This window comes from Scyliorhinus torazame, chromosome 13 (assembly GCF_047496885.1).
Source record: "Scyliorhinus torazame isolate Kashiwa2021f chromosome 13, sScyTor2.1, whole genome shotgun sequence".
In the NCBI taxonomy this organism is placed as follows: domain Eukaryota; kingdom Metazoa; phylum Chordata; class Chondrichthyes; order Carcharhiniformes; family Scyliorhinidae; genus Scyliorhinus; species Scyliorhinus torazame.
Genome location: NC_092719.1, coordinates 92,118,362 through 92,406,719, shown reverse-complemented (window position 1 = coordinate 92,406,719; position 288,358 = coordinate 92,118,362). Strand labels below are relative to the sequence as shown.

The following is a 288,358-nucleotide window of genomic DNA, read 5'->3' as shown; positions in this document are numbered from 1 at the left end:
GTGACGTGCGGCGGACCGGAAGTGAAGGAAGCCGGGCCGGGGATAATCAAAGATGGCGGCGCCCATGCGTCGCACGTGTCGAATAGCGAGCCGGGAATGGAGGATGGCGGCACCCAGGAGTAGCAGGTCGCGGTGTTGGACCCCGAGGCAGCGGTGGAGCGGCAGACGTTTGCAAAATGGCCTTTCTTGCCACAGGCTGAACAGGTAGCAGGGCAGCGTTTCCTGGGGTGTTTTGCCTGGCCACAAAAGTAACACTGGGGCCCAGGCATTATTTTTACTGCTGGTGTGGCTGGGTGGGCCGTGACTTGCAGGGGTTGTTGCTGGGCGGGCGGCAGGGAGGTAGCGGCCACGTAGGGAACGTGGGCAGGTGCATAGGAAGTTTGGGCAGGCGTGTAGGACGCATTATTGTCATAGGCTGCCTGTTGGGCCTCTGCCATAGTGACTGCCATGTCCAGAGTCAGGGTAGTTTGTGCCAGTAGGAGTTGGCGAATTAGGCCGGATTCGATGCCGGCTACAAAGGCATCGAGCGCCAGGGCCTCAGTGTTCTGCTCAGCGGAGACTGCTGGCGCGTTGCAGGTGAGCGCGAGGGCACGGAGGTCCCGAACGAACACGGATAGGGGTTCACCCGGCTGCTGGTGCCGGGAGGCGAGGCGGTGGAGGGCGTAAATAGAGTTAACAGTTCGTGCATACCGGCTTTTGAGCTTCACAATGGCATTGGCGTAGGTCGTTGTTCCCGCGATGAGGTTGAAAAGCCCGTAGTCGAGCCGTGAGCACAGGAGGTTGAGTCGGTCAGCGTCCGTTTTGGCGAAGGCGGAGGATGCTTCCAGGTAGGCCTTGAAACACCGGAGCCAGCAGTTGAAAAGGTGATCCGCGCGTGGAGCGTGGGGGTCGAGCGAGAGCTTGTCGGGTTTCAGAGCAGCCTCCATTATAACTGTAGTGTATTAAATTGATGCACTAAGCGTCAAGAACCACAAAGACATGTGAGACTTTAACCAAGGCTTTAATACACTACATAGGAAGCTTACCCGACACAGATGACCCCAGACAAAATGGGTCAGGTTCTCAGAAGCTGAGTCTTATACCTAGCTCCCGGGGGAGTGGCCAAGGCGGAGCTCTCCGTGGCCAGGTCAGGTTACATACAGGTGACCGAAACTCTACAGAGCTACAGTACAATACACAGTACAATACACAGGATTACAGGGCCACGTTACACACAACTATTATATAACTATGTACAATGCTAGGGAAGTACAGTGGTGTATCACCACACACCTGGAATGTTTGAGGGTTAAATGGGCCGGTCAAGAGGGCACGTGTGTTCGCGCATCTTAGGGGACTGAAGGCGGACCTGATAATGTTGCAGGAGGCGCCTCTTAGAGTAACTGCCAAGATTAGATTGAGGAAAGGCTGGGTCAGTCAGGTCTTCCACTCGGGACTGGATTCAAAGACTAGAGAGGTTGCGATCCTGATTAATAAGCGGGTGGTGTTTGGGGCGGGTAGAATAGTTTCGGATGCGGGAGGTCGGTACATTATGGTCAGTGGGAAATTGGAGGGTGTGCAGGTGGTATTAGTAAATGTATATGCGCCAAATTGGGATGATGTGGAGTTTATAAAGAGGATTCTGGGGAAGATACCGGACCTGGACTCGCACGGGTTGGTCATGGGAGGGGACATCAACACAGTTATGGACCCTGGCTTGGACCGGTCAATCTCGAAAACGGGCAGGGTGCCAACAATGGCTAAGGAACTAAGAGGGTTCATGGAGCAGATCGGGGAGGGAAGGGGGGGGTGGATCCATGGAGATTTGGGCAGCCGAGGGTAAAGGAGTTCTCCTTCTACTCACACGTGCATAAAGTGTACTCCCAGATCGATTTCTTTATTTTGAGCAGGGCCTTGCTGACTGGGGTGGTGGACACGGGGTACTCGGCGATCACAATCTCAGACCATGCACTGGGTTGACCTGCAGGTTAGTAAAGACAGTAACCAGCGCCCGCACTGGAGGTTTAAAAAGCGCGGGAGCTGAGTGAGCCGGGACTTTGAAAACAGCGCGAGAGCTTAGTGAGCCGGGACTTTGAAAACAGCGCGGGAGCTGAGTGAGCCGGGACAGTGAAAACAGCGTGGGAGATTTAAAAAGCGCGGGAGCTGCGAGTCGAAGCGGAGATTTAAAAAGATGGCGGCCTAGTTTCGGGAGCCGTTCGGAGGAGGAGGAGCAGTTTCTGTCAGGGAGGGAACCTGAGAACATCTAAGACACTCAGAAGATAAGAAGGTAAGTAAGTGATTTTTACTCATTTTTACTTTTATTACCTTTTCAAATTGTGTGTGTGTGGGGGGGCGGAAACTGAAGTGACATCACAGAAAAGCTGTGACCTGAGTGGCTGGTTGGGAATCCACACAAAATTTAAAAAATTAAGCATTGGTAACTAATTAAACATAATTACTTAATTATAATTGAGAGGGGTATCTAAGCCAGAGATCGGAGAGTACTATATTTAGCTTTCACATTTATAGTAGAAATCTAGTGCTAGGAAACAGATAGTTAACAATAACTTTTTTTTTTAAATTTTTTTAAAATCTTTTAATTTTAATTTACTAATTAATTGACGCAATGTCAGTTAGAGGGGTGCAGTGCTCTGACTGTGAGATGTGGCAGGTCCGGGAGGCTTCCAGCATCCCGGATGGCTTCATCTGCAGAAAGTGCACCCAACTGGAGCTCCTCACAGACTGCATGGTTCGGTTGGAGCAGTAATTGGATGCACCTAGGAGCATTCAGGTGGCGGAAAGCATCATAGATCGCAGTTATATAAATGTGGTCACACCCAAGGTGCAGGCAGAGAAATGGGTGACCACCAGAAAGGGCAGGCAGTCAGTGCAGGAATCCCCTGTGGTTGTCCCCCTCTCGAACAGATATACCCCTTTGGATACTGTCAGGGGAAAACAGCAGCAGCCAGAGCAGTGGCACCATGACTGGCTCTGATGTTCAGAAGGGAGGGTCAAAGCGCGGAAGAGCAATAGTAATAGGGGACTCTATAGTCAGGGGCACAGGTAGGCGCTTCTGTGGACGTGAAAGAGACTCCAGGATGGTATGCTGCCTCCCTGGTGCTAGGGTCCAGGATGTCTCCGAACGGGTAGAGGGCATCCTGAAGGGGGAGGGCAAACAGGCAGAGGTCGTTGTACATATTGGTACTAATGACATAGGCAGGAAAGGGCATGAGGTCCTGCAGCAGGAGTTCAGGGAGCTAGGCAGAAAGTTAAAAGACAGGACCTCTAGGGTTGTAATCTTGGGATTACTGCCTGTGCCACGTGCCAGTGAGGCTAGAAATAGGAAGACAGAGCAGCTAAACACGTGGCTAAACAGCTGGTGTAGGAGGGAGGGTTTCCGTTATCTGGACCACTGGGAGCTCTTCCGGGGCAGGTGTGACCTATATAAGAAGGACGGGTTGCATCTAAACCGGAGAGGCATAAATATCCTGGCCGCGAGGTTTGCTAGTGTCACACGGGAGGGTTTAAACTAGTATGGCAGGGGGGTGGGCATGGGAGCAATAGGTCAGAAGGTGAGAGCATTGAGGGAGAACTAGGGAATAGGGACAGTGTGGCTCTGAGGCAGAGCAGACAGGAAGAAGTTGCTGAACACAGCGGGTCTGGTGGCCTGAAGTGCATATGTTTTAATGTAAGGCAGATGAACTTAGAGCTTGGATTAGTACTTGGAACTATGATGTTGTTGCCATTACAGAGACCTGGTTGAGGGAAGGGCAGGATTGGCAGCTAAACGTTCCAGGATTTAGATGTTTCAGGCGGGATAGAGGGGGATGTAAAAGGGGTGGCGGAGTTGCGCTACTGGTTAGGGAGAATATCGCTGTAAGAATCCCTTCCTCACTCTCGGAGTCTTCCCGGCCCAAACAAAACCCATGATACTCTTTTCTATCCTTTTGAAAAAAGCCTTCGTGATCACCACCGGGAGACACTGAAACACAAAAAGGAATCTCGGGAGGACCACCATCTTAACCGCCTGCACCCTCCCTGCCATTGACAATGCTACCATATCCCATCTCTTGAAATCTTCCTCCATCTGTTCCACCAACCGCGTCAAATTTAGCCTGTGCAATGTGCCCCAATTCTTAGCTATCTGGATCCCCAGGTAACGAAAGTCTCTTGTTACCTTCCTCAACGGTAGGTCTTCTATTTCTCTACTCTGCTCCCCTGGATGCACCACAAACAGCTCACTCTTCCCCATGTTCAATTTATACCCTGAAAAATCCCCAAACTCCCCAAGTATCCGCATTATTTCTGGCATCCCCTCCGCTGGATCCGCCACATATAGTAGCAGATCATCCGCATATAAAGATACCCGGTGTTCTTCTCCTCCCCTAAGTATTCCCCTCCATCCCTTGGAACCTCTCAGCGCTATCGCCAGGGGCTCAATCGCCAGTGCAAACAGTAATGGGGACAGAGGACATCCCTGCCTTGTCCCTCTATGGAGCCGAAAATATGCCGATCCCCGTCCATTCGTGACCACACTCGCCACTGGGGCCCTATACAACAGCTGCACCCATCTAACATACCCCTCTCCGAACCCAAATCTCCTCAACACCTCCCACAGATAATCCCACTCCACTCTATCAAATGCTTTCTCGGCATCCAGCGCCACTACTATCTCCGTTTCACCCTCTGGTGGGGCCATCATCATTACCCCTAACAACCTCCGTATGTTCGTGTTCAGCTGTCTCCCCTTCACAAACCCAGTTTGGTCCTCATGAACCACCCCCGGGACACATTCCTCTATTCTCATTGCCATTACCTTGGCCAAGACCTTGGCATCTACATTGAGGAGGGAGATTGGTCTGTAGGACCCGCATTGTAGCGGATCCTTTTCCTTCTTTAAAAGAAGCGATATCGTTGCTTCTGACATAGTCGGGGGCAGTTGTCCCCTTTCCTTTGCCTCGTTGAAGGTCCTCGTCAGTAGCGGGGCGAGCAAGTCCAAATATTTTCTGTAAAATTCAACTGGGAATCCGTCCGGTCCCGGGGCCTTTCCCGTCTGCATGTTCCTAATTCCTTTCACCACTTCCTCTACCGTGATCTGTGCTCCCAATCCCATCCTATCCTGCTCTTCCACCTTGGGAATTTCCAGCCGATCCAAAAACTCCATCATTCTCTCCCTCCCATCCGGGGGTTGAGCTTCATACAATTTTTTATAAAATGTCTTAAACACTTCATTCACTCTCTCCGCTCCCCGCTCCGTCTCTCCATCTTCGTCTCTCACTATTTCCCTCGCTGCTCCCCTTTTCCTCAATTGGTGTGCCAGCAATCTGCTCGCCTTCTCTCCATATTCATACTGTACACCCTGCGCCTTCCTCCATTGTGCCTCTGCAGTGCCTGTGGTCAGCAAGTCAAATTCCACATGCAGCCTTTGCCTTTCCCTATACAGTCCCTCCTCCGGTGCTTCCGCATACTGTCTGTCCACCCTCAAAAGTTCTTGCAACAACCGCTCCCGTTCCTTACTCTCCTGCTTCCCTTTATGTGTCCTTATTGATATCAGCTCCCCCCTAACCACCGCCTTCAACGCCTCCCAGACCACTCCCACCTGAACCTCCCCATTGTCATTGAGTTCCAAGTACTTTTCAATGCATCCCCTCACCCTTAAGCACACCCCCTCATCCGCCATTAGTCCCATGTCCATTCTCCAGGGTGGACGCCCTCTTGTTTCCTCCCCTATCTCCAAGTCTACCCAGTGTGGGGCATGATCCGAAATGGCTATAGCCGTATATTCCGTTCCCCTCACCCTCGGGATCAATGCCCTACCCAACACAAAAAAGTCTATGCGTGAATAGACTTTATGGACATAGGAGAAAAACGAGAACTCCTTATTCCTAGGTCTACTGAATCTCCACGGGTCCACCCCTCCCATCTGCTCCATAAAATCCTTAAGCACCTTGGCTGCTGCCGGCCTCCTACCAGTCCTGGACTTCGACCTATCCAGCCTTGGTTCTAACACCGTGTTAAAGTCTCCCCCCATTATCAGCTTTCCGGTCTCTAGGTCTGGGATGCGTCCTAGCATTCGCCTCATAAAATTGGCATCGTCCCAATTCGGGGCATACACGTTTACCAACACCACCATCTCTCCCTGTAATTTGCCACTCACCATCACGTATCTGCCCCCGTTATCCGCCACTATAGTCTTTGCCTCGAACATTACCCGCTTCCCCACTAATATAGCCACCCCCCTGTTTTTCGCATCCAGCCCCGAATGGAACACCTGCCCTACCCATCCTTTGCGCAACCTAACCTGATCTATCAGTTTCAGGTGCGTTTCCTGTAACATGACCACATCTGCTTTAAGTTTCTTAAGGTGTGCGAGTACTCGTGCCCTCTTTATCGGCCCATTAAGCCCCCTCACGTTCCACGTGATCAGCCGAATTGGGGGGCTTCCCACCCCCCCCCCCTTGCCGATTAGCCATCATCTTTTTCCAGCTTCTCGCCCAGTTCCCACGCGGCTGTATTTCTCCCAGACGGTGCCCCCCCGCTCATCCTTTCCCGTACCCACTCCCCCCTTTTCCCAGCAGCAGCAACCCAGTAATTCCCCCCTCCCCCCCCCCCCCCCCCCCGCTAGACCCCCCGCTAGCGTAATTACTCCCCCCATGTTGCTCCCAGAAGTCAGCAAACTCTGGCTGACCTCGGCTTCCCCCCCCGTGATCACGGCTCGCCCCGTGCGGCGCCCCCTCCTTCCTGCTTCTCTATTCCCGCCATAATTATCATAGCGCGGGAACCAAGCCCGCGCCTCTCCCTCGGCCCCGCCTCCCATGGCCAACGCCCCATCTCCTCTCCCTCCCCACCTCCCCCCATCACCACCTGTGGGAGAAAGAAAAGTTACCATACCGCAGGATTAATCATACAATCCCTCTTCGCCCCCCCCCCCCACTCGTCCCACCACTTTGTCCAAACGTTCATTTTCGTAGTCCAATCATTCCAATTTTTCTTCTACAATAAAAGTCCACGCTTCATCCGCCGTCTCAAAGTAGTGGTGCCTCCCTTGATATGTGACCCACAGTCTTGCCGGTTGCAGCATTCCAAACTTTATCTTTTTTTTGTGAAGTACCGCTTTGGCCCGATTAAAGCTCGCCCTCCTTCTCGCCACCTCCGCACTCCAATCTTGATAGACGCGGATCACCGCGTTCTCCCATTTACTACACCGAGTTTTCTTCGCCCATCTAAGGACCATTTCTCTATCCTTAAAACGGAGAAATCTCACCACTATGGCTCTGGGAGCTTCTCCTGCTCTCGATCCTCGCACCATAACTCGGTATGCTCCCTCCACCTCCAACGGACCCGTCGGGGCCTCCACTCCCATTAACGAGTGCAGCATCGTGCTCACATATGCCCCGACGTCCGCCCCCTCCACACCTTCAGGAAGGCCAAGAATCCTCAAGTTGTTCCTCCTTGCGTTATTTTCCAGTGCCTCCAACCTCTCCACAGATCGTTTCTGGTGTGCCTCCTGTATCTCCGACTTCACCACCAGGCCCTGTATGTCGTTTTCATTCTCTGCTGCTTTCGCCTTCACGACCCGAAGCTCCTGCTCCTGGGTCTTTTGTTCCTCTTTCAGCCCTTCAATCGCCTGTAATATCGGGGCCAACAACTCTTTCTTCATTTCCTTTTTTATCTCCTCCACGCAGCGTTTCAAAAACTCTTGTTGTTCAGGGCCCCATATGAAACTGCCACCTTCCGCCATCTTGGTTTCTGCTTGCCTTCCTTGCCGTTGTTCCAAAGGATCCGCTGCAATCCGGCCACTTTCCTCTCCTTTTTCCATCCGTGTCCAGGGGGAACACCCTTCTGGTTTACCGCACGGTGTTTTCAGCCGTTAAAATTGCCGTTGGGGCTCCTATCAAGAGCCCAAAAGTCCGTTTCACAGGGAGCTGCAGAAACGTGCGACTCAGCTGGTCATCGCCGCACCCGGAAGTCGTTAGGGAGAATATCACAGTTGTACTACAGGAGGACACCTCAGAGGGCAGTGAGGCTATATGGGTAGAGATCAGGAATAAGAAGGGTGCAGTCACAATGTTGGGGGTTTACTACAGGCCTCCCAACAGCCAGCGGGAGATAGAGAAGCAGATAGGTAGACAAATTTTGGAAAAGATTAAAAACAACAGGGTTGTGGTGATGGGAGTCTTCAACTTCCCCAATATTGACTGGGACTCACTTAGTGCCAGGGGCTTAGATGGGGCAGAGTTTGTAAGGAGTATCCAGGAGGGCTTCTTAAAACAATATGTAGACAGTCCAACTAGGGAAGGGGCGGTACTGGACCTAGTATTGGGGAATGAACCCGGCCAGGTGGTAGACGTTTCAGTAGGGAAGCATTTCGGGAACAGTGACCACAATTCAGTAAGTTTTAAAGTGCTGGTGGACAAGGATAAGAGTGGTCCTAGGATGAATGTGCTAAATTGAGGGAAGGCTAATTATAACAATATTAGGCGGGAACTGATGAACCTAGATTGGGGGCGGATGTTTGAGGGCAAATCAACAGCTGACATGTGGGAGGCTTTCAAGTGTCAGTTGAAAGGAATTCAGGACCGGCATGTTCCTGTGAGGAAGAAAGATAAATAAGGTAATTTTCGGGTACCTTGGATAACGAGAGATATTGTAGGCCTCGTCAAAAAGAAAAAGGAGGCAGTTGTCAGGGCTAAAAGGCTGGGAACAGACGAAGCCTGTGTGGAAGATAAGGAAAGTAAGAAGGAACTTAAGCAAGGAGTCAGGAGGGCTAGAAGGGGTCACAAAAGGTAATTGGCAAATAGGGTTAAGGAAAATCCCAAGGCTTTTTACACGTACATAAAAAGCAAGAGGGTGACTTCCGGGTGCGGCGATGACCAGCTAAGTCGCACGTTTCGGCACCTCCCGTTTTAACGGACTTTTGGGCTCTTATCGGGAGCCCCAACGGCAATTTTCGAAGGCTAAACCCACTGTGAGGCGACATAGGAGGGAGTCCCCCCGGATGTGAATGGACAGAAGAGATAATAGTGGCCAGATTACGGAGGATCCTCTGGAGCAGCGGCAAAGAAGGTAAGTGAGAAGCAAGATGGCGGCGGAGGGAGGCCAGTTGGTATGGGGCCTGGAACAGCAGGAGTTCCTGCGGCGATGTGTGGAGGAGCTCAAGAAGGAGGTGCTGGCGCCGATGCTGCAGGCGATTGAGGGGTTAAAGGAGGCGCAGAAGGCCCAAGAGATGGAGCTCCGTGGAGTGAAGGCAAAAGCTGCCGAAAATGAGGATGAGATACAGGACTTGGTGGTGAAGACGGAGACGCACGAGGCACTGCATAAGAGGTGTATGGAGAGACTGGAAGCCCTGGAAAATAGCTCGAGGAGGAAGAACTTAAGAATCTTGGGTCTTCCCGAAGGGGCAGAGGGAGCGGACGTTGGGGCGTATGTGAGCACGATGCTCCATACCTTAATGGGAGCTGAAGCCCCGACGGGCCCCCTGGAAGTGGAGGGAGCGTATTGAGTCCTCGTGAGAAGACCAAAGGCAGGAGAAATACCTCGAGCAATAGTGGTGAGGTTCCACCGCTACAAGGACAGGGAGATGGTCCTGAGATGGGCGAAAAAGACATGGAGCAGCAGGTGGGAGAACGCGGTGATCCGCGTGTATCAGGATTGGAGTGCGGAGGTGGCGAGAAGGAGGGCGAATTTCAATCGGGCCAAGGCGGTGCTCCACAAGAGGAAAGTGAAGTTTGGAATGTTGCAGCCGGCAAGACTGTGGGTTACACACCAGGGTAAACACCACTACTTCGAGACGGCAGGAGAGGCGTGGACATGTATCGAAGAGGAGAAGTTGGACCAGATTGGAGAAAGAGTGTTTGAAATGAAGTAGTGAGGTGGTGGCAAGGGACTGTGAATCAGATGGGGGGGGGGGGAATTCTTTCCCCTCGAAGGGGGGGGACACGAAGAAATGTGGGCGCCGGTGGGGAAGGGGAGGGGGAAGGAGAGAGGGAGCTGCGCCATCAGGGGCGGGGCCGAGAGGGAAGCGCGGGCTTTGTCCCCACGCTATGGAAATTGTGGCGGGAAAAGGGGGCGCAGGAAGGGGGGGCCTCACATGATGGGAGGCTAAGGATAAACGGGGGAAGCCGAGGTCAGCCAGAGTTTGCTGACTTCCGGAAGCAATATGGGGGGACCAACTAAGCTAGAGAGGGATCTAGCGGGGGGGGAGGGGGGGGATTAACTGGGTTGCTGCTGCTAAGGGGTAGGGGGAGCTGTTACGGGATGGGATGGTCGGGACGGGAGGGCGCCGTCGGGGGGAAAAGCGGGTGCGTGGGAACCGGGTGAGGAGCTGGTCTAAAAAAGGGGATGGCTAGTCGACGAGGGGGGGGGGTAAAGAGCCCCCCAACCCGGTTGATCACGTGGAACGTGAGAGGGTTGAACGGGCCGATTAAGAGGGCAAGGGTACTTGCGCACCTAAAGAAGCTAAAGGCAGACGTGGTCATGCTTCAGGAGACGCACCTGAAACTGGCGGATCAGGTCAGATTAAGGAAAGGATGGGTGGGACAGGTATTCCACTCGGGCTTGGATGCGAAAAATAGAGGGGTGGCAATACTGGTGGGGAAACGGGTATTGTTTGAGGCGAAGACCATAGTGGCGGATAGTGGGGGTAGATACGTGATGGTGAGTGGCAGACTGCAAGGTGAGGCGATGGTGCTGGTGAATGTATATGCCCCGAACTGGGATGACGCGAACTTTATGAAGCGTATGTTGGGGCGCATCCCGGACCTGGAGATGGGAAAGTTGGTAATGGGGGGGGACTTCAACACGGTGCTGGACCCAGGGCTGGACCAGTCCATATCTAGGACCGGGAGGAGGCCGGCAGCGGCCAAGGTGCTTAAGGGCTTTATGGAGCAGATGGGAGGAGTGGATCCCTGGAGATTTACTAGGCCAAGGAGTAAAGAGTTTTCCTTCTTCTCCCATGTCCACAAAGTGTACTCCCGGATAGACTTCTTTGTCCTGGGAAGGGCGCTGATCCCGAAGGTGGCAGGAACGGAGTATTCGGCTATAGCCATTTCAGATCATGCCCCACATTGGGTAGATCTGGAAGTAGGAGAGGAAAAGGAACAGCGCCCACTCTGGAGATTAGATATGCGACTGTTGGCGGATGAGGGGGTATGTGTAAGGGTGAGGGGATGTATTGAAAGGTACCTAGAGATTAATGATGACGGAGTGGTCCAGGTGAGAGTGGTCTGGGAGGCGCTGAAGGCGGTGGTTAGAGGGGAGCTGATCTCCATAAGGGCCCATAAGGGGAAACAAGAGGGTAAAGAAAGGGAGAGATTGTTGAGGGAGATTTTGAGGAGGCTCCAGATGAAGGGCTATACAGGGAAAGACGGAGGTTGCACACGGACTTTGACTTGTTGACCACGGGTAAGGCGGAGGCACAATGGAGGAAGGCACAGGGAGTGTAGTATGAATATGGAGAGAAGGCGAGCCGGCTGCTGGCCCAACAACTTAGGCGAGAGAGATCAGAGGGGTTTGAGACGAGGAGGGAAAGATGGAACGGGGAGCGGAGAGGGTGAACGGGGTGTTTAAGGTATTTTACGAGAGGCTATATGAGGCTCAACCCCCGGAAGGGAAAGAGGGAATGATGCGTTTCCTAGACCAGCTGGAGTTCCCGAAGGTTGAGGAACAGGAGATGACAGGACTAGGAGCGCAGATTGAGGTGGAGGAGGTGGTAAAAGGAATTGGGAGCATGCAGTCAGGGAAGGCTCCGGGACCGGATGGGTTCCCGGTGGAGTTCTATAGGAAATACGTGGACCTGCTGGCCCCACTTCTGACGAGAACCTTTAATGAGGCTAGGGAAAGGGGGACACTACCCCCAACGATGTTGGAGGCGACGATATCGCTGATCCTGAAAAGAGACAAAGACCCGCTGCAGTGCGGGTCATACAGGCCTATTTCCCTCTTGAACGTAGATGCCAAGCTTTTGGCCAAGGTGATGGCGACGAGGATAGAGAACTGTGTCCCTGGGGTGGTGCATGATGATCAAACGGGGTTTGTTAAAGGGAGGCAATTGAATGCTAATATACGGAGGCTGCTGGGGGTGATGATGATGCCCCCACCGGAAGGGGAGGCGGAGATAGTGGTGCCGATGGATGCAGGGAAAGCATTTGATAAAGTGGAGTGGGACTACCTGTGGGAAGTACTGAGGAGATTTGGATTTGGAGAGGGGTTCATTAGATGGGTTCAGCTCCTGTACAGAGCCCTGGTGGCAAGTGTGATTACAAATAGGCAACAATCTGACCACTTCCGACTATATAGGGGTATATAGGACAGGGATGTCCCCTGTCCCCATTACTGTTTGCGTTGGCAATTGAGCCACTGGCCATAGCGCTGAGGGGCTCCAGGAAGTGGAGGGAGGTACTTAGAGGAGGAGAAGAGCATCGGGTGTCATTATACGCGGATGATTTGTTGTTGTATGTCGCGGACCCAGTGGAGGGGATGCCTGAGATAATGCAGACACTCAGGGAGTTTGGAGAATTTTCAGAATATAAATTGAATATGGGGAAGAGTGAACTGTTTGTGATGCACCCCGGGGAACAGGGCAGGGGAATAGACGATTTACCGTTGAGGAGGGTAACAAGGGCTTTCCGGTATTTAGGGATCCAGGTGGCCAGGAACTGGGGAACCTTGCATAAGCTTAACTTGGCACGACTGGTAGAGCAGATGGAAGAGGACTTTAGGAGGTGGGACATGGTGCCCCTGTCATTGGCGGGCAGGGTGCAGGCGGTTAAAATGGTGGTTCTTCCAAGGTTTCTTTTTGTGTTCCAGTGTCTCCCTGTACTGATTACAAAGGCCTTTTTTAAAAAGGTGGACAAGAGTATTATGAGCTTTGTGTGGTCTGGAAAGACCCCAAGAGTAAAGAGGGGGTTCCTGCAGCGCAGTAGGGACAGAGGGGGACTGGCACTGCCGAGTCTAAGTGATTATTATTGGGCCGCCAACGTGTTAATGATATGTAAGTGGATGAGGGAAGGGGAAGGAGCGGCGTGGAAAAGACTGGAGATGGCGTCCTGTAGGGGAACTAGCCTAAAAGCACTGGCGACGGCGCCGTTGCCGTTCTCCCCGAAAAAATACATCACAAACCCAGTGGTGGTGGCAACTCTGAAAATTTGGGGGCAGTGGAGACGACATAAGGGAGTGAAGGGTGCCTCAGTGTGGTCCCCGATAAGGAACAATCATAGGTTCGTCCCGGGAAGAATAGATGAGGGATTTAAATCTTGGCAGCGAGCAGGAATTGCGAAATTGAAGGACTTGTTCTTAGACGGGACGTTCGCGAGTCTGGGAGCACTGACAGAAAAATATGGGCTGCCACCTGGGAATGCATTTCGCTATATGCAAGTGAGGACATTTGTGAGGCAACAGGTGAGGGAATTTCCGCAGCTCCCGGCGCAAGAGATCCAGGACAGAGTGATTTCGGGGGCATGGGTGGGCGATGGCAGGGTGTCAGATATACATAGGGAAATGAGAGGCGAGGGAGAGACGATGGTGGAGGAGCTGAAGGGAAAATGGGAGGAGGAGCTGGGGGAAGAGATAGAGGAGGGGCTGTGGGCAGATGCCCTAAGAAGGGTAAACTCTTCGTCCTCGTGTGTCAGGCTCAGCCTGATACAATTCAAGGTTCTACACAGGGCGCATATGACTGGAGCAAGGCTGAGTAGATGTTTTAGAGTGGAGGATAGGTGCAGGAGATGCGCGGGCAGCCCGGCGAACCACACCCAAATGTTCTGGTCATGTCCAGTATTGCATGGGTTCTGGGTGGGTGTGGCAAAAGTGATTTCAAAGGTGGTGGGGGTCCGGGTCGAACCAGGCTGGGGGTTGGCTATATTTGGGGTTGCAGATGAGCCGGGAGTACAGGAGGCGAGAGAGGCCGATGTTTTGGCCTTTGCGTGCCTAGTAGCCCGGCGAAGGATTCTACTTATGTGGAAAGAAGCTAAACCCCCGGGCGTGGAGGCCTGGATAAACGACATGGCAGGGTTCATAAAATTGGAGCGGATAAAGTACGCACTAAGAGGTTCGGCTCAAGGGTTCACCAGGCGGTGGCAATCGTTCCTCGACTATCTCGCAGAGCGATAAGGGAAAATTGGAAAGGTAGCAGCAGCAACCCAGGGGGGGGGGGGAGGACTCATTTGGGTCCTCAGGGGTTTTACGTGTGTGTTTATATATTAGTTATGTATATTAGATTTTACGAAGTTACTATTTTAGTTACTATTTCTGTTGTTTCTTATTTTGTCGTTGGCAGTTGCCTTTAGTTAGCATATTATTTATTTTAAAAACGATCAATGTATATATTACTACAAGGTTGTAAAATGGAAAATTTTTGTTTTTGTTTGATCGAAAAACTTTAATAAAATTTTTTTTTTTAAAGCAAGAGGGTAGCCAGGGAAAGGGTTGGCCCAATGAAGGATATGCAAGGGAATCTATGTGTGGAGCCAGAGGAAATGGGTGAGTTACTAAATGAATACTTTGCATCAGTATTCACCAAAGAGAAGGAATTGGTAGATGTTGAGTCTGGAGAAGGGTGTGTAGATAGCCTGGGTCACATTGAGATCCAAAAAGACGAGGTGTTGGGCGTCTTAAAAAATATTAAGGTAGATAAGTCCCCAGGGCCTGATGGGATCTACCCCAGAATACTGAAGGAGGCTGGAGAGGAAATTGCTGAGGTGTCTTCAGGTGATGTCCCGGAGGACTGGAGAATAGCCAATGTTGTTCCTCTGTTTAAGAAGGGTAGCAAGGATAATACAGGGAACTATAAGCCGGTGAGCCTTACTTCAGTGGTAGGGAAATTACTGGAGAGAATTCTTCGAGACAGGATCTACTCCCATTTGGATGTAGTGAGAGGCAGCATGGTTTTGTGAAGGGGAGATCGTGTCTCACTAACTTGATAGAGTTTTTCGAGGAGGTCACAAAGATGATTGATGCAGGTAGGGCAGTGGATGTTGTCTATATGGACTTCAGTAAGGCCTTTGACAAGGTCCCTCCTGGTAGACTACTACAAAAGGTGAAGTCACACGGGATCAGGGGTGAACTGGCAAGGTGGATACAGAACTGGCTAGGTCATAGAAGGCAGAGAGTAGCAATGGAAGGATGCTTTTCTAATTGGAGGGCTATGACCAGTGGTGTTCCACAGGGATCAGTGCTGGGACCTTTGCTGTTTGTAGTATATATAAATGATTTGGAGGAAAATGTAACTGGTCTGATTAGTAAGTTTGCAGACGACACAAAGGTTGGTGGAATTGCGGATAGCGATGAGGACTGTCAGAGGATACAGCAGGATTTAGATTGTTTGGAGACTTGGGCGGAGAGATGGCAGATGGAGTTTAATCCGGACAAATGTGAGGTAATGCATTTTGGAAGGTCTAATGCAGGTAGGGAGTACACAGTGAATGGTAAAACCCTCAAGAGTATTGAAAGTCAGAGAGATCTAGGAGAACAGGTCCACAGGTCACTGAAAGGGGCAACACAGGTGGAGAAGGTAGTCAAGAAGGCATACGGCATGCTTGCCTTCATTGGCTGGGGCATTGAGTATAAGAATTGGCAAGTCATGTTGCAGCTGTATAGAACCTTAGTTAGGCCACACTTGGAGTATGGTGTTCAATTCTGGTCGCCACACTACCAGAAGGATGTGGAGGCTTTAGAGAGGGTGCAGAAGAGATTTACCAAAATGTTGCCTGGTATGGAGGGCATTAGCTATGAGGAGCGGTTGAATAAACTCGGTTTGTTCTCACTGGAACGAAGGAGGTTGAGGGGCGACCTGATAGAGGTCTACAAAATTATGAGGGGCATAGACAGAGTGTATAGTCAGAGGCTTTTCCCCGGGGTAGAGGGGTCAATTACTAGGGGGCATAGGTTTAAGGTGAGAGGGGCAAGGTTTAGAGTAGATGTACGAGGCAAGTTTTTTACACAGAGGGTAGTGGGTGCTTGGAACTCGCTGCCGGAAGAGGCGGTGGAAGCAGTGACGATAGTGACATTTAAGGGGCATCTTGACAAATACATGAATAGGATGGGAATAGAAGGATACGGACCCAGGAAGTGTAGAAGATTGTAGTTTAGTCAGGCAGCATGGTCGGCACGGGCTTGGAGGGCCGAAGTGCCTGTTCCTGTGCTGTACATTTCTTTGTTCTTTGTTCTTTGTACTTTGTTGTTAGATGTGGGACTTTTGGCTGACGAAGGGGTGTGCGAGCGTCTGAGGAAATGTATTCCGAACTACCTGCAGGTCAACGACACAGGGGAAATTTCAGCAGCGATGGTCTGGGAAGCACTGAAGGAGGTCGTCAGAGGGGAGCTGATCTCGATATGGGCCCATAGGGAGAAAGTGGACAGGGCAGAGATGGACCGACTGGGTAAGGAGATCGATCGGAGGTATGCAGAGACCCCCCCCAGAGTAAGGGCTTTTAAGGGAACGGCGGAGGCTACAGGTGGAGTTCGGCTTGTTAAGCACAGGTGGAGCAGCTGAGAAAGGTGAGGGGGGTGATCTATGAGTATGGAGAGAAGGCCAGCAAAATGCTTGCACAGCAGATTAGAAAGAGGGAGGCAGTCAGGGAGATAGGGAAAGTAAATGATGGAGCTGAGAACCTGTTGGAGATTCAGCATGAGTGAATAAGGCGTTTAGGGATTTCTACAGTAGGCTGTATAGGTTGGAACCCCCTACGGGGCCGGAGGGAATGAGGCACGTCTTGGGGGGGCTAAATTTCCCAATGGTGGACGGGTGCTGGTAGAAGGGCTGGTGCCCCAATCAGGTTGGAAGAGATAGTGGAGGGTCTGAAGGCCATGCAGGCGGGTAAAGCCCCGGGGCCGGACGGGTACCCAGTGGATATTTATAAAAGGTTCTCTGGGATATTGGGGCCGATGTTGATGAGGATGTTCAGTGAGGCAAGGGAAAGAGGGGTGCTACCCCCGACGATGTCACAGGCCACGATTTCGCTGATTCTGAAACGGGCCAAGAACCCGGAGCTGTGTGGGTCCTCCAGGCCGATATCCCTGTTGAACAGTGGACGCCAAACTGCTGGCCAATATTTTGTCCTCCAGGGTTGAGGATTGTGTTCCGGACGTTGTTGGGGAGGATCAGACGGGCTTTGTTCAGGGTTGGCAGTTGGTGGCCAATGTAGGAAGGCTGTTAAATGTGATCATGATGCCCCCGGAAGGTAGGGAGGTGGAGGTAGTGATCGCAATGGATGCAGAAAAGGCTTTTGATTGAGTAGAATGGGACTATCTGTGGGAGATACTGGGACGGTTCAGATTTGGGCGGGGCTTTATTGACTGGTTCAGGTTGCTGTACCAGGCTCCTGTGGCAAGTGTACGGACACATAGGACAACATCGGACTATTTTAGACTGCACCAGGGTATGTGACAGGGATGCCCCCTCTCCCCACTGTTGTCCGCACTAGCTATAGAGTCGCTGGCAATTGCTCAGAGAGCCTCAATGGGCTGGACGGAGCTGGCCCGGTGCGGGGGGGGGGGGGGGGAGTGGAGCACAGAGTCTCGTTCTATGCAGACGACCTCCTTCTGTATGTATCGGACCCATTAGAGGGGATAGGAGAAATCATGAGGATTCTAGGGGAATTTGGCCGATTTTCAGGGTATAAGCTAAATATGGGGAAAAGTGAGATATTTGTGGTCCAGGTGAGGGGACAGGAGAGGCAATTGGGGGAGCTGCCGTTTAGATTAGTAGGGAGAAGCTTTAGGTACCTCGGCATTCAAGTGGCGTGGGAATGGGACCGGCTGCATAAATTAAATCTGGCCCGGCTAGTAGACCATATGAAGGATGATTTTCGGAGATGGGACGCGCTCCCGGTGTCATTAGCTGGGAGGGTGCAGACGGTGAAGATGATGGTCCTCCCGAGATTCCTGTTCGTGTTTCAATGTCTCCCCATCTTTATTCCACGGCCCTTTTTTAAACCGGTCAACAAAGTGATCACTAGCTTTGTTTGGGCGGGCAAGACCCCGTGGGTAAAGAAGGTAATGCTTGAGCGGAGTCGGGGAGTGGGCTGGCTGGCGCTGCCAAATTTTAGTAGCGATTACTGGGCGGCGAATATAGCCATGATCAGGTGGTGGTGGTGGTGGTAGGGGGGGGGGGTGTCGGCATGGCAGCTTCATGCAAGGGCATCAGTTTGGGGGCATTGGTAACTGCGCCTCTACCTTTCCCGCCGGCACGGTACTCCACCAGCCCTGTGGTGGTGGCGGCCCTGAGAGTCTGGGGGCAATAGAGGAGACATGTGGGAGCAGAGGGACCATCGGTCTGGTCCCCAATCTGTAATAATCACCGGTTTGCCCCGGGAAGTATGGATGGGGGTTCCAGATATGGCGGAGAGCAGGGATTGAGAGGATGGGGGATATGTTTATGGAGGGGAGCTTTCCGAGTATGAGGGCGCTGGAGGAGAAGTTTGGGTTGGCGAGGGGAAACAAATTCAGGTACCTGCAGGTGCGGGACTTCCTACGTAAACAGGTGTCAACCTTCCCGCTCCTACCGCTAAGGGGGATTCAGGACAGGGGGAGTGGGGGGAGGTCATTTGGTGGTGACTTTGGGAAGGGGTTGCCGCGCAAGCAGGTGATGCTGGTGAGGTGGTGGGGGAGAAGGCCGCGAGGGATGGCCGGGAGTGGGGAGGAGGGAAGGTGGGGGGGGGGTGGGGTAAGGTGGGAAGGAGTGCGGGGAGCTTGTTGCGATGTGGCAGGGGGGTGAGAGATGGCATGGTCAGGGGCGGAGAAAGGGGCCATCTAGGATGGGCTAGGTGGAATTAAGGGGGCGGGAGTTAAGTGGGGAAGATGACAGACGGTAGAGGGTATTGGAGGCATAAGGCTCCGATAAGGCTGGTAACGTGGAACGTCTGGTGGCTGAAAGGGCCAGTTAGAAGGTTGCGGGTGTTCCCGCACCTCAGGAGCTTGAAAGCAGGGGTGGTCTTTCTGCAGGAGATGCACCTCCGTGTGGAGGACCAGGTTAGGTCAAGGAGGGGGTGGGTCGGGCAGGTTTTTCACTCGGGGTTTGATTCTAAATCGAAGCAAGTGGCGATTTTAATGATCAAAAAAATGGGATTTGTAAGTGCGAAGGAGGTGAGGGATCCGGGTGGGAGATATGTGATTGTGAGTGGGGGTATTAGAAGGGGCACCGGTGGTGTTGGTAAAAGTGTATGCCCCAAATTGGGATGATGGGGGTTTTGTGAGGGGTCTGTCAGCGATCCCTGATTTGGCCAAGCATCAGTTGATCATGGGAGGAGATTTTAACTGTGTCTTACAGCCAAGGGTGGATAGGTTGTGCCCCAGGTCGATGGGTAGGGTACGAATGGCAAGGGAGCTGGGGGTGGGTTATGGAGAGGATGGTGGATCCATGGCGCTTTCAGAACCCAGGGGGAAGGGAGTATTCCTTCTTTTCACACGTCGATAAGGTGAATTTGAGGATTGATTACTTTGTAGTGAGTCGGGAGATTTTGGTTGGGGTGGAGGGGGCAGTGTATGCGGGGATAGTTAGCTCGGGCCATGCGGCCCACTGGCTGGAGATTCAGTTTAGATCGGGACGAGAGCAGAGACCGGAGTGGAGGTTTGTTTTGGGGTTGTTGGCGGATGGAGGTTTGTGTGATCATGTGCAGGCGACGATTAAGACGTATGTGGAGTTGAATCAGAATGGGGTGGTGGCGGCGACCATTTTTTGGGAAGCACTGAAGGCAGTGGTCCGGGGGAAATTATTTTGTTTAAGGCCCGTGCGGATAGGGAAAGGAGGGAGGAACATGACCGTCTCCTAAGCGAAATAGTGGAGGTGGACAGGGAATATACGAGGATGCCCACCGTGGAGGAATTAGCGAGGAGGAAAAGGTTGCAGGGGCAGTTCGACCAGCTGACATCGAGGACAGCAGTGGGGCAACTGTGTAGGGCACGAGGGTTGCAATATGAATATGGGGAGAAGGCAAGCCGCATGCTGGCACATCAGCTGTGAAGGCAAGGGAATTATTGAAGATACGGACTGGGGCTGGCGTTGTCGTGTCGGAGCCAGGGAAGCTAAACGAGGCATTTAGGGAGTACTACCATGGACTTTACGAGGCGGACCAGGGGGGTGAGGAGGGGGACACTGGGTGGTTTCTGGACGAGCTGGAATTTCCTCGGGTGGAGGAAGCAAAGATGCAGGCGTTGGAGGAGTCCCTGGGGCTGAGGGAGGTGCTGGATGGTATCGGGGTATGCAGCCGGGGAAGTACCACTGGGCCAGATGGGTACCTGGCGGAATTTTATAAGGGGTTTGCAATGGACCTGGCACCGTGGCTGGGATTCTCCGAGCCCGCGCCAGGTCGGAGAATCGGCGGTCATGCCGGAAATTCCCGCCATGCCGCTCCGACGCCAGGATGTGATTCTCTGGTGACCGGAGAATCAGCGGCACTCGTGCGCGCGTGTGGTTGATGCAGCGCCAGTCGGGGGCCGATTTTAACGGCCCCCACGGCGATTCTCCGCGTTTGACCGGCCGAGTCCCCGCCGAGATCCGCCAGCGTGGTTCCAACCTGGTACCACCCGGCGGGAGCTCGGACCCGCGGTCACACTGGCCGTCCTGGTGGGGGGGGCAGGGGGATCAGACTCTGGGCGGGGCCTCCACGGCGGCCAGGCCCACAATCGGGGGTTACCAATTGACGGGCGCGCGGGATCTGAAGGGGGCCTACCTCCTTCCGCGCGGGCCCGCTCTGTGGCTCCGTCATGTTGTGCGGCGCCGGCGCAGAAATGGCCACCACGAACATGCACGGACTAGCAGTGCAAGGCCATGTATCGGCACCAGAGCAGCGCACAGCACTCCGGCGCCGTGCTGGCCCCCTGTGGCCCACTGAATCGCTGGTCCAGGAGGCCCGTTGACGCTGGCGTGCAACATTCTGCACCAACTTCAAATCCCGCAGGCTCAGAACCCGAACGAAAGGCCATTCGTTTCCCTGACCTGGTGGGCCAATTCCAATTTAAGTATTGGCCTGTTAGTCATAGAAGTAGCTTAGATGTAGAATTCATACATGAGTAGTGATTGCTGTGTATAATAAATGTGCTTTGATTTAAATCTTACTAATCGGTGTATTGGATTATTGATCATTACTCTGACTTGAACCACGTGGCGGTATCAGAAAGATACCTGGCGACTCAAGAGCAAAGGTGATAAAACAGAGCAATTAAACTAAGGCAAAAGTTAGCAACATTATTTGGTGACATCCTGACGGGACCCGATCTAGAAGTGGAAAACCACTCCGGGAGAACCCAGAATTTGAATTAGAGATCCAATTGGAAACCGAAAACCACAAGTGTTCAAGCAGTTCTGATCAATACTCATAATTCAGAAGTGTGTGTATGCATGCATGACTAACAGGACAATAAGGTAAAACTGACAGATTTTTGTTGCGTCAAAACTGTCGGAAGTTTGTCTATCGGAAAGTAGCGAAAGCCGTACCCGTATTTACAGCACCGCCTTAACTCCCCTGTTCCAAATTTAAAAGAAGCATTCAGATAGGAAAGATGGCAATGCAGGCAATGCAGCGCCTAATGAACCCTGAGGAATTTGCAGTCGCAGCGACCAGCAGCAGTAGAGTGCGACAATGTCCCATTTGGGAGGAAGAGATCAGGAAATATCTCAAAGGGAAAGGATGGCCCCTTTGGAATGATTTCTGTGACAATGAGGAATCAGGTCCCGGGAGTATAGGACATACTTGGTGGGAGAACCTGAGCGAGATCCACAAAAAGAGCTTAGGGAAAGCTCGCAAGCCAATGGCAATCGTGTCGTGCTTGGCACAATTGCGAGGCACAGAGGAGGTCGTTAGGACGCTCCGGAAAGAAGTTGAGGGCATACATCGAATGAGTAAGGTTGATGTAAGCGAGGTAGAAAAGGAGAATTTAGACTTGAGAAGGAAAGTGGCAGCAAAAGATGTAGAGGTGGTGACGCCAAAAGGGCTCACCAGTCTTCTCTGGTGCACTTAAGCAGCTTCCAGTCTCAATACGAAAAGGCCTATCAGGACACGCAACGTGCAGTCCTGGTACGAGAAGAAACGGAAAGACGCAAATGCCGAGCAGGTATTCAGGGAGCCCGGTGATGCAGTCCATGGTGAAGATATGGAATCAATTAAGGAGGCATTTGAGGGTGGAAGGGATGTCGGTGCTAACGCCACTGTGTGAGAATCATGGGTTTGAGCCGGGAGGAATGGATCGTGTATACAGGAGGTGGAAGGAAGTGGAAGGTAGGTCAAGGTGAGGGATCTGTATTTGGAGGAAGGGTTCAGCAGTCTGGAGGAGCTAAGGGAGAGGGTAGAGCTGCCGAGGGGGCGTGAGTTCAGGTGTCTGCAGATTAGGGTCTTTTGTTTTTTTTAATTAAATATTTTATTGAAAATTTTTGGTCAACCAACACAGTACATTGTGCATCCTTTACACAATATTATAACAACACAAATAACAATGACCTATTTTATAAACAAAAAATGAGTAAATAATAAATAACAAAAATGAAAACTAGCCCTAATTGGCAACTGCCTTGTCACAAGTAACACTCTCCAAAAATATAATTTAACAGTCCAATATATAATTATCTGTAGCAACGACCTATACATACTATACAGTATATATTAACAACCCTGAGAGTCCTTCTGGTTCCTCCGCCACCCCCCCCCCCCCCACCCCGATCCTGGGCTGCTGCTGCTGCCTTCTTTTTCCCATTCCGTCTATCTTTCTGCGAGGTATTCGACGAACGGTTGCCACCGCCTGGTGAACCCTTGAGTCGACCCCCTTAGGACGAACTTAATCCGCTCTAGCTTTATAAACCCCGCCATGTCATTTATCCAGGTCTCCACCCCCGGGGGCTTGGCTTCTTTCCACATTAGCAATATCCTGCGCCGGGCTACTAGGGACGCAAAGGCCAAAACATCGGCCTCTCTCGCCTCCTGCACTCCCGGCTCTTGTGCAACCCCAAATATAGCCAACCCCCAGCTTGGTTCGACCCGGACTCCTACTACTTTTGAAAGCACCTTTGTCACCCCCATCCAAAACCCCTGTAGTGCCGGGCATGACCAAAACATATGGGTATGATTCGCTGGGCTTCTCGAGCACCTCGCACACCTATCCTCCACCCCAAAAAATTTACTGAGCCGTGCTCCAGTCATATGTGCCCTGTGTAATACCTTAAACTGAATCAGGCTTAGCCTGGCACACGAGGACGACGAGTTTACCCTGCTTAGGGCATCTGCCCACAGCCCCTCCTCGATCTCCTCCCCCAGCTCTTCTTCCCATTTCCCTTTTAGTTCATCTACCATAGTCTCCCCTTCATCCCTCATTTCCCTATATATATCTGACACCTTACCATCCCCCACCCATGTCTTTGAGATCACTCTGTCCTGCACCTCTTGTGTCGGGAGCTGCGGGAATTCCCTCACCTGTTGCCTCGCAAAAGCTCTCAGTTGCATATACCTGAATGCATTCCCTTGGGGGCAACCCATATTTCTCGGTCAGCGCTCCCAGACTCGCGAACTTCCCATCCACAAACAGATCTTTCAGTTGCGTTATTCCTGCTCTTTGCCACATTCCATATCCCCCATCCATTCCCCCGGGGCAAACCTATGATTGTTTCTTATCGGGGACCCCCCCCAAGGCTCCAGTCTTTCCCCTATGCCGTCTCCACTGTCCCCAAATCTTCAGTGTAGCCACCACCACCGGGCTTGTGGTGTAGTTCCTCGGTGAGAACAGCAATGGGGCTGTCACCATAGCCTGTAGGCTAGTCCCCCTACAGGACGCCCTCTCTAATCTCTTCCACGCCGCTCCCTCCTCCTCTCCCATCCACTTACTCACCATTGAAATATTAGCGGCCCAATAATACTCACTTAGGCTCGGTAGTGCCAGCCCCCCCCTATCCCTGCTACGCTGTAAGAATCCCTTCCTCACTCTCGGGGTCTTCCCGGCCCACACAAAACCCATGATGTTCTTTTCAATCCTTTTAAAAAAAGCCTTCGTGATCACCACCGGGAGGCACTGAAACACAAAGAGGAATCTCGGGAGGACCACCATCTTAACCGCCTGCACCCTCCCTGCCAGTGACAGGGATACCATATCCCATCTCTTGAAATCCTCCTCCATCTGTTCCACCAACCGCGTTAAATTTAACCTATGCAATGTGCCCCAATTCTTAGCTATCTGGATCCCCAGGTAACAAAAGTCCCTTGTTACCTTCCTCAACGGTAGGTCCTCTATTTCTCTGCTCTGCTCCCCTGGATGCACCACAAACAACTCACTTTTCCCATGTTCAATTTATACCCTGAAAAATCCCCAAACTCCCCAAGTATCCGCATTATTTCTGGCATCCCCTCCGCCGGGTCCGCCACGTATAGTAGCAAATCGTCCGCATACAAAGATACCCGGTGTTCTTCTCCTCCCCTAAGTACTCCCCTCCACTTCTTGGAACCCCTCAACGCTATCGCCAGGGGCTCAATCGCCAGTGCAAACAATAATGGGGACAGAGGGCATCCCTGCCTTGTCCCTCTATGGAGCCGAAAATATGCAGATCCCCGTCCATTCGTGACCACGCTCACTGGGGCCCTATACAACAGCTGCACCCATCTAACATACCCCTCTCCAAAACCAAATCTCCTCAACACCTCCCACAAATAATCCCACTCCACTCTATCAAATGCTTTCTCGGCATCCATCGCCACTACTATCTCCGTTTCTCCCTCTGGTAGGGCCATCATCATTACCCCTAACAACCTCCGTATATTCGTGTTCAGCTGTCTCCCCTTCACAAACCCAGTTTGGTCCTCGTGGACCACCCCCGGGACACATTCCTCTATTCTCATTGCCATTACCTTGGCCAGGACCTTGGCATCTACATTTAGGAGGGAAATAGGTCTATAGGACCCGCATTGTAGCGGGTCCTTTTCCTTCTTTAAGAGAAGCGATATCGTTGCTTCAGACATAGTCGGGGGCAGTTGTCCCCTTTCCTTTGCCTCATTAAAGGTCCTCGTCAGTACCGGGGTGAGCAAGTCCACATATTTTCTATAGAATTCGACTGGGAATCCATCCGGTCCCGGGGCCTTTCCCGCCTGCATGCTCCTAATTCCTTTCACCACTTCTTCTACCTCGATCTGTGCTCCCAGTCCCACCCTTTCCTGCTCTTCCACCTTGGGAAATTCCAGCCGATCCAAGAAGCCCATCATTCTCTCCCTCCCATCCGGGGGTTGAGCTTCATATAATTTTTTATAAAATGTCTTGAACACTCCATTCACTCTCTCCGCTCCCCGCTCCATCTCTCCCTCCTCATCCCTCACTCCCTCTATTTCCCTCGCTTGCTCCCCTTTTCCTCAATTGGTGTGCCAGCAACCTGCTCGCCTTCTCCCCATATTCGTACTGTACACCCTGTGCCTTCCTCCATTGTGCCTCTGCAGTGCCTGTAGTCAGCAAGTCAAATTCTACATGTAGCCTTTGCCTTTCCCTGTACAGTCCCTCCTCCGGTGCTTCCGCATATTGTCTGTCCACCCTCAAAAGTTCTTGCAGCAACCGCTCCCGTTCCTTACTCTCCTGCTTCCCTTTATGTGCCCTTATTGATATCAGCTCCCCTCTAACCACCACCTTCAACGCCTCCCAGACCACTCCCACCTGGACCTCCCCATTATCATTGAGTTCCAAGTACTTTTCAATGCACCCCCTCACCCTTAGACACACCCCCTCATCTGCCATTAGTCCCATGTCCATTCTCCAGGGTGGGCGCCCTCCTGTTTCCTCCCCTATCTCCAAGTCCACCCAGTGTGGAGCGTGATCCGAAATGGCTATAGCCGTATACTCCGTTCCCCTCACCTTCGGGATCAATGCCCTACCCAGCACAAAAAAGTCTATTCGCGAGTAGACTTTATGGACATAGGAGAAAAACGAGAACTCCTTACTCCTAGGTCTGCTAAATCTCCACGGGTCTACACCTCCCATCTGCTCCATAAAATCTTTAAGTACCTTGGCTGCTGCCGGCCTCCTTCCAGTCCTAGACTTCGACCTATCCAGCCCTGGTTCCAACACCGTATTAAAATCTCCCCCCATTATCAGCTTTCCCATCTCTAGGTCCGGAATGCGTCCTAGCATCCGCCTCATAAAATTGTCATCATCCCAGTTCGGGGCATATACGTTTACCAAAACCACCGTCTCCCCCTGTAGTTTGCCACTCACCATCACGTATCTGCCCCCGTTATCCGCCACTATAGTCTTTGCCTCGAACATTACCCGCTTCCCCACTAATATAGCCACCCCCCTGTTTTTCGCATCTAGCCCCGAATGGAACACCTGCCCCACCCATCCTTTGCGTAGCCTAACCTGGTCTATCAGTTTCAGGTGCGTTTCCTGTAACATAGCCACATCTGCCTTAAGTTTCTTAAGGTGTGCGAGTACCCGTGCCCTCTTTATCGGCCCGTTCAGCCCTCTCACGTTCCACGTGATCAGCCGAGTTGGGGGGCTTCCTACCCCCCCCACTTGTCGATTAGCCATCACCTTTTTCCAGCTCCTCACCCGGTTCCCACGCAGCTGTATCTCCCCCAGGCGGTGCCCCCCCGCCCATCCTCTCCCATACCAGCTCCCCCCTCTCCCCAGCAGCAGCAACCCAGTAATTCCCCCCTCCCACCCCCCCCGCTAGATCCCCCGCTAGCGTAATTACTCCCCCCATGTTGCTCCCAGAAGTCAGCAAACTCTGGCTGACCTCAGCTTCCCCCCGTGACCTTGGCTCGCACCGTGCAACGCCCCCTCCTTCCTGCTTCTCTATTCCCGCCATGATTATCATAGCGCGGGAACCAAGCCCGCGCTTCTCCCTTGGCCCCGCCCCCAATGGCCAACGCCCCATCTCCTCCACCTCCCCTCCTCCCCCCATCACCACCTGTGGGAGAGAGAAAAGTTACCACATCGCAGGATTAGTACATAAAACCCCTCTTTGCCCCCCACATTCGCCCCACCACTTTGTTCGAACGTTCTTTTTAATAACCCGCTCATTCCAGTTTTTCTTCCACAATAAAAGTCCACGCTTCATCCGCCGTCTCAAAGTAGTGGTGCCTCCCTCGATATGTGACCCACAGTCTTGCCGGTTGCAGCATTCCAAATTTTATCTTCTTTTTATGAAGCACCGCCTTGGCCCGATTAAAGCTCGCCCTCCTTCTCGCCACCTCCGCACTCCAGTCTTGATAAACGCGGATCACCGCGTTCTCCCATTTACTGCTCCGAGTTTTCTTCGCCCATCTAAGGACCATTTCTCTATCCTTAAAACGGAGGAATCTCACCACTATTGCTCTGGGAATTTCTCCTGCTCTCGGTCCTCGCACCATCACTCGGTATGCTCCCTCCACCTCCAACGGACCCGCCGGGGCCTCCGCTCCCATTAACGAGTGCAGCATCGTGCTCACATATGCCCCGACGTCCGCTCCCTCCACACCTTCAGGAAGACCAAGAATCCTCAGGTTGTTCCTCCTTGCGTTGTTTTCCAGTGCCTCCAACCTTTCCACGCATCGTTTCTGATGTGCCTCCTGCGTCTCCGTCTTCACCACCAGGCCCTGTATGTCGTCCTCATTCTTGGCTGCCTTTACCTTCACGACCCGAAGCTCCCGCTCCTGGGTCTTTTGTTCCTCCTTTAGCCCTTCGATCGCCTGTAGTATCGGGGCCAACAGCTCTTTCTTCATTTCCTTTTTGATCTCTTCCACACAGCATTTCAAGAACTCTTGTTGTTCAGGGCCCCATGTTAAACTGCCACCTTCCGACGCCATCTTGGTTTTTGCTTGCCTTCCTTGCCGCTGTTCAAAAGGATCCACTGCAATCTGGCCACTTTCTCCTCCTTTTTCCATCCGTATCCAGGGGGGATTCCCTTCTGGTTTACCGCACAGTGTTTTTAGCCGTCAAAATTGCCGTTGGGGCTCCTATCAAGAGCCCAAAAGTCCGTTTCACAGGGAGCTGCCGAAACGTGCGACTCAGCTGGTCATCGCCGCACCCGGAAGTCCGATTAGGGTCTTTTGTGAAAGGTCTGGAACGGGTTCCCTAGGTTGCCTGGATACACCCTGCTGAAGCGAGTGCCACTTTCGGATGTGGAAGGGGAGGGAAGAATTTGTGATATATACAAGTGGTTGGGGGAGTGGGGAGGGGAGCTGGTGGTGAAGATCAAAGAGAAATGGGAAGGGGAGTTGGGAGAGGAGATCAATTGGGGAGTATGGAGTGAGGCACTGCGTAGGGTAAGCGGGATCTCCTGTTGTGCTAGGATGAGCCTGGTACAGTTTAAGGTGGTGCACAGGGTGCACATGAAATGAATGAAATGAAAATCGCTTATTGTCACAAGTAGGCTTCAAATGAAGTTACTGTGAAAAGCCCCTAGTCGCCACATTCCGGCGCCTGTTCAGGGAGGCTGGTACGGGAATTGAACCGTGCTGCTGGCCTGCCTTGGACTCAGGCAAGGATGAGTGGGTTCTTTCAGGGGGTAGCAGATGAGTGTGAGAAGTGTGGGCGGGGGTCCGCAAATCACGTACGCATGTTTTGGGGTTGCGAAAAATTGGAAAGGTTTTGGGCGGGAGTGTTCGCAGTCTTAGCCAGGATAGTGGAGGAGGAGGTGGACCCAGACCATTTAGTGGCGATATTTGGGGTTTCAGAGATGCTGGAGCTCATGGAGAGGAGAAAGGCCGATGTTATAGCCTTCGCCTCTCTAATTGCACAGCAGCGGATTTTACTGGAGTGGCGATCAGCATCGCCACCGGGGGCAGCGGCTTGGTTGGGTGACCTGCACGACTTCCTGCGGTTAGAGAAGATAAAGTATGAGTTAAGGGGCTCTGCAGTGGTTTTTTAGAAAAGGTGGGGGATGTTAGTGTCCATGTTTGAGGAGCTGTTCGTCTCAGCGGGGAGGGGAGGGGGGGATGGGGAAAAATCTGTACAGACTGTGTGGTTAATTGCTCGGGAACATGGTTCCCGGGTGTTTATTTGCTGTAACCTGTTTTGATACATATTTGTAATAAAATACATTTTTTTTTAAAAAGTAAAACTCAGGGATCTTCCCAATTGTTTATAATTTGTTTCTCCTGCATAAGCCATTCACACTTGATTATTATCTAAACAGTTGTTCTAAACTTGTTACCAGAAGGCACGCATCCCAACTTAGACCCTTTGAATGCTGCCTACTGATGTCTCCAGGCAGATTCATGCCAAAATGATGGCAGCACATGAGGCCCACCGGAGAGAAAAGATCAGGAGGTTCTCACAGCAGCTCCAGTCTCAAGGTGGCCACTAGCACAGCCAGACTGATGTTGCTGATTTGCAGGAAATAAGGACCATCAACCCCAAGAAGTAATGGCAGCTTCATGAACTTCTTGCCGGCAGCCCCCTCCCCACACGATAGACCAGGAAACACACCCATGAATATCTAATTGGCCGCCCGCTGAATGAATGCAATGTGGTCAACCACCCTGTCTATGAGTGAAATTCCCACACACTTGCCAGAATTGGGGCACTCAATGCTACAAGATGATCCTGGACCTTCCTCCTGTTGGGGAAAAAATAGTTTGGATTGAGAATTAGTTAGCAGACATGAAACTGAGAGTAGGAATAAATGGATATTTTTCAGAGTTGCAGGCAGGAACTAATGATAATAATAATCTTTCTTGTTGAGAAGCTTCATGGTGATTTAGACAAGTTGAGTGAGTTGGCAAATAAACGGCAGCTGCAGTATAATGTGGATAAATGTAGGAAAAACAGAATGGCAGAGTATTATTTAAATGGTGATAGATTAAATGTTAAATGTTGATGTACAAAGGGACCTGGATATCTTAGTATGTCAGTCATTGAAAACAAGCATGTAGGTCTCAGCAAATATTTAGGAATGCAAAATGGTGACAAATGAAGCCTTGCTGTGACCACACCTGGAGTAGTGTGTGCCTTTTGGTCTCCTTACTGCCATTGAGGGAGTTCACCACATTGATTCCTGGGATAGCAGGAGTGTCGTATGAGGAGAGATTAGGTCGACTGAGTCCGAATTCACTGGAATTTAGAAGAATGTGAGGGAATCTCATTGAAACGTATAACATTCTGGAAAGATTGGATGCAGAGACGTTGTTTCCTCTGGCTGGAGTGTGCTGATATGCATAAGGCAAGTTTGTAAATCATGTTATGTATGACCTCCGACCACTAGGTGGCAGTGTAAACCCACCACGTGACCATGTGGCAGGGGAGTTGGGAGTAGGTCATGCTGGAGGATAGACAAATTTTGCAGTAGTTCCACAATAGTTAATTAGTGTTAGTAGTTTATTATTTTATTTATTCTAGTTATCTTATCATGCAGTTGTTCTACAATAAATTAGTTAAACTAAATGTTCTGTAATTCATCATTCACTTCAGCCAGTCTACATAACATGATACCAGGATCAATGATTTAACAAAAACTCAAAGATTCTGTCTGAAAAAATCTGACCCACTAAAGATAATTTTGAAGAGTAAGGAAGGAAACGTAGCTTTGCAACTAACCTTGCAAGCTGTGAGCATCTGGTGCTCAAAACGTGGTAAAAATTCGAAGCCTGGGATGGAAGGTAACAAGGCACCTCAACAGCTTCAGATTACCGGTAATGTAGATGAGAATTGGAGGGTGTTGAAGCAACAGTTTAAACTCTATGTTTCAGCTCTTGGTCTGCCGCTTTATCCCGATGAGAGGCATATTGCATTGCTGCTCACGGTAGCGTGTCCCCAAGCAATTGAAATCTTCAACACTTTTGCATTAGAAATCAAGGCTGACAGCAAAAGCTTTGAAGAAGTGCTTAAACAACTCGGTCGCCATTGCTCCCCGAAAATAATAAAACCTTCGGGTGCTATATATTCCGTACGTGCACCCAGTACACAGGAGAGGCATTCGATAGCTTCCTCACTGACTTGCGACTGAAGACGCAGTGCAACATCAACATACTCCAATCGTCAATGATACGAGATCAGATAGTTTTTGGAATCCCCATTGATAAACAGCGTAAGCGACTTCTGCAAGAAACAGACCAGCAACTTGAAAGCGTGATTCAAATATGTCACACTAGTGAACATGCTGCAAAGCAGCTCAACACGTTGAATATCCGTAATTTTGCCGCAAAGGCAAAAGAGGCAGCAGACACCATTAGTGTGTTGACGTAGCTGAATAAGAAACGTGCTCCCAGTGTGGGCAGCTATTTTGGGCGGCCGACCTGATCCTCCACTTTATGCCCACAATGTGGCAAACGGCATTTGCCACGGCAATGTTCTGCTTATGGAAAAACGTGCCATCTGTAATGGCAGGAATCATTTTGCAACCCAATGTTATTCAAGGAAAAGGCCTGAAAAAAAACACTGATGAGGTGTACCTAGAGGCCCCAGCAGCGATTCTCCGCGGTCGACCGGCCGAATTCCCACCATCGCCTGCGAACGGGGGCTACCGATTGGCGGGCACTCACGATCTGGAGGTGGCCTACCTCCTTCTGCGCGGGCCCGCTGTAGGGCTACGCTATGTTGCTCAGTGCGGGCGCGGAAACGGCCACCATGCGCATGCGCCGGCGTGGAAACGGCCGTCGCCCGCATGCGTGGACCCGCGCCGGTGGCACAGGGCTGTCTTTCGCCGCCAGAACTGCGCACAGCACCATGCTGGCCCCCTGAGGGCCACTGAATCGCTGGGCCAGGAGGCCCGTTGACACTGGAGTGCACCACTCCGGTGTTTATGCCGGCGTCAACACTTGGCCAGGATTTCGGAAAATCCTGGCCGGGATGTCCAGTGAAGACAAGGAGACAAGTCGTATCAAATAGCAATCTACAGCAACAGTGAATCGAAGGCAGATAATCATGAAGATATGGATAGTGCCATTAAAGATAAATGGCACAGTGATAACAGTTCAACACTGGTGCGAGGACCAACCTCATCAACCTTGTCCGATGTAAAAAAGCTGCAAATTCAACCAAAAATAGTCACCTGAACGGTATTATAAAGAGATTATGTCATAATTTGGAGCATGGGAGCTTGACGTTGATATCAAAAACAAAATTTGCTAGTTGAAATTTTCTGTAGTGGTGGAGGACCGCGAGTCCTTAATTGGAGTGGAGGCATGTGAGAAGCTACAGCTTGTCCAACGAGTCTTTGGTGCAGACAATTCTGCAGCAACCCTCGTCCCTCAGGAGATTCCATACTGAATGATTTCCCTGAACTTTCCAAGGTTTTGGTAAGTTACATTACACATACAAGATTCAACAAAGAACAAAGAAATGTACAGCACAGGAACAGGCCCTTCGGCCCTCCAAGCCCGTGCCGACCATGCTGCCCGACTAAACTACAATCTTCTACACTTCCTGGGTCCGTATCCCTCTATTCCCATCCTATTCATATATTTGTCAAGATGCCCCTTAAATGTCACGATTGTCCCTGCTTCCACCACCTCCTCCGGTAGTGAGTTCCAGGCACCCACTACCCTCTGCGTAAAAACCTTGCCTCGTACATCTACTCTAAACCTTGCCCCTCTCACCTTAAACCTATGCTCCCTAGTAATTGACCCCTCTACCCCGGGGAAAAGCCTCTGACTATCCACTCTGTCTATGCCCCTCATAATTTTGTAGACCTCTATCAGGTCGCCCCTCAACCTCCTTCGTTCCAGTGAGAACAAACCGAGTTTATTCAACCGCTCCTCACAGCTAATGCCCTCCATACCAGGCAACAAAGAACAAAGAACTGTACAGCACAGGAACAGTCCCTTCGGCCCTCCAAGCCCGTGCCGACCATGCTGCCCGACTAAACTACAATCTTCTACACTTCCTGGGTCCCTACCCCTCTATTCCCATCCTATTCATGTATTTGTCAAGATGCCCCTTAAATGTCACTATCGTCCCTGCTTCAACCACCTCCTCCGGTAGCGAGTTCCAGGCACCCACTACCCTCTGCGTAAAAAACTTGCCTCGTATATCTACTCAAAACCTTGCCCCTCTCACCTTAAACCTATGCCCCCTAGTAATTGACCCCTCTACCCTGGGGAAAAGCCTCTGACTATCCACTCTGTCTATGCCCCTCATAATTTTGTAGACCTCTATCAGGTCTCCCCTCTACCTCCTTCGTTCCAGTGAGAACAAACCGAGTTTATTCAACCGCTCCTCATAGCTAATGCCCTCCATACCAGGCAACATTCTGGTAAATCTCTTCTGCACCCTCTCTAAAGCCTGCACATCCTTCTGGTAGTGTGGTGACCAGAATTGAACACTATACTCCAAGTGTGGCCTAACTAAGGTTCTATACAGCTGCAACATGACTTGCCAATTCTTATACTGAATGCCCCGGCCAGTGAAGGCAAGCATGCCATATGCCTTCTTGACTACCTTCTCCACCTGTGTTGCCCCTTTCAATGACCTGTGGACCTGTACTCCTAGATCTCTTTGACTTTCAATACACTTGAGGGTTCTACCATTCACTGTATATTCCCTACCTGCATTAGATCTTCCAAAATGCATTACCTCACATTTGTCCGGATTAAACTCCATCTGCCATCTCTCCGCCCAAGTCTCCAACCAATCTAAATCCTGCTGTATCCTCCGACAGTCCTCATCGCTATCCGCAATTCCACCAACCTTTGTGTCGTCTGCAAACTTACTAATCAGACCAGTTACATTTTCCTCCAAATCATTTATATATACTACAAAGAGCAAAGGTCCCAGCACTGATCCCTGTGGAACACCATGGGTCACAGCCCTCCAATTGGAAAAGCATCCTTCCATTGCTACTCTCTGCCTTCTATGGCCTAGCCAGTTCTGTATCCACCTTGCCAGCTCACCCCTGATCCCGTGTGACTTCACCTTTTGTACTAGTCTACCAGGAGGGACCTTGTCAAAGGCCTTACTGAAGTCCATATAGACAACATCCACTGCCCTACCTGCATCAATCATCTTAGTGACCTCCTCGAAAAACTCTATCAAGTTAGTGAGACACGACCTTCCCTTCACAAAACCGTCCTGCCTCTCACTAATACGTCCATTTGCTTCCAAATGGGAGTAGATCCTGTCTCGAAGAATTCTCTCCAGTAATTTCCCTACCACTGAAGTAAGGCTCACCGGCCTGTGGTTCCCGGGATTATCCTTGCTACCCTTCTTAAACAGAGGAACAACATTGGCTATTCTCCAGTCCTCCGGGACATCCCCTGAAGACAGCCAGGATCCAAAGATTTCTGTCAAGGCCTCAGCAATTTCCTCTCCAGCCTCCTTCAGTATTCTGGGGTAGATCCCATCAGGCCCTGGGGACTTATCTACCTTAATATTTTTTAAGACACCCAACACCTCGTCTTTTTGGATCTCAATGTGACCCAGGCTCTCTACACACCCTTCTCCAGACTCAATATCTACCAATTTCTTCTCTTTGGTGAATACTGATGCAAAGTATTCATTTAGTACCACGCCCATTTCCTCTGGCTCCACACATAGATTCCCTTGCCTATCCTTCAGTGGGCCAACCCTTTCCCTGGCTTCCCTCTTGCTTTTTATGTACGTGTAAAATGCCTTGGGATTTTCCTTAACCCTATTTGCCAATGACTTTTCGTGACCCCTTCTAGCCCTCCTGACTCCTTGCTTAAGTTCCTTCCTACTTTCCTTATATTCCACGCAGGCTTCGTCTGTTCCCAGCCTTTTAGCCTCCTTTTTCTTTTTGACGAGGCCTACAATATCTCTCGTCATCCAAGGTTCCCGAAAATTGCCGTATTTATCCTTCTTCCTGACAGGAACATGCCGGTCCTGAATTCCTTTCAACTGCCACTTGAAAGCCTCCCACATGTCAGATGTTGATTTGCCCTCAAACATCCGCCCCCAATCTATATTCTTCAGTTCCCGCCTAATATTGTTATAATTAGCCTTCCCCAATTTAGCACATTCATCCTAGGACCACTCTTATCCTTGTCCACCAGTACTTTAAAACTTACTGAATTGTGGTCACTGTTACCGAAATGCTCCCCTACTGAAACATCTACCACCTGGCTGGGCTCATTCCCCAATACCAGGTCCAGTACCACCCCTTCCCGAGTTGGACTGTCTACATATTGTATTAAGAAGCCCTCCTTACAAACTCCGCCCCGTCTAAGCCCCTGGCACGAAGTGAGTCCCAGTCAATATTGGGGAAGTTGAAGTCTCCCATCACCACAACCCTGTTGTTTTTACTCTTTTCCAAAATCTGTCTACCTATCTGCTCCTCTATCTCCCGCTGGCTGTTGGGAGGCCTGTAGTAAACCCCCAACATTGTGACTGCACCCTTCTTATTCCTGATCTCTACCCATATAGCCTCACTGCCCTCTGAGGTGTCCTCCCGCAGTACAGCTGTGATATTCTCCCGAACCAGTAGCGCAACTCCGCCTCCCCTTTTACAACCCCCTCTATCCCGCCTGAAACATCTAAATCCTGGAACGTTTAGCTGCCAATCCTGCCCTTCCCTCAACCAGGTCTCTGTAATGGCAACAACATCATAGTTCCAAGTACTAATCCAAGCTCTAAGTTCATCTGCCTTACCCGTAATACTTCTTGCCTTAAAACATATGCACTTCAGGCCACCAGACCCGCTGTGTTCAGCAACTTCTCCCTGTCTGCTCTGCCTCAGAGCCACACTGTCCCTATTCCCTAGTTCTCCCTCAATGCTCTCACCTTCTGACCTATTGCTCCCGTGCCCACCCCCTGCCATACTAGTTTAAACCCTCCCGTGTGACACTAGAAAACCTCGCGGCCAGGATATTTAGGTCACACCTGCCCCGGAAGAGCTCCCAGTGGTCCAGATAACGGAAACCCTCCCTCCTACACCAGCTGTTTAGCCACGTGTTTAGCTGCTCTATCTTCCTATTTCTAGCCTCACTGGCACGTGGCACAGGGAGTAATCCCGAGATTACAACCCTAGAGGTCCTGTCTTTTAACTTTCTGCCTAGCTCCCTGAACTCCTGCTGCAGGACCTCATGCCCCTTCCTGCCTATGTCGTTAGTACCGATATGTACAACGACCTCTGCCTGTTTGTCCTCCCCCTTCAGGATGCCCTCTACCTGTTCGGAGACATCCTGGACCCTGGCATCAGGGAGGCAACATACCGTCCTGGAGTCTCTTTCACGTCCACAGAAGCGCCTATCTGTGCCCCTGACTATAGAGTCCCCTATTACTATTACTCTTCTGCGCTTTGACCCTCCCTTCTGAACATCAGAGCCAGCCGTGGTGCCACTGCTCTGGCTGCTGCTGTTTTCCCCTGATAGGCTATCCCCCCCGACAGTATCCAAAGGGGTATACCTGTTCGAGAGGGGGACAACCACAGGGGATTCCTGCACTGACTGCCTGCCCTTTCTGGTGGTCACCCATTTCTCTGCCTGCACCTTGGGTGTGACCACATTTACATAACTGCGATCTATGACACTTTCCGCCACCTGCATGCTCCTAAGTGCATCCAATTGCTGCTCCAACCGAACCATGCGGTCTGTGAGGAGCTCCAGTTGGGTGCACTTTCTGCAGATGAAGCCATCCGGGACGCTGGAAGCCTCCTGGACCTGCCACATCTCACAGTCAGAGCACTGCACCCCTCTAACTGACATTGCGTCAATTAATTTTTTTTTTTTAATTTTAATTTAAATATTTTTTTTTAAATTTCAAAGTTACTGTTAACGAACTGTTTCCTAGCACTAGATTTCTAATAGAAATGCGAATGCTAAATATAGTACTCTCCGATCTCTGGCTTAGATATCCCTCTAAATTATAATTAAGTAATTATGTTTAATTAGATACCAATGATAAATTTTCGAAATTTAGTGTAGATTCCCAACCAGCCACTCAGGCCACAGCTTCTCTGTGATGTCACTTCAGTTTCCCCCCGACACACACAATTTGAAAAAGGTATAAAAATAAAAATGAGTAAAAATCACTTACTTACCTTCTTACCCTCTGAGTGTCTTAGATGTTCTCAGGTTCTCTCCCTGACAGAGACTGCTCCTCCTCCTCCGAACGGCTCCCTAAACTAGGCCGCGATCTTTTAAAATCTCCACTCCGACTCGCAGCTCCCGCGCTTTTTAAATCTCCCACGCTGTTTTCACTGTCCCGGCTCACTCAGCTCCCGCGCTGTTTTCAAAGTCCCGGCTCCCTCAGCTCTCGCGCTGTTTTCAGAGTCCTGGCTCCCTCAGCTCCCGCGCGATTTTCAAAGTCCCGGCTCACTCACCTCTCGCGCTGTTTTCAAAGTCCCGGCACACTCAGCTCTCGCGCTGTTTTCAGAGTCCCGGCTCACTCAGCTCCCGCGCTGTTTTCAGAGTCCTGGCTCCCTCAGCTCCCGCGCTTTTTAAATCTCCCGCGCTGTTTTCAGAGTCCCGGCTCACTCAGCTCCCGCGCTGTTTTCAGAGTCCTGGCTCCCTCAGCTCCCGCGCTTTTAAAATCTCCCGCGCTGTTTTCACTGTCCCGGCTCACTCAGCTCCCGCGCTGTTTTCAAAGTCCCGGCTCACTCAGCTCTCGCGCTGTTTTCAGAGTCCTGGCTCCCTCAGCTCCCGCGCTGTTTTCAGAGTCCTGGCTCACTCACCTCTCGCGCTGTTTTCAGAGTCCATTTGTACTAGTCTACCATGAGGGACCATTTACATTCTGGTAAATCTCTTCTGCACCCTCTCTAAAGCCTCCACATCCTTCTGGTAGTGTGGTGACCAGAATTGAACACTATACTCCAAGTGTGGCCTAACTAAGGTTCTATACAGCTGCAACATGACTTGCCAATTCTTATACTCAATGCCCCGGCCAATGAAGGCAAGCATGCCGTATGCCTTCTTGACTACCTTCTCCACCTATGTTGCCCCTTTCAGTGACCTGTGGACCTGTACTCCTAGATCTCTTTGACTTTCATTACTCTTGAGGGTTCTACCATTCACTGTATATTCCCTACCTGCATTAGACCTTCCAAAATGCATTACCTCACATTTGTCCGGATTAAACTCCATCTGCCATCTCTCCGCTCAAGTCTCCAAACAATCTAAATCCTGCTGTATCCTCTGACAGTCCTCATCGCTATCCGCAATTCCACCAACCTTTGTGTCGTCTGCAAACTTACTAATCAGACCAGTTACATTTTCCTCCAAATCATTTATATATACTACAAAGAGCAAAGTTCCCAGCACTGATCCCTGTGGAACACCACTGGTCACAGCCCTCCAATTAGAAAAGCATCCTTCCATTGCTACTCTCTGCCTTCTATGACCTAGCCAGTTCTGTATCCACCTTGACAGCTCACCACTGATCCTGTGCGACTTTACCTTTTGTACTAGTCTACCATGAGGGACCTTGTCAAAGGCCTTACTGAAGTCCATATAGACAACATCCACTGCCCTACCTGCATCAATCATCTTAGTGACCTCCTCGAAAAACTCTATCAAGTTAGTGAGACACGACCTCCCCTTCACAAAACCATGCTGCCTCTCACTAATACGTCCATTTGCTTCCAAATGGGAGTAGATCCTGTCTCGAAGAATTCTCTCCAGTAATTTCCCTACCACTGAAGTAAGGCTCACAGGCCTGTAGTTCCCTGCATTATCCTTGCTACCCTTCTTAAACAGAGGAAAAACATTGGCTATTCTCCAGTCCTCCGGGACATCACCTGAAGACAGCGAGGATCCAAAGATTTCTGTCAAGGCCTCAGCAATTTCCTCTCCAGCCTCCTTCTGTATTCTGGGGTAGCTCCCATCAGGCCCTGGGGACTTATCTACCTTAATATTTTTTAAGACACCCAACACCTCGTCTTTTTGGATCTCAATGTGACCCAGGCTATCTACACACCCTTCTCCAGACTCAACATCTACCAATTTCTTCTCTTTGGTGAATACTGATGCAAAGAATTCATTTAGTACCTCGCCCATTTCCTCTGGCTCCACACATAGATTCCCTTGCCTATCCTTCAGTGGGCCCACCCTTTCCCTGGCTACCCTCTTGCTTTTTATGTACATGTAAACAGCCTTGGGATTTTCCTTAACCCTATTTGCCAATGACTTTTCGTGACCCCTTCTAGCCCTCCTGACTCCTTGCTTAAGTTCCTTCCTACTTTCCTTATATTCCACACAGGCTTTGTCTGTTCCCAGCCTTTTAGCCCTGACAAATGCCTCCTTTTTCTTTTTGACGAGGCCTACAATATCTCTCGTTATCCAAGGTTCCCGAAAATTGCCGTATTTATCCTTCTTCCTCACAGGAACATGCTGGTCCTGAATTCCTTTCAACTGACACTTGAAAGCCTCCCACATGTCAGATGTTGATTTGCCCTCAAACATCCGCCCCCAATCTATGTTCTTCAGTTCCTACCTAATATTGGTATAATTAGCCTTCCCCCAATTTAGCACATTCATCCTAGGACCACTCTTATCCTTGTCTACCAGCACTTTAAAACTTACTGAATTGTGGTCACTGTTCCCGAAATGCTCCCCTACTGAAACATCTACCACCTGGCCGGGCTCAATTAAAGGAAGATGCAAAGCCTGTGATTCATGTGTCGAGACATATACTGGCACCATTGAGAGATAAACTAAAGGCAAAGCTAGAAAGAATAACTGCCTTGGGTGTCATTAATTGTGTTGAAGCCACCACATTCTGGGTTAATTCAATGGTAGATGTACAGAGGGGCAATAAAGAACCTCCACAATGGAAGGCACAATGGTGTCAAACTAAGAGAAGAAACTAAGAAGGACGCAATGTTGCAGACGGTGAGCAGATATCTTCACAAAGGATGGCCCAGAGAATCCTGCTCCAGTTTTTATAATGTGGGAGCAGAGTTGAGTGTTGCAGATGGAGGTTTGCTGTGGAAAAAGAGAATAGTAATTCCGAAATCTTTAAGATTGGTGGTTCTGAGTGAACTCCATGGAGAGCACAGTGGAAATAAAAAGTGTAAAAAGAGAGCCAAAGACATGGTCTATTGGCCAGGCATCCTCCGCAATATCAACATAATGGTACGAAACTGTATACAGTGCAGGAGAGTAACATCTGCCGAAACTTTGTCCTAGATTAATCATAGATTATCATAGAATTTACAGTGCAGAATGAGGCCATTCGGCCCACTGAGTCTACACCGGCTCTTGGAAAGGGCACCCTACCCAAGGTCAACACCTCCACCCAACACAAAGGGCAATTTTGGACACGAAGGGCAATTTATCATGGCCAATCCACCTAACCTGCACATCTTTGGACTGTGGGAGGAAACCGGAGCACCCGGAGGAAACCCACGCACACACGGGGAGGATGTGCAGACTCCGCACAGACAGTGACCCAAGCCGGAATCGAACCTGGGACCCTGGAGCTGTGAAGCAATTGTGCTATCCACAATGCTACCGTGCTGCCCTTAAGAACAAATTAATCTACACTATATCATTCTACCATAATCCATGTACCTATCCAATAGCTGCTTGAAGGTCCCTAGTGTTTCCGACTCAACTACCTCCACAGGCAGTGCTTCCATGCCCCCACTACTCTCTGGGTAAAGAACCTACCTCTGACATCCCCCCTATATCTTCCACCATTCACCTTAAATTTATGTCCCCTTATAATGGTTTGTTCCACCCAGGGAAAAAGTCTCTCGGTTATGGGGAGAAGGCAGGAGAATGGGGATGTGAAAATATCAGCCATGATTGAATGGCGGAGCAGAATCAATGAGCCAAGTGGCCTAATTCTGCTCCTGGAAGAAGACAAAGGGTGGTGGTTGATGGGAAATGTTCAGACTGGAGTCCAGTTACTAGTGGTGTGCCACAAGGATCTGTTTTGGGGCCACTGCTGTTTGTCATTTTTATAAATGACCTGGAGGAGGGCGTAGAAGGATGGGTGAGTAAATTTGCAGATGATACTGAAGTCGGTGGAGTTGTGGACAGTGCGGAAGGATGTTACAAGTTACAGAAGGACATAGATAAACTGCAGGGCTGGGCTGAGAGGTGGCAAATGGAGTTTAATGCAGAAAAGTGTGAGGTGATTCATTTTGGAAGGAATGACAGGAAGACAGAGTACTGGGCTAATGGTAAGATTCTTGGCAGTGTGGATGAGCAGAGAGATCTTGGTGTCCATGTACATAGATCCCTGAAAGTTGCCACCCAGGTTGAGAGGGTTGTTAAGAAGGCGTACGGTGTGTCAGCTTTCATTGGTAGAGGGATTGAGTTTCGGAGCCATGAGGTCATGTTGCAGCTGTACAAAACTCTGGTGCGGCCGCATTTGAAGTATTGCGTGCAATTCTGGTCGTCGCATTATAGGAAGGATGTGAAAGCATTGGAAAGGGTGCAGAGGAGATTTACCAGAATGTTGCCTGGTATGGAGGGGAGATCTTATGAGGGAAGGCTGAGAGACTTGAGGCTGTTTTCGTTAGAGAGAAGAAGGTTAAGAGGTGACTTAATTGAGGCATACAAGATGATCAGAGGATTGGATAGGGTGGATAGTGAGACCCTTTTTCCTCGGATGGTGATGTCTAGCACGAGGGGACATAGCTTTAAATTGAGGGGAGATAGATATAGGACAGACTAAATGAATATTTTTCGTCAGTATTCACTCAGGAAAAAGAGAATGTTGTGGAGGAGAATGCTGAGATCCAGGCTATTAGAATAGATGGCATTGAGGTACGTAGGGAAGAGGTGTTGGCAATTCTGGACAGGCTGAAAATAGATAAGTCCCCGGGGCCTGATGGGATTTATCCTAGGATTCTCTGGGAAGCCAGGGAAGAGATTGCTGAGCCTTTGGCTTTGATTTTTATGTCATCATTGGCTACAGGAATAGAGCCAGAGGACTGGAGGATAGCAAATGTGGTCCCTTTGTTCAAGAAGGGAATCAGAGACAACCCCGGCAACTATAGACCGGTGAGCCTCACGTCTGTTGTGGGTAAAGTCTTGGAGGGGATTATAAGAGACAAGATTTATAATCATCTAGATGGGAATCATATGGTCAGGGATAGTCAGCATGGCTTTGTGAAGGGTAGGTCAAGCCTCACAAACCTTATCGAGTTCTTTGAGAAGGTGACTGAACAGGTAGACGAGGGTAGAGCAGTTGATGTGGTGTATATGGATTTCAGTAAAGCATTTGATAAAGTTCCCCAAGGTAGGCTATTGCAGAAAATACGGAGGCTGGGGATTGAGGGTGATTTAGAGATGTGGATCAGAAATTGGCTAGCTGAAAGACAGAGGGTGGTGGTTGATGGGAAATGTTCAGAATGGAGTTCAGTTACAAGTGGCGTACCACAAGGATCTGTTCTGGGGCCGTTGATGTTTGTCATTTTTATAAATGACCTAGAGGAGGGCGCAGAAGGGTGGGTGAGTAAATTTGCAGACGACACTAAAGTCGGTGGTGTTGTCGACAGTGCGGAAGGATGTTGCAGGTTACAGAGGGACATAGATAAGCTGCAGAGCTGGGTTGAGAGGTGGCAAATGGAGTTTAATGTAGAGAAGTGTGAGGTGATTCACTTTGGAAGGAATAACAGGAATGCAGAATATTTGGCTAATGGTAAAGTTCTTGGAAGTGTGGATGAGCAGAGGGATCTCGGTGTCCATGTACATAGATCCCTGAAAGTTGCCACCCAGGTTGATAGGGTTGTGAAGAAGGCCTATGGGGTTTTGCCCTTTATTGGTAGAAGGATTGAGTTCCGGAGTCATGAGGTCATGTTGCAGCTGTACAAAACTCTGGTACGGCCGCATTTGGAGTATTGCGTACAGTTCTGGCCACCTCATTATAGGAAGGACGTGGAAGCTTTGGAGCGGGTGCAGAGGAGATTTACCAGGATGTTGCCTGGTATGGAGGGAAAATCTTATGAGGAAAGGCTGATGGACTTGAGGTTGTTTTCGTTAGAGAGAAGAAGGTTAAGAGGAGACTTAATAGAGGCATACAAAATGATCAGGGGGTTAGATAGGGTGGACAGTGAGAGCCTTCTCCCACGGATGGAAATGGCTAGCACGAGGGGACATAGCCTTAAACTATGGGGTAATAGATATAGGACAGAGGTCAGAGGTAGGTTCTTTACGCAAAGAGTGGTGAGGCCGTGGAATGCCCTACCTGCAACAGTAGTGATCTCGCCAACATTGAGGGCATTTAAAAGTTTATTGGATAAGCATATGGATGATAATGGCATAGTGTAGGTTAGATGGCTTTTGTTTTTTGACTTCCCATGTCGGTGCAACATCGTGGGCCAAAGGGCCTGTACTGCGCTGTATTGTTCTATGTTCTATGTTCTAGATGTCAGAGGTAGATTCTTTACTCAGAGAGTAGTAAGTGCGTGGAATGCCCTGCCTGCAACAGTAGTGGACTCGCCAACACTTAGGGCATTCAAATGGTCATTGGATAGACATATGGATGATCAGGGAATAGTGTAGATGGGCTTTAGAGTGGTTTCACAGGTCGGCGCAGCATCGAGGACCAAAGGGCCTGTACTGCGCTGTAATGTTGTATGTTAGAACATAGAACATAGAACAATACAGCGCAGTACAGGCCCTTCAGCCCACGATGTTGTGCCGAACCTTTGTCCTAGATTAATCATGGATTATCACAGAATTTGCAGTGCAGGGTCTTATTGTCTTATTTGGCAGCTCCCACTCAAGGCCGTTTTTGTCAGACCTTTTCCCCATTCGGAGGGTGCATGTGTGGCTGAAGAAGGTGTAGGGCTTGCCAGAGAGAAGTCTGACTCCACTGGTGGTACTGGGGGATGGATCCATGGACCAGAAGTGGGTCGAGAAGATGGGAGCAGCTGGAGCAGGAGAATCTTCGTGTACCACAGCTTAAGATCAGTACGAAGTCTTACAACACCAGGTTAAAGTCCAACAGGTTTGTTTCGATGTCACTAGCTTTCGGAGCGCTGCTCCTTCCTCAGGTGAATGAAGAGGTATGTTCCAGAAACACATATATAGACAAATTCAAAGATGCCAAACAACTTACCAAGGGTAAGCCATGGGGTACGGGCCTCTGGCACGGAGTCTGTCCCTGTTGCTCAGAAGGGAAGGGGGAGAGGAGCAGAGCATTAGTAATTGGGGACTCGATAGTCAGGGGCACAGATAGGAGATTTTGTGGGAGCGAGAGAGACTCAGTTGGTATGTTGCCTCCCACGTGCAAGGGTATGTGATGTCTCGGATCGTGTTTTCCGGGTCCTTAAGGGGGAGGGGGAGCAGCCCCAAGTCGTGGTCCACATTGGCACTAACGACATAGGTAGGAAAGGGGACAAGGATGTCAGGCAGGCTTTCAGGGAGCTAGGATGGAAGCTCAGATCGAGAACAAACAGAATTGTTATCTCTGGGTTGTTGCCTGTGCCACGTGATAATGAGATGAGGAATAGGGAGAGAGAGCAATTAAACACGTGGCTACAGGGATGGTGCAGGCGGGAGGGATTCAGATTTCTGGATAACTGGGGCTCTTTCTGGGGTAGGTGGGACCTCTACAGACAGGATGGTCTACATCTGAACCTGAGGGGCACAAATATCCTGGGGGGGAGATTTGTTAGTGCTCTTTGGGGGGCTTTAAACTAATGCAGCAGGGGCATGGGAACCTGGATTGTAGTTTTAGGGTACGAGCGATTGAGAGTATAGAGGTCAGGAGCACAGATTTGACTTCGCAGGAGGGGGCCAGTGTTCAGGTAGGTGGTTTGAAGTACTTCAATGCCAGGAGTATACGAAATAAGGTAGGGGAACTGGCAGCATGGGTTGGTACCTGGGACTTCGATGTTGTGGCCATTTCGGAGACATGGGGCTAAATTCTCCCCCAACGGCGCGATGTCCGCCGACTGGCGCCAAACATGGCGCCAATCAGACGGGCATCGCGCCGGCCCAAATGTTGGGGCTAGGCCGACGCCGGAGGGATTTCCGCCCCGCCAGCTGGCGGAAATGGCGTTTGTTTCCCCGCCAGCTGGCACGGAAATGCGGCGCATGCGCGGGAGCGTCAGCGGCCGCTGACAGTTTCCCGCGCATGCGCAGTGGGGAGAGTCTCTTCCGCCTCCGCCATGGTGAAGGCCGTAGCGGAGGCGGAAGGGAAAGAGTGCCCCCACGGCACAGGCCCACCCGCGGATCGGTGGGCCCCGATCGCGGGCCAGGCCACCGTGGGGGCACCCCCGAAGTCAGATGGCCCCGCGCCCCCCCCCAGGACCCCGGAGCCCACCCACGCCGCCTGGTCCCGCCGGTAAATACCAGCTTTGATTTACGCCGGCGGGACAGGCAATTTCTGGGCGGGACTTCGGCCCATCCGGGCCTGAGAATTGAACGGGGGGTCCCGCAAACCGGCGCGGCCCGATTCCAGCCCCCGCTCAATCTCCGGTACCGGAGACTTCGGCGGGGGCGGGGGCGGGATTCACGGCGACCAACGGCCATTCTCCGGCCCGGCGGGGGTCGGAGAATGACGCCCATGGATAGAGCAGGGACAGGAATGGTTGTTGCAGGTTCCGGGGTTTAGGTGTTTTAGTAAGCTCAGAGAAGGAGGCAAAAGAGGGGGAGGTGTGGCGCTGCTAGTCAAAAACAGAATTACGGTGGCGGAGAGGATGCTAGATGGGGACTCTTCTTCCGAGGTAGTATGGGCTGAGGTTAGAAACAGGAAAGGAGAGGTCACCCTGTTGGGAGTTTTCTATAGGCCTCCAAATAGTTCTAGGGATGTAGAGGAGAGGATGGTGAAGATGCTTCTGGATAAGAGCGAAAGTATCAGGGTAGTTATTATGGGAGACTTTAACTTTCCAAATATTGACTGGAAAAGATATAGTTCGAGTACATTAGATGGGTCGTTTTTTGTACAATGTGTGCAGGAGGGTTTCCTGACACAATATGTTGACAGGCCAACAAGAGGAGAGGCCACATTGGATTTGGTGTTGGGTAATGAACCAGGCCAGGTGTTAGATTTGGAGGTAGGTGAGCACTTTGGGGACAGTGACCACAATTCGGTGACGTTTACGTTAGTGATGGAAAGGGATAAGTATACCCCATGTTTGGCGCCAGTCGGCGGACATCGCGCCGTTGGGGGAGAATTTAGCCCCATGTCTCCGAAATGGCCACAACATCGAAGTCCCAGGTACCAACCCATGCTGCCAGTTCCCCTACCTTATTTCGTATACTCCTGGCATTGAAGTACTTCAAACCACCTACCTGAACACTGGCCCCCTCCTGCGAAGTCAAATCTGTGCTCCTGACCTCTATACTCTCAATCACTTGGGGGGGATAGGTTGGAGAAGTAGGCTTCAAGTGTTGGGCACACTGGATATGTGGAGCTTGTTCAAGCAACACCTACTGCGTGTTCTTGATCAGTACGTACCGATCAGGCAGGGAGGAAGGCGTCGAACGAGGGAACCGTGGTTTACCAAACAAGTGGAATCTCTTGTTAAGAGGAAGAAGGAGGCCAATGTGAAGATGAGGTGTGAAGTTTCAGTTGGGGCGATGGATAGTTACAAGGTAGCGAGGAAGGATCTAAAGATAGAGCTAAGACGAGCAAGGAGGGGACATGAGAAGTATTTGGCAGGTAGGATCAAGGAAAACCCAAAAGCTTTCTATAGGTATGTCAGGAATAAAAGAATGACTAGGGTAAGAGTAACCAGTCAAGGACAGGGATGGGAAGTTGTGTGTGGAGTCTGAAGAGATAGGCGAGATACTAAATGAATATTTTTCATCAGTATTCAATCACGAAAAAGAGAATGTTGTGGAGGAGAATGCTGAGACCCAGGCTATTAGAATAGTTGGCATTGTGGTACGTAGGGAAGAGGTGTTGGCAATTCTGGACAGGCTGAAAATAGTTAAGTCCCCGGGGCCTGATGGGATTTATCCTAGGATTCTCTGGGAAGCCAGGGAAGAGATTGCTGGGCCTTTGGCTTTGATTTTTATGTCATCATTGGCTACAGGAATAATGCCAGAGGACTGGAGGATAGCAAATGTGGTCCTTTTGTTCAAGAAGAGACAACCCCGGCAACTATAGACCGGTGAGCCTCACGTCTGTTGTGGGTTAAGTCTTGGAGGGGATTATAAGAGACAAGATTTATAATCATCTAGATAGGAATAATATGATTAGGGATAGTCAGCATGGTTTTGTGAAGGGTAGGTCATGCCTCACAAACCTTATCGAGTTCTTTGAGAAGGTGACTGAACAGGTAGATGAGGGTAGAGCAGTTGATGTGGTGTATATGGATTTCAGTAAAGCGTTTGATAAGGTTCCCCATGGTACGCTATTGCAGAAAATACGGAGGCTGGGGATTGAGTGTGATTTAGAGATGTGGATCAGAAATTGGCTGGCTGAAAGAAGACAGAGGGTGGTGGTTGATGGGAAATGTTCAGAATGGAGTTCAGGTACAAGTGGCGTACCGCAAGGATCTGGGGCGAAATACTCCCCAAACGGCGCGATGTCCGCCGACTGGCTCCCAAAACAGCGCCAATCAGATGGGCATCGCGCCGCCCCAAAGGTGCGGGATGCTCCGCATCTTTGGGGGCCGAGCCCAACATTGAGGGGCTAGGCCGGCGCCGGAGGGATTTCCGCCACTCCAGCTGGCGGAAACGGCCTTTGTCGCCTCGCCAGCTGGCGCGGAAATGACATGTCGGGGCGGCGCATGCGCGGGAGCGCCAGCGGCCGCTGACAGTTTCCCGCGCATGCGCAGTGGGGAGAGTCTCTTCCGCCTCCGCCGTGGTGGAGACCGTTGCGGAGGCAGAAGGGAAAGAGTGCCCCCACGGCACAGGCCCGCCCGCGGATTGGTGGGCCCCGATCGCGGGCCAGGCCACTGTGGGGGCACCCCCTGGGGTCAGATCGCCCCGCACCCCCCCCAGGACCCCGGAGCCCGCACATGCCGCCTTGTCCCGCCGATAAATAGGTACTCTAATTTACGCCAGCGGGACAGGCAATTTATCGGCGGGACTTCGGCCCATCCGGGCCGGAGAATCGAGCGGGGGGGCCCGCCAACCGGCGCGGCCCGATTCCCGCCCCTGCTGAATATCCAGTACCGGAGACTTCGGCAACCGGCGGGGGCGGGATTCACGGCGGCCAATGACGGCCCTCTTCTGGGGCTGTTGCTGTTTGTCATTTTTATCAATGACCTGGAGGAGGGTGCAGAAGGGTGGGTGAGTAAATTTGCAGACGACACTAAAGTCGGTGGTGTTGTTGACAGTGCGGAAGGATGTAGCAGGTTACAGAGGGACATAGATAAGCTGCAGAGCTGGGCTGAGAGGTGGCAAATGGAGTTTAATGTAGTGAGGTGATTCACTTTGGAAGGAATAACAGGAATGCGGAATATTTGGCTAATGGTAAAGTTCTTGGAAGTGTGGATGAGCAGAGGGATCTTGGTGTCCATGTACATAGATCCCTGAAAGTTGCCACCCAGGTTGATAGGGTTGTGAAGAAGGCCTATGGAGTTTTGCCCTTTATTGGTAGAAGGATTGAGTTCCGGAGTCATGAGGTCATGTTGCAGCTGTACAAAACTCTGGTACGGCCGCATTTGGAGTATTGCGTACAGTTCTGGTCACCTCATTATAGGAAGGACGTGGAAGCTTTGGAGCGCGTGCAGAGGAGATTAACCAGGATGTTGCCTGGTATGGAGGGAATCTTATGAGGAAAGGCTGATGGACTTGAGGTTGTTTTCGTTAGAGAGAAGAAGGTTAAGAGGAGACTTAATAGAGGCATACAAAATGATCAGGGGGTTAGATAGGGTGGACAGTGAGAGCCTTCTCCCGCGGATGGAAATGGCTAGCACGAGGGGACATAGCCTTAAACTATGGGGTAATAGATATAGGACAGAGGTCAGAGGTAGGTTCTTTACGCAAAGAGTGGTGAGGCCGTGGAATGCCCTACCTGCAACAGTAGTGAACATTGAGGGCATTTAAAAGTTTATTGGATAAGCATATGGATGATAATGGCATAGTGTAGGTTAGATGGCTTTTGTTTTTTGACTTCCCATGTCGGTGCAACATCGTGGGCCGAAGGGCCTGTACTGCGCTGTATCGTTCTATGATCTATGTTCTAATGCTTGGAATGCGACCATTAGCAGGTGATTAAATCTTTACAGATCCAGAGATGGGGTAACCCCAGGTTAAAGAGGTGTGAATTGTATCAAGCCAGGACAGTTGGTAGGATTTCGCAGGCCAGATGGTGGGGGATGAATGTAATGCGACATGAATCCCAGGCCCCGTTGAGGCCGCACTCATGCGTGCGGAACTTTGCTTTAAGTTTCTGCTCGGCGATTCTGCGTTGTCGCGCGTCCTGAAGGCCGCCTTGGAGAACGCTTACCCGGAGATCAGAGGCTGAATGCCCTTGACTGCTGAAGAGTTCCCCGACTGGAAGGGAACATTCCTGCCTGGTGATTGTTGCGCGATGTCCGTTCATTCGTTGTCGCAGCATCTGCATGGTCTCGCCAATGTACCACGCTTCGACATCCTTTCCTGCAGCGTATGAGGTAGACAACGTTGGCCGAGTCGCACGAGTATGTACCGCGTACCTGGTGGGTGGTGTTCTCACGTGTAACAGTGGTATCCATGTCGGTGATCTGGCACGTCTTGCAGAGATTGACATGGCAGGGTTGTGTGGTGTCGTGGTCACTGTTCTGAAGACTGTGTAGTTTGCTGCAAACAATGGTTTGTTTGAGGTTGCGCGGTTGTTTGAAGGCAAGTAGTGGGGGTGTTGGGATGACCTTGGCAAGATGTTCATCGTCATCAATGACGTGTTGAAGGCTGTGAAGAAGATGACGTAGTTTCTCCGCTCCGGGGAAGTACTGGACGACGAAGGGTATTCTGTCGGTTGTGTCCCATGTTTGTCTTCTGAGGAGGCCGGTGCGGTTTTTTGTTGTGGCGCATTGGAACTGTCGATCGATGAGTCAAGTGCCATATCCCGTTTGTACAAGGGCATCTTTCAACGTCTGTAGATGTCTGTTACCCTCCTCCTCGTCTGAGCAGATCCTGTGTATACGGAGCGCTTGTCCATAGGGGATGGCTTCTTTAATGTGTTTAGGGTGGAAGCTGGAGAAGTGGAGCATCATGAGGTTATCCGTGGGTTTGCGGTAAAGCGACGTGCTGAGGTGACCGTCCTTGATGGAGACAAGTGTGTCCAAGAATGCAACTGATTTTGGAGAGTAGTCCATGGTGAGTCTGATGGTTGGATGGAACTTATTAATGTCATCGTGTAGTCATTTCAGTGATTCTTCGCCATGGGTCCAAAGGAAAAAAATGTCATCGATGTATCTGGTGTATAACGTCGGTTGAAGGTCCTGTGCAGTGAGTAGGTCCTGTTCAAACTTGTGCATGAAGATGTTGGCGTATTGGGGTGCGAATTTGGTCCCCATGGCTGTTCCGTGCGTCTGGATGAAGAACTTGTTGTCGAAGGTGAAGACGTTGTGATCCAGAATGAAGCGGATGAGTTGCAGAATTGCGTCTGGAGATTGGCAGTTGTCGGTTTTGAGTACTGAGGCTGTTGCAGCAATGCCGTCGTCATGGGGGATGCTGGTGTAGAGTGCCGAGACGTCCATTGTGACGAGGAATGTTCCTGGTTCAACTGGTCCATGGGTGCTGAGTTTCTGTAGGAAGTCCGTCGTGTCATGACAGAAGCTGGGCGTACCTTGTACGATGGGTTTCAAGATGCCCTCGATGTATCCAGAGAGGTTCTCACACAAGGTCCCATTGCCTGAAACGATAGGGCGGCCTGGTGTGTTGGCCTTATGTATTTTCGGGAGGCAGTAGAGATCTCCAATGTGGGGAGTACGCAGAATCGCCGTGCAGAAACTTATAGCCAAGTTCCGCACACATGAGTGCGGCCTCAACCGGGACCTGGGATTCATGTCGCATTACATTCATCCCCCACCATCTGGCCTGCGAAATCCTACCAACTGTTCTGGCTTGATACAATTCACACCTCTTTAACCTGGGGTTACCCCATCTCTGGATCTGTAAAGATTTAATCACCTGCTAATGCTCGCATTCCTAGCATTGTTTGGCATCTTTGAATTTGTGTATATATGTGTTTCTGGAACAGACCTCTTCATTCACCTGAGGAAGGAGCAGCGCTCCGAAAGCTAGTGACATCGAATCAAACCTGTTGGACTTTAACCTGGTGTTGTAAGACTTCGTACTGTGCTCACCCCAGTCCAACGCCGGCATCTCCACATCACAGCTTAAGATGGCAGAGGGTGCAGGACCTGTGCTGCCTACCCAGTGGTCGATGGATCGACTCATCAACTTCTTAAACGAGAAGTTCAGCCCGCAGAGGAGAGTGGTCCATGAAGACCTAGCCAAGGCTGTAGATCTGTTGAAGTCAGGAATCAATCGAGTGGAGCAGAAACTGGAGTCCCAGGGCCAAGCTATCGGGAAGGTGGAGGAGGTGGTGGGGGAGCACAAGGAGCAGTTGGCTTTGTTGACGTCCGAGGTGGGAGTAATGCGAGAGACCCAGAAACGGTTACAGGAGAAGGTAGAGGACCTTGAGAACCATTCCCGGAGGCAGACTTGAGAATTGTAGGGATGCCTGAAGGCACTGAGGAGCGGACTGTGCCACGAATGTAACCAGAATGTTGGAAAAGCTGATGAGAGAGGGGCCTTTGACAGGTTGACCGAGGTTGACCGAGCGCACAGGACGCTGATGAGGAGGCCGCAGGAGAACGAGCCGCCGAGGGCAATGGTGGTGACTTCACTGATTCCTCGATAAGGAGAAAATCCTGAGACGGATGAGGCAGACCAGGAGATGCACTTGGGAGGGGAGTGAGCTGCGATTGTGACGAAGAGGAGGGCCAGGTTTAACCGGGTGAAGGCTGCCCTCTTTAAAAAGGGGGTGAAGTTCGGGGTGCTGTATCCGGCTCGCCTCAGGGTGACCTTCAACTCAACAACAAAGATCACTATTTTGGAACACCAGAGGAGGCGATGGAGTTTTGGAGATACAATGGACTGACAAGTGAAGGATATTGAACTGTGGAGGAGGGGTGTGGAGATGAATGTTGTTTCTTTTTTCCAGTTTTTTATGGTAATCCCTGTATCTTTTGTTCTGTTGGTGGTTGGGGAACCTTTCTCCTCCAAGATGTTCTGATGCGATGACCGGTGAATGTACCTTTTGAGCTTTTGGGTTTTCTTTCTCTTTTGATTTTTCTTGTTGCACTGTTGGTTGCGAGGTGTGTGAGCGATGGGGAAGGGGAATCAGTGGGGGGTAGGAGGTTTAGGCACCTTGGCAGGGGCTGCCAGGCTAGCTGGGTGGGCTAGTTAACAGAAGCGCATTGGGGGATGAGCACGTGGTTAGTGAAGTAGATGGGTATGGGTTTGTTGTTTTGTTTAGGGGAAGGTGGGGAGGGGGGGCTGCTGCCGAAGGTGTTGTTGCTGTGGCATTATATGGGAGGGAGTGGTGAAGTGGACATCCGGAGGTAGACCAGGAGGGTGGCTTGGCATGGGCAGGGGGGAGGGGGCGTCGGCGTGGGTGGTGGACTCGAGATCCTCGGCGTCCGTGGTCTCGGACCACGTGTCGCATTGAGTGGACTTGCGAGTGGATCGGGGGTGGCCAGCGCCCGCAGTGGAGGCTGGGTATAGGATTACTAGCAGAGGAGGAGGTGTGTGAGCGGGTGGGAACCGCCATTCGGGGGTACGTGGACCTAAACGACACAGGTGAGGTCTCGGACGCCATGCTGTGGGAGGCACTCAAGGCAGAGATTAGGGGGGAGTTTATATCGATTTGGGCGCATAGGGAGAATGAGGAGCGAGCAGATGGCAAGGTTTGTGGACAAGATTATGCGGGTGGATAGGAGGTCTGCGGAGGCCCCAGAGGAGGGATTGTTGAAGGAGAGGCAAAAGCTCCAGATGGAGCTTGGGTTGGTGTCCACAAGGAAGGAAGTGGGGCAGTTGTGGAGGACCAGGGGATCAGTGTATGAGTACGATGAGAAGGCCAGTAGGATGTTGGCCCACCAGCTCTGGAAGCAAGAGGCGGCGAAGGAGATTGACAGGGTGAAGGTTGGTGAGAGTGGAGTGGTATTGGACCCGGTGGCGGTGAATGGGGTATTTGAGGAATTTTACAGGAGGCTTTATGAATCGGATCTCCCGGCCAGAGAGGAGGAAATGCGGTAATTTCTGGAGGAGCTGGAATTCCCCAGGGTGGAGCAGGGCCTGATGGAGGGGCTGGGAGCACCCATTGGACTGGCGGAGATCACAGAGTGCATGGGGACAATGCAGACCCTGGGCCCAAACGACTTCCCTGTAGAATTTTATTAAAGGTTTTCGGGAGACCTGGGCCCTGCTGATAAGGGCGTTTAATGAGGTGAGGGAGAAGGGTGAGCTCCCCCCTACGTAATTGCAGGCCTCAATGTCTCTGATCCTGAAGAAAGATAAGGATCTGGAGCAGTGTGGGTCAATATCACTACTGAATGTGGATGCCAAGTTGTTGACGAAGATTTTGAGCTCGCGGATTAAGGATTGTGTGCAGGGAGTGATGGAGGGAGATTAAAGGGAGACATCTGCCAGCTAACATCAGGCGTCTGTTAAATGTCCCTTGGAGGGACGAAATGTGGAGGTGGTAGTCGCGATGGATGCGGAGAAGGGCTTTGATCGGGTAGAGTGGGAGTATTTGTGGGAGGTAATGGGGCGGTTCGGATTTGGGCAGGGGTTTGCGGATTGGATTTGATTGTTGTACCAGGCGCTGATAGTGAATGAAAGAATGAATTGGGTAAGATTGGGGTACTTTAGGCTGTATCGTGGGATGAGGCAAGGATGCCCACTCTCCCTATTGCTCTTCGCCTTGGCGATAGAGCCATTAGCAATGCTGCTCAGAGCATCTAGGGGTTGGAAAAGGATAGAGGGGGGAGGGTGGAGCATATGGTTTTGCTATATGCGGATGACCTGTTGCTGTATCTCTCGGACCCACTGGAAAGCATAGGGGATATTATGGACATTTTGGTGGAATTCTGCTGGTTTTCGGGGTATAAATTAAACATGGGGAAGAGTGAGATTCCCGATACAGGTGAAGGGGTAGGAGAGGAGGCTGGTGCGAGCTGCTGTTTAAGGTAGTGGGGGTGACTTTCAGGTATCTGGGCATCCAGGTGGCACGGGTATGGGAGCAATTACACAAGTTGAATCTGGCTCGGCTGGTGGAGCAAATGAAGGGGGAGTCTAAGAGGTGAGATGTGCTTCCGTTGTCATTGGCAGGGTGGGTGCAGTCCGTGAAGATTCCTGTGCTCCTGAGGTTTTTGTTCGTATTCCAGAACCTCCTGATTTTTATCTCAAAGGCCTTTTTTAGGAAGGTTAACACATTGATATCGGGATTTGTGTGGGCAGGGAAGGCCCCACGAGTAAAGAAGGCGCTGTTGGAGCGGGTTGAGGGGGGGCAGAGAGTGGGTCTGGCCTTGCCAAAATTAATGAATTACTACCGGGCAGCTAATATAATCACGGTAAGGAAATGGGTAGTGGGGGAGGAGTCAGTATGGGAGTGGATGGAGGCAGCCTCGTGTAAGGGCACTAGTTTGGAGGTGCTGTTGATGGTGCCTCTGCCGTTCTCGCCAGCCAGGTACTCCACAAGTCTGGTACTGGTGGCGGCCCTGATGGTGTGGGGACAAGGGCGGCAATACTTAAGGCTTGAAACGGCCTCAGTTTGGGCTCTGATCTGATGGAATCACAGGTTTGTTCTGGGAGGCTGTTCCAGGGGCAGGCAGGGATTGAGCAGTTTGGGGATTTATTCTTGGGGGCAGCGTCCCAAGCTTGGAGGGACTGGTAGAGGAGTATGAGTTGCACAGTGGAAACGGGTTCCAATACTTACAGCTGCGGAATTATGTGAGAAAACAGGTCCCGTCCTTTCTTGATCTGCCGCCCTCGGTGTTGCAGGATTAGGTCCTGTTGAGAACAGAGGTTGGTGAGGATAGGGTGTCAGAGATATATAAAGGATGGATTGGCAGGGTGCCACAGAACATAGAACATAGAACGATACAGCGCAGTATAGGCCCTTCGGCCCACGATGTTGCCTGGTATGGAGGGAAAATCTTATGAGGAAAGGCTGATGGACTTGAGGTTGTTTTCGTTGGAGAGAAGAAGGTTAAGAGGAGACTTAATAGAGGCATACAAAATGATCAGGGAGTTAGATAGGGTGGACAGTGAGAGCCTTCTCCCGCGGATGGAAATGGCTGGCACGAGGGGACATAGCTTTAAACTGAGGGGTAATAGATTTAGGACAGAGGTCAGAGGTAGGTTCTTTACGCAAAGAGTGGTGAGGCCGTGGAATGCCCTACCTGCAACAGTAGTGAACTCGCCAACATTGAGGGCATTTAAAAGTTTATTGGATAAGCATATGGATGATAATGGCATAGTGTAGGTTAGATGGCTTTTGTTTCGGTGCAACATCGTGGGCCGAAGGGCCTGTACTGCGCTGTATCGTTCTATGTTCTATGATCTAAATAATTATATAAATTGGAATGAGAATTAGAATTTTGCCAGCAACCTAGATTTTCATAAGCAAACAAGGAAGAATGTTGTGCAGCAATTTACTAGAATGAGACAGTGAGAGAATTCAGATTAATTGCGGTCACAAGGTAACTTATCATAAAGTTCTTTATCTAAAAGGAGACATTTATTACATTTGATAAGGAGGAAAATAAAAATTCCAAGATCACTTTTGCAATCAGAGAACTGTTTTCAGTTAGTGTGTACTCACCACAAACCTTTTCAGGACTCCTGCAGTCTTCAACTGGAGTATGTGGACAACATCAAATTGCAGGGAAGATGCAAATGATAAGGAGAAGGTTTGCCCGAACATTACCATAGAACATAGAACATTATAGTGCAGTACAGGCCCTTCGGCCCTCGATGTTGCTTCTACCTGTGAAACCACTCTAAAGCCCATCTACACTATTCCCTTATCATCCATATGTCTATCCAATGACCATTTGAATGCCCTTAGTGATGGCGAGTCCACTACTGTTGCAGGCTTTGATCTTTAAATCATCTTTGTCTACAGGAATAGTGCCAGAAGACTGGAGGATAGCAAATGTTGTCCCCGTGTTCAAGAAGGGAAGTAGAGACAACCCCAGTAACTAAAGACCAGTGAGCCTTACTTCTGTTGTGGGCAAAATCTTGGAAAGGTTTATAAGAGATAAGGATGTATAATCATCTGGAAAGGAATAATTTGATTAGAGATAGTCAGCACGGTTTTGTGAAGGGTAGGTCTTGCCTCACAAACCTTATTGAATTCTTTGAGAAGGTGACCAAACAGGTGGATGAGGGTAAAGCAGTTGATGTGGTGTATATGGATTTCAGTAAAGCGTTTGATAAGGTTCCCCACGGTAGGCTACTGCAGAAAATACGGAGGCATGGGATTCAGGGTGATTTAGCAGTTTGGTTCAGAAATTGGCTAGCTGGAAGAAGACAAAGGGTGGTGGTTGATGGGAAATGTTCAGACTGGAATCCAGTTACTAGTGGTGTACCACAAGGATCTGTTTTGGAGCCACTGCTGTTTGTCATTTTTATAAATGACCTGGTGAGTAAATTTGCAGATGGCAGTAAAGTCGGTGGAGTTGTGGACAGTGCGGAAGGACAAGTTACAGAGGGACATAGATAAGCTGCAGCGCTGGGCTGAGAGGTGGCAAATGGAGTTTAATGCAGAAAAGTGTGAGGTGATTCATTTTGGAAGGAATAGCAGGAAGTCAGAGTACTGGGCTAATGATAAGATTCTTGGCAGTGTGGATGAGCAGAGAGATCTCAGTGTCCATGTACATAGATCCCTGAAAGTTGCCACCCAGGTTGAGACGGTTGTTGAGAAAGCGTACGGTGTGTTAGCTTTTATTGGTAGAGGGATTGAGTTTCAGAGCCATGAGGTCATGTTGCAGCTGTACAAAACACTGATGCGGCCGCATTTGGAGTATTGCGTGCAATTCTGGTCGCCGCATTATAGGAAGGATGTGGAAGCATTGGAAAGGGTGCAGAGGAGATTTACCAGAATGTTGCCTGGTATGGAGGAAAGACTGAGGGACTTGAGCCTGTTTTCGTTAGGGAGAAGAAGGTTAAGAGGTGACTTAATTGAGGTATACAAGATGATCAGAGGATTGGATAGGGTGGACAGTGAGAGCCTTTTTCCTCGGATGGTGATGTCTAGCACGAGGGGACATAGCTTTAAATTGAGGGGAGAAAGATTGACGACAGATGTCAGAGGTAGGTTCTTTATTACCAGGGCTGAGGGACTTCAGTTATGGAAAGAATGCCTTTCAGCGCCAGTGTCTCGGGTTCAATTCTGGCCTTGGGTCATTGTCTGTGTGGATTTTGAACTTTCTCCTGTGTCTGCGTGGGTTTCCTCTGGTGCTCCGGTTTCCTCCCATAGTCCAAGATGTGCAGGTTAGGTGGATTGGCCATGCTAAATTGCCCCTACGTGTCCAAAATGATGTGTACTCTTTCAGAGGGTCAGACGTGATGGGCCAAAAGCCTTCTTCTGCACTGTAGGGATTCTATGATTCTATGGTATGTGTGAAAGGCCAGGCTGTACTCCTTGAAACAGAAAAGGTTAAACAGTGACATATTAGAGTTTTTCCATATTCTCATGTCGCTAAGACAAGAAAGAGATCATATACTGTTGAATCAAACCTTATCCTGTTTCGCATTTCAAAAATGGAGCTTTGTGGATCAAAAGATGGCTGCTACAGGTCACATGAATCACAAGTTGGCGACAATTTCTGGAAACTTCCAACAGCAGTTACAGGACAAAGGCTCAACCGCATCCTTCTGAAATATCACACTTCTAATTGTGAGGACACATTAACATCAATAGAATTAGGACCAGCGGACTCCTCAACCTAGGCTGTAACAAGGAGGAAGCCATTTAAAATCTGCATCAAGTCTAATCCTTCTTGAAGCCTGTTTCTCTGGAAAATTGTGGCCATTGCCTTACAAGTAGACCAATTCGCTGTACATCTACTTCATCTTGCTGTGGGATCATAAACTTTAAAGAAATACTGTAAAATACTGCTTCAGCTAGATAAACTGCAGCTCCTCCATGAAGACACCTTCACTGGACCCTGACTTTCTGGACTCTGGCAATCAAACAAGAACAAAGAACAAAGAAATGTACAGCACAGGAACAGGCCCTTCGGCCCTCCAAGCCCGTGCCGACCATGCTGCCCGACTAAACTACAATCTTCTACACTTCCTGGGTCCGTATCCCTCTATTCCCATCCTATTCATGTATTTGTCAAGATGCCCCTTAAATGTCACTATCGTCCCTGCTTCCACCACCTCCTCCGGTAGCGAGTTCCAGGCACCCACTACCCTCTGCGTAAAAAACTTGCCTCGTACATCTACTCTAAACCTTGCCCCTCTCACCTTAAACCTATGCCCCCTAGTAATTGACCCCTCTACCCTGGGGAAAAGCCTCTGACTATCCACTCTGTCTATGCCCCTCATAATTTTGTATACCTCTATCAGGTCTCCCCTCAACCTCCTTCGTTCCGGTGAGAACAAACCGAGTTTATTCAACCGCTCCTCATAGCTATAAAACGTATAAACTGAGAGCCACATCTGTGGTGCTTTTTCTTTTAAGTTATCTATAATTGTAAAACCCCTTTTTAAATGTTCTTATTATGTGCTTGTGCATGACGTTGTGACCATTCCCCAGGTCAGAATGTGTGAATAAACTAAGCCTAGAATCCATAAAATGCCTACAGTACAGAAGGAGGCCATTTGGCCCATTACGTCTGCACTGATCCTTTAAAGAGCACCCTAACTAGGCCCACTCCTCCACCGGATCACCGTAACCCTACCTGACCTGCACATCCCTGGACACTAAGGGGCAATTTTTCTCATCGCCAATCCACATAAGGTGCACATCTTTGAATTGTGAGAGGAAACCGGAGCACCTGGAAGAAACCCACGCAGACACGGGGAGAAAGTGCAAACTCCACACAGACAGTGACCCAAAGCCGGGATTGAACACTGGTCCCTGGTGCTATGAGGCAGCAGTGCTAACCACTGTGCCATCACGCTGCCACCATGCTTTTGATTTAATCCTAAAGAGAATTTGTTGCGAGGCACTTTAAAAATTGACCTCGCAAACAGAGGTATAGGGAAATCCGTTACAACCATTTTCAAAAATTAAAGCCCCTCTGCTCAATGACAGACCATGAGAAATAAAGTAGTTCAGCGTTGCCCTTCTCCCATGTGCTTAACAATATAATGAGATATTTTCATAGAGAACAAAAAATTATTGAATCTGACAAGTGGGTCGGTAACCAGAGGTGATAGCGGCACGGTTGCACAGTGGATAGCATTGTTGCTTCACAGCGCCAGGGATCCAGGTTCGATTCCCAGCTTGTGCAGAGTCTGAACATTCTCTCCGTGTCTGCGTGGGTTTCCTCCAGGCGCTCCAGTTTCCTCCCACAAGTCCAGAAAGACGTGCTTGTTAGGTGAATTGGACATTCTGTATTCTCCCTTAGTGTACCTGAACAGGCGCTGGAGTGTTGGGACTAGGGGATTTTCACAGTAATGCATTGCAGTGTTAATATAAGCCTACTTGTGACACTAATAACGAGTATAGATTCAAAATGATCTTGGATCATAGAATTTACAATGCAGAAGGAGGCCATTTGGCCTATCGTGTCTGCACCGGCCCTGGAATGAGCACCTCAGTCAAGCCCACGCCTTCACCCCATCCCCACAACCCAGTAACCCCACATAACCTTTTGTGGACACTAAGGGCAATTTAGCATGGCCAATTATCCTGACCTGCATATCATTGTACTGTGGGAGGTAACCGAAGCACCCGGAGGATACCCACACAGACACGGGGAGAAAGTTCAGACTCCGCACAGACAGTGACCCAAGCTGGGAATCGAATCTGTGACCTTGGAGTTGTGAAGCAACTGTGCTAACCACTGTTTTACCGTGCCGCCCACTTTTTTATCTTTGTTTTTTGAAAGAGCACCCCATCCAAGCCCACACCTCCACCCTATCCCCGTAACCCAGTAACCCCAGCTGACCTTTTTGGACACTAAGGACAATTTAGCATGGTCAATCCACCTACCCTGTACATCTTTGGACTGGGGGAGGAAACCGGAGCACCCGGAGGAAACCCATGTAGACACAGGGGGAACGTGCAGACTCTGGACAGCCAGTGACCCAAGCGGGGAATCGAACCTGGGACTCAGGAGCTGTGATGCAACAGTGCTAACCATAGTGCTACCATACAGCCACAATGATGTCTCAATGATTGAGGTAGGAGATGAAGAGAAATATTTTCAAAAGGTTGTCAGGATCTGAAACACTTGGCCTAAAAATGGAAGGAGATTCCATTCATCATTTTAAGAGGGAGTAGTAAGGGCGTGGAATGCCCTGCCTGCACCAGTAGTGGATGCACCAACACTAAGGGCATTCAAATGGTCATTGGATAGACATATGGACGATAAGGGAATAGTGTAGATGGGCTTTAGAGTGGTTTCACAGGTCGGCGCAACATCGAGGGCCGAAGGGCCTGTACTGCGCTGTAATGTTCTATGTTCTATGTTCTATGTTCTATACTTGAGGATGGGGGATACAGGGTTATGGTCTTCCAGGGACAATCATCCTTAACCCAGGTCAAGGAACATGAATTAAGTCAATGAACCTCTTGCAGGGACCCTGATAGAACATAGAACATAGAACAAAGAAAATACAGCACAGAACAGGCCCTTTGGCCCATGATGTTGTGCCGAACCTTTGTCCTAGATTAATCATAGATTATCATTGAATTTACAGTGCAGAAGGAGGCCATTCGGCCCTTTGAGTCTGCACCGGCTCTTGGAAAGAGCACCCTACCCAAACTCAACACCTCCACCCAACACCAAGGGCAATTTGGACATTAAGGGCAATTTATCATTGGCCAATTCACCTAACCCGCACATCTTTGGACTGTGGGAGGAAACCGGAGCACCCGGAGGAAACCCACGCAGACACGGGGAGGACGTGCAGACTCCGCACAGACAGTGACCCAAGCCGGAATCGAACCTGGGACCCTGGAGCTGTGAAGCAATTGTGCTATCCACAATGCTACCGTGCTGCCCTTAAGAACAAATAAATCTACACTATATCATTTTACCGTAATCCATGTACCTATTCAATAGCTGCTTGAAGGTCCCTAATGTTTCCGACTCAACTACTTCCACAGGCAGTGCATTCCATGCCCCCACTACTCTCTGGGTAAAGAACATACCTCTGATATCCCTCCTATATCTTCCACCTTTCACCTTAAATTTATGTCCCCTTGTAATGGTTTGTTCCACCCGGGGAAAAAGTCTCTGACTGTCTACTCTATCTATTCCCCTGATCATCTTATAAAGCTCTATCAAGTCGCCCCTCATCCTTCTCCGTTCTAATGAGAAAAGGCCTAGCACCCTCAACCTTTCCTCGTAAGACCTACTCTCCATTCCAGTCAACTTCCTGGTAAATCTTCTTTGCACCTTTTCCAAAGCTTCCACATCCTTCCTAAAATGAGGTGACCAGAACTGTACACAGTACTCCAAATGTGGCCTTACCAAAGTTTTGTACAGCTGCACCATCACCTCACAGCTCTTAAATTCAATCCCTCTGTTAATGAACGCGAGCACACCATAGGCCTTCTTCACAACTCTATCCACTTGAGTGGCAACTTTCAAAGATGTATGAACATAGACCCCAAGATCTCTCTGCTCCTCCACATTGCCAAGAACTCTACCGTTAACCCTGTATTCCGCATTCATATTTGTCCTTCCAAAATGGACAACCTCACACTTTTCAGGGTTAAACTCCATCTGCCACTTCTCAGCGCAGCTCTGCATCCTATCTATGTCTGTTTGCAGCCGGCAACAGCCCTCCTTACTATCCACAACTCCACCAATCTTCGTATCGTCTGCAAATTTACTGACCCACCCTTCAACTCCATCATCCAAGTCATTAATGAAAATCACAAACAGCAGAGGACCCAGAACTGATCCCTGCGGTACGCCACTGGTAACTGGGATCCAGGCTGAATATTTGCCATCCACCACCACTCTCTGACTTCTATCGGTTAGCCAGTTTGTTATCCAACTGGCCAAATTTCCCACTATCCCATGCCTCCTTACTTTCTGCATAAGCCTACCATGGGGAACTTTATCAAATGCCTTACTAAAATCCATGTACACTACATCCACTGCTTTACCTTCATCCACATGCTTGGTCACCTCCTCAAAGAATTCAATAAGACTTGTAAGGCAAGACCTACCCCTCACAAATCCGTGCTGACTATCCCTAATCAAGCAGTGTCTTTCCAGCTGCTCAGAAATCCTATCCTTCAGTACCCTTTCCATTACTTTGCCTACCACCGAAGTAAGACTAACTGGCCTATAATTCCCAGGGTTATCCCTAGTTCCTTTTTTGAACAGGGGCACGACATTCGCCACTCTCCAATCCCCTGGTACCACCCCTGTTGACAGTGAGGACGAAAAGATCATTGCCAACGGCTCTGCAATTTCATCTCTTGCTTCCCATAGAATCCTTGGATATATCCCGTCAGGCCCGGGGGACTTGTCTATCCTCAAGTTTTTCAAAATGCCCAACACATCTTCCTTCCTAACAAGTATTTCCTCGAGCTTACCAATCTGTTTCACACTGTCCTCTCCAACAATATCGCCCCTCTCATTTGTAAATACAGAAGAAAAGTACTCGTTCAAGACCTCTCCTATCTCTTCAGACTCAATACACAATCTCCCGCTACTGTCCTTGATCGGACCTACCCTCGCTCTAGTCATTCTCATATTTCTCACATATGTGTAAAAGGGGTTGGGGTTTTCCTTGATCCTACCCGCCAAAGATTGTTCATGCCCTCTCTTAGCTCTCCTAATCCCTTTCTTCAGTTCCCTCCTGGCTATCTTGTATCCCTCCAATGCCCTGTCCTCAGCCTTACATAAGTCACCTTTTTCCTCTTAACAAGACATTCAACCTCTCTTGTCAACCATGGTTCCCTCACTCGACCATCTCTTCCCTGCCTGACAGGGACATACATATCAAGGACACGTAGCACCTGTTCCTTGAACAAGTTCCACATTTCACCTGATAGGTGGTACTGACAATGGGACTCGATGTCTCTTCCAAATCCATGGCACCCATCTTTTGTTTTGTTAGTTACAGCACAAGGGGAGGCTATTTGGCCCATCGTGCCTGCACTGGCTCCCAAAAGAGCAACCTAGCCAGACCGATTCATCAGCCCTATCTCCATAGCCCTCTAAATTCACCCTCTAAATGTATATCCCGCTCTCTTTTGAAACCTCCGATGGAAATTACCTCCACCACTCTCCCAGACAGCGCATTTCTTACCCCAACAACTCTCTGAGTAAAGACGTTTCTCCTCATCTCAGTCCTAGCTCTCTTGCTGACCATCTTGAAATTGTGACCCCAAGTCCCTGACATACCAAATAGTTAATTGAATAGCTTTCTTTACCCTGTCAAGGTTGTCCATAATTTTGTATACCACAACAAGGCTGCCTCTTAATCTTCTCAGCTTCAATGGTTAGAACTGCTGCCTCATGACGGCGAGGACCAGGGTTCGATCCCGGCCCCAGGTCGCTGTCCGTGTGGAGTTTGCACATTCTCCCTGTGCCTGCGTGAGTCTCACCCCCACAACCCAAAGGTTGTGGCCATGCCAATTTTTTGTTTTGAAATCTTTTTATTGGCATTTCTCATATTTATAAACAATTATCTTTCTGCACCCTCGGATGACATACTTAATCTTCTCCAGGAGAAGAAATTCCAAAAGGTCAGGAAGCCAGTCTGAAGCTGTGGGTGGTGCTGCTGATCGCCAGCGAGCAGGATTCTCCGGCGTGCGATTAAGGAAGCAAAAGCAAGGGCGTTAGCCCTCTTCCCCATGTGTAGTTCTGGCTGTTCTGACATTCCAAAGATTGCTACTATTGGGCATGGCTTCACCCTCACCCCCACAACCCTGGACATTGCCTCGGCGAAGCCCAGAACATATAGGTGTGGTTGGCTGGGCCCCTCTGGCACCATTCACATTTATCCTCCACCTCCAGGAAGAATCTGCTCATTCGGGTTCTGGTCAGGTGCGCTCTGTGCACCACTTTGAGCTTCATTAGGCTGAGCCTTGCGCAGGAGGAGGTGGAGTTAGCCCTGCTCAGTGCTTCGCTCCAGAGTCCCCACCCTACCTCTGTCCCCAGTTTGTCCTCCCATTTTTGTCTGGTCCCGTCCAGTGATGTTCGAGCTCTGTCCAGCAACTGTCTGTATCCCGGACGAGCCCTTTGATATTATAGATCCAGCAGAGGGCAGTAGAGCGGAGCTGCTGATTGGCTGTTGCGGGGAAAATCTGCATACATCCAGTGCGGTCACTCTAACTTGAAGGTGTAACTGTGCAAGAGACCCTAGCTGTTCCAGTGAAGAGAAGCATCCAGAAGAGGGCAGTAGAGCGGAGCTGCTGATTCTCTGTTGCGGGAAAAGTTTGCATACGTCCGGTGCGGTCCCTCTAACGTTGTCCAAGAGACCCTAGCTGTTCAACTGAAGACAAGCATCCAGCAAACGACAGTAGAGTGGAGCTGCTGATTGGCTGTTGCGGGGAAAATTTGCATACGTCCAGGGCGGTCACTCTAACTTGAACTTGTACCTGTCCAAGAGACCCTAGCTGTTCAAGTGAAGACAAGCATCCAGCAGACGACAGTAGAGCGGAGTTGCTGATTGGCTGTTGCGGGGAACATTTGCATACATCCGGTGCGGTCACTCTAACTTGAAGGGTACCTTTGCAAGAGACCATAGTTGTTCAAGTGAAGACAAGCATCCAGCAGAGGGCAGTAGAGCGGAGCTGCTGATTGGCTGTTGCGGGGAAATTTTGTATATGTCCGGTGTGGTCACTCTAACTTGAAGGTGTACCTGTGCATGAGACCCTAGCTGTTCCAGTGAAGACAAGCATCCAGAGGAGGGCAGTAGAGCAGAGCTTTTGATTGGCTGTTGCGGAAAAAATTTGCATACGTCCGGTGCGGTCACTCTAACTTGAACTTGTACCTGTCCAAGAGACCCTAGCTGTTCAAGTGAAGACAGTACGAAGTCTTACAACACCAGGTTAAAGTCCAACAGGTTTGTTTCGATGTCACTAGCTTTCGGAGCGCTGCTCCTTCCTCAGGTGAATGAAGAGGTCTTCATTCAGACCTCTTCATTCACCTGAGGAAGGAGCAGCGCTCCGAAAGCTAGTGACATCGAAACAAACCTGTTGGACTTTAACCTGGTGTTGTAAGACTTCGTACTGTGCTCACCCCAGTCCAACGCCGGCATCTCCACATGAAGTGAAGACAAGCATACAGCAGACAACAGTAGAGCAGAGCTGCTGATTGGCTGTTGCGGGGAGAATTTGCATACATCCGGTGCAGTCACTTTAAGTTGAAGGTGTACCTGTGCAAGAGACCCTAGCTGTTCAAGTGAAGACAAGCATCCAGCAGACGACAGTAGAGCGGAGCTGCTGATTGGCTGTTGCGGGTAAAATCTGCATACATCCAATGAGGTCACTCTAACTTGAAGGTGTACCTGTGCAAGAGACCCTAGCTGTTCCAGTGAAGCGGGCAGTAGAGCGGAGCTGCTGATTGGTGTTACAAGGGAAATTTGCATACCTCCATCGTGGTTCGGAGGAGGAGGAGCAGTCTCTGTCAGGGAGAGAAGCTGAGAACATCTAAGACACTCAGAAGGTAAGAAGGTAATTAAGTGATTTTTACTCATTTTTACTTTTATACCTTTTTCAAATTGTGTGTGTTGGGGGGGAAACAGAAAAGCTGTGACCTGAGTGGTTGGTTGGGAATCTACACTAAATTTTAAAAAATTAAGAATTGGTAACTAATTAAACATAATTACTTAATTATAATTTAGAGGGGTATCTAAGCCAGAGATCGGAGAGTACTATATTTAGCTTTCGCATTTATATTAGAAATCTAGTGCTAGGAGACAGATAGTTAACAGTAACTTTAAATAAATATATATATTAAAACATTTTTAAAAAAACTTTTAATTTTAATTAATTGACGCTATGTCAGTTAGAGGGGTGCAGTGCTCTGACTGTGAGACGTGGCAGGTCCGGGAGGCTTCCAGCGTCCCGGATGGCTTCATCTGCAGAAAGTGCACCCAACTGGAGCTCCTCACCGACCGCATGGTTCGGTTGGAGCAGCAATTGGATGCACTTAGGAGCATGCAGGTGGCAGAAAGCGTCATAGATCGCAGTTATATAAATGTGGTCACACCCAAGGTGCAGGCAGAGAAATGGGTGACCACCAGAAAGGGCAGCCAGTCAGTGCAGGAATCCCCTGTGGTTGTCCCCCTCTCGAACAGGTATACCCCTTTGGATACTGTCGGGGGGGATAGCCTATCAGTGGAAAACAGCAGCAGCCAGAGCAGTGGCACCACGGCTGGCTCTGATGTTCAGAAGGGAGGGTCAAAGCGCAGAAGAGCAATAGTAATAGGGGACTCTATAGTCAGGGGCACAGATAGGCGCTTCTGTGGACGTGAAAGAGACTCCAGGATGGTATGTTGCCTCCCTGGTGCCAGGGTCCAGGATGTCTCCGAACGGGTAGAGGGCATCCTGAAGGTGGAGGGCAAATAGGCAGAGGTCGTTGTACATATTGGTACTAACGACATAGGCAGGAAGGGGCATGAGGTCCTGCAGCAGGAGTTCAGGGAGCTAGGCAGAAAGTTAAAAGACAGGACCTCTTGGGTTGTAATCTCGGGATTACTCCCTGTGCCACGTGCCAGAGAGGCTAGAAATAGGAAGATAGAGCAGCTAAACACGTGACTAAACAGCTGGTGTAGGAGGGAGGGTTTCCGTTATCTGGACCACTGGGAGCTCTTCCGGGGCAGGTGTGACCTATATAAGAAGGACGGGTTGCATCTAAACTGGAGAGGCATAAATATCCTGGCCGCGAGGTTTGCTAGTGTCACATGGGAGGGTTTAAACTAATATGGCAGGGGGGTGGGCACGGGAGCAATAGATCAGAAGGTGAGAGCATTGAGGGAGAACTAGGGAATAGGGACAGTGGGGCTCTGAGGCAGAGCAGACAGGGAGAAGTTGCTGAACACAGCGGGTCTGGTGGCCTGAAGTGCATATGTTTTAATGCAAGAAGTATTACGGGTAAGGCAGATGAACTTAGAGCTTGGATTAGTACTTGGAACTATGATGTTGTTGCCATTACAGAGACCTGGTTGAGGGAAGGGCAGGATTGGCAGCTAAACGTTCCAGGATTTAGATGTTTCAGGCGGGATAGAGGGGGTTGTAAAAGGGGTGGCGGAGTTGCGCTACTGGTTCGGGAGAATATCACAGCTGTACTGCGGGAGGACACCTCAGAGGGCAGTGAGGCTGTATCGGTAGAGATCAGGAATAAGAAGGGTGCAGTCACAATGTTGGGGGTTTACTACAGGCCTCCCAACAGCCAGCGGGAGATAGAGGAGCAGATAGGTAGACAGATTTTGGAAAAGAGTAAAAACAACAGGGTTGTGGTGATGGGAGACTTCAACTTCCCCAATATTGACTGGGACTCACTTAGTGCCAGGGGCTTAGACGGGGCGGAGTTTGTAAGGAGCATCCAGGAGGGCTTCTTAAAACAATATGTGGACAGTCCAACTAGGGAAGGGGGGTACTGGACCTGGTATTGGGGAATGAGCCCAGCCAGGTGGTAGATGTTTCAGTAGGGGAGCATTTCGGTAACAGTGACCACAATTCAGTAAGTTTTAAAGTACTGGTGGACAAGGATAAGAGTGGTCCTAGGATGAATGTGCTAAATTGGGGGAAGGCTAATTATAACAATATTAGGCGGGAACTGAAGAACCTAGATTGGGGGCGGATGTTTGAGGGCAAATCAACAGCTGACATGTGGGAGGCTTTCAAGTGGCAGTTGAAAGGAATTCAGGACCGGCATGTTCCTGTCAGGAAGAAGGATAAATACGGCAATTTTTGGGAACCTTGGATAACGAGAGATATTGTAGGCCTCGTCAAAAAGAAAAAGGAGGCATTTGTCAGGGCTAAAAGGCTGGGAACAGACGAAGCCTGTGTGGAATATAAGGAAAGTAGGAAGGAACTTAAGCAAGGAGTCAGGAGGGCTAGAAGGGGTCACGAAAAGTCATTGGCAAATAGGGTTAAGGAAAATCCCAAGGCTTTTTACACATAAAAAGCAAGAGGGTAGCCAGGGAAAGGGTTGGCCCACTGAAGGATAGGCAAGGGAATCAAAGTGTGGAGCCAGAGGAAATGGGCGAGGTACTTAATGAATACTTTGCATCAGTATTCACCAAAGAGAAGAAATTGGTAGATGTTGAGTCTGGAGAAGGGTGTGTAGATAGCCTGGGTCACATTGAGATCCAAAAAGACGAGGTGTTGTGTCTTAAAAAATATTAAGGTAGATAAGTCCCCAGGGCCTGATGGGATCGACCCCAGAATACTGAAGGAGGCTGGAGAGGAAATTGCTGAGGCCTTGACAGATATCTTTGGATCCTCACTGTCTTCAGGTGATGTCCTGGAGGACTGGAGAATAGCCAATGTTGTTCCTCTGTTTAAGAAGGGTAGCAAGGATAATCCCGGGAACTACAGGCCGGTGAGCCTTACTTCAGTGGTAGGGAAATTACTGGAGCAAATTCTTCGAGACAGGATCTACTCCCATTTGGAAGCAAATGGACGTATTAGTGAGAGGCAGCATGGTTTTGTGAAGGGGAGGTCGTGTCTCACTAACTTGATAGAGTTTTTCGAGGAGGTCACTAAGATAATTGATGCAGGTAGGGCAGTGGATGTTGTCTATATGGACTTCAGTAAGGCCTTTGACAAGGTCCCTCATGGTAGACTAGTACAAAAGGTGAAGTCACACGGGGTCAGGGGTGAGCTGGCAAGGTGGATACAGAACTGGCTAGGTCATAGAAGGCAGAGAGTAGCAATGGAAGGATGCTTTTCTAATTGGAGGGCTGTGACCAGTGGTGTTCCACAGGGATCAGTGCTGGGACTTTTGCTCTTTGTAGTATTTTCCTCATGGCTGCCTGCTTTCTCAGCTGGTGAGCCAATAGGTGTCCAGCCTTGTCTCCGTGTTCGCAGTGTCTGGCGGAGTTGGTACACTGCTTTCCTAGTGGATAGCAGGTTAAAGTCCATTTGCAGCTTTTTGATGTCCGCCAGCAGCTCTATGGTCGGGGCCTCAGAGTATTTTCTGTCGACTTCCAGAATGGAGTCCACTAGCTGTTGCCTAGCCACCCTCTCTTCCCTATCTCTGCTTGCCTGTAGGCTATGATCTCTCCTCTAATCATGACCTTCAGTGCCTCCCAAAACGTGGAGGATGAGACCTCCTCGTTTTGGTTGTTACAGTCGCCTATGGCCCCCGATATTCTTTGGCAGAAGACTTTGTCGGCCAGGAGGTCCATGCCCAGCCTACACGTGGGGCGCTGGGCACGGCCTGTCTCCAACCTCCCATCCATGTAGTGCGGAACTGATTTGTTATGCTCTAGGTGTAGCATAAGCGGCTTCCTTGTGGTGCACTTGACAAAGGAAGGTTCAGACGTGGAGATAACTTCAACACGTTTATTAAACTATTTACACTTCTATTACTCGGGTTCGACACTACTGCTAATCCTACTATAGCTACCCAGACTGACTAACCAGTTGCTGCAATCCACGTGGTGGGAGTGATATTGAATCAACCCTGTGTCTGTACTCACTGACTGTCTCCACTGGAAAGAGCAGATCATGTGTGTGGTGTCCTTTTTATATGGGTTGGTGTAATGCCCTCCTGTAGTCGTGTCACCTCTGTGTGTATCGTGAATGTCCATTGGTCGTGTCCTATCTAACTGATCTATTGGTTGAGTGTGTGTGTGTGATGTCTCTGGTGCTCCCTCTAGTGTCTAGCTAGCCTACATGTATTTACATTAACTCCCCGTGTACACACAGTGATGCACATCACCACAGCAAAGTGGGCGGAGATAACGATCGCGGAGTATTCTGCTCCTGTGATCCCTGGCTGCACCGATTTCCCCACTGCAAAGAAGTCTATGCGGGTGTAGAACTTTGAACACAGAACAGTAGAGCACAGTACAAGCCCTTCAGTCCACGATGTGTGCTGACCATTTATCCTAATCTAAGATCAACACCCCTTCAATTTACTGCTGTCCATGTGTCTGTCTAAGAGTCGCTTAAATGTCCCTAATGACTCTGACTCCACCACCTCTGCTGGCAGTGCATTCCACACACCCACCACTCTCTGTGTAAAGAACCTACATCTCCCCTATACCTTCCTCCAATCACCTTAAAATTATGTCCCGTCGTGACAGCCATATCCACTCTATCCATGCCTCTCATCACCTTGTACACCTCAATCAAGTCACCTATCTGCCTTCTTCGCTCCAATGAGAAAAGCCCTAGCTCCCTCAACCTTTCTTCATAAGACATGCCCTCCACTCCAGGCAGCATCCTGGCAAATCTCCTCTGTACCCTCTCCAAAGCATCCACATCCTTCCGATAATGAGGCGACCAGACTGGACACAATATTCCAAGTGTGGTCTAACTAGAGTTTTATAAAGCTGCAGCAAAACCTCGTGGCTCTGAAACTCAATCCTCCTGTTAATGAAAGCCAACACACCATACGCCTTCTTAACAACCCTATCAACCCGGGTGGCAACTTTGAGGGATCTATGTATGTGGACCCCAAGATCCTTCTGTTCCTCCACACTTCCAAGAATCCTGCCTTTAACCCTGTATTCAGCATTCAAATTCGACCATCCAAAATGAATCACTTCACATTTATCAAGGTTGAACTCCATCTGCCACTTCTCAGCCCAGCTCTGCATCCTGTCAATGTCCTGCTGTAACCTGCAACAACCCTCAACACTATCTACAACTACACCAACCTTCGTGTCATCAGGAAACTTACTAACCCACCCTTCCACTTCCTCATCCAAGTCATTTATAAAAACCACCAAGAGCAGAGGTCCCAGAACAGATCCTTGCGGGACACCACTGGTCACCGCCCGCCAGGCGGAATACTTTCCATCCACTACCACTCATTGTCTTCTTTCGGCCAGCCTATTCTGTATCCAGACAGCCAAATTTCCCTCTATGCCATGCCCCCTAACTTTCTGAATGAGCCTACCATGAAGAACATTATCAAATGCCTTACTGAAATCCATACACACCACATCCACTGCCCGACTTTCAGCAATGTGTCTCGTCACATCCTCAAAGAATTCAATGAGGCTTGTGAGGCATGACCAGCCCCTCACAAAGCCATGATGACTCTTTAATCAAACTACGTTTTTCTAACTAATCATAAATCTGATCTCTCAGAATCCTTTCCAATATTTTGCTCACCATAGACGTAAGACTGATGGGTCTGTAATTCCCAGGGATTTCCCTGTTCCCTTTCTTGAACAGGGGAACAACATTCGCCTCCCTCCAATCATCCGGTACTACACCATAGAACATAGAACATAGAACGATACAGCGCAGTACAGGCCCTTCGGCCCACGATGTTGCACCGAAACAAAAGCCATCTAACCTACACTATGCCATTATCATCCATATGCTTATCCAATAAACTTTTAAATGCCCTCAATGTTGGCGAGTTCACTACTGTTGCAGGTAGGGCATTCCACGGCCTCACCACTCTTTGAGTAAAGAACCTACCTCTGACCTCTGTCCTATATCTATTACCCCTCAGTTTAAAGCTATGTCCCCTCGTGCCAGCCATTTCCATCTGCGGGAGAAGGCTCTCACTGCCCACCCTATCTAACCCCCTGATCATTTTGTATGCCTCTATTAAGTCTCCTCTTAACCTTCTTCTCTCCAACGAAAACAACCTCAAGTCCATCAGCCTTTCCTCATAAGATTTTCCCTCCATACCAGGCAACATCCTGGTAAATCTCCTCTGCACCCGCTCCAAAGCCTCCACGTCCTTCCTATAATGCGGTGACCAGAACTGTACGCAATACTCCAAATGCGGCCGTACCAGAGTTTTGTACAGCTGCAACATGACCTCCTGACTCCGGAACTCAATCCCTCTACCAATAAAGGCCAACACTCCATAGGCCTTCTTCACAACCCTATCAACCTGGGTGGCAACTTTCAGGGATCTATGTACATGGACACCTAGATCCCTCTGCTCATCCACACTTCCAAGAACTTGACCATAAGCCAAATATTCCGCATTCCTGTTATTCCTTCCAAAGTGAATCACCTCACACTTCTCTACATTAAACTCCATTTGCCACCTCTCAGCCCAGCTCTGCAATTTATCTATGTCCCTCTGTAACCTGCTACATCCTTCCACACTGTCGACAACACCACCGACTTTAGTGTCGTCTGCAAATTTACTCACCCACCCTTCTGCGCCTTCCTCTAGGTCATTGATAAAAATGACAAACATCAACGGCCCCAGAACAGATCCTTGTGGTACGCCACTTGTAACTGAACTCCATTCTGAACATTTCCAGTGGAGAGTGAGGACGCAAAGACCATCACCAATGAAGCAGCAATCTCTCCGTCGCTTCCCGTAGTAACCTTGGGTATATCCCATCTAGCCCAGAGGATTTATCTATCCCAATGCTTTTCAAAATTTCCAGCACATCCTCCTTCTTAATATCAACCTGTTCGAGTCTATTAAGCTGGTTCACACTGTTCTCATGAGCAACAAGGTCCCTCTCTCTAGTGAATACTGAAGCAAAGGATGCACACCTTCTGGTTGTGTGGCGACCAGAATTGAACACTATACTCCAAGTGTGGCCTAACTAAGATTCTATACAGCTGCAACATGACTTGCCAATTCTTATACTCAATGCCCCGTCCAATGAAGGCAAGCATGCCGTATGCCTTCTTGACTACCTTCTCCACCTGTGTTGCCCCTTTCAGTGACCTGTGGATCTGTACTCCTAGATCTCTTTGACTTTCAATACTCTTGAGGGTTCTACCATTCACTGTATATTCCCTACCTGCATTAGACCTTCCAAAATGCATTACCTCACATTTGTCCGGATTAAACTCCATCTGCCATCTCTCCGCCCAAGTCTCCAAACGATCTAAATCCTGCTGTATCCTCTGACAGTCCACATCGCTATCCGCAATTCCACCAACCTTTGTGTCGTCTGCAAACTTACTAATCAGACCAGTTACATTTTCCTCCAAATCATTTATATATACTACAAAGAGCAAAGGTCCCAGCACTGATCCCTGTGGAACACCACTGGTCACAGCCCTCCAATTAGAAATGCATCCTTCCATTGCTACTCTCTGCCTTCTATGACCTAGCCAGTTCTGTATCCACCTTGCCAGCTCCCCCCTGATCCTGTGTGACTTCACCTTTTGTACTAGTCTACCATGAGGGACCTTGTCAAAGGCCTTACTGAAGTCCATATAGACAACATCCACTGCCCTACCTGCATCCCTCATCTTAGTGACCACTTCGAAAAACTCTATCAAGTTAGTGAGACACGACCTCCCCTTCACAAAACCATGTTGCCTCTCACTAATACGTCCATTTGCTTCCAAATGGGAGTGGATCCTGTCTCGAAGAATTCTCTCCAGTAATTTCCCTACCACTGAAGTAAGGCTCACCGGCCTGTAGTCCCCTGGATTATCCTTGCTACCCTTCTTAAACAGAGGAACAACATTGGCTTTCCAGTCCTCCGGGACATCCCCTGAAGTGAGGATCCAAAGATTTCTGTCAAGGCCTCAGCAATTTCCTCTCCAGCTTTCTTCAGTATTCTGGGGTAGATCCCATCAGGCCCTGGGGACTTATCTACCTTAATATTTTTTAAGACGCCCAACACCTCGTCTTTTTGGATCTCAATGTGACCCAGGCTATCTACACACCCTTCTCCAGACTCAACATCTACCAATTTCTTCTCTTTGGTGAATACTGATGCAAAGTATTCATTTAGTACCTCGCCCATTTCCTCTAGCTCCACACATAGATTCCCTTGCCTATCCTTCAGTGGGCCAACCCTTTCCCTGGCTACCCTCTTGCTTTTTATGTACGTGTAAAAAGCCTTCCGCCCCCAATCTATGTTCTTCAGTTCCCGCCTAATATTGTTATAATTAGCCTTCCCCCAATTTAGCACATTCATCCTAGGACCACTCTTATCCTTGTCCACCAGTACTTTAAAACTTAATGAATTGTGGTCACTGTTACCGAAATGCTCCCCTACTGAAACATCTACCACCTGGCCGGGCTCATTCCCCAATACCAGGTCCAGTACAGCCCCTTACCTAGTTGGACTGTCTACATATTGTTTTAAGAAGCCCTCCTGGATGCTCCTTACAAACTCCGCCCCGTCTAAGCCCAGGGGCACTAAGTGAGTCCCAGTCAATATTGGGGAAGTTGAAGTCTCCCATCACTACAACCCTGTTGTTTTTACTCTTTTCCAAAATCTGTCTACCTATCTGCTCCTCTATCTCCCGCTGGCTGTTGGGAGGCCTGTAGTAAACCCCCAACATTGTGATTGCACCCTTCTTATTCCTGATCTCTACCCATATAGCCTCACTGCCCTCTGAGGTGTCCTCCCGCAGTACAGCTGTGATATTCTCCCGAACCAGTAGCGCAACTCCGCCTCCCCTTTTACATCCCCCTCTATCCCTCCTGAAACATCTAAATCCTGGAACGTTTAGCTGCCAATACTGCCCTTTCCTCAACCAGGTCTCTGTAATGGCAACAACATCATAGTTCCAAGTACTAATCCAAGCTCTAAGTCATCTGCATTACCCGTAATATTTCTTGCATTAAAACATATGCACTTCAGGCCACCAGACCCGCTGTGTTCAGCAACTTCTCCCTGTCTGCTCTGCCTCAGAGCCCCACTGTCCCTATTCCCTAGTTCTCCCTCAATGCTCTCACCTTCTGACCTATTGCTCCCATGCCCACCCCCCTGCCATACTAGTTTAAACCCTCCCGTGTGACACTAGCAAACCTCGCGGCCAGGATATTTATGCCTCTCCGGTTTCGATGCAACCCGTCCTTCTTATATAGGTCACACCTGCCCCAGAAGAGCTCCCAGTGGTCCAGATAACGGAAACCCTCACTCCTACACCAGCTGTTTAGCCATGTGTTTAGCTGCTCTATCTTCCTATTTCTAGCCTCACTGGCATGTGGCACAGGGAGTAATCCCGAGATTACAACGCTAGAGGTCCTGTCTTTTAACTTTCTGCCTAGCTCCCTGAACTCCTGCTGCAGGACCTCATTCCCCTTCCTGCCTATGTCGTTAGTACCAATATGTACAACGACCTCTGCCTGTTTGCCCTCCCCCTTCAGGATGCCCTCTACCCGTTCGGAGACATCCTGGACCCTGGCACCAGGGAGGCAACATACCATCCTGGAGTCTCTTTCACGTCCACAGAAGCGCCTATCTGTGCCCCTGACTATAGAGTCCCATATTACTATTGCTCTTCTGCGCTTTGACCCTCCCTTCTGAACATCAGAGCCAGCCGTGGTGCCACTGCTCTGGCTGCTGCTGTTTTCCCCTGATAGACTATCCCCCCCGACAGTATACAAATGGGTATACCTGTTCGAGAGGGGGCCAACCACAGGGGATTTCTGCACTGACTGCCTGCCCTTTCTGGTGGTCACCCATCTCTCTGCCTGCACCTTGGGCGTGACCACATTTACATAACTGCGATCTATGACACTTTCCGCCACCTGCATGCTCCTAAGTGCATCCAATTGCTGCTCCAACCGAACCATGCGGTCTGTGAGGAGCTCCAGTTGGGTGCACTTTCTGCAGATGAAGCCATCCGGGACCCTGGAAGCCTCCCGGAACTGCCACATCTCACAGTCAGAGCACTGCACCCCTCTAACTGACATTGCGTCAATTAATTAAAATTAAAACTTTTTTTTTTTAGAGATATATTTTTTTAAATTTTAAAGTTACTGCTAACTATCTGTTTCCTAGCACTAGATTTATAATAGAAATGCGAAAGCTAAATATAGTATTCTCCGATCTCTGGCTTAGATACCCCTCTAAATTATAATTAAGTAATTATGTTTCATTAGTTACCAATGCTTAATATTTTTAATTAAGTGTAGATTCCCAACCAGCCACTCAGGTCACAGCGTTTCTGTGATGTCACTTCAGTTTCCCCCGACACACACAATTTGAAAAAGGTATAAAAGTAAAAATGAGTAAAAATCACTTACTTACCTTCTTACCTTCTGAGTGTCTTAGATGTTCTCAGGTTCTCTCCCTGACAGAGACTGCTCCTCCACCTCCGAACCTTGACCTGCACAATGCTAATAATATAATTTAATAATAATATAATATGGCACTTACCTCACACCAATGGGTCTTATTATTAGGTTAGAGGAGGAGGGCGGGTGGGAGACACTGCCCGTGTAGTGTCTCGGGTTTCCTCTCCACCAGAATTTATTGGTTGGGGGGGGGGGGGGGGGCGGGTTTCCCAGAAGTCCGCGGGTCGAAAAAAATAAAACAGAAAAGAAGTGTTTTTTTTAAAAGGATATGCTTACCTCCCAGAAATCACTTGCCCACCGTTCCCGCTGAAATCGACTGGCCTGTTCCAGTGAAGGTAAGAGTTTTTAAAGGATACACTTACCTCCCAGAAATCACTTGCCCACCGCTCCCGCTGAAATCGACTGGCCTGTTCCTGTGAAGGTAAGAGTTTTTAAAGGATACACTTACCTCCCAGAAATCACTTGCCCACCGCTCCCGCTGAAATCGACTGGCCTGTTCCTGTGAAGGTAAGAGTATTACCCTGCTGCTGTTTTACCCTGAAAGTCGATTCCCCCCCCCAACAGTATCCAAAGGGGTATACCTGTTCGAGAGGGGGACAACCACAGAGGATTCCTGCACTGACTGCCTGCCCTTTCTGGTGGTCACCCATTTCCGCCATGGTCTTCTTTATGAATTCTGTGTTGTCCCATTTGGGAGCGTACATATTTACCAGTATGACCGGTGCCCCTTCCAGGACACCGCTGACCATGACGTACCGTCCCCCTGGGTCCGTAACTGTCTTGGTTTCTGTAAATCCTCTTGTTAATTAGTATTACTACCCCACTAACATCCCGTAACATAAATGGTACGTCTGTCCCACCCAGCCCTTCCTTACCAACAGTCGGTCCTTCTCCCTCAGGTGCATCTCATGTAAGTAGATTATGTCTGCTTTTAGGCTTCTTAGGTGAACGAAGACTCTGGGTCTTTTCACTGGGTTGCTGAGTCCCCTTATGTTCAAGGTAACAATCCTGTTGGGGGGTTTCTGCACCCCCCACCCCTCCGGGCCTGCGGGTTCAACTATACTTACCATGAGGACCCCAGCGTTCTAAGGTTTCCCTTTGTCCAGGGGGCACCCAACATGGTCGCCAGCTGTGTGTACACCACGTGGATGGCTCCCTGCACTCCGGGGTCTCCCTTCACCCTGGTGCCCTCCTTTGCAGTTTGCAGCGCCACCTTGGTTCCTCACCCTACTCCATGCCTGCAGAGGCCTGTGTCCATTCTGTTTCTCTATCTCAACCTTCTCTTTGCTTCTTTTTTGTTCTGCGCTCCCCTATGACCCTTCTCCCTCCCCAGCACCTGTCCCTCTGCCCCCGCTGTGTTCTTCCCTCTCTTCTGCCCCCCCCTTAGTGCCAGGTGCTCCCTCTCCCCTGAGAGGTGCGCTGCGGCCCTCCTTTCTTTCTGCCCACCCGTGTTGGCCCTCCTCGCTAGTACGGTGGTGTCATGACATGCAAACATGCAGCTGATGAATACATAGAATAGGACACGACCAATGAGCACTCAGGACACTCAGGGGAGGTATCTCACTATAAAAGGGATGAGGCACTCACACCCCGCCTCTTTCCACAGACCAACATCTACAGAGTGAGAACATAGAACATAGAAAATACAGCACAGAACAGGCCCTTCGGCCCACGATGTTGGGCCGAACCTTTGTCCTAGATTAATCATAGATTATCATTGAATTTACAGTGCAGAATGAGGCCATTCGGCCCCCCGAGTCTGCACCGGCCCCTGGAAAGAGCACCCCACCCAAACTCAACACCTCCACCCAACACCAAGGGCAAGTTTGGACACTAAGGGCAATTTATCATGGCCAATCCACCTACCCTGCACATCTTTGGACTGTGGGAGGAAACCGGAGCACCCGAAGGAAACCCACGCAGACACGGGAAGGACGTGCAGACTCCGCACAGTGACCCAAGCCGGGATCGAACCTGGGACCCTGGAGCTGTGAAGCAATTGTGCTATCCACAATGCTACCGTGCTGCCCTTAAGAACAAATAAATCTAGACTATATAATTTTACCGTAATCCATGTGCCTATGCAATAGCTGCTTGAAGGTCCCTAATGTTTCCGACTCAACTACTTCCACAGGCTGTGCATTCCATGCCCCCACTACTCTCTGGGTAAAGAACCTACCTCTGATATCCCTCCTATATCTTCCACCTTTCACCTTAAATTTATGTCCCCTTGTAATGGTTTGTTTCACCCGGGGAAAAAGTCTCTGACTGTCTACTCTATCTATTCCCCTGATCATCTTATAAACCTCTATCAAGTTGCCCCTCATCCTTCTCCGTTCTAATGAGAATAGGCCTAGCACCCTCAACCTTTCCTCGTAAGACCTACTCTCCATTCCAGGTAAAATCCTGGTAAATCTTCTTTGCACCTTTTCCAAAGCTTCCACATCCTTCCTAAAATGAGGTGACCAGAACTGTACACAGTACTCCAAATGTGGCCTTACCAAAGTTTTGTACAGCTGCATCATCACCTCACGGCTCTTAAATTCAATCCCTCTGTTAATGAACGCGAGCACACCATAGGCCTTCTTCACAGCTCTATCCACTTGAGTGGCAACTTTCAAAGATGTATGAACATAGACCCCAAGATGTCTCTGCTCCTCCACATTGCCAAGAACTCCACCGTTAACCCTGTATTCCGCATTCATATTTGTCCTTCCAAAATGGACAACCTCACACTTTTCAGGGTTAAACTCCATCTGCCACTTCTCAGCCCAGCTCTGCATCCTATCTATGTCTCTTTGCAGCCAGCAACAGCCCTCCTTACTATCCACAACTCCACCAATCTTCGTATCGTCTGCAAATTTACTGACCTACCCTTCAACTCCCTCATCCAAGTCATTAATGAAAATCACAAACAGCAGAGGACCCAGAACTGATCCCTGCGGTACGCCACTGGTAACTGGGATCCAGGCTGAATATTTGCCATCCACCACCACTCTCTGACTTCTATCGGTTAGCCAGTTCGTTATCCAACTGGCCACATTTCCCCCTATCCCATGCCTCCTTACTTTCTGCAGAAGCCTATCATGGGGAACCTTATCAAATGCCTTACTAAAATCCATGTACACTACATCCACTGCTTTACCTTCATCCACATGCTTGGTCACCTCCTCAAAGAATTCAATAAGATTTGTAAGGCAAGACCTACCCCTCACAAATCCGTGCTGACTATCTCTAATCAAGCAGTGTCTTTCCAGCTGCTCAGAAATCCTATCCATCAGTACCCTTTCCATTACTTTGCCTACCACCGAAGTAAGACTAACTGGCCTGTAATTCCCAGGGTTATCCCTATTCCCTTTTTTGAACAGGGGCACGACATTCGCCACTCTCCAATCCCCTGGTACCACCGCGGTTGACAGTGAGGACGAAAAGATCATTGCCAACGGCTCTGCAATTTCATCTCTTGCTTCCCATAGAATCCTTGGATATATCCCGTCAGGCCCGGGGGACTTGTCTATCCTCAAGTTTTTCAAAATGCCCAACACATCTTCCTTCCTAACAAGTATTTCCTCGAGCTTACCAGTCTGTTTCACACTGTCCTCTCCAACAATATCGCCCCTCTCATTTGTAAATACAGAAGAAAAGTACTCGTTCAAGACCTCTCCTTTCTCTTCAGACTCAATACACAATCTCCCGCTATTGTCCTTGATCGGACCTACCATCGCTCTAGTCATTCTCATATTTCTCACATATGTGTAAAAGGCGTTGGGGTTTTCCTTGATCCTACCCGCCAAAGATTGTTCATGCCCTCTCTTAGCTCTCCTAATCCCTTTCTTCAGTTCGCTCCTGGCTATCTTGTATCCCTCCAATGCCCTGTCTGAACCTTGTTTCCTCAGCCTTACATAAGTCTCCTTTTTCCTCTTAACAAGACATTCAACCTCTCTTGTCAACCATGGTTCCCTCACTCGACCATCTCTTCCCTGCCTGACAGGGACATACATATCAAGGACACGTAGTACCTGTTCCTTGAACAAGTTCCACATTTCACTTGTGTCCTTCCCTGACAGCCTATGTTCCCAACTTATGCACTTCAATTCTTGTCTGACAACATCATATTTACCCTTCCCCCAATTGTAAACCTTGCCCTGTTGCACGCACCTATCCCTCTCCATTACTAAAGTGAAAGTCACAGAATTGTGGTCACTATCTCCAAAATGCTCCCCCACTGACAAATCTATCACTTGCCCTGGTTCATTACCAAGTACTAAATCCAATATTGCCCCTCCTCTGGTCGGAGAATCTACATACTGTGTTAGAAAAGCATCCTGGACACACTGCACAAACAGCACCCCATCCAAACTATTTGATCTAAAGAGTTTCCACTCAATATTTGGGAAGTTAAAGTCACCCATGACTACTACCCTGTGACTTCTGCACCTTTCCAAAATCTGTTTCCCAATCTGTTCCTCCACATCTCTGCTACTATTGGGGGGCCTATAGAAAACTCCTAACAAGGTGACTCCTCCTTTCCTATTTCTCACTTCAACCCATACTACCTCAGTAGGCAGATACTCCTCGAACTGCCTTTCTGCAGCTATTATACTATCTCTAATTAACAATGCCACCACCCCCACCTCTTTTACCACCCTCCCTAATCTTATTGAAACATCTATAACCAGGGACCTCCAACAGCCATTTCTGCCCCTCTTCTATCCAAGTTTCCGTGGTGGCCACCACATCGTAGTCCCAAGTACCGATCCATGCCTTAAGTTCACCCACCTTATTCCTGATGCTTCTTGCGTTGAAGTATACACACTTCAACCCATCTCCGTGCCTGCAAGTACTCTCCTTTGTCAGTGTTCCCTTCCCCACTGCCTCACTACACGCTTTGGCGTCCTGAATATCGGCTAGCTTAGTTGCTGGACTACAAATCCGGTTCCCATTTGCCTGCCAAATTAGTTTAAACCCTGTGAATGGCGAGCAGTGATGAAGGTCAACCACTGTCCCATCCAGTTCAAGCTGGACACAGGTGCCTCTGCCAACCTCCTCTCACAGGCAGACTTCAGACGCATTAAGAAGCCCCCTACGGTCCTTCCAGCTGCCTGCAAGCTCCTGGATTACAACGGGAATGCCATTATGGCACTGGGATCCAGCCAACTGAACGTATCCAGAGGGTAGATTCACAGGAGAAAGTGATCCACTACAGTGCAGATTTTGTTTGCACTGAGTGCTGAAATTGGTGCATTTTGAGTGCTATAGTAAGAGTTTGGTGACCGAGGGAGTTAGGTGAGGAGGGAGTAAGGTGCTCCTTTCATTTTGTTTCCGACATTTCCGCAAAGAGTGAGAAGAGAGCCAGGAGTTTACAGAAAGTGTAGCTGACTGGGAGCAGAGTCGGAGGGCGGAGGTCCAGTTGGACAACAGGGCAGTTATATTCTGTAAGGTAAGAGGGGATGGAGGCTAGGCCAGTTGCATGCTCCTCCTGTAGGATGTGGGTGGTGAGGGATACCACCGGCGTCCCCGCTGACTATACCTGCGGGAAGTGCACCCAACTCCAGCTCCTCAGAGACCGTGTTAGGGAACTGGAGCTGGATGAACTTCGGATAATCCGGGAGGCAGAAGGGGTGATAAAGAGGAGTTACAGGGAGGTAGCCACACCCAAGGGACAGGACAAGAGTAGCTGGGTTACAGTCAGGGGAAAGAAAACAAACAGGCAGACAGTGCAGGGATCCCTCGTGGTCGTTCCCCTTCAAAACAAGTATACCGTTTTGGATGCTGTTGGGGGGGGGGGGATGACCTAGCGGGGGAAGGCCCTAGCGGCCAGGTCTCTGGCACTGAGTCTGGCTCTGGGGCTCCGAAGGGAAGGAGGGAGAATAGAAAAGCAATAGTAGGAGGAGATTCATGGTTAGGGGAATAGATAGGAGATTCTGTTATCGCAAGCAAGACTCCCGGAAGGTATGTTGCCTCCCGGGTGCCAGGGCCAGGGATGTCTCGGATCGTGTCTTCAGGATGCTTAAGGGGGAGGGGGATCAGCCAGAAGTCGTGGTGCACATTGGTACCAGCAACGTAGGTGGGAAAAGGGGTGTGGAGGTAATAAACAAGTTTAGGGAGTTAGGCTGGAAGTTAAAAGCCAGGACAGACAGAGTTGTCATCTCTGGTTTGTTGCCGGTGCCACGTGATAGCGAGGCTAGGAATAGGGAGAGAGTGCAGCTGAAGAGGGAAAAGGGGGGGGGAGGCAAGGGGCGGGGGGGGGGGGGGGGCGGAGAGGGCTCAGAGAGGGAGGGGCTAGGGAGGAGCCGGATTCTGGGTGGGGCTGGGAGCTGGATTTTGGGACAGGGAGGGGGCTGTGAGGGGTTGATGCCGGGGTTTGGGAGGGGGAATCGGTTGGGTGTAGGTGGGGCTTGGGTTTGGGAGGTCTCTCAGGCGCTGAGGATCATGGGACCTGTTCCTCAGCCCCACCCCTTCTGCCGCAGCTAATCAGAGTCGGGATCAGGGTGGTGACGTATTTCCGGGTGCTGGCTGGGAAGATGCGAAGCTGTAACCTAATGTCCAGGCAACTGTTCAAGGTCAGCGTCGGGGCTTTTCCCGGGGCCGCCACCTTTCCCGGGGCCTCGATGCTTCTGGGGGATGCCGGTGCGGTGGGGCCTGGCTGCAGGCCACCGTTCAGCTCCTCGCGTTTACCAGACCCCGACCGCCGCTGCCCCCCCCCCCCCCCCCCATCCCCGCGGGCCTGGAATCCACAGCTCTAATTTGTTAATATACGGGTTTACTGCTGTGATTGTCATGTTGGTGTAAACGTCTGAATACATTGGATACTTGTCATCATATCTAGCAGAAATTTAAGTTAAATAATTCGTTTAGTTGAACGATCTTTGTGTTTATATCTAACCTCACACACCAATGCTGATTTTGATTTAAAATCCAGTCTGCACATTTATAGTAAAATATTTTTGACAAAGAAAATAATTGTGACGCGAGTAAGAATATGGTTTTGTCCAGTTTTATCATCAGTGGTTTTGTGAGGCTGATTCAAACTTTACTGAAATTGTGAGATGTGTTTTGTACAGACTGGACATGCTTGTCGCAGACTCCAAGGCCTTACAGCAGTCACACTGCGGACCTATACCGATGTGGCACCAGGTACGGTACGTGCACGCAGACCCTGATAGGTGTGAATTTCTCACCTTCCATTAATCACGGAGCTGCTGGTGTGCACTAACTTTACTGTTTTTTAACCGTCGTAACTTTAGACACTGAATTCCTCAAGGGTTTGTGAATGAAAATTTGATTTTGATTAAAAATTGGTTAGTATTTGCAAAAGGGAGCAGGAAAATACTGTGTAAGGACTGTGCTGGGAATTATGTGAAGGTTTCTAGAACTGAAGTTATACAGTACGAAGTCTTACAACACCAGGTTAAAGTCCAACAGGTTTGTTTCGATGTCACTAGCTTTCGGAGCGCTGCTCCTTCCTCAGGTGAATGAAGAGGTCTGTTCCAGAAACACACATATAGACAAATTCAAAGATGCCAAACTCTGCTGCCTCCCGAAAATACATAAGGCCAACACACCAGGCCGCCCTATCGTTTCAGGCAATGGGACCCTGTGTGAGAACCTCTCTGGCTACATCGAGGGCATCTTGAAACCCATCGTACAAGGTACGCCCAGCTTCTGTCATGACACGACGGACTTCCTACAGAAACTCAGCACCCATGGACAAGTTGAACCAGGAACATTCCTCGTCACAATGGACGTCTCGGCACTCTACACCAGCATCCCCCATGACGACGGCATTGCTGCAACAGCCTCAGTACTCAACACCGACAACTGCCAATCTCCAGACGCAATTCTGCAACTCATCCGCTTCATTCTGGATCACAACGTCTTCACCTTCGACAACAAGTTCTTCATCCAGACGCACGGAACAGCCATGGGGACCAAATTCGCACCCCAATACGCCAACATCTTCATGCAAAAGTTTGAACAGGACCTACTCACCGCACAGGACCTTCAACCGACGTTATACACCAGATACATCGATGACATTTTTTTCCTTTGGACCCACGGCGAAGAATCACTGAAACAACTACACGATGACATTAATAAGTTCCATCCAACCATCAGACTCACCATGGACTACTCTCCCAAATCGGTCGCATTCTTGGACACACTCGTCTTCATCAAGGACGGTCACGTCAGCACTTCGCTTTACCGCAGACCCACAGATAACCTCATGATGCTCCACTTCTCCAGCTTCCACCCTAAACACATTAAAGAAGCCATCCCCTATGGACAAGCGCTCCGTATACACAGGATCTGCTCAGACGAGGAGGAGCGTAACAGACATCTACAGACGTTGAAAGATGCCCTCGTACGAACAGGATATGGCACTCGACTCATCGAGCGACAGTTCCAACGCGCCACAGCGAAAAACCGCACCGACATCCTCAGAAGACAAACATGGGACACAACTGACAGAATACCCTTCGTCGTCCAGTACTTCCCCGGAGCGGAGAAACTACGTCATCTTCTTCACAGCCTTCAACACGTCATTGATGACGATGAACATCTTGCCAAGGTCATCCCCACACCCCCACTACTTGCCTTCAAACAACCGCGCAACCTCAAACAAACCATTGTTTGCAGCAAACTACCCAGTCTTCAGAACAGTGACCACGACACCACACAACCCTGTCATGGCAATCTCTGCAAGACGTGCCAGATCATCGACATGGATACCACTATTGCACGTGAGAACACCACCCACCAGGTACGCGGTACATACTCGTGCGACTCGGCCAACGTTGTCTACCTCATACGCTGCAGGAAAGGATGTCCCGAAGCGTGGTACATTGGCGAGACCATGCAGACGCTGCGACAACGAATGAACGGACATCGCGCAACAATCACCAGGCAGGAATGTTCCCTTCCAGTCGGGGAACACTTCAGCAGTCAAGGGCATTCAGCCTCTGATCTCCGGGTAAGCGTTCTCCAAGGCGGCCTTCAGGACCCGCGACAACGCAGAATCGCCGAGCAGAAACTTATAGCCAAGTTCCGCACACATGAGTGCGGCCTCAACCGGGACCTGGGATTTATGTCGCATTACATTCATCCCCCACCATCTGGCCTGCGAAATCCTACCAACTGTCCTGGCTTGATACAATTCACACCTCTTTAACCTGGGGTTACCCCATCTCTGGATCTGTAAGGATTTTATCACCTGCTAATGGTCGCATTCCGAGCATTGTTTGGCATCTTTGAATTTGTCTATATATGTGTTTCTGGAACAGACCTCTTCATTCACCTGAGGAAGGAGCAGCGCTCCGAAAGCTAGTGACATCGAAACAAACCTGTTGGACTTTAACCTGGTGTTGTAAGACTTCGTACTGTGCTCACCCCAGTCCAACGCCGGCATCTCCACATCATGAAGTTATACAGTTCAATTAGTCGTCTTGGCTTTTTCACTCCTTGACTGAGCACAGCTCCTGACAAATAATAATAATCTTTATTAGTGTCACAAGTAGGCTTACATTAATACTGCAATGAAGTTACTGTGAAAATCCCCGAGCCGCCACACTCCGACAACGCCTGTTGGGTACACTTGAGGGAGAATTCAGAACGTCCAATTCACCTAACAAGTATTTCGGGACTTGTGGGAGGAAACCGGAGCACTCCGAGGAAACCCACATAGGTAGCATACGGGGCAGCATGGTAGCATAGTGGTTAGCACAATTGCTTCACAGCTCCAGGGTCCCAGGTTCGATTCCCGGCTTGGGTCACTGTCTGTGCAGAGTCTGCACGTTCTCCCCGTGTCTGCGTGGGTTTCCTCCGAGTGCTCCGGTTTACTCCCACAGTCCAAAAATGTGCTGGTTAGGTGGATTGGCCACACTAAATTGCCCTTGGTGTCCAAAATTGCCCTTCGTGTTGGGTGGGGTTACTGGGTTATGGGGATAGGGTGGAGGTGTGGGCTTCGGTAGGGTGCTCTTTCCAAGAGCTGGTGCAGACTCGATGGGCCGAATGGCCTCCTTCTGCACTGTAAATTCTATGATCAACACGGGGAGAACGTGCAGACTCCACACAGACAGTGACCCAAGCGTGGAATCGAACCTGAGTCCCTGACGCTGTGAAGCAACATTGCTCACCACTGTGCTACCGGGCCACCCATTCTCTCTATTTAATCCTGTTTTGGGCCAAACTCTCCAGTTGTTGCCATGTATAACCCTTTGGTCTCTCATCTCCTTTTCTGTATACCACATCCATGTGTTTCTTGGTCTCGCTTTCTCTTTCCTTGCAGGTTCCATGTGAGAGCTTTCTGTGTAATGTGGCTCCACAACTTCCTCAGTGGTCTACTCAATTCCACTTTCACCTTTTGATTTAGGGAACTATCGGGTCTTGGAATCACTACAGTGCCCGTTGAGTCTGCGCTGACCCTCTGAAAGAGCCCCCAATCCCTCACTCTATCCTCATAACCCAGAAACCCCAACTCTATTCCCATAACCCAGAAACCCCATCTACCCTTTTAGACCCCCTAAGGGGCAATTTAGCAATCCACCTAACCTGCACATCTTCAGACTGAAAGAGGAAACCGGAGCACCTGGAGGAAACCCACATAGACATGGGGAGAATATACAAACTCCACACAGGAATTGAACCCGGGTCCCTGGTGCTATGAGGCTGCAGTGCTAAGCACTGTGTCACCGTCCAGTCCATTTTTGTGTCCTCTCCCATAGTTTACATAGAGACATCAAAGATAGGAGCAGGAGGAGGCCTTTTGGCCCTTCGAGCCTGCTGCACCATTCAAAGAACAAAGAAATGTACAGCACAGGAACAGGCCCTCCAAGCCCGTGCCGACCATGCTGCCCGACTAAACTACAATCTTCTACACTTCCTGGGTCCGTATCCCTCTATTCCCATCCTATTTATGTATTTGTCAAGATGCCCCTTAAATGTCACTATCATCCCTGCTTCCACCACCTCCTCCGGTAGCGAGTTCCAGGCACCCACTAGCCTCTGTGTATAAAAAAAAAACTACTCTACTCTAAACCTTGCCCCTCTCACCTTAAACCTATGCCACCTAGTAATTGACCCCTCTACCCCGGGGAAAAGCCTCTGACTATCCACTCTGTCTATGCCCCTCATAATTTTGTAGACCTCTATCAGGTCGCCCCTCAACCTCCTTCGTTCCAGTGAGAACAAACCAAGTTTATTCAACCGCTCCTCATAGCTAATGCCCTCCATACCAGGCAACATTCTGGTAAATCTCTTCTGCACCCTCTCTAAAGCCTCCACATCCTTCTGATAGTGTGGCGACCAGAATTGAATACTATACTCCAAGTGTGGCCTAACTAAGGTTCTATACAGCTGCAACATGACTTTCCAATTCTTATACTCAATGCCCCGGCCAATGAAGGCAAGCATGCCGTATGCCTTCTTGACTACCTTCTCCACCTGTGTTGCCCCTTTCAGTGCCTGTGGACCTATACTCCTAGATCTCTTTGACTTTCAATACTCTTGAGGGTTCTACCATTCACTGTATATTCCCTACCTGCATTAGACCTTCCAAAATGCATTACCTCACATTTGTCCGGATTAAACTCCATCTGCCATCTCTCCGCCCAAGTCTCCAAACAATCTAAATCCTGCTGTATCCTCTGACAGTCCTCATCGCTATCTGCAATTCCACCAACCTTTGTGTCATCTGCAAACTTACTAATCAGACCAGTTACATTTTCCTCCAAATCATTTATATATACTACAAACATTCATCACGATCATGGCTGATCATCCAACTCAATAGCCTAATCCTGCTTTCTCCCCATGGCCTTTGATCCCATTCACCCCAAGTCCTATATCTAGCTGCCTCTTGAATATATTCAATATTTTAGCGTCAACTACTTCCTGTGGTAATGAATTCCAAAGGCTCACCACTCTGTGTGATGAAATGTCTCCTTATATCTGTCCAAAATGGTTTATCCTGAATCCTCAGACCATGACCCCTGGTTCTGGACACACCCATCATTGGTAACATCTTCCCGGCATCTACTCTGTTTAGTCCCGTTAAAATTTTAAGTCTCCATGAGATCCCCCCCCTCATTCATCTGCACTCCAGCGGGAACAATCCCAACCTCGTCAATTTCTCCTTGCATGACAGTCCAGCGATCCCTGGAATCAGCTTAATGTTATTGATGATATTTGGGCACCTGTTGAAGGTTTAGATTTTCAACATTGTTTTGGTGGTCCTCCATGTTTCAGAGTCATAAAGGAAAACAGACTTTATGTTGGGGATCTTTAGCTTTGTAGCCTTGGCAATCTCTCTTGATTTCCAGATGTTGGAGAGAGTGACGAATGTTGTTCTTGCCTTCCCAATTCTCATCTTTACATCCTCGTCTGTCCCACCGGTAGTACGTACGACACTGTCCAGATAGGTAAAAGACGTGGCTTCATCCAGCTTGGTGCTCATTATCTTAAATGGAGTTGTTTCTGGTGTGTATTCGCATTATCTTTTTTTTCTCCATATTGATGTTAAGGTCAACTTTGGCCAATATTTGCATCAAGTGACAGGTTTTACTTTGCATCTGTATGTGGTGGTGTGATAATAAAGCCAACTCCTCCGCGAAGTCTAAATCTTTCAGCTGTTATGTGAAGGTCCATTTCTTCGTTCTTCGGATGTTTGCCTCAAAATCCAATCAATCGCGAGCAAAAATAGGAATGGTGACATCAAACAGCCTTGTCTCATGCCAGTTTGTACGTTGAATCTATCAGACGGCTCCTCTATGCAAGACTCAACAGCTCATTCCATGATGGGTATTATTCACGAGGGAGATTATTTTCCCTGGAGTGCTATTGCTCGTCATCAACTTCCACAGAGTATATTGTGCAATGCTGTCAGATGCCTTTTTGTAGTCTGCAAAATTAATGTAGATCGATGAGTTCCACTCCAATGATCTGTAAGATTGCTATCTGATCCACATGAGATCTTTCTTGGCGAAATCTTGCCTGATTGTCCCTTAAAATATCTTCTACCGTCCCTTACATTCTGTCCAGTATGATGTGGTGCAGTACTTTCCCTGGCACAGAGAGCAACATTATCCCACAATAGTTCTTACAAAAATTGATCTATACTATTCACTTTGCTCACTTACTGTGACTGAGAGTTCCACATTCTCGCCACTCTCTGGGTGAAGAAATCTCTTCTGAATTTCCAATTGGATTTCCTGGCGACTCTCATATTGACGGCCTCTAGTTACACTCTTCCCCAGAAGAAGAAACATTCTATCTAGCCACTCAATCCGAACCTTTCAGAATTTGAAAGGTCTCTAATCAATTGCCCCTCAACTTCCTGTTTTCAAGAGAAAAGTGACCCAGCTAATGTGTACCCACACATTTTTGGATCATTTTCTCTGGTGCCTCCGTATCCTTTTATAATGTGGTGACCAGAACTGCACACGGTACTATAAATGTGGGCTAATCGGCATTAGATACGGATTTAACATAACTTTGTTTTTCTGTATTACCCCTCCAGTGATAAAGCTCAGTGTTTAGTTTTATTTTTTTATTATGGCCTATGGCACCATTTTTAGTGGTCGTATTTGGCCCAGTATTCTGATCATACCCTGGAGGTACCTCCAACCCCACTTTCTCCCCAGGGAATTCCCATGTAGTCACTGTGGGGAGACATCCAAGGAGTCCCCTGTTGCATCATAGGTGAGGTTTCGACTTCCATGTTCGGAATCCTCTGAAATGCTTGCGTAAAGTCAGAGATATTGGATGGTTCCAACTCACTTACTTGTTAGGATTAAAAACAGCTCGAGCACTTGGATGACTATACTACTGAATCCCTGAGTCACCACTACACCTGACTAGACCCCACCACCTCTTCACCTACCCCCTGACCCCCACACCTTTCTCGCTATAGTTTTGGGATCTTTAAACTCTCTACTTACCAGGATACAGCAGCTATTTTCATAAAAGATCGTAGCTTAGCTTCTCCCAAAGATCCTGTACTACAAAAGAAGACTTGTAGACAGGTACACTGCACATTTCTGAAGAGGCTGGGTACAGAGCTCCAGCTTGGGGCAAAAAAAACATAGGAGCAAGGTGACAATCTGACGTCAATTACACTCAAAACATTCGTAGGAGGAGGCCATACCGCCTCTCAAGCCTGTTTCACCGTTTAATAAGATCAAGGGCAGTATTGTAACACAGTGGTTAGCACAGTTGCTTCACAGCTCCAGGGTCCCAGGTACGATTCCCGGCTTGAGTCACTATCTCTGCGGAGTCTGCACATTCTCCCCATGTCTGTGGGTTTTCTACGGATGCTCTGGTTTCCTCCCACAGTTCAAAGATGTGCAGGTTAGGTCGATTGACCATGCTAAATAGCCCTTTGTGTCCAAAAAAAAGGTGAGGTGGGGCTTAGGTAGGGTACTCTTTCCAAGGGCTGGTGCAGACTCGATGGGTCGAATGGCCTCCTTCTGCACTGTAAATCCTATGATTCTATCTTTGTGTCAGCAATTTGACAACCAAGTCAAAATATCAACAGTTGAGGTCCCAGCACTGATCCCTGTGGCACACCACCTGTTACATCCTGCCAACTTGATATTATGCATATGCTCTGTTAGCCAATCTTCTATTCATGCCAATATGTTACCCCTATACCATGAGCTTGTGATTTTTGGGATCACCTTTTATGTAACACTTTATCAAATGCCGTCTGGAAGTATAAGTACATCCCTTTATCAACAGCATATTGTTACTTCCTCAAAGAATGCCTCTGGAGATTCCACCCTTTGTATCTTAAAGATGTTCCTGTGAATCTCCTTCTGTTTTGATTAGTCCTCAAAATGGGGACGGGTGTGGGGGGTAAGAGAATAGCTCCATTCCCTGCTACTCAGGCGGTTCTAAGGTCAGCTATAAACTGCCACATCATGAGTTCATGAAGTAAGGTCCAGAGCTCTTGGCCTCCTCCCACCAAACTCTTGTCACATTGCATCTACTTGTCACCACTTTTCCTGGGATGTTTCCAAACGTGATTCTAGTCTATAACTGCTGAAACCAGTTCAATGGAAAACTTCATTAAGACATGCTTTTTGGCTGCACGTTAGCATAGTGGTTGGCACAGTTGATTCACAGCTCCACGGTCCCAGGTTCGATTCCCGATTTGGGTCACGGTCTGTGTGGATTCTGCACTTTCTTCCGTGTCTGCATGGGTTTGGTTTCTTCCCACAGTCCAAAGATGGTTAGGTGGATTGGCCATGCTAAATTGCCCTTGGTGTCCAAAAAGGTTAATTGGGATTACTGGGTTAAGGGGATTAGGTGGAGGAAGCGTGGACTTGAGTGGGGTGCACTTTCCAAGAGCCGGTGCAGACTCGTTGGGCCGAATGGCTTCCTTCTACACTATAAATTCTTTGATGTCCAATGTCAATTTTAACTCCATTGTCTGTCCTTCAACAAGTTTGATGTATGTATTTGAGATGAAACTGCTGCCAATCTGAAGTCTGAGCGTCTGGTCTGTAGTTATTTATTGAATGGTCCGTGCTTGCTTGGGAACAGAGATTTTTTGGAGGGAAGCAAGTGGGGGTGGGGGGGTGCGGCTGGGGCGTTGCGGCAGCCAGTGGGACTTATTTTGTCGATCCCACTATAAAAGTTAATTGCTCCATGTAAATAATTTCTCAGTAACATTATGCAACATCCTTGTAATTAACCTAACTGTGTAGTGTATGCATTTGAGGCAGTGGCTTTTTTTAAAAATTGGAATTTTCAAATTTGTTTACAAAAATCTCCTCAAAACAAGCATAAGCAGAAAGAGCGCTATAGGTATCAATGTACGACAGATGCAGCACATAACAATAATTACATAATTGGGAACAAACCAGTCTGGATAAATCAGGGATAAAATCCCCAACAAGTTCCTTCCACAGATAACTGACCTGTCAGTACCCGAACAGGATGCAACGAACAAAGAAAAGTACAGCACAGGAACAGGCCCTTCGGCTCTCTAAGCCTGTGCCGACCATGCTGCCCGACTAAACTACAATCTTCTACACTTCCGGGCTCCATATCCCTCTATTCCCATCCTATTCATGTATTTGTCAAGATGCCCCTTAAATGTCACTATCGTCCCTGCTTCCACCACCTCCTCCGGTAGCGAGTTCCAGGCACCCACTACCCTCTGAGTAAAAAAACTTGCTTCGTACATCTACTTTAAACCTTGACCCTCGCACCTTAAACCTATGCCCCCTAGTAATTGACCCCTCTACCCTGGGGAAAAGCCTCTGACTATCCACTCTGTCTATGCCTCTCATAATTTTGTAGACCTCTATCAGGTCGCCCCTCAACCTCCGTCGTTCCAGTGAGAACAAACCGAGCTTATTCAACCGCTCCTCATAGCTAATGCCCTCCATACCAGGCAACACAGGTAAATCTCTTCTGCACCCTCTCTAAAGCCTCCACATCCTTTTGGTAGTGTGGCGACCAGAATTGAACACTGCTCCCAAGTGTGGCCACAGCTGCAACATGACTTGCCAATTCTTATACTCAATGCCCCAGCCAATGTCGTATGCCTTCTTGACTACCTTCTCCACCTGTGTTGCCCCTTTCAGTGCCTGTGGACCTATACTCCTAGATCTCTTTGACTTTCAATACTCTTGAGGGTTCTACCATTCACTGTATATTCCCTACCTGCATTAGACCTTCCAAAATGCATTACCTCACATTTGTCCGGATTAAACTCCATCTGCCATCTCTCCGCCCAAGTCTCCAAACGATCTAAATCCTGCTGGACAGTCCTCATCGCTATCCGCAATTCCACCAACCTTTGTGTCGTCTGCAAACTTACTAATCAGACCAGTTACATTTTCCTCCAAATCATTTGTATATACTACGAACAGCAAAGGTCCCAGCACTGATCCCTGCGGACCACCACTAGTTACAGCCCTCCAATTACAAAAGCACCCTTCCATTGCTACACTCTGCCTTCTATGACCTAGCCAGTTCTGTATCCACCTTGCCAGCTCACCCCTGATCCTGTGTGACTTCACCTTCTGTACCAGTCTATCATGAGGGACCTTGTCAAAGGCCTTACTGAAGTCCACATAGACAACATCCACTGCCCTACCTGCATCAATCATCTTTGTGACCTCTTCGAAAAACTAAAGTTAGTGAGACACGACCTCCCCTTCACAATAGGCACTATTACAGGCCAGGATCACACCAATAACTTCAAAAACAATGATTGAAGAAGAAAATAATAGCCTGAGGGCCCCAGAGCTAAGGAGGTAATCAGTTCACCTTTACAGATCATTTTAAACTTTTCCCCAGATGCAGCACCGTGTAACCACAAGATGACAATGACAAAGAGGTCAGGGTATCGGGAAGCCTTATACTCAAACCAGGGCCTCCCACAGAAAAGGTAAAAAGCAATTGGAACAATCAAAGAGGGAGACCCGCAACAAGGAAAACAACTGACTCCTCCCTAAAGAGGAGTCAAACAAACCCTGGTCCTTAACAGGATAATACACAGTCCACCTGAGCCTGAAGAACAAAAAAACGCAGCCAAAGAGAAAATAGTAACTCTGACCATGGGGGGAGGGCCGGCCTCCAACATGGCGAGGTCAAAACTAACCTTACCTAACTGCCCACACAACTAACCTTACCTAACTGCCCACACAATCTAGTACTCCCCCTACATTGGTTCTGCTAATTTTTATTTCTCTAACCCCCCCCCCGATGAGATACATAGAAAATACAGCACAGAACAGGCCCTTCGGCCCACGATGTTGTGCCGAACCTATGTCCTAGATTAATCATAGATTATCATTGAATTTACAGTGCAGAAGGAGGCCATTCGGCCCCCTGAGTCTGCACCGGCTCTTGGAAAGAGCACCCTACCCAAACTCAACACCTCCACCCAACACCAAGGGCAATTTTGGACACTAAGGGCAATTTATCATGGCCAATCCACCTACCCTGTCTAGGGGGTCTAGACACCTACCCTGTCTAGGATAACTGTCTAGAATCAGGATCACCAACAGTGCAGTTCATCACTGATAGCTCTGTACTTCGGTTAATATATCTTGTGTGTCGCCGCACTATATATCACTCGACAGAATTTAAAACTTGAACTTCATGCATGAAGTAAATTGTAGCTTTATTCAGTCAGTTTTCAAATGTCTCTTGATCAGGTCAGTTTACTTGCAAATACAGAGTTTTTAAAAAGTTTGTTTTGTCCAAGCAAATACAGATGACTGAGTGGAATTTGATGCAAATTACAGTTCTTGATGATTTCTTCAAATTAAAATACACAATACAGAGAAGTTGAAAATAGACAAAATGGCAGCTTTCAGAGCAAAGTGCAGGAAATAGTTAAAGAAATGAAGTAAGGTGATTCCGGAATGAATTGTTCAAACCGGCACCTATTAAGGTAATTGCTATTGTTAATGTTCTGTCCCCGTTCTGTCTGTGATTGGGTCATAATAATTATAGTTCATTTAATTTGATAGAAATGGCTGCCTATCAGATTTTAATAGGGTGTGACTGATATTCTGTTCCCACCAAACTTTATCAGTTCTCATGAAAACTGAACGAGGAACGCTGCCCAGATTTACATACTAACGAATGTGTCTGGAGTTTTAATTTGATAATTCTCCTGCTATTCAGCAGTTTTCACTGTTTGTTTGAACTGTGTGACCTTAATAAACCATTTTGATTCTGAACCATTTCTTCCTTTTAAATTTGTATATTAAAAGCAAGATTTCTACCAGTCACACCCAAAATATTTACTTCCCTGCAAACAAATAAATTAACAACATTAACGGACCAACATTATGGTCAGCATGAAAAGTCCAGTATAACTGAGGAGCAAGGTCAACATCAGGATAATGAGGACCACCTCATTTTGGCAATGTTCCAGGATTTTGGGGCAGCACGGTAGCACACATTGCTAGCACTGTGGCTTCACAGTGCCAGGGTCCCAGGTTCGATTCCCCGCTGGGTCACTCTGTGCGGAGTCTGCACGTTCTCCCCGTGTCTGCGTCGGTTTCCTCCGGGTGCTCCGGTTTCCTCCCACAGTCCAAAGACGTGCAGGTTACGTGGATTGGCCATGATAAATTGCCCTTTGTGTCCACAAAGGAGGGGTTGTTGGGTTATAGGGACAGGGTGGTAGTGATGGAATAAGTGGGTCAGTGCAGACTCGATGGGCTGAATGGCCTCCTTCTGCACTGTATGTTGTATACGCTATGTATTGGCATAGAGAAAATAGATATCCAGGATATAGCAGGATCCAAAATGGTGAGTACTCTTCAGGATCCCCCAAGGATTCCAACCAGCAGAACCCAAAGACTCATTATTTCCAGCATGCTGTCTCGACCAAGCCCAGGTGGTCATCAACTGAGGCTCCAACAAGGTGGGGGGAATGTCCCCAGCCGACACGGGCAACCCTAGCCTCTCGCTCGACACCAGGAACAGGACCCCACAAAACCAGAGGTCGGAAGGCCAACCCTACCCCAAGGACATCTGATTTATTGTGCTCCAACAAAATTCTCCCAAACTCCATGCTCTCTACAAGCCCCTCATTAAGCACGCACCTCTGAAAATTTGGCTTTGAAATTCTGTAACACAGTCAAGATTATCAAATGGATCAACTTCATCGCAAGCAGCATAATTTGCCGGTTAACACCGTACCATCAAGGTGGGAATCCTTTCAAAAGCGGCCATGCCACCAAAGATGAGGCCCCACCCCAACTCCCTCTAGCTGCCATGAAACAACCTTTCACCTTGACTCATTTGAAACACAGAACAACACACGGCACATCGCAAAACTATGCAGACCAAGAAAAGACAAAGTGCACAAGGATAAAACAATGATTGAAAGATGAGCAGAGCCTGAGCTCATGAAAACACAGCTGTTCCTGTGCTCACACCGCGTGACCCCTTGAGGCAATGGCTTTATTCTAATCTAACGTTTGAGAATATATTCAAATAATGTGAAAAGCCACTTAACTGGTGGTGACACCTGAATAATCTGAGACCAGTGGTGAGTCAGTCCAGTCCCCATAGCTGCTTTAGGTTTTTCATATTAAACATTTCAGGACTAGAAAACAAAATCTCTGAATCTTCCAAATTGCATCATTGTAATCAGTATTTGAATGATTCAGTCAACCTGCTTTGTCAACTTTGCCCCTTGCCTGAAGTGTGGTGAGCCTCGAGTTAAATCACCACCATTTAGCTCTCCCGCTCATGGGGGGGAAGTAGCCTTTGGTCATCTGGGACTATAGTGACTTTACTTACTTTAGATTATTAAGTAGATGTTTATTGTACTTAACACTAATCTACCAAAATGTGTATTAAGTAGCTTTTTTGTTCATTTTGCCGTCCTTGCTTCAAAGTTTTTGTGTTCCTGTGGACTGAATTCCACCTTCCCTTACCCCATGGTCTCATACTTGCTTGTCTCATTCCAATATGTATCAGGCAGTCTGTATGAAGACTCTGCCTGGTATTGGGGTAATATTGGTGTATCAATGCTGAAAGCTCATGCTGAATGTATTCTGTTTCCATTCCAGTTGAGGCTGATGTCACAGTGGTGGGCTCGGGGCCAGGAGGATATGTTGCTGCCATTAAGGCTGCACAGTTGGGGTTTAAGGTAAGTCAAAGAATAGCTTGTTAAATGTAAATTAACATATCATGCCTCAATGAAAGCTACATATCCAATGATACAGAAGTGGTATTGTAAGCAGTATAGATGGAATTATAAAGATAAATTGATTAAGTGAATGGACCAAACTCTGGAAAATAATTCAGTGTAAGCAAATATGAGGTCATTCACTTTGGACCCAAAAAGGATAAAAACTGGCCCTTTTAACTTATTGTCACGTACCAAGGGACAGTGAAAAGAATTGTTCTGCGTACAGTTCAGGTAGATCGTTTCATACATGAAAAACATAGGACATATAATAAATACACAATGTAAACACATTTTTAAAAATAACTTGAGTATCCAATTCCTTTTCCAAATAAGGGGCAATTTAGCATGGCCAACTCCCCCCACAACCTGCACAACTTTTTGGATTGTGGGGGTGAGACCCACGGGGAGAATGTGCAAACTCCACACAGACAGTGACCCGGGGCTGGGATCGAACCTGGGTCCTCAGCGCCGTGAGGCAACAGTGCTAACCACTCGCCACCGTGCCGCTCCACAATGTAAATACATAGACATGGACATAGGGTGAAGCATATAGAGTGTAGTGCTAGAACAATAGAGAAGATGCGTGGAGAGATCAGTTCAGTCCATAAGAGGACCATTCAGAAGTCTGGTAACGTAGTGGGGAAGAAGCTGTTTTTGAATCTGTTACTTTTGTATCTTGGCTCCTCCAAGACCGAGTTAGGGAACTGGAGCTGGAGTTGGAAGAAATTTGGATCATTCGGGAGGCAGAGGGGGTCATAGATAGCAGCTTCAGGGAATTAGTTACACCAAAGATTGGAGATAGATGGGTAACTGTAAGAGGGACTGGGAAGAAGCAGTCAGTGCAGGGATCCCCTGCGGTCGTTCCCCTGAGAAACAAGTATACCGCTTTGGATACTTGTGGGGGGGGGGGGGGGGGGGGGGGGGGACTTACCAGGGGTAAGCCATGGGGTACGGGCCTCTGGCACGGAGTCTGTCCCTGTTGCTCAGAAGGGAAGGGGGGAGAGGAGCAGAGCATTAGAAATTGGGGACTCGATAGTCGGGCACAGATAGGAGATTTTGTGGGAGCGTGAGAGACTCACGTTTGGTATGTTGCCTCCCAGGTGCTAGGGTACGTGATGTCTCGGATCATGTTTTCCGGGTCCTTAGGGGGAGGGGGAGCAGCCCCAAGCCGTGGTCAACATTGGCACTAATGACATAGGTAGGAAAGGGGACAAGGATGTCAGGCAGGCTTTCAGGGAGCTAGGATGGAAGCTCAGAACTAGAACAAACAGAGTTGTTATCTCTGGGTTGTTGCCCGTGCCACGTGATAGTGAGATGAGGAATAGGGAGAGAGAGCAATTAAACACGTGGCTACAGGGATGGTGCAGGCGGGAGGGATTCAGATTTCTGGATAACTGGGGCTCTTTCTGGGGAAGGTGGGACCTCTACAGACAGGATGGTCTACATCTGAACCTGAGGGGCACAAATATCCTGGGGGGGAGATTTGTTAGTGCTCTTTGGGGGGGTTTAAACTAATGCAGCAGGGGCATGGGAATCTGGATTGTAGTTTTAGGGTAAGGGAGAATGAGAGTATAGAGGTCAGGAGCACAGATTTGACGTCGCAGGAGGGGGCCAGTGTTCAGGTAGGTGGTTTGAAGTGTGTCTACTTCAATGCCAGGAGTATACGAAATAAGGTAGGGGAACTGGCAGCATGGGTTGGTACCTGGGACTTCGATGTTGTGGCCATTTCGGAGACATGGATAGAGCAGGGACAGGAATGGATGTTGCAGGTTCCGGGGTTTAGGTGTTTTAGTAAGCTCAGAGAAGGAGTCAAAAGAGGGGGAGGTGTGGCGCTGCTAGTCAAGAGCAGTATTACGGTGGCAGAGAGGATGCTAGATGGGGACTCATCTTCCGAGGTAGTATGGGCTGAGGTTAGAAACATGAAAGGAGAGGTCACCCTGTTGGGAGTCTTCTATAGGCCTCCAAATAGTTCTAGGGATGTAGAGGAAAGGATGGCGAGGATGATCCTGGATAAGAGCGAAAGTAACAGGGTAGTTATTATGGGAGACTTTAACTTTCCAAATATTGACTGGAAAAGATATAGTTCGAGTACATTAGATGGGTCGTTTTTTGTACAATGTGTGCAGGAGGGTTTCCTGACACAATATGTTGACAGGCCAACGAGAGGCGAGGCCACGTTGGATTTGGTTTTGGGTAATGAACCAGGCCAGGTGTTGGATTTGGAGGTAGGAGAGCACTTTGGGGACAGTGACCACAATTCGGTGACGTTTACGTTAATGATGGAAAGGGATAAGTATACACCGCAGGGCAAGAGTTATAGCTGGGGGAAGGGCAATTATGATGCCATTAGACGTGACTTGGGGGGGATAAGGTGGAGAAGTAGGCTGCAAGTGTTGGACACACTGGATAAGTGGAGCTTGTTCAAGGATCAGCTACTGCGTGTTCTTGATAAGCATGTACCGGTCAGGCAAGGAGGAAGGCGTCGAGCGAGGGAACCGTGGTTTACCAGAGAAGTGGAATCTCTTGTTAAGAGGAAGAAGGAGGCCTATGTGAAGATGAGGTGTGAAGTTTCAGTTGGGGCGATGGATAGTTACAAGGTAGCGAGGAAGGATAAGAGAGAGCTAAGACGAGCAAGGAGGGGACATGAGAAGTATTTGGCAGGTAGGATCAAGGAAAACCCAAAAGCTTTCTATAGGTATGTCAGGAATAAGCGAATGACGAGGGAAAGAGTAGGACCAGTCAAGGACAGGGATGGGAAGTTGTGTGTGGAGTCTGAAGAGATAGGCGAGATACTAAATGAATATTTTTCGTCAGTATTCACTCAGGAAAAAGATAATGTTGTGGAGGAGAATGCTGAGACCCAGGCTAATAGAATAGATGGCATTGAGGTACGTAGGGAAGAGGTGTTGGCAATTCTGGACAGGCTGAAAATAGATAAGTCCCCAGGTCCTGATGGGATTTATCCTAGGATTCTCTGGGAAGCCAAGGAAGAGATTGCTGGGCCTTTGGCTTTGATTTTTATGTCATCATTGGCTACAGGAGTAGTGCCAGAGGACTGGAGGATAGCAAATGTGGTCCCTTTGTTCAAAAAGGGGAGCAGAGACAACCCTGGCAACTATAGACCGGTGAGCCTCACGTCTGTAGTGGGTAAAGTCTTGGAGGGGATTATAAGAGACAAGATTTATAATCATCTAGATAGGAATAATATGATCAGGGATAGTCAGCATGGCTTTGTGAAGGGTAGGTCATGCCTCACAAACCTTATCGAGTTCTTTGAGAAGGTGACTGAACAGGTAGACGAGGGTAGAGCAGTTGATGTGGTGTATATGGATTTCAGCAAAGTGTTTGATAAGGTTCCCCACGGTAGGCTATTGCAGAAAATACGGAGGCTGGGGATTGAGTGTGATTTAGAGATGTGGATCAGAAATTGGCTAGCTGAAAGAAGACAGAGGGTGGTGGTTGATGGGAAATGTTCAGAATGGAGTTCAGTTACAAGTGGAGTACCACAAGGATCTGTTCTGGGGCCGTTGCTGTTTGTCATTTTTATCAATGACCTAGAGGAAGGCGCAGAAGGGTGGGTGAGTAAATTTGCAGACGATACTAAAGTCGGTGGTGTTGTCGACAGTGTGGAAGGATGTAGCAGGATATAGATAAGCTGCAGAGCTGGGCTGAGAGGTGGCAAATGGAGTTTAATGTAGAGAAGTGTGAGGTGATTCACTTTGGAAGGAATAACAGAAATGCGGAATATTTGGCGAATGGTCAAGTTCTTGGAAGTGTGGATGAGCAGAGGGATCTAGGTGTCCATGTACATAGATCCCTGAAAGTTGCCACCCAGGTTGATAGGGTTGTGATGAAGGCCTATGTAGTGTTGGCCTTTATTGGTAGAGGGATTGAGTTCCAGAGTCAGGAGGTCATGTTGCAGCTGTACAGAACCCTGGTACGCATTTGGAGTATTACGTACAGTTCTGGTCACCGCATTATAGGAAGGACGTGGAGGCTTTGGAGCGGGTGCAGAGGAGATTTACCAGAATGTTGCCTGGTATGGAGGGAAAATCTTATGAGGAAAGGCTGTTGGACTTGAGGTTGTTTTCGTTGGAGAGAAGAAGGTTAAGAGGAGACTTAATAGAGGCATACAAAATGATCATGGGGTTAGATTGGGTGGACAGTGAGAGCCTTCTCCCGTGGATGGAAATGGCTGGCACGAGGGGACATAGCTTTAAACTGAGGGGTAATTGATACAGGACAGAGGTCAGAGGTAGGTTCTTTACACAAAGAGTAGTGAGGCCGTGGAATGCCCTACCTGCTACAGTAGTGAACTCGCCAACATTGAGGGCATTTAAAAGTTTATTGGATAAACATATGGATGATAATGGCATAGTATAGGTTAGATGGCTTTTGTTTCGGTGCAACATCGTGGGCCGAAGGGCCTGTACTGCGCTGTATCGTTCTATGTTCTATGTTCTGCCTGATGGAAGAGGTTGTAAGAGAGAATAACCCGGGTGGCAGAGGTCTTTGATTATGGTGCTTGCTTTCCCAAGGTAACGGGAGGTGTAGACCGAGTTAATAACGGGGAGGGGGGTTCGGGTGATGGACTGGGCTATGTTCATGACTCTCTATGCTTTCTTGTGGTCTTGGACCAAGCAGTTGATGCCGGCTGTGATGCAGCGAGATAGAATGTTTTCTATGGTGCATCTGTAAAAAGTTGATGTGGACATGCCGAATTTCCTTAGTTTCCTGAGAAAGCATAGGTGCTATTGTGCTTTCTTGGTTGTAGCGTCACCGTGGGTGGACCAGGACAGATTGTTGATAATTTGAAGCTGTCAAACACCTCCACCTCCGGCACCATTGATGCAGACTGAGGCGTGTATGGCGCTTCACTTCCTGAAGCCAATAAGCAGCTCCTTAGTTTTGATGACATTAGATTGTTGTCATTGCACCATACCACTAGGTTCTCTATCTCCCTCCTGTACTCTGGTGAAAAGCTGTAAACAGTGGCGGTCCACAGAGACTTGTGGTGTTGGGGTCCAAGTAAACAACTTATTAAAATAACATGGACATTTGACACGCAGAGGGCGGCAGATCGGCAATGCTGATTGGCTATTGTGGGGAGTGATTTGCCTCAGGTGCAGTCACTGCGACTAGAAGGAGCTTTCGGTGAGGATAGATTGCGGGGACAAGTTGAGGCAAGTATCCTGCAGAGGGCGGCAGAGCGGCAATGCTGATTGGCTGTTGCGGGGAGTGATTTGCCTCAGGTGCAGTAACTGCAACTAGAAGGAGCTCTCAGTGAGGATAGACTGCAGGGACAAGTTGAAAACTGCTGTCGGGGAGTGTGATAATCAGGTAAGCTTTTTTTTTTGTCTGTAATTGTCAAGTGGATAAATGAAAGAGATGGCAGAGAGGGCAGTGCAATGTTCCTCCTGCAGGATGTTCGAGGTGAGGGACACCGTCAGTGGCCCTGCTGAGTTCACCTGCGGGAAGTGCACCCATCTCCAGCTCCTCAAAGACCGTGTTAGGGAACTGGAGCTGGATGAACTGATCATTCGGGAGGCAGAGTCGGTTATAGGTAGAAGCTACAGGGATGTAGTTATTCCTAAGAATGAAGGTAGCTGGGTGACGTTTAAAAGGAGGGGGAAGAAGCAGTCCGTGCAGGGATCCCCTGCGGTTGTTCCCCTCAATAACGGGTATACAGTTTTGGATACTGATGGGGGGGGGCGGGACCTACCAGAGGTAAGCCACGGTGACCAGGTCTCTGGCACTGAGTCTGTCCCTTTGGCTCAGAAGGGAAGGGGGAAGAGCAGGAGAGCATTAGTTATTGGAGACTCTATAGTTGGAGGTACAGATAGGCGGTTCTGTGGCAAAGATAGAGGCTCATGGTTGGTGTGTTGCCTCCCGGGTGCCAAGGTCCGTGACGTCTCTGATCATGTTTTCAGGATCCTTAAGAGGGAGGGGGAGCAGCAACAAGTCGTGGTACACATCGGTACCAACAACGTAGGTAGGAAAAGGGATGGGGGATGTAAAACAGGGATTCAGGGAGCTAGGGTGGAAGCTGAGAGTCAGGACAGGCCGTGTTGTCATCTCTGGTTTGCTGCCAGTGCCACGTGCTAGCGAGGTGAGGAACAGGGAGAGAGTGCAGTTTAAAACGTGGCTACAGGGATGGTGTAGGATGGAGGGTTTCAGTTACTTGGATAATTGGAGCACATTCTGGGGGACCTGTACAAACAGGATGGGTTACACCTGAACCAGAGGGGCACCAATATCCTGGTAGGGAAATTTGCTCCAGCTCTTTGGGAGGGTTTAAACTAATTTGGCAGGGGGATGGGAAACTGATTTGTAGTCCAGGAGATAGCGTTGCTGGAGTTCACAAAGTTGAGTGTAGTGCGGTACTGAGGAAGGTACCAAGGTCACAAAAGTGGACCTGAAGGCATGAAGGTGGTTTGAAGTGTGTCTACAATGCGAGGAGCATCAGGAATAAGGTTGGTGAGCTTGAAGCATTGATTGGTACCTGGGATTACGATGTTGTGGCCATTAGAACATAGAAAATACAGCACAGAACAGGCCCTTCGGCCCACGATGTTGTGCCGAACCTTTGTCCTAGATTAATCATAGATTATCATTGAATTTACAGTGCAGAAGGAGGCCATTCGGCCCTTTGAGTCTGCACCAGCTCTTGGAAAGAGCACCCTACCCAAACTCAACAACTCCACCCAACACCAAGGGCAATTTGGACATTAAGGGCAATTTATCATTGGCCAATTCACCTAACCCGCACATCTTTGGACTGTGGGAGGAAACCGGAGCACCCGGAGGAAACCCACGCAGACACTGGGAGGACGTGCAGACTCCGCACAGACAATGACCCAAGCCGGAATCGAACCTGGGACCATGGATCTGTGAAGCAATTGTGCTATCCACAATGCTACCGTGCTGCCCTTAAGAACAAATAAATCTACACTATATCATTCTACCGTAATCCATGTACCTATCCAACAGCTGCTTGAAGGTCCCTAATGTTTCCGACTCAACTACTTCCACAGGCAGTGCATTCCATGCCCCCACTACTCTCTGGGTAAAGAACCTACCTCTGATATCCCTCCTATATCTTCTACCTTTCACCTTAAATTTATGTCCCCTTGTAATGGTGTGTTCCACCTGGGGAAAAAGTCTCTGACTGTCTACTCTATCTATTCCCCTGATCATCTTATAAACCTCTATCAAGTCACCCCTCATCCTTCTCCACTCTAATGAGAAAAGGCCTAGCACCCTCAACCTTTCCTCGTAAGACCTACTCTCCATTCCAGGCAACATCCTGGTAAATCTTCTTTGCACCTTTTCCAGAGCTTCCACATCCTTCCTAAAATGAGGCGACCAGAACTGTACACAGTACTCCAAATGTGGCCTTACCAAAGTTTTGTACAGCTGCATCATCACCTCACGGCTCTTAAATTCAATCCCTCTGTTAATGAACGCGAGCACACCATAGGCCTTCTTCACAGCTCTATCCACTTGAGTGGCAACTTTCAAAGATGTATGAACATAGACCCCAAGGTCTCTCTGCTCCTCCACAATGCCAAGAACTCTACCGTTAACCCTGTATTCCGCATTCATATTTGTCCTTCCAAAATGGACAACCTCACACTTTTCAGGGTTAAACTCCATCTGCCACTTCTCAGCGCAGCTCTGCATCCTATCTATGTCTGTTTGCAGCCGACAACAGCCCTCCTTACTATCCACAACTCCACCAATCTTCGTATCGTCTGCAAATTTACTGACCCACCCTTCAACTTCCTCATCCAAGTCATTAATGAAAATCACAAACAGCAGAGGACCCAGAACTGATCCCTGCGGTACACCACTGGTAACTGGGATCCAGGCTGAATATTTGCCATCCACCACCACTCTCTGACTTCTATCGGTTAGCCAGTTCGTTATCCAACTGGCCAAATTTCCAACTATCCCATGCCTCCTTACTTTCTGCAGAAGCCTACCATGGGGAACTTTATCAAATGCCTTACTAAAATCCATGTACACTACATCCACTGCTTTACCTTCATCCACATGCTTGGTCACCTCCTCAAAGAATTCAATAAGATTTGTAAGGCAAGACCTACCCCTCACAAATCCGTGCTGACTATCCCTAATCAAGCAGTGTCTTTCCAGATGCTCAGAAATCCTATCCTTCAGTACCCTTTCCATTACTTTGCCTACCATCGAAGTAAGACTAACTGGCCTGTAATTCCCAGGGTTATCCCTAGTTCCTTTTTTGAACAGGGGCACGACATTCGCCACTCTCCAATCCCCTGGTACACCCCTGTTGGCAGTGAGGACGAAAAGATAATTGCCAACGGCTCTGCAATTTCATCTCTTGCTTCCCATAGAATCCTTGGATTCTATGGGGCAGCACGGTAGCCTTGTGGATAGCACAATTGCTTCACAGCTCCAGGGTCCCAGGTTCGATTCTGGCTTGGGTCACTGTCTGTGCGGAGTCTGCACATCCTCCCCGTGTGTGCGTGGGTTTCCTCCGGGTGCTCCGGTTTCCTCCCACAGTCCAAAGATGTGCAGGTTAGGTGGATTGGCCATGATAAATTGCCCTTAGTGTCCAGAGTTGCCCTTAGTGTTGGGTGGGATTACTGGTTTATGGGGATAGGGTGGCGGTGTTGACCTTGGGTAGGGTGCTCTTTCCAAGAGCCGGTGCAGACTCGATGGGCCGAATGGCCTCCTTCTGCACTGTAAATTCTATGATTCTATGATGATATCCCGTCAGGCCCGGGGGACTTGTCTATCCTCAAGTTTTTCAAAATGCCCAACACATCTTTACGCAAAGAGTAGTGAGGCCGTGGAATGCCCTACCTGCTACAGTGGTGAACTCGCCAACATTGAGGGCATTTAAAAGTTTATTGGATAATCATATGGATGATAATGGCATAGTGTAGGTTGGATGGCTTGTGTTTCGGTGCAACATCGTGGGCCGAAGGGCCTGTACTGCGCTGTATTGTTCTATGTTCTATGTTCTATCTTCCTTCCTAACAAGTATTTCCTCGAGCTTACCAATCTGTTTCACACTGTCCTCTCCAACAATATCGCCCCTCTCATTTGTAAATACAGAAGAAAAGTACTCATTCAAGACCTCTCCTATCTCTTCAGACTCAATACACAATCTCCCGCTACTGTCCTTGATCGGACCTACCCTCGCTCTAGTCATTCTCATATTTCTCACATATGTGTAAAAGGCCTTGGGGTTTTCCTTGATCCTACCCGCCAAAGATTGTTCATGCCCTCTCTTAGCTCTCCTAATCCCTTTCTTCAGTTCCCTCCTGGCTATCTTGTATCCCTCCAATGCCCTGTCTGAACCTTGTTTCTTCAGCCTTACATAAGTCACCTTTTTCCTCTTAACAAGACATTCAACCTCTCTTGTCAACCATGGTTCCCTCACTCGACCATCTCTTCCCTGCCTGACAGGGACATACATATTACGGAGACGTGGATAGAACAGGGGCAGGAATAGTTTTTTTTTAAATAATATTTTATTGAAAATATTTGGTCAACCAACACAGTATATTGTGCATCCTTTACACAACATTATAACAATACAGATAATAATGACCTTTTTTATTTAAACAAGAACAAAAGAAAACAACAACAAATAAATAAATATTAAATAACAAAAATAAAAACTAGCCCTAATTGGCAACTGCCTTATCTCAGGCCACCCCCCCCCCCCCCCCCCCCCCCCCAAGTCCTGGGCTGCTGCTGCTGCCTTCTTTTTTCCCCCATCTATCTTTCCGCAAGATATTCGACGAACGGTTGCCACCGCCTGGTAAACCCTTGAGCCGACCCCCTTAGGACGAACTTAATCCGCTCTAACTTTATGAACCCCGCCATATCATTTATCCAGGTCTCCACCCCCGGGGGCTTGGCTTCTTTCCACATTAGCAATATCCTGCGCCGGGCTACTAGGGACGCAAAGGCCAAAACATCGGCCTCTCTCGCCTCCTGCACTCCCGGCTCTTGTGCAACCCCAAATATAGCCAACCCCCAGCTTGGTTCGACCCGGACTCCTACTACTTTCGAAAGCACCTTTGTCACCCCCATCCAAAACCCCTGTAGTGCCGGGCATGACCAAAACATATGGGTATGATTCGCTGGGCTTCTCGAGCACCTCGCACACCTATCCTCCACCCCAAAAAATTTACTGAGCCGTGTTCCAGTCATATGTGCCCTGTGTAATACCTTAAACTGAATCAGGCTTAGCCTGGCGCACGAGGACGACGAGTTTACCCTGTTTAGAGTATCTGCCCACAGCCCCTCCTCGATCTCCTCCCCTAGCTCTTCTTCCCATTTCCCTTTAAGTTCGTCCACCATAGTCTCCCCTTCATCCCTCATTTCCCTATATGTATCCGACACCTTACCGTCCCCCACCCATTTCTTCGAGATGACTCTGTCCTGCACCTCTTGTGTCGGGAGCTGCGGGAATTCCCTCACCTGTTGCCTCGCAAAAGCCCTCAATTGCATGTACCTGAATGCATTCCCTTGGGGCAACCCATATTTCTCAGTCAGCGCTCCCAGACTCGCGAACTTCCCATCCACAAATAGATCTTTCAATTGCGTTATACCTGCTCTTTGCCACATTCCATATCCCCCATCCATTCCCCCCGGGGCAAACCTATGGTTGTTTCTTATCGGGGACCCCCCCAATGCTCCGGTCTTTCCCCTATGTCGTCTCCACTGTCCCCAAATCTTCAGTGTAGCTACCACCACCGGACTCGTGGTATAGTTCCTTGGTGAGAACGGCAATGGGGCTGTCACCATAGCCTGCAGGCTGGTCCCCCTACAGGACGCCCTCTCTAATCTCTTCCACGCCGCTCCTTCCTCCTCTCCCATCCACTTACTCACCATTGAAATATTAGCGGCCCAATAATACTCACTTAGGCTCGGTAGTGCCAGCCCCCCCCTATCCCTACTACGCTGTAAGAATCCCTTCCTCACTCGCGGAGTCTTCCCGGCCCAAACAAAACCCATGATACTCTTTTCTATCCTTTTGAAAAAAGCCTTCGTGATCACCACCGGGAGGCACTGAAACACAAAGAGGAATCTCGGGAGGACCACCATCTTAACCGCCTGCACCCTCCCTGCCATTGACAATGCTACCATATCCCATCTCTTGAAATCTTCCTCCATCTGTTCCACCAACCGCGTCAAATTTAGCCTGTGCAATGTGCCCCAATTCTTAGCTATCTGGATCCCCAGGTAACGAAAGTCTCTTGTTACCTTCCTCAACGGTAGGTCTTCTATTTCTCTACTCTGCTCCCCTGGATGCACCACAAACAGCTCACTCTTCCCCATGTTCAATTTATACCCTGAAAAATCCCCAAACTCCCCAAGTATCCGCATTATTTCTGGCATCCCCTCCGCTGGATCCGCCACATATAGTAGCAGATCATCCGCATATAAAGATACCCGGTGTTCTTCTCCTCCCCTAAGTATTCCCCTCCATCTCTTGGAACCTCTCAGCGCTATCGCCAGGGGCTCAATCGCCAGTGCAAACAGTAATGGGGACAGAGGACATCCCTGCCTTGTCCCTCTATGGAGCCGAAAATATGCCGATCCCCGTCCATTCGTGACCACACTCGCCACTGGGGCCCTATACAACAGCTGCACCCATCTAACATACCCCTCTCCAAACCCAAATCTCCTCAACACCTCCCACAGATAATCCCATTCCACTCTATCAAATGCTTTCTCGGCATCCATCGCCACTACTATCTCCGTTTCACCCTCTGGTGGGGCCATCATCATTACCCCTAACAGCCTCCGTATATTCGTGTTCAGCTGTCTCCCCTTCACAAACCCAGTTTGGTCCTCATGAACCACCCCCGGGACACATTCCTCTATTCTCATTGCCATTACCTTGGCCAGGACCTTGGCATCCACATTGAGGAGGGAAATTGGTCTGTAGGACCCGCATTGTAGCGGATCCTTTTCCTTCTTTAAGAGAAGCGATATCGTTGCTTCTGACATAGTCGGGGGCAGTTGTCCCCTTTCCTTTGCCTCGTTAAAGGTCCTCGTCAGTAGCGGGGCGAGCAAGTCCAAATATTTTCTGTAAAATTCAACTGGGAATCCGTCCGGTCCCGGGGCCTTTCCCGTCTGCATGTTCCTAATTCCTTTCACCACTTCTTCTACCGTGATCTGTGCTCCCAGTCCCACCCTTTCCTGCTCTTCCACCTTGGGAATTTCCAGCCGATCCAAAAAATCCATCATTCTCTCCCTCCCATCCGGGGGTTGAGCTTCATACAATTTTTTATAAAATGTCTTGAACACTTCGTTCACTCTCTCCGCTCCCCGCTCCGTCTCTCCTTCCTCGTCCCTCACCCCCCCCTATTTCCCTCGCTGCTCCCCTTTTCCTCAATTGGTGTGCCAGCAATCTGCTCGCCTTCTCTCCATATTCATACTGTACACCCTGCGCCTTCCTCCATTGTGCCTCTGCAGTGCCTGTAGTCAGCAAGTCAAATTGCACATGCAGCCTTTGCCTTTCCCTGTACAGTCCCTCCTCCGGTGCTTCCGCATATTGTCTATCCACCCTCAAAAGTTCTTGCAGCAACCGCTCCCGTTCCTTACTCTCCTGCTTCCCTTTATGTGTCCTTATTGATATCAGCTCCCCCCTAACCACCGCCTTCAACGCCTCCCAGACCACTCCCACCTGAACCTCCCCATTGTCATTGAGTTCCAAGTACTTTTCAATGCATCCCTCACCCTTAGGCACACCCCCTCATCCGCCATTAGTCCCATGTCCATTCTCCAGGGTGGGCGCCCTCTTGTTTCCTCCCCTATCTCCAAGTCTACCCAGTGTGGGGCATGATCCGAAATGGCTATAGCCGTATATTCCGTTCCCCTCACCCTCAGGATCAATGCCCTACCCAACACAAAAAAGTCTATGCGTGAATAGACTTTATGGACATAGGAGAAAAACGAGAACTCCTTACTCCTAGGTCTACTGAATCTCCACGGGTCCACCCCTCCCATCTGCTCCATAAAATCCTTAAGCACCTTGGCTGCTGCCGGCCTCCTACCAGTCCTGGACTTCGACCTATCCAGCCTTGGTTCCAACACCGTGTTAAAGTCTCCCCCCATTATCAGCTTTCCGGTCTCTAGGTCTGGGATGCGTCCTAGCATTCGCCTCATAAAGTTGGCATCGTCCCAGTTCGGGGCATACACGTTTACCAAAACCACCATCTCTCCCTGTAATTTGCCACTCACCATCACGTATCTGCCCCCGTTATCCGCCACTATAGTCTTCGCCTCGAACATTACCCGCTTCCCCACTAATATAGCCACCCCCCTGTTTTTCGCATCCAGCCCCGAATGGAACACCTGCCCCACCCATCCTTTGCGCAACCTAACCTGGTCTATCAGTTTCAGGTGCGTTTCCTGTAGCATAACCACATCTGCTTTAAGTTTCTTAAGGTGTGCGAGTACTCGTGCCCTCTTTATCGGCCCGTTAAGCCCCCTCACGTTCCACGTGATCAGCCGAGTTGGGGGGCTTCCCACCCCCCCCCCCCCCCCCCCCCCCCCCCTTGCCGGTTAGCCATCATCTTTTTCCAGCTTCTCACCCAGTTCCCACGCAGCTGTATCTCTCCCAGACGGTGCCCCCCCGCCCATCCTTTCCCGTACCCACTCCCCCCTTTCCCCAGCAGCAGCAACCCAGTAATTCCCCCCCCCCCCCCCTGCTAGACCCCCCGCGAGCGTAATTACTCCCCCCATGTTGCTCCCAGAAGTCAGCAATCTCTGGCTGACCTCGGCTTCCCCCCGTGATCACGGCTCGCACCGTGCGACGCCCCCTCCTTCCTGCTTCTCTATTCCCGCCATAATTATCATAGCGCGGGAACCAAGCCCGCGCCTCTCCCTCGGCCCCGCCTCCCATTGCCAACGCCCCATCTCCTCTCCCTCCCCACCTCCCCCCATCACCACCTGTGGGAGAAAGAAAAGTTACCATACCGCAGGATTAAAACATAAAACCCCTCTTCGCCCCCCCCCATTCGCCCCACCACTTTGTCCAAACGTTCATTTTCATAATCCAATCATTCCAATTTTTCTTCTACAATAAAAGTCCACGCTTCATCCGCCGTTTCAAAGTAGTGGTGCCTCCCTTGATATGTGACCCACAGTCTTGCCGGTTGCAGCATTCCAAATTTTATCTTCTTTTTGTGAAGTACCCGCTTTGGCCCGATTAAAGCTCGCCCTCCTTCTCGCCACCTCCGCACTCCAATCTTGATAAACGCGGATCACCGCGTTCTCCCATTTACTACACCGAGTTTTCTTTGCCCATCTAAGGACCATTTCTCTATCCTTAAAACGGAGGAATCTCACCACTATGGCTCTGGGAGTTTCTGCTGCTCTCGATCCTCGCACCATAACTCGGTATGCTCCCTCCACCTCCAACGGACCCGTCGGGGCCTCCGCTCCCATTAACGAGTGCAGCATCGTGCTCACATGTGCCCCGACGTCCGCCCCCTCCACACCTTCAGGAAGGCCAAGAATCCTCAAGTTGTTCCTCCTTGCGTTGTTTTCCAGTGCCTCCAACCTCTCCACAGATCGTTTCTGGTGTGCCTCCTGTATCTCCGACTTCACCACCAGGCCCTGTATATCGTTCTCATTCTCTGCTGCTTTCGCCTTCACGACCCGAAGCTCCTGCTCCTGGGTCTTTTGTTCCTCTTTCAGCCCTTCAATCGCCTGTAATATCGGGGCCAACAACTCTTTCTTCATTTCCTTTTTTATCTCCTCCACGCAGCGTTTCAAGAACTCTTGTTGTTCAGGGCCCCATATGAAACTGCCACCTTCCGACGCCATCTTGGTTTCTGCTTGCCTTCCTTGCCGTTGTTCCAAAGGATCCGCTGCAATCCGGCCACTTTCCTCTCCTTTTTCCATCCGTGTCCAGGGGGAACACCCTTCTGGTTTACCGCACGGTGTTTTTCGCCGTTAAAATTGCCGTTGGGGCTCCTATTAAGAGCCCAAAAGTCCGTTCCACCGTGAGCTGCCGAAACGTGCGACTCAGCTGGTCATCGCCGCACCCGGAAGTCGGGGCAGGAATAGTTGGTGGAGGTTCCGGGGTTTAGATGTTTCAGTAAGATTACGGAAGGTGGTAAAAGAGGTGGAGGAGTAGCATTGTTAATCAAGGATAGTATAATGGCTGCAGTTTGAGGAAGATCTGTCGACCGAGGTAGTGTGGGCTGAAGTTAGAAATAGGAAAGGAGCGGTCACTGTTAGGAGTTTTTGAAAGGCCTCCAAACAGTAACAAAGATGTGGAGGAAAAGATTGCAATGCAGATTTTGGATAGGTGCGGTAGTCACAGGGTAGTTGTCATGGGTGACTTTAACTTTCCAAATATTGATTGGAACCTCTATAATTCGAATAGTTTTGCAGGTGCTGATTTTATCCAGTGTGTGCAGGAGGGTTTCCTCACACAATATGTGGATAGACTGACAAGAGGGGGGGGCCACATTGGATTTGGTACTGGGTAATGAACCGGGCCAAGTGTTAGATTTGGTTGTGGGAGAGCACTTTGGAGATAGTGACCACAATTCGGTGACTTTCACTATAACAATGGACAGGGATAGGAACATACGGCAGGCAAGGTTTATAACTGGGGGAAGGGTAATTACGATTCGATTAGGCAAGAATTGGGTAGCATAAGATGGAAACAGGAACTGTCAGGGAAAGACATATTTGAGATGTGGAGCTTATTGGAAAGCCAGGGAACCAAGAAGTGAAGTAATCAGTGGGAAGCGTAGCTGCTTAGGAATACAAAAAAGCACGAAAAGACAGAACTCAGGAGAGGTTACAATAGTCCCCATCCCACAAAATATGACACGGTGTATGGAAAGGCTCAGTAAACCAAGGTCCACCACACTAAGAAAACAAAAAGGGACGGTCAATAGAGAATTAAAGGTGCTATATTTAAATGCGCGCAGTGTACGGAACAAGGTAGATGAGCTTGTGGCCCAGATTGTGACTGGCAGGTATGATGTGGTAGGCATCACAGAGACATGGTTGCAGGGGGTTCAGGACTGGCATTTAAACATCCAGGGATTCACAACCTATCGAAAAGACAGAGAGGTGTGCAGAGGGGGCGGGGTTGCCTTGTTAATTAGGAATGAAATTAAATCAATAGCACTAAACGACATAGGGTCAGATGATGTGGAGTCTGTGTGGGTACAGTTGAGGAACCACAAAGGCAAAAAAACCATAATGGGAGTTATGTACAGACCTCCTAACGGTGGTCAGGACCGGGGGCACAAAATGCACCACGAAATAGAAAGTGCATGTCAGAAAGGCAAGGTCACAGTGATCATGGGGGACTTCAATATGCAGGTGGACTGGGTAAATAATGCTGCCAGTGAACCCAAGGAAAGGGAATTCATTGAATGTTTACAGGAGGGCTTTTTGGAACAGATTGTGATGGAGCCCACGAGGGAACAGGCCATTCTGGACTCAGTGTTATGTAATGAGCCAGACTTGATTAAAGATCTTAAAGTAAGGGAGCACTTTGGAGGCAGTGATCATAATATGGTCGAATTCAATGTCCAATTTGAAAGAAAGAAGGTAGAATCAGATGTAAAGGTGTTACAGTTAAATAAAGGTAACTACAGGGGCATGAGGGAGGAACTGACGAAAATCGACTGGGAGCAGAGCCTAGTGGGAAAGACAGTAGAACAGCAATGGCAGGAGTTTCTGGGAGTAATTGAGGACACAGGACAGAGGTTCATCCCAAAGAAAAGAAAGGTTATCAGAGGGGGGGATTAGGCAGCCATGGCTGACAAAGGAAGTTAGGGAATGCATCAAAGCAAAAGAGAAAGCCTATAATGTGGCAAAGAATAGTGGGAAGGCTACAAAAACAAACAGAGGATAACAAAGAGAGAGATAAGGAAAGAGAGGATCAAATTTGAAGGTAGGCTAGCCAGTAACATTAGGAATGATAGTAAAAGTTTCTTTAAATACATTAAAAACAAACGGGAGGCAAAAGTTGACATTGGGCTGCTCCAAAATGACGCTGGTAATTTTGTGATGGGAGACAAGGAAATAGCCGAGGAACTGAATAAGTACTTTACGTCAGTCTTCACAGTAGAAGACATGAGTAATATCCCAACAATTCCGGAGAGTCAGGGGACAGAGTTGAATATGGTAGCCATCACAAAGGAGAAAGTGCTAGAGAAACTAAGAGGTCTAAAAATTGATAAATCTCCGGGCCCAGATGGGCTACATCCTAGAGTTCTAAAGGAGATAGCTGAAGAAATAGTGGATGCGTTGGTGATGATGTTTCAAAAGTCACTGGAGTCAGGGAAAGTACCAGAGGATTGGAAAATCGCTGTTGTAACCCCCCTGTTCAAGAAGGGAACAAGGAATAAGATGGAAAATGATAGGCCAATTAGCCTAACCTCGGTTGTTGGCAAGATTCTAGAATCCATTGTTAAGGATGAGATTTCTAAATTCTTGGAAGTGCAGGGTCGGATTAGGACAAGTCAGCATGGATTTAGTAAGGGGAGGTCGTGCCTGACAAACCTGTTCGAGTTCTTTGAAGAGATAACAAATAGGTTAGACCAAGGAGAGCCAATGGATGTTATCTATCTTGACTTCCAAAAGGCCTTTGATAAGGTGCCTCACGGGAGACTGCTGAGTAAAATAAGGGCCCATGGTATTCGAGGCAAGGTACTAACATGGATTGACGACTGGCTGTCAGGCAGAAGGCAGAGAGTTGGGATAAAAGGTTCTTTTTCGGAATGGCAACCGGTAACGAGTGGTGTCCCGCAGGGTTCAGTGTTGGGGCCACAGCTGTTCTCTTTATATATTAACGATCTAGATGACAGGACTGAGGGCATTCTGGCTAAGTTTGCCAATTATACAAAGATAGGTGGAGGGGCAGGTAGTATGGAGGAGGTGGGGAGGCTGCAGAAAGATTTAGACAGTTTAGGAGAGTGGTCCAAGAAATGGCTGATGAAATTCAATGTGGGCAAGTGCGAGGTCTTGCACTTTGGAAAAAAGAATAGAGGCGTGGACTATTTTCTAAACGGTGACAAAATTCATAATGCTGAAGTGCAAAGGGACTTGGGAGTCCTAGTCCAGGATTCTCTAAAGGGTAAAGTTGCAGGTTGAGTCCGTAATTAAGAAAGCAAATGCAATGTTGTCATTCATCTCAAGAGGCTTGGAATATAAAAGCAGGGATGTACTTCTGAAGCTTTATAAAGCATTAGTTAGGCCCCATTTAGAATACTGTGAGCAATTTTGGGCCCCACACCTCAGGAAGGACATACTGGCACTGGAGCGGGTCCAGCGGAGATTCACACGGATGATCCCAGGAATGGTCGGCCTAACATACGATGAACGTCTGAGGATCCTGGGATTATATTCATTGGAGTTTAGGAGGTTGAGGGGAGATCTAATAGAAACTTACAAGATAATGAATGGCTTAGATAGGGTGGATGTAGGGAAGTTGTTTCCATTAACAGGGGAGACTAGGACCTGGGGGCACAGCCTTAGAATAAAAGGGAGTCACTTTAGAACAGAGATGAGGAGAAATTTCTTCAGCCAGAGAGTGGTGGGTCTGTGGAATTCATTGCCACAGGGCGGTGGAGGCCGGGACGTTGAGTGTCTTTAAGACAGAAGTTGATAAATTCTTGATTTCTCGAGGAATTAAGGGCTATGGAGAGAGAGCGGGTAAATAGAGTTGAAATCAGCCATGTTTGAATGGTGGAGTGGACTCGATGGGCCGAATGGCCTTACTTCCGCTCCTATGTCTTATGGTCTTATTCAAGGAGCAAATACTGTGTGTCCTTGATATGTATCTCTGTCAGGCAGGGAGGAAATGGTCGAGTGAGGGAACCATGGTTTACAAAAGAGGTTGAATGTCTTGTCTAGAGGAAGAAGGGGGCTTATGTAAGGATGAGAAAACAAGGTTCAGTTAGTGCACTTGAGGGATACAAGATAGGTAGGAAGGATCTCAAGAAAGGGCTTAGGAGAACATAGAACATAGAACGATACAGCGCAGTACAGGCCCTTTGGCCCACGATGTTGCACCGACATGGGAAGTCAAAAAAACAAAAGCCACCTAACCTACACTGTGCCATTATCATCCATATGCTTATCCAATAAACTTTTAAATGCCCTCAATGTTGGCGAGTTCACTACTGTTGCAGGTAGGGCATTCCACGGCCTCACCACTCTTTGCGTAAAGAACCTACCTCTGACCTCTGTCCGATATCTATTACCCCTCAGTTTAAGGCTATGTCCCCTCGTGCTAGCCATTTCCATCAGCGGGAGAAGGCTCTCACTGTCCACCCTATCTAACCCTCTGATCATTTTGTATGCCTCTATTAAGTCTCCTCTTAACCTTCTTCTCTCTAACGAAAATAACCTCAAGTCCATCAGCCTTTCCACATAAGATTTTCCCTCCATACACAGCCAACATCCTGGTAAATCTCCTCTGCATCCGTTCCAAAGCTTCCACGTCCTTCCTATAATGAGGTGACCAGAACTGTACGCAATACTCCAAATGCGGACGTACCAGAGTTTTGTACAGCTGCAACATGACCTCATGACTCCGGAACTCAATCCCTCTACCAATAAAGGCCAACACACCATAGGCCTTCTTCACAACCCTATCAACCTGGGTGGCAACTTTCAGCGATCTATGTACATGGACACCGAGATCCCTCTGCTCATCCACACTTCCAAGAATTTTACCATTAGCCAAATATTCCACATTCCTGTTATTCCTTCCAAAGTGAATCATCTCACACTTCTCTACATTAAACTCCATTTGCCACCTCTCAGCCCAGCTCTGCAGCTTATCTATGTCCCTCTGTAACCTGCAACATCCTTCCGCACTGTCGACAACACCACCGACTTTAGTGTCGTCTGCAAATTTACTCACCCACCCTTCTGCGCCGCCCTCTAGGTCATTTATAAAAATGACAAAAAGCAACGGCCCCAGAACAGATCCTTGTGGTACGCCACTTGTAACAACTCCATTCTGAACATTTCCCATCAACCACCACCCTCTGTCTTCTTTCAGCTAGCCAATTTCTGATCCACATCTCTAAATCACCCTCAATCCCCAGCCTCCGTATTTTCTGCAATAGCCTACCGTGGGGAACCTTATCAAACGCTTTACTGAAATCCATATACACCACATCAACTGCTCTACCCTCATCTACCTGTTCAGTCACCTTCTCAAAGAACTCGATAAGGTTTGTGAGGCATGACCTACCCTTCACAAAGCCATGCTGACTATCCCTAATCATATTATTCCTATCTAGATGATTATAAATCTTGTCTCTTCTAATCCCCTCCATGACTTTACCAACAACAGACGTGAGGCTCACCGGTCTATAGTTGCCAGGGTTGTCTCTACTCCCCTTCTTGAACAAAGGGACCACACTTTCTATCCTCCACTCCTCTGGCACTATTCCTGTAGCCAATGATGACATAAAAATCAAAGCCAAAGGCTCAGCAATCTCTTCCCTGGCTTCCCAGAGAATCCTAGGATAAATCCCATCAGGCCCCGGGGACTTATCTATTTTCAGCCTGTCCAGAATTGCCAACACCTCTTCCCTACGTACCTCAATGCCATCTATTTTAATAGCCTGGGTCTCAGCATTCTCCTCTAAAACATTCTCTTTTTCCTGAGTGAATACTGACGAAAAATATTCATTTAGTATCTCGCCTATCTCTTCAGACTCCACACACAACTTCCCATCCCTGTCCTTGACTGGCCCTACTCTTACCCTCTTTCTGTTTTTTTCTTCAGGAACCCTGTTCATAATTAAAACTAAATTCTAATTTAACAAAAGGGAATGGAATAGAGGGAAGGAGAAATGTAGTGGAAAATTGGCCATTCTTATTCAATGACCGAACAGGCGGGAAGAACTAAATGGCTAACTCCTGGTTGTATTTCTTATGTCTTCATAACATTGTTCACATAGTTTCAGTAAAGGGCTGTTAATCCAGCTCGGATTTCTAAAATAATTTCAGTATGTTAACTTTCATTTTTAAACCTTGTAGACTGTCTGTGTGGAAAAGAACAATACATTGGGTGGGACATGTTTGAACGTGGGATGTATCCCCTCCAAAGTAAGTACTTATTCAATGTGTGCCGCACTGCATTTCTAATCAATGCTTTTCTAGTACACTGTCTTAATGCTTTACATATCAACTGGAAGATTCGCTGGTTAATCACAGTTGTGATTATTGTTCTAAGGCTTTGCTGAATAACTCCTATCTCTATCACTTGGCCCATGGGAAAGACTTCGCCAGCCGAGGGATTGAAAGTAAGTATATCTTTAATTTGTAATAAAAATCCAAATGTTCACAATCTTCCGTATTTGGCAGAGACAGAAGCAGAGTTAACGTTCATGCCTGTGATTGTTCATTAGAACTGGGAAAAGTTAAAAATGTAATAGTTTTGAGGGAGGTGATGAAAAGAACAAAGGGAACAGATCTGTAATAGGGTGCAAACAAACAAAGAACAAAGAAATGTACAGCACAGGAACAGGCCCTTCGGCCCTCCAAGCCCGTGCCGACCATGCTGCCCGACTAAACTACAATCTTCTACACTTCCTGGGTCCGTATCCTTCTATTCCCATCCTATTCATGTACTTGTCAAGATGCCCCTTAAATGTCCCTATCGTCCCTGCTTCCACCACCACCTCCGGTAGCGAGTTCCAGGCACCCACTACCCTCTGCGTAAAAAAACTTGCCTCGTACATCTACTCTAAACCTTGCCCCTCTCACCTTAAACCTATGCCTCCTAGTAATTGACCCCTCTACCCTGGGGAAAAGCCTCTGACTATCCACTCTGTCTATGCCCCTCATAATTTTGTATACCTCTATCAGGTCTCCCCTCAAGTGAGAACAAACCGAGTTTATTCAACCGCTCCTCATAGCTTATGCCCTCCATACCAGGCAACATTCTGGTAAATCTCTTCTGCACCCTCTCTAAAGCCTCCACATCCTTCTGGTAGTGTGGCAACCAGAATTGAACACTATACTCCAAGTGTGGCCTAACTAAGGTTCTATACAGCTGCAACATGACTTGCCAATTCTTATACTCAATGCCCCGGCCAATGAAGGCAAGCATGCCGTATGCCTTCTTGACTACCTTCTCCACCTGTGTTGCCCCTTTCAATGACCTGTGGACCTGTACTCCTAGATCTCTTTGACTTTCAATACTCTTGAGGGTTCTACCATTCACTGTATATTCCCTACCTGCATTAGACCTTCCAAAATGCATTACCTCACATTTGTCCGGATTAAACTCCTTCTGCCATCTCTCCGCCCAAGTCTCCAGACAATCTAAATCCTGCTGCATCCTCCGACAGTCCTCATCGCTATCCGCAATTCCACCAACCTTTGTGTCGTCTGCAAACTTACTAATCAGACCAGTTACATTTTCCTCCAAATCATTTATATATACTACAAAGAGCAAAGGTCCCAGCACTGATCCCTGTGGAACACCACTGGTCACAGCCCTCCAATTAGAAAAGCATCCTTCCATTGCTACTCTCTGCCTTCTATGGCCTAGCCAGTTCTGTATCCACCTTGCCAGCTCACCCCTGATCCCGTGTGACTTCACCTTTTGTACTAGTCTACCATGAGGGACCTTGTCAAAGGCCTTACTGAAGTCCATATAGACAACATCCACTGCCCTACGTGCATCAATCATCTTAGTGACCTCCTCGAAAAACTCTAATCAAGTTAGTGAGACACGACCTCCCCTTCACAAAACCGTGCTGCCTCTCACTAATACGTCCATTTGCTTCCAAATGGGAGTAGATCCTGTCTCGAAGAATTCTCTCCAGTAATTTCCCTACCACTGAAGTAAGGCTCACCGGCCTGTAGTTCCCGGGATTATCCTTGCTACCCTTCTTAAACAGAGGAACAACATTGGCTATTCTCCAGTCCTCCGGGACATCCCCTGAAGACAGCGAGGATCCAAAGATTTCTGTCAAGGCCTCAGCAATTTCCTCTCCAGCCTCCTTCAGTATTCTGGGGTAGATCCCATCAGGCCCTGGGGACTTATCTACCTTAATATTTTTTAAGACACCCAACACCTCGTCTTTTTGGATCACAATGTGACCCAGGCTATCTACACCCCGTTCTCCAGACTGAACATCTACCAATTCCTTCTCTTTGGTGAATACTGATGCAAAGTATTCATTTAGTACCTCGCCCATTTCCTCTGGCTCCACACATAGATTCCCTTGCCTATCCTTCAGTGGGCCAACCCTTTCCCTGGCTACCCTCTTGCTTTTTATGTACGTGTAAAAAGCCTTGGGGATTTCCTTAACCCTATTTGCCAATGACTTTTCGTGACCCCTTCTAGCCCTCCTGACTCCTTGCTTAAGTTCCTTCCTACTTTCCTTATATTCCACGCAGGCTTTGTCTGTCCCCAGCCTTTTAGCCCTGACAAATGCCTCCTTTTTCTTTTTGACGAGGCCTACAATATCACTCGTCATCCAAGGTTCCCGAAAATTGCCGTATTTATCCTTCTTCCTCACAGGAACATGCCGGTCCTGAATTCCTTTCAACTGCCACTTGAAAGCCTCCCACATGTCAGATGTTGATTTGCCCTCAAACATCCGCCCCCAATCTATGTTCTTCAGTTCCCGCCTAATATTGTTATAATTAGCCTTCCCCCAATTTAGCACATTCATCCTCGGACCACTCTTATCCTTGTCCACCAGTACTTTAAAACTTACTGAATTGTGGTCACTGTTACCGAAATGCTCCCCTACTGAAACATCTACCAACTGGCCGGTCTCATTCCCCAATACCAGGTCCAGTACCGCCCCTTCCCTAGTTGGACTGTCTACATATTGTTTTAAGAAGCCCTCCTGGATGCTCCTTACAAACCCCGCCCCGTCTAAGCCCTTGGCACTAAGTGAGTCCCAGTCAATATTGGGGAAGTTGAAGTCTCCCATCACCACAACCCTGTTGTTTTTACTCTTTTCCAAAATCTGTCTACCTATCTGCTCCTCTATCTCCCGCTGGCTGTTGGGAGGCCTGTAGTATACCCCCAACATTGTGACTGCACCCTTCTTATTCCTGATCTCTACCCATATAGCCTCCCTGCCCTCTGAGGTGTCCTCCCGCAGTACAGCTGTGATATTCTCCCGAAGAAGTAGCGCAACTCCGCCTCCCGTTTTACATCCCCCTCTATCCCGCCTGAAACATCTAAATCCTGGAACGTTTAGCTGCCAATCCTGCCCTTCCCTCAACCAGGTCTCTGTAATGGCAACAACATCATAGTTCCAAGTTCTAATCCAAGCTCTAAGTTCATCTGCCTTACCCGTAATACTCCTTGCATTAAAACATATGCACTTCAGGCCACCAGACCCGCTGTGTTCAGCAACTTCTCCCTGTCTGCTCTGCCTCAGAGCCACACTGTCCCTATTCCCTAGTTCTCCCTCAATGCTCTCAACTTCTGACCTATTGCTCCCGTGCCCACCCCCCTGCCATACTAGTTTAAACCCTCCCGTGTGACACTAGCAAACCTCGCGGCCAGGATATTTATGCCTCTCCGGTTTAGATGCAACCCGTCCTTCTTATACAGGTCACACCTGCCCCGGAAGAGCTCCCAGTGGTCCAGATAATGGAAACCCTCCCTCCTACACCAGCTGTTTAGCCACATGTTTAGCTGCTCTATCTTCCTATTTCTAGCCTCACTGGCACGTGGCACAGGGAGTAATCCCGAGATTACAACCCTCGAGGTCCTGTCTTTTAACTTTCTGCCTAGCTCCCTGAACTCCTGCTGCAGGACCTCATGCCCCTTCCTGCCTATGTCGTTAGTACCAATAAGTACAACGACCTCTGCCTGTTTGCCCTCCCCCTTCAGGATGCCCTCTACCCGTTCGGAGACATCCTGGACCCTGGCACCAGGGAGGCAACATACCATCCTGGAGTCTCTTTCACGTCCACAGAAGCGCCTATCTGTGCCTCTGACTATAGAGTCCCCTATTACTATTACTCTTCTGCGCTTGAACATCAGAGCCAGCCGTGGTGCCACTGCTCTGGCTGCTGCTGTTTTCCCCTGATAGGCTATCCCCCCCGACAGTATCCAAAGGGGTATATCTGTTCGAGAGGGGGACAACCACAGGGGATTCCTGCACTGACTGCCTGCCCTTTCTGGTGGTCACCCATTTCTCTGCCTGCACCTTGGGTGTGACCACATTTACATAACTGCGATCTATGACGCTTTCCGCCACCTACATGCTCCTAAGTGCATCCAATTGCTGCTCCAACCGAACCATGCAGTCCGTGAGGAGCTCCAGTTGGGTGCACTTTCTGCAGATGAAGCCATCCGGGACGCTGGAAGCCTCCCGGACCTGCTACATCTCACAGTCAGAGCACAGCACCCCTCTAACTGACATTGCGTCAATTAATTAAAATTAAAATTGTTTTTTTAAAAAAATATTTTTAAAATTTCAAAGTTACTGTTAACTATCTGTTTCCTAGCACTAGATTTCTAATAGAAATGCGAAAGCTAAATATAGTACTCTCCGATCTCTGGCTTAGATATCCCTCTAAATTATAATTAAGTTATTATGTTTAATTAGTTACCAATGCTCAAATTTTTTTAATTTAGTGTAGAATCCCAACCAGCCACTCAGGCCACAGCTTTTCTGTGATGTCACTTCAGTTTCCCCCCGACACACAATTTGAAAAAGGTATAAAAATAAAAATGAGTAAAAATCACTTACTTACCTTCTTACCTTCTGGGTGCAGGGCAGGAGAGATCAAAAACAAAAGGTTTCATTTTTCAAGACCAAAAGACATGATAGTGGAAGAAATAAAGAATCAAAAAATGTTTGGCTGGGCTAAAAGCTTCGTCATCGGAGACAGAATCTAGGTGTTTCGCAAAGCAGCCATGAGTCTGCATTTGGTCTCCCTGATGTAAAGGAGCTGACAGGATAGGCCGGGCGGCCTCTGTGCTATACAATTCAGACTCTATGACATTGAACATTGAATGCAATATACTAAATAAATATACAAGTAAATTGTTTCACTTGGAAAGACGGGTCTGAAATCTTGGGTGGTGAGAATGGTGGAGATAAAAAGTAGTTGTTGCATCTCTTGTGCTTGTGTTGGGGATGATTTAGGAGTTGACCATGGTATTTCAAAGGGAGTATTTTCTTTGGCATAGTGAAAGGGGAAAGGAAGATGTGTTTGGTAGCATCACACTGGAGGTGGCCAAAATGTCAGTGGATGTCATGTTGAGGCTTGTGGGGTGGAAGGGAAGAGTTGGAGGTAGACTATGTGAATGAAGTGAAAATCGGAATTAAGGCAATGTAATTTTGAAGTTCAGGCAAGATCATGTCATGAATGTACCAGAAATAGGGGTAGGACTAGAGCAGAGAAGGAGTAAAAGAAACACAGGAACAGGCTCTTCGGCCCTCCAAGCCTGCGCCGACAATGTTGCCCGTCTAACCTAAAACTTTCTACGCTATCGGGATCCATATTCATCTATTCCCATCCTGTTCATGTATTTGTCAAGACACCCCTTAAACGTCACTATCGTCTCTGCTTCCACCACCACCTCCGGCAGTGAGTTCCAGGCACCCACCATCCTCTGAGTCAAAAACGTCCCTCGCACATCTCTAAAACTTGCCCCTCGCTTCTTAAACCTACGTCCGCTAGTAATTGACTCTTCTACCCTGGGAAAAAGCTTCTGACTATCCACTTTGTCTATGTCCCTCATAAATTTGTAGACTTCTATCAGATTGCCTCTCAACCTCCGTCGTTTCAGTGAGAACAAACAAGTTCATCCAACCTCTCCTCAGAACTAATGTCCTCCATACCAGGCAACATTCTGCTAAACCTCTTCTGTACCATCACCAAAGTCTCCACAGTAGCCCGGTAGCACAGTGGTTAGCACAGTTGCTTCGTAGCTCCAGGGTCCCAGGTTCGATTCCCGGTTTGGATCACTGTCTGTGCGGAGTCTGCATGTTCTCCCTGTGTCTGCATGGGTTTCCTCCAGTTTCCTCCCACAGTCCAAAGATGTGCAAGTTTAGGTGGATTGGCCGTGTTAAATTGACTTTAGGTTAGGTGGGGTTACTGGGCTACGGGGATGTGTGGACGTAAGAGCCAGTGCAGACTCGATGGGCCGAATGACCTCCCTCTGCACTGTAAATTCTATGATCCTTCTGTTAATGTGGCGACCAGAATTGAACACTATATTCCAAGTGTGGCCTAACTGAAGTTCTCTACAGCTGCAGCATGGCATGTCAATTTTTATACTCAATGCCCCGGCCGATGAAGGCAAGTATTCTGTCTGCCTTCTGGACATCCTTCTCCATCTGTGTTGCCACTTTCAGTGACCTGTGAACCTGTACACCCAGATCCCTCTGCCTGTCAATAATCTTAAGGATTCTGCCATTTACTGTTTATTTCCCACTTGTATAAGACCTTCCCAAAATGAATTACCTCGCATTTATCCAGATTAAATTCCATCTGCCATCTCTCCGCTCAAGTCTCCAACCGATCTATATCCTGCTGTATACTCTGACAGTCCTCATCACTATCTGCAATTCCAACAACATTTGTGTCATCCGCAAACTTGCTAATCAGACCCCCAAATCATTTATACTACAAAGAGCAAGGTCCCCACACTGATCCATGCGAACATCACTAGTCACAACCCTCCATTCAGAAAAGTTCCCTTCCACTGCTACCCTCTGTCTTCTATGACCGAGCCAGCTCTGTATCTGCCTTGCCAGCTCACCTCTGATCCAGTGTGACTTCACCTTCTGTACCAGTCTGCCATGAGGGACATTGTCGAGGCCTTACTGAAGTCCGTGTTAACAACATCCACTGCCCTAACTTCATCAGTCATCTTCGTCACTTCCTCAAAACACTATATCCAGTTAGTGAGACACTTCCTCCCCTTCACAAAACCATGTTGCCTCTCGCTAATATGGCCACTTGCTTGCAAATGGGAGTAAGTCCTGTCTCGAAGAATCCTCTCCAATAATTTCCCTACCTCTGACACCAGGCTCGCTGGCCTGTAATTACCCAGATCATCCTTGCTACCTTTCTTAAACTAAGTAAATACATCAGCTATTCTCCAGTCCCCTGGGACCTCACCTGTACCCAGTGAGGATACAAAGATTTCTGTCAAGGCCCCAGCAATTTCCTCCCTTGCTTCCCTCCGTATTCTGGGGACTTAACTACCGTAATGGTTTTCAAGAAGCCCAACACCTCTTCCTTTTTGATCTCAATATGACTCCGTATCTACACACCCTTCCCCAGACTCCTGATCCACCAAGTCTTTCTCTTTGGTGAATACAGGTGCAAAGTACTCATTTAGTACTTCACCCTTTTCCTCTGGCTCCATGCAGAGATTCCGTCCCCTGTCCTTGAGTGGGCCAATCCTTTCCCTGGCTAACCTCTTGCTCTTTATATATGTGATGTCAGGAAGAGCCTTTTCAGGCAGTGAGTGATAATGATCTGCAACTCACAGCTTGAAATCAACAATTTCAAAATCAAATTGTTGGGCATTTGAGGAAAGTAAAAGTGCAAGGCTACGGAATATAGAGGGGGAATGGAACTGGGACATGATATGGACTTGGGCCAAAAGTCCCCTTGTGCACTGAGTGCTGAATTTGGTGCATTTGAGTGCTATAATGAGAGTTTGGTGACTGAGGGAATGCTGAATTTGGTGCATTTGAGTGCTATAGTGAGAGTTTGGTGACTGAGGGAGTTAGGTGAGGAGGGAGTAAGGTGCTCCTTTAATTTTGTTTCCTACATTTCCGCAAAGAGTGAGAAGAGAGCCAGGAGTTTACAGAGTGCAGCTGACTGGGAGCAGAGTCGGAGGGCGGAGATCCAGTTGGTCCACAGGGCAGCTATATTCTGTAAGGTAAGAGGGGATGGAGGCTAGGCCAGTTGCATGCTCCTCCTGTAGGATGTGGGTGGTGAGGGATACCACCGGTGTCCCTGCTGACTATACCTGCGGGAAGTGCACCCAACTCCAGCTCCTCAAAGACCGTGTTAGGGAACTGGAGCTGAAGCTGGATGAACTTCAGATCATCCGGGAGGCAGAGGGGGTGATAGAGAAGAGTTACAGGGAGGTAACCACACCCAAGGTACAGGACAAGAATAGCTGGGTTACAGTCAAGGGAGAAAGGAAAAAACAGGCAGACAGTGTAGGGATCCCTCGTGGCCGTTCCCCTTCAAAACAAGTATACCGTTTTGGATGCTGTTGGGGGGGATGACCTACCGGGGGAAGGCCCTAGCGGCCAGGTCTCTGGCACTGAGTCTGGCTCTGGGGCTCAGAAGGGAAGGGGGGAGAATAGAAAAGCAATAGTAGTAGGAGATTCAATGGTTAGGGGAATAGATAGGAGATTCTGTGGTTGCGAGCGAGACTCCCGGAAGGTATGTTGCCTCCCGGGTGCCATGGCCAGGGATGCCTCGGATCGTGTCTTAAGGATCCTTAAGGGGGAGGGTGAGCAGCCAGAAGTCATGGTGCACATTGGTACCAACGACGTAGGTAGGAAAAGGGGTGTGGAGGTAATAAATGAGTTTCTGGAGTTAGGCTGGAAGTTAAAAGCCAGGACAGACAGAGTTGTCATCTCTGGTTTGTTGCCGGTGCCACGTGATAGCAAGGCTAGGAATAGGGAGAGAGTGCAGCTGAACACGTGGCTGCAGGAATGGTGTAGGAGGGAGGGCTTCAGGCATTTGGATAATTGGAGCGCATTCTGGGGAAGGTGGGACCTGTACAAGCAGGACGGGTTGCATCTGAACCAGAGGGGCACCAATATCCTGGGAGGGAGGTTTTCTAGTACTCTTCGGGAGGGTTTAAACTAATTTGGTAGGGGAATGGGAACCGGATTTGTAGTCCAGCAACTAAGGTAGCCGATATTCAGGACGCCAAAGCGTGTAATGAGGCAGTGGGGAAGGGAACACTGACAAAGGAGAGTACTTGCAGGCACGGAGATGGGTTGAAGTGTGTATACTTCAACGCAAGAAGCATCAGGAATAAGGTGGGTGAACTTAAGGCATAGATCGGTACTTGGGACTACGATGTGGTGGCCATCACGGAAACATGGATAGAAGGGGAGCAGAAATGGTTGTTGGAGGTCCCTGGTTAAAGATGTTTCAATAATATTAGGGAGGGTGGTAAAAGAGGTGGGGGGGTGGCATTGTTAATTAGAGATAGTATAACAGCTGCAGAAAGGCAGTTCGAGGAGTATCAGCCTACTGAGGCAGTATGAGTTGAAATCAAATATAGGAAAGGAGCAGTCACCTTGTTAGGAGTTTTCTATAGGCCCCCCAATAGTAGCAGAGATGTGGAGGAACAGATTTTGGAAAGGTGCAGAAGTCACAGGGTAGTAGTCATGGGTGACTTTAACTTCCCAAACATTGAGTGGAAACTCTTTAGATCAAATAGTTTGGCTGGGGTGGTGTTTGTGCAGTGTGTCCAGGAAGCTTTTCTAACACAGTATGTAGATTGCCCGACCAGAGGAGGGGCAATATTGGATTTAGTACTTGGTAATGAACCAGGGCAAGTGAAAGATTTGTTAGTGGGGGAGCATTTTGGAGATAGTGACCACAATTCTGTGACTTTCACTTTAGTAATGGAGAGGGATAGGTGCGTGCATCAGGGCAAGATTTACAATTGGGGGAAGGGGAAATGCGATGTTGTCAGACAAGAATTGAAGTGCATAAGTTGGGAACATAGGCTGTCAGGGAAGGACACAAGTGAAATGTGGAACTTGTTCAAGGAACAGGTACTACGTGTCCTTGATATGCATGTCACTGTCGGGCAGGAAAGAGATGGCCGAGTGAGGGGACCATGGTTGACGAGAGGTTGAATGTCTTGTTAAGAGGAAAAAGGAGACTTATGTAAGGCTGAGGAAACAAGGTTCAGACAGTGCGTTGGAGGGATACAAGGTAGCCAGGAGGGAACTGAAGAAAGGGATTAGGAGAGCTAAGAGAGGGCATGAACAATCTTTGGCGGGTAGGATCAAGGAAAACCCCAAGGCCTTTTACACATATGTGAGAAGTATGAGAATGACTAGAGCGAGGGTAGGTCCGATCAAGGACCGTAGCGGGAGATTGTGTATGGAGTCTGAAGAGATCGGAGAGGTCTTGAACGAGTACTTTTCTTCTGTATTTACAAATGAGAGGGGCCATATTGTTGGAGAGGACAGTGTGTAACAGACTGGTAAGCTCGAGGAAATACTTGTAAGGAAGGAAGATGTGTTGGGCATTTTGAAAAACTTGAGGATAAACAAGTCCCCCGGGCCTGACGGGATATATCCAAGGATTCTATGGGAAGCAAGAGATGAAATTGCAGAGCCGTTGGCAATGATCTTTTCGTCCTCACTGTCAACAGGGGTGGAACCAGGGGATTGGAGAGTGGCGAATGTCGTGCCCCTGTTCAAAAAAGGGAATAGGGATAACCCTGGGAATTACAGGCCAGTTAGTCTTACTTCGGTGGTAGGCAAAGTCATGGAAAGGGTACTGAAGGATAGGATTTCTGAGCATCTGGAAAGATACTGCTTGATTAGGGATAGTCAGCACGGATTTGTGAGGGGTAGGTCTTGCCTTACAAGTCTTATTGAATTCTTTGAGGAGGTGACCAAGCATGTGGATGAAGGTAAAGCAGTGGATGTAGTGTACGTAGATTTTAGTAAGGCATTTGATAAAGTTCCCCATGGTAGGCTTCTGCAGAAAGTAAGGAGGCATGGGATAGTGGGAAATTTGGCCAGTTGGATAACGAACTGGCTAACCGATAGAAGTCAGAGAGTGGTGGTGGATGGCAAATATTCAGCCTGGATCCCAGTTACCAGTGGTGTACCGCAGGGATCAGTTCTGGGTCCTCTGCTGTTTGTGATTTTCATTAATGACTTGGATGAGGGAGTTGAAGGGTGGGTCAGTAAATTTGCAGACGATACGAAGATTGGTGGAGTTGTGGATAGTAAGGAGGGCTGTTGTCGGCTGCAAAGAGACATAGATAGGATGCAGAGCTGGGCTGAGAAGTGGCAGATGGAGTTTAACCCTGAAAAGTGTGAGGTTGTCCATTTTGGAAGGACAAATATGAATGCAGAATACAGGGTTAACGGTAGAGTTCTTGGCAATGTGGAGGAGCAGAGAGGTCTTGGGGTCTATGTTCATACATCTTTGAAAGTTGCCACTCAAGTGGATAGAGCTGTAAAGAAGGCCTATGGTGTGCTAGCGTTCATTAACAGAGGGATTGAATTTAAGAGCCGTGAGGTGTTGATGCAGCTGTTCAAAACTTTGGTAAGGCCACATTTAGAGTACTGTGTACAGTTCTGGTCACCTCATTTTAGGAAGGATGTGGAAGCTTTGGAAAAGGTGCAAAGGAGATTTACCAGGATGTTGCCTGGAATGGAGAGTAGGTCTTACGAGGAAAGGTTGAGGGTGCTAGGCCTTTTCTCATTAGAACGGAGAAGGATGAGGGGCGACTTGATAGAGGTTTATAAGATGATCAGGGGACTAGATAGAGTAGACAGTCAGAGACTTTTTCCCCGGGTGGAATAAACCATTACAAGGGGACATAAATTTAAGGTGAATGGTGGAAGATATAGGGGGGATGTCAGAGGTAGGTTCTTTACCCAGAGAGTAGTGGGGGCATGGAATGCACTGCCTGTGGAAGTAGTTGAGTCGGAAACATTAGGGACCTTCAAGCAGCTATTGGATAGGTACATGGATTACGGTAAAATGATATAGTGCAGATTTATTTGTTCCTATGGGCAGCACGGTAGCATTGTGGATAGCACAATTGTTTCACAGCTCCAGGGTCCCAGGTTCGATTCCAGCTTCGGTCACTGTGGAGTCTGCACATCCTCCCCGTGTCTGCGTGGGTTTCCTCCGGGTGCACCGGTTTACTCCCACAGTCCAAAGATGTGCAGGTTAGGTGGATTGGCCATGATAAATTGCCCTTAGTGTCCAAAATTGCCCTTAGTGTTGGGTGGAGGTGTTGACTATGGGTGGGGTGCTCTTTCCAAGAGCTGGTGCAGACTCAATGGGCCGAATGGCCTCCTTCTGCACTGCAAATTCAATGATAATCTATGACAAAGGGAAGGCACAACATCGTGGGCCGAAGGGTCTGTTCTGTGCTGTACTTTTCTATGTTCTATGTGCCATTATCATTCTGACGCATACCACAATATGACACCATATCAGTGCCTATTTAGAGGAGGTGGAATTAAAGGAGAAATTGTTTTGAAGTGAGAACCAGTTCTGCTGGATGGGGACTGTTTGGGTTCATAGAATTATAGAATTTACAGTGCAGAAGGAGGCCATTCAGCCCATCGAGTCTGCACCGGCTCTTTGAAAGAGCACCCTACCCAAGCCCACATCTCCACCCTATCCCCATAACCCAGTAACCCCACCCAACACTAAGGGCAATTTTGGACACTAAGGGCAATTTATCATGGCCAATCCACCTAACCTGCACATCTTTGGACTGTGGGAGGAAACCGGAGGACCCGGAGGAAACCCACGCACACACAGGGAGAACTTGCAGACTCCGCACAGACAGTGAACCAAGCCGGGAATCGAACCTGGGACCCTGGATGTGAAGCAATTGTGCTAACCACCATGCTACCTTGCTGCCCACCGTTCTGTTGAAACATAGTAAACATAGAAAATAGGAGAAGGAGGAGGCCATTCTGCCCTTCGAGCCTGTTCCACCATTCATTATGATCGTGGTTGACCATCCAACTCAATGGACTAATCCCGCTTTCTTACCCCCCCCCCCCCCCACCTATCCTTTGAACCCCTTTGCCCCAAGTGCTTCTTGAAATGTTTGGGCCTCAACTTCTTCATGTGGTAACAAATTCCACAGGCCGCCCTCTAGGTGAAGAAATTTCTCCTCATCTCAGTCCTAAATGGTCTACCCTGTATCTTCAGACTCTGACGGCTGGTTCTGGGCACCCCAACCATCGGGAACATCCTTCTTGCATTGACCCTGTCTAGTCCTGTTAGAATTAATAGGTTTCTATGAGATCTCCTCTCATTCTTCTGAACTCCAATGAATACAATCCTAACCAACTCGATCTCTCCTCGTATGTCATTCCCACCATCCCATGTTCTGATTGTGATGGAGGTGAAGAAGATTTGGGTGTCGTTGAAAATGAGACATTTAGGACCTGGTAACTGTTAAGAGCATCGGAAGGGTCACAGATAATCTTTATTATTGTCACAAGTAGGTTCATATTAACACTGCAATGAAGTTACTGTGAAAAGTCCCTAGTCTCCACACTCCGGCGCCTGTTCGGGTACACGGTGGGAGAATTCCGAATGTCCAATTCAGCTAACAGCACGTGGGAGGAAACCAGAGCACCCGGAGGAAACTCGCGCAGACACAGGGAGAACGTGCAGACTCCACACAGTCAGTGGCCCAAACAGGAATCGAACTCGGGACCCTGGTGCTGTGAAGCAACAGTGCTAACCACTGTGTTACCATGTTTCCCCCCCCATAACATGTTGGACAAGGGTACTGAGCTAGGAAGCAATCCATTCAATCAGGTGAGAATGGGGCTACCAGGTGGTCCTTTGTTTTCGTGGCATTTATTTCATATATTACTGCCTGCCTTCCTGTACTCATTAGTTTTAGTCCAAACTTTGGCTAGAAATTGAGAGCGAGTAGATTGGTGTCGGCTGAAATTGGTCATTGTTCACACAATCACTTGCTAATCTTTTTTCCCCTTTAACATTTGTTTAAATCTTAATGAAACACAATTATTTTTGCTATATTACCTCTGTTTTAAAAATGAAGATGAAGAATCTGGACGCTTCATGGCTAATTTCAATACAGATTCTTAGATTGCTATTTTATGACTTTAGCAGTGGTGAGGGAAAGCTGACTTTTATAGTTGCGTTTGATACAACACCCTGGGCCCCTGTGCGTTAATTTCAGCCCCACTTGACCCGGGGTCACAACACAGTTGAAATTAACTTTTTAAAATACCCGAGATCTTCGGCTGCCCAATTACGAAAGTCACCAGGTTTGTAAATTTAAACTTTTAAATTTAGCAATTAACTTTACTATGAACAGTAACTATAATTAAATAGGCAACAAATACAATTTGTGAACTACTATCTAATCTCCAATGTGACCCACTTCCTTTCAAGTCACCCCACCCTCTATTTTACACCCCTATATATATATAATCTATATATATTTTATATAATGATGGAAGGAGAAGGATAGCAGGCAGCCAGCATTCACGAGAGAGAGACAGCTTCTTCTTTTCGCGTCTAGAAGTTTCCACCTTCAGACAGTATGAAGCGCAGAGAGAGAGCTGCTTGTACCTTGAAGGCCCAGTGGCTTCTCCTTGGTTCTCTCCGAAAAACCCCACCTGACCAGAACCAATCTCTGTTGGTTGCCGTGCAGAATATGGTCCCTGGCCAATCAATTGGCCACCAGCCAACCAATCAAAACAAGCTCCCTCCAATCTCTTGGGTGCCATAAAGTCTGGGTTCTTATGCCCAAAATACAAAACTTTATAATCGTGAACTACTTTGACACGTTTGAGTTCCTTACTTCCTCTACTTGACTTAAACGCTTGTCTCCATTATCGATTCATGGATCAAAAACAGTAAAGATAAAATAATTAGGCACTAAGGCAATCAACAGGAAGAGCCTTTACACATTTATATCTGGTTTATTCTGTCTACTTTGACAAGATTGTAATTAATTGCCATGGGAAATGCACCAAATTCCCTTCTGATACAAACCTCCTATTCCCTCAAGTTATCTGTAAATGGAGGTGGGATATTTTCAGCCCCAATACTTTGTTAATGCTGCAGAAATCTTAACTTTTTGATTCCTTACAATTTGCTTTGTATTTTACATTTGATAAAATTTAACTTGATGCACAATATTGAAGGTGCAAAAACATTATTTTGATCATTACTTTATTTTGTTCTAAAGTCACAGGAATGAATCTTAATCTGGAAAAGATGATGGAACAAAAGAGCAATGCAGTGAAGTCATTGACTGGTGGAATTGCCCATTTATTTAAACAAAATAAGGTTTGTTTCTAATAGCATGTTGAACTAATTAGGCCATTTTCAGATGGTACTGGGACCAGGGCTCTCTGCCTGTTTTTCCAGCTTGAGTCAGACAATGCATAAACCAGATGCTTTCTTCCAAAGAGTTGTGTAGAATATGTCAAAGTTGGATCAACTACAAGTTTTGCATGTTTAATACCTGCTCTCTTGACTCTCACTTGAGCATGCAAGTTTAGTCTTTGACATTTTGAAATATATTTTAAAAATTCATATCATTATAAGTGGAGGAAATTCAGTTTTTTAGCTTGGCAATAATTGCAAATTTAAGTGTCGCACAAATGTTTTGAGAGTAAAATGTAGTATTGGGCATTTGTTGTACTAATATCCCCTGGCCTGCTGTGTATGCTTTTGTTGCAGTGGGGTGATATGAGGTCTCAAGCAAATCTTACTTTCTCTTTATTGCACAATCCGATTTGTTTGTTATACCTCATCTGCATGTTGACCATTCTTTCTTCAAGGTTTTCTTCTCTGGTAAAATTGGACTACTGGACAGCGAGAAAGCAAATCTAAATGGTAGCTGCAGTCCTTCACTTGTACTCTGATAATCAAAACATAAACTTATGGATTATATAATGTGCAATCTTTCTTTGTCTCCTGGCTCATTCTTAACCTCATTATGACCCCCATTGAGACTGATAACTTTTTAAAATTTCCCAGCAACCAATGGAAATATAACAAACCAAAAGATGAGATTTTCATGTTTAAGATTTTTACTGTAATAAGCAAATAATCAAACAGATTAAACATTACTTAACAGGCAACCAATACATTGAACTAAAGAAATGGTACTTTTGTGTTAATTAATTAATGCAATTGATTTACGTCTTACATCTGACCAATGTGCACTCCCCTAAGCCAACCCCTCTGCCTCATCAACCCAACCACAAAGTATTCACTCTTTACTATATTTATCTCGTAACCAGAGAAAACTCCAAAAAGCTGCAAGATCCCCCTCATATAATAGTTGTCAGCAACTGTGTTCCACCCGTTCTCTTAACTATTCCTCCCCATATATTCGAGGACCTCACGGCCATGGCCAATGGCTCGTGCAAACAGCAAAGAGGCATCGGACATCCCTGCCTAGTACCCTGATAAAGACAAAAGGGGTCAGTTTGTTAGTCCAAACACTGGCGAATGGGCCTTATGCAACAGTCGTATCCATGTCACAAAGCCTGGCCCAAATCCAGATTTTTCTAATACCACAAACAGATAGTCTCTCTCTACCCGGTCGAACACTTTCTCTGCATTAAGGGAGATTATGATCTCCAGAACCCGACCCTCCTTTCAAACAACTAACTTAAAAACTAAAATGAACTCTCACAAGAAAATCTTCAACATTCTTACTCCAAACAAAAGTTACGTAGCAGCCTTTCCTTTCACAGTCACTGGCTGAATCAGAATAAAACCTCTCATCCTTTATTCAAATAAAAAAACAAAATGCTTGTTCACTTTAACATAACTGAACTCATCTCCATTGAATGTTGGACTCAATGTTAACTCTTTCCCTTTCCACAGATGCTGACAATCCTGAGTTTTCCTGCACTCTTTTTTTTTTTTTTTACTTAAGATCTCCAGCATCCACTGTCTCTTGCTTTTATTTGATGTTATCTGGATTATCCATTCTACGTAATTCAAAATCTCACTTATTTTCACCTAAAAGCATTAATTCATGTATTTTTTTTCCTTTTATTTATTCTGGGAGAGTTGTGACAACAATTGAATCCCATCACTAATTCCACAACCCTTGAGATCATACTTAAATTCTTGCATTCAACTTGTCATTGAGTCCCGCAAATACACAATTAAACTTGTTAAATTGACATGGGTGCACAATAATCACATTCACACTTTCATATTTCCTAGAAATATGAGCTCCTTTAATGAGTGATAAAATCAAAGTGCTACATGTATTCCCAGATCACAAGTTCTGGCAGGAAAGGGCCAATTACCGCCCTATCAGTCTACTCTCCATCATCAGCAAAGTGATGGAAGGAGTCATCAACAGAGCTATCAAGTGGCATTTAATCAGCAATAACCTGCTCGCAGACTCTTGGTTTGGGTTCCGCCAGGGTCATTCAGCTCCTGACCTCATTATAGCCTTGGTTCAAACATGGACAAAAGAGATGAATGCCAGAGGTGAGGTGAGAGTTATTGCCCGTGACATCAAGGCAGCATTTGACCCAAGTATGGCATCAAGGAGCCCTAGCTAAACTAGAAAGGTCCGAAGATGGCAAAGTCACCTGCACCGGATGGACTACACCCCAGGGTCCTAAAAGAGATAGCTGAGGAAATTGTGGAGGCATTGGTGGTGATCTTTTAGGAATCACTGGAGTCAGGAAGAGTCCCAGGGGACTGGAAAGCGCCTAATGTAACACCACTGTTTAAAAAAGGAGGGAGGCAGAAGACAGGAAATTATAGGCCGGTTAGCCTGACTTCAGTCATTGGTAAGATTTTAAAGTCTGTTATTAAAGATGAGATTGCGAAGTACTTGGATGTGCATGGTAAAATAGGACTGAGTCAGCACGGCTATGTCAAAGGGAGGTCATGTCTGACCAATCTTAGTTCTTTGAGGAGGTAACAAGGAAGTTAGACAAAGGAGAACCAGTGAACGTGATTTATTTAGATTTCCAGAAGGCCTTTGACAAGGAGACTGTTAAATAAGTTAAAAGCCCATGGTGTTGAGGGTAAGATCCTGGCATGGATAGAGGATTGGCTGACCAGCAGAAGGCAGAGAATAGGGATAAAGGGGTCTTTTGGGGGATGGCAGCCGGTGACTAGTGGTGTGCTTCACGGGTCTGTGCTGGGACCACAACTTTTCACAATATACGTTAATGATCTGGAAGAAGGTACTGAAGGCACTGTTGCTAAGTTTGCAGATGATACAAAGATCTGTAGAGGGACAGGTAGTATTGAGGAAGCAAGGGGGCTGTAGAAGGATTTGGACAAGCTATGAGAGTGGGCAGTGAAGTGGCAAATGAAATACAATGTGGAAAATTGAGGTTATGCACTTTGGAAAGAGGAATTTAGGCATAGACTATTTTCTAAATGGGGAAAAGCTTAGGAAATCGGAAACACAAAGGGACTTGGGAGTCCTTGTTCATGATTCTCTTCAGGTTAATGTGCAGGTTCAGTCAGCAGTTATGAAGGCAAATGCAATGTAGCATTCATGTCAGGAGGGCTAGAATATAAGAGCAGGGATGTACTTCTGAGGCTGTATAAGGCTCTGGTCAGACCCCATTTGGAGTATTGTGAGTAGTTTTGGGCCCCGTATCTAAGGAAGGATGTGCTGGCCTTGGAAAGGATCCAGGGGAGGTTCACAAGAATGATCCCTGGAATGAAGAGCTTGTATGAGGAACGGTTGGGGACTCTGGGTCTGTACTCGTTGGAGTTTAGAAGGATGAGGGGGGATCTTATTGAAACTTACAGGATACTGGGAGGCCTGAATAGAGTGGACGTGGAGAGGATGTTTCCACTTGTAGGAAAAACTAGAACCAGAGGACACCATCTCAGACTAAAGGGGCGATCCTTTAAAACAGAGATGAGGAGGAATTTCTTCAGCCAGAGGGTGGTGAATCTGTGGAACTCTTTGCCACAGATAGTTGTGGAGGCCAAGTCACTGAACGTCTTTAAGACCGAGATAGATAGGTTCTTGATTAATAAGGGGATCAGGAGCTATAAGGTGAAGGCAGGAGAATGGAGATGAGAAAATATCAGCCATGATTGAATGGCAGAGCAGACTCAATGGCCGAGTGTCCTAATTCTGCTCCTATGTCTTATGGTCTTAGAATCAATGGGAATCAGGGAACACACTCATTGGTTGGAGTCATATCTGGCACAAAGGAAGATGGCTGTGGTGGTTGGAGGTTATTCAGCCAGCTCCATGACATCATTGCAGGAGTTCCTCAGGGTCGTGTCCTAGGCCCAACCATCATTAGCTGCTAATCAATGACCTGCCTTCCATCACTAGGTCAGAAGTGGGGATGTTTGCGAATGACTGCATAATGTTCAGCATCGTTCGCAACGCCTCAGATAATAAAGCAGTCCATGTCCAAATGCAGCAAGACCTGGACAATGTCCAGGCTTTGGCTGACAAGTGGCATGTTACATTTGTGCCACACAGTGCCAGGCAATGACCATCTCCTGCAAGAGAGAATCTAACCACCGCCCCTTGACGTTCAATGGCATTACCATCGCTGAAACCTCACAATCAACATCCTGGGGGTTACCATTGATCAGAAACTGAACTGGACTAGCCATATTAATACTGTGGCTACCAGGGCACGTCAAAGACTACAACGTGTAACTCACCATCTGACCCTTCACCCCCACCCAAAAGCCGGTCCTCCATCTACAAGGCACAAGACTGGAGTGTAATTGAATACTCTCCATTTGCCTGGATGAGTGCCGCTCCAATAACACTCGAGAAGCTCGACACCATCCAGGACAAAGCTGTTCACTTGATTGCTCCCCCTTCCACAAACATTCAAGCCCTCTGTCGAATAGTGGCAGTTGTGTGTCCCATCTACAAGATGCACTGCAGTAACACATCAAGGTTCCTTCGACAGCACCTTCCAAACCCACGACCACTACCATCTAGGACAAGAGCAGCAGATACCTGGGAACTCCACCACCTGGAGATTCCCCTCCAATTCACTCGCCACCCTGACTTGGAAATGTATCGCCGTTCCTTCACTGTCGCTAGGCCAACATCTCTCCCTAACAGCACAATGGCTGTACCTACACCTCAAGGACTGCAGCGGTTCAATAGGGCAACTGGGGATGGGCAATAAATGCTGGCTTCATCAGCGATGCCCACATCCCATAAATGAATTTTTAAAAATACAGCTGCAGCATGACGTGCCAATTTTTATACTCTGCCCCGTCTGCTGAAGGCAAGCATGCCATATGCCTTCTTGACTACCTTCTCCACCTGCGTTACCACTTAGTGACCTGTGGACCCTTACACACAGATCCCTCTTCCTGTCCATGCTCTTAAAGGTTCTGCCATTTCCCACCTGTATTAGACTTTCCAAAATGCATTACCTCGCATTTGTCCGGATACAACTCCCATCTGTCATCTCTCCGCCCAAGTCTCTAACTGATCTATATCCTGTTGTATCCTCTGATAGTCCTCATCGCTATCCGCAATTCCACAACCTTTGTCATCCGCAAATTTACTAATCAGACCAGTTACATTTTCCTCCAAATCATTTATATCTACTACAAACAGCAAAGGTCCCAGCACTGATCCCTGCGGAACACCACTAATCACAGCCCTCTGTTCAGAAAAACACTGCTACCTTCTATCTTCTGTGACCGAGCCAGTTCTGTATCAATCTTGCCAGCTCACCTTCTTAAATTTGCAACATTTCTTAAACAAAGGGAACAACATTAGCTATTCTCCAGTCCTATGGGACCACACTTGTACCCAGTGAGGATACAAAGATTCTTGTCAAGGCCCAGCAATTTCCTCCCTTGCGTTTCTCAGTATTCACGGTGGCGCAGTGGTTAGCACTGCTGCCTCACAGCACCAGCGACTCTGGTTCGATTCCGGCCTCGAGCGACTGTCTGTGTGGATTTGCACATTCTTCCCCTGTCTGCGAATGTTTCCTCCGGGTGCTCCGGTTTCCTCCCACAGTCCAAAGATGTGCAGGTCAGGTGGATTTGATATGCTAAATTGTCCCCAGGTGGGGTTGAGCGATGGGGCGTGTGTATGGGCCTGGGGTAGGGTGTTCTTTCAGATAGTTGGTGCAGACCCGTGGGACTGAAAACATCTGCCTCCTGCACTGCAGGGAATCTATGAAACTGTGGAAGATCCCATCAGGCCATGGGGACTTATCTATCTTGATGTTTTCAAGAAGCCCAACACCACCTCCTTTTTGATCTCAAAGTGACCCAGATTATCTGCACATCTTTCTCCAGACTCATCATCCACCAAGTTCCTTCTCTTTGGTGAATACTGATGTAAAGTACTCATTAGTACCTCGCCCATTTCCTCTTATTCCATGCATTGATTCACTTCCCTGTCCATGAGTGAGCCAGCCCTTTCCCTGGCTACCCTCTTGCTCTTTATATACATATAAAATGCCTTTGGATTCTCCTTATCCTGTTTGGCAATGACTTTTTGTGACTCCATTTAGTCCTCCTGACTCCTTGTTTAATTTCCTTCTTTCCTTATATTCCCTACGGGTTTCCTTTGTTACCAGCCGCCTTGCCCTTACAGATGCTTCCTTTTTCTCTTTGACTAGGCTTGCAATATCCCTCGTTATCCAATGTTCCCGAAACTTGTCATATTTACCATTCTTCCTCACAGCAACATGCTGGTCCTGCTGACATTTTGAAAGCCTCCCACATGTCAGATGTTGATTTACCCTCGAACATTTGCCCCCAATCTAGATTCTTCAGTTCCTGCCTAATATTGTTATTATTAGCCTTCTCTTAATTTAGCACCTTCATCTTTATCCAAAGTACCTTAAAACTTACTGAATTATGGTCACTGTTTCTGAAATGCTTTCCCACTGAAACTTCGACCACCTGGCTGGGCTCATTTCTAGGTCCAGTAAGGCCCCTTCCCTAGTTAGACTATTTACATATTGATACAGGAAGCTCTCCTGGATACTCCTTACAAACTCTGCCCCGTCCAAGCCCCTAGCACTAAGTGCGCCCCAATCAACATCGGGAAAGTTAAAGTCACCCACCACAACAACCCTGTTGTTTTTACACCTTCTTAAAATCTGCCTACGTATCTGCTCCTCTATCTCCCATTGGCTGTTGGGAGGCCTGGAGTAAACCCCCAACATTGTGACTACACCCTTCCTATTCCTGAGCTCTACCCATTTGCCTCACTGCATGAGCCCTCTGAGGTGTCCTCCCGCTGTGATATTCTTCTTAACCAATAGTGCAACTCCCCCCACCCCTTTTGCATCCCCCTCTATCCCGCCTGAAACATCTAAATCCTGAATGTTTACCTGCCAGTCCTGTCTCTCCCTCAACCAAGTCTCTGTGAGTTCCAAGTACGAATCCAAACTCTTGAGTTGATCTGCCGTACTTACCTGTTCTGCTTCTTACATTGAAACAAATGCACTTCAGACCACCAGTCCATAAGACTGGAGCAGAATTAGGCCACTCGGCCCATCGAGTCTGCTCCACTATTCAATCATGGCTGATATTTTTCTCATCCCCATTCTCCTGCCTCCTCCCTATAACCCCTGATCCCCTTATTAATCAAGAACCTATCTATCTCTGTCTTAAAGACACTCCGTAATATGGCCTCCACTCTATCCAGGCCTCGCGGTATAGAACATAGAAAATACAGCACAGAACAGGCCCTTCGGCCTACGATGTTGTGCCGAACCTTTGTCCTAGATTAATCATAGATTATCATTGAATTTACAGTGCAGAAGGAGGTCACTCGGCCCTTTGAGTCTGCACCGGCTCTTGGAAAGAGCACCCTACCGAAACTCAACACCTCCACCCAACACCAAGGGCAATTTGGACATTAAGGGCAATTTATCATTGGCCAATTCACCTAACCCGCACTTCTTTGGACTGTGGGAGGAAACCGGAGCACCCGGAGGAAACCCACGCAGACACGGGGAGGACGTGCAGACTCCGCACAGACAGTGACCCAAGCCGGAATCGAACCTGGGACCCTGGAGCTGTGAAGCAATTGTGCTATCCACAATGCTACCGTGCTGCCCTTGAGAACAAATAAATCTACACTATATCATTTTACCTTAATCCATGTACCTATCCAATAGCTGCTTGAAGGTCCCTAATGTTCCCGACTCAACTACTTCCACAGGCAGTGCATTCCATGCCCCCACTACTCTGGGTAAAGAACCTACCTCTGATATCCCTCCTATATCTTCCACCTTTCACCTTAAATTTATGTCCCCTTGTAATGGTTTGTTCCACCCGGGGAAAAAGTCTCTGACTGTCTACTCTATCTATTCCCTGATCATCTTATAAACCTCTATCAAGTCGCCCCTCATCCTTCTCCGTTCTAATGAGAAAAGGCCTACCACCCTCAACCTTTCCTCGTAAGACCTACTCTCCATTCCAGGCAACATCCTGGTAAATCTTCTTTGCACCTTTTCCAAAGCTTCCACATCCTTCCTAAAATGAGGCAACCAAAACTGTACACAATACTCCAAATGTGGCCTTACCAAAGTTTTGTACAGCTGCATCATCACCTCACGGCTCTTAAATTCAATCCCTCTGTTAATGAACGCGAGCACACCATAGGCCTTCTTCACAGCTCTATCCACTTGAGTGACAACTTTCAAAGATGTATGATCATAGACCCCAAGATCTCTCTGCTCCTCCACATTGCCAAGAACTCTACCGTTAACCCTGTATTCCGCATTCATATTTGTCCTTCCAAAATGGACAACCTCACACTTTTCAGGGTTAAACTCCATCTGCCACTTCTCAGCCCAGCTCTGCATCCTATCTATGTCTGTTTGCAGCCGACAACAGCCCTCCTTACTATCCACAACTCCACCAATCTTCGTATCGTCTGCAAATTTACTGACCCACCCTTCAACTCCCTCATCCAAGTCATTAATGAAAATCACAAACAGCAGAGGACCCAGAACTGATCCCTGCGGTACACCACTGGTAACTGGGCTCCAGGCTGAATATTTGCCATCCACCACCACTCTCTGACTTCTATCGGTTACTGTAGGTTTCAATAAGATCTCTCCTCAGCCTTCTAAACTCAGAGTACAAACCCAGAATCCTCAACCGTTCCTTGTACGACAAGCTGTTCATTCCAGGGATCATTCTTGTGAACCTCCTCTGGACCCTTTCCAAGGCCAGCACATCCGTCCTTCGATATGGGGCCCAAAATTGCTCTGACCAGAGCCTTAAATCGCCTCAGAAGTACAACCTTGATCTTGCATTCTAGCCCTCTTGACATGAATGTTAACGTTGCATTTGCCTCCCTAACTGCCGACTGAACCTGCACGTGAACCTGAAGACAATCATGAACCAGGACTCCCAAGTCCCTTTGTGCTACTGATTTCTTAAGCATCTCCCCATTTAGAAAATAGTCTATGCCTCCATTTCTCCTTCCGAAGTGCATAACCTCACACTTCATCTGCCACTTTGCCCACTCTCCTAGCCTGCCCAGTCCTGCTGCATACTGCCAGTTTCCTCCATACTACCTGTCCCTCTATAGATCTTTGTATCATCTGCAAACTTAGCAGCAATGCCTTCAGCCCCTTCTTCCAGAACATTAATGTATATTAAAGAAAGAACAAAGAAAAATTACCGCACAGGAACAGGCCCTTCGGCCCTCCAAGCCTGCGCCGATCCTGATCCTCTATCTAAAACTGTCGCCTGTTTTCTAAGGATCTGTATCCCTCTGCTTCCTGCCCATTCGTGTATCTGTCTAGATACATCTTAAATGACGTTATCGTGCCCGCCCCCACCTCCGCCGGCAATGCGTTCCAGGCATCCACCACCCTCTGCGTAAAAAACTTTCCACGCACATCTCCCTTAAACTTTTCCCCTCTCACCTTGAACTCGTGACCCCTAGTAATTGAGTCCCCCACTCTTGGAAAAAGCTTGTTGCTATCCACCCTGTCTATACCTGTCATGATTTTGTAGACCTTAATGAGGTCCCCCCTCAACCTCCGTCTTTCTAATGAAAATAATCCTAATCTACTCAACCTCTCTTCATAGCTAGTGCCATCCGTACCAGGCAACATCCTGGTGAACCCCCTCTGCACCTTCTCCAAAGAATCCACATCCTTTTGGTAATGTGGCGACCAGAACTGTACGCAGTATTCCAAATATGGCCGAACCAAAGTCTTATACAACTGTAACATGACCTGCCAACTCTTGTACTCAATACCCCTTCGGATGAAGGAAAGCACGCTATATGCCTTCTTGACCACTCTATCGACCTGCGTTGCCACCTTCAGGATACAATGGACCTGAACACTCAGATCTCTCTGTCCATCAATTTTCCCCAGGACTCTTCCATTGACCGTATATTGTGAAAAGTTGTGGTCCCAGCACCGACCCCTGAGGCACACCCCTAGTCACTGGCTGCCATCCTGAAAAAGACCCCTTTATCCCACTCTCTGCCTTCTGCCAATCAGCCAATCCTCTATCCATGCCAGGATCTTGCCTGTAACACCATTGGCTCTTAAAATCTTACCAATGACCAAAGTCAGGCTAACCGGCCTATAATTTCCCATCTTCTGCCTTTCTCCCTCCTTAAACAGTGGTGTTACATTAGCCACTTTGCAGTCCTCTGGGAACCTTCCTGCCTCCAGTGATCCCTGAAAGAGCACCACCAATGCCTCCACAATCTCCTCAGCCGTCTCTTTATGAAACCCTGGGGTGTAGTCCATCCGGTCCAGGTGATTTATCCACCTTCAGACCTTTCAGTTTCCCCAGAACCTTTTCCTTAGTGATGGCCACTGCGCTCTCCTCTGCCCCCTGATTCTCCTGGAGCTCTGGTATCCCACTGGTGTCTTCCACCGTGAAAACTGGTGTAAAGTAACTATTCAGTTCATCTGCCATTTCTTTGTTTCCTATTATTACTTCTCCGGCCACATTTTCCAGTGGTCTAATGTCTATTTTTGCCTCTCTCTTACCTTTTTTATATATTGGGAAAAAAACTCTTCATATCTTTAGCTATCTTGCACTCGTATTTCATCTTCTCCCCTCTTATTGCTTTTTTAGTTGTCTTCTCACTTTTAAAGACTTCCCAATCCTCTGGCTTCCCACAATTCCTCGCTGCTTTGTATGCTTTTTCTTTTGCTTTTATGCTGTCCATGACTTCCCTCGTCAGCCATGGATGCCTTGTCCTGCTGTGTTCAGCAACATCTCCATGCCTGCTCTTCCTGAGTCACACTGGCCCTATTCTCTAGTTCCCCCTCAATTATTTCACCACCTGACCTATTGCTCCGGTTCGCACCCCCTACTACACGAGTTTAAACCTTCCTGTGGGACACTAGCAAACCTCGCAGCCAAGATTTTAATGCCCCTCCAGTTTTGATGCAAACAGTCCTTGTGCAGGTCCCACCTGCCTGGAAGAGATTCGAATGGCCTAGATATCTGAAATCCTCCCTCCTGTACCAGCTGTTTAGCCACGTGTTTAGCTGTACTATCATCTAGCTTCGCTGGCACGCGGTACAGGGAATAATCCTGAAATCACAACCCGAGAGGTTCTGTCTCCTGACTGGCCCTCTAATCTGTCAGAAACCTTTGGGATCAACCTCTTCATTATCGATTTTCCTGTTAATTCATTAAATTTCATGACTTTCTGCAGGGTTAATGTGTTACCTTTAGATATTTTGTCTGCTTATTTGCACGAGATGCCAAGTGCTTCAGATTTTCGTCGGGAGCAGTGTCCAGGGGCCTGTCAGGAAGGTAAGGTTAACTTTCAAAACTTATCTTTACAGCTGCAGGAAGTCGGCCATGGGGATTTCTGGGAAGATTTGTTAGTACCTGTATATAAGTTGGGCGGTTGCTAAACCCGAGACACTACACTTGTAGTGTCACCCACCCTTCCACCTCCTCCAACCTAAGGGGTTCAGTGAATATCAGGTAAGATCTTCCTTTCTTTTTCTTGTTTTATCTAGAGGGGATGGCAGGGGGAAGCAGTACAATGTTCCTCCTGCAGAACGTTTGAGGTGAGGGACGCCACCTGTGTCCCTGCTGATTTCATCTGTAGGAAGTGCACCCATTTCCAGCTCCTCAGAAACCGTGTTAGGGAACTGGAGCTGGATGAACTTCGGATCATTCGGGAGGCAGAGGTGGTCATAGATGGAAGCTTCAGGGGTGTAGTTACTCCGAAGAATAAAGATAGATGGGTGACGGTGAGAGGGGCTGGGAGGAAGCAGTCAGTACTAGGATCCCCTGTGGTCGTTCCCCTTAGTAATGAATATACCGCTTTGGATACTGTTTGGAGGGGGGGGGGGGACACTAATCAGGGGTAAGCCATGGAGCACAAATCTCTGGCACAGAGTCTGTCCCTGTTGCTCAGAAGGGAAGAGGGGAGAGGAGTAGAACGTTAGTCATTGGAGACTCCATAGTTGGGGGGATAGATAGGAGATTCTGTGGGAACGAGAGAGACTCACGGTTGGTGTGTTGCCGCCCAGGTGCCAGGGTCCGCCATGTCTCGGATCGTGTTTTCGGGATCCTTAAGTGGGAGCAGCCCCAAGTCGTGGTCCACATAGGTACCAACGATATAGGTAGGAAAGGGGATATGGATGTAAGGCAGGAATTCAGGGAGCTAGGGTGGAAACTTAGATCTAGGACAAACAGAGTTATTACCTCTGGGTTGTTACCCGTGCCACGTGCTAGCGAGACGAGGAATAGGGAGAGAGAGGAGTTGAACACGTGGCTACAGGGATGGTGCAGGAGGGAGAGTTTCAGATTCCTGGATAATTGGGGCTCATTCTGGGGTATGTGGGACCTCTACAAGCGGGATGGTCTACACCTGGACCAGAGGGGTACCAATATCCTGGGGGGGGGAAATTTGCTAATGCTCTTCGTGAGGGTTTAAACTAGTTCAGGGGATTGGGAACCTGAATTGTAGCTCCAGTATACAGGAGGTTGAGAGTAGTGAGGTCATGAGTAAGTTTTCAAAGTTGCAGGAGTGTACCGGCAGGCAGGAAGGTGGTTTAAAGTGTGTCTACTTCAATGCCAGGAGCATCCGGAATAAGGTGGGTGAACTTGCGGCATGGGTTGGTCGATGTTGTGGCCATTTCGGAGACATGGATAGAGCAGGGACAGGAATGGTTGTTGCAGGTGCCAGGGCTTAGATACTTCAGTGAGCTCAGGGAAGGTGGTAAAAGAGGGGGAGGGGTGGCATTGTTAGTCAAGGACAGGTGGCAGAAAGGACGTTTGATGAGGACTCGTCTACGGAGGTAGTATGGGCTGAGGTTAGAAACAGGAAAGGAGAGGTCACCCTGTTAGGGGTTTTCTATAGGCCTCCGAAAAGTTCCAGAGATGTAGAGGAAAGGATTGCAAAGATGATTCTGGATAGGAGCGAAAGTAACAGGGTAGTTGTTATGGGGGATTTTAACTTTCCAAATATTGACTGGAAACGCTATAGTTTAGATGGGTCCGTTTTTGTCCAATGTGTGCAGGAGGGTTTCTTGACACAGTATATAGATAGGCCAACGAGAGGCAAAGCCATATTGGATTTGGTACTGGGTAATGAACCAGGACAGGTGTAAGATTTGGAGGTAGGTGAGCACTTTGGTGATCGTGATCACAATTTGATTACGTTTTCTTTCGTGATGGAAAGTGATAGGTATATATCGCAGGGCAAGAGTTATATCTGGGGGAAAGGCAATTATGATGCGATGAGGCAAGACTTGGGATGCATCGGATGGAGAGGAAAACTGCAGGGGATTGGCACAATGTAAATGTGGAGCTTGTTCAAGGAACAGCTACTGCGTGTCCTTGATAAGTATGTACCTGTCAGGGAGGGAGGAAGTGGTTGAGCGTGGGAACCGTGGTTTACTAAAGTAGTTGAAACACTTGTCAAGAAGAAGAAGGAGGCTTTTGTAAAAATGAGACGTGAAGGTTCAGTTAGGGCGCTCGAGAGTTACAAGTTAGCTAGGAAGGACCTAAAGAGAGAGCTAAGAAGAGCCAGGAGGGGACACGAGAAGTCTTTGACAGGAAGAATCGAGGATAACCCTAAAGCTTTCTATAGATGTGTCAGGAATAAAAGAATGACTAGGGTAAGAGTAGGGCCAGTCAAGGACAGTAGTGGGAAGTTGTGCGTGGTGTCTGAGGAGATAGGAGAGGTGCTGAATGAATATTTTTTGGCAGTATTCACACAGGTAAAAGACAATGTTGTTGAGGAGAATACAGAGATGCAGGCTACTAGACTAGAAGGGCTTGAGGTTCATAAGGAGGAGGTGTTAGCAATTCTGGAAAGTGTGAAAATAGATAAGTCCCCTAGCCGGATGGGATTTATCCTAGGATTCTCTGGGAAGCTAGGGAGGAGATTGCTGAGCCTTTGATCTCTAAGCCATCTTTGTCTACAGGAATAGTGCCAGAAGACTGGAGAATAGCAAATGTTGCCCCCTTGTTCAAGAAGGGGAGTAGAGACAACCCTGGTAACTATAGACCAGTGAGCCTTACTTATGTTGTGGGCAAAGTCTTGGAAAGGTTTATAAGAGATGGGATGTATAATCATCTGGAAGGGAATAATTTGATTAGAGATAGCCAACATGGTTTTGTGAAGGGTAGGTCGTGCCTCACAAACCTTATTGAGTTCTTTGAGAAGGTGACCAAGCAGGTGGATGAAGGTAAAGCAGTTGATGTGGTGTATATGGATTTCAGTAAAGCGTTTGATAAGGTTCCCCGCGGTAGGCTATTGCAGAAAGTACGGAGGCATGGGATTCAGGGTGATTTAGCAGTTTGGATCAGAAATTGGCTGGTTGAAGAAGACAAAGGGTGGTGGTTGATGGGAAATGTTCAGCCTGGAGTCCAGTTACTAGTGGTGTACCAGAAGGATCTGTTTTGGGGCCACTGCTGTTTGTCATTTTTATAAATGACCTTGAGAAGGGCGTAGAAGGATGGGTGAGTAAATGTGCAGATGACGCTAAAGTCGGTGGAGTTGTGGACAGTGCGGAAGGATGTTACAAGTTACAGAGGGACATAGATGAGCTGCAGCGCTGGGCTGAGAGGTGGCAAATGGAGTTTAATGCAGAAAAGTGTGAGGTGATTCATTTTGGAAGGAATAGCAGGAAGACAGAGTACTGGGCTAATGGTAAGATTCTTGGTAGTGTGGATGAGCAGAGAGATCTCGGTATCCATGTACATCGATCCCTGAAAGTTGCCACCCAGGTTGAGAGGGTTGTTAAGAAGGAGTGCGGTGTGTTAGCTTTTATTGGTAGAGGGATTGAGTTTCGGAGCCATGAGGTCATGTTACAGCTGTACAAACCTCTGGTGTGGCCGCATTTGGAGTATTGCGTGCAATTCTGGTCGCCGCATTATAGGAAGGATGTGAAAGCATTGGAAAGGGTGCAGAGGAGATTTACCAGAATGTTGCCTGGTATGGAGGGAAGATCTTATGAGGGAAGGCTGAGGGACTTGAGGCTGTTTTTGGTAGAGAGAAAAAGGTTAAGAGGTGTCTTAATTGAGGCATACAAGATCAGAGGATTAGATAGGGTGGACAGTGGGAACCTTTTTCCTTGGATGGTGATGTCTCGCACGAGGGGACATAGCTTTAAATTGAGGGGAGATAGATATAGGACAGATATCAGAGGTAGGTTCTTTACTCGGAGAGTAGTAAGGGCGTGGAATGCCCTGCCTGCAACAGTAGTGGACTCACCAACACTAAGGGCATTCAAATGGTCATTTGATAGACATGGACGATAAGGGAATAGTGTAGATGGGCTTTAGATTGGTTTCACAAGTCAGCGCAACATTGAGGGCCGAAGGGCCTGTACTACGCTGTTATGTTCTATGCTAATGATTAATATTTGGGCTCATTGTCCCATCTACCTAATAGGTGTATAGAATTTCTGTGGTGTACTTGTTAGTGGACCAAAGTAGAGTGCCTGTTTGGAATGTCGTTGCAGACGTGATGGGCCGAATGGCCGCCTCATGCACTGTGTCGATTCTATATATTGTGAAGAGAAATAACTGCTTTTCAAAATGACCAGTTAAAAGATTAATTCCTAGGACATCAAACAAAAGGTTTGAAACCTTACCCCTATTTTTCTTCATACTATAGGTTTGAGTCTGTGGAAATATAAATTGCTGTGCTAATTGCTAGGCAGTCCAGATTCCAGAGCTGAGCTCATCCAAATTGGGCTTCGCAGCATTTGCTCTGAGAAAACTTGTGTATTTAATGTGGTATCAAGTCAGGATGCAATTTCAAATTAAGAGCCAGTCACATGATACTTGTGTCCGACATTGATTGATTACACTCTAGTGGATATCATATTTGGTTATTTGATTACTAGCCTTCAACTATTTAATCCTAACTAAACTCCAAATTCATTATTAAACATGACCTTTCATAGTATGAAAGCTGTTGCTTTATTTCCAGTTTTTGGTTTCAGTTTGTTTCTCCATAAAACAGTTTCTATCCCTCTGCAGAGGTTTGGTAAAACCACTATCCTCCCACCTATCCAGAACTTTCTGTTTCTCTAAGTTAAAGGAAACATTTTATTGCAACCAGCTTGTAACGGCCCACATTCGTAGCACCCTGCATTTTCTTCTAAAATGCCATTTAAATCGGGCAGCACGGTTAGCATTGCTGCCTCGCGGCGCCGAGGTCCCTAGTTCAATCCTGGCTCTGGGTCACTGTCCGTGTGGACTTCGCACATTCTCCCCGTGTTTGCGTCGGTTTCGCCCCCACAACCCAAAAGACGTGCGGGATAGCTGGATTGACCATGCTAAATTGCCCCTTTATTGAAAAAAAAAATGAATTGGGTCCTCTAAAATTTTTTATTTAAATGTTGCTTATTTGAAAAGTTTTGACATGCAAACGTATTTTTAAAAATATATTTGTTCATGTTTTCCTATATCTCTACAAGGTGACACATGTTCAAGGACATGGTAAGATTACTGGAAAAAACCAGGTCACAACTCACTGCAGTGATGGCAGCACACAAATTATCAACTCCAAGAACATACTAATTGCTACAGGGTCAGAGGTTACACCTTTCCCTGGGATTCAGGTACATGTGCTAACTGAGTTTTCTTTTGGTAAATTATTTTTATTGATTTCCAAAAGAGGAAAGGAACAGGTAAACCAAGAACAGGACTGCACCAATGCAGCTCCCCCCAGTAAACGGATAAATAAAAACTATACAAAACAAACAGTAAAATTAACAGTCAACAGTAATTGTTCAGTGGGCTAGACAGCTGGTTTGCAATGCAGAACAAGGCCAGCAGCGAGGGTTCAATTCCCGTACCGGCTGAGAATTCTGAATTCTCCCACTGTGTACCCGAACACATGCCAGGATATGGCGACTAGGGGCTTTTCACAGTGACTTCATTGCAGTGTTAATGTAAGCCTACTTGTGACACTAATAAAGAGTATTATTATTATTAACTAAAGAAACAGACAAATGGTTGGCATCTACAAAAACAATTCTCATTGGATCCTCTTGTGGTATTCTTAATCTTTCCAAATATAGAAAAGACATTAAGGGCGCAATCCTACGGCCACGCTGTACTTGAAAATCATCTCCCCATTGCGCAGCGTAGCTGTTGAAAGCTAGGCTATTCCACTCCCGGGATCTACCTGCCTTGCCTCACGCGTTCAGCGCAATCCCGTGAGATGAATCCGGCCCACGATGGGTAGGATCACCTTTTGACAAATCTGCATATTAGAGCGAGGCAGTAAGCCTTCTTCTAAGCTGCAGGTTCCTGAAGTACCCGGGGCTTTGGGATTCAATCCCTTCGTCACAGAGACCTCTGGTGCCTGCTGTTCAGCACTGGTCCGGCACTCATGGGGGTCTCCAAGGGGATTAGAGATCCCTAGCTGAATGCTCTTTGGGTGGGGTGATGACCTGGTACCCTGGCAGTGCCAGCCTGGCACCCTGGCCCTGTCACCTGGGTGGCAGCCTGGCGCGCATGATCGGGCAGGATTTGCCCGGCGTGGGTGTTGAGGGTTGCGAAGGGGCCGGGTCCCCCTCCTATTGTGATTGGGGGAGGTCAGGGATTCTTTCGGAGGCCTCGGAGATCAGACGCCATTTAAAAATGGCATCCCTCTCTCTCGCTGAAATGGGGAGTTCCAGCGAGCAGAGCTCCCCACTGTAAAAAAAATAAATAAATAAAAATAAAAATAAAAAAATGGAATTATGTGTGGCCTCGGTTCCCCGTTCACGTCCCTTATTCAACACGAGTCGTGTTGAATAGCCATGTATTTCTCAGCGCTGTGAGTACCGGGAAACACGCATTACATGCACTCACTCGGGGACTTTGTTCTCTTTTGGGAAGATCACACCTACAGTCTTCCAACTAGCATGTAATGAAGCATTGGGTGTCTTGGGGGACTTCCAGGTTAATAAAATCTGCCTGCGGGCTATTAATGAAGCAAGTGCAATAATATCTGCCTCAATCTTTGTGAAACTGACCAGTGAAGATGGAATTCCAAATATGGCTTTCAAAAGACAATATCTAGAACTTTGGAAAGAGTGTCAAAGAAGGATGACCAAAAACTGTCCATCTTCGGACACGAGCAGCACATATGGGTATGGTCTGCAGGGGCGAGTGAGCACGTGTCGCATTTGTTGCTTGCGTTGTAGAAAAAGTTACTAATTCTGGGATTTGAACCCATGATTCCAGAGAATTCTTCTGGGCCTCTGGGTTGTTAGTACTGTGACATTACCACTGTGCTATAGTCTTCCCTTGTTTTTCTCATTTGGTATGTTTCCATGTTTTACAATAACTTCAGTTAATCCATCATGCTGTTTGAAATGGTTTTGTGGAAATTGCAGTACAAAATATGACCATTCAGCCCATTGCACCTGTGCTCGCGCAGGCTCAAGTTGGCATTTCAACATTCATCCTATTCTCTGTCCAGTCTCCTTATTTCCAGCATTTTTGTGATGGTACTTTTATGATTGGAACCTGTTCATGTTGTTTACCTTCAGGTCAGTTTTTCAAGTCTTGAATTAACAATATTAATGTGTCATACCCACAGATTGATGAAGAGACTATTGTGTCATCAACGGGAGCCTTGTCATTAAAGCAAGTTCCTGAGAAGTTGGTGGTTATTGGTGCTGGTGTCATTGGTGTTGAATTGGTAAGACACAGGAAATTGAATGTATGAAAAGTAATTGATGTTGAAAACTCAAAAATGATATCCTACTTTCTGATCCATCATAGAATCCTCCAGCACAGAAGGAACCAGCTGTTTGGTAGAGCAGTCCAATGTGTCCCAGTGCCCTGATCTTTCCTAATTCATCTGCCATTTCTTTCCCCCTTCAATTGTTTATCCAATTCCCTTTTAAATGTTGCTATTGAATCTGGTTCTACTATCCAGTGTGTTCCCCAGATCACAGAGACCCAATATTTTGAAAAGAAAACATGTCCATCTATCCTTTGTGTTTTTGTCAACGTCTGTCTTCAGGTTACTGACCCTTCTGCCGCTAGAAACTGTTTTTGCCTGTCTGCTTATCAGAAGACCGTATAACTTTGAATACCTCTTTTAAATCGCCTCTTTCTCTGCAATAAGGAGAGCAATTCCAGCTTTGCGAGTCCCTCATCCTGAGAACCATTCTAGTAAATCTCTTCTCTCCAAGCCCTAACGTCACTCCTCATGATGCATTTTCAGAGATTTCATTAGCGACCGAAAAGGGATTTATTTAGTGATCTTCAAGAACTCTGATTCTAACTGTGTTTGCAGTTAAATCTAAAATACTTCTACCTGGGGTATTCCTCCCTCTTATGGTAATTCCCCACTTTTCAGTCCCAATTGGTCACCCAGGCCAGGTGACCCCTACTCTGCTCTGTTGCCCTTAAAGGACAATTCCTTAAAATGTGGTGCCGAGAATTGGAAACTAAATTATTGTTAAAACTTTATAAATCACTAGTTCGTCCTCAGCTGGATTACTATATCATAGTCATTGTGGCAGAGAAAGAGGCCACATACGGCTCATCAAATCCATGCTAGAACTTCCTTGCTTTTATAAATTGTTTATTATAAATTAATGGAGTTAGTGTAGCAAAAGGGTGGCACGGAGGCATAGTGGTTAGCACTGCTGCCTCACAGTTCCAGGGTCCCAGGTTCAATTCCAGCCTTGGGTGACTGCCTGTGTGGAGTTTGCACATTCTCCCCATGCCTGCATTGGTTTCCTCCGCAGTCCAAAGATGTGCAGGTTAGGTGAATTGGCCAAGCTAAATTGTCCCTTAGTGTCAAAAAAGGTTGGTGGGGTACTGGGTTGCGGGGATAGGGTGGAGGTGTGGGCTTAAGTAGGGTGCTCTTTCCAAGGGCCGGTGCAGACCCGATGGGCCGAATTCTATGAAAATGGTGATCAATTTTAAAACTATAGATTATCAGTCAGTCGCCCTTCAATATTGGTCCAAGTTAGTCTATTGGGAGTTTTCAGTACCTGTCAGGGAATGTAACTCCAAACAACTGTAAATTTGAATCTGGATCCCATTCTCCTTGAAACAAATATCAAGACAGTGTGAAAGTAATACAAAGAAAATTACAGCACAGGAACAGGCCCTTCTGCCCCCCCCAGCCTGCGCTGATCCAGATCCTTTATCTAAACCTGTTTTCTATTTTCCAAGGATCTACTTCCCTCTGTTCGCCTCCCGTTCATATATCTGTCTAGATGCATCTTAAATGATGCTATTGTGCCCGCCTCTACAACCTCCGCTGGCAAGGCGTTCCAGGCACCCATCACCCTCTGTGTAAAAAAACTTTCCACGCACATCTCCCTTAAACTTTCCCCCTCTCACCTTGAAATCGTGACCCCTTGTAATTGACACCCCACTCTTGGAAAAAGCTTGTTGCTATCCACCCTGTCCATAATTTTGTAGACCTCAATCAGGTCCCCCCTCAACCTCCGTCTTTCCAACGAAAACAATCCTAATCTACTCAACCTTTCTTCATAGCTAGCACCCTCCATACCAGGCAACATCCTGGTGAACCTCCTCTGCACCCTCTCTAAAGCATCCACATCCTTCTGGTAATGTGGCGACCAGAACTGCATGCAGTATTCCAAATGTGGCCGAACCAAAGTCCTCTCCAACTGTAACATGACCTGTCGACTCTTGTACTCCATACCCCGTCTGATGAAGGCAAGCATGCTGTGTATGCTTTCTTGACCACTCTATCGACCTGCGTTGCCACCTTCAGGGTATAATGGACCTGAGCTCCCAGATCTCTCTGGTCATCAATTTTCCCCAGGACTCTTCCATTGACCGTATAGTCCGCTCTTGAATTAGATCTTCCAAAATGCATCACCTCGCATTTGCCTGGATTGAACGCCATCTGCCATTTATCTGCCCAACTCTCCAATCTATCTATATTTTGCTGTATTCTCTCACAGTCCTCCTCGCTATCTGCAACTCCACCAATCTTAGTTTCATCTGCAAACTTGCTAATCAGACCACCTATACCTTCGTCCAGATCATTTATGTATATCACAAACAACAGTGGTCCGAGCACGGATCCTTGTGGAACACCACTAGTCACCTTTCTCCATTTTGAGACACTCCCTTCCACCACTACTCTCTGTCTCCTGTTGCCCAGCCAGTTCTTTATCCATCTAGCTAGTACAGGGTGTACTAGCTAGATGGATATTCACATTCAGGGTGAATGCCACACGACTTCACTTTTTCCATCAACCTGCCATGGGAATCTTTATCAAACACCTTAATGAAGTCCATGTATATGACATCTACAGCCCTTCCCTCATCAATTAATTTTGTCACTTCCTCAAAGAATTCTATTAGGTTTGTAAGATATGACCTTCCCTGCACAAAACCATGCTGCCTATCACTGATAAATCTATTTTCTTCCAAATGTGAATAGAAAAATGTGGATACGGAAAATAAATCATGAAGTTTATAAACTATTGCATGTAGTATGCTCAGAGAACACTTCCTTTTTGGCAGACTGACTACAGAGTACCCTGATCTGTCTCACAGCCAACGAGCATGCTCCTTCCAGCAGGGTTGATTAATGTCTCACTGGACCTGGTTATTCCTTCTACACATCCATCCAGGTACAATCAGTTAACTATACAGGCTAGAAGTCATGTGATGCCCTCTAATCTGTGATTTCATAGAATCGTACAGTGCAGAAGGAGGCCATTTGACCCATTGAGTCTGCACTGACCCTCTGAAAGAGCATCCCACCGACGCTCACTCCCCCTCCTCATCCCTGCAACCCCACCCAACCTCTGAACACTAAGGGGCAATTTAGCATGGCCAATCCAACTAACCCGCACATCTTTGGATTGTGGGAGGAAATCGGAGCACCCGGAGGAAACCCACACAGGCACAGAGAGAACGTGCAAACTCCACACAGACCGTTGCCCTGTTCAGAATTGAACCCGGGTCCCTGGTGCTTTGAGACAGCAGCACTAACCACTGTGCCATCATGCTGCCCAACAAAGAAAAACTATTCTTTTTTTAAAAAAAATATATTTTATTGAAAATTTTTTCCAAACAACAATTTTTTCCCTCTTACAAAGCAAACATAACAGTAAAGACATTTTTAAACAATACACAAATAACTAAACCCCATAATCTTTTAACATAAACTAAACTAAAACCCTCACCCCCCCTCCCTCCCCCCCCCCCCTCCCCCCTGGGTTGCTGCTGCTGGTCATCTGTCTTCCCTCTAACGTTCCCCTAGGTAGTCGAGAAATGGCTGCCACCGCCTGGTGAACCCTTGAGCCGATCCTCTCAGGGCAAACTTTATCTGCAAAGAAAAACTATTCTAATCTACACTAATCCTACTTCCTGGTACTTGGCGGTTATGACATTTCAAGTGCTCATCCAAGTACTTTTTAAAGATTGAGGTTTCCTGTCTCAACTACCCTCCCAGGCAGGGCATCCCAGATTCCCACCACTGTCTGGGTGAAAAGAATGTTCCTCAAATCCCCTCTAAACTTCCTGCCTTTCACCTTAAAATTATGCCCCCTTGTTATTGACCCTTCAATTCAGGGGAACAGCTGCTTTCTAACCACTCTGTCCATGCCCCTCATAATCTTGTACACCTCAATCAGGTTCCCTCTCCCCGTTCTTTGCTCTAAAGAAAACATCCTGGTGAACCTCCTCTACGCCCTCTCTAGTGCAATTACATCCTTTCTACAGTGCAGTGACACTACTGAACACAGTACCCCTATTGCGACTTAACCAAAGTCCTCCACAGCATAACCTTCCTGCTCTTATAATGGTAGCACAGTGGTTAGCACTGTTGCTTCACAGCGCCAGGGTACCAGGTTCGATTCCTGCTTGGGTCATTGTCTATGCGGAGTCTTTACATTCTCCCCGTGTCTGCATGGGTTTCTTCCGGGTGCTCCAGTTTCCTCCCACAAGTCCTGAAAGACGTCCTTGTTAGGTGAATTGGACATTCTGAATTATGTGTACCCGAACAGGCGCCAGAGTGCGGCGACTAGGGGATTTTAACAGTACCTTCGTTGCAGTGTTAATATAAGCCTACTTGTGACAATAATAAAGATTATTATTAATCTCTGCCACGACTGATAAAGGCAGGTATGCCTTCTTAACTATCCTATTAACCTGTTTTGCGCCTTCAGGATTCTGTGGACAAGCACCACAAGATCCCTCTGTTCTTCTGAGCTTCCTAATGTCCTGCCGTTCATTGAGTACTCCCTTGTCTTGTTACTCCTTCCAAAGTGCATCCCCTCACACTTTCCAGGGTTAGATTCCATCTGCCCAATCTGTCTGTATCCTCCTGTTACCTAAGACCTTCTTCACTGTCAACCACCCGGCCAATCATCGTGTCATCTGCAAATTTACTTATCATCCCCCCCCCCACACATTTTTTTCTGTATCATTTATATAGCACTGATTCTTGTGGTACGCCACTGGACACCGGTATTGAGTCACACGAATAGCCTTCTGTCTCCTATCACTAAGCCAATTTTGGATCCAACTTGCCATGTTACCCTGGATCCCATGTGCATCCCTTTTGTTTGTCTCCTATGTGGGACCTTGTTAAAGGCTTTCTCGAAATCCATGTAAATGGCATCAACTACACTGCTCTCATCAATACACCTGGTCACCACCTCAAAATCAATCAGATTTGTTATGCATGACCTCTCTGATAAAGCCATGCTGGGTGCCCCTGATCAAACCTTGCCTCTCCAAGTGGAATTTGATTTTATCCTTCAGCATTTTCTCCAATAGTTTCCCTACCACCAGTGTGAGACTCACTGGTCTGTAATTGCCTGGTCTATCTCTACCACGATTTTTGAAAAGTGGAACCACATTAGCAGGATAAAGCAGGAGTAAAAATTTTGAACTGGGGGAAGGAAATGTTTTCAGAAATGAGGAGGAATTTGGTTGAGGTGGACTGGCCAGCATTGCTACAGGATAAATCAGTGGAAAACCAGTGGGAAGCACTAAAACGAGAGATCCTAAATATACAAATTAGACATGTCACCTCCAAAGATAAGAGTGCTGTCAAATCTAGACCCCCCCCCCCCCGGGTTGTCTGTAGGAATATTGGTGAAGATCAAACAGATAAAGAAAAAGATAGGCACAAAGAACTAAGCACTGCAGGTAGCCTCGACGAATATAGAAAGTGCAGGGACAAAGTAGAAAAAGAAATAACGAAATCAAAGAGAGCGCGTGAAAGAAGATTAGCAAATAAAGTTAAAGAACACCCAAAGATGTTTTATCAATATATTAATGGTAAACAGTTAGTTAAGGAAAAAGTGGGACCTATCAGTGATAGAGAAGGGAACTTGTGTGTTGCTGTGGGAAGAATTTTAAATGAATATTTTGTCTCCGTGATTATAAAGGAAATGGATGATGCAGATAAAGTAGTCCAGGAGGAACACTTGAGATATTGGATGGGATAAGCACAAAGAGAGAGGAAGTACTCGAAGGATTAAGATTCTTGAAAGTTGATAAGTTGCCAGGGCCAGATAGATTGTTTCCGAGGCTACTGAAGGAGGTCAGGGAGGAGATAGTCTATATCGAGTGAGGATGATTTTGCAGTCCTCACTCGATATAGGGGCGGACTGGAGAAATGCAAACGTGGCCCCATTGTTTAAAATGGGATCAAAGAAAATGCCAAACAATTCCAGGCCAGTTAGTCTTGCGTTAGAAGTGGGCAAATTACTAAAATCAATACTGCGAGATAGGATTAACTCACATAGTAAGGCATGGCTGAGTCAGGGATAATCAGCACTAATTTGTTAAAGGAAGGTCTTGCCTCACAAATTTTATTGAAGTGACAAAGAAGGGTTGATGAAGGTAGTGCAGTGGATGGTGTACATGGATTTTTGCAAGGCAAAGTCCCACATGGCAGATACGTCAAGAAAGTGAAAGCCCATGGGATACAGGGCAATGTAGCGAATCGGATAAAAGGTTGGCTTAGTGACAGGAAACAAAGGGTAATGGTCGATGGCTGCCCTTTCAATTGGAAAATTGTTCAAATGATGTTCCACTTGTTGGGACCCTTACTATTTGTGTGATATATTGATGATTTGGACGTGAATGTAGGGATCGTTATTGGGAAATTTGCAGACTACACGAAGATTGGCCGAGTGGTGGACAGTGTAGAGGATAGCTACAATCTCCAAAATGATATAGATGGGTTGATGGGTGGGCGGTAAAGTGGCAGTTGGAATTTTAACACCAAGAAGTGTGAGGTCATCCATTTAGGAAGGTCACAGTTTAAAAAAAAAAATGAATTTAGAGTACCCAATTCATTTTTTTCCAATTAAGCTTTGCCAATCCACCTACTCAGCACATCTTTGGGTTGTGGGGGGGCAATACCCACACAAATACTGGGAGAATGTGCAAACTCCACACTGACAGTGACCCAGAGCCGGGATCAAACCTGGGCCCTCGGCACTGTGAGGCAGCAATGCTAACCACTGCGCCACCGTGCTGCCCTGAGGTCAAACAGTTATAGGGTGTATCCAATAAATGGGAATATATTAGTAGGGGTGCATGAAGTGAGAGATCTTGGCGTACAAGTACACAGGTCCCTAAAGGCAGCAGTTCAAGTAGACAAGGTTGTTAAGAAAGCATATGGAATGCTCCTTTATTGGCAGAGGTATAGAATATACAAGTAATGTTGGAATTGTATATAAAACTGGTGAGGCCACAACTGGAGTATTGTGTGCAGTTCTGGTCACTACATTACAGGAAGGACGTAATTGCTCTGGAGAGTGTGCAGAGGAGGTTTACAATGTTGCCAGGGCTGGAAAGGTATCGCTACAAGGAGAGATTGATAGTTTGGTGTTATTTTCTTTGGGACAAAGAAGGAGGAGGGGGTGACTTAATTCAGGTTACTAAATTTTGACGGATTAAATTGTTTCCCTTGGTGGAGAATTCTAGAACCAGGGGACATAGATTTAAGGTAAGTGGTAGATGGTGTAGAGGGGACATGAGGAAGTACTTTTTTATGCAGAGGATAGTGGGACTCTGGAATTCACTGCTCGAGTTGGTGATGGAGGCAGAGACCCCTAACTCATTTAAAAAGTACCTGGATCTGTGTCTTAAGTGCTGTAAGATACAGGGCTATGGACCGGGTGCAGGAAGGTGCAATCAGAAATGGTTCATGGTTGTCCTCGGGCTGGCATGGGCAAGATGGGTTGAATGGCCTCCTCCTGTGCTGTGACTTTTCTATGATTTGCTGTCCTCTGGCACCTTTCGTGTGGCCAGAGAGGAATTAAAAATTTGGGTCAGAGCTCCTGTAATTGCTGTCCTCGTCTACCACAGCCTGGGATACAACTCATCCGGACCTGGAGATTCATCCACTTTTCAAGCCTGCCGAAACCTGCAGTGCCTCCTCACTAGGTCAAACTGCACAAGAACCTCGCAGTCCCTCTGACTGAAATATGCACCCACATCCTCCTCCTCCAAAGTGAAGACAAATGTGAAGTATTCATTTAACAACCTATTAATGTCCTCCGGCTCAATGCACCGATTACCACCCAACCCCCACCCCCCGGTAATCCTCTTCCTCTTGATATACTTATGAATATCTTGGAATTTTCCCTAATCTTACCCGCCAATGCTTTTTCATGCCCCCTCTTTGTTCTCCTAATTGCTTTTTTGAGTTTCCTCCCTGCACTTTCTATACTCCAAGGGCCTCTAGATCTGCTCCTTTTGTACCTCTGTTTCCCTTCCTATCCAGTCCTGAATATTCCTAGACATCAAGGGTTCGCTGGAATTGTTACTCCTACATTTCATCCTAAAGGGAACATCTTGTACCTGTACTCTTGCCAATTCCATTTTGAATGGCCACCACTGTTGTGCTGTACATTTACCCAGAAGTAGCTGTTCCCAGTCTTCTTTGGCCTTATTTTAATAAAATCAGACCCCCCCCCCCCCCCCGATCCAAAGTCCTTTTTTGCAGACCATCTTTTTCTTTTCCAATACAAATCTAAAACGTACAGTGTTGTGGTGGCTATCACTAAAATGCTACCTTGAGCATCTGTCTGGCTTCATTCCCCAGAACTAGGTCCAGCACTACACCGTCCCTTGTTGGACCTTCAACGTGTTGATTTAAAAAGCTCTCTTGAATACATTTCAAGAAGCACCCTCCCTGTCCTTCATGAGGATTCTCTTTCCTGGAATGCTGAGCTGCCAGTCCTGCCCCAACCTCAACCACATCTGTGATGGCAACTCCACGTGTCAATGCATGCTCTTAACTCCTCTGTCTTACCTATACAGTACGAAGTCTTACAACACCAGGTTAAAGTCCAACAGGTTTGTTTCGATGTCACTAGCTTTCGGAGCGCTGCTCCTTTCTCAGGTGAATGAAGAGGTCTGTTCCAGAAACACATATATAGACAAATTCAAAGATGCCAAACAATGCTTGGAATGCGAGCATTAGCAGGTGATTAAATCTTTACATATCCAGAGATGGGGTAACCCCAGGTTAAAGAGGTGTGAATTGTACCAAGCCAGGACAGTTGGTAGGATTTCGCAGGCCAGATGGTGGGGGATGAATGTAATGCGACATGAATCCCAGGTCCCGGTTGAGGCTGCACTCATGTGTGCGGAACTTGGCTATAAGTTTCTGCTCGGCGATTCTGCGTTGTCGCGGGTCCTGAAGGCCGCCTTGGAGAACGCTTACCCGGAGATCAGAGGCTGAATGCCCTTGACTGCTGAAGTGTTCCCCGACTGGAAGGGAACATTCCTGCCTGGTGATTGTTGCGCGATGTCCGTTCATTCGTTGTCGCAGCGTCTGCATGGTCTCGCCAATGTACCACGCTTCGGGACATCCTTTCCTGCAGCGTATGAGGTAGACAACGTTGGCCGAGTCGCACGAGTATGTACCGCGTACCTGGTGGGTGGTGTTCTCACGTGTAATAGTGGTATCCATGTCGATGATCTGGCACGTCTTGCAGAGATTGCCATGACAGGGTTGTGTGGTGTCGTGGTCACTGTTCTGAAGACTGGGTAGTTTGCTGCAAACAATGGTTCGTTTGAGGTTGCGCGGTTGTTTGAAGGCAAGTAGTGGGGGTGTGGGGATGACCTTGGCAAGATGTTCATCGTCATCAATGACGTGTTGAAGGCTGTGAAGAAGATGACGTAGTTTCTCTGCTCCGGGGAAGTACTGGACGACGAAGGGTATTCTGTCGGTTGTGTCCCATGTTTGTCTTCTGAGGAGCGTGCGACTCGGCCAACGTTGTCTACCTCATACGCTGCAGGAAAGGATGTCCCGAAGCGTGGTACATTGGCGAGACCATGCAGACGCTGCGACAACGAATGAACGGACATCGCGCAATAATCACCAGGCAGGAATGTTCCCTTCCAGTCGGGGAACACTTCAGCAGTCAAGGGCATTCAGCCTCTGATCTCCGGGTAAGCGTTCTCCAAGGCGGCCTTCAGGACCCGCGACAACGCAGAATCGCCGAGCAGAAACTTATAGCCAAGTTCCGCACACATGAGTGCGGCCTCAACCGGGACCTGGGATTCATGTCGCATTACATTCATCCCCCACCATCTGGTCTGCAAAATCCTACCAACTGTCCTGGCTTGGTACAATTCACACCTCTTTAACCTGGGGTTACCCCATCTCTGGATCTGTAAAGATTTAATCACCTGCTAATGCTCGCATTCCAAGCATTGTTTGGCATCTTTGAATTTGTCTATATATGTGTTTCTGGAACAGACCTCTTCATTCACCTGAGGAAGGAGCAGCGCTCCGAAAGCTAGTGACATCGAAACAAACCTGTTGGACTTTAACCTGGTGTTGTAAGACTTCGTACTGTGCTCACCCCAGTCCAACGCCGGCATCTCCTCATCATGTCTTACCTATGATACTCCTAGCATTGAAGTAGAGGCCACCCAGCCTCTCCTTACTCCTTGAAACTCAACATGCTGTGCCCCTGCCAAACTAGTTGAAATTGCTCCCAGCAGGGCTAGCAAACCCACCTGCAGGGATGAACGTCCTGTTCTGGTTCAGATGGAGACTCCTGCTTGTACAGGGTCCCACCTTTCCCAGAAACAACCCTAACGATCCAGAAATCTAAACCCCTCCCTCCTGCACCTACTCTTGAGCCACGCTAATCTGTCCTATTTTCTCATTTCTACACTCGCTAACATGTGGCGCTGGGAGTAATCGAGAGATTACGACTTTTGAAATCCTGTTCTTTAGTCTACTGCCTAGCTCCCTAAATTCTTTACGCCAGGCTTCATCTCTCTATCATTCTACCTATATCATTGGTACCAATGTCTTATCATTGCAGATGTACTGCTTCTGGCCACTAGGCTATTGGAGGACCAATTAGGCCATGCAGTCACTCAGCCGTGCTAATATGATGGAGCTTTTGAGCTGCCAAGATGTTTTTGTCGTCCTGAGCATGATTCCTAAAGGTGACCTAACATGTGACTAGCCTCTATCTTACAAACTCTTGGGTCTCATACTTTGTACTCCACCTGTTTGCCCTGCTTGTGAGTGAATGATGTCCCAGGCAATGTTCCCTCTGATCTGTATGGATGTGCGGCCATGCAGCCATCTAGAATGTACCATACAGGGAGCAAAGAGGGCACTCGAGTGCAGTATCTTTAGTTGCAGCATGCGCAACTGCACAGCAATATTCAATAGGCCACACAGTGCAGCAGATGGACCACATACATTGAAGGAAGATTAGAGGAAACTTCAATGAAGCAGCCTCACATGTCAACAACAGTCTGTAGCATCTGCCTCTTTCCCTGACAATGTGATTCCTCGAGTGTAGGAATATCTGCACCAGCACCACTGCCAGAGAGGGCGAAATGAAACCAGTGTTCTTGCTGCACTCCTCCCTGCTGTGTTATTGAATGGCTTAGTGTGTTTGTTGCAGTAGTGGGTATTTGGGAGCCATAATGTTCATCTGTCTCCAGGGCTCCGTGTGGCAACGACTTGGCTCCGAAGTGACAGCTATTGAATTCTTGGGACATGTTGGAGGAATTGGCATTGACATGGAGATCACAAAGAATTTTCAGCGCATTCTTCAGAAGCAGGGTCTGAAGTTTAAACTCAACACGAAGGTTACTTCAGCAGCTAAGAGACCTGATGGAAAGATTGATGTTTCGTGAGTATGAAATGCAAATGTATCTAGAATGGATTAATTAGGGTTCATCAAGAAGTGCTGGAAACTGCACATCACTCAGGAAAAAGATAATGTTGTGGAGGAGAATGCTGAGCTCCAGGTAAATAGATTAGATGGCATTGAGGTACGTAGGGAAGAGGTGTTGGCAATTCTGGACAGGCTGAAAATAGATAAGTCCCCGGGACCTGATGGGATTTATCCTAGGATTCTCTGGGAGGCCAGGGAAGAGATTGCTGGACCATTGGCTTTGATTTTTATGTCATCATTGGATACAGGAATAGTGCCAGAGGACTGGAGGATAGCAAATGTGGTCCCTTTGTTCAAAAAGGGGAGCAGAGACAACCCCGGCAACTATAGACCGGTGAGCCTTACGTCTGTAGTGGGTAAAGTCTTGGAGGGGATTATAAGAGACAAGATTTATAATCATCTAGATAGGAATAATATGATCAGGGATAGTCAGCATGGCTTTGTGAAGGGTAGGTCATGCCTCACAAACCTTATCGAGTTCTTTGAGAAGGTGACTGAACAGGTAGACGAGGGTAGAGCAGTTGATGTGGTGTATATGGATTTCAGCAAAGCGTTTGATAAGGTTCCCCACGGTAGGCTATTGCAGAAAATACGGAGGCTGGGGATTGAGGGTGATTTAGAGATGTGGATCAGAAATTGGCTAGCTGAAAGAAGACAGAGGGTGGTGGTTGATGGGAAATGTTCAGAATGGAGTTCTGTCACAAGTGGCGTACCACAAGGATCTGTTCTGGGGCCGTTGCTGTTTGTCATTTTTATCAATGACCTAGAGGAAGGCGCAGAAGGGTGGGTGAGTAAATTTGCAGACGATACTAAAGTCGGTGGTGTTGTCGATAGTGTGGAAGGAAGTAGCAGGTTACAGAGGGATATAGATAAGCTGCAGTGCTGGGCTGAGAGGTGGCAAATGGAGTTTAATGTAGAGAAGTGTGAGGTGATTCACTTTGGAAGGAATAACAGGAATGTGGAATATTTGGCTAATGGAAAAGTTCTTGAAAGTGTGGATGAGCAGAGGGATCTAGGTGTCCATGTACATAGATCCCTGAAAGTTGCCACCCAGGTTGATAGGGTGGTGAAGAAGGCCTATGGAGTGTTGGCCTTTATTGGTAGAGGGATTGAGTTCCGGAGTCAGGAGGTCATGTTGCAGCTGTACAGAACTCTGGTACGGCCGCATTTGGAGTATTGCGTACAGTTCTGGTCACCGCATTATAGGAAGGACGTGGAGGCTTTGGAACGGGTGCAGAGGAGATTTACCAGGATGTTGCCTGGTATGGAGGGAAAATCTTATGAGGAAAGGCTGATGGACTTGAGGTTGTTTTCGTTAGGGAGAAGAAGGTTAAGAGGAGACTTAATAGAGGCATACAAAATGATCAGAGGGTTAGATAGGGTGGACAGTGAGAGCCTTCTCCCGCGGATGGAAATGGCTAGCACGAGGGGACATAGCCTTAAACTGAGGGGTAATAGATATAGGACAGAGGTCAGGGGTAGGTTCTTTACGCAAAGAGTAGTGAGGCCGTGGAATGCCCTACCTGCTACAGTAGTGAACTCGCATTGAGGGCATTTAAAAGTTTATTGGATAAACATATGGATGATAATGGTATAGTGTAGGTTAGATGGCTTTTGTTTCGGTACAACATCGTGGGCCGAAGGGCCTGTACTGCGCTGTATTGTTCTATGTTCTATGTTTCAGTACATAAAAGTACATTGAAGTCTGAAGTATTTTATCTGCTTTCTCTAGTTTTGAGGCAGCAGCTGGTGGAAAGGCAGATATGATGACGTGTGATGTGTTGCTAGTGAGCATTGGACGTCGGCCCTTCACTGACAATCTGGGACTGCAGGAGGTGGGGATTGAAGTCGACAAGAGGGGTCGAATACCTGTAAACAATCGTTTCCAGACAAAAATTCCAAAGTAAGTGATCCTTTTGCATGGCTATAGAATTATTGAATTCTCCTCTCTACAGATATTCTAGAAAAAGCGAGATGACTGTGGACCATTCAGCATGTATCTCTGTGTTACCAAGCTGTGGATAGTTGAGAATGTAGTAACAGGAATTGGTTGTGTGGCCACTTGAGCATGCTCAGCCAATCCGTTATATCACAGCTGATTTGTGACCTAATTCCCATTTACCCGCCAAAGTAAGTAGCAGAGTTCAGCTTGGCAGAGCTATGTTTCGACAAAGTACTTGAGGAATTTAGTGCATGAGAGAACTCTGTACAGTGAGGAAAAGAGATTTTGTTTTGGACATAAAAACAAGGAGCAATGTGAGTGATGACGTGAGAGACAGCAAGACCAGGTGAATAGGTGGTAATTGTTTCTATTTAATTGTTCGGTATGTAAAGACACGACAAGAAAATAATTCACATCCTGGATGCTTCTAATGTCCTGGATAACCATCGTATAGGAGGCGTCAGCAGCTGGAGCAGCTCGTGGTTTGGTGCTGGAGTTGTTATAGCGCATTCAGATGGTTCAGAGCTTTGTGACAGCATGTTTAATACACAAGCACAGAGGGGAAAAGAAGATGAGGGCCATCAAGCAGGTAAAGTAGGGATTCCATACTCTCCAATTGGGATGGGAGCCTGAACATAGATTCTGAAGGGAGTGGATCAAAGTTGGAAATGGAAACTTAGTCAGCAAGTATGGAAGGTTGAAGAAACAGTCCATAAAATAAGCAACAGGTATGTTATTCAGTGATACATCACATGCAAGTAATCCAGTGAGTAAGATAGATGATTTGATGGTACAGATAGACATTTGGAAGAATGATAGTATAGGTATTATTGGAACAAGGGATTGGCAGTTCAACAGCGTTTTCAGATGGGATAAATTTGGGGAGGTGCTGGCGTAGTGGTATTGTCAATGGACTAATAAACCAGAAATCCAGGGTCATACTCTGGGGACCCGAGTTTGAATCCTGCCACTGCAGATGGTGAAATTTGAATTCAATAATAATCTGGATTTAAAAGTTTATTGATGACCATGAAACCATTGCCAATTGTTGTAAAAGCCCATCTGGTTCACTTTAGGGATTGAAATCTGCCCTCCTTACCTGGTCTGGCCTACATGTGACAACAATGTGGCTGACTCTTAACTGACCCCTCGAGGGCAATTAGGGATGGGCAATAAATGCTGGCCCATAAACAAATTTTTTTAAATGTGCACAGGACAACTTGGTTAACAGTGAGGTCGAGTGCCTTGGGCTACAGAAAGATATTGACGGGATGGTCAAATGGGTAGAAAAGTGGCAGAACGGGCAGCACGCTGGCGCAGTGGTTAGCACTCCAGCCTCAGAGTCGACAGCCCAGGTTCGATCCTGGCTCTGGATCACTGTCCGTGTGGAGTTTGCACATTCTCCCTGTGTTTGTGTGGGTTTCGCCTTCACAACCCAATAATGTGCAGGGTAGGTGGATTGGCTGCGCTAAATTGCCCCTTAATTGACAAAAATGAATTGGGAACATAGTACATACAGTGCAGAAGGAGGCCATTCGGCCCATCGAGTCAGCACCGACCCACTTAAGCCCTCACTTCCACCCTATCCCTGTAACCCAATAACCCCCTCCTAACCTTTTTGGTCACTAAGGGCAATTTATCATGACCAATCCACCTAACCTGCACGTCTTTGGACTGTGGGAGGAAACCGGAGCACCCGGAGGAAATCCATGCAGACACGGAGAAAGTGCAGACTCCGCAGTTAGTGACCCAGCGGGGAATTGAACCTGGGGACCCTGGGGCTGTGAAGCCACAGTGCTATCCACTTGTGCTACTATGCTGCCTAAAATTTATTTAAAAAAAGAAAAGTGGCAGATAGAAATTAACTGAAAGTGTGAGGTGATACACTTTAGAAAGAGTAATGTGACAAGGAAGTATTCAATGAATGGCCTGACACTGGGAAGTTCTGAGCAACAAAGTGACCTTGGTGTGTTTGTTCACAGATCTCTGAAGGCAGAAGGGCAGATTAATAGGGAGGTGAAAAAGGCATATGGACATTTGCCTTTTTCAATTGAGGCATGGATAACAAAAGCAGGAAGGTCATGTTAGAGTTGTATAGAACTTTGGTGAGGCCACAGCTGGAGTATTGTGTGCAATTCTGAAGACCGAGGGGTGACCTGATCGAGGTGTACAAGATTATGAATGTCATGGACAGGGTGGATAGGGTGTAGCTGTTCCCCTTAGTTGAAGGGTCAGTTATGAGGGGACACAAATTCAAGGTGAGGGGCAGGAGGTTTACGGGGGATTTGAGGGAAATAGGGTGGTGACGGTCTGGAATGCACTGCCTGGGAGGGTGGTTGACATGGGTTGCCTCACATCCTTTAAAAAGTACCTGGATGAGCACTTGGCATGTCATAGCATTCAAGACTATGGGCCAAGTGCGGGCAAATGGGATTAGGTAGGCAGATCGTGTTTTTCAAGCATCAGTTCAGACTCGATGAGCCGAAGGGCCTTTTCTGCACTGGATTGATCTGTGATTCTGTGAAAATGTACTCCAGGTCCCCAGAGATAAAGGAGCAAACGTGTAGACCAATTTCTGGAAAACACAGAAGCAATAATATAGTAATAATAGGGGATCCATACTAACCTAATGCAATTGGATAGAATCAGTGTAAAGTATGTATGCGACGAATGTAAGAAATGGTCATGGTTTAAATTTTTTGCAGTAATATTATTAAAAATTAGGTGAAGATGCATAGAGCAGTATGACTGCGAGATGATTAATGTCGTAAAAGTGAGGTAATCATTGATTTGCAGGTTCTGCGAATAGATTTTGATAGCATTTGTTTTCAGATAGCTAGCTAATGGAATATTGTTTATGTTTGAAGGACCCCAGCGTTGCAGGTAATTTGAGAGGTATTGCGTTCGGTCCTGGCTAAACAAGTCAAGGGACATCACGTAAGAAGAGGCAAAATAATATCTTCTGCTTTGGGTGCTCATGGTGCAGTTAATGGGAGGAACCAGGTCTGTCTGAAAAGGCAGTTGGTAGTAGAGCACTCAACTGAACAGAAGTGTTTCAGCTTGGTCCTGGAAAGATTTTTTCTCCAATGATTATGCACAGATGAGGCAACACGGTGGCGCAGTGGTTAGCATTGCTGCCTCACGGCACCGAGGTTCCAGGTTCGATCCCTGCTCTCTGTACTGTCCGTGTGGAGTTTGCACATTCTCCTCGTGTTTGTGTGGGTTACGATCCCACAACCCAAAGATGTGCAGGGTATGTCGATTGGCCATGCTAAATTGCCCCTTAATTGGAAAAAATGAATTGGGTACTCTAAATTGATAAAAAGAAAAAAAAAGATTATGCACACAAAAGTGAATCACCTGAATAAGTTGGAAATTTGGTGTATGTGAAAACTCAATGCTGAGAGGGAAGGAAGTGCTTTTTATTTTTTTACCTCACAGCTGGAATTCCTTTGTCTTCAGCCTCAGAGGCTGTAACTAAATAAATTAAATTAAATAAGGTTAAACAGGCATAAATGGTGGTGTGTCGTAACTGCAAAATCGCATTGCAGTCCCAGACAACCATGCCTGCGGTTAGTGTCTGCAGCTTGGGCAACAGCAACTCCGCAACAGAGCCAGAATCTGGGTCGCAGACATTGCAAGATAGCAGGATGGAGGAGATTTGGCTGGACAATTTTTGTTCTAAGGCAGTCACATCCCTTTAGATTAAGTCGAACTTTAGATTTGGTTAATGGTCAGGGACAGGAGGGTGTGGCTGCAAATTGGGCAGGTATGGGGATCTAGTGTGCAGCGGTGAAGGAACCTTAATCCTCGACTTGATGCTGTCACAGACATAGAATTTACAGTACAGAAGGAGGCCACTTGACGCACCGAGTCTGCACCAGCCCTTGACTTAAGTCCACACCTCCACCCTTTCCCTGTAACCCAGTAATGCCACCGAATCTTTTGGGACACTAAGGGCAATTTAGCATGGCCAATCCATCTAACCTGCACATCTTTGGACTGTGGGAGGAAACCGGAGCACCCGGAGGAAACCCACGCAGACACGGGGAGAAAGTGAAAACGCTACACAGTCACCCAAGGCCGGAATGAAACCCGAGTCACAGAATAATACAGCGCAGAAGAAGCCCTTTGGCTCATGGAGTCTGCACCAACACGTGAAAAACACCTGACCTGCCTACTTAATTCCATTTGCCGACATTTAGAACATAGAAAAATACAGCACAGAACAGGCCCTTCGGCCCACAATGTTGTGCCGAACCTTTGTCCTAGATTAATCATAGATTATCATTGAATTTACAGTGCAGAAGGAGGCCACCCGGCCCATCGAGTCTGCACCGGCTCTTGGAAGAGCACCCTACCCAAGGTCAACGCCTCCACCCTATGCCCACAACCCAGCAACTCCACCCAACACTAAGGGCAATTTTGGACACTAAGGGCAATCTATCACGGCCAATCCACCTAACCTGTACATCTTTGGACTGTGGGAGGAAACCGGAGCACCCGGAGGAAACCCACGCAGACACGGGGAGGACGCGCAGACTCCGCACAGACAGTGACCCAAGCCGGAATCGAACCTGGGACCCTGGAGCTGTGAAGCAATTGTGCTAGCCACAATGCTACCATGCTGCCCTTAAGAACAAATTAATCTACACTATATCATTCTACCGTAATCCATGTACATATCCAATAGCTGCTTGAAGGTCCCTAATGTTTCCGACTCAACTACTTCCACAGGCAGTACATTCCATGCCCCCACTACTCTCTGGGTAAAGAACATACCTCTGACATCCCCCTATATCTTCCACCATTCACCTTAAATTTATGTCCCCTTGTAATGGTTTGTTTCACCCGGGGAAAAAGCTCTGACTGTCTACTCTTGACCCATAGCTTTGAATGTTATGACATGCCAAGTGCTCATCTAGGTACTTGTTAAAGGATGTGGGGCAACCCACCTCTACCACCCTCCGAGGCAGTGCATTCCAGACCGTCACCACCCTCTGGGTAAAAAAGCTTTTCCTCAAATACCCCCTAAGCTCCTGCCTGTGACCTTAAAGTTGTGTCCTCTCGTAACTGAACTTTCAACTAAAGGGAACAGCTGCTCCCTGTCCATGCCCCTCATAATCTTGTACACCTTGATCAGGTCGCCCCTCAGTCTTCTCTGCTCCAGAGAAAACAACCCAAGCCTATTTAACCTCTTCGTAACTTAAATGTTCCATCCCAGGCGTAAAGCCTCTGCACCCGCTCCAGTGCAATCACATCCTTGTGATTTGTGGTGACCAGAATTGCACACACTACTCCAGCTGTGGCCTCACCAAAGTTCTACACAACTCCAACATGGCCTCCCTTGGGATTGGTACTTGGGACTACGATGATGTGGTCATTACGGAGACATGGTTAGAACAGGGACAGGAATGGTTGTTGGACGTTCCGGGGTATAGATGTTTCAGTAAGAGTAGGGAAGGTGGTAAAAGAGGTGGAGGAGTAACATTGTTAATCAAGGATAGTTGAACGGCTGCAGTTCGAGAGGGATCTGCCTACTGAGGTAATATGGGCTGAAGTTAGAAATAGGAAAGGAGCGGTCACGTTGTTAGGAGTTTTCTATAGAGCCCCAAATAGTAATAGAGATGTGGAGGAAGAAATTGTAAAACAGATTATGGATAGTGTGGAGGTCTCCGGGTAGTTGTCATGGGTGACTTCTACTTTCCAAATATTGATTGGAACCTCTGGTGGTCAAACAGTTCGGGTGGGGCAGTTTTTGTACAGTGTGTGCAGGAGGGTTTCCTGACAGAATATGTGGATAGGCCGACGAGGTGGGGCCACATTGGATTTGGTACTGGGTAATGAACTGGGCCATGTGTTAGATTTGTTTGTGGGAGAGCACTTTGGAGATAGTGACCACAATTCGGTGTCTCTCACTATCGCAATGGAGAGGGATAGGGCCATACGGCAGGGCAAGGTTTATAATTGAGGGAGGGGTAATTATGATGCGATTAGACAAGAATTAGGGAGCATAAGATGGGAACAGAAACTGTCAGGGAAAGGCACAAATGAAAAGTGGAGCTTGTTCAAGGAACAAATACTGCGTGTCCTTGATGGGTATGTCCCTGTCAGGCAGGGAGGAAATGGCCGTGTGAGGGAACCATGGTTCACAAAAGAGGTTGAATGGCTTGTCAAGAGGAAAAAGGAAGCGTAAGTAAGGATGAGAAAACAAGGTTCAGTTGGGTCACTTGAGGGTTACAAGGAATGAGCTTTAAAAAAAAGGGCTTAGGAGAGCTAGGAGGGGGCATGAGAAGGCCTTGGCGGGTCGGATCAAGGAAAACCCCAAGGCTTTTTACTCTTATGTGAGAAATAATAGAATGACCAGGGTGAGGTTGGGGCCGGTCAAGGACAGTAGTGAGAACTTGTGCATGGAGTCTGAAGAAATAGGAGAGGCGTTGAATGAATACTTTTCTTCAGTGTTCATCAAGGAGAGGGGTTGTGCTTTTGAGGATGAGTGTGATACAGGCGGGTAGGCTGGAGGAGGTAGATGTTCTAAGGGAGGATGTATTCGCAATTTTGAAAAACCTTAGGGTCGACAAGTCCCCTGGGCCAGATGGAATATATCCTAGGATCCTTTGGGAGGCAAGGGATGAGATTGCAGAGCCTTTGGCTTTGATCTTTGGGTCCTCAATGTCCACGGGGATAGTGCCAGAGGACTGGAGAGTGGCAAATGTTGTTCCTCTGTTCAAGAAGGGGAATAGGAATGACCCTGGTAATTATAGGCCGGTTAGTCTTACTTCGGTGGTCGGTAAGTTAGTGGAAAAGGTCCTGAAGGTTCGGATTTATAACCATTTAAAAAGATGCAGCTTAATCCGGGATAGTCAACACAGATTCGTGAAGGGTAAGTCATGCCTCACAAATTTGATTGAATTCTTTGAGGAGGTAACTAATTGTGTAGATGAAGGTAGAGCAGTTGATGTTGTATACATGGATTTTAGTATGCCGTTTGATAAGGTTCCCCATGGTCGGCTCATGAAGAAAGTAAGGAGGTGTGGGATCGAGGGAAATTTGGCCAATTGGTTAAGTAACTGGCTATCACATAGAAGACAGTGGGTGGTGGTGGATGGAAGATTTTCAGACTGGAGACCAGTTACCAGTGGTGTACCACAGGGATCAGTACTGTGTCCTCTGCTAATTGTGATTTTTATCAATGACTTGGAGGAGGGGGCTGAAGGGTGGGTCAGTAAATTTACCGATGACACCCAAGACTGGTGGAGTAGCGGATGAGGTGGAGGGCTGTTGTAGGCTGCAAAGAGACATTGATAGGATACAGAGCTGGGCCGAAAAATGTCAGATGAAGTTTAACCCTGATAAGTGTGAGGTGATTCATTTTGGTCGGAAAAATTTGAATGCGGATTACAGGGTCAACGGCAGGGTTCTGAGGAATGTGGTGGAACAGAGAGATCTTGGGGTTCATGTCCACAGATCTCCAAAGGTTGCCACTCAAGTGGATAGAGTCATGAAGACGGCCTATAGTGTGTTAGCATTTATTAACACGGGGCTTGAGTTTAAGAGCCGTGGGGTTGTGCTGCAACTGTACATGACCCTGGCGAGACCACATTTGGAATATTGTGTGCAGTTCTGGTCACCTCACTATAGCAAGGATGTGGAAACATTGGAAAGGGTGTAAAGGAGATTTGCCAGGATGCTGCCTGGTTTGGAGGATAGGTCTTATGAAGAAAGGTTGAGGGAGCTAGGGCTTTTCTCTTTGGAGGAGAGGAGGATGAGAGGTGACTTAATAGAGGTTTATAAGACGATGAGGGGGATAGATAGAGTGGACGTTCAGACACTATTTCCTCAGGTGGATGTAGCTGTTACAAGGGGCCATAACTAAGGTTCAGGGTGGGAGATATAGGAGGGATGTCCGAAGTAGATTCTTTACTCAGAAAGTGGTTAGGGTGTGGAATGGACTGCCTGCTGTGATAGTGGAGTTGGACACTTTAGGAACTTTCAAGCGGTTATTGGATAGGAGCACACCAGAATGACAGGGAGTGGGATAGCTTGATCTTGGTTTCGGACGAAGCTCGGCACAAGATCGAGGGCCGAAGGGCCTGTTCTGTGGTGTACTGTTCTATGTTCTCCCTGCTTTTGTAAACTATGCCACAATTGATAAAAGCAAGTGTTCCATATGCCTTTTTCACCACTCTATTAATCTGCCCTTTTGCCTTCAGAGATCAATGGACAAGCACGCCAAGGCCCATTTGTTCCTCGGAACCACCCAGTGTCAGGCATTCATTATACTTCCTTAAACTAGTATGGCAGGGGGATGGGTACCGGAGCATTGAGGGAGTACTAGGGAATAGGACCAGTATGGCTCTTGAGGAAGAGCAGACAGGGAGATGTTGCTGAAAACAGCGGGAATGGTGGCCTGAAGTGCATATGTTTTAATGCGAGAAGTATAACGGGTAAGGCAGATGAACTTAAGAGCTCGGATTAGTACTTGGAACTATCATGTTGTTGGAACTATGATGATTGACAGCTAAACGTTCCAGGATTTAGATGTTTCAGGTGGGATAGAAGAAGATATAAAATGGGTGGAGGAGTTGCGCTACTGGTTGGGACGAACATCACAGCTGTACTGTACCTCAGAGGGCAGCGAGGCTGTATGGGTAGAGATAAGGAATAAGTAGGGTGCAGTCACAATGTTGGGGGTTTACTACAGTCCACCCAACAGCCAGTGGGAGATAGAGGAGCAGATAGGTAGACAGATTTTGGAACGGAGCAAAAGCAACAGGGTTGTTGTGATGGGAGACTTTAACTTCCCCAATATTGACTGGGACTCACTTAGTTTGAGGGGCTTGGACGTGGCAGAGTTTGTAAGGAGCATCCAGGAGGGCTTCTTAAAACAATATGTAGATAGTCCAACTAGGGAAGGGGCTGTACTGGACCTGGTATTGGGGAATGAGCCCGGCCAGGTGGTAGAAGTTCCAGTAGGGGAGCATTTCGGGAACAGTGACCACAATTCAGTAAGTTTTTAAAAAGTGCTGGTGGCCAAGGATTAAGAGTGGTCCCAGGGTGAATGTGCCAAATTGGGGGCAGGCTAATTATAACAGTATTGGGCGGGAACAAAGAACAAAGAAATGTACAGCACAGGAACAGGCCCTTCGGCCCTCCAAGCCCGTGCCGACCATACTGCCCGACTAAACTACAATCTTCTACACTTCCTGGGTCCGTATCCTTCTATTCCCATCCTATTCATATATTTGTCAAGATGCCCCTTAAATGTCCCTATCGTCCCTGCTTCCACTACCTCCTCCGGTAGTGAGTTCCAGGCACCCACTACCCTCTGCGTAAAAAACTTGCCTCGTACATCTACTCTAAACTTTGCCCCTCTCACCTTAAACCTATGCCCCCTAGTAATTGACCCCTCTACCCTGGGGAAAAGCCTCTGACTATCCACTCTGTCTATGCCCCTCATAATTTTGTATACCTCTATCAGGTCGCCCCTCAACCTCCTTCGTTCCAGTGAGAACAAACCGAGTTTATTCAATCGCTCCTCATAGCTTATGCCCTCCATACCAGGCAACATTCTGGTAAATCTCTTCTGCACCCTCTCTAAAGCCTCCACATCCTTCTGGTAGTGTGGCGACCAGAATTGAACACTATACTCCAAGTGTGGCCTAACTAAGGTTCTATACAGCTGCAACATGACTTGCCAATTCTTATACTCAATGCCCCGGCCAATGAAGGCAAGCATGCCGTATGCCTTCTTGACTACCTTCTCCACCTGTGTAGCCCCTTTCAGTGATCTGTGGACCTGTACTCCTAGATCTCTTTGACTTTCAATACTCTTGAGGGTTCTACCATTCACTGTATATTCCCTACCTGCATTAGCCCTTCCAAAATGCATTACCTCACATTTGTCCAGGTTAAACTCCATCTGCCATCTCTCCGCCCAAGTCTCCAGACAATCTAAATCCTGCTGTATCCTCAGACAGTCCTCATCGCTATCTGCAATTCCACCAACCTTTGTGTCGTCTGCAAACTTACTAATCAGACCAGTTACATTTTCCTCCAAATCATTTATATATACTACAAAGAGCAAAGGTCCCAGCACTGATCCCTGTGGAACACCACTGGTCACAGCCCTCCAATTAGAAAAGCATCCCTCCATTGCTACCCTCTGCCTTCTATGGCCTAGCCAGTTCTGTATCCACCTTGCCAGTTCACCCCTGATCCCGTGTGACTTCACCTTTTGTACTAGTCTATCATGAGGGACCTTGTCAAAGGCCTTACTGAAGTCCATATAGACAACATCTACTGCCCTACCTGCATCAATCATCTTAGTGACCTCCTCGAAAAACTCTATCAAGTTAGTGAGACACGACCTCCCCTTCACAAAACCGTGCTGCCTCTCACTAATACGTCCATTTGCTTCCAAATGGGAGTAGATCCTGTCTCGAAGAATTCTCTCCAGTAATTTCCCTACCACTGAAGTAAGGCTCACTGGCCTGTAGTTCCCGGGATTATCCCTGCCACCCTTCTTAAACAGAGGAACAACATTGGCTATTCTCCAGTCCTCCGGGACATCCCCTGAAGACAGCGAGGATCTAAAGATTTCTGTCAAGGCCTCAGCAATTTCCTCTCCAGCCTCCTTCAGTATTCTGGGGTAGATCCCATCCGGCCCTGGGGACTTATCTACCTTAATATTTTTTAAGACACCCAACACCTCGTCTTTTTGGATCACAATGTGACCCAGGCTATCTACACCCCCTTCTCCAGACTCAACATCTACCAATTCCTTCTCTTTGGTGAATACTGATGCAAAGTATTCATTTAGTACCTCGCCCATTTCCTCTGGCTCCACACATAGATTCCCTTGCCTATCCTTCAGTGGGCCAACCCTTTCCCTGGCTACCCTCTTGCTTTTTATGTACGTGTAAAAAGCCTTGGGATTTTCCTTAACCCTATTTGCCAATGACTTTTCATGACCCCTTCTAGCCCTCCTGACTCCTTGCTTAAGTTCCTTCCTACTTTCCTTATATGCCACACAGGCTTCGTCTGTTCCCAGCCTTTTAGCCCTGACAAATGCCTCCTTTTTCTTTTTGACGAGGCCTACAATATCACTCGTCATCCAAGGTTCCCGAAAATTGCCGTATTTATCTTTCTTCCTCACAGGAACATGCCTGTCCTGTATTCCTTTCAACTGACACTTGAAAGCCTCCCACATGTCAGATGTTGATTTGCCCTCAAACATCCGCCCCCAATCTATGTTCTTCAGTTCCCGCCTAATATTGTTATAATTAGCCTTCCCCCAATTTAGCACATTCACCCTCGGACCACTCTTATCCTTGTCCACCAGTACTTTAAAACTTACTGAATTGTGGTCACTGTTACCGAAATGCTCCCCTACTGAAACATCTACCACCTGGCTGGGCTCATTCCCCAATACCAGGTCCAGTACCGCCCCTTCCCTAGTTGGACTGTTTACATATTGTTTTAAGAAGCCCTCCTGGATGCTCCTTACAAACTCTGCCCCGTCTAAGCCCCTGGCACTAAGTGAGTCCCAGTCAATATTGGGGAAGTTGAAGTCTCCCATCACCACAACCCTGTTGTTTTTACTCTTTTCCAAAATCTGTCTACCTATCTGCTCCTCTATCTCCCGCTGGCTGTTGGGAGGCCTGTAGTATACCCCCAACATTGTGACTGCACCCTTCTTATTCCTGATCTCTACCCATATAGCCTCACTGCCCTCTGAGGTGTCCTCTCGCTGTATAGCTGTGATACTCTCCCGAACAAGTAGCGCAACTCCGCCTCCCCTTTTACATCCCCCTCTATCCCACCTGAAACATCTAAATCCTGGAACGTTTAGCTGCCAATCCTGCCCTTCCCTCAACCAGGTCTCTGTAATGGCAACAACATCATAGTTCCAAGTAGTTCCATCTTTAGTTCCAACTGAAGATCCTAGATTGAGGGCGGATGTTTGAGGATAAATCAACATCTGACATGTGGGAGGCTTTCAAATGTCAGTTGAAAGGAATTCAGGACCAGCATGTTCCTGTGAAGAAGAAGGATAAATAAGGCAAATTTCGGGAACTTTGGATAACGAGAGATATTGTAGGCCTTGTCAAAAAGAACAGAGGTATTTGTCAGAGCCAGATGGCTGGGAACAGACGAAGCCTGTGTGGAATATAAGGAAAGTGGGAAGGAACGTAAGCAAGGAGTCGGGAGGGCTAAAAGGGGTCACAAAGTCATTAACAAATCTGGTTAAGGAAAATCCCAAGGCTTTTTACGCGTACATAAAAAGCAAGAGGGTAGCCAGGGAAAGGATTGGCCCACTAAAGTACAGGCGAGGGAATCTGTGTGTGGAGGAAGAGGAAATGGGCGAGGTAGTAAATGAGTACTTTGCATCAGTATTGACCACGAGAAGGAATTGGTGGATGCTGAGTCTGGAGAAGTGTGTGTAGATAGCCTGGGGTCACATTGAGATCCAAAAAGATGAGGTGTTGGGCATCTTGAAAAATATTAAGGTAGATAACTCCCCAGGGCCTGATGGGATCTACCCCAGAGTACTGAAGGAGGCAAGAGAGGAAATTGCTGAGGCCTTGACAGAAATCTCTGGATACTCACTGTCTTCAGGTGATGACCCGGAGGACTGGAGAATAGCCAATGTTGTTCCTTTGTCTAAGAAGGGTAGCAAGGATAATCCGGGAACTACAGGCCGGTGAGCCTTGCGTCAGTGGTAGGGAAATTACTGGAGAGAATTCTTCGAGACAGGATCTACTCCCATTTGGAAGCAAGTGGACGTATTGGTGAGAGGCAGCGCGGTTTTGTGAAGGGGAGATCGTGTCTCACTATCTTGATTGAGTTTTTTGAGGAGGTCACAAAAATGATTGATGCAGGTAGGGCAGTGGATGTTGTCTACATGGACTTCAATAAGGCCTTTGACAAGGTCCCGCATGGCTGGTACAAAAGGTGAAATCACACGGGATCAGAGGTGAGCTGGCAAGGTGGATACAGAACTGGCTAGGTCATAGAAGGCAGAGAGTAGCAATGGAAGGATGTTTTTCTAATTGGAGGGCTGTGACGAGTGGTGTTCCACAGGGATCTGTGCTGGGACCTTTGCTGTTCGTAGTATATATAAATGATTTGGAGGAAAATGTAACTGGTCTGATTAGTAAGTTTGCGGACGACACAGGTTGGTGTAATTGCGGATAGCGATGAGGACTGTCAGAGGATACAGCAGGATTTAGATTGTCTGGAGACTTGGGCGGAGAGATGGCAGATGGAGATTAAGCCGGACAAACGTGAGGTTATTCATTTTGGAAGGTCTAATACAGGTAGGGAATGGTAGAACCCTCAGGAGTATTAACAGTCAGAGAGATCTAGGTGTACAGGTCCACAGGTCACTGAAAGGGGCAACACAGGTGGAGAAGGTAGTCAAGAAGACCTATGGCATGCTTGCCTTCATTGGGTAGCACGGTAGCACAAGTGGATAGCACTGTGGCTTCACAGCGCCAGGGTCCCAGGTTCGATCCCCTGCTGGGTCACTGTCTGCACATCCTCCCCGTGTGTGCGTGGGTTTCCTCCGGGTGCTCCGGTTTCCTCCTGCAGTCCAAAGACGTGTCGGTTAGGTGGATTGGCCATGATAAATTGCCCTTAGTGACCAAAAAGGTTAGGAGGGTTTATTGGGTTATGGGAATAGGGTGGAAGTGAGGGCTTAAGTGGGTTGGTGCAGACTCGATGGGCCGAACGGCGGCCTCCTGCACTGTTTTATATGTAACTATTGGCTGGGGCATTGAGTATAAAAATTGGGAAGTCATGTTGCAGCTGTATAGAACCTTAGTTCGGCCACACTTGGCGTATAGTGTTCAATTCTGGTCGCCACACTACCAGAACGATGTGGCGGCGTTAGAGAGGGTGCAGAAGATATTTACCAGGATGGTGCCTGGTATGGAGGGCATTAGCTATGAGGGGAGGTTGAATAAACTCTTTGTTCTCACTGGGAAGACGGTGGTTAAGTTGCGACCTGATAGAGGTCTACAAATTATGAGGGGCATACAGGGTGGATAGTGAGAGATATTTTCTCAGGGTAGAGGGGTCAATTACTAGGGGGCATAGGTTTAAGGTGCGAGGGGCAAGGTTTAGAGTAGATGTACGAGGCACTTTTTTTACACATAGGGTAGTGGGTGTCTGGAACTCGCTGCCGGAGGAGGTGGTGGAAGCAGGGAGATAGTGACGTTTAAGGGGCATCTTGACAAATACATGAATAGGATGGGAATAGAGGGATACGGACCCCGGAAGTGTAGAAGATTTTAGTTTAGACAGGCAGCATAGTCGGTGCAGGCTTGGAGGGCCGAAGGGCTTGTTCCTGTGCTGTACTTTTCTTTGTTCTTTGTTGTCACATTACTCCTTCCAAAGTCTATCACCTCACATGTTTCACGGTTAACTTCCATCAGCCACTTTCCTGCCCATTTGACCACCCATTCCGTCTGTGTCTTCCTGTAACTCAAGATACTCGACCTCACTGTTAACCACCCGGCCAATCTTTGTGTCATCTGCAAACGTACTGACCCCCCCCCCCCCCACAGAGTCATATAAATAACAAACAGCACAGATCCCTGTGGTACATCAGTGGACACTTCCAGTCACTAAAGCAGCTGTATGTCATCACCCTCTGCTACAGCTAAGCCAATTTTGAATCCACAGTATCAAGTTACCCTGTATCCCATGTGCAGTTGCCTCTTCCCGTGAGATCTTGTCATATGGCTTTGCTGAAATCCATGTAACTACATCAACTGCACTACCCTCATCAACACACCTGGTCGCATGCTCAAAAAATTCAATCAAATTTGTTAGGCATGACCTTCCCCTGCCAAAGCTGACTTGCTGATCAAACATCGGCAGTAGAGAAAATGCTTGAATCCATTATCAAGGACTGTATAGTGGAACATTTAGAAATCAGTCAGAGTAGGCATGGATTTATGAAGGGAAAATCATGCTTAACAAATCTGTTCGAATTCTTTGAAGAGGTAACCAGTACAGTCAACAAAGAGGAGCCAGTTTGTGGTATAGTTAGACTTTCAGAAGGCGTTTGACCAAGTCACGCATAAGAGATTATTGTGCAAAATTAAAACACATGGGATTGGGGGAAATTATTGATGTGGATAGAAAACTGGTTGGCGGAGAAGAAACAAAGAGTAGGGATTAATGGGTCCTTTTCAAATTGGCAGGCAGTAACCAGTGGGGTACCACTGGGATCGGTGCTGGGACCCCAGTTATTCACAATATATATTAATGATTTGGATGAGGGAATAAAATGTAACATCTCAAAGTTTGCAGATGATACCAAATTAGGTGGGAGGGTGAATCATGATGAGGATGCAGGGATCCTACAGCAAGATCTGGACAGGTTGAGCGAGTGGGCAAACCAATGGCAGATGCAGTATAATTTGGATAAGTGTGAGGTTATTCATTTTGGAAGCAAACACAGGAAGGCAGATTACTACCTGAATGATTGTAAATTGGGGGGGGGGGGGTGTGCAGCGGGACCAGGGTGTCCTTGTGCACCATTTGCTGAAGGTAAGCATGCAGGTGCAGCAGGCGGTAAAGAAGGCTAATGGTATGTTGGCCTTCATTGCAAGAAGCTTCGGGTATAGAAGCAGGGATGTGTTGCTGCAATTGTACAGGGCCTTTGTGAGGCCACACTTTGAGCATTGTGTGCAGTTTTGGTCTCCTTCTCCGAGGAAGGATGTTCTTGCTTTCGAGGGAGTGCCGAGAAGGTCTACCAGACTGATTCCAGGTATGGTGGGACTGTCATATGAGGCAAGATTGACTGGGTTAGGATTGTTCGTGCTGCAGTTCAGAAGAATGAGGGGGGAATCTCATAGAGACTTATAACATTTTACCAGGACTAGACAGGGTAGATGCAGGGAAGATGTTACCAATGATGGGTGTGTTGTAGAAGCCAGGTATTTCGAATACAACTAGTATAGGTAAAAGATAGCTGTTTAAGCATAAATGTTGAGCCCCAGTTTTTAATACCCATTTATACAGCATAATTCACTTTTACTGAAGTCCATTGTTCTGGCAAATGCATATTTTCAAGAAACAGTGTGACATTAAAAAAAGCACAGTTGCAAGATAATTTGACACTGTCTTGTGCTAATTGTCAAGGACAGGGACTGGATACACAGCACCATTGTTCACAATGCAGATAACAGCTAGGTCAGAAAAGCTGATGTTGCACATTGAAGATGGACGGCTTGCCATCAAATCAAATGTGTTTGAGTCTAACCCAAACCAATTAGGATTATATTGGGGTGTAATTAGATGACTTAAGACAGATATGAAAGTGTATAACTAAAAAGTTTTTCCCCGCCATTTTAGGTTTAGTTTTTAAGTTTTGTCTTTCTGTTAGTTTAGTCAGTTTTTGCCTTTGATTCTAGTCTCCATTTTAGAGATGTCTTTTGGGGGTTTTGTCAGTTTAACAGTCTGTGTCAGTGATGTTAGTCCACTTTTGACTTTGAGTTTGAGTTTAGCTGAAGATTAGCTTTCTCTCTCTCTTCATGTTTCATTGCCAGACTTTGACCTTTAAAAAGTTACTTTCGAGCTGTCTGCCTAAGCAAAGAAAGATAATGTCTGTAATTCTCTGAAAGCTTCGAATTGTCTACGAATTGCCTTTTAAATGACTTTCAAATTGTAATCAAGCGACTACAAATAAAACAATTCTTTTTGGCACCTGAGGAGTTTATACTGCAAATTTCTGCTGAGTTCCAGTATTCGCAAAGTGCTACTGATAACCGAATAGCAGAGATGATATAAATTCCTTCAACTTTACACAGTCGAATAATACAAGGAATCAAACAACTTAACACAGTCTACAAATATTACAAATCTTATAACTTGTTGTATTGCGTCAGGACTTGATTCATCAACTAAGTTTCCCCCAAACTTGGCGTAGTTCGGCAGGTTAAGATTCCCTTAATTTAAAGTTTCTTTTAATTGGCGAGCCAGCCAGGAGTCAAACCTAGAATCTTCTGATTACAAGTGATTTCCTTAAATTAAAGATTCTTTCATTTTGGCGTAGTCGGCAATCAGGGGGGGAGTACTGAACGACCTTCGGAGGCCCAGGTGACGACGGAAAGCTTCGAAGATAATCGGAGGAGGTCGGGAACCTTCGGGAAGCTTCGGAGATAATCGGAGGAGGCCCAGAAGACAGTCGGCCCTTCAATAATATCAAGAGAGCATGGGGAAAATGCACACGATTACACGGTGCAGAACGTGTAAAATGGTCCCTGGTAATTACGGGACAGATACACAGTCAGCAAGAGATCATTGTTAAAAATAAAAGTGATCATCAGCTTCAGTCCACTAAAGACCAACTAAGTGCAGTTCTTGAAGATTTGCAAGATGCAAAATCCAAACTTGAGCATTATGATGAAATTAGAACAGATTTGCAAGATAAAACCTCTGAACTCCAGCAGTTAAATGTTCAAATCGCAGAATTTCAAAATCAAGTTTTTGAAGTGGAGTCAGAATTCCAAAATCAAGTTTTTAAAATGGAGTCAAAATACCAACAGCTGCAATTAAATACTGAACGAAGTGATGATGAGTATAGGTCTACTAAAAAACAATTAATTACAGTTGTTGAAGAATTGCAAGATGCAAAATCCAAACTTGAAACAGAATTGCAAGTTGCAAAATCCCACTGTAGAAGCCAAGTATTTCAAATACAACTAGTATAGGTAAAAGATAGCTGTTTAAGCATAAATGTTGAGCCCCAGTTTTTAATACCCATTTATACAGCATAATTCACTTTTTTTAATGTCACACTGTTTCTTGAAAATATGCATTTGCCAGAACAATGGACTTCAGTAAAAGTGAATTATGCTGTATAAATGGGTATTAAAAACTGGGGCTCAACATTTATGCTTAAACAGCTATCTTTTACCTATACTAGTTGTATTTGAAATACTTGGCTTCTACAGTTTAAGGAAATCACTTGTAATCAGAAGATTCTAGGTTTGACTCCTGGCTGGCTCGCCAATTAAAAGAAACTTTAAATTAAGGGAATCTTAACCTGCCGAACTACGCCAAGTTTGGGGGAAACTTAGTTGATGAATCAAGTCCTGACGCAATACGACAAGTTATAAGATTTGTAATATTTGTAGACTGTGTTAAGTTGTTTGATTCCTTGTATTATTCGACTGTGTAAAGTTGAAGGAATTTATATCATCTCTGCTATTCGGTTATCAGTAGCACTTTGCGAATACTGGAACTCAGCAGAAATTTGCAGTATAAACTCCTCAGGTGCCAAAAAGAATTGTTTTATTTGTAGTCGCTTGATTACAATTTGAAAGTCATTTAAAAGGCAATTCGTAGACAATTCGAAGCTTTCAGAGAATTACAGACATTATCTTTCTTTGCTTAGGCAGACAGCTCGAAAGTAACTTTTTAAAGGTCAAAGTCTGGCAATGAAACATGAAGAGAGAGAGAAAGCTAATCTTCAGCTAAACTCAAACTCAAAGTCAAAAGTGGACTAACATCACTGACACAGACTGTTAAACTGACAAAACCCCCAAAAGACATCTCTAAAATGGAGACTAGAATCAAAGGCAAAAACTGACTAAACTAACAGAAAGACAAAACTTAAAAACTAAACCTAAAATGGCGGGGAAAAACTTTTTAGTTATACACTTTCATATCTGTCTTAAGTCATCTAATTACACCCCAATATAATCCTAATTGGTTTGGGTTAGACTCAAACACATTTGATTTGATGGCAAGCCGTCCATCTTCAATGTGCAACATCAGCTTTTCTGACCTAGCTGTTATCTGCATTGTGAACAATGGTGCTGTGTATCCAGTCCCTGTCCTTGACAATTAGCACAAGACAGTGTCAAATTATCTTGCAACTGTGCTTTTTTTAATGTCACACTGTTTCTTGAAAATATGCATTTGCCAGAACAATGGACTTCAGTAAAAGTGAATTATGCTGTATAAATGGGTATTAAAAACTGGGGCTCAACATTTATGCTTAAACAGCTATCTTTTACCTATACTAGTTGTATTTGAAATACTTGGCTTCTACATGTGTCCAGAACCAGGGGTCACAGCCTGAGGATTCAGGGTAAACCATTTCGGACTCCGGGTAAACCATTTCTTCACACAAAGAGTGGTGAGCCTGTAGCATTCATTACCACAAGAAGTAGTTGATGCTAAAACTTAGAATTTATTCACGAGGTAGCTGGATATAGCACTTGGGGAGAAAGCAGGATTAGGCTATTGAGTTGGATGATCAGCCATGATCGTGATGAATGGCGGAGCAGGCTCAAAGGTCCAAAAGGCCTCCTCCTGCTCCTATCTTCTATGTATGTATCTATGTAAACCGTGATAGATTCCCTCCATCAGAATTTTCTCCAATAGTTTCCCTACCATTGACGTGAGACTCGGTGGTCTGTAGTTCCTTGGCTTGGCTCTACAACCTTTCTTAAATAGTGGGACCACAGTCTTCTGACACCTCCCCCTAGGCCAAGGAGGAATTAAAAATTTGGATCAGGCCCCTGCACTCTCCTACCTCTCTTCCCATAGCATCTTGGGACACAGTTCATCTGGATCTGGAGAATTGTCCACTTTTAAGCCTGCCAGTTCCTCCAATACGGTAGCACAGTGGTTAGCACAGTCGCTTCATAGCTCCAGGTTCGATTCCCGGCTTGGGTCATTGTGCGGAATCTGCACGTTCACCCCATGTCTGTGTGGGATTTCTCCAGGTGTTCCGGTTTCCTCCCACAGTCCAAAGATGCGCAGGTTAGGTGGATTGCCTACGTTAAATTGCCCTTAGTGTCCAAAAAAGATTAGTTGGGGTTACAGGGACAGGGTGGAGGTGTGGAGATAGGGTGAAGGTGTGGGCTTGTGTGCTCTTTCCAAGGACAGGTGCAGACTCGATGGGCCGAATGGCCTCCTTCTGCACTAAGTTCTGATTCAATGAATATCTCGTCACTCCCTACAACAATTTGCTCAAGAACCTCGCAGTCTCCCCGAGTTCTATATCTACCTCATCATCCTCTTGGTTGAACACACATAAAGTAGGGTCCATGGCACTGAGGCAGCAGTGCTAATTACTGTGCCTCTGACGAATGTGATATAAAATAGTTAGTTTAAATATTAGTTACAGTAATGTAGATGTAGGCCAGTTTAATTCTAGTGAGTTCACAAAGGAAAAAGGATTTCAGCAAGCATGGCAAGGAAGGGTGTCTGGTAGAGGAGGGGAAAAGGATGCTGGGTAACAAGAGACCCAGGGTTAAGGAATGAGAAGTGAGCCAATTAGGATGTATGGCCAGGTCAGGAGGGGTATAGGATGACCTATGGGAATCTGCATGTGAAACTTGATGCCATTTGAATGTATTTGCAGAGATCCCTTTGTCTCGGACCTCATTCGTTTCCAAGGGGTCCAGGAGACTGGTTCTGTGTTCTGTGTCCCTGAGAAGCGAGTCAGACTTGCAAGTTGGTTAAAAATAAATAATACTATGCCTACAAATCCATCTCGAGTTTTATTGAGGCCAGACTGACGGGTAAAGAATTCAACATTTGTCACCTCCGTGCTGCCCTTTTTTGTCTCTTACGGTTGGGGGAAAAGAAGTGCATGGTAAAATAGGACTGAGTCAGCACGGATTCGTCAAGGGTAGTCAAACCCGACAAATCTGTTAGAATTCTTTCTGGAGGTAACCTGGAAGTTAGACAAAGGAGAACCCGTGGACGTGATTTATTTGGCTTTCCAGCAGGCTTTTGATAAGGTACCATACAGGAAACTGATGAATAAGATAAGAGCACATGGTGTAAGGGGCAAGGTAAGAGTATGGATAGAGGATTGGCTGACTGGCAGAAGGCAGAGAGTGGGGATAAAGGATGGCAGCCGGTGACTAGTGGTGTGCCTCAGGGGTCTGTGCTGGGACCACAGCTTTTTGCAATATACATTAATGATCTGGAAGAAGCAACTGAAGGCTCTGTTGCTAAGTTAGCAGAACACAAAGATTTGTAGAGGGGCAGGTAATATTGAGGAAGCGGGGGGGCTGCAGGAAGATTTGGACAGGCCAGGAGAGTGGGCAAAGAAGTGGCAGATGGAATACAATATGCAAAAGTGTGAGGTTATGCACGTTGGAAGGAGGAATAGAGGCACAGACTATTTTCTAAATGGGAAAATGCACAGGAAATCAGAAGCACAAAGGGACTTGGGAGTACTTGTTCACGATTCTCTTAAGGTTAACGTGCAGGTTCAGTCAGCAGTTAGGAAGGCAAATGCAATGTTCGCATTCGGGTCAAGAGGGCTAGAATACAAGACCAGGGATCTATTTCTGAGGTTATATAAGGCTCTGGTCAGACCCCATTTGGAGTATTGCGAGTAATTTTGGGCCCCGAATCTAAGGAAGGATGTACTGACCTTGGAAAGGGTCCAGAGGAGGTTCACAAGAATGATCCCTGGAATGAAGACTTGTATGAGGAAGGTGAAGACTCTGGGTCTGTACTCGTTGGAGTTTAGAAGGATGACGGGGGATCTTATTGAAAGTTAGATACTGCGAGGCCTGGATAGAGTGGATGTGGAAAGGATGTTTCCACTTGTAGGAGAAACTAGAACCCAAGAGCACAGCCTTAGACTGAAGAGACGATCCATTTAAAACCGAGATGATGAGGAATTTCTTCAGCCAGAGGGTGGTGAATCTGTGGAACTCAATGCCACAGAAGGCTGTGAAGGCCAAATCACTGAGTGTGTTTGAGACAGAGATAGATAGGTTCTTAATTAAGGGGAACAGGGGTTATGGGGAGAAGGCAGGAGAATAGAGACGATAAACATATCAGCCATGATTGAATGGCGGAGCAGACGTGATGTGCCGTATGGCCTAATTCTGTTCCTATGTCTTGGTGTCATGGTTTGCCCACTCATTCAACTTGTCTAAATGACCTTGAAGCCTCCTTGCATCCTCCTCACATTTCACAATTCCGCAGTTTTGTGTCGTGGAAATGTTACACTTGGTTCCCTCATCCAAGTCATTTATCATTTGTATATATCATGAACAGTTGGACCGAAGCACTGATCCCTGCGGTATCCCACTAATCACTGCCTGCCACTCGGAAAAAGATCCAGTTATCCCCACTCTGTTTCCTGTCCATCAATCAATAATCGACCCATGCCAATACATTACATATCCCATGTGCTTTAATTTTGCCCACTAACCACTTGAGGACCTTGTCAAAAGCCTTCTGAAAGTCCAAACACACCACATCCACTGGTTCTCCCTAATCTATGCTACGAGTTACATCTTCAAAAATCTCAGTCGATTCCGTCGTCTCCAGTACAGGCAGCACAGTGGTTAGCACTGCTGCCTCACAGTGCTCGGGACTCTGGTTCAATTCTGGCCTCTGTGACTGTGTGGACTTTGCACATTCTCCCCGTGTCTGTGTGAGTTCCCTCCGGAAGCTCCTGTTTCCTCCCACAGTCCAGAAATGTGCAGGCTAGGTGGATTGGCCATGCTAAAATTGCCCCATATCGTCCAACGATGTGCAGGTTAGATCCCCGGGGGTAGGACAGGGGAGTGGGCTAGGTAGAGTGGCCTCCTGCACTGTAGGAATTCTATTCTATTTGTTGAGCATGATTTGTCTTTCATAAACCCATGCTGGCTTTGTCCAATCCCGTTGATGCTTTCCAAATGTTCTATTATCACGTCTTTTATAATAGATTCTAGCATTTTCTCCATTACTGATGTCAGGTCAACTGGTCTGCAATTCTCTCTTGTCCGTTCCAAAGTCTTCACGACTTTCCAAGGTTTATTGCCCAAAATTAAACACCGTACTTAGAACATAGAACAATACAGCGCAGTACAGGCCCTTCGGCCCACGATGTTGCACCGAAACAAAAGCCATCTAACCTACACTATACCATTATCATCCATATGTTTATCCAATAAACTTTTAAATGCCCTCAATGTTGGCGAGTTCACTACTGTAGCAGGTAGGGCATTCCACGGCCTCACTACTCTTTGCGTAAAGAACCTACCTCTGACCTCTGTCCTATATCTATTACCCCTCAGTTTAAAGTTATGTCCCCTCGTGCCAGCCATTTCCATCCGCGGGAGAAGGCTCTCACTGTCCACCCTATCCAACCCCCTAATCATTTTGTATGCCTCTATTAAGTCTCCTCTTAACCTTCTTCTCTCCAACGAAAACAACCTCAAGTCCATCAGCCTTTCCTCATAAGATTTTCCCTCCATACCAGGCAACATCCTGGTAAATCTCCTCTGCACCCGCTCCAAAGCCTCCACGTCCTTCCTATAATGCGGTGACCAGAACTGTACGCAATACTCCAAATGCGGCCGTACCAGAGTTCTGTACAGCTGCAACATGACCTCCTGACTCCGGAACTCAATCCCTCTACCAATAAAGGCCAACACTCCATAGGCCTTCTTCACCACCCTATCAACCTGGGTGGCAACTTTCAGGGATCTATGTACATGGACACCTAGATCCCTCTGCTCATCCACACTTTCAAGAACTTTTCCATTAGCCAAATATTCCACATTCCTGTTATTCCTTCCAAAGTGAATCACCTCACACTTCTCTACATTAAACTCCATTTGCCACCACTCAGCCCAGCTCTGCAGCTTATCTATATCCCTCTGTAACCTGCTACTTCCTTCCACACTATAGACAACACCACCGACTTTAGTATTGTCTGCAAATTTACTCACCCACCCTTCTGCGCCTTCCTCTAGGTCATTGATAAAAATGACAAACAGCATCGGCCCCAGAACAGATCCTTGTGGTACTCCACTTGTGACTGAACTCCATTCTGAACATTTCCCATCAACCACCACCCTCTTGTCTTCTTTCAGCTAGCCAATTTCTGATCCACATCTCTAAATCACCCTCAATCCCCAGCCTCCGTATTTTCTGCAAGAGCTTACCGTGGGGAACCTTATCAAACGCTTTGCTGAAATCCATATACACCACATCAACTGCTCTACCCTCGTCTACCTGTTCAGTCACCTTCTCAAAGAACTCAATAAGGTTTGTGAGGCATGACCTACCCTTCACAAAGCCATGCTGACTATCCCTGATCATATTATTCCTATCTAGATGATTATAAATCTTGTCTCTTATAATCCCCTCCAAGACTTTACCCACTACAGACGTGAGGCTCACTGGTCGATAGTTGCCGGGGTTGTCTCTGCTCCCCTTTTTGAACAAAGGGACCACATTTACTATCCTCCAGTCCTCTGGCACTATTCCTGTAGCCAATGATGACATAAAAATCAAAGCCAATGGTCCAGCAATCTCTTCCCTGGCCTCCCAGAGAATCCTAGGATAAATCCCATCAGGTCCCGGGGACTTATCTATTTTCAGCCTGTCCAGAATTGCCAACACCTCTTCCCTACGTACCTCAATGCCATCTAATCTATTTACCTGGAGCTCAGCATTCTCCTCCACAACATTATCTTTTTCCTGAGTGAATACTGACGAAAAATATTCATTTAGTATCTCGCCTATCTCTTCAGACTCTACACACAACTTCCCATCCCTGTCCTTGACTGGTCCTACTCTTTCCCTAGTCATTCGCTTATTCCTGACATACCTATAGAAAGCTTTTGGGTTTTCCTTGATCCTACCTGCCAAATACTTCTCATGTCCCCTCCTTGCTCGTCTTAGCTCTCTCTTTAGATCCTTCCTCGCTACCTTGTAACTATCCATCGCCCCAACTGAAACTTCACACCTCATCTTCACATAGGCCTCCTTCTTCCTCTTAACAAGAGATTCCATTTCTTTGGTAAACCACGGTTCCCTCGCTCGGCACCTTCCTCCCTGCCTGACCGGTACATACTTATCAAGAACACGCAGTAGCTGATCCTTGAACAAGCTCCACTTATCCAGTGTGTCCAACACTTGCAGCCTACTTCTCCACCTTATCCCCCCCAAGTCACGTCTAATGGCATCATAATTTCCCTTCCCCCAGCTATAACTCTTGCCCTGCAGTGTATACTTATCCCTTTCCATCCTTAACGTAAACGTCACCGAATTGTGGTCACTGTCCCCAAAGTGCTCACCTACCTCCAAATCCAACACCTGGCCTGGTTCATTACTCAAAACCAAATCCAATGTGGCCTCGCCTCTTGTTGGCCTGTCAACAAACTGTGTCAGGAAACCCTCCTGCACACACTGTACAAAAAACGACCCATCTAATGTACTCGAACTATATCTTTTCCAGTCAATATTTGGAAAGTTAAAGTCTCCCATAACTACCCTGTTACTTTCGCTCTTATCCAGGATAATCCTCGCCATCCTTTCCTCTACATCCCTAGAACTATTTGGAGGCCTATAGAAGACTCCCAACAGTGTGACCTCTCCTTTCATGTTTCTAACCTCAGCCCATACTACCTCGGAAGATGAGTCCCCATCTAGCATCCTCTCCGCCACCGTAATACTGCTCTTGACTAGCAGCGCCACACCTCCCCCTCTTTTGACTCCTTCTCTGAGCTTACTAAAACACCTAAACCCCGGAACCTGCAACATCCATTCCTGTCCCTGCTCTATCCATGTCTCCGAAATGGCCACAACATCGAAGTCCCAGGTACCAACCCATGCTGCCAGTTCTCCTACCTTATTTCGTATACTCCTGGCATTGAAGTAGACACACTTCAAACCACCTACCTGAACACTGGCCCCCTCCTGCGACGTCAACTCTGAGCTCCTGACCTCTATACTCTCATTCTCCCTTACCCTAAAACTACAATCTAGGTTCCCATGCCCCTGCTGCATTAGTTTAAACCCCCCCAAAGAGCACTAACAAATCTCCCCCCCAGGATATTTGTGCCCCGCAGGTTCAGATGTAGACCATCCTATCTGTAGAGGTCCCACCTTCCCCAGAAAGAGCCCCAGTTATCCAGAAATCTGAATCCCTCCCGCCTGCACCATCCCTGTAGCCACGTGTTTAATTGCTCTCTCTCCCTATTCCTCCTCTCACTATCACGTGGCACGGGCAACAACCCAGAGATAACAACTCTGTTTGTTCTAGTACTGAGCTTCCATCCTAGCTCCCTGAAAGCCTGCCTGACATCCTTATCCCCTTTCCTACCTATGTCGTTAGTGCCAATGTGGACCACGACTTGGGGCTGCTCCCCCTCCCCCTTAAGGACCCGGAAAACACGATTCGAGACATCACATACCCTTGCACCTGGGAGGCAACATACCAAACGTGAGTCTCTCACGCTCCCACAAAATCTCCTATCTGTGCCCCTGACTATCGAGTCCCCAATTACTAATGCTCTGCTCCTCTCCCCCTTCCCTTCTGAGCAACAGGGACAGACTCCGTGCCAGAGGCCCGTACCCCATGGCTTACCCCTGGTAAGGCGTCCCCCCCACAAGTATCCAAAGCGGTATACTTGTTTCTCAGGGGAACGACCGCAGGGGATCCCTGCACTGACTGTTTTTTCCTAGTCCCTCTTACAGTTACCCATCTATCTCCAATCTTTGGTGTAACTAATTCCCTGAAGCTGCTAACAATGACCCCCTCTGCCTCCCGAATGATCCGAAGTTCTTCCAACTCCAGCTCCAGTTCCCTAACTCGGTCTTGGAGGAGCTGGAGATGGCAGCACTTCCTGCAGGTAAAATCAGCAGGGACACTAACGGCACCCCTCACCTCAAACATCCTGCAGGAGGAACATTGCACTCCCTTCCCTGCCATCCCTCTAACTTTCTACCAAGATCTGGCTAACAACTAAATTAAATTTTTTATATAAAAGAAAAAAATATTAATAACAATAATAAAATATGGTACTTACCTCACACCAATGGGTTTTATTATTAGGTTAGAGGAGGAGGGCGGGTGGGAGACACTACATGTGTAGTGTCTCGGGTTTCCTCGCCACCAGAATTTATTGGTGAGGGTCTTCCCAGAAGTCCGTGGGTCGACTTCCTGTTCCCACCTTAAACACTAAAATTTAAAAAAAAAAAAATTTAAAGGCGAGACTCACCTCCCAGAAATCACTTCCGCACTGCCCCCGTTGAAATGGACTAGCCTGCTCCGCTCCTGCTGAAATCGACTTGGCCTGCAAGGTAAGTAAGTTGTTAATCAGTACTTACCTCACCCAGGCTGCGACCTTTTAAACGGTCCCCTCTGCCTCGCAGCTCCCGCGCTTTTTCAAATTCCCGCGCTGTTTCTAAGGTCCCAGCTCTCACTCCCGAACTAAACAGCTGACCTCACCCCAGGCAGCGACCTTTTAAACGGTCCCCTCTGCCTCGCAGCTCCCGCGCTTTTTCAAATTCCCGCGCTGTTTCTAAGGTCCCAGCTCTCACTCCCGAACTAAACAGCTGACCTGCAAGGTAAGTAAGTTAATCAGTACTTACCTCACCCAGGCAGCGACCTTTTAAACGGTCCCCTCTGCCTCACAGCTCCCGCGCTGTTTCTAAGGTCCCAGCTCTCACTCCCGAACTAAACAGCTGCCCTGCAAGGTAAGTAAGTTAATCAGTGTTTAGCTTGTGTTTTATCTGATTTAGCATAGTTAGTTAATTGGATTAGGCCAGTTTTCCCCGGCTAGATTCACAGTATAAAAGTGATCCCCTACAGTGCAGAATTTGTTTGCACTGAGTGCTGAATTTGGTGCATTTGAGTGCTATAATGAGAGTTTGGTGACTGAGGGAGTGCTAAATTTGGTGCATTTGAGTGCTATAGTGAGAGTTTGGTGACCGAGGGAGTTAGGTGAGGAGGGAGTAAGGTGCTCCTTTCATTTTGTTTCCTACATTTCCGCAAAGAGTGAGAAGAGAGCCAGGAGTTTACAGAGTGCAGCTGACTGGGAGCAGAGTCGGAGGGCAGCGATCCAGTTGGTCCACAGGGCAGCTATATTCTGTAAGGTAAGAGGGGATGGAGGCTAGGCCAGTTGCTTGCTCCTCCTGTAGGATGTGGGTGGTGAGGGATACTTCCACGCTGACTATGCCTGCGGGAAGTGCACCCAACTCAAGCTCCTCAAAGACCGTGTTAGGGAACTGGAGCTGAAGCTGGATGAACTTCGGATCATCCGGGAGGCAGAGGGGGTGATAGAGAAGAGTTACAGGGAGGTAACCACACCCAAGATACAGGACAAGAATAGCTGGGTTACAGTCCGGGGAAAAAAAACCAGGCAGACAGTGCAGGGATCCCTCGTGGCCGTTCCCCTTCAAAACAAGTGTACCGTTTTGGATGCCGTTTGGGGGAGGAAGGCCCTAGCGGCCAGGTCTCTAGTACGTCTTGCTCTGGGGCTCCGAAGGGAAGGGGTGAGAATAGAAAAGCAATAGTAGTAGGAGATTCAATGGTTAGGGGAATAGATAGGAGATTCTGTGGTCGCGAGCGAGACTCCCGGAAGGTATGTTGCCTCACGGGTGCCAGGACCAGGGATGTCTCGGATCGTGTCTTCAGGATCCTTAAGGGGGAGGGTGAGCAGCCAGAAGTCGTGGTGCACATTGGTACCAACGACGTAGGTAGGAAAAGGGGTGTGGAGGTAATAAACGAGTTTAGGGAGTTCGGCTGGAAGTTAAAAGCCAGGACAGACAGAGTTGTCATCTCTGGTTTGTTGCCGGTGCCACGTGATAGCGAGGCTAGGAATAGGGAGAGAGTGCAGCTGAACACATGGCTGCAGGAATGGTGTAGGAGGGAGGGCTTCAGGTATTTGGATAATTGGAGCGCATTCTGGGGAAGGTGGGACCTGTACAAGCAGGACGGGTTGCATCTGAACCAGAGGGGCACCAATATCCTGGGAGGGAGGTTTTCTAGTACTCTTCGGGAGGGTTTAAACTAATTTGGCAGGGGAATGGGAACCGGATTTGTAGTCCAGCAACTAAGGTAGCCGATATTCCGGACGCCAAAGCGTGTAATGAGGCAGTGGGGAAGGGAACACTGACAAAGGAAAGTACTTGCAGGCACGGAGATGGGTTGAAGTGTGTATACTTCAACGCAAGAAGCATCAGGAATAAGGTGGGTGAACTTAAGGCATGGATCAGTACTTGGGACTACGATGTGGTGGCCATCACGGAAACTTGGATAGAAGAGGGGCAGAAATGGTTGTTGGAGGTCCCTGGTTAAAGATGTTTCAATAAGATTAGGGAGGGTGGTAAAAGAGGTGGGAGGGTGGCATTGTTAATTAGAGATAGTGTAACAGCTGCAGAAAGTCAGTTCGAGGAGTATCAGCCTACTAAGGTAGTATGGGTTGAAGTCAGAAATAGGAAAGGAGCAGTCACCTTGTTAGGAGTTTTTTATAGGCCTCCCAATAGTAGCAGAGATGTGGAGGAAGAGACTGGGAAACAGATTTTGGAACGGTGCAGAAGTCACAGGGTAGTAGTCATGGGTGACTTTAACTTCCCAAACATTGAGTGGAAACTCTTTAGATCAAATAGTTTGGCTGGGGTGGTGTTTGTGCAGTGTGTCCAGGAAGCTTTTCTAACACAGTATGTAGATTATCCAACCAGAGGAGGGGCAATATTGGATTTAGTACTTGGTAATCAACCAGGGCAAGTGATAGATTTGTTAGTGGGGGAGCATTTTGGAGATAGTGACCACAATTCTGTGACTTTCACTTTAGTAATGGAGAGGGATAGGTGCGTGCAACAGGGCAACGTTTACAATTGGGGGAAGGGTAAATACGATGTTGTCAGACAAGAATTGAAGTGCTTAAGTTGGGAACATGGACTGTCAGAGAAGGACACAAGTGAAATGTGGAACTTGTTCAAGGAACAGGTACTACATGTCCTTGATATGTACGTCCCTGTCAGGCAGAGAACATAGAACATAACAGCGCAGTACAGGCCCTTTGGCCCTCGATGTTGCGCCGACCTGTTAAACCACTCCAAAGCCCATCTACACTATTCCCTTATTGTCCATATGTCTATCCAATGACCATTTGAATGTCCTTAGTGTTGGCGAGTCCACTACTGTTGCAGGCAGGGCATTCCACGCCCTTACTACTCACTGAGTAAAGAACCTACCTCTGATATCTGTCTTATATCTATCTCCCCTCAATTTAAAGGTATGTCCCCTCGTGCTAGACATCACTATCCGAGGAAAGAGGCTCTCACTGTCCACCCTATCCAATCCTCTGATCATCTTGTATGCCTCAATTGAGTCACCTCTTAACCTTCTACCGAAAACAGCCTCAAGTCCCTCAGCCTTTTCTCATAAGATCTTCCCTCCATACCAGGCAGCATTCTGGTAAATCTCCTCTGCACCCTTTCCAATGCTTCCACATCCTTCCTATAATGCCGCGACCAGAATTGCACGCAATACTCCAAATGCGGCCGCACCAGAGTGTTGTATAGAACAAGAACAACAAAGAACAAAGAAATGTACAGCACAGGAACAGGCCCTTCGGCCCTCCAAGCCCGTGCCGACCATGCTGCCCGACTAAACTACAATCTTCTACACTTCCTGGGTCCGTATCCCTCTATTCCCATCCTATTCATGTATTTGTCAAGATGCCCCTTAAATGTCACTATCGTCCCTGCTTCCACCACCTCCTCCGGTAGCGAGTTCCAGGCACCCGCTACCCTCTGCATAAAAAAACTTGCCTCGTACATCTACTCTAAACCTTGCCCCTCTCACCTTAAACCTATGCCCCCTAGTAATTGACCGCTCTACCCTGGGGAAAAGCCTCTGACTATCCACTCTGTCTATGCCCCTCATAATTTTGTATACCTCTATCAGGTCTCCCCTCAACCTCCTTCGTTCCAGTGAGAACAAACCGAGTTTATTCAACCGCTCCTCAGAGCTAATGCCCTCCACACCAGGCAACATTCTGGTAAATCTCTTCTGCACCCTCTCTAAAGCCTCCACATCCTTCTGGTAGTGTGGCGACCAGAATTGAACACTATACTCCAAGTGTGGCCTAACTAAGGTTCTATACAGCTGCAACATGACTTGCCAATTCTTATACTCAATGCCCCGGCCAATGAAGGCAAGCATGCCGTATGCCTTCTTGACTACCTTCTCCACCTGTGTTGCCCCTTTCAATGACCTGTGGACCTGCACTCCTAGATCTCTTTGACTTTCAATACTCTTGAGGGTTCTACCATTCACTGTATATTCCCGACCTGCGTTAGACCTTCCAAAATGCATTACCTCACATTTGTCCGGATTAAACTCCATCTGCCATCTCTCCGCCCAAGTCTCCAAACAATCTAAATCCTGCTGTATCCTCCGACAGTCCTCATCGCTATCCGCAATTCCACCAACCTTTGTGTCGTCTGCAAACTTACTAATCAGACCAGTTACATTTTCCTCCAAATCATTTATATATACTACAAAGAGCAAAGGTCCCAGCACTGATCCCTGTGGAACACCACTGGTCACAGCCCTCCAATTAGAAAAGCATCCTTCCATTGCTACTCTCTGCCTTCTATGGCCTAGCCAGTTCTGTATCCACCTTGCCAGCTCACCCCTGATCCCGTGTGACTTCACCTTTTGTACTAGCCTACCATGAGGGACCTTGTCAAAGGCCTTACTGAAGTCCATATAGACAACATCCACTGCCCTACCTGCATCAATCATCTTAGTGACCTCCTCGAAAAACTCTATCATGTTAGTGAGACACGACCTTCCCTTCACAAAACCGTGCTGCCTCTCACTAATACGTCCATTTGCTTCCAAATGGGAGTAGATCCTGTCTCGAAGAATTCTCTCCAGTAATTTCCCTACCACTGAAGTAAGGCTCACCGGCCTGTAGTTCCCGGGATTATCCTTGCTACCCTTCTTAAACAGAGGAACAACATTGGCTATTCTCCAGTCCTCCGGGACATCCCCTGAAGACAGCGAGGATCCAAAGATTTCTGTCAAGGCCTCAGCAATTTCCGCTCCAGCCTCCTTCAGTATTCTGGGGTAGATCCCATCAGGCCCTGGGGACTTATCTACCTTAATATTTTTTAAGACACCCAACACCTCGTCTTTTTGGATCTCAATGTGACCCAGGCTATCTACACACGCTTCTCCAGACTCAACATCTACCAATTTCTTCTCTTTGGTGAATACTGATGCAAAGTATTCATTTAGTACCTCGCCCATTTCCTCTGGCTCCACACATAGATTCCCTTGCCTATCCTTCAGTGGGCCAACCCTTTCCCTGGCTACCCTCTTGCTTTTTATGTACGTGTAAAAAGCCTTGGGATTTTCCTTAACCCTATTTGCCAATGACTTTTCGTGACCCCTTCTAGCCCTCCTGACTCCTTGCTTAAGTTCCTTCCTACTTTGCTTATATTCCACGCAGGCTTCGTCTGTTCCCAGCCTTTTAGCCCTGACAAATGCCTCCTTTTTCTTTTTGATGAGGCCTACAATATCTCTCGTCAACCAAGGTTCCCGAAAATTGCCGTATTTATCCTTCTTCCTCACAGGAACATGCCGGTCCTGAATTCCTTTCAACTGCCACTTGAAAGCCTCCCACATGTCAGATGTTGATTTGCCCTCAAACATCCGCCCCCAATCTATGTTCTTCAGTTCCCGCCTAATATTGTTATAATTAGCCTTCCCCCAATTTAGCACATTCATCCTAGGACCACTCTTATCCTTGTCCACCAGTACTTACTGAATTGTGGTCACTGTTACCGAAATGCTCCCCTACTGAAACATCTACCACCTGGCCGGGCTCATTCCCCAATACCAGGTCCAGTACCGCCCCTTCCCTAGTTGGACTGTCTACATATTGTTTTAAGAAGCCTTCCTGGATGCTCCTTACAAACTCCGCCCCGTCTAAGCCCCTGGCACTAAGTGAGTCCCAGTCAATATTGGGGAAGTTGAAGTCTCCCATCACCACAACCCTGTTGTTTTTACTCTTTTCCAAAATCTGCCTACCTATCTGCTCCTCTATCTCCCGCTGGCTGCCTGTAGTAAACCCCCAACATTGTGACTGCACCCTTCTTATTCCTGATCTCTACCCATATAGCCTCACTGCCCTCTGAGGTGTCCTCTCGCAGTACAGCTGTGATATTCTCCCGAACCAGTAGCGCAACTCCGCCTCCCCTTTTACATCCCCCTCTATCCCGCCTGAAACACCTAAATTTTGAACGTTTAGCTGCCAATCCTGCCCTTCCCTCAACCAGGTCTCTGTAATGGCAACAACATCATAGTTCCAAGTACTAATCCAAGCTCTAAGTTCATCTGCCTTACCCGTAATACTTCTTGCATTAAAACATATGCACTTCAGGCCACCAGACCCGCTGTGTTCAGCAACTTCTCCCTGTCTGCTCTGCCTCAGAGCCACACTGTCCCTATTCCCTAGTTCTCTCTCAATGCTCTCACCTTCTGACCTATTGCTCCCGTGCCCACCCACCTGCCATACTAGTTTAAATCCTCCCGTGTGACACTAGCAAACCTCGCGGCCAGCATATTTATGCCTCTCCGGTTTAGATGCAACCCGTCCTTCTTATGCAGGTCACACCTGCCCCGGAAGAGCTCCCAGTGGTCCAGATAATGGAAACCCTCCCTCCTACACCAGCTGTTTAGCCACGTGTTTAGCTTCTCTATCTTCCTATTTCTAGCCTCACTGGCACATGGCACAGGGAGTAATCCCGAGATTACAACCCTCGAGGTCCTGTCTTTTAACTTTCTGCCTAGCTCCCTGAACTCCTGCTGCAGGACCTCATGCCCCTTCCTGCCTATGTCGTTAGTACCAATATGTAATCATAGAACTCATAGGTAATCATAGAATTTACAGTGCAGAAGGAGGCCATTCGGCCCATCGAGCCTGCACCGGCTCTTGGAAAGAGCACCCCACCCAAGCCCACACCACCCTATCCCCATAACCCAGTAACCCCACTCAACCAACGCGAAGGGCAATTTTGGACACTAAGGGCAATTTATCACAGCCAATCCACCTAACCTGCACATCTTTGGACTGTGGGAGGAAACCGGAGCACCCAGAGGAAACCCACGCACACACGGGGAGAACGTGCAGACTCCGCACAGACAGTGACCCAGCTGGGAATCGAACCTCTGCCTGTTTGCCCTCCCCCTTCAGGATGCCCTCTACCCGTTCGGAGACATCCTGGACCCTGGCACCAGGGAGGCAACATACCATCCTGGAGTCTCTTTCACGTCCACAGAAGCGCCTATCTGTGCCCCTGACTATAGAGTCCCCTATTACTGTTCCTCTTCTGCGCTTTGACCCTCCCTTCTGAACATCAGAGCCAGCAGTGGTGCCATTGCTCTGGCTGCTGCTGTTTTCCCCTGATAAACTATCCCCCCCGACAGTATCTGTTCGAGAGGGGGACAACCACAGGGGATTCCTACACTGACTGCCTGCCCTTTCTGGTGGTCACCCATTTCTCTGCCTGCACCTTGGGTGTGACCACATTTACATAACTGCGATCTATGACGCTTTCCGCCACCTGCATGCTCCTAAGTGCATCCAATTGCTGCTCCAGCCGAACCATGCGGTCTGTGAGGAGCTCCAGTTGGGTGCACTTTCTGCAGATGAAGCCATCCGGGACACTAGAAGCCTCCCGAACCTGCCACCTCTCACAGTCCGAGCACTGCACCCCTCTAACTGACACTGCGTCAATTAATTAAAATTTAAATTTATTTATTTTTAAAAAAATATTTTGAAACAACTGTCAAAGTTACTGTTAACTATCTGTTTCCTAGCACTAGATTTCTAATAGAAATGCGAAAGCTAAATATAGTACTCTCCGATCTCTGGCTTAGATATCCCTGTAAATTATAATTAAGTAATTATGTTTAATTAGTTACCAATGCTTAATTTTTTAAATTTAGTGTAGATTCCCAACCAGCCACTCAGGCCACAGCTTTTCTGTGATGTCATTCAGTTTCCCCCGACACACACAATTCGAAAAAGGTATAAAAGTAAAAATGAGTAAAAATCACTTACTTACCTTCTCACCTTCTGAGTGTCTTAGATGTTCTCAGGTTCTCTCCCTGACAGAGACTGCAACATGACCTCATGGCTCCTAAACTCAATCCCTCTACCAATAAATGCTAACACACCGTATGCCTTCTGAACAACCCTCTCAACCTGAGTGGCAACTTTCAGGGATCTATGTACATGGACACCGAGATCTCTCTGCTCATCCACACTGCCAAGAATCTTACCATTAGCCCAGTACTCTGTCTTCCTGTTATTCCTTCCAAAATGAATTACCTCTCACTTTTCTGCATTAAACTCCATTTGCCACCTCTCAGCACAGCGCTGCAGCTTATCTATGTCCCTCTGTAACTTGTAACATCCTTCTGCACTGTCCACAACTCCACCGACTTAGTGTCATCTGCAAATTTACTCACCCATCCTTCTACGCCCTCCTCCAGGTCATTTATAAAAATGACAAACAGCAGTGGCCCCAAAACAGATCCTTTTGGTACACCACTAGTAACTGGAGTCCAGTCTGAACATTTCCCATCAACCACCACCCTTTGTCTTCCAGCTAGCCAATTTCTGATCCAAACTGCTAAATCGCCCTGAATCCCATGCCTCCATATTTTCTTCAGTAGCCTACCATGGGGAACCTTATCAAACGCTTTACTGAAATCCATATACACCACATCAACTGCTTTACCCTCATCCACCTGTTTACTGGTTTGATGGTCGAGTGAGGGAACCATGGTTGACAAGAGAGGTTGAATGTCTTGTTAAGAGGAAAAAGGAGACTTATGTAAGGCTGAGGAAAGAAGGTTCAGACAGGGCATTGGAGGGATACAAGCTAGCCAGGAGGGAACTGAAGAAAGGGATTAGGAGAGCTAAGAGAGGGCATGAACAATCTTTGGCAGGTAGGATCAAGGAAAACCCCAAGGTCTTTTACACATGTGAGAAATATGAGAATGACTAGAGCGAGGGTAGGTCCGATTAAGGACAGTAGCGGGAGATTGTGTATTGAGTCTGAAGAGATAGGAGAGGTCTTGAGCGAGTACTTTTCTTCTATATTTACAAATGAGAGGGGCCATATTGTTGGAGAGGACAGTGTGAAACGGACTGGTAAGCTCGAGGAAATGCTTGTTAGGAAGATGGGTTGGGCATTTTGAAAAACTTGAGGATAGACAAGTCCTCCGGGCCTGACTGGATATATCCAAGGATACTATGGGAAGCAAGAGCTGAAATTGCAGAGCCGTTGGCAATGATCTTTTCATCCTCACTGTCAACAGCGGTGGTACCAGGGGATTGGAGAGTGGTGAATGTCGTGCCCCTGTTCAAAAAAGGGACTAGGGATAACCCTGGGAATTACAGGCCAGTTAGTCTTACTTCGGTGGTAGGCAAAGTCATGGAAAGGGTACTGAAGGATAGGATTTCTGAGCATCTGGAAAGGCACTGCTTGATTAGGGATAGTCAGCACGGATTTGTGAGGTGTAGGTCTTGCCTTACAAGTCTTATTGAATTCTTTGAGGAGGAGACCAAGCATGTGGATGAAGGTAAAGCAGTGGATGTAGTGTACATGGATTTTAGTAAGGCATTTGATAAGGTTCCCCATGGTAGACTTCTGCAGAAAGTAAGGAGGCATGGGATAGTGGGAAATTTGGCCAGTTGGATAACGAACTGGCTAACCGATAGAAGTCAGAGAGCAGTGGTGGATGGCAAATATTCAGCCTGGATCCCAGTTACCAGTGGCGTACCGCAGGGATCAGTTCTGGGTCCTCTGCTGTTTGTCATTTTCATTAATGACTTGGATGAGGGAGTTGAAGGGTGGGTCAGTAAATTTGCAGACGATACGAAGATTGGTGGAGTTGTAGATAGTGAGGAGGGCTGTTCTCGGCTGCAAAGACATAGATAGGATGCAGAGCTGGGCTGAGAAGTGGCAGATGGAGTTTAACCCTGAAAAGTGTGAGGTTGTCCATTTTGGAAGGACAAATATGAATGCGGAATACAGGGTTAACTGTAGAGTTCTTGGCAATGTGGAGAAGCAGCGAGATCTTGGGGTCTATGTTCATACATCTTTGAAAATTGCCACTCAAGTGGATAGAGCTGTGAAGAAGGCCTATGGTGTGCTAGCGTTCATTAACAGAGGGATTGAATTTAAGAGCCGTGAGGTGATGATGCAGCTGTATAAAACTTTGGTAAGGCCACATTTGGAGTACTGTGTACAGTTCTGGTCGCCTCATTTTAGGAAGGATGTGGAAGCTTTGGAAAAGGTGCAAAGGAGATTTACCAGGATGTTGCCTGGAATGGAGAGTAGGTCTTACGAAGAAAGGTTGAGGGTGCTAGGCCTTTTCTCATTAGAACGGAGAAGGATGAGGGGCGACTTGATAGAGGTTTATAAGATGATCAGGGGAATAGATAGAGTAGACAGTAAGAGACTTTTCCCCCGGGTGGAACAAACCATTACAAGGGGACATAAATTTAAGATGAATGGTGGAAGATATAGGGGGATGTCAGAGGTATGTTCTTTACCCAGAGAGTAGTGGGGGTATGGAATGTACTGCCTGTGGAAGTAGTTGAGTCGGAAACATTAGGGACCTTCAAGCAGCTATTAGATAGGTACATGGATTACGGTAAAATGATATAGTGCAGATTTATTTGTTCCTATGGGCAGCACGGTAGCATTGTGGATAGCACAATTGCTTCACAGCTCCAGGGTCCCAGGTTCGATTCCGGCTTGGGTCACTGTCTGTGCGGAGTCTGCACATCCTCCCCGTGTCTGCTTGGGTTTCCTCCGGGTGCTCCGGTTTCCTCCCACAGTCCAAAGTTGTACAGGTTAGGTGGATTGGCCATGATAAATTGCCCTTAGTGTCGGGTGGAGGTGTTGACTTTGGGTAGGGTGCTCGTTCCAAGAGCCGGTGCAGACTCAATGGGCCGAATGGCCTCCTTCTGCACTGCAAATTCAATGATAATCTATGATTAATCTAGGTTCGGCACAACATCGTGGGCCGAAGGGCCTGTTCTGTGCTGTATTTTCTATGTTCTATAACTTCCTGACTTTTGTACTCTGGATCTGTATTCATAAAGTCACTGGATCCAATGTGTTTGATCAGTGCACAAAACACCTCCAGATTTCTCTTGTACTCCCTTTTAATATTGTACCATTTTTATCTATGTATGATGTCCCCTCATTCTTTCTACCAAAATGTATCCCCTCTCGCTATTATATTTTATCTGTCATGTGTCATCTCATTCTGCCACATTATCTTTGTCCCCTTGTAGTCTATTAGTATATTCTGCCTTGTTCACTGAATTTCCAAGTTTCATGTCATCTGCAAATTTTGAAATGGTCCCGTTTTGGGGAAACTCTACTGTATATCTCCCTAGCACATATTAACATTTAATTGCTTATAAATAGATTCTTTATTACACAAAATTACAATCGCATAAAATGTTCCTTAATTTCCACAGTATCTTTGCCATTGGGGATGTAATAGCAGGCCCCATGCTGGCTCACAAGGCTGAAGATGAGGGGATCGTCTGTGTGGAGGGAATGGCTGGAGGAGCTGTACACATTGATTATAACTGTATCCCATCTGTTGTATACACTCATCCAGAGGTTGCTTGGGTTGGCAAATCTGAAGAACAGTTGAAGGAAGAGGTAATGTTGCTGCTAATTCTAAATCTTGGCACTTTTGACTGAAGAACAAAGCATTGAACCATAGCCCACAATACATTGGATATTTTAGAATGTGTACATTTAACCACAACTCCAAAAATAAGTGATTCCTAATGAGTTTTTAAGTAAATTGAAGTGTGTGCAAGAGTCAAAGATTACTCATAAACCCCTATGAGGGGAATCATGAGCAATGCATTTAGCATTTGGTGAAGAAAGAGCGAGAACTTGTCATGGGGTGACATTGGGATGTCCCAAGATGCTTTACAGTCATTTGCAGCACAGGCTGAAGCCATTTGGCTCATCAAGACCATGCTAGCTCTGTGGAGCAAAGAACAAAGAAAAGTACTATGTTCTATGTTCTACAGCACAGGAACAAGCCCTTTGGCCCTCCAAACCTGCGCCGACCATGCTGAACCAAGAAAATTACAGCACAGGAACAGACCCTTCGGCCCTCCAAGCCTGTGCCGACCATACTGCCCGTCTAAACTAAAATCTGCTACATATCCTGGGTCCGTATCCCTCTGTTCCCATCCTATTCATGTATTTGTCAAGATGCCCCTTAAATGTCACTATCGTCCCTGCTTCCACCACCTCCGGCAGCGAGTTCCAGGCACCCACTACCCTCTGTGTAAAAAAACTTAACATGTACATCTCCTCTAAACATTGCCCCTCGCATCTTAAACCTATGCCCCCTAGTAATTGAAAGAAGGCTTTGAAAGAAGACCAAGGCAGGCCAGCAGCACGGTTCAATTCCTGTACCAGCCTCCCCGAACTGGCGCGGGAATGTGGCGACTAGGGGCTTTTCACAGTAACTTCATTGAAGCCTACTTGTGACAATAAGCGGTTTTCATACAATTGACCCCTCTACCATGGGAAAACGTCTGACTATCCACTCTGTCTATGCCCCTCATAATTTTGTAGACCTCCATTAGGTCGCCCCTCAACCTCCTTTGTTCCAGTGAGAACAAACCGAGTTTATTCAACCGCTCCTCATAGCTAATGCCCTCCATACCAGGCAACATCCTGGTAAACCTCTTCTGCACCCTCTCTAAAGCCTCCACATCCTTCTGGTACTGTGGCGACCAGAATTGAACACTATACTCCAAGTGTGGCCTAACTAAGGTTCTATACAGCTGCAACATGACTTGCCAATTCTTATACTCAATGCCCCGGCCAATGAAGGCAAGCATGCCGTATGCCTTCTTAACTACCTTCTCCACCTGTGTTGCCCCTTTCAGTGACGTGTGGACCTGTACACCAAGATATCTCTGACTGTAAATACTCTTGAGGGTTCTACCATTCACTGTATATTCCCTTCCTGTATTAGACCTCCCAAAATGCATTACCTCACATTTGTCCGGATTAAACTCCATCTGCCATCTCGCCGCCCAAGTCTCCAGACAATCTAAATCCTGCTGTATCCTCTGACGGTCCTCATCGCTATCTGCAATTCCACCAACCTGTATGTCATCCGCAAACTTACTAATCAGACCAGTTACATTTTCCATCAAATCATTTATATATACTACGGACAGCAAAGGTCTCTGCATGATCCCTCTGGAACACCACCAGTCACAGCCCTCCAATCAGAAAAGCACCCTTGCAATGCTACTCTCTGCCTTCTATGACCTAGCCAGTTCTATATCCATCTAACCAGCTCATCTCTGATCCCGTGTGACTTCACCTTTTGTCCCAGTCTGCCATGGGGGACCTTGTCAAAGGCCTTACTGAAGTCCACATAGACAACATCCACTGCCCTACCTGCATCAATCATCTTTGTGACCTCTTCGAAAAACTAAAGTTAGTGACCTCCTTGAAAAACCCTTATCCAGTTAGTGAGACATGACCTTCCCTTCACAAAACCGCGCTGCCTCTCGCTAATACGTCCACTTGCTTCCAAATGGGAGTAGATCCTGTCTCGAAGAATTCTCTCCAGTAATTTCCCGACCACTGACGTAAGGCTCACCAGCCAATAGTTCCCTGGATTATCCTTGCTACCCTTAAACAAAGGAACAACATTGGCTATTCTCCAGTCCTCCGGGACATCACCTGAAGACAGTGAGGATCCAAAGATTTCTGTCAAGGCCTCAGCAATTTCCTCTCTTGCCTCCTTCAGTATTCTGGGTTAGATCCCATCAGGCCCTGGGAACTTATCCACCTTAATATTTTTCAAGACGCCCAATACTTCGTCTTTTTGGATCTCAATGTGACCCAGGCTATCTACACACGCTTCTCCAGACTCAACATCCACCAATTCATTCTCTTTGGTGAATACTGATGCAAAGTAGTCATTTAGTACCTCACCCATTTCCTCTTGCTCCACACATAGATTCCCTCCCCTGTCCTTACGTGTGCCAACCCTTACCCTGGCTACCCTCTTGCTTTTCATGTGCATGTAAAGAGCCTTGGGATTTTCCATAAGCCTATTTGCCAATGACTTTTCGTGACACTTTTAGCCCTCCTGACTCCTTGCTTAAGTTACTTCCTCCTTTCCTTATATTCCACATAGGCTTTGTTTGTTCCCAGCATTCTAGCCCTGACAAATGCCTCCTTTTTCTTTTTGACGAGGCCTACAATAGCTCTCGTTCTCCAAGGTTCCCGAAATTTGCCTTATTTATCATTCTTCCTCACAGGAACATGCCGGTCCTGATTTCCTTTCAACTGACATTTAATAGCCTCCCACATGTCTGATGTTGATTTACCCTCAGAAATCCCGCCCCCAATCTATGTTCTTCAGTTCCCGCCTAACATAGTTATAATCAGTCGTCCCCCAATTTAGCACATTCACCCTAGGACCACTCTTATCCTTTAAACTTACTGAATTGAGGTCACTGTTCCCAAAATGCTCCCTTACTGAAACTTCTACCACCTGGCTGGGCTCATTCCCCAATACCAGGTCCAGTAGTTGGACTATCTACATATTGTTTTAAGAAGCCCTCCTGGATGCTCCTTACAAACTCTGCCCCGTCCAAGCCCCTAGCACTATTGAGTCCCAGTCAATATTGGGGAAGTTAAAGTCTCCCATCGCAACAACCCTGGTGCTTCTACCCCTTTCCAAAATCTGTCTACCTATCTGCTCCTCTATCTCCCGCTGGCTGTTGGGAGGCCTGTAGTAAACCCCCAACATTGTGATTGCACCCTTCTTATTCCTGATCCCTGCCCATATAGCCTCGTTGCCCTCCCGGAGACAGCTGTGATATTCTCCCCAACCAGTAGCGCAACTCCGCCACCCCTTTTACATCCCCCTCTATCGCGCCTGAAACATCTAAACCCTGGAATGTTTAGCTGCCAATCCTGTCCTTCCCTCAACCAGGTCTCTGTAATGGCAAAAACATCATAGTTCCAAGTACTAATCCAAGCTCTAAGTTTATCTGCCTTACCTGTTATACTTCTTGCATTAAAACATATGCACTTCAGGCCACCAGTCCTGCTGTTTTCAGTAACATCTCCCTGTCTGCTCTTCCTAATAGCCAAAGTGGTCCTATTTCCTAGTTCTCATAAGAACACAGTAAGAAGTCTTACAACACCAGGGTTGGTGGCTTTCGGAACACTGCTCCTTCTTCACCTGAGGAAGGAGCAGTGCTCCGAAAGCTAGTGTTTGAAACAAACCTGTTGGACTTTAACCTGGTGTTGTAAGACTTCTTACCATAAGAACTAGGAGCAGGAGTAGACCATCTGGTCCCTCGAGCCTGTTCCGTCATTCAATGAGATCATGGCTGATCTTTTGTGGACTCAGCTCCACTTTCCGGCCCGAACACCATAACCCTTAATCCCTTCATTCTTCAAAAAACTATCTATCTTTATCTTAAAAAATTTAATGAAGGCGCCTCAACTGCTTCACTGTTCGCTGGGCAAGGAATTCCATAGATTCACAACCCTTTGGGTGAAGAAGTTCCTCCTAAACTCAGTCCTAAATCTACTTCCCCTTATTTTGAGGCTACACCCCCTAGTTCTGCTTTCACCCGCCTGTGGAAACAACCTGTCCGCATCTATCCTATCAATTCCCTTCAAAATGTTATGTTTCTATAAGATCCCCCCCCGCATTCTTCTAAATTCCAATGAGTCCAGTCCCTCAATTTTTTCATCTTCTGACCTATTGCTCCTGTACCCACCCCCGTGCCATACTAGTTTAAACCCTCCCGTGTGACACAAGCACACCACGCGGCCAGGATATTTATGCCTCTCCAGTTTCGATGCAACCCGTCCTCCTTATACAGGTCACACCTGCCCCGGAACAGCTCCCAGTGGCTCAGGTAACTGAAACTCTCCCTCCTGCACCAGCTGTTTATCCACGTGTTTAGCTGCTCTATCTTCCTATTTCTAGCCTCACTGACACATGGCACAGGGAGTAATCCTGAGATTACAACCCTCGAAGTCCTGTCTTTTAACTTTCTGCCTAGCTCCCTGAACTCCTGCTGCAGGACCTTATCCCCCTTCCTGCCTATGTCGTTTGTACCAATATGTACCACAACCTCTGCCTGTTTGCCCTCCCCCTTCAGGATGCCTGCTACCAGTTCTGAGACATCCTGGACCCTGGCACCAGGGAGGCAACATACCATCCTGGAGACTCTTTCATATCCACAAAAGTGCCTATCTGTGCCCCTGACTATAGAGTCCCCTATGACTATTGCTCTTCTGTGCTTTGACTGTCCCTCCTGAACATCAGAGTCAGCCTGGGTGCCACTTCTCTGGCTGCTGCTGTTTTCCCCTGATAGGCTATCCCCCCGACAGTATCCAAGGGGTATACCTGTTCGAGAGGGGGACAACCACAGAGGATTCCTGCACTGACTGCCTGCCCCTTCTGGTGGTCACCCGTCTCTCTGCCTGCACCTTGGGTGTGACCACATCTATATAACTCCTAACTATGACGCTTTCTGCCACCTGCATGCTCCTAAGTGCATCCAATTGCTGCTCCAACCGAACCACGCGGTCTGTGAGGAGCCCCAGTTGGGTGCACCTTCTGCAGATGAAGCCATCTGGGACGCTGGAAGCCTCCCGTCTCGCAGTCAGAACACTGCACCCTTCTAATTGACATTGCGTTAACTAATTAGTAAATTAAATTAAAAAATAATTTTTTTTAAAAAGTTACTGTTAACTATATGTTTCCTAGCATTAGATTTCTACTATAAATTTAAATGCTAAATACGTATTTAATTAATTGTGTTTAATTAGTTTAACAATGTTTAAGTTTTAAATTTGGTACAGATTCCCTACCAGCCAATCGGGTCACAGCTTTCCTGTGATGTCACTTTTCAGTTATCTTCCCCCCCCCCCCAACACACAGTCGGATCACTCCGAATATCTATCACTTACCTGTTCCCAAGCTGCTCCCTGGCTCGCTCTCTCCTGCTCCTGAAAATGAAGGCTGCTGGAACCTGGGGGTAAGATTTTATATCACCTACCTTCCCAGGGTGCTCCCTGGTTTTCTCCCTGCTTCCCAGAATTTACTCTGGATCTCTCCAGTTACCAGTTACAAAGCAAAACAAAGGAAACAGAACAAAAAGGGAAACAACACCTCCTCCCACTCCACGCTTTGTGTCTGTCTTTTATACAGAACTCCGCTAAGCATGATGAACATAGAATAGTACAGCACAGAACAGGCCCTTCGGCCCTCAATGTTGTGCCGAGCGTTGTCCGAAACCAGGATCAAGCTATCTCACGCCCTGTCATTCTGGTTTAGCACAGGGCTAAATCGCTGGCTTTGAAAGCAGACCAAGGCAGGCCAGCAGCCTCCCCGAACAGGCGCCGGAATGTGGCGACTAGGAGCTTTTCACAGTAACTTCATTTGAAGCCTACTTGTGACAATAAGCGAGTTTCATTTCATTTTCATTTCATTTGATTTCCATGTGCCTATCCAATAACCGCTTGAAAGTTCCTAATGTGTCCGACTTCATCGTCACAGCAGGCAGTCCATTCCACACGCCAACCACTTTGAGTAAAGAACCTACCTCGGACATCCCTTCTATATCTCCCACCCTGAACCTTATAATTATGCCCCCTTGTAACAGCTACATCCACCCGAGGAAATAGTCTCTGAACGTCCACTCTATCTATCCCCCTCATCATCTTATAAATCTCTATTAAGTCACCTCTCATCCTCCTCTCCTCCAAAGAGAAAAGCCCTAGCTCCCTCAACCTTTCTTCATAAGACCTATCCTCCGAACCAGGCAGCATCCTGGAAAATCTTCTTTGCACCTTTTCCAATGCTTCCACATCCTTCCTATAGTGAGGTGACCAGAACTGCACACAATACTCCAAATGTGGTCTCACCAGGGTCATGTACAGTTGCAGCATAACCCCACGGCTCTTAAACCCAAGCCCCCTGTTAATCAACGCTAACACACTATAGGCCTGCTTCACGACTCTAACCACTTGAGTAGCAACCTTCAGAGATCTGTGGACATGAACCCCAAGATCTCGCTGTTCCTCCACATTCCTCCGAACCCTGCCATTGACCCTGTAATCCACATTCAAATTTTTTCTACCAAAATGAAGCACCTCGCACTTATCAGGGTTAAACTCCATCTGCCATTTTCCGGCCCAGCTCTGCATCCTGTCATTGTCTCTATGCAGCCTACAACAGCCCTCCACCTCATCCACTACTCCACCAATCTTGATGTCATCAGAAAATTTACTGACACACCCTTCAGCCCCCTCCAAGTCATTGAAAAAAATCACAAATAGCAGAGGACCCAGCACTGATCCCTGTGGTACACCGTTGGTAACTGGTCTCCAGTCTGAAAATTTTCCATCCACCACCACCCTCTGTCTTCTATGTGATAGCCAGTTACTTATCCAATTGGCCAAATTTCCCTCTATCCCACATCTCTTTACTTTCTTCATGAGCCGACCATGGGGAACCTTATCAAACGCCTTACTAAAATCCATGTATACGACATCAACTGCTCTACCTTCACCGACACACTTAGTTACCTCCTCAAAGAATTCAATCAAATTTGTGAGGCAAGACTTATCTTTTCGTGTTGATTTTCCCAGATTAAGCTGCATCTTTCCAAATGGTCATAAATCCTATCCTTCAGGACCTTTTCCATTAACTTACCGACCATCAAAGTAAGACTAACTGGCCTATAATTACCAGGGTCATTCCTATTCCCTTTCTTGAACAGAGGAACAACGTTCGCCACTCTCCAGTCCTCTGGCACTATCCCTGTGAACAGTGAGGACCCAAAGATCAAAGCCAAAGGCTCTGCAATCTCATCCCTTGCCTCCCAAAGAATCCTAGGATATATTCCATCTGGCCCAGGGGACTTGTCGACCCTCCGGTTTTTCAAAATTGCTAATACATCCTTCCTCAGAACATCTACCTCCTCCAGCCTACCCGCCTGTATCACACTCTCATCCTCAAAAACATGGAAGAGGTGTTGGCAATTCTGGACAGGCTGAAAATAGATAAGTCCCTGGGACCTGATGGGATTTATCCTAGGATTCTCTGGGAGGCCAGGGAAGAGATTGCTGGACCTTTGGCTTTGATTTTTATGTCATCATTGGCTACAGGAATAGTGCCAGAGGACTGGAGGACAGCAAATGTGGTCCCTTTGTTCAAAAAGGGGAGCAGAGACAACCCCGGCAACTATAGACCGGTGAGCCTCACGTCTGTAGTGGGTAAAGTCTTGGAGGGGATTATAAGAGACAAGATTTATAATCATCTAGATAGGAATAATATGATCAGGGATAGTCAGCATGGCTTTGTGAAGGGTAGGTCATGCCTCACAAACCTTATTGAGTTCTTTGAGAAGGTGACTGAACAGGTAGAATAGGGTAGAGCAGTTGATGTGGTGTATATGGATTTCAGCAAAGCGTTTGATAAGGTTCCCCACGGTAGGCTATTGCAGAAAATACGGAGGCTGGGGATTGAGGGTGATTTAGAGATGTGGATCAGAAATTGGCTTGCTGAAAGAAGACGGAGGGTGGTGGTTGATGGGAAATGTTCAGACTGGAGTACAGTCACAAGTGGAGTACCACAAGGATCTGTTCTGGGGCCGTTGCTGTTTGTCATTTTTATCAATGACCTAGAGGAAGGCGCAGAAGGGTGGGTGAGTAAATTTGCAGACGATACTAAAGTCGGTGGTGTTGTCGATAGTGTGGAAGGATGTAGCAGGTTACAGAGGGATATAGATAAGCTGCAGAGCTGGGCTGAGAGGTGGCAAATGGAGTTTAATGTAGAGAAGTGTGAGGTGATTCACTTTGGAAGGAATAACAGGAATGCGGAATATTTGGCTAATGGTAAAGTTCTTGAAAGTGTGGATGAGCAGAGGGATCTAGGTGTCCATGTACATAGATCCCTGAAAGTTGCCACCCAGGTTGATAGGGTTGTGAAGAAGGCCTATGGAGTGTTGGCCTTTATTGGTAGAGGGATTGAGTTCCGGAGTTGGGAGGTCATGTTGCAGCTGTACAGAACTCTGGTACGGCCGCATTTGGAGTATTGCGTACAGTTCTGGTCACCGCATTATAGGAAGGACGTGGAGGCTATGGAGCGGGTGCAGAGGAGATTTACCAGGATGTTGGCTGTGCATGGAGGGAAAATCTTATGAGGAAAGGCTGATGGACTTGAGGTTGTTTTCGTTGGAGAGAAGAAGGTTAAGAGGAGACTTAATAGAGGCATACAAAATGATCAGGGGGTTGGATAGGGTGGACAGTGAGAGCCTACTCCCGCGGATGGAAATGGCTGGCACGAGGGGACATAACTTTAAACTGAGGGGTAATAGATATAGGACAGAGGTCAGAGGTAGGTTCTTTACGCAAAGAGTAGTGAGGCCGTGGAATGCCCTACCTGCTACAGTAGTGAACTCGCCAACATTGAGGGCATTTAAAAGTTTATTGGATAAACATATGGATGATAATGGCATAGTGTAGGTTAGATGGCTTTTGTTTCGGTGCAACATCGTGGGCCGAAGGGCCTGTACTGCGCTGTATTGTTCTATGTTCTATGTTCTATGGCCCCTCTCCTTGGTGAACACTGAAGAAAAGTATTCATTCAACGCCTCTCCTATTTCTTCTGACTCCATGCACAAATTCCCACTACTGTCCATGACCGGCCCTAACCTCTGGTCATTCTTTTATTTCTCACAAGAGTAAAAAGCCTTGGGGTTTTCCTTGATCCGACCCGCCAAGGCCTTCTCATGCCCCCTCCTAGCTCTCCTAAGCCCTTTTTTTTAGCTCATTCCTTGCTACCTTGTAATCCTCAAGCGACCCAATTGAACCTTGTTTTCTCATCCTTACATACCTCTTTTGTGAACCATGGTTCCCTCACACGGCTATTTCCTCCCTGCCTGACAGGGACATACCAATCAAGGACACGCAGTACTTGTTCCTTGAACAAGCTCCACTTTGCATTTGTGCCTTTCCCAGACAGTTTCTGTTCCCATCTTATGCTCCCTAATTCTTGCCTAATCGCATCATAATTACCCCTCCCCCAATTATAAACCTTGCCCCCTGTTTGTTTCACAGATCTCTGAAGGCAGAAGGGCAGATTAATAGGGAGGTGAAAAAGGCACAGAAAGATATTGACGGGATGGTCAAATGGGTAGAAAAGTGGCAGAACGGGCAGCACGCTGGCGCAGTGGTTAGCACTCCAGCCTCAGAGTCGACAGCCCAGGTTCGATCCTGGCTCTGGATCACTGTCCGTGTGGAGTTTGCACATTCTCCCTGTGTTTGTGTGGGTTTCGCCTTCACAACCCAATAATGTGCAGGGTAGGTGGATTGGCTGCGCTAAATTGCCCCTTAATTGACAAAAATGAATTGGGAACATAGTACATACAGTGCAGAAGGAGGCCATTCGGCCCATCGAGTCAGCACCGACCCACTTAAGCCCTCACTTCCACCCTATCCCTGTAACCTAATAACCCCCTCCTAACCTTTTTGGTCACTAAGGGCAATTTATCATGACCAATCCACCTAACCTGCATGTCTTTGGACTGTGGGAGGAAACCGGAGCACCCGGAGGAAATCCACGCAGACACTGAGAAAGTGCAGACTCCGCAGTTAGTGACCCAGCGGGGAATTGAACCTGGGGACCCTGGGGCTGTGAAGCCACAGTGCTATCCACTTGTGCTACTATGCTGCCCAAAATTTATTTTAAAAAAGAAAAGTGGCAGATAGAAATTAACTGAAAGTGTGAGGTGATACACTTTAGAAAGAGTAATGTGACAAGGAAGTATTCAATGAATGGCCTGACACTGGGAAGTTCTGAGCAACAAAGTGACCTTGGTGTGTTTGTTCACAGATCTCTGAAGGCAGAAGGGCAGATTAATAGGGAGGTGAAAAAGGCATATGGACATTTGCCTTTTTCAATTGAGGCATGGATAACAAAAGCAGGAAGGTCATGTTAGAGTTGTATAGAACTTTGGTGAGGCCACAGCTGGAGTATTGTGTGCAATTCTGAAGACCGAGGGGTGACCTGATCGAGGTGTACAAGATTATGAATGTCATGGACAGGGTGGATAGGGAGTAGCTGTTCCCCTTAGTTGAAGGGTCAGTTATGAGGGGACACAAATTCAAGGTGAGGGGCAGGAGGTTTACGGGGGATTTGAGGGAAATAGGGTGGTTACGGTCTGGAATGCACTGCCTGGGAGGGTGGTTGACATGGGTTGCCTCACATCCTTTAAAAAGTACCTGGATGAGCACTTGGCATGTCATAGCATTCAAGACTATGGGCCAAGTGTGGGCAAATCGGATTAGGTAGGCAGATCGTGTTTTTCAAGCATCAAGTTCAGACTCGATGAGCCGAAGGGCCTTTTCTGCACTGGATTGATCTGTGATTCTGTGAAAATGTACTCCAGGTCCCCAGAGATAAAGGAGCAAACGTGTAGACCAATTTCTGGAAAACACAGAAGCAATAATATAGTAATAATAGGGGATCCATACTAACCTAATGCAATTGGATAGAATCAGTGTAAAGTATGCATGCGACGAATGTAAGAAATGGTCGTGGTTTAAATTTTTTGCAGTAATATTAAAAATTAGGTGAAGATGCATAGAGCAGTATGACTGCGAGATGATTAATGTCGTAAAAGTGAGATAATCCTTGATTTGCAGGTCCTGCAAATAGATTTTGATAGCATTTGTTTTCAGATAGCTAGCTAATGGAATATTGTTTATGTTTGAAGGACCCCAGCGTTGCAGGTAATTTGAGAGGTATTACGTTCGGTCCTGGCTAAACAAGTCAAGGGACATCACGTAAGAAGAGGCAAAAGAATATCTTCTGCTTTGGGTGCTCATGGTGCAGTATGGCCCTATCCCTCTCCACTGCAATAGTGAAAGATACCGAATTGTGGTCACTATCTCCAAAGTGCTCTCCCACAAACAATCTAACACTTAACCCGGTTCATTACCCAGTACCAAATCCAATGTGGCCCCCCCCCCCCTCTTGTCGGCCTATCCACTTTTTGTGTCAGGAAACCCTCCTGCACACGCTGTACAAAAACTGCCCCATCTGAACTGTTCGACCTATAGAGGTGCCAATCAATATTTGCAAAGTTAAAGTCATCCATGACAACTACCCTGGGACCTCCACACCTATCCATAATCTGTTTTGCAATTTCTTCCTGCACATCTCTATTACTATTTGGGGGCCTATAGAAAACCCCTAACAACGTGACTTCTCCTTTCCTATTTCTAACTTCAGCCCATATTATCTCAGTAGGCAGATCCCCCTCGAATTGCCATTCTGCAGCCGTTAAACTATCCTTGATTAACAGTGCTACTCCTCCACCTCTTTTACCACCTTCCCTACTCTTACTGAAACATCTATACCCCGGAACCTCCAACAACCATTCCTGTCCCGTTTCTAACCATGTCTCCCTAATGGCCACAACATCGTAGTCCCAGGTACCAATCCACGCTTCAAGTTCACCTACCTTATTCCAGATGCTCCTTGGATTGAAATTGACACACTTCAACCCACCTTCCTGCCTGCTGGTACACTCCTGCGACCTTGATACCCTCCTCAGTACCTCACTACTCTCAACACTGGCTTCTGGACTACAGCTCGTTTTCCCATCCCCCTGACAAATTAGTTTAAACCCGGGGAGAATGTGCAGACTCTGCACAGTGACCCAAGCCGGGAACCGAACCTGGGACCCTGGTGCTGTGAAGCCATAGTGCTAACCACTGTGCTACCGCGCTGCCTTTACTTTCTTACGTATCGACGTTATATGACTGTCACACATATTTGAAAAGTTGGACTTTATGCCAGGGGCACAGAACTGAAAATTTAGGCTTCATGCCAGTGTCTGCGTGGGTTTCCTCTGGGTGCCAGATCCGGTTACCTCCTACAGTCCAAAGATGCACAGGTCAGATGATTAGCCATGCTAAATTGCCCCCTGGTGTCCATGGATGTACAGGTTAGGTTACGGGGATCGGACAGGGCAGTGAACTTGGGTGTAGAGTGTTCTTTTGGAGGGTTGGTGCAGAAGAGATGGGCCGAATGGCCCGTCCTGCACTGTAGGGATTCTATGATTCTATTCCATGATTCATCTAAAACCCTTGCGGCCTACTGCATTTTGGATTTCAGATACCGCATATACACCTATAATAGTCTAAGCCTAGCTGGTTGTAGTCTTAAATAAATAAAATGGCTAGGAACGTAAACTGCATCACTTAATAATAAATACAGGGTACCCGAAGAAGTTTATTTTTGACATGTTCACCACAAAAATCACGACGTAAACAATATAGACAAACTAGACTATGGCATGAAGCCTAAATTTTCAGTTCTGTGCCCCTGGCATAAAGTCCAACTTTTCAGTTATGTGTGGCAGTCATATAACGTCGATACGTAAGAAAGTAAAGGCAGCGCGGTAGCACAGTGGTTAGCACTATGGCTTCACAGCGCCAGGGTCCCAGGTTCGGTTCCCGGCTTGGGTCACTGTGCAGAGTCTGCACATTCTCCCCGGGTTTAAACTAATTTGTCAGGGGAATGGGAAAACGAGCTGTAGTCCAGAAGCCAGTGTTGAGAGTAGTGAGGTAGAGGTCGCAGGAGTGTACCGGCAGACAGGAAGGTGGGTTGAAGTGTGTCTACTTCAAACCAAGGAGCATCTGGAATAAGGTAGGTGAACTTGAAGCGTGGATTGGTACCTGGGACTACGATGTTGTGGCCATTAGGGAGACATGGTTAGAAACGGGACAGGAATGGTTGTTGGAGGTTCCGGGGTATCGATGTTTCAGTAAGAGTAGGGAAGGTGGTAAAAGAGGTGGAGGAGTAGCACTGTTAATCAAGGATAGTTTAACGGCTGCAGAATGGCAATTCGAGGGGGATCTGCCTACTGAGATAATATAGGCTGAAGTTAGAAATAGGAAAGGAGAAGTCACATTGTTAGGAGTTTTCTATAGGCCCCCAAACAGTAATAGAGATGTGCAGGAAGAAATTGCAAAACAGATTATGGATAGGTGTGGAGGTCCCAGGGTAGTTGTCATGGATGACTCAAAGTGCAGTTTTGGATTTGTTCAGATTTTGGATTTATGGATTAAGGATACTTGACATTAGTTGGTTTACAGGTGCAACAGGTGATCAAGAAGGCAAATGGAGTTTTGTCCTTCATTGCTAGAGGGATGGAGTTTAAGACTAGGGAGTTTATGCTGCAATTGTATAAGGTGTTAGTGAGGCCACAACTGGAGTATTGTGTTCAGTTTCGGTCTCATTTGTTTCCACTGGCGGGTGAAAGCAGAACTATGGGACAGAGCCTCAAAATAAGGGGAAGTAGATTTAGGACTGAGTTTAGGAGGAACTTCTTCACCCAAAGGGTTGTGAATCTATGGAATTCGCTGCCCAGTGAAGCAGTTGAGGCTCCTTCATTAAATGTTTTCAAAATAAAGATAGATAGTTTTTTGAAGAATAAAGGGTTATGGTGTTCAGGCAGGAAAGTGGAGCTGAGTCTACAAAAGATCAGCTGTGATCTCATTGAATGGCGGAGCAGGCTTGAAGGGCCAGATGGCCTGCTCCTCGTTCCTACGTTCTTATGACCTGTAAATTCCCTGGAGTCCAGGTATTGGTTTGGTAAATCTATAAAGCACTCTCTCCAAGGCCCAATGTGGACCCAGAACTGCTCACAATAAAATCTTAGAATCTCTGGTGCAGAAGGTCATTCAGCCCATCAAGTCTGCACCAACCTTCTGAAAGAGCACCCTACCTAGGCCTGCTTCCCTGCCCTTTCCCCATAATCCCATCTAACCTTAGAACACTAAGGGACAATTTAGCATGGCCAATCCACCTAACCTGCACATCTTTGGACTGAGGGAAGAAACTGGAGCACCCAGGAATACCCACGCAGACACAGGGAGAATGTGCAAACTCCACACAGTCAACCCAAGGCTGGAATTGAATCCTGGTCCCTGGCGTGGTGGTGCAGCAATGCTAACCACTGTGCCACCGTGCCGCACTTACTCCAGGCACAGTCTAACCAGGGCTTTGAAAAGTTGAACACCATGACTTCCACCATCTTTTATTCTCACCCTCTAGATACAAGACCAGCATCCCATTACCCTTTTCAATTATTTTCTGTAAATAGAACATAGAACTGTACAGCACATTCAGGCCCTTCAGCCCACAGAGTCACACTACTTAAGCTTCAAACAGAAGAATACAATGTACACTCTTGTGCCACGAAACAGACCTCAGGTGACTGACAGAAACTGCCTCTCAGCAATTAGGGTGGGGGCAGCTTCAGCCAATCCGACACTGAGCTAGACACTGACCTTTTAACTGAAAAACAGTTTTGAAGATTTGAATTCACCACTTGCCTCTTAAATTATCACACTGCCCAAATTACCACCTTCCAATTCCCACTCTGGCTGTGTCTCACTCACTCGGGCTGTGTCTCCTTCACCTGTGCAAAGCAGTCACTCGATCCTGTAACCTTGCTGGTTTATTTCCTTCAAGTCCCAATTCAATTTATTTTTGAAATTGTTGATTGTTTTCGCTTCCACCACTGGGGGCAGTGAATTCCAGATTATGACCCCACACTGTGGGAAAACTGTTCTTCCTGCATCTCCAAAACCTCAAATCTGTGTCCCCGTCCTTGTCATTCAGCTAATAGGAACAGTTTTTCTTTGTCTACCTCATCCAAACCTGTCATAATCTTGTACACATCAATCAAATCTCCCCTCAATCTCCTTTGCTTCAAGGAAAACAGCCCCAGCTTCTCCAACCTAACCTTGCAACCAAAATCCCCCTCCTCCCCAGAACCATTTTAGTAAATCTCCTCTACACCTCCTCAATGGCCCTTGCATCCTTTCTATATTGTGGTGACCAGAAGTGGAAGCAATACTCCCACGTTGGGGTCTAACCAGAGCTTTATGAAGGTAAAGGTTCAGCAGAAGTTCTCTACTTTTATATTCAATGCCTCTAGTAATAAAGCCAAGATCCCATCTGCTTTTCTAACCACTCTCTTGATATGTCCTGGCACCATCAAAGATCGATGCACATGTACTCCCTGATCCCACTGTTTCGTCACACTCTTCGATCTGGTGGTGTAAGCGGGGACGATAGTGACGTTTAAGGGTATCTTGACATACATGAATAGGATGGGAATAGAGGGATACGGACCCCGGAAGTGTAGAAGATTTTATTTTAGACGGGCAGTGAGGTCGGCGCAGGCTTGGAGGGCCGAAGTGCCTGTTCCTGTGCTGTACTTTTCTTTGTTCTTTGATCTGTACCATTTAGGCTACATTGCCTCGCTCAGCCCTCCAGCCAAATGCATCACCTCGCACTCCTCTGTATTAAATTCCATTTGCCCCGTGTCTCTATTTTGTCATGTTGCCGGTGATTTATATAATCCTTACTATTTGCCATTCTTCCTAATTTGGAATCATTGGTATATGTTTAAATTCCACTCTACTCCAAGATCCAAGTCATTTATGTATGGCAAGAAAAGCAGTGTCATAGCACTGACCCTTGGGGAACACCACCATCTACCAAATCTGAAAGACCCTTGATATCTGATCACAGTTGCAGCAGTTAATTTGCACTCAGCAAGATCCCATGAACAACAATGAAAGACCATAAATGTTTGTGATATTGGTTGAGCAATAATTAACAGGGCACAAGGGAGAATATCTCTACTGTCCTTCCATAGTGGCTGTGGGACTTTGTACATCCATTTGAGGGGTCCTTTGTTTAAGAGCTCATCCGAAGGACAGGACATCCCTCAGTACAGCAATGAGAGTATCAGCCTGGAATGTAACCCATTGTATGAAAATGTTCATTTCTAAAAATACAGGTCTACCTTACATTTACAGTGTGCGTGAGCCTGTTGCAATACCTAATTAACTTCATTCACTTTCTCCTCCCAGGGTATCCCGTACAAGATCGGCAAATTTCCATTTGCAGCCAATAGCAGAGCTAAGACTAACAATGATACTGATGGTCTGGTAAAGATTCTCAGCCACAAAGAAACAGATAGAATGCTTGGAGCACATATCCTTGGGTCTGTAAGTAGCAAAACCTTTGGTGTATCAAACTAGAATATAATCTGTAGATCCTTTTGTTAATCGTTAACCTGTAAATCCTTTTGTTAATCATTAATCTGGCTTTCTTTAAATCAAGGGCGCTGGTGAAATGATCAATGAAGCAACCCTCGCTATGGAGTATGGGGCATCCTGTGAAGATGTTGCCCGGGTTTGTCATGCCCATCCAGTAAGTGACGCTGGGAAAGTATGGAGAACTGGACAGTGATAGTAATGTGCAGATCATAAACCCAAAGTGTTAGAAACCTACAACACACAGCCATTCTGCTTGAAGAGCCTCATTCCACATCCTCCTCCTTTTCCCTGTTAGTTCCTCATCCTCATATACCTGACCATCTTTCTTTAAAAGTTATTTATGGCACCAGCTTCCACCCCCCTTTCAGCAGACGACTCTTGAGATATCTCATCCGAATGGTGTTGGGTGGGGTTATTACAGGCAGGAATCCAAAATTTATTGTCCTTGTGTTTATAAAAATAGAGCTTGTCATGCCTTCTCAATCCCGACTTTTAAATTCAGGTGTTGCATACTTTGCCATAATCACTTTGTCCCAGTCAATCTCTTCAACCTCCTGTCTGCTAAAGAAAAGATCCAAATTCATTCACTTCTTCACTGCAACATCTTGAAAACATTTTTAAAGATCATTATGTCCTTCCAGTGATTTGATTTCAAGGAAAAGAGCAAACTGCACACTATAGTGATGGATGCTAATGAGCATTTGTGGGGCATTGATAACTCTAGATTAGTCCCTAGATTGTTTTCACTGTTTCATTTAATATACGTTCAATTTTGTACACATTATTCTGTACTTTCTAAACAAAGGAAATGACCAATTTCCAAGGTTCCATTCTGCTGTACTCTACACTATTTCCTTGATAACCTGCTTTTGTTTATCCAGAAACTCTGGAATTTGGAAGCTTGAGAGCTGATGTCAATTATCATAGAATCTTAAAATTTACAGTGCAGAATGAGGACATTTGGCCCATCGAGTCTGCACCGGCTCTTGGAAAGATCACCCTCCTTAACCCCACACCTCCACCCTATCCCCATAACCCTGCAACCCCATCTAACCCAAGAGCAATTTGGCATGGCCAATCCATCTAACCTGCACATCTTGGACTGTGGGGGGGGAAACCGGAGCACCCGGAGGAAACCCACGCAGACACGGGGAAAACCTGCAGACTCCGCACAGACAGGGACCCAAGTGGGAATCGAAACTGGGACCCTCGCACTGTGAAGCCATAGTGCTAACCACTATGCTACCATGCTGCCCTACGTGCTACCTCATGAAAGCAAATAGTAGGGGCAGCATGGTGGCGCAGTGGTTAGCATTGCTGTCTCACAGCATCGAGGTCCCAGGTTCGACCCTCGCCCTGGGTCACTGTCAGTGTGGAGTTGGCACATTCTCCCCATGTTTGCGTGGGTTTTGCCCCCACAACACAAAGATGTGCAGGGTAGGTGGATTGGCCACGTTAAATTGCCCCTTAATTGGAAAAAATGAATTGGGTACTCTAAATTTAAAAACAAAAATGAAAGCAAATAGTATAAAGGTTATTCTAAATACAGACTTTTGCCAGGACTGTGTGAAACTAATGATTAAACAGGTTGAGTTTGGCTCAAATGTCTTTCTTTTCTCTTACAGACTGTTTCAGAAGCTTTCAGAGAGGCAAACATAGCAGCAGCATTTGGCAAAGCCATTAACTTCTAGAAAATTTGTGATTTGTACATAAACTGTAACTGGGTGTTTGAATTTTTGGTAACTTGACATTGTGAAGAATGAAGTTAACTCTCTAAGCAGAAGTATAATGAGCAATTTGTTTGTCTAATGATGGCACATCACTTATTTTAACAGTAATAAAACTGAGGGAATGATGTACAGATTTTCATTTTAATTTCTGGTTCATTGAAACATATTGGCAGTAGTGAATTATATTCTGTTCAAACACACCAGCCACATTCAGAGACATGGGGTGGAGGGGCGGGTTGAAGGGGGATTGGGAATGTGATGAGACAGTACAGGGAGTGAGTGGGATGTGGAGGCAGTGGATGGGTGGACTGGAGGAATTGGAATCGGGACGAGGAATGGATGAGAGTCAAGGTGGATGGTGACTCTGAGGCAACAATGTTCCCATGATATTGCTGCTATTACCATCCTGTTAATATTTAAAGAAATCCAAGCACATTGCAATTAACCAATAAAATTACTCCAAGATTTCACATTTTTAGCAAAAAGCAACTTTATTATATATCAAAAATAATTAAATAAAGTAAGAAGGTCAACACTATAGTTTATAAAGATTTCTACTGTAAACTCAATTCTTTCGAAGCCCACTTCTCCCACGCCAAGGGTTATGAAGTCTTGAAAGTTTATTAATTTTCCCTGGGACTAATATAATGGTATGCTACAGCCTTCTGGAATTCGCTTTGATCTCCCTCCAGATTTTGACTATCCTCAAAGGTAAGATTATGTGGGAGTGCTTTTATTAGCTTTTGGCTACATGACCTGCCTCACAACTCTGGATTCCTCACCTTGGATTTCCAGCAATTATCCAACTACCTTGCCACAGTTTCCCAAACCATTGACTGCTTTCTGTCAAGACTGCTGTATATTTATTACACTAACTAAGCTAAAGCAAATCTTCCAGCTGCTTTTCCCTCATGAAATTAAACCGAGATAGAATCCAACCTCTATTCCATGTGGTGAATTTTGATAGAGAAATACTGTCACCCGTTGCCTCTCTCAATCTGGTGACATGCAGTCTTCACCAAAGCTAAGCTATAATGGTCTCTGTTTGATTTATGCATTTAATGCCAGAAGCAGTCAGTTCAGTTTGGAAACAAAGAATCTTCTCGTCAGCGCTCAACCCTGAATCACTATCATTGGAGCAATTATGATGGACTGTTCCAAGTAGAAATGCAAATTAACTTAAGTTTTCAATTCCAAAGATAATTCTGGGAAATCCTAAACCACATATTGTAAGATAAGTTACTTTTTAACTGAAATAAGCTGGAAATCATTTTGAACTACATTTACTTCAGAGCTGCTTATGTTTCTTAATCAAATCTCCAATTCTGCAGCTTCATCAGAGGAAATCCTTATTCCTTTTATCATAAACACCTCCATTAAATCACCCTTTAACCCTCTAATATTCGAGGAAATACAAATTGAGTCAATGCCATCCGTCCTGAATTTGGTATTGTGTAATGCGGAGGGATTAATTGATGACCTCATAGTTATGGGAATAGTGACCATAGTATGATAGAATTCAAAATTCAGTTTGGGGGCGAGAAAATGAAGTCCCACATTAGTGTTCTGGAATTAAACAAAGGTAATTACATAGGCATGAGGACATATTTAGCTCGAGTAGAGTGAGCAGGAAGGCTAAAAGGTCAGAACTGATGAGCAGTGGCAGTTTATGGAGATACTCAATTCCTCACACCTAAAATATATTCCAGAGAGGAACAAAGATGGTAAGAGGAGTTAAAAAAAAATCCATAGTTAAGCAAGGAGATTAAGGACCATAGTGACAAAAACTAAAGTATAGAAGATTTTGCTGTAAGTAGGTAAAAAAGTCACTAAAGTCACTTGGAAGATGAAACTGGAGAGTTAATAGTGGGGAACACAAAAATGGCAGAGATGCTAAATCAATATTTTGCCTCTGTTTTCATGGTGGAGGACACTAGTACCATCCTAATAGGAACAGTAATTCAAAGGTAATCGAAAAGATGGAACTTTCAGCATCAATGGGCAGGAGAATGGAGATGAGGAACATATCAGTCATTATTGAATGGCAAGCAGACTCAATGGGTCGAATCACCCACATCTGATCCTTTATCTTATGGTCCTCTATTTGTGTTTTAATCTGTGAGCCATTCTGGTAAATCCAGCCAACCAACCTCTGCCCTGCTGCTGCATCCTTGATATGGTTGCTCCAGATTTTTGAATAATCTTTATTATTAGGCTTACACTGCAATGATGTTACTGTGAAAAGTCCCTAGTCGTCACATTTCAGTGCCTGTTTGCGTACATGGAGGGAGAATTCAGAATGTCCAAATTACCTAACAGCATGTCTTTTGGGGCTTGTGGGAGGAAACCTAAGCAGTCACGGGGAGAAGGTGCAGACTCTCACAGATGGTGACCCAGCCAGGAATCGAACCTGGGACCCTGGTGTTGTGAAACAACAGTGGTACCATGCCGCCCAGTTAACATCTGGGTAACAGTGAGCCACTATGAGTAGCAGATAGTGAAGGGGACTGTCAGAGAATACAGCAGAATATAGATAGATTGTCGAGTTGGGTGGCGAAATGGCAGATGGAGTTCAATCTGGGCAAATGCGAGGTGATGCATTTTGGAAGATCCAATTCAAGAGCGAACTATACAGAGGTTGAGAGGGGACCTCATGAGGCCTACAAAATCATGAGAGGTATAGACAGGGTGGACAGCAAGAAGCTTTTTCCAAGAATGGGGGACTCCATTACTAGGGGTCCCGAGTTCAAGGTGTGAGGGGAAAAGTTTAAGGGAGATATATGTGGAAAGTTCTTGACAGAGGGTGGTGGGTGCCTGGAACGCATTGCCGGCGAAGGTGGTAGAGGCAGGCATGATAGCGTCATTTAAGATGTATCTAGACAGACACATGAAAGGGCAGGGAGCAGAGGGATACAGATCCTTAGAAAATAGGTTTTAGATTGAGGATCGGGATTGGCGCAGGCTTGGAGGGCCGAAGGGCCTGTTTCTGTGCAGTAATTTTTCTATGTACACTGGGGCCAGGAGAAGGTGGTTATATTGGAGATGACACTGTGGTGTTGATACTCTAGAAGCTGGTCCTGGGGGTGTGGGACAATGTGAATGAAGCTGAACTTTGTGAAACTGTCTTAAGTCTATTATTGAAAGGTCTCTGATGAAAGAGTTGAAGATGTTGGGTGAAGCAGTATATAGAGCAAGGATGCCTCTGGCCAGTTCCTCCCCCAGAATATGGATCCTGATCCAGTCCGGGTCTTCCTACACTGCTGAGTTTTGCTGCTTCATATGTTTGCATTTAGGACAGGTGAGAAGGCTTTGGAGACCAAGTCGATCTAATAATAAGTGTCACAAGTTGGCTTACATTAACACTGCAATTAAGTTAGTGAAAATCCTCTAGTTGCCACATTCGGGCACCTGTCCGGGTACACAGAGGGAGAATTCAATGTCCAATTCACCTGAGACATTGTTCACAACTTGGAGGAAACCCACACAGACGGGGAGAACGTGCAGACTCCGCACAGTCACCCAAGGCGGGTATTGAACCCGGGTCCCTGGTGCTATGTAACAACAGTGCTAAACACTGCCCAATCTATTTAAGATTAAGGTATAAATATATTTCGAGACTATCTCAACACCCATCCACCACACTACCCACGCATCTTGACAACTTTAGAGGATGAAAACGATGACAGTGGAGGCTGGAAGGGCTGAAAAACCTGTGTTTCCCCACCTCTGCTCCGGGTCGCTCTGCTCCAGTCCGGGTTTTGCGGCTGCCGCTCCGGACTCACTCCCACCGCCGCCATGTGGGGGCCCAGTCCCAGCTGCGCGGTACTACCCACAATGGCGGCGGGAAGCGGCACGGCAATGAACGGCATTCGGGAATCGGCGAGATCAGCGGAGCTGCTGAAAGCGGGAGAGGGGCCCGGTAAGGGGAGGAGGAGAGAGGGGGGGAGGAGGAGAGAGGGGGGGGGGGGGAGGAGGAGAGAGGGGGGGGGGGGGAGGAGGAGAGAGGGGGGGGGGGAGGAGGAGAGAGGGGGGGGAGGAGGAGGAGAGGGGGGGGGGAGGAGGAGAGAGGGGGGGGGAGGAGGAGAGAGGGGAGGGGGGGGGAGGAGGGAGGGGGGGGGGAGGAGGGGGGAGGAGGGAGGGGGGGGGGAGGAGGGAGGGGGGGGGGAGGAGGGAGGGGGGGGGGAGGAGGGAGGGGGGGGGGAAGAAAGGGGGGAGGGAGGGGGGGAGAAGAAGGACGGGCGAAAGAAAGGGGGGGGAAGAAGGGGGAGAGAGGGGGGGAGAAAGAAGGACAGTGGGGGGAAGAATGACGGGGGGGGGAGAGAAAGGACGGGGGAAGAAAGGGGGGGGGAAGAAAGAAGGGGGGAGAAAGAGGTGGGGGAGAAAGAAGGACGGGGGGGGGAGAAGAAGGATGGGGGGGAAGAAAGGAGGGGGTGGAAGAAAGGAGGGGGGGGAAGAAAGGGAGAGGGGGAGAAAGAAGGGGGGGAAAGAAGGACAGGGGGGGGAGAAGAAGGACGGGGGGGGGAGAAGAAGGACGGGGGGGGGAGAAGAAGGACGGGGGGGGGAGAAGAAGGACGGGGCGGGGGGGGGAGAAGAAGGACGGGGCGGGGGGGGGGGGAGAAGAAGGACGGGGCGGGGGGGGGAGAAGAAGGACGGGGCGGGGGGGGGGAGAAGAAGGACGGGGGGGAGAAGAAGGACGGGGGGGAGAGAAGGACGGGGGGGGGGGAGAAGAAGGACAGGGGGGGGGAGAAGAAGGACGGGGGGGGGGGAAGAAAGGGAGTGGGGGGGGGAGAAAGAAGGACCAGGGGGGGGGGAGAAAGAAGGACGGGGGAAGAAAGGAGGGGGGGGGAAGAAAGAAGGGAGGGGGGGTGAAAGAAGGGGGGGGAGAGAGGGGGGGAGAAAGAAGGACGGGGGGGGGGAAGAAAGGAGGGGGGGGGAAGAAAGGAGGGGGGGGGGAAGAAAGGGAGAGGGGGAGAAAGAAGGGGGAGAGAGTAGGGGGAGAAAGAAGGATGGGGGGGTGGAGAAGAAGGACGGGGCGGGGGGGGGAGAAGAAGGACGGGGCGGGGGGGGGGAGAAGAAGGACGGGGGGGGGAGAAGAAGGACGGGGCGGGGGGGGGAGAAGAAGGACGGAGCGGGGGGGGGAGAAGAAGGGCGGGGGGGGGAGAAGAAGGACGGGGGGGGGGGAGAAGAAGGACGGGGGGGGAGAAGAAGGGCGGGGGGGGGGAGAAGAAGGGCGGGGGGGGAGAGAAGAAGGACGGGGCGGGGGGGGGAGAAGAAGGACGGGGGGGGTGGGAGAAGAAGGGCGGGGGGGAGAAGAAGGGCGGGGGGGGAGAAGAAGGGCGGGGGGGGAGAAGAAGGGCGGGGGGGGAGAAGAAGGACGGGGTGGGGGAAGAAGGACGGGGGGGGAGAAGAAGGACGGGGGGGGAGAAGAAGGACGGGGGGGGGGGAGAAGAAGGACGAGGCGGGGGGGGGAGAAAGAAGGGGGGAAGAAGGACGAGGCGGGGGGGGGGAGAAAGGAGGGGGGGGAGAAAGAAGGGGGGGAAGAAAGGAGGGGGGGGAGAAAGAAGGGGGGAGAAGAAGGACGGGGGGAGAAAGAAGGGGGGGAAGAAAGGAGGGGGGGGAGAAAGAAGGGGGGAGAAGAAGGACGGGGGGGGGAGAAGAAGGACAGGGGGGGGGAGAAGAAGGACGGGGGGGGAGAAGAAGGGGGGGGGAGAAAGAAGGACGGGGGGGGGAAGAAAGGAGGGGGGGGAAGAAAGGAGGGGGGGAAGAAAGGGAGGGGGGGAGAAAGAAGGACAGGGGGGGGGGAGAAGAAGGACGGGGGGCGGAGAAAGAAGGAGGGGGGAAGGAAGGAGGGGGGAAGAAAGGAGGGGGGAAGAAAGGAGGGGGGGAAGAAAGGGAGGGGGGGGAGAAAGAAGGACAGGGGGGGGGAGAAGAAGGACGGGGGGCGGAGAAGAAGGGGGGGGAAGAAAGGAGGGGGGAAGAAAGAAGGGAGGGGCAGAAAGTTGGACAGGGGGGGGGAGAAGATGGACGGGGGGGGGGAAGAAAGGAGGGGGGGAAGAAAGGGAGAGGGGGGGAGAAAGAAGGGGGGGAGAGAGTGGGGGGAGAAAGAAGGACAGGGGGGGGGGAGAAGAAGGACAGGGGGGGGAGAAGAAGGACAGGGGGGGGAGAAAGGAGGGGGAGGGGAAGAAAGGGGGAGGGGAAGAAAGGGGGAGGGGAAGAAAGGAGAGGGGGGGAGAAAGGAGGGGGGGTGAAAGAAGGGAGGGGGGGAGAAAGAAGGACGGGGGGGAGGGAGAAGAAGGACGCGGGGGGTGGGAAGAAGGGCGGGGGGGAAGAGAAGAAGGACGGGGCGGGGGGGGAAGAGAAGAAGGACGGGGCGGGGGGGGAGAAGAAGGACCGGGGGGGGGGGAGAAGAAGAAGGACGGGGGGGGGGGGGAGAAGAAGGACGCGGGGGAGGGAGAGATGAAGGACGGGGTGGGGGGGGGAGAAGAAGGGGAGGGGGCGAGAAGACGGTGGGGGAGAAAGAAGGACAGGGGGGGAGAAAGAAGGACGGGGGGGGGGGAGAAGGACGGGGCGGGGGGGAGAAGAAGGACGGGTCGGGGGGGGAGAAGAAGGACGGGGCGGGGGGAGGAGAAGGACGGGGCGGGGGGGAGAAGAAGGATGGGGGGGGGGAAGAAGGACGGGGGGGGGGAAGAAAGGAGGGGGGGAAAGAAAGGAGGGGGGGAAAGAAAGGAGGGGGGAAAGAAAGGAGGGGGGAAAGAAAGAAGGGAGGGGGTGGGAGAAGAAGGACGGGGGGGAGAAGAAGGACGGGGGGGGGAGAAGATGGACGGGGGGGGGGGGGAAGAAAGGGGGGGGAAGAAGGGAGAGGGGGGGAGAAAGAAGGGGGGGAAGAGAGTGGGGGGAGAAAGAAGGACGGGGGGGGAGAAGAAGGACGGGGGGAAGAAAGAAGGGAGGGGCGGTGAAAGAAGGGAGGGAGGGTGAAAGAAGGGAGGGGGGGTGAAAGAAGGGGGGGAGAAAGAAGGACGGGGGGGGGAGAAAGAAGGACGGGGGGGGGAGAAAGAAGGACGGGGGGGGGAGAAGAAGGACGGGGGGGGGTGGGAAGAAGGACGGGGCGGGGGGGGGGAGAAGAAGGACGGGGGGTGGGAGAAGGACGGGGCGGGGGGGGAGAAGAAGGACGGGGGGGAGAAGAAGAAGGACGGGAGGGGGGGAGAAGAAGAAGGACGGGGGGGAGAAGAAGAAGGACGGGGGGGGGAGAAGAAGGACCGGGGGGGGGGGGGGGGAAGAAGGACGGGGGGGGGGGGAGAAGAAGGAGGACCGGGGGGGGGGGAGAAGAAGAAGGACGGGGGGGGGAGAAGAAGGACCGGGGGGGTGGGGAGAAGAAGGACGGGGGGGGGGGGAGAAGACGGTGGGGGAGAAAGAAGGTCGGGGGGGGGGGGGGGAGAAAGAAGGACGGGGGTGGGGGGGAGAAGAAGGACGGGGGGGGGTGGGAAGAAGGACGGGGCGGGGAGAAGAAGGACGGGGCGGGGGGGGAGAAGAAGGATGGGGGGGGGGGGAAGAAGGACGGGGGGGGGGAAGAAGGACGGGGGGGGGGAAGAAGGGCGGGGGGGGGGGGAGAAGGGCGGGGGGGGGGAAGAAGGACGGGGGGGCGGGGAGAAGAAGGACGGGGGGGCGGGGAGAAGAAGGACGGGGGGCGGAGAAGAAGGGGGGGGAAGAAAGGAGGGGGGAAGAAAGAAGGGAGGGGCAGAAAGTTGGACAGGGGGGGGAGAAGATGGACGGGGGGGGGGAAGAAAGGAGGGGGGGAAGAAAGGGAGAGGGGGGGAGAAAGAAGGGGGGGAGAGAGTGGGGGGAGAAAGAAGGACAGGGGGGGGGGAGAAGAAGGACAGGGGGGGGAGAAGAAGGACAGGGGGGGGAGAAAGGAGGGGGAGGGGAAGAAAGGGGGAGGGGAAGAAAGGGGGAGGGGAAGAAAGGAGAGGGGGGGAGAAAGGAGGGGGGGTGAAAGAAGGGAGGGGGGGTGATAGAAGGGAGGGGGGGAGAAAGAAGGACGGGGGGGAGGGAGAAGAAGGACGCGGGGGGTGGGAAGAAGGGCGGGGGGGAAGAGAAGAAGGACGGGGCGGGGGGGGAAGAGAAGAAGGACGGGGCGGGGGGGGAGAAGAAGGACCGGGGGGGGGGGAGAAGAAGAAGGACGGGGGGGGGGGGGAGAAGAAGGACGCGGGGGAGGGAGAGATGAAGGACGGGGTGGGGGGGGGAGAAGAAGGGGAGGGGGCGAGAAGACGGTGGGGGAGAAAGAAGGACAGGGGGGGAGAAAGAAGGACGGGGGGGGGGAAGAAGGACGGGGCGGGGGGGAGAAGAAGGACGGGTCGGGGGGGGAGAAGAAGGACGGGGCGGGGGGAGGAGAAGGACGGGGCGGGGGGGAGAAGAAGGATGGGGGGGGGGAAGAAGGACGGGGGGGGGGAAGAAAGGAGGGGGGGAAAGAAAGGAGGGGGGGAAAGAAAGGAGGGGGGAAAGAAAGGAGGGGGGGAAGAAAGAAGGGAGGGGGTGGGAGAAGAAGGACGGGGGGGAGAAGAAGGACGGGGGGGGGGAGAAGATGGACGGGGGGGGGGGGGGAGAAAGAAGGGGGGGAAGAGAGTGGGGGGAGAAAGAAGGACGGGGGGGGAGAAGAAGGACGGGGGGAAGAAAGAAGGGAGGGGCGGTGAAAGAAGGGAGGGAGGGTGAAAGAAGGGAGGGGGGGTGAAAGAAGGGGGGGAGAAAGAAGGACGGGGGGGGGAGAAAGAAGGACGGGGGGGGGAGAAAGAAGGACGGGGGGGGGAGAAGAAGGACGGGGGGGGGTGGGAAGAAGGACGGGGCGGGGGGGGGGGAGAAGAAGGACGGGGGGTGGGAGAAGGACGGGGCGGGGGGGGAGAAGAAGGACGGGGGGGAGAAGAAGAAGGACGGGAGGGGGGGAGAAGAAGAAGGACGGGGGGGAGAAGAAGAAGGACGGGGGGGGGAGAAGAAGGACCGGGGGGGGGGGGGGAGAAGAAGGACGGGGGGGGGGGGAGAAGAAGGAGGACCGGGGGGGGGGAGAAGAAGAAGGACGGGGGGGGGAGAAGAAGGACCGGGGGGGTGGGGAGAAGAAGGACGGGGGGGGGGGGAGAAGACGGTGGGGGAGAAAGAAGGTCGGGGGGGGGGGGGGAGAAAGAAGGACGGGGGTGGGGGGGAGAAGAAGGACGGGGGGGGGTGGGAAGAAGGACGGGGCGGGGAGAAGAAGGACGGGGCGGGGGGGGAGAAGAAGGATGGGGGGGGGGGGGGAAGAAGGACGGGGGGGGGGAAGAAGGACGGGGGGGGGGAAGAAGGGCGGGGGGGGGGGGAGAAGGGCGGGGGGGGGGAAGAAGGACGGGGGGGCGGGGAGAAGAAGGACGGGGGGGCGGGGAGAAGAAGGACGGGGGGGGGAGAAGAAGGACGGGGGGGTGGAGAAGAAGGACGGGGGGGGGGGGGGAGAAGAAGGACGGGGGGGGGGAGAAGAAGGACGGGGGGGGGGAGAAGAAGGACGGGGGGGGGAGAAGAAGGACGGGGGGGGGTAGAAGGACGGGGGGGGGAGAAAAGGACGGGGGGGGGGGCAGAAGAAGGACGGGGCGGGCGGGGGGGGAGAAGAAGGACGGGCGGGGGGGGAGAAGGAGGACGGGCGGGGGGGGAGAGAAGGACGGGGGGGGGGAGAAGAAGGACGGGTAGGGGGAGAAGAAGGACCGGGGGGGTGAAGGACCGGGGGGGGGAGAGAAGAAGGACCGGGGGGGGGGGGGGGGGGGGGGAGAAGATGGACCGGGGGGGGGGAGAAGAAGAAGGACGGGAGGGGGGGGGGGGGAGAAGAAGAAGGACGGCGGGGGGGGAGAAGAAGGACGGGGGGGGGGGGGGAAGAAGGGAGGGGGAGAAGAAGAAGGGCGGGGGGGGAGAAGGACGGGGGGGGGAGAAGGACGGGTAGGGGGGAGAAGAAGGACCGGGGGGGTGAAGGACCGGGGGGGTGAAGGACCGGGGGGGGGAGAGAAGAAGGACCGGGGGGGGGAGAGAAGAAGGACCGGGGGGGGGAGAAGAAGAAGGACGGGAGGGGGGGGGAGAAGAAGAAGGACGGCGGGGGGGGGGGGGGGGGGAGAAGAAGGACGGGGGGGGGGGGTGAAAGAAAGGAGGAGGAGGGGGGGGAAAGAAAGGAGGAGGAGGGGGGGGGAAGAAAGGAGGAGGAGGGGGGGGAAGAAAGGAGGAGGAGGGGGGGGAAAGAAAGGAGGAGGAGGGGGGGGAAAGAAAGGAGGAGGAGGGGGGGGAAAGAAAGGAGGAGGAGGGGGAATGAAAGGAGGAGGGGGGGGAAAGAAAGGAGGAGGGGGGGAAGAAAGGAGGGAGGGGGAAGAAAGGAGGGGGGGAGGAAGAAGGACGGGGCGGGGGGGGAGAAGAAGGGCGGGGGGGGAGAAGAAGGGCGGGGGGGGGAGAAGAAGGGCGGGGGGGGAGAAGAAGGGCGGGGGGGGCGGGGAGAAGGACGGGGGGGGCGGGGAGAAGGACGGGGGGGGGGGAGAAGAAGGACCGGGGGGGGGGGGGGAGAAGAAGAAGGACGGGGGGGGGAGAGAAGAAGGACGGGGGGGGAGAGAGAAGAAGGACGGGGGGGGAGAAGAAGTACGAGGGGGGGGAGAACAAAGACGAGGGGGGGAGAGAAGGACGGGGGGGGGAAAGAGAGATGAAGGACGGGGCGGGAGGGGAGTAGAAGGACGGGGGGGGGGAGAAGAAGGACGGGGGGGGGGGAGAGAAGAAGGGCAGGGTGGGGGAGAAAGAAGGGCAGGGTGGGGGAGAAGAAGGGCAGGGTGGGGGAGAAAGAAGGACAGGGGGGGAGAAAGAAGGACGGGGGGGAGAAAGAAGGACAGGGGGGGGGAGAAAGAAGGACAGGGGGGGGGAGAAAGAAGGACAGGGGGGGGGAGAAAGAAGGACGGGGGGGGAGAAGAAGGACGGGGGGGGAGAAGAAGGGCGGGGGGGAGAAGAAGGATGGGGGGGGGGGGTTGAAGGACGGGGGGGGCGGGGGGAAGAAGGACGGGGGGCGGGGGGAAGAAGGACGGGGGGGGGGAGAAGAAGGACGGGGGGGGGAGAAGAAGGACGGGGGGGCGGAGAAGAAGGACGGGGGGGGGGGTAGAAGGACGGGGGGGGAGAAAAGGACGGGGGGGGGCAGAAGAAGGACGGGGCGGGCGGGGGGGGAGAAGAAGGACGGGGGGGGGAGAAGGACGGGGCGGGTGGGGAGAAGAAGGACCGGGGGGGGGGAGAAGAAGAAGGACGGGGGGGGGGGAGAAGAAGAAGGACGGGGGGGGGGAGAAGAAGGACCGGGGGAGGCGGGGGGGGAGAAGAAGAAGGACGGTTGGGGGGGGGGAGAAGAAGGACGGGGCGGGGGGAAGAGATGAAGGACGGGGGGGGGGGGAGAGAAGAAGGGCAGGGGGGGGAGGAGACGGTGGGGGAGAAAGAAGGACGGGGGGGGAGAAAGAAGGACGGGGGTGGGGGGGGAGAAGAAGGACGGGGGGGGTGGGAAGAAGGACGGGGCGGGGAGAAGAAGGACGGGGCGGGGGGGAGAAGAAGGATGGGGGGGGGGGAAGAAGGACGGGGGGGGGAAGAAGGACGGGGGGGGGAAGAAGGGCGGGGGGGGAGAAGAAGGACGGGGGGGCGGGGGGAAGAAGGACGGGGGGGGGGAGAAGAAGGACGGGGGGGGGGAGAAGAAGGACGGGGGGGGAGAAGAAGGACGGGGGGGGTAGAAGGACGGGGGGGGGAGAAAAGGACGGGGGGGGGGCAGAAGAAGGACGGGGCGGGCGGGGGGGGGAGAAGAAGGACGGGCGGGGGGGGAGAAGGAGGACGGGGGGGGGGGAGAAGGACGGGGGGGGGGAGAAGAAGGACGGGTAGGGGGGAGAAGAAGGACCGGGGGGGTGAAGGACCGGGGGGGGGTGAAGGACCGGGGGGGGGGGGGAGAGAAGATGGACCGGGGGGGGGGGGGGAGAAGAAGAAGGACGGGAGGGGGGGGGGGAGAAGAAGAAGGACGGGGGGGGGGGAGAAGAAGGGAGGGGGAGAAGAAGAAGGGCGGGGGGGGGAGAAGGACGGGGGGGGGAGAAGGACGGGGGGGGGAGAAGAAGGACGGGTAGGGGGGAGAAGAAGGACCGGGGGGGGGAGAGAAGAAGGACCGGGGGGGGGAGAAGAAGAAGGACGGGAGGGGGGGGGAGAAGAAGAAGGACGGCGGGGGGGGGGGGGAGAAGAAGGACGGGGGGGGGGTGAAAGAAAGGAGGAGGAGGGGGGGGAAGAAAGGAGGAGGGGGGGGGGGAAGAAAGGAGGAGGAGGGGGGGGGAAGAAAGGAGGAGGAGGGGGGGGAAGAAAGGAGGAGGAGGGGGGGGAAAGAAAGGAGGAGGAGGGGGGGGAAAGAAAGGAGGAGGAGGGGGGGGAAAGAAAGGAGGAGGAGGGGGGAATGAAAGGAGGAGGGGGGGAAGAAAGGAGGGAGGGGGAAGAAAGGAGGGGGGGAAGAAAGAAGGGAGGGACGGGGGGGGAGAAGGACGGGGCGGGGGGGGAGAAGAAGGGCGGGGGGGGGAGAAGGGGGGGGAGAAGAAGGGCGGGGGGGGAGAAGAAGGACGGGGCGGGGGGGGGGCGGGGAGAAGGACGGGGGGGGCGGGGAGAAGGACGGGGGGGGGGAGAAGAAGGACCGGGGGGGGGGGGAGAAGAAGAAGGACGGGGGGGGGAGAGAAGAAGGACGGGGGGGGAGAGAGAAGAAGGACGGGGGGGAGAAGAAGTACGAGGGGGGGGGGAGAACAAAGACGAGGGGGGGAGAGAAGGACGGGGGGGGGGAAAGAGAGATGAAGGACGGGGCGGGAGGGGAGTAGAAGGACGGGGGGGGGAGAAGAAGGACGGGGGGGGGGAGAAGAAGGACAGGGGGGGGGGAGAGAAGAAGGGCAGGGTGGGGGAGAAAGAAGGGCAGGGTGGGGGAGAAAGAAGGGCAGGGTGGGGGAGAAAGAAGGGCAGGGTGGGGGAGAAAGAAGGACAGGGGGGGGAGAAAGAAGGACGGGGGGGGAGAAAGAAGGACGGGGGGGGGAGAAAGAAGGACAGGGGGGGGGAGAAAGAAGGACGGGGGGGGAGAAGAAGGACGGGGGGGGAGAAGAAGGGCGGGGGGGGGGAAGAAGGGCGGGGGGGGGGAAAGAAGGACGGGGGGAGAGAAGGACGGGGGGGGGAGAAGAAGGACGGGGGGGGAGAGAAGACGGGGGGGGGGAGAAGAAGGACGGGGGGGGAAGAAGGACGGGGGGGGGGGGAGGAGAAGAAGGACGGGGGGAGAAGAAGGACGGGGGGGGATAGAAAGAAGGACGGGTAGGGGGGAGAAGAAGGACCGGGGGGGGGAAGAGAAGAAGGACCGGGGGGGGGGGAGAAGAAGGACCGGGGGGGGGGGGGAGAAGAAGGACCGGGGGGGGGGGGGGGGGGAGAAGAAGAAGGACGGCGGGGGGGGGGGGGGGGGGGAGAAGAAGGACGGGGGGGGGAGAGATGAAGGACGGGGGGAGGGGGAGAAAGAAGGGGGGGGAGAAGAAGAAGGACGGGGGGGGGGGAGAAAGGAGGAGGGGGGGGGGGAAGAAAGGAGGAGGAGGGGGGGGAAAGAAAGGAAGAGGAGGGGGGGGGAAGAAGGACGGGGGGGGAGAAGAAGGACGGGGGGGGGGGGGAGAAGAAGGACGGGGGGGAGAAGTAGGACGGGGGGGGAGAAGAAGGACGGGGGGGGTGGAGAAGAAGGACGGGGGGGGGAGAAGAAGGACGGGGGGGGTGGAGAAGAAGGACGGGGGGGGGAGAAGAAGGACGGGGGGGGGGAGAAGAAGGACGGGGGGGGGGGGGAGGAGGACGGGGGGGGAGAAGAAGGACGGGGGGGGGGAGAAGAAGGACGGGGCGGGGAGAAGAAGGACGGGGGGGGGAGAAGAAGGACGGGGGGGGGGAGAAGAAGGACGGGGGGGGGGGAGAGAGAAGAAGGACGGGGGGGGGGAGAAGAAGGACGGGGCGGGAGGGGAGAAGAAGGACGGGGGGGGAGAAGAAGGACGGGGGGGGGGGGGAGAAGAGGAGGACGGGGGGGGGGGGGAGAAGAGGAGGACGGGGGGGGAGAAAGAAGGACGGGGGGGAAGAAAGGAGGGAGGGGGGTGAAAGAAGGGGGGGGAAGAAAGGAGGGGGGGGGGAAGAAAGGAGGGGGGGGGGAAGAAAAGGGAGGGGGGGGTGAAAGAAGGGGGGGGAGAGAGGAGGGGGGGGAGAAAGAAGGACGGTGGGGGAGAAAGAAGGACAGGGGGGGAGAAGAAGGACAGGGGGGGAGAAGAAGGACGGGGGGGGGAGAAGAAGGACGGGGGGGGGAGAAAGAAGGACCGGGGGGGAGAAATAAGGACTGGGATGGGGGTAAGGACTGGGGGGGGGGGAAGAAAGGAGGGGGGGGAAGAAAGGGAGAGGGGGGAGAAAGAAGGGGGGGTGAAACAAGGGGGGGAGAGAGTGGGGGGAGAAAGAAGGACAGGGGGGGGGGAGAAGAAGGACGGGGGGGGGAGAAGAAGGACGGGGGGGGGGAAGAAAGGAGGGTGAGGGGAAGAAAGGAGGGGGGGAAGAAAGGGAGAGGGGTGGGGAGAAAGAAGGACAGGGGGGGGAAGAAGAACGGGGGGGGAGAAAGAAGGAAGGGGGGGGGAGAAAGGAGGACGGGGGGGGGAGAGAAGAAGGACGGGGCGGGGGGGGGGAGAAAGAAGGACGGGGGGGGAGAAAGAAGGACGGGGGGGGGATGAAAGGAGGGGGAGGAAGAAAGGGAGAGGGGGGAGAAAGAAGGACAGGGGGGGGAGAGAAGAAGGACGGGGGTGGAAGAAAGGAGGGGGGGAAGAAAGGAGGGGTGGGAAGAAGGGGGGGTAAGAAAGGAGGGGGGGGAAGAAAGAAGGGGGGGGAAGAAAGAAGGGATGGGGGGAAGAAAGAAGGGGGGGAGAGGGGGGGGAGAAAGAAGGACGGGGGGGGAGAAGAAGGACGGGGGGGGTGGAGAAGAAGGACAGGGGGGGAGAAGAAGGACGGGGGGGGGGAAGAAAGGGAGGGGGGGGAGAAAGAAGGGGGGTAGAGAGTGGGGGGAGAAAGAAGGACGGGGGGGGAGAAGAAGGACGGGGGGGGGGAGAAGAAGGACGGGGGGGGGGGAAGAAAGGAGGGGAGAGGAAGAAAGGAGGGGGGAAGAAAGGAGGGGGGGAAGAAAGAAGGGAGGGGGAGAAGGAAGGACGGTGGGGGAGAAAGAAGGACGGTGGGGGAGAAAGAAGGACAGGGGGGGGAGAAAGAAGGACGGCGGGGGGGAGAAGAAGGACGGGGGGGGGAGAAGAAGGACGGGGGGGGGAGGGAGAAGAAGGACGGGGGGGGGAGAGAGAAGAAGGACGGGGGGGGGGGAGAAGAAGGACGGGGCGGGAGGGGAGAAGAAGGACGGGGGGGGAGAAGAAGGACGGGGGGGGGGGGGGGAGAAGAGGAGGACGGGGGGGGGGGGGGGAAAGAGGAGGACGGGGGGGGAGAAAGAAGGACGGGGGGGAAGAAAGGAGGGAGGGGGGGTGAAAGAAGGGGGGGGAAGAAAGGAGGGGGGGGGAAGAAAGGAGGGGGGGGAAGAAAGAAGGGAGGGGGGGTGAAAGAAGGGGGGGGAGAGAGGAGGGGGGGAGAAAGAAGGACGGTGGGGGAGAAAGAAGGACAGGGGGGGAGAAGAAGGACGGGGGGGAGAAGAAGGACGGGGGGGGGAGAAGAAGGACGGGGGGGGGAGAAAGAAGGACGGGGGGGGAGAAATAAGGACTGGGGTGGGGGTAAGGACTGGGGGGGGGAAGAAAGGAGGGGGGGGAAGAAAGGGAGAGGGGGGAGAAAGAAGGGGGGGTGAAAGAAGGGGGGGAGAGAGTGGGGGGAGAAAGAAGGACAGGGGGGGGGGAGAAGAAGGACGGGGGGGGGAGAAGAAGGACGGGGGGGGGGAAGAAAGGAGGGTGAGGGGAAGAAAGGAGGGGGGGAAGAAAGGGAGAGGGGTGGGGAGAAAGAAGGACAGGGGGGGGAAGAAGAACGGGGGGGAGAAAGAAGGAAGGGGGGGGGAGAAAGGAGGACGGGGGGGGGAGAGAAGAAGGACGGGGCGGGGGGGGAGAAAGAAGGACGGGGGGGGAGAAAGAAGGACGGGGGGGGGATGAAAGGAGGGGGAGGAAGAAAGGGAGAGGGGGGGAGAAAGAAGGACAGGGGGGGGGAGAAGAAGGACGGGGGTGGAAGAAAGGAGGGGGGGAAGAAAGGAGGGGTGGGAAGAAGGGGGGGTAAGAAAGGAGGGGGGGAAGAAAGAAGGGGGGGAAGAAAGAAGGGATGGGGGGAAGAAAGAAGGGGGGAGAGGGGGGGAGAAAGAAGGACGGGGGGGGAGAAGAAGGACGGGGGGGGTGGAGAAGAAGGACAGGGGGGGAGAAGAAGGACGGGGGGGGGGAAGAAAGGGACGGGGGGGGGGAAGAAAGGGAGGGGGGGGAGAAAGAAGGGGGGTAGAGAGTGGGGGGAGAAAGAAGGACGGGGGGGGAGAAGAAGGACGGGGGGGGGGAGAAGAAGGACGGGGGGGGGGAAGAAAGGAGGGGAGAGGAAGAAAGGAGGGGGGAAGAAAGGAGGGGGGGAAGAAAGAAGGGAGGGGGGAGAAGGAAGGACGGTGGGGGAGAAAGAAGGACGGTGGGGGGAGAAAGAAGGACAGGGGGGGGAGAAAGAAGGACGGCGGGGGGGAGAAGGACGGGGGGGGGAGAAGAAGGACGGGGGGGGTGGGAGGAAAAAAGGAAAGGACGGGGCGGGGGGGGAGAAGAAGGGCGGGGGGGGGGGGGAAAGAAGGACGGGTGGGGGGGGGAAAGAAGGACGGGGCGGGGGGGAGAAGAAGGAGGACGGGGGGGGAGAGAAGAAGGACGGGGCGGGGGGGAGAAGAAGGACGGGGCGGGGGGGGGGGAGAAGAAGGACGGGGGTGGGAGAAGAAAGGGAGGGGGGGGGAGAAGAAAGGGAGGGGGGGGAGAAGAAAGGGAGGGGGGGGGAGAAGAAAGGGAGGGGGGGGAGAGAAGAAAGGGAGGGGGGGAGAAGAAAGGGAGGGGGGGGAGAAGAAGGACGGTGGGGGGGGAGAAGAAGGACGGGGGTGGGGGGAGAAGAAGGACGGGGGTGGGGGAGAAGAAGGACGGGGGGGTGGGAGAAGAAGGACGGGGGGGTGGGAGAAGAAGGACGGGCGGGGGGAGAAGAAGTACGGGCGGGGGGGGGGGGAGAAGGACGGGGGGGGAGAAGAAGGACGGGGCGGGGGGGGGAGAAGAAGGACGGGGGTGGGAGAAGAAGGACGGGGGGTGGGGGAGAAGAAGGACGGTGGGGGGGGAGAAGACGGACGGGGGGGGGGGAGAAGAAGGACGGGGGGGGAGAAGAAGGACGGGGGGGAAGAAGAAGGACGGGGGGGGGGGAGAAGAAGGACGGGGGGGGGGGAGAGAAGAAGGACGGGGGGGGAGAAGAAGGACGGGGCGGGGGGGGGGGGAGAAGAAGGACGGGGCGGGGGGGGGAGAAGAAGGACGGGCGGGGTGGGGAGAAGAAGGCCGGGGGGGGGGGGGGAGAAGGACGAGGGGGGTGGAGAAGAAGGACGGGGCGGGGGGGGTGAAGAAGGACGGGGGGGGGGGAGAAGAAGGACGGGGGGGGGGGAGAAGAAGGACGGGGAGCGGGGAGAAGAAGGACGGGGAGGGGGGAGAAGAAGGCCGGGGGGGGGGAGAAGAAGGATGGGCGGGGGGGGAGAAGAAGGACGGGGGGGGGGGGAGAAGAAGGACGGGGGGGGGGAGAAAGAAGGACGGGGGGGGAGAAGAAGGACGGGGGGGGAGAAGAAGGACGGGGGGGGGTGAGAAGAAGGACCGGGGGGGGGGGGGGAGAGAAGAAGGACGGGGGGGGGGGGGAGAAGAAGGACGGGGGGGGGGGAGAGGAAGGACGGGGGGGGGGGGGAGAGAAGAAGGACGGGGGGGGGGGGAAGAGAGAAGAAGGACGGGGGGGGAAGAGAGAAGAAGGACGGGGGGGAGAGAAGAAGGACGGGGGGGGGAAGAGAGAAGAAGGACGGGGGGGGAGGAGAGAAGAAGGACGGGGGGTGGGAGAGAGAAGAAGGACGGGGGGTGGGAGAGAGAAGAAGGACGGGGGGTGGGAGGGGGGAGAGAGAAGAAGGACGGCGGGTGGGAGGGGGGAGAGAGAAGTAGGACGGGGGAGAGAAGAAGGACGGGGGGGGAGAAAGAAGGACGGGGGGGGGAGAAGAAGGACGGGGGGGGGAGAGAAGAAGGACGGGGGGGGGAGAAGAAGGACGGGGGGGGGGGAGAAAGAAGGACGGGGGGGGGGGGGGAGAAGAAGGACGGGGTGGGGGGGAGGGAGAGAAGAAGGACGTGGGGGGGGAGAAGAAGGACGGCCAGGGGGGAGAAGAAGGACGGGGGGGGGAGAAGAAGGACGGGGGGGTGGGGGGAGAAGAGGGACGGGGGGGTGGGGGGAGAAGAAGGACGGGGGGGGGGAGAAGAAGGACGGGGCGGGAGTGGGGGGGGAGAAGAAGGACGGGGCGGGAGGGGGGGGGAGAAGAAGGACGGGGCGGGGGGGGGAGAGGAAGGACGGGACGGGGGGGAGAAGAAGGACGGGGGGGTGGAGAAGAAGGACGGGGCGGGGGGGGAGAAGAAGGACGGGGCGGGGGGGGAGAAGAAGGACGGGGCGGGGGGGGAGAAGAAGGACGGGCGGGGGGGGGAGAAGAAGGACGGGGGGGGGAGAAGAAGGACGGGGGTGGGGGGAGAGAGAAGAAGGACGGGGGGGGGAAAGAGAGAAGAAGGACGGGGGAGGGAGAGAGAAGAAGGACGGGGGGGGGGAGAGAGAAGAAGGACGGGGGGTGGGGGGGGAGAGAGAAGAAGGACGGGGGGGGGGAGAAGAAGGACGGGGGGGGGGGGAGAAGAAGGACGGGGGGGGGGAGAAGAAGGACAGGGGGGGGGGAGAAGAAGGACGGGGGGGAGGGAGAAGAAGGACAGGGGGGGGGAGAAAGAAGGACGGGGGGGGAGAAGAAGGACGGGGGGGAGAGAAGAAGGACGGGGGGGGGAGAAAGAAGGGGGGGGGGGGGGAAAGAAGGACGGGGGGGGGGAAAGAAGGACGGGGGGGGAGAAGAAGGACGGGGGGGGAGAGAAGAAGGACGGGGGGGGGGGAGAAGAAGGACGGAGGGGGGGGAGAAGAAGGACGGGGGGGGGGAGAAGAAGGACGGGGGGAGGGAGAGAGAAGAAGGACGGGGGGTGGGAGGGAGAAGAAGGACGGGGGGTGGGGGGGAGAGAGAAGAAGGACGGGGGGGGGGAGAAGAAGGACGGGGGGGGGGAGAAGAAGGACGGGGGGGGGGGAGAAGAAGGACAGGGGGGGGAGAAGAAGGACGGGGGGAGGGCGAAGAAGGACAGGGGGGGAGAAGAAGGACGGGGGGGGAGAAAGAAGGACGAGGGGGGAGAAGAAGGACGGGGGGAGAGATGAAGGACGGGGGGGGGAGAAGAAGGACGGGGCGGGGGGGGGAGAAGAAGGACGGGGGGGGGAGAAGAAGGACGGGGGGTGGGGGAGAGAGAAGAAGGACGGGGGGGGAAAGAGAGAAGAAGGACGGGGGGAGGGAGAGAGACGAAGGACGGGGGGGGGAGAGAGAAGAAGGACGGGGGGTGGGGGGGAGAGAGAAGAAGGACGGGGGGGGGGAGAAGAAGGACGGGGGGGGGGGGGAGAAGAAGGACGGGGGGGGGGAGAAGAAGGACAGGGGGGGGAGAAGAAGGACGGGGGGAGGGCGAAGAAGGACAGGGGGGGGGAGAAGAAGGACGGGGGGGGAGAAAGAAGGACGAGGGGGGAGAAGAAGGACGGGGGGAGAGATGAAGGACGGGGGGGGAGAAGAAGGACGGGGCGGGGGGGGGGAGAAGAAGGACGGGGGGGGGAGAAGAAGGACGGGGGGGGGAGAAGAAGGACGGGGGTGGGGGGAGAGAGAAGAAGGACGGGGGGGGAAAGAGAGAAGAAGGACGGGGGGAGGGAGAGAGAAGAAGGACGGGGGGGGAGAGAGAAGAAGGACGGGGGGTGGGGGGGGAGAGAGAAGAAGGACGGGGGGGGGGGAGAAGAAGGACGGGGGGGGGGGGAAGAAGGACGGGGGGGGGGGGAGAAGAAGGACAGGGGGGGGAGAAGAAGGACGGGGGGGAGGGAGAAGAAGGACAGGGGGGGGGAGAAAGAAGGACGGGGGAGAGAAGAAGGACGGGGGGGGGAGAAAGAAGGACGGGGGGGGGGAAAGAAGGACGGGGGGGGGGGGAAGAAGGACGGGGGGGGAGAAGAAGGACGGGGGGGAGAGAAGAAGGACGGGGGGGGGGAGAAGAAGGACGGGGGGGGGGGAGAAGAAGGACGGGGGGGGGGAGAAGAAGGACGGGGGAGGGAGAGAGAAGAAGGACGGGGGGGGGAGGGAGAAGAAGGACGGGGGGTGGGGGGGGAGAGAGAAGAAGGACGGGGGGGGGGAGAAGAAGGACGGGGGGGGGAGAAGAAGGACAGGGGGGGGGAGAAGAAGGACGGGGGGAGGGAGAAGAAGGACAGGGGGGGGGAGAAGAAGGACGGGGGGGGAGAAAGAAGGACGAGGGGGGAGAAGAAGGACGGGGGGAGAGAAGAAGGACGGGGGGGGGGAGAAGAAGGACGGGGGGAGGGAGAAGAAGGACAGGGGGGGGGAGAAGAAGGACGGGGGGGGAGAAAGAAGGACGAGGGGGGAGAAGAAGGACGGGGGGAGAGAAGAAGGACGGGGGGGGGAGAAGAAGGACGGGGGGGGGGGGAGAAAAGAAGGACGGGGGGGGAGAGAAGAAGGACGGGGGGCGGGGGAGAAGAAGGACGGGGGGGGGTAGAAAAGAAGGACGGGGGGGGGGGAGAAGAAGGACGGGGGGGGAGAAGAAGGACGGGGGGGGGGGGAGAAGAAGGACGGGGGGGGGAGAAGAAGGACGGGTGGGGGTGGGAGAAGAAGGACGGAGGGGGGAGAAGAAGGACGGGTGGGGGTGGGAGAAGAAGGACGGGGGGGGGGAGAAGAAGGACGGGGGGGGGGAGAAGAAGGACGGGGGGGGAGAAGAAGGACGGGGCGGGGAGAGGGGGAAGAAGGACGGGGGGGGGGAGAAGAAGGACGGGGGCAGGGGAGAAGAAGGACGGGGGGGGAGAAGAAGGACCGGGGGGGTGGGGGGAGAAGAAGGACGGGGGGGGGGAGAAGAAGGACCGGGGGGGTGGGGGGAGAAGAAGGATGGGGGGGGGGGGGAGGGAGAAGAAGGACGGTGGGGGGGGAGAAGAAGGACGGTGGGGGGAGAGAAGAAGGACGGGGGGGGGGAGAGAAGAAGGACGGGAGGGGTGGAGAAGAAGGACGGGGGGTGGGGGGGAGAAGAAGGACGGGGGGGGTGGAGAAGAAGGACGGGGCGGTGGGGAGAAGAAGGACCGGGGGGAAAGAAGAAGGACGGGGGGGGAGAAAGAAGGACGGGGGGGGGGGGAGAAAGAAGGACGGGGGGGGGAAAGAAGGACGGGGGGGGGAAAGAAGGACGGAGGGGGGAGAAGAAGGACGGGGGGGGGAGAAGAAGGACGGGGGGGGGAGAAAAGAAGGACGGGGGGGGGGGAAAGAAGGACGGGGGGGGGAGAAGAAGGACGGGGGGGCGGAGAAGAAGGACAGGGGGGGGGGAGAAGAAGGACGGGTGGGGGTGGGAGAAGAAGGATGGGGGGGGGGAGAGAAGAAGGACGGGGGGGGGGGAAGAGAGAAGAAGGACGGGGGGGGGCGGGGAGAGAGAAGAAGGACGGGGGGGGGGAGAGAGAAGAAGGACGGGGGGGGGGAGAGAGAAGAAGGACGGGGGAGAGAAGAAGGACGGGGCGGGAGAAGAAGGACGGGGGGGGGAGAGAAGAAGGACGGGGCGGGGGGAGAAGAAGGACGGGGGGGGGGGGGGGAGAAGGGCGGGGGGGGAGAAGAAGGACGGGGGGGGAGAAGAAGGACGGGGAGGGGGAGAAGAAGGACCGGGGGGTGGGGGGGAGAAGAAGGACGGGGGGGGGGGGGAGAAGAAGGACGAGGGGGGGAGAGAAGAAGGACCGGGGGGGGTGGGGGGAGAGAGAAGAAGGACGGGAGGGGGGGAGAAGAAGGACGGGGGGGGTGGGGGGGGAAGAGAAGAAGGACGGGGGGGGGGAGAAGAAGGACGGGGGGGGAGAAGAAGGACGGGGGGGGGAGAAGAAGGACGTGGGGGTGGAGAAGAAGGACGTGGGGGGGGAGAAGAAGGACGGGGAGGGGAGGAGAAGAATGACGGGGGGGGAGAAGAAGGACGGGGGGGGGAGAGAAAGAAGGACGGGGGGGGGGGGAGAAGAAGGACGGGGGTGGGGGGGAGGGAGAGAAGAAGGACGTGGGGGGGGGGAGAAGAAGGACGGGGGGGGGGAGAGAAGAAGGACGGGTGGGGGGAGAGAGAGAAGAAGGACGGGGGGGGGTGGGAGAAGAAGGACGGGGGGGTGGGAGAAGAAGGGCGGGGGGGGAGAAGAAGGACGGACGGGGGGGAGAAGAAGGACGGCCGGGGGGGAGAAGAGGGACAGGGGGGTGGGGGGAGAAGAGCGACGGGGGGGGGGGGAGAATAAGGACGGGGGGGGGGGAGAAGAAGGACGGGGCGGGACGGGGGGTGGAGAAGAAGGACGGGGCGGGAGGGGGGGGAGAAGAAGGACGGGGCGGGGGGGGGGAGAGGAAGGACGGGACGGGGGGGGAGAAGAAGGACGGGGGGGTGGAGAAGAAGGACGGGGCGGGGGGGGGAGAAGAAGGACGGGGCGGGGGGGGAGAAGAAGGACGGGGCGGGGGGGGGAGAAGAAGGACGGGGGGGGGAGAAGAAGGACGGGGGGGGGGAGAAGAAGGACGGGGGGGGGGAGAAGAAGGATGGGGGGGGGAGAAGAAGGACGGGGGTGGGGGGAGAGAGAAGAAGGACGGGCGGGGGAAAGAGAGAAGAAGGACGGGGGGAGGGAGAGAGAAGAAGGACGGGGGGGGGGGAGAGAGAAGAAGGACGGGGGGGGGGAGAGAGAAGAAGGACGGGGGGTGGGGGGGGAGAGAGAAGAAGGACGGGGGGGGGAGAAGAAGGACGGGGGGGGGGGAGAAGAAGGACGGGGGGGGGGGAGAAGAAGGACGGGGGGGGAGAAGAAGGACGGGGGGAGGGAGAAGAAGGACAGGGGGGGGAGAAAGAAGGACGGGGGGGGAGAAGAAGGACGGGGGGGAGAGAAGAAGGACGGGGGGGGGAGAAAGAAGGTCGGGGGGGGGAGAAAGAAGGACGGGGGGGGAAAGAAGGACGGGGGGGAGAAGAAGGACGGGGGGGGGGGAGAAGAAGGACGGGGGGGGGGGGAGAAGAAGGACGGGGGGGGGAGAAGAAGGACGGGGGGAGGGAGAGAGAAGAAGGACGGGGGGGGGGGAGAGAGAAGAAGGACGGGGGGTGGGGGGGGGAGAGAGAAGAAGGACGGGGGGGGGGGGGGAGAAGAAGGACGGGGGGGGGGAGAAGAAGGACAGGGGGGGAGAAGAAGGACAGGGGGGGAGAAGAAGGACGGGGGGAGGGAGAAGAAGGACAGGGGGGGGGAGAAGAAGGACGGGTGGGGAGAAAGAAGGACGGGGGGGGAGAAGAAGGACGGGGGGAGAGAAGAAGGACGGGGGGGGAGAAGAAGGACGGGGGGGGAGAAAAGAAGGACGGGGGGGGAGAGAAGAAGGACGGGGGGGGGGGAGAGAAGAAGGACGGGGGGGGGGGAGAAGAAGGACGGGGGGGGAGAAAAGAAGGACGGGGGGGGGAGAAGAAGGACGGGGGGGGAGAAGAAGGACGGGGGGGGGGGGGGAGAAGAAGGACGGGGGGGGAGAAGAAGGACGGGTGGGGGTGGGAGAAGAAGGACGGGGGGGGGGAGAAGAAGGACGGGGGGGGAGAAGAAGGACGGGGGGGGGAGAAGAAGGACGGGGCGGGGAGAGGGGGAAGAAGGACGGGGGGGGGGAGAAGAAGGACGGGGGCAGGGGAGAAGAAGGACGGGGGCAGGGGAGAAGAAGGACGGGGGGGGGAGAAGAAGGACGGGGGGGGAGAAGAAGGACGGGGGGGAGAAGAAGGACGGGGGGGGGGGGGGGGAGAAGAAGGACCGGGGGGGTGGGGGGAGAAGAAGGATGGGGGGGGGGGGAGGGAGAAGAAGGACGGTGGGGGGGGGAGAAGAAGGACGGTGGGGGGGAGAGAAGAAGGACGGGGGGGGGGGAGAGAAGAAGGACGGGAGGGGTGGAGAAGAAGGACGGGGGGTGGGGGGAGAAGAAGGACGGGGCGGGGGGGAGAAGAAGGACCGGGGGGAAAGAAGAAGGACGGGGGGGGGGAGAAAGAAGGACGGGGGGGGGGGAGAAAGAAGGACGGGAGGGGGGAAAGAAGGACGGGGGGGGGGAGAAGAAGGACGGGGGGGAGAGAAGAAGGACGGGGGTGGGGGAGAAGAAGGACGGGGGGGGAGAAAAGAAGGACGGGGGGGGGAGAGAAGAAGGACGGGGGGGGAGAGAAGAAGGACGGGGGGGGAGAAAAGAAGGACGGGGGGGGGAGAAGAAGGACGGGGGGGGAGAAGAAGGACGGGGGGGGAGAAGAAGGACGGGGGGGGGGGGAGAAGAAGGACGGGGGGGGGGAGAAGAAGGACGGGTGGGGGTGGGAGAAGAAGGATGGGGGGGGGAGAAGAAGGACGGGGGGGGGAGAAGAAGGACGGGGGGGGGGGAGAAGAAGGACGGGGGGGGGGAGAAGAAGGACTGGGGGGGGAGAAGAAGGACGGGGGGGGGAGAAGAAGGACGGGGCGGGGAGAGGGGGAAGAAGGACGGGGGGGGTGGAGAAGAAGGACGGGGGGTGGGGGGAGAAGAAGGACGGGTGGGTGAGCAGAAGGACGTGGGGGGGGTAGAAGAAGGACGGGGGGGAGAGAAGAAGGACCGGGGGGGAGAAAGAAGGACGGGGGGGGGGAGAAAGAAGGACGGTGGGGGGAGAAAGAAGGACGGGGGGGGGGAAAGAAGGACGGGGGGGGGGGGAGAAGAAGGACGGGGGGGGGGGGAGAAAAGAAGGACGGGGGGGGAAGAGAAGAAGGACGGGGGGGGAGAAGAAGGACGGGGGGGAGAAAAGAAGGACGGGGGGGGGGGAGAAGAAGGACGGGGGGGGGGGAGAAGATGGACGGGGGGGGGAGAAGAAGGACGGGTGGGGGTGGGAGAAGAAGGACGGGGTGGGGGAAGAAGGACGGGGGGGGGGGAGAAGAAGGACGGGGGGGGGAGAAGAAGGACGGGGGGGGGGGAGAAGAAGGACGGGGCGGGGAGAGGGGGAAGAAGGACGGGGGGGTGGGGGAGAAGAAGGACGGTGGCAGGGGAGAAGAAGGACGGGGGGGGGAGAAGAAGGACGGGGGGGGGAGAAGAAGGACGGGGGGGGAGAAGAAGGACGGGGGGGGAGAAGAAGGACGGGGGGGGAGAAGAAGGACGGGGGGGGGGGGAGAAGAAGGATGGGGGGGGGGGAGGGAGAAGAAGGACGGTGGGGGGGGGGAGAAGAAGGACGGTGGGGGGGAGAGAAGAAGGACGGGGGGGGGGGAGAGAAGAAGGACGGGAGGGGTGGAGAAGAAGGACGGGGGGTGGGGGGAGAAGAAGGACGGGTGGGTGAGCAGAAGGACGTGGGGGGGGGGAGAAGAATAACGGGGGGGGGAGAAGAAGGGTGGGGGGAGAAGAGGGACGGGGGGGTGGGGGGAGAAGAGGGACGGGGGGTGGGGGGAGAAGAGGGACCGGGGGGGGGGAGAAGAAGGACGGGGGGGGGAGAAGAAGGACGGGGCGGGAGGGGGGGGGAGGAGAAGGACGGGGCGGGGGGGGGGAGAAGAAGGACGGGGGGGGGGGAGAAGAAGGACGGGGCGGGAGGGGGGGGAGGAGAAGGACGGGGCGGGGGGGGGAGAAGAAGGACGGGACGGGGGGGGGAGAAGAAGGACGGGGGGGGTGGAGAAGAAGGACGGGGCGGGGGGGGAGAAGAAGGACGGGCGGGGGGGGGGGAGAAGAAGGACGGGGGGGGAGAAGAAGGACGGGGGGGGGGAGAAGAAGGACGGGGGGGGGAGAAGAAGGACGGGGGGGGAGAGAGAAGAAGGACGGGGGGGGAAAGAGAGAAGAAGGACGGGGGGAGGGAGAGAGAAGAAGGACGGGGGGGGGGGGGGAGAGAGAAGAAGGACGGGGGGAGGGGGGGGAGAGAGAAGAAGGACGGGGAGGGGAGGAGAAGAATGACGGGGGGGGAGAAAGAAGGACGGGGGGGGGGGGAGAAGAAGGACGGGGGGGGGGAGAGAAGAAGGACGGGGGGGGGGGGAGAAGATGGACGGGGGGGGGGAGAGAAGAAGGATGGGGGGGGGGGAGAGAAGAAGGACGGGGGGGTGGAAAAGAGAAGGACGGGGGGGGGGAGAAAGAAGGACGGGGGGGGGGGAGAAGAAGGACGGGGGGGGGAGAGAAGAAGGACGGGGGGGGGGAGAAGATGGACGGGGGGGGGGAGAGAAGAAGGATGGGGGGGGGGGAGAGAAGAAGGACGGGGGGGTGGAAAAGAGAAGGACGGGGGGGGGGAGAGAGAAGAAGGACGGGGGGGGGGAGAGAGAAGAAGGACGGGGGGGAGAAGAAGGACGGGGGGGGGGGGAGAAGAAGGACGGCGGGGGGGGAGAAGAAGGACGGCGGGGGGGGAGAAGAAGGACGGCGGGGTGGGGAGAAGAAGGACGGGGGGGAGAAAGAAGGACGGGGGGGGAGAAGAAGGACGGGGGGGGAGAAGGATGGGGGGGGGAGAGAAGAAGGACGGGGGGGGGGAGAAGGAGGACGGGGCGGAGGGAGAAGAAGGACGGGGCGGGGGCAGAAGAAGGACGGGGGGGGGGGAGAAGAAGGGCGGGGGGGGAGAAGAAGGACGGGGGGGGGAGAACAAGGACCGGGAGGGGGAGAAGAAGGACCGGGGGGGGGGGGAGAAGAAGGACGGGGGGGGGGGGAGAAGAAGGACGGGGGGGGGAGAGAAGAAGGACCGGGGGGGGGGGTGGGAAGAGGGGGGGGGAGAGAGAAGAAGGACGGGAGGGGGGGAGAAGAAGGACGGGGCGGGAGGGGAGAAGAAGGACGGGGCGGGAGGGGAGAAGAAGGACGGGGGGGGGAGATGAAGGACGTGGGGGGGGGGGGGAGAAGAAGGACGGGGGGGGGGAGAAGAAGGACGTGGGGGGGGGGGGAGAAGAAGGACGGGGAGGGGAGGAGAAGAAGGACGGGGGGGGGAGAGAAAGAAGGACGGGGGGGGGGAGAAGAAGGACGGGGGGGGGGAAGGGAGAGAAGAAGGACGTGGGGGGGAGAAGAAGGACGGGGGGGGGGAGAAGAAGGACGGGGGGGCGAGAGAAGAAGGACGGGGGGGGGTGGAGAGAGAAGGACGGGGGGGGGGGAGAGAAGAAGGACGGGGGGGGAGAAGAAGGACGGGGGGGGGAGAAGAAGGACGGCGGGGGGGGGGAGAAAGAAGGACAGGGGGGGGAGAGAAGAAGGACGGGGGGGGGAGAGAGAGAAGAAGGACGGGGGGGGGGAGAGAAGAAGGACGGGGGGGGTGGGAGAAGAAGGACGGGGGGGTGGGAGAAGAAGGGCGGGGGGGGAGAAGAAGGACGGGGGGGGGCGGAGAAGAAGGACGGGGGGGGAAAAGAAGGATGGGGGGGTGGGGGGAGAAGAGGGACGGGGGGGTGGGGGGACAAGAGGGACGGGGGGGTGGGGGGATAAGAGGGACGGGGGGGGGGGGAGAAGAAGGACGGGGGGGGGGGAGAAGAAGGACGGGGCGGGGGGGGGAGAAGAAGGACGGGACGGGGGGGGAGAAGAAGGACGGGACGGGGGGGGAGAAGAAGGACGGGGGGGGTGGAGAAGAAGGACGGGGCGGGGGGGGAGAAGAAGGACGGGGCGGGGGGGGAGAAGAAGGACGGGCGGGGGGGGGGGAGAAGAAGGACGGGGGGGGGAGAAGAAGGACGGGGGGGGGGAGAAGAAGGACGGGGGGGGGAGAAGAAGGACGGGGGGGGGGGGAGAAGAAGGACGGGGGGGGGGAGAAGAAGGACGGGGGGGGGGAGAGAGAAGAAGGACGGGGTGGGAAAGAGAGAAGAAGGACGGGGGGAGGGTGAGAGAAGAAGGACGGGGGGGGGGAGAGAGAAGAAGGACGGTGGGTGGGGGGGGAGAGAGAAGAAGGACGGGGGGGTGGAGAAGAAGGACGGGGGGGGGGAGAAGAAGGACAGGGGGGGGAGAAGAAGGACGGGGGGGGGGAGAAGAAGGACAGGGGGGGGGGAGAAGAAGGACAGGGGGGGGGGGAGAAGAAGGACGGGGGGGGGGAGAGAAGAAGGATGGGGGGGTGGAAGAGAGAAGGACGGGGGGGGGGTGGGGGGAGAGAGAAGAAGGACGGGGGGGGGAGAGAGAAGGAGGATGGGTGGGGGGGGGAGAGAGAAGAAGGACGGGGGGTTGGGGGGGGAGAGAGAAGAAGGACGGGGGGAGAGAGAAGAAGGACGGGGGGAGAGAGAAGAAGGACGGGGGGAGAGAGAAGAAGGACGGGGGGGGGGGAGAAGAAGGACAGCGGGGGGGGGGAGAGAGAAGAAGGACGGGGGGGGGGGAGAGAAGAAGGACGGGGGGGGTGGGAGAAGAAGGACGGGGGGGTGGGAGAAGAAGGGCGGGGGGGGAGAAGAAGGACGGGGGGGGGAGAAGAAGGACGGGGGGGGGCGGAGAAGAAGGACGGGGGGGGAAAAGAAGGATGGGGGGGTGGGGGGAGAAGAGGGACGGGGGGGTGGGGGGACAAGAGGGACGGGGGGGTGGGGGGAGAAGAGGGACGGGGGGGGGGGGAGAAGAAGGACGGGGGGGGGGGAGAAGAAGGACGGGGCGGGGGGGGGGAGAAGAAGGACTGGACGGGGGGGGGAGAAGAAGGACGGGGGGGGTGGAGAAGAAGGACGGGGCGGGGGGGGAGAAGAAGGACGGGGCGGGGGGGGAGAAGAAGGACGGGCGGGGGGGGGGGAGAAGAAGGACGGGGGGGGGAGAAGAAGGACGGGGGGGGGGAGAAGAAGGACGGGGGGGGGAGAAGAAGGACGGGGGGGGGGGAGAAGAAGGACGGGGGGGGGAGAAGAAGGACGGGGGGGGGTAGAGAGAAGAAGGACGGGGTGGGAAAGAGAGAAGAAGGACGGGGGGAGGGTGAGAGAAGAAGGACGGGGGGGGGGGAGAGAGAAGAAGGACGGTGGGTGGGGGGGAGAGAGAAGAAGGACGGGGGGGTGGAGAAGAAGGACGGGGGGGGTGAGAAGAAGGACAGGGGGGGGAGAAGAAGGACGGGGGGGGGAGAAGAAGGACAGGGGGGGGGAGAAGAAGGACGGGGGGGGGGAGAAAGAAGGACGGGGGGGGGGGAGAGAAGAAGGATGGGGGGGTGGAAGAGAGAAGGACGGGGGGGGGTGGGGGGAGAGAGAAGAAGGACGGGGGGGGGGAGAGAGAAGGAGGATGGGTGGGGGGGGGAGAGAGAAGAAGGACGGGGGGTTGGGGGGGAGAGAGAAGAAGGACGGGGGGAGAGAGAAGAAGGACGGGGGGAGAGAGAAGAAGGACGGGGGGGGGGAGAAGAAGGACAGCGGGGGGGGGGGGAGAAGAAGGACGGGGGGGGGAGAAAGAAGGACGGGGGGGGAGAAGAAGGATTGGGGGGGGGGGAGAGAAGAAGGACGGGGGGGGGAGAGAAGAAGGACGGGGGGGGGGGGGAGAGAAGAAGGACGGGGGGGAGAGAAGAAGGACGGGGTGGGGGGGGGGAGAGAAGAAGGACGGGGGGGGGTGAGAAGAAGGACGGGGGGGTGGAGAGAAGAAGGACGGGGGGGGGTGGAGAGAAGAAGGACGGGGGGGGGGGTGGAGAGAAGAAGGACGGGGGGGGAGAGAGAAGAAGGACGGGGGGGGGAGAGAAGAAGGACGGGGGGGGGAGAAGAAGGACGGGGGGGGGGGAGAGAAGAAGGACGGGGGGGTGTGGGAGAGAAGAAGGACGGGGGGGGGATAGAGAAGAAGGACGGGGGGGGGGGGGAGAGAAGGACAGGGGGGGAGAGAGAAGAAGGACGGGGGGGGGAGAGAGAAGAAGGACGGGGGGGGAGAGAGAGGAAGGACGGGGGGGGGGAGAGAAGAAGGACGGGGAGGGGGAGAGAAGAAGGATGGGGGGGGGGAGAAGAAGGATGGGGGGGGGGGAGAAGAAGGATGGGGGGGTGGGAGAAGAAGGACGGGGGGGGGTGAGAAGAAGGACAGGGGGGGGAGAAGAAGGACGGGGGGGGAGAAGAAGGACGGGGCGGGGGGGGGTGGGAGAAGAAGGACGGGGGGGGGGTGGGAGAAGAAGGACGGGGGGGGGGAGAAGAAGGCCGGGGAGGGGGGAGAGAAGAAGGACGGGGAGGGGGGAGAGAAGAAGGACGGGGGGGGGGGAGAAGAAGGACGGGGGGGGGGGAGAAGAAGGACGGGGGGGTAGAGAAGAAGGATGGGGGGGGGAGAGAAGAAGGACGGGGGGGGGGAGAAGAAGGACGGGGGGGGCGGAGAGAAGAAGGACGGGGGGGGAAGAAGAAGGACGGGGGGGGGGAGAGAAGAAGGACGGGGGGGGGGGAGAACGACGGGGAGGGGGAGAAGAAGGACGGGGGGGAGAGAAGAAGGACGGGGGGGGGAAGAGAGAAGAAGGACGGGGTGGGGGGGAGAGAGAAGAAGGACGGGGGGGTGGAGAGAGAAGAAGGACGGGGGGGGGGGGAGAGAAGAAGGACGGGGGGGGGAGAGAAGATGGACGGGGGGGGGGGAGAAGAAGGACGGGGGGGGGAGAGAAGAAGGACGGGGGGGAAGAAGAAGGGCGGGGGGGGGAGAGAAGAAGGACGGGGGGGGCGGGGAGAAGAAGGACGGGGGGCGGGAGAAGAAGGACGGGGGGGGGGGGGGGAGAAGAAGGACGGGGGGGGGAAAGAGAGAAGAAGGACGGGGTGGGGGGGAGAGAGAAGGAGGACGGGGGGGTGGAGAGAGAAGAAGGACGGGGCGGGGGAGAGAGAAGAAGTCTAGCACGAGGGGACATAGCCTTAAACTGAGGGGTAATAGATATAGGACAGAGGTCAGGGGTCGGTTCTTTACGCAAAGAGTTGTGAGGCCGTGGAATGCCCTACCTGCTACAGTAGTGAACTCGCCAACATTGAGGGCATTTAAAAGTTTATTGGATAAACATATGGATGATAATGGTATAGTGTAGGTTCGATGGCTTTTGTTTTTTGACTTCCCATGTCGGTGCAACATCGTGGGCCGAAGGGCCTGTACTGCGCTGTATCGTTCTATGTTCCCTGCCATCCCCTCCAGATAAGAAAAAGAAAGAAAGAGCTTACCTGTTATTCACTCCCCTTCTCAGCAAGCACTCACTCAGCAACCTCAGCACCCCGCATGATAACACCTGAGGGAAAATAAAAGAAAAACTACTTACCAGTCACCAGCCAATCCCTTACCTGCAGGCTGTGACGTCACAGTTCAACTTCTTTCTACTTCTACCTGCCCTCGAGCCTTCCTCGGGATCTTTACAGCGGTTGGGTTTTTTTTGGTTAGAGGAGGGGGTAGGGAGGGAAACACTGAAGAAGTGTTTCGGGTTTAAGTGTCACTTGACAACAGCTCCTCTGCAAACCACCTTCAAGTTAGGGTGAGCACAACAGACGTATGCAAATTGCCCCCGCAACAGCCAGTCAGCAGCTCTGCTCTACTGCCCTCTGCTGGATGCTTGTCTTCACTTGAACAGCTAGGCTCTCTTGTTCAGGTACACCTTCACGTTAGGGTGAGCACAACAGACGTATGCAAATTGCCTCCGCAACAGCCAATTAGCAGTTCCGCTCTACTGCCCTCTGCTGGATGCTTATCTTCACTTGAACAGCTAGGGTCTCTTGTTCAGGTACACCTTCAAGTTAGGGTGAGCACAACAGACGTATGCAAATTGCCTCCGCAACAGCCAATCAGCAGCTCCACTCTACTGCCCTCTGCTGGAAGGGCAGGTTAATAGGGTGGTGAAAAAGGCATATGGGACACTTGTTTATATCAATCGGGGTATAGATTACAAAAGCAGGCAGGTCATGTTGGAGTTGTGTAGAACTTTGGAGTTCTGTGTGTAATTCTGGTCGCCACAGTGAAGGATGTGTTTGCACTGGAGGGGGTACAGAGAAGATTCATGAGATTGTTGCCTGGGATAAAACATTTAAATTATAAAGAGAAGTTGGATAGGCTTGGGTTGTTTTCTCTGGAGCAGAGAAGACTGGGGGGCGACCTGATCGAGGTGTACATGATTATGAGGAGCGTGGATAGGGAGCAGCTGTTCCCTTTCGTTGAAGGGTCAGTTATGAGGGGACACACGTTCAAACTGAGGTGTGGGGGGTTTGAGGAAAAACCTTTTTACCCAGAGGGTGGTGATGGTCTGGAATGCACTGCCTGGGAGGGTGGTAGAGACAGGAAGCCTCACATCCTTTAAAAAGTCCCTGGATGAGCACTTGGCACGTGTTAGCATTAGAGGCTATGGGCCAAGTGCTGGCAAATGGGATTAGGTGGGCGGGTCAGGCCTTTCATGCGGTGGTGCAGATTCAATTGGCCGAAGGGCCTCTTCGGCACGAGGGATGGAGGGAGGGCCGACCTCCAGAGAGGGCCCATGGAGATGGAGGATGGGCTGCGGGCCAGCCCCCAAGGAGGGCGGGCTCAGGAAGCCTCGAGTTCTCTTTCCCCCCCCCCCCCCCCCCCCCCCTCTCCGGTGTTATGTTGTTTTTGGACTTTCTGCTTTAATTTCAGTTATTTTGTCTCCCAGATATTAACAGGAAGCTTCTGATCAACAAAGAAAATAAGAGGAGCTCAGTCCCACCACAGATTCTGAAGTTGCCAAGGAGCAGTGGTGAGTTAGAAATCAGGAGTTTGTCTGAATTATTGACTTTTCAGCTGATAAGTGCAGTTTATTGAATCGCAATGTCAGGGATAGAATAGTGAAGCTGCTCAGGGGGAGTCTCAGTGTGGGACTGGCAGCAGAAAGTGGTTCACTCCCCGGCCTGGGCTGCACATTGTTCAGCTGTGGCGGCCCAAAACCGACTGTGAATGGGGACGGACCATGGCTTTGGTGGCATCACTTACCAGTTAAAACCCAAAGCACCATTTAAAACATGTATTCAATCACCTGCGGAACAAAACTGACATAAAAAATTGTTTTTAAATATAAATCATCATTTATGGTTGTGTTACTTTGCGTGCAGTGATGGACAAGCTGCAGAACTTCCTACCACAGCTAGCCAAAGCTAATGAGGAACTCAGGAGACAAATGGAGACATCAGAACCGGGTCGGTTTGATATTGAGAATATAGAGGATTGTCGAGGAAGGGTGATTGAAATGGTAAGTAAGGAGCTCAGTTGGATGGTGTGCACTGGGCAGGGGCACTGCCAGCGCACACCACATATCAAAAACCTCCTGTTCAGCCCTGAACCCCACCTAATCCTTTCCACCTTCATGAACACCACCCTGTATTCTGAGATGTATGGAAATTGTTGCTGTTACTGATGCTTCCTGTATCCATTGTACTGTTTCAGAATGTGTCTCTGTTTGAATTGAATGGTTCTGATGAAAGTGGAGAGGAAGAGTTAACATCTGAAGATGAGAGTTCTCAGTCTGAGAGTGAATCATTTGGGGAAGTAACAGAAGCAAATCTCAAACTACGCAGAAGTCCGAGACAAACGAGAAGTCAAATAGAAGTTCTGTCAAGTGATGGCACTAAGTGAGTGCCCCAAGGCTCTGCAATTGGACATTTATTTTCTGTTGTCTTAAAGGGCTGCAATGAGCTGAATGATGCCAGCGTAGGCTTGGATTATTCAATCCTCCGTTTCACCGGATCTCTACGCCAAATTAACCAATCAACGGCCATGTTAACCCAGAAGTGAGAGTACTGGACCAATCATCCAGCAAAGCAGCGTCTCATGTTGACTGCCAGTGTGTGCCCTTTCAACGACCAAATAAAACGGCTTACCTCTAGACAGAGCAGAGCACAACATTCCTGAGCAGTGTATTTCTGCTTTTCTCATTAATCATTCCTGATGAAAATACTTTCACCAAATGTCCTGCAGTGGAGTGACAGAAATGCTTTTATACAACTTTGATTCAGTGGTAATTTAATAGTGACCAGGTAATAGATAGACTTCAATAATTGCAACCCATTTGAGAGAGTCTGATTGCTTCATGGATTTTGAAAGTGTATGGACAGAGTGGATAGTCACAAGTTTTTTCCCAGGTGCAAGAGTCAATTACTAGGGGGACATAGGTTTAAGGTTCGAGGGGCAAAGTTTAGAGGAGATGTGCGAGGGAAGTTTTTTTTTTACACAGAGGGTAGTGGGTGCCTGGGACTTGCTGCCGGAGGAGGTGGTGAAAGCAGGTATGATAGTGACGTTTAAGGGCGTCTTGGCAAATACATGACTAGCATAGAATAAAGGGATAAAGTGATAGCCAGCCACATCTTGCAGCTCAAAGCCTTGTGGGTATGTGCAGTGGGAGTAATTCGGGGCTTGTGATCTCTGGCATCTCGCTGGGTTTGACAGCACCTTAGGCCTCATTTGGAATATTGTGTGCAATTCTGGTCGCCACACTACCATAAGGATGTGGATGCTTTGGGGAAGGTACAGAACCCTAGGATGTTGCCTGGTATGGAGGACATTCACTACCAGTAGAGGTAACTCGGTGTTCTCACTGGAACAACGGAGGTTGAGAGGCGACCTGATAGAGGTCTACAAGATTGAGTGGCATGGACAGAGTGGATTGTCAGATGCTCTTTCCTAGGGTAGGAGAGTCATGTATTAGGGGAATGAAGATCGCAGTGCAGGACCCCGCTGAATAAAGATCCCCGTGCAGAACCCCACTAAATAAAGATCCCAGTGCAGAAACCCACTAAATAAAGATCCCAGTACAGAACTCCACTCAATAAAGATTTGTTGCTCGTTTTAGCCTTAGTTTATTTGTTCTTATTCTGTCACCTTTGCTCATGAGTCGCCAGGTATCTTTCTGATACCGCCACGTGGTTCAAGTCCAAGTAATGATTAATAATGCAACACACCGCTTAGTAAGAGTTAAGTCAACGCTCATTTATTATATACAGCAATTAATACTTATACAATAATTCTACTTCTAAACTACTACCTACCACTAAAAGGCCAATACTTAACTTTGGAAATGGCCCACCAGGTCAGGGAAATGAATGGTCTTTCGAATGGATTTTGAGCCTGCGGGATTCAAAAGCTGGTACATGTCGATAGTCAGGAGTGACTATCTGGTAGCGATCGTTGGAGTAAAACTTACAGTCTTCTTGCATCAAGGGTCTCGAAGGGTGCAGAGCGGGGAAAAAGGGTCGATTTGAACTTGGCCCCTATTCTTATGGTCCCCAGGGGCTTCCCACCTCTCGGGGCGGACCTTGTACCTGGTTCCAAGTGATTGGACTTGGTCCCAATCACTTGGTTCGATATGCTCCAATACTGGAGCGATTCCTTGATCGAGGGGTGGTCGTTTACCTTTCTTTGTGTCAGCCCCTGCTGGCGCCGCAAGGTCTGGGTCGGCTTTCTGTTGCTAATTTGTAGCAGTTGTTCCCGGGGATGGCTGCTTAATATGCAGATGGCTGGGTTGTTGTGGTGTTGATGGCTGCAGGTATCGGTCTGGACTGACTTCCCCGGAGGCGAATACACTTTTACCTGCAGCTGTCTGTTTCAGTCCTGTTGGCTGATTTTCCCATCAGCCTCTTCCGTCGCCATTTTAGATCGGGATTTGACCAGTTTACATGGCTACAGATTCCAGTGCAGAAACCCACTGAAGAAAGATCCCAGTGCAGAACTTCACTAAATAAAGATCCCAGTGCAGAACCCCACTGAATAAAGATCCCAGTGCAGAACTCCACTAAATAAAGATCCCAGTGCAGAAACCTGTTAAATAAAGATCTCAGTACAGAACCCCACTAAATATTGATCCCAGTGCTGAACTCCACTAAATAAAGATCCCAGTGCAGAAACCCACGAAATAAAGATCCCCGTGCAGAACCCGCTAAATATAGATCCAGTGCAGAACTCCGCTAAATAAAGATCCCCGTGCAGAACACCACTGAATAAAGATACCAGTGCAGAACCCCACTAAATAAAGATCCCCGTGCAGAACCCCACTAAATAAAGATCCCCGTGCAGAACACCACTGAATAAAGATCCCCGTGCAGAACCCCACTAAATAAAGATCCCCGTGCAGAACACCACTGAATAAAGATCCCAGTGCTGAACCCCGCTGAATAAAGATCCCAGTGCAGAACTCCACTAAATAAAGATCCCAGTGCAGAACCCCACTAAATAAAGATCCCAGTGCAAAACCCACTAAATGAAGATCCCAGTGCAGAATCCCACTGAATGAAGATCCCCGTGCAGAACACCACTGAATAAAGATCCCAGTGCTGAACCCCGCTGAATAAAGATCCCAGTGCTGAACCCCGCTGAATAAAGATCCCAGTGCAGAACTCCACTAAATAAAGATCCCAGTGCAGAACTCCACTAAATAAAGATCCCAGTGCAGAACCCCACTAAATAAAGATCCCAGTGCAAAACCCACTAAATGAAGATCCCAGTGCAGAATCCCACTAAAAGATCCCTGTGCAGAACCCCATGGAATAAAGATCCCAGTGCAGAAACCCACTAAAAGATCCCTGTGCAGAACCCCATGGAATAAAGATCCCAGTGCAGAACTCCACTAAATAAAGATCCCAGTGCAGAAACCTGTGAAATAAAGATCCCCGTGCAGAACCCCGCTAAATATTGATCCCAGTGCTGAACTCCACTAAATAAAGATCCCAATGCAGAAACCTGTGAAGGAAAGATCCCAGTGCAGAAACCCACTGAATAAGATCCCAGTGCAGAACTCCACTAAATAAGATCCCAGTGCAGAACTCCATTAAATAAAGATCGCAGTGCAGAACCCCACTAAATAAAGATCCCCGTGCAGAATCCCACTAAATATAGATCCCAGTGCAGAACTCCGCTAAATAAAGATCCGAGTGCAGAAACCCACTAAATAAAGATACCAGTGCAGAACCCCACTAAATAAAGATCCTAGTGCAGAAACCCACTAAATAAAGATCTCAGTGCAGAAACCTGTTAAATAAAGATCCCAGTGCAGAAACTCACTAAATATAGACCCTAGTGCAGAACCCCACTAAATATAGACCCTAGTGCAGAACTCCACTAAATAAAGATCGTAGTGCAGAAACCCACTAAATAAAGATCCCAGTGCAGAAACCCACTGAATAAAGATCCCAGTGCAGAACTCCGCTAAATAAAGATTCCTGTGCAGAAACCGACTAAATAAAGATATCAGTGCAGAACTCCACTAATTAATGATCCCAGTGCAGAAACCCACTGAATAAAGATCCCCATGCAGAACCCCACGAAATAAAGATCCCAGTGCAGAACCCCACTAAATAAAGATCCCAGTGCAGAACTCCACTAAATAAAGATACCAGTGCACAACCCCACTAAATAAAGATCCCTGTGAAGAACCCCACTAAATAAAGATCCCAGTGCAGAACCCCACTAAATAAAGATCCCCGTGCAGAACACCACTGAATAAAGATCCCCGTGCAGAACCCCACTAAATAAAGATCCCCGTGCAGAACACCACTGAATAAAGATCCCAGTGCTGAACCCCGCTGAATAAAGATCCCATTGCAGAACTCCACTAAATAAAGATCCCAGTGCAGAACCCCACTAAATAAAGATCCCAGTGCAAAACCCACTGAATGAAGATCCCAGTGCAGAATCCCACTGAATGAAGATCCCCGTGCAGAACACCACTGAATAAAGATCCCAGTGCTGAACCCCGCTGAATAAAGATCCCAGTGCAGAACTCCACTAAATAAAGATCCCAGTGCAGAACCCCACTAAATAAAGATCCCAGTGCAAAACCCACTAAATGAAGATCCCAGTGCAGAAACCCAGTGAATAAAGATCCCCATGCAGAACCCCACTAAATAAAGATCCCAGTGCAAAAACCCACTAAATAAAGATCCCAGTGCAGAAACCCACTAAATAAAGATCCCAGTGCAGAAACCCACTAAAAGATCCCTGTGCAGAACCCCATGGAATAAAGATCCCAGTGCAGAAACCCACTAAAAGATCCCTGTGCAGAACCCCATGGAATAAAGATCCCAGTGCAGAACTCCACTAAATAAAGATCCCAGTGCAGAAACCTGTGAAATAAAGATCCCCGTGCAGAACCCCACTAAATATTGATCCCAGTGCTGAACTCCACTAAATAAAGGTCCCAGTGCAGAAACCTGTGAAGGAAAGATCCCAGTGCAGAAACCCACTGAATAAGATCCCAGTGCAGAACTCCACTAAATAAAGATCCCAGTGCAGAAACCCACCAAATAAGATCCCAGTGCAGAACTCCATTAAATAAAGATCGCAGTGCAGAACCCCACTAAATAAAGATCCCCGTGCAGAATCCCACTAAATATAGATCCCACTGCAGAACTCCGCTAAATAAAGATCCTAGTGCAGAAACCCACTAAATAAAGATACCAGTGCAGAACCCCACTAAATAAAGATCCCCGTGCAGAACTCCGCTAAATAAAGATCCTAGTGCAGAAACCCACTAAATAAAGATCTCAGTGCAGAAACCTGTTAAATAAAGATCCCAGTGCAGAAACCCACTGAATAAAGATCCCAGTGCAGAACTCCGCTAAATAAAGATTCCTGTGCAGAAACCGACTAAATAAAGATATCAGTGCAGAACTCCACTAATTAATGATCCCAGTGCAGAACCCCACTAAATAAAGATCCCCGTGAAGAACCCCACTAAATAAAGATCCCAGTGCAGAACCCCACTAAATAAAGATCCCAGTGCAAAACCCACTAAAGGAAGATCCCAGTGCAGAATCCCACTGAATGAAGATCCCAGTGCAGAAACCCACTGAATAAAGATCCCCATGCAGAACCCCACTAAATAAAGATCCCAGTGCAAAAACCCACTAAATAAAGATCCCAGTGCAGAAACCCACTAAATGAAGTCCCAGTGCAGAACTCCACTAAATAAAGATCCCAGTGCAGAAACCCACTAAAAGATCCCTGTGCAGAACCCCATGGAATAAAGATCCCAGTGCAGAACTCCACTAAATAAAGATCCCAGTGCAGAAACCTGTGAAATAAAGATCCCTGTGCAGAACCCCACTAAATAAAGATCCCAGTGGAGAAACCTGTGAAGGAAAGATCCCAGTGCAGAAACCCACTGAATAAGATCCCAGTGCAGAACTTCACTAAATAAAGATCCCATTGCAGAAACCCACTGAATAAGATCCCAGTGCAGAACTCCACTAAATAAAGATCCCAGTGCAGAAACCCACCAAATAAGATCCCAGTGCAGAACTCCATTAAATAAAGATCGCAGTGCAGAACCCCACTAAATAAAGATCCCCGTGCAGAATCCCACTAAATATAGATCCCACTGCAGAACTCCGCTAAATAAAGATCCTAGTGCAGAAACCCACTAAATAAAGATACCAGTGCAGAACCCCACTAAATAAAGATCCCCGTGCAGAACTCCGCTAAATAAAGATCCTAGTGCAGAAACCCACTAAATAAAGATCTCAGTGCAGAAACCTGTTAAATAAAGATCCCAGTGCAGAAACCCACTAAATATAGACCCGAGTGCAGAACCCCACTAAATAAAGATCCTAGTGCAGAAACCCACTAAATAAAGATCCTAGTGCAGAAACCCACTAAATAAAGATCCCAGTGCAGAAACCCACTGAATAAAGATCCCAGTGCAGAAACCCACTGAATAAAGATCCCCATGCAGAACCCCACTAAATAAAGATCCCAGTGCAGAAACCACGAAATAAAGATCCCAGTGCAGAACCCCACTAAATAAAGATCCCAGTGCAGAACTCCACTAAATAAAGATCCCTGTGCAGAAAGCCAGTAAATAAAGATCCCAGTGCGGAAACCCACTAAATAAAGATGCCAGTGCAGAACCCCACTAAATAAAGATCCCAGTGCAGAACCCCACTAAATAATGATCCCAGTGCAGAAACCCACTAAATATCCCAGTGCAGAACCCCACTAAATAATGATCCCCGTGCAGAACCCCACTAAATAAAGATCCCAGTGCAGAACTCCACTAAATAAAGATCCCTGTGCAGAAAGCCAGTAAATAAAGATCCCAGTGCGGAAACCCACTAAATAAGGATACCAGTGCAGAACCCCAATAAATAAAGATCCCAGTGCAGAACTCCACTAAATAAAGGTCCCTGTGCAGAAAGCCAGTAAATAAAGATCCCAGTGCGGAAACCCACTAAATAAAGATACCAGTGCAGAACCCCACTAAATAAAGATCCCCGTGCAGAACCCCACTAAATAAAGATCCCCGTGCAGAACACCACTGAATAAAGATACCAGTGCTGAACCCCGCTGAATAAAGATCCCAGTGCAGAACTCCACTAAATAAAGATCCCAGTGCAGAACCCCACTAAATAAAGATCCCCGTGCAGAACCCCACTAAATAAGGATCCCAGTGCAGAACCCCACTAAATAAAGATCCCAGTGCAGAAACCCACTAAATAAAGATCCCAGTGCAGAATCCCACTGAATGAAGATCCCAGTGCAGAAACCCACTGAATAAAGATCCCCATGCAGAACCCCACTAAATAAAGATCCCAGTGCAAAAACCCACTAAATAAAGATCCCCGTGCAGAACCCCACTAAATAAGATCCCAGTGCAAAAACCCACTAAATAAAGATCCAAGTGCAGAACCCCACTGAATAAAGTCCCAGTGCAGAACTCCACTAAATAAAGATCCCAGTGCAGAAACCCACTAAAAGATCCCAGTGCAGAACCCCACTGAATAAAGATCCCAGTGCAGAAACCTGTGAAATAAAGATCCCCGTGCAGAAACCCACTGAATAAGATCCCAGTGCAGAACTCCACTAAATAAAGATCCCAGTGCAGAAACCCACTGAATAAGATCCCAGTGCAGAACTCCATTAAATAAAGATCGCAGTGCAGAACCCCACTAAATAAAGATCCCCGTGCAGAATCCCACTAAATATAGATCCCAGTGCAGAACTCCGCTAAATAAAGATCCTAGTGCAGAAACCCACTAAATAAAGATACCAGTGCAGAACCCCACTAAATAAAGATCCCCGTGCAGAACTCCGCTAAATAAAGATCCTAGTGCAGAAACCCACTAAATAAAGATCTCAGTGCAGAAACCTGTTAAATAAAGATCCCAGTGCAGAACCCCACTAAATAAAGATCCTAGTGCAAAAACCCACTAAATAAAGATCCCAGTGCAGAAACCCACTGAATAAAGATCCCAGTGCAGAAACCCACTGAATAAAGATCCCCATGCAGAACCCCACTAAATAAAGATCCCAGTGCAGAAACCACTAAATAAAGATCCCAGTGCAGAACCCCACTAAATAAAGATCCCAGTGCAGAACTCCACTAAATAAAGATCCCTGTGCAGAAACCCACTAAATAAAGATACCAGTGCGGAACCCCACTAAATAAAGATCCCTGTGCAGAAACCCACTAAATAAAGATACCAGTGCGGAACCCCACTAAATAAAGATCCCCGTGCAGAACCCCACGAAATAAAGATCCCCGTGCAGAACACCACTGAATAAAGATACCAGTGCTGAACCCCGCTGAATAAAGATCCCCGTGCAGAACCCCACTAAATAAGGATCCCAGTGCAGAACCCCACTAAATAAAGATCCCAGTGCAGAAACCCACTAAATAATGATCCCAGTGCAGAAACCCACTAAATATCCCAGTGCAGAACCCCACTAAATAATGATCCCCGTGCAGAACCCCACTAAATAAAGATCCCAGTGCAGAACTCCACTAAATAAAGATCCCTGTGCAGAAAGCCAGTAAATAAAGATCCCAGTGTGGAAACCCACTAAATAAAGATACCATTGCAGAACCCCACTAAATAAAGATCCCCGTGCAGAACCCCACTAAATAAAGATCCCCGTGCAGAGCACCACTGAATAAAGATACCAGTGCTGAACCCCGCTGAATAAAGATCCCAGTGCAGAAACCCACTGAATAAAGTCCCAGTGCAGAACTCCACTAAATAAAGATCCCAGTGCAGAAACCCACTAAAAGATCCCAGTGCAGAACCCCACTGAATAAAGATCCCAGTGCAGAAACCTGTGAAATAAAGATCCCCGTGCAGAAACCCACTGAATAAGATCCCAGTGCAGAACTCCACTAAATAAAGATCCCAGTGCAGAAACCCACTGAATAAGATCCCAGTGCAGAACTCCATTAAATAAAGATCGCAGTGCAGAACCCCACTAAATAAAGATCCCCGTGCAGAATCCCACTAAATATAGATCCCAGTGCAGAACTCCGCTAAATAAAGATCCTAGTGCAGAAACCCACTAAATAAAGATACCAGTGCAGAACCCCACTAAATAAAGATCCCCGTGCAGAACTCCGCTAAATAAAGATCCTAGTGCAGAAACCCACTAAATAAAGATCTCAGTGCAGAAACCTGTTAAATAAAGATCCCAGTGCAGAAACCCACTAAATATAGACCCGAGTGCAGAACCCCACTAAATAAAGATCCTAGTGCAAAAACCCACTAAATAAAGATCCCAGTGCAGAAACCCACTGAATAAAGATCCCAGTGCAGAAACCCACTGAATAAAGATCCCCATGCAGAACCCCACTAAATAAAGATCCCAGTGCAGAAACCACTAAATAAAGATCCCAGTGCAGAACCCCACTAAATAAAGATCCCAGTGCAGAACTCCACTAAATAAAGATCCCTGTGCAGAAACCCACTAAATAAAGATACCAGTGCGGAACCCCACTAAATAAAGATCCCCGTGCAGAACCCCACGAAATAAAGATCCCCGTGCAGAACACCACTGAATGAAGATACCAGTGCTGAACCCCGCTGAATAAAGATCCCAGTGCAGAACTCCACTAAATAAAGATCCCAGTGCAGAACCCCACTAAATAAAGATCCCAGTGCAAAAATCCACTAAATAAAGATCCCCGTGCAGAACCCCACTAAATAAGGATCCCAGTGCAGAACCCCACTAAATAAAGATCCCAGTGCAGAAACCCACTAAATAATGATCCCAGTGCAGAAACCCACTAAATATCCCAGTGCAGAACCCCACTAAATAATGATCCCCGTGCAGAACCCCACTAAATAAAGATCCCAGTGCAGAACTCCACTAAATAAAGATCCCTGTGCAGAAAGCCAGTAAATAAAGATCCCAGTGTGGAAACCCACTAAATAAAGATACCATTGCAGAACCCCACTAAATAAAGATCCCCGTGCAGAACCCCACTAAATAAAGATCCCCGTGCAGAGCACCACTGAATAAAGATACCAGTGCTGAACCCCGCTGAATAAAGATCCCAGTGCAGAACTCCACTAAATAAAGATCCCAGTGCAGAACCCCACTAAATAAAGATCCCAGTGCAAAAATCCACTAAATAAAGATCCCCGTGCAGAACCCCACTAAATAAGGATCCCAGTGCAGAACCCCACTAAATAAAGATCCCAGTGCAGAAACCCACTAAATAAAGATCCCAGTGCAGAATCCCACTGAATGAAGATCCCAGTGCAGAAACCCACTGAATAAAGATCCCCATGCAGAACCCTACTAAATAAAGATCCCAGTGCAAAAATCCACTAAATAAAGATCCCAGTGCAGTAACCCACTGAATAAAGTCCCAGTGCAGAACTCCACTAAATAAAGATCCCAGTGCAGAAACCCCACTGAATAAAGATCCCAGTGGAGAAACCTGTGAAATAAAGATCCCCGTGCAGAAACCCACTGAATAAAGTCCCAGTGCAGAACTCCACTAAATAAAGATCCCAGTGCAGAACCCCACTGAATAAAGATCCCAGTGCAGAAACCTGTGAAATAAAGATCCCCGTGCAGAAACCCACTGAATAAGATCCCAGTGCAGAACTCCACTAAATAAAGATCCCAGTGCAGAAACCCACTGAATAAGATCCCAGTGCAGAACTCCACTAAATAAAGATCCCAGTGCAGAAACCTGTGAAATAAAGATCCCCGTGCAGAACCCCACTAAATATTGATCCCAGTGCTGAACTCCACTAAATAAAGGTCCCAGTGCAGAAACCTGTGAAGGAAAGATCCCAGTGCAGAAACCCACTGAATAAGATCCCAGTGCAGAACTCCACTAAATAAAGATCCCAGTGCAGAAACCCACCAAATAAGATCCCAGTGCAGAACTCCATTAAATAAAGATCGCAGTGCAGAACCCCACTAAATAAAGATCCCCGTGCAGAATCCCACTAAATATAGATCCCACTGCAGAACTCCGCTAAATAAAGATCCTAGTGCAGAAACCCACTAAATAAAGATACCAGTGCAGAACCCCACTAAATAAAGATCCCCGTGCAGAACTCCGCTAAATAAAGATCCTAGTGCAGAAACCCACTAAATAAAGATCTCAGTGCAGAAACCTGTTAAATAAAGATCCCAGTGCAGAAACCCACTGAATAAAGATCCCAGTGCAGAACTCCGCTAAATAAAGATTCCTGTGCAGAAACCGACTAAATAAAGATATCAGTGCAGAACTCCACTAATTAATGATCCCAGTGCAGAACCCCACTAAATAAAGATCCCCGTGAAGAACCCCACTAAATAAAGATCCCAGTGCAGAACCCCACTAAATAAAGATCCCAGTGCAAAACCCACTAAAGGAAGATCCCAGTGCAGAATCCCACTGAATGAAGATCCCAGTGCAGAAACCCACTGAATAAAGATCCCCATGCAGAACCCCACTAAATAAAGATCCCAGTGCAAAAACCCACTAAATAAAGATCCCAGTGCAGAAACCCACTAAATGAAGTCCCAGTGCAGAACTCCACTAAATAAAGATCCCAGTGCAGAAACCCACTAAAAGATCCCTGTGCAGAACCCCATGGAATAAAGATCCCAGTGCAGAACTCCACTAAATAAAGATCCCAGTGCAGAAACCTGTGAAATAAAGATCCCTGTGCAGAACCCCACTAAATAAAGATCCCAGTGGAGAAACCTGTGAAGGAAAGATCCCAGTGCAGAAACCCACTGAATAAGATCCCAGTGCAGAACTTCACTAAATAAAGATCCCATTGCAGAAACCCACTGAATAAGATCCCAGTGCAGAACTCCACTAAATAAAGATCCCAGTGCAGAAACCCACCAAATAAGATCCCAGTGCAGAACTCCATTAAATAAAGATCGCAGTGCAGAACCCCACTAAATGAAGATCCCCGTGCAGAATCCCACTAAATATAGATCCCAGTGCAGAACTCCGCTAAATAAAGATCCTAGTGCAGAAACCCACTAAATAAAGATACCAGTGCAGAACCCCACTAAATAAAGATCCCCGTGCAGAACTCCGCTAAATAAAGATCCTAGTGCAGAAACCCACTAAATAAAGATCTCAGTGCAGAAACCTGTTAAATAAAGATCCCAGTGCAGAAACCCACTAAATATAGACCCGAGTGCAGAACCCCACTAAATAAAGATCCTAGTGCAGAAACCCACTAAATAAAGATCCTAGTGCAGAAACCCACTAAATAAAGATCCCAGTGCAGAAACCCACTGAATAAAGATCCCAGTGCAGAAACCCACTGAATAAAGATCCCCATGCAGAACCCCACTAAATAAAGATCCCAGTGCAGAAACCACGAAATAAAGATCCCAGTGCAGAACCCCACTAAATAAAGATCCCAGTGCAGAACTCCACTAAATAAAGATCCCTGTGCAGAAAGCCAGTAAATAAAGATCCCAGTGCGGAAACCCACTAAATAAAGATGCCAGTGCAGAACCCCACTAAATAAAGATCCCAGTGCAGAACCCCACTAAATAATGATCCCAGTGCAGAAACCCACTAAATATCCCAGTGCAGAACCCCACTAAATAATGATCCCCGTGCAGAACCCCACTAAATAAAGATCCCAGTGCAGAACTCCACTAAATAAAGATCCCTGTGCAGAAAGCCAGTAAATAAAGATCCCAGTGCGGAAACCCACTAAATAAGGATACCAGTGCAGAACCCCAATAAATAAAGATCCCAGTGCAGAACTCCACTAAATAAAGGTCCCTGTGCAGAAAGCCAGTAAATAAAGATCCCAGTGCGGAAACCCACTAAATAAAGATACCAGTGCAGAACCCCACTAAATAAAGATCCCCGTGCAGAACCCCACTAAATAAAGATCCCCGTGCAGAACACCACTGAATAAAGATACCAGTGCTGAACCCCGCTGAATAAAGATCCCAGTGCAGAACTCCACTAAATAAAGATCCCAGTGCAGAACCCCACTAAATAAAGATCCCCGTGCAGAACCCCACTAAATAAGGATCCCAGTGCAGAACCCCACTAAATAAAGATCCCAGTGCAGAAACCCACTAAATAAAGATCCCAGTGCAGAATCCCACTGAATGAAGATCCCAGTGCAGAAACCCACTGAATAAAGATCCCCATGCAGAACCCCACTAAATAAAGATCCCAGTGCAAAAACCCACTAAATAAAGATCCCCGTGCAGAACCCCACTAAATAAGATCCCAGTGCAAAAACCCACTAAATAAAGATCCAAGTGCAGAACCCCACTGAATAAAGTCCCAGTGCAGAACTCCACTAAATAAAGATCCCAGTGCAGAAACCCACTAAAAGATCCCAGTGCAGAACCCCACTGAATAAAGATCCCAGTGCAGAAACCTGTGAAATAAAGATCCCCGTGCAGAAACCCACTGAATAAGATCCCAGTGCAGAACTCCACTAAATAAAGATCCCAGTGCAGAAACCCACTGAATAAGATCCCAGTGCAGAACTCCATTAAATAAAGATCGCAGTGCAGAACCCCACTAAATAAAGATCCCCGTGCAGAATCCCACTAAATATAGATCCCAGTGCAGAACTCCGCTAAATAAAGATCCTAGTGCAGAAACCCACTAAATAAAGATACCAGTGCAGAACCCCACTAAATAAAGATCCCCGTGCAGAACTCCGCTAAATAAAGATCCTAGTGCAGAAACCCACTAAATAAAGATCTCAGTGCAGAAACCTGTTAAATAAAGATCCCAGTGCAGAAACCCACTAAATATAGACCCGAGTGCAGAACCCCACTAAATAAAGATCCTAGTGCAAAAACCCACTAAATAAAGATCCCAGTGCAGAAACCCACTGAATAAAGATCCCAGTGCAGAAACCCACTGAATAAAGATCCCCATGCAGAACCCCACTAAATAAAGATCCCAGTGCAGAAACCACTGAATAAAGATCCCAGTGCAGAACCCCACTAAATAAAGATCCCAGTGCAGAACTCCACTAAATAAAGATCCCTGTGCAGAAACCCACTAAATAAAGATACCAGTGCGGAACCCCACTAAATAAAGATCCCTGTGCAGAAACCCACTAAATAAAGATACCAGTGCGGAACCCCACTAAATAAAGATCCCCGTGCAGAACCCCACGAAATAAAGATCCCCGTGCAGAACACCACTGAATAAAGATACCAGTGCTGAACCCCGCTGAATAAAGATCCCCGTGCAGAACCCCACTAAATAAGGATCCCAGTGCAGAACCCCACTAAATAAAGATCCCAGTGCAGAAACCCACTAAATAATGATCCCAGTGCAGAAACCCACTAAATATCCCAGTGCAGAACCCCACTAAATAATGATCCCCGTGCAGAACCCCACTAAATAAAGATCCCAGTGCAGAACTCCACTAAATAAAGATCCCTGTGCAGAAAGCCAGTAAATAAAGATCCCAGTGTGGAAACCCACTAAATAAAGATACCATTGCAGAACCCCACTAAATAAAGATCCCCGTGCAGAACCCCACTAAATAAAGATCCCCGTGCAGAGCACCACTGAATAAAGATACCAGTGCTGAACCCCGCTGAATAAAGATCCCAGTGCAGAAACCCACTGAATAAAGTCCCAGTGCAGAACTCCACTAAATAAAGATCCCAGTGCAGAAACCCACTAAAAGATCCCAGTGCAGAACCCCACTGAATAAAGATCCCAGTGCAGAAACCTGTGAAATAAAGATCCCCGTGCAGAAACCCACTGAATAAGATCCCAGTGCAGAACTCCACTAAATAAAGATCCCAGTGCAGAAACCCACTGAATAAGATCCCAGTGCAGAACTCCATTAAATAAAGATCGCAGTGCAGAACCCCACTAAATAAAGATCCCCGTGCAGAATCCCACTAAATATAGATCCCAGTGCAGAACTCCGCTAAATAAAGATCCTAGTGCAGAAACCCACTAAATAAAGATACCAGTGCAGAACCCCACTAAATAAAGATCCCCGTGCAGAACTCCGCTAAATAAAGATCCTAGTGCAGAAACCCACTAAATAAAGATCTCAGTGCAGAAACCTGTTAAATAAAGATCCCAGTGCAGAAACCCACTAAATATAGACCCGAGTGCAGAACCCCACTAAATAAAGATCCTAGTGCAAAAACCCACTAAATAAAGATCCCAGTGCAGAAACCCACTGAATAAAGATCCCAGTGCAGAAACCCACTGAATAAAGATCCCCATGCAGAACCCCACTAAATAAAGATCCCAGTGCAGAAACCACTAAATAAAGATCCCAGTGCAGAACCCCACTAAATAAAGATCCCAGTGCAGAACTCCACTAAATAAAGATCCCTGTGCAGAAACCCACTAAATAAAGATACCAGTGCGGAACCCCACTAAATAAAGATCCCCGTGCAGAACCCCACGAAATAAAGATCCCCGTGCAGAACACCACTGAATGAAGATACCAGTGCTGAACCCCGCTGAATAAAGATCCCAGTGCAGAACTCCACTAAATAAAGATCCCAGTGCAGAACCCCACTAAATAAAGATCCCAGTGCAAAAATCCACTAAATAAAGATCCCCGTGCAGAACCCCACTAAATAAGGATCCCAGTGCAGAACCCCACTAAATAAAGATCCCAGTGCAGAAACCCACTAAATAATGATCCCAGTGCAGAAACCCACTAAATATCCCAGTGCAGAACCCCACTAAATAATGATCCCCGTGCAGAACCCCACTAAATAAAGATCCCAGTGCAGAACTCCACTAAATAAAGATCCCTGTGCAGAAAGCCAGTAAATAAAGATCCCAGTGTGGAAACCCACTAAATAAAGATACCATTGCAGAACCCCACTAAATAAAGATCCCCGTGCAGAACCCCACTAAATAAAGATCCCCGTGCAGAGCACCACTGAATAAAGATACCAGTGCTGAACCCCGCTGAATAAAGATCCCAGTGCAGAACTCCACTAAATAAAGATCCCAGTGCAGAACCCCACTAAATAAAGATCCCAGTGCAAAAATCCACTAAATAAAGATCCCCGTGCAGAACCCCACTAAATAAGGATCCCAGTGCAGAACCCCACTAAATAAAGATCCCAGTGCAGAAACCCACTAAATAAAGATCCCAGTGCAGAATCCCACTGAATGAAGATCCCAGTGCAGAAACCCACTGAATAAAGATCCCCATGCAGAACCCTACTAAATAAAGATCCCAGTGCAAAAACCCACTAAATAAAGATCCCAGTGCAGTAACCCACTGAATAAAGTCCCAGTGCAGAACTCCACTAAATAAAGATCCCAGTGCAGAAACCCCACTGAATAAAGATCCCAGTGGAGAAACCTGTGAAATAAAGATCCCCGTGCAGAAACCCACTGAATAAAGTCCCAGTGCAGAACTCCACTAAATAAAGATCCCAGTGCAGAACCCCACTGAATAAAGATCCCAGTGCAGAAACCTGTGAAATAAAGATCCCCGTGCAGAAACCCACTGAATAAGATCCCAGTGCAGAACTCCACTAAATAAAGATCCCAGTGCAGAAACCCACTGAATAAGATCCCAGTGCAGAACTCCACTAAATAAAGATCCCAGTGCAGAAACCCACTAAATAAAGATCCCAGTGCAGAACCCCACTAAATAAAGATCCCAGTGCAGATAACCAATAAATAAAGATCCCAGTGCAGAATCCCACTGAATGAAGATCCCAGTGCAGAAACCCACTGAATAAAGATTCCCATGCAGAACCCCACTAAATAAAGATCCCAGTGCAAAAACCCACTAAATAAAGATCCCCGTGCAGAACCCCACTAAATAAAGATCCCAGTGCAAAAACCCACTAAAGATCCCAGTGCAGAAACCCACTGAATAAAGTCCCAGTGCAGAACTCCACTAAATAAAGATCCCAGTGCAGAAACCTGTGAAATAAAGATCCCCATGCAGAACCCCACTAAATATTGATCCCAGTGCTGAACTCCACTAAATAAAGATCCCAGTGCAGAAACCTGTGAAGGAAAGATCCCAGTGCAGAAACCCACTGAATAAGATCCCAGTGCAGAACTCCGCTAAATAAAGATCCTAGTGCAGAAACCCACTAAATAAAGATCTCAGTGCAGAAACCTGTTAAATAAAGATCCCAATGCAGAAACCCACTAAATATAGACCCTAGTGCAGAACTCCACTAAATAAAGATCGTAGTGCAGAAACCCACTAAATAAAGATCCCAGTGCAGAAACCTACTGAATAAAGATCCCAGTGATGAACTCCACTAAATAAAGATCGTAGTGCAGAAACCCACTGAATAAAGATCCCAGTGCAGAAACCGACTAAATAAAGATCCCCGTGCAGAACCCCTCTAATTAATGATCCCAGTGCAGAAACCACTAAATAAAGATCCCAGTGCAGAACCCCACTAAATAAAGATCCCAGTGCAGAACTCCACTAAATAAAGATCCCTGTGCAGAAAGCCAGTAAATAAAGATCCCAGTGCGGAAACCCACTAAATAAAGATACCAGTGCAGAGCCCCACTAAATAAAGATCCCCGTGCAGAACACCACTGAATAAAGATCCCAGTGCTGAACCCCGCTGAATAAAGATCCCAGTGCAGAACCCCACTAAATAAAGATCCCAGTGCAAAAATCCACGAAATAAAGATCCCCGTGCAGAACCCCACTAAATAAAGATCCCAGTGCAGAATCCCACTGAATGAAGATCCCAGTGCAGAAACCCCCTGAATAAAGATCCCCATGCAGAACCCCACTAAATAAAGATCCCAATGCAAAAACCCACTAAATAAAGATCCCCGTGCAGAACCCCACTAAATAAAGATCCCAGTGCAAAAACCCACTAAATAAAGATCCCAGTGCTGAACTCCACTAAATAAAGATCCCAGTGCAGAAACCTGTGAAGGAAAGGTCCCAGTGCAGAAACCCACTGAATAAGATCCCAGTGCAGAACTCCACTAAATAAAGATCCCAGTGCAGAAACCCACTCAATAAGATCCCAGTGCAGAACTCCACTAAATAAAGATCCCAATGCAGAACTCCATTAAATAAAGATCGCAGTGCAGAACCCCACTAAATATAGATCCCGTGCAGAATCCCACTAAATATAGATCCCAGTGCAGAACTCCGCTAAATAAAGATCCTAGTGCAGAAACCCACTCAATAAAGATAGCAGTGCAGAAACCTGTTAAATAAAGGTTCCAGTGCAGAACCCACTAAATATAGACACTAGTGCAGAACTCCACTAAATAAAGATCGTAGTGCAGAAACCCACTAAATAAAGATCCCAGTGCAGAAACCCACTGAATAAAGATCCCAGTGCAGAATTCCGCTAAATAAAGATCCCTGAGCAGAAACCGACTAAATAAAGATATCAGTGCAGAACCCCACTAAATAAAGATCCCCGTGCAGAACCCCACTAAATAAAGATCCCCGTGCAGAACACCACTGAATAAACATCCCAGTGCTGAACCCCGCTGAATAAAGATCCCAGTGCAGAACTCCACTAAATAAAGATCCCAGTGCAAAACCCCACTAAATAAAGATCCCAGTGCAAAAACCCACTGAATAAAGATCCCCGTGCAGAACCCCACTAAATAAAGATCCCAGTGCAGAAACCCACTAAATAAAGATCCCAGTGCAGGATCCCACTGAATGAACATCCCAGTGCAGAAACCCACTGAATAAAGATCCCCATGCAGAACCCCACTAAATAAAGATCCCAGTGCAAAAACCCACTAAATAAAGATCCCAGTGCAGAACTCCACTAAATAAAGATCCCAGTGCAGAAACCCACTGAATAAAGATCCCAGAGCAGAACCCCACTAAATAAAGATCCCAGTGCAGAAACCTGTGAAATAAAGATCCCCGTGCAGAACCCCACTAAATATTGATCCCAGTGCTGAACTCTACTAAATAAAGATCCCAGTGCAGAAACCTGTGAAGGAAAGATCCCAGTGCAGAAACCCACTGAATAAGATCCCAGTGCAGAACCCCACTAAATAAAGATCCCCGTGCAGAACTCCGCTAAATAAAGATCCGAGTGCAGAAACCCACTAAATAAAGATCTCAGTGCAGAAACCTGTTAAATAAAGATCCCAGTGCAGAAACCCACTAAATATAGACCCGAGTGCAGAACCCCACTAAATAAAGATCCTAGTGCAGAAACCCACTAAATAAAGATCCTAGTGCAGAAACCCACTAAATAAAAATCCCAGTGCAGAAACCCACTGAATAAAGATCCCAGTGCAGAAACCCACTGAATAAAGATCCCCATGCAGAACCCCACTAAATAAAGATCCCAGTGCAGAAACCACTAAATAAAGATCCCAGTGCAGAACCCCACTAAATAAAGATCCCAGTGCAGAACTCCACTAAATAAAGATCCCTGTGCAGAAAGCCAGTAAATAAAGATCCCAGTGCGGAAACCCACTAAATAAAGATGCCAGTGCAGAACCCCACTAAATAAAGATCCCAGTGCAGAACCCCACTAAATAATGATCCCAGTGCAGAAACCCACTAAATATCCCAGTGCAGAACCCCACTAAATAATGATCCCCGTGCAGAACCCCACTAAATAAAGATCCCAGTGCAGAACTCCACTAAATAAAGATCCCAGTGCAGAACTCCACTAAATAAAGATCCCTGTGCAGAAAGCCAGTAAATAAAGATCCCAGTGCGGAAACCCACTAAATAAAGATGCCAGTGCAGAACCCCACTAAATAAAGATCCCAGTGCAGAACCCCACTAAATAATGATCCCCGTGCAGAACCCCACTAAATAAAGATCCCAGTGCAGAACTCCACTAAATAAAGATCCCAGTGCGGAAACCCACTAAATAAAGATACCAGTGCAGAAGCCCACTAAATAAAGATCACAGTGCAGAACTCCGCTTAATAAAGATCCTAGTGCAGAAACCCACTAAATAAAGATCTCAGTGCAGAAACCTGTTAAATAAAGATCCCAATGCAGAAACCCACTAAATAAAGATCCCAGTGCAGAAACCTACTGGATAAAGATCCCAGTGATGAACTCCACTAAATAAAGATCGTAGTACAGAAACCCACTGAATAAAGATCCCAGTGCAGAAACCGACTAAATAAAGATCCCCGTGCAGAACCCCACTAATTAATGATCCCAGTGCAGAAACCACTAAATAAAGATCCCAGTGCAGAACCCCACTAAATAAAGATCCCAGTGCAGAACTCCACTAAATAAAGATCCCTGTGCAGAAAGCCAGTAAATAAAGATCCCAGTGCGGAAACCCACTAAATAAAGATACCAGTGCAGAGCCCCACTAAATAAAGATCCCCGTGCAGAACACCACTGAATAAAGATCCCAGTGCTGAACCCCGCTGAATAAAGATCCCAGTGCAGAACCCCACTAAATAAAGATCTCAGTGCAAAAATCCACGAAATAAAGATCCCCGTGCAGAACCCCACTAAATAAAGATCCCAGTGCAGAACCCCACTAAATAAAGATCCCAGTGCAGAATCCCACTGAATGAAGATCCCAGTGCAGAAACCCCCTGAATAAAGATCCCCATGCAGAACCCCACTAAATAAAGATCCCAATGCAAAAACCCACTAAATAAAGATCCCCGTGCAGAACCCCACTAAATAAAGATCCCAGTGCAAAAACCCACTAAATAAAGATCCCAGTGCTGAACTCCACTAAATAAAGATCCCAGTGCAGAAACCTGTGAAGGAAAGGTCCCAGTGCAGAAACCCACTGAATAAGATCCCAGTGCAGAACTCCACTAAATAAAGATCCCAGTGCAGAAACCCACTGAATAAGATCCCAGTGCAGAACTCCACTAAATAAAGATCCCAATGCAGAACTCCATTAAATAAAGATCGCAGTGCAGAACCCCACTAAATATAGATCCCGTGCAGAATCCCACTAAATATAGATCCCATTGCAGAACTCCGCTAAATAAAGATCCTAGTGCAGAAACCCACTCAATAAAGATAGATGTGCAGAAACCTGTTAAATAAAGGTCCCAGTGCAGAACCCACTAAATATAGACACTAGTGCAGAACTCCACTAAATAAAGATCGTAGTGCAGAAACCCACTAAATAAAGATCCCAGTGCAGAAACCCACTGAATAAAGATCCCAGTGCAGAAACCCACTGAATAAAGATCCCAGTGCAGAATTCCGCTAAATAAAGATCCCTGTGCAGAAACCGACTAAATAAAGATATCAGTGCAGAACCCCACTAAATAAAGATCCCCGTGCAGAACCCCACTAAATAAAGATCCCCGTGCAGAACACCACTGAATAAAGATCCCAGTGCTGAACCCCGCTGAATAAAGATCGCAGTGCAGAACTCCACTAAATAAAGATCCCAGTGCGAAACCCCACTAAATAAAGATCCCAGTGCAAAAATCCACTAAATAAAGATCCCCGTGCAGAACCCCACTAAATAAAGATCCCAGTGCAGAAACCCACTAAATAAAGATCCCAGTGCAGGATCCCACTGAATGAACATCCCAGTGCAGAAACCCACTGAATAAAGATCCCCATGCAGAACCCCACTAAATAAAGATCCCAGTGCAAAAACCCACTAAATAAAGATCCCAGTGCAGAACTCCACTAAATAAAGATCCCAGTGCAGAAACCCACTGAATAAAGATCCCAGAGCAGAACCCCACTAAATAAAGATCCCAGTGCAGAAACCTGTGAAATAAAGATCCCCGTGCAGAACCCCACTAAATATTGATCCCAGTGCTGAACTCTACTAAATAAAGATCCCAGTGCAGAAACCTGTGAAGGAAAGATCCCAGTGCAGAAACCCACTGAATAAGATCCCAGTGCAGAACCCCACTAAATAAAGATCCCCGTGCAGAACTCCGCTAAATAAAGATCCTAGTGCAGAAACCCACTAAATAAAGATCTCAGTGCAGAAACCTGTTAAATAAAGATCCCAGTGCAGAAACCCACTAAATATAGACCCGAGTGCAGAACCCCACTAAATAAAGATCCTAGTGCAGAAACCCACTAAATAAAGATCCTAGTGCAGAAACCCACGAAATAAAAATCCCAGTGCAGAAACCCACTGAATAAAGATCCCAGTGCAGAAACCCACTGAATAAAGATAGCCATGCAGAACCCCACTAAATAAAGATCCCAGTGCAGAAACCACTAAATAAAGATCCCAGTGCAGAACCCCACTAAATAAAGATCCCAGTGCAGAACTCCACTAAATAAAGATCCCTGTGCAGAAAGCCAGTAAATAAAGATCCCAGTGCGGAAACCCACTAAATAAAGATGCCAGTGCAGAACCCCACTAAATAAAGATCCCAGTGCAGAACCCCACTAAATAATGATCCCAGTGCAGAAACCCACTAAATATCCCAGTGCAGAACCCCACTAAATAATGATCCCCGTGCAGAACCCCACTAAATAAAGATCCCAGTGCAGAACTCCACTAAATAAAGATCCCTGTGCAGAAAGCCAGTAAATAAAGATCCCAGTGCGGAAACCCACTAAATAAAGATACCAGTGCAGAACCCCACTAAATAAAGATCCCAGTGCAGAACTCCACTAAATAAAGATCCCTGTGCAGAAAGCCAGTAAATAAAGATCCCAGTGCGGAAACCCACTAAATAAAGATACCAGTGCAGAACCCCACTAAATAAAGATCCCCGTGCAGAACCCCACTAAATAAAGATCCCAGTGCAGAACCCCACTAAATAAAGATCCTAGTGCAGAAACCCACTAAATAAAGATCCCAGTGCAGAATCCCACTGAATGAAGATCCCAGTGCAGAAACCCACTGAATAAAGATCCCCATGCAGAACCCCACTAAATAAAGATCCCAGTGCAAAAACCCACTAAATAAAGATCCCCGTGCAGAACCCCACTAAATAAAGATCCCAGTGCAAAAACCCACTAAATAAAGATCCCAGTGCAGAAACCCACTGAATAAAGTCCCAGTGCAGAACTCCACTAAATAAAGATCCCAGTGCAGAAACCCCACTGAATAAAGATCCCAGTGGAGAAACCTGTGAAATAAAGATCCCCGTGCAGAAACCCACTGAATAAAGTCCCAGTGCAGAACTCCACTCAATAAAGATCCCAGTGCAGAAACCCACTAAAAGATCCCAGTGCAGAACCCCACTGAATAAAGATCCCAGTGCAGAAACCTGTGAAATAAAGATCCCCGTGCAGAAACCCACTGAATAAGATCCCAGTGCAGAACTCCACTAAATAAAGATCCCAGTGCAGAAACCCACTGAATAAGATCCCAGTGCAGAACTCCACTAAATAAAGATCCCAGTGCAGAAACCCACTAAATAAAGATCCCAGTGCAGAACCCCACTAAATAAAGATCCCAGTGCAGATAACCAATAAATAAAGATCCCAGTGCAGAATCCCACTGAATGAAGATCCCAGTGCAGAAACCCACTGAATAAAGATCCCCATGCAGAACCCCACTAAATAAAGATCCCAGTGCAAAAACCCACTAAATAAAGATCCCCGTGCAGAACCCCACTAAATAAAGATCCCAGTGCAAAAACCCACTAAAGATCCCAGTGCAGAAACCTGTGAAGGAAAGATCCCAGTGCAGAAACCCACTGAATAAGATCCCAGTGCAGAACTCCGCTAAATAAAGATCCTAGTGCAGAAACCCACTAAATAAAGATCTCAGTGCAGAAACCTGTTAAATAAAGATCCCAATGCAGAAACCCACTAAATATAGACCCTAGTGCAGAACTCCACTAAATAAAGATCCCCGTGCAGAACCCCACTAATCAATGATCCCAGTGCAGAAACCACTAAATAAAGATCCCAGTGCAGAACCCCACTAAATAAAGATCCCAGTGCAGAACTCCACTAAATAAAGATCCCTGTGCAGAAAGCCAGTAAATAAAGATCCCAGTGCGGAAACCCACTAAATAAAGATACCAGTGCAGAACCCCACTAAATAAAGATCCCCGTGCAGAACACCACTGAATAAAGATCCCAGTGCTGAACCCCGCTGAATAAAGATCCCAGTGCAGAACCCCACTAAATAAAGATCCCAGTGCAAAAATCCACGAAATAAAGATCCCCGTGCAGAACCCCACTAAATAAAGATCCCAGTGCAGAACCCCACTAAATAAAGATCCCAGTGCATAATCCCACTGAATGAAGATCCCAGTGCAGAAACCCCCTGAATAAGGATCCCCATGCAGAACCCCACTAAATAAAGATCCCAATGCAAAAACCCACTAAATAAAGATCCCCGTGCAGAACCCCACTAAATAAAGATCCCAGTGCAAAAACCCACTAAATAAAGATCCCAGTGCTGAACTCCACTAAATAAAGATCCCAGTGCAGAAACCTGTGAAGGAAAGGTCCCAGTGCAGAAACCCACTGAATAAGATCCCAGTGCAGAACTCCACTAAATAAAGATCCCAGTGCAGAAACCCACTGAATAAGATCCCAGTGCAGAACTCCACTAAATAAAGATCCCAATGCAGAACTCCATTAAATAAAGATCGCAGTGCAGAACCCCACTAAATATAGATCCCCGTGCAGAATCCCACTAAATATAGATCCCAGTGCAGAACTCCGCTAAATAAAGATCCTAGTGCAGAAACCCACTCAATAAAGATAGCAGTGCAGAAACCTGTTAAATAAAGATCCCAGTGCAGAACCCACTAAATAAAGATACCAGTGCAGAACCCCACTAAATAAAGATCCTAGTGCAGAAACCCACTAAATAAAGATCTCAGTGCAGAAACCTGTTAAATAAAGATCCCAGTGCAGAAACTCACTAAATATAGACCCTAGTGCAGAACCCCACTAAATATAGACCCTAGTGCAGAACTCCACTAAATAAAGATCGTAGTGCAGAAACCCACTAAATAAAGATCCCAGTGCAGAAACCCACTGAATAAAGATCCCAGTGCAGAATTCCGCTAAATAAAGATCCCTGTGCAGAAACCGACTAAATAAAGATATCAGTGCAGAACCCCACTAAATAAAGATCCCCGTGCAGAACCCCACTAAATAAAGATCCCCGTGCAGAACACCACTGAATAAAGATCCCAGTGCTGAACCCCGCTGAATAAAGATCCCAGTGCAGAACTCCACTAAATAAAGATCCCAGTGCAAAACCCCACTAAATAAAGATCCCAGTGCAAAAATCCACTAAATAAAGATCCCCGTGCAGAACCCCACTAAATAAAGATCCCAGTGCAAAAACCCACTAAATAAAGATCCCAGTGCAGAAACCCACTGAATAAAGTCCCAGTGCAGAACTCCACTAAATAAAGATCCCAGTGCAGAAACCCCACTGAATAAAGATCCCAGTGGAGAAACCTGTGAAATAAAGATCCCCGTGCAGAAACCCACTGAATAAAGTCCCAGTGCAGAACTCCACTCAATAAAGATCCCAGTGCAGAAACCCACTAAAAGATCCCAGTGCAGAACCCCACTGAATAAAGATCCCAGTGCAGAAACCTGTGAAATAAAGATCCCCGTGCAGAAACCCACTGAATAAGATCCCAGTGCAGAACTCCACTAAATAAAGATCCCAGTGCAGAAACCCACTGAATAAGATCCCAGTGCAGAACTCCACTAAATAAAGATCCCAGTGCAGAAACCCACTAAATAAAGATCCCAGTGCAGAACCCCACTAAATAAAGATCCCAGTGCAGATAACCAATAAATAAAGATCCCAGTGCAGAATCCCACTGAATGAAGATCCCAGTGCAGAAACCCACTGAATAAAGATCCCCATGCAGAACCCCACTAAATAAAGATCCCAGTGCAAAAACCCACTAAATAAAGATCCCCGTGCAGAACCCCACTAAATAAAGATCCCAGTGCAAAAACCCACTAAAGATCCCAGTGCAGAAACCTGTGAAGGAAAGATCCCAGTGCAGAAACCCACTGAATAAGATCCCAGTGCAGAACTCCGCTAAATAAAGATCCTAGTGCAGAAACCCACTAAATAAAGATCTCAGTGCAGAAACCTGTTAAATAAAGATCCCAATGCAGAAACCCACTAAATATAGACCCTAGTGCAGAACTCCACTAAATAAAGATCCCCGTGCAGAACCCCACTAATCAATGATCCCAGTGCAGAAACCACTAAATAAAGATCCCAGTGCAGAACCCCACTAAATAAAGATCCCAGTGCAGAACTCCACTAAATAAAGATCCCTGTGCAGAAAGCCAGTAAATAAAGATCCCAGTGCGGAAACCCACTAAATAAAGATACCAGTGCAGAACCCCACTAAATAAAGATCCCCGTGCAGAACACCACTGAATAAAGATCCCAGTGCTGAACCCCGCTGAATAAAGATCCCAGTGCAGAACCCCACTAAATAAAGATCCCAGTGCAAAAATCCACGAAATAAAGATCCCCGTGCAGAACCCCACTAAATAAAGATCCCAGTGCAGAACCCCACTAAATAAAGATCCCAGTGCATAATCCCACTGAATGAAGATCCCAGTGCAGAAACCCCCTGAATAAGGATCCCCATGCAGAACCCCACTAAATAAAGATCCCAATGCAAAAACCCACTAAATAAAGATCCCCGTGCAGAACCCCACTAAATAAAGATCCCAGTGCAAAAACCCACTAAATAAAGATCCCAGTGCTGAACTCCACTAAATAAAGATCCCAGTGCAGAAACCTGTGAAGGAAAGGTCCCAGTGCAGAAACCCACTGAATAAGATCCCAGTGCAGAACTCCACTAAATAAAGATCCCAGTGCAGAAACCCACTGAATAAGATCCCAGTGCAGAACTCCACTAAATAAAGATCCCAATGCAGAACTCCATTAAATAAAGATCGCAGTGCAGAACCCCACTAAATATAGATCCCCGTGCAGAATCCCACTAAATATAGATCCCAGTGCAGAACTCCGCTAAATAAAGATCCTAGTGCAGAAACCCACTCAATAAAGATAGCAGTGCAGAAACCTGTTAAATAAAGATCCCAGTGCAGAACCCACTAAATAAAGATACCAGTGCAGAACCCCACTAAATAAAGATCCTAGTGCAGAAACCCACTAAATAAAGATCTCAGTGCAGAAACCTGTTAAATAAAGATCCCAGTGCAGAAACTCACTAAATATAGACCCTAGTGCAGAACCCCACTAAATATAGACCCTAGTGCAGAACTCCACTAAATAAAGATCGTAGTGCAGAAACCCACTAAATAAAGATCCCAGTGCAGAAACCCACTGAATAAAGATCCCAGTGCAGAATTCCGCTAAATAAAGATCCCTGTGCAGAAACCGACTAAATAAAGATATCAGTGCAGAACCCCACTAAATAAAGATCCCCGTGCAGAACCCCACTAAATAAAGATCCCCGTGCAGAACACCACTGAATAAAGATCCCAGTGCTGAACCCCGCTGAATAAAGATCCCAGTGCAGAACTCCACTAAATAAAGATCCCAGTGCAAAACCCCACTAAATAAAGATCCCAGTGCAAAAATCCACTAAATAAAGATCCCCGTGCAGAACCCCACTAAATAAAGATCCCAGTGCAGAAACCCACTCAATAAAGATCCCAGTGCAGAATCCCACTGAATGAACATCCCAGTGCAGAAACCCACTGAATAAAGATCCCCATGCAGAACCCCACTAAATAAAGATGCCAGTGCAAAAACCCACTAAATAAAGATCCCAGTGCAGAACTCCACTAAATAAAGATCCCAGTGCAGAAACCCACTAAAAGATCCCAGTGCAGAACCCCACTGAATAAAGATCCCAGAGCAGAACCCCACTAAATAAAGATCCCAGTGCAGAAACCTGTGAAATAAAGATCCCCGTGCAGAACCCCACTAAATATTGATCCCAGTGCTGAACTCTACTAAATAAAGATCCCAGTGCAGAAACCTGTGAAGGAAAGATCCCAGTGCAGAAACCCACTGAATAAGATCCCAGTGCAGAACTCCACTAAATAAAGATCCCAGTTCAGAAACCTGTCAAGGAAAGATCCCAGTGCAGAAACCCACTGAATATGATCCCAGTGCAGAACTCCACTAAATAAAGATCCCAGTGCAGAAACCCACTAAATAAAGATCCCAGTGCAGAACTCCATTAAATAAAGATCGCAGTGCAGAACCCCACTAAATAAAGATCCCCGTGCAGAACCCCACTAAATATAGATCCCAGTGCAGAACTCCGCTAAAGAAAGATCGTAGTGCAGAAACCCACTAAATAAAGATCCCAGTGCAGAAACCCACTGAATAAAGATCCCAGTGCAGAAACCGACTAAATAAAGATATCAGTGCAAAAATCCACTAAATAAAGATCCCCGTGCAGAACCCCACTAAATAAAGATCCCAGCGCAGAACCCTACTAAATAAAGATACCAGTGCAGAAACCCACTAAATAAAGATCCCAGTGCAGAATCCCACTGAATGAACATCCCAGTGCAGAAACCCACTGAATAAAGATCCCCATGCAGAACCCCACTAAATAAAGATCCCAGTGCAAAAACCCACTAAATAAAGATCCCAGTGCAGAACTCCACTAAATAAAGATCCCAGTGCAGAAACCCACTAAAAGATCCCAGTGCAGAACCCCACTGAATAAAGATCCCAGTGCAGAACTCCACTAAATAAAGATCCCAGTGCAGAAACCTGTGAAATAAAGATCCCCGTGCAGAACCCCACTAAATATTGATCCCAGTGCTGAACTCCACTAAATAAAGATCCCAGTGCAGAAACCTGTGAAGGAAAGATCCCAGTGCAGAAACACACTGAATAAGATCCCAGTGCAGAACTCCACCAAATAAAGATCCCAGTGCAGAAACCTGTGAAGGAAAGATCCCAGTGCAGAAACCCACTGAATAAGATCCCAGTGCAGAACTCCACTAAATAAAGATCGCAGTGCAGAGACCCACTAAATAAAGATCCCAGTGCAGAACTCCATTAAATAAAGATCGCAGTGCAGAATCCCACTAAATAAAGATCCCCGTGCAGAACCCCACTAAATATAGATCCCAGTGCAGAATTCCGCTAAATAAAGATTCTAGTGCAGAAACCCACTAAATAAAGATCTCAGTGCAGAAACCCACTAAATAAAGATCCCCGTGCAGAAACCCACTAAATAAAGATCCCAGTGCAGAAACCTGTTAAATAAATATCCCAGTGCAAAACTCCACTAAATAAAGATTGTAGTACAGAAACCCACTAAATAAAGATCCCAGTGCAGAACTCCGCTAAATAAAGATCCCTGTGCAGAAACCCACTAAATAAAGATCCCAGTGCAGAACCCCACTAAATAAAGATCCCCGTGCAGAACACCACTGAATAAAGATCCCATTGCACAAACCCACGAAATTAAGATCCCAGTGCAGAACCCCACTAATTAATGATCCCAGTGCAGAAACCCACTGAATAAAGATCCCCATGCAGAACGCCACTAAATAAAGATCCCAGTGCAGAAACCACTAAATAAAGATCCCAGTGCAGAACCCCACTAAATAAAGATCCCAGTGCAGAACTCCACTAAATAAAGATCCCTGTGCAGATAGCCACTAAATAAAGATCCCAGTGCTGAACCCCGCTGAATAAAGATCCCAGTGCAGAAACCCACGAAATGAAGATCCCTGTGCAGAACCCCACTAAATAAAGATCCCCGTGCAGAAACCCACTAAATAATGATCCCAGTGCAGAAACCCACTAAATAAAGATCCCAGTGCAGAACCCCACTAAATAAAGATCCCAGTGCAGAACCCAACTAATTGATGATCCCAGTGCAGAAACCCACTGAATAAAGATCCCCATGCAGGAACCCACTAATTAATGATCCCCGTGCAGAAACCCACTGAATAAAGATCCCCGTGCAGAACCCCACTAAATAAAGATCCCAGTGCAGAACCCCACTAATTAATGATCCCAGTGCAGAAACCCACTGAATAAAGATCCCCATGCAGAACACCACTAAATAAAGATCCCAGTGCAGAAACCCACTAATTAATGACCCCAGTGCAGAAACCCACTGAATAAAGATACCCGTGCAGAACCCCACTAAATAAAGATCCCAGTGCAGAAACCAACTAAATAAAGATCCCAGTGCAGAACCCCACTAAATAATGATCCCAGTGCAGAAACCCACTAAAGATCCCAGTGCAGAACCCCACTAAATAATGATCCCCGTGCAGAACCCCACTAAATAAAGATCCCAGTGCAGAACTCCACTAAATAAAGATCCCAGTGCAGAACCCCACTAAATAAAGATCCCAGTGCAGAACCCCACTAATTGATGATCCCAGTGCAGAAACCCACTGAATAAAGATCCCCATGCAGAAACCCACTAATTAATGATCCCCGTGCAGAAACCCACTGAATAAAGATCCCCGTGCAGAACCCCACTAATTAATGATCCCAGTGCAGAAACCACTAAATAAAGATCCCAGTGCAGAACCCCACTGAATAAAGATCCCAGTGCAGAACTCCACTAAATAAAGATCCCTGTGCAGAAAGCCAGTAAATAAAGATCCCAGTGCGGAAACCCACTAAAAAAAGATACCAGTGCAGAGCCCCACTAAATAAAGATCCCCGTGCAGAACACCACTGAATAAAGATCCCAGTGCTGAACCCCGCTGAATAAAGATCCCAGTGCAGAACCCCACTAAATAAAGTTCCCAGTGCAAAAATCCACGAAATAAAGATCCCCGTGCAGAACCCCACTAAATAAAGATCCCAGTGCAGAACCCCACTGAATAAAGATCCCAGTGCAGAATCCCACTGAATGAAGATCCCAGTGCAGAAACCCCCTGAATAAAGATCCCCATGCAGAACCCCACTAAATAAAGATCCCAATGCAAAAACCCACTAAATAAAGATCCCCGTGCAGAACCCCACTAAATAAAGATCCCAGTGCAAAAACCCACTAAATAAAGATCCCAGTGCTGAACTCCACTAAATAAAGATCCCAGTGCAGAAACCTGTGAAGGAAAGGTCCCAGTGCAGAAACACACTGAATAAGATCCCAGTGCAGAACTCCACTAAATAAAGATCCCAGTGCAGAAACCCACTGAATAAGATCCCAGTGCAGAACTCCACTAAATAAAGATCCCAATGCAGAACTCCATTAAATAAAGATCGCAGTGCAGAACCCCACTAAATATAGATCCCGTGCAGAATCCCACTAAATATAGATCCCATTGCAGAACTCCGCTAAATAAAGATCCTAGTGCAGAAACCCACTCAATAAAGATAGCAGTGCAGAAACCTGTTAAATAAAGGTCCCAGTGCAGAACCCACTATATTTAGTGGAGTTCTGCACTAGTGTCTATATTAAGATCGTAGTGCAGAAACCCACTAAATAAAGATCCCAGTGCAGAAACCCACTGAATAAGATCCCAGTGCAGAACTCCACTAAATAAAGATCCCAGTGCAGAAACCCACTAAATAAAGATCCCAGTGCAGAACCCCACTAAATAAAGATCCCAGTGCAGATAACCAATAAATAAAGATCCCAGTGCAGAATCCCACTGAATGAAGATCCCAGTGCAGAAACCCACTGAATAAAGATCCCCATGCAGAACCCCACTAAATAAAGATCCCAGTGCAAAAACCCACTAAATAAAGATCCCCGTGCAGAACCCCACTAAATAAAGATCCCAGTGCAAAAACCCACTAAAGATCCCAGTGCAGAAACCCACTGAATAAAGTCCCAGTGCAGAACTCCACTAAATAAAGATCCCAGTGCAGAAACCTGTGAAATAAAGATCCCCATGCAGAACCCCACTAAATATTGATCCCAGTGCTGAACTCCACTAAATAAAGATCCCAGTGCAGAAACCTGTGAAGGAAAGATCCCAGTGCAGAAACCCACTGAATAAGATCCCAGTGCAGAACTCCGCTAAATAAAGATCCTAGTGCAGAAACCCACTAAATAAAGATCTCAGTGCAGAAACCTGTTAAATAAAGATCCCAATGCAGAAACCCACTAAATATAGACCCTAGTGCAGAACTCCACTAAATAAAGATCGTAGTGCAGAAACCCACTAAATAAAGATCCCAGTGCAGAAACCTACTGAATAAAGATCCCAGTGATGAACTCCACTAAATAAAGATCGTAGTGCAGAAACCCACTGAATAAAGATCCCAGTGCAGAAACCGACTAAATAAAGATCCCCGTGCAGAACCCCTCTAATTAATGATCCCAGTGCAGAAACCACTAAATAAAGATCCCAGTGCAGAACCCCACTAAATAAAGATCCCAGTGCAGAACTCCACTAAATAAAGATCCCTGTGCAGAAAGCCAGTAAATAAAGATCCCAGTGCGGAAACCCACTAAATAAAGATACCAGTGCAGAGCCCCACTAAATAAAGATCCCCGTGCAGAACACCACTGAATAAAGATCCCAGTGCTGAACCCCGCTGAATAAAGATCCCAGTGCAGAACCCCACTAAATAAAGATCCCAGTGCAAAAATCCACGAAATAAAGATCCCCGTGCAGAACCCCACTAAATAAAGATCCCAGTGCAGAATCCCACTGAATGAAGATCCCAGTGCAGAAACCCCCTGAATAAAGATCCCCATGCAGAACCCCACTAAATAAAGATCCCAATGCAAAAACCCACTAAATAAAGATCCCCGTGCAGAACCCCACTAAATAAAGATCCCAGTGCAAAAACCCACTAAATAAAGATCCCAGTGCTGAACTCCACTAAATAAAGATCCCAGTGCAGAAACCTGTGAAGGAAAGGTCCCAGTGCAGAAACCCACTGAATAAGATCCCAGTGCAGAACTCCACTAAATAAAGATCCCAGTGCAGAAACCCACTCAATAAGATCCCAGTGCAGAACTCCACTAAATAAAGATCCCAATGCAGAACTCCATTAAATAAAGATCGCAGTGCAGAACCCCACTAAATATAGATCCCGTGCAGAATCCCACTAAATATAGATCCCAGTGCAGAACTCCGCTAAATAAAGATCCTAGTGCAGAAACCCACTCAATAAAGATAGCAGTGCAGAAACCTGTTAAATAAAGGTTCCAGTGCAGAACCCACTAAATATAGACACTAGTGCAGAACTCCACTAAATAAAGATCGTAGTGCAGAAACCCACTAAATAAAGATCCCAGTGCAGAAACCCACTGAATAAAGATCCCAGTGCAGAATTCCGCTAAATAAAGATCCCTGAGCAGAAACCGACTAAATAAAGATATCAGTGCAGAACCCCACTAAATAAAGATCCCCGTGCAGAACCCCACTAAATAAAGATCCCCGTGCAGAACACCACTGAATAAACATCCCAGTGCTGAACCCCGCTGAATAAAGATCCCAGTGCAGAACTCCACTAAATAAAGATCCCAGTGCAAAACCCCACTAAATAAAGATCCCAGTGCAAAAACACACTGAATAAAGATCCCCGTGCAGAACCCCACTAAATAAAGATCCCAGTGCAGAAACCCACTAAATAAAGATCCCAGT

General features: G+C 49.0%; 2 protein-coding genes across 3 annotated transcripts; both read left to right on the top strand.

Annotated features, from left to right (window-relative positions):
• Nucleotides 1-82,400: 82,400 nt before the first annotated feature.
• On the top strand, nucleotides 82,401-221,790 carry dld (deltaD). Of its 2 annotated transcripts, XM_072471961.1 has the most exons (14): nucleotides 82,401-82,530; nucleotides 83,032-83,104; nucleotides 96,517-96,596; nucleotides 117,687-117,755; nucleotides 117,883-117,952; nucleotides 132,586-132,686; nucleotides 149,255-149,398; nucleotides 151,372-151,473; nucleotides 162,732-162,922; nucleotides 164,700-164,870; nucleotides 203,222-203,411; nucleotides 219,738-219,875; nucleotides 219,991-220,080; nucleotides 221,552-221,790. In XM_072471961.1, exons 1-14 carry the CDS (start codon nucleotides 82,492-82,494, stop codon nucleotides 221,615-221,617), a joined length of 1,524 nt encoding a protein of 507 aa, XP_072328062.1. In that variant the 5' UTR covers nucleotides 82,401-82,491; the 3' UTR covers nucleotides 221,618-221,790. The 2 variants fall into 2 exon arrangements, with proteins under 2 accessions (XP_072328062.1, XP_072328063.1); XM_072471962.1 differs by lacking the exon at nucleotides 149,255-149,398.
• Nucleotides 221,791-225,398: 3,608 nt separating this feature from the next.
• On the top strand, nucleotides 225,399-255,626 carry nopchap1 (NOP protein chaperone 1). The gene is made up of 4 exons (XM_072471960.1): nucleotides 225,399-225,575; nucleotides 254,395-254,478; nucleotides 254,831-254,967; nucleotides 255,162-255,626. Exons 1-4 carry the CDS (start codon nucleotides 225,452-225,454, stop codon nucleotides 255,348-255,350), a joined length of 534 nt encoding a protein of 177 aa, XP_072328061.1. The 5' UTR covers nucleotides 225,399-225,451; the 3' UTR covers nucleotides 255,351-255,626.
• The last annotated feature ends 32,732 nt before the right edge of the window (nucleotides 255,627-288,358 follow it).

What these genes read in the sequence shown, in the direction of transcription:
- dld (XM_072471961.1), top strand. Translation starts at nt 82,492, where the DNA reads ATGCGAAGCTGTAACCTAATGTCCAGGCAACTGTTCAAG. An exon ending in ATTTATTTAAACAAAATAAG is followed by an intron (nt 132,687 to 149,254) that starts GTTTGTTTCTAA and finishes TATCTCTACAAG; the next exon opens with GTGACACATGTTCAAGGACA. An exon ending in GATGGAAAGATTGATGTTTC is followed by an intron (nt 162,923 to 164,699) that starts GTGAGTATGAAA and finishes TGCTTTCTCTAG; the next exon opens with TTTTGAGGCAGCAGCTGGTG.
- nopchap1 (XM_072471960.1), top strand. Translation starts at nt 225,452, where the DNA reads ATGTGGGGGCCCAGTCCCAGCTGCGCGGTACTACCCACAATGGCGGCG. An exon ending in GAAAGCGGGAGAGGGGCCCG is followed by an intron (nt 225,576 to 254,394) that starts GTAAGGGGAGGA and finishes TTTGTCTCCCAG; the next exon opens with ATATTAACAGGAAGCTTCTG. An exon ending in GAGGAAGGGTGATTGAAATG is followed by an intron (nt 254,968 to 255,161) that starts GTAAGTAAGGAG and finishes GTACTGTTTCAG; the next exon opens with AATGTGTCTCTGTTTGAATT.